We start from the raw sequence: 288,358 nt of genomic DNA, 5'->3' as shown, positions 1-288,358 counted from the left end.
CTTGTCATTTTTCTTGCACCAATAATGTAGGTTGGGGTTGCGAAGGGATGTAAGCTTGTCGGAGAGCGTGTAATTAGATGGATGATTGGAAGTAAGGGCAGGCTTACTTCGTGCCAACAGTCCTGCCCACAACTCAGAAGTGAATTTGCTAATACACTTCAGTAGCTCTGCAGAAACTGTCCTAGAAAACCACACAGTTTATTTAAAATTCAGGCTAAGAACGGTAGAATCAGAATTAAAAGACCACTGGCTTTCAAAATATGTTAAAAGATGATCAAAGTATGAATCCCAATAATAAAAAATCTTTTAATATGTTAATGTAACTAACCCAAACAACACATTTTTTCATATTCTTTTGACCTAATCATATCCTGCAAATGCTTTTGTTGCTCTTTGACAAGAAATATGAATATTTCTCTTAAACATTAAGTGACTTTTACAAACACTTGAGATATCACAGAGTGCAAATTACCCACCCATTTAACAAAATGACAACAGATGTCTAATATGTTGACCTCTGCAATAAACTTCATTTTTCCTCAAACAATAAGACTTTCAGGAAATGGGTGATGTGTCGAGGTCGTCATTTTTAAGAACTGAATCAGTTCAGATTGTAAAACAGGTAACAAAACTCTGTAAGCTTCAGAGATATTTAGTAGGAGCTTTTTGGCTTCATAGAAAAGAAAGTCACTGTTTGGCCTTTTTTTTCCCCTCTGGTGCAATTACTTGGTTATGTTAGGTTTGGAGTTGCTGGACCCAAAAAGGCAGACGAGGACTTGGTTTGATTTAGTGAGTTTTATTGTAGGATGAAACAGATGATGTTGGGCGTTGGATTTTTGGTGTTGGTCTTGGTTCTTTTGGGTTTTTGTTCTTTGGAGGAGGATTCAGAGTTTCTTGCGAAATTTTGATCTGGAGGCTTGGGTTCTTGTGGCTTCGGTTCTGGTGGCTTTGGAGTGGACGTTGGCTTTGGCGTTGGCTTGGGCGTCGGCTTGGCTTGGTGTGGACTGTGGGCGTTAGCTTTGGCTTGACTTGGCTTGGCTTTGGATTTGGCTTGGGTTTCGGCGTAGGTTTTAGCGTAGACTTCGGCTTTGGCCTTGGCGAGGGCTTTGGCGTAGGCTTTAGTTTGGCTTTGGCTTGGATCGGCGAGTCCTTCATTAGGGCAGACGAACCGACAATGGCTGGAGGGCCAGATGGACTAAATAGGGTCCCTGATTGGATGTTGAACAGGTGTGCGAGACTGGATCATCACGCAGGTGTGCGGGGACGACCCCGATGCCTGACAGGTTAGGTTTTAGGAAATGGTGATTGTTTTTGGAATCTGTCTTAAATGGAGCAGTCAGACATAGAACTCTTTTGATAAGGTTTTCATATCGGATCTAGTGGAGGCTTTGCCAGGTGAGAATGTGATCCTCCTGAAAACTATGGCTCTTCAAATTCACAAGATCTGATGTAAAAGATCACAAATTTTGAGTTATCCTCGCATCAAAATCTAGATTGACATCACATTTATATCAATAAAAATTAAATAAAAGAAAAACTACTACAAAAATGGCTTACAACAAAAGAAATTATTTAAAAAAATCAAATACTCTTTTTAACATTAAAGTAACTTTACTCTTAGCGTGACCCACAAAAATGATTTCTAATCTCACAGATTGGTGGATAATTCGGCAAATTAAATCAATTAGACAATGAAAGGATACTCAATATTGAAATTCAATAGTATTTATATTCTTGTCAACAAATTGAAAATGTGTATGTCCACAGTCTTACTGTTGAAAATTATAATCTAGTATTGCTTCCAGAGTAACTTGATGTTAATCAAGTCTTAATCTACACTTGTTATTGCAAATTCATTTGTGAAGCTGTTAAAATAATTTTTGCATTTCAACTCCCACCCCTTACTGCACTCATGTAGCTTTCCTTAAAAATTCAGTGATAGAGAGTGTGGTAGAAAATCCAGCTTGTTAGCCCCGTCAAGGGGCATCAGATGCAACATATTGACTCGTTTGTCTTTTAGGTGTGTTGAATATTTATAATATTATTAATAAAATATAAAGGAAAAACAATAATTAATGAAACCTAACACTGGCATAATCACCTGAAGTCCAGAAATGCATTGTTGGTATGAATCTTAACAATCAGCTTTGAAAGCTGCAAAAAGGAGAAAGAGCTGTGAGAGCTGCAGACAGTTAACCATGAAATTCCCTTTCACCAATTTTCCACAAGGATTGAACTGAATCCTTCCCAAGTTACATGTCAGATTCAGTTTGAGTGTGTGTGTTTGGCAAGATGAGAAGATGTGGACTTTGCTCATGTAATCCCAGTTTACAGGTTTTAATCAAGCATAAGCTCAGTCATAATTCGAGGAGGACACTTCATACAAATCTGACACAAGTTTAAATGAAATGAAAGAGGATGCAATTTCCTGTTTTTAGGGAATTCAAATTGCCTTGTAAAAGATTAGTCCTTACATCTAACTCCAGCAATCCTTAGTCATAACTGCCCTTACGGGTGGATACAGGCAGAAATATGGGCAAAATAAGATGTATATTTCAGTAAGCCTGCATGCTATGAGCAATTGATCATAGCTAAGAGTTAAACAACATGTAAGGTTAATTAAGGGTGAAGTAGGCGAGACGCAGGTGTGCGCTCCTAGTGTGTAGCCTGGCAGTTAGAAATGAGGAAATTAGACAATCAGAGTGTAGTTCTTTTGGGCATCCAATGGGCATCTGACTGGCACTTACATATAACTTGCACACCCCGTGCCTGCAGCATTTGAGGGGTCAGTTTTTTAGGGAGCCAATGCTCGCACCTTACTAGTGGCATTAGGGCACTGTGCGACATGTAGCTTACATTGCCCTTACAAATACTTCTCCAAAAAAAAACTTCTCGATGCATTTACCACACATAAGACAAAGGAATGTACCGTTGTCTTTTGTGGGGTAAGACAATGGTATGTTCCATTTTCATGACGTCCATTAAGGTGATCTCACCAGCCTCAAGGGAACAGCAAGACACACCTCCACTTAGGATGCAGCTCCTCCTCTTTCGGTGACCCCAAATCCCACAGCACCCAAAATGGTCAACCCCCTGTATGGGTAAATGGTGAATGGTGTATATTTATATAACTCTTTGGTAGCTTCTTAGGAGGAAAAAAGTGTGCTCACACACGTTCACACACTGATGGGAGCTCCACTGCCTAACACTGTCACCAACCTATACCCATCAGAAGCAATATTTGGGTTCAGTGTCTTGCCCACTTCAACTCAGGGCAGGAACCGAACCTGCGGTCTTCCGATCAGAGGTCAACCTCTACCTCCACAACTAGCGATGTAAGACTAGTGATGTACTACTAACTTTTATACTTACACATATAAATTGTTCCTTTGAGTAATGTTGCAGAAATATAAGCATAGCAGACTGGGTTATATCATTTGGTACCGGGCCGCACAGAAAGAAAAAATAACTTACATTACTTCCGTTTTATTTATTTCAGAATCTGAAAGATTTTTCATTTTGAAAAAAATGCCAGATTCTCTGTTACATCTATCTATGTCACTCTTGACGCAGGCCAAGGCGCTCTTCTCGGTCATGTGGTAGGTTACCACTAAAATAAAACCCAGGAGCGAGCAAAATGAGCAAAAAACAAACGTCTTTGGAAGGTTTCTTTGCCGAGGGGAAAACTCCCACCTAGGAGTCAGAAGAGGAGCCATCGACTTCCAAAAAAAAGAAAGCCACATTTAATAGACAGTACTTCTTTTTTGCACCATGAGTGTGGGAAGGGGAGAGGATGATGACACCTGTGTTATGTACAATGTCATGCATGTCAAAATAAAAGCACAGAGTACGACTTGCCACGTCCCTGTTCCACCTTAATCGTGGCATCGCTACAATAATCGTCCGCTGCATCTATGAGACTGGTCTGTGAAAACTTTGTATGAGGTCATACCGGTCAATGACGTTAAAAAGGTTGGGGACCGCTGGGTTAGATAATGTCAATATTTGAGTTTATTGCTATTCCTCTTTCAGTTTTAGTTTAGATTTTCAGTTAGAACCACTCCATGCATCATTTTGCCTCCTGCCTCTTTCTTCTGCTAGGATATTTAGCCATTAGCTGGTGTTAAAAATGGGCATGTCGTTCAAGGCTGTGCAAGACTTTTTGCACATGTCGACTGTCTGAACTGAAATGGTTCATGAGCCCAGCCAGCGGTCAGACAAATGCGCAGTGGATCGAGCCAGCAGCAGAGAAAATAAAAAAAAAACAGGAAATGCATCAAGTTTGATGAATTCCCACAAAGTACTGCATAAGAAGTGTATTCAGTCAGTCATGAAGTTGTAGAGAGACAGACAGATTAAAAATAAATAAATAAAATAAAAAGAAAGGGAGCGTTGATGTTAATACTACTGCTCATCCAATTCTGGATTCCCTACAGCATGAATTAACATTTTATATTCAGAGGAGAGTGTGAGCGGCTCTGGCTCTGCTGAGGGCTCAATGATCTCTCATAAACTTGGCAAGCTCTGTAGGCTTCTACACTGGCATTTATAATTAGCCATCCACATTCACATATTGCCTGTGGGAGACAGCCTATGTTTTTTTTTATTATCATCATTTTATTATTATTATTATCATACCAACATGATAAATCACTCTTGCGTTTAACAAGGAGGAGTGTCATTTTTATTTTCCATCAGACAAAGATATGTGCAGGTACGTCGATGATAGAGGAATTGAAATCCCCTCTTACAGCTGCACAGCCTTTTCAAAGGTTGGTCAGAATGAGCTCATGACATCAAACTATATCTAAGTGTCAACAAATGTATAAGTACAATATATTTTATCAGCAGAACAAAATATTTTCTCAAAGATTCAATGCTTAAGCTGATAAAAAAATGTCCTCTTTGAAATTAAAAAAGTATATAACTGATACAAGATGCATAGACACTGCTCTTCCTTTTGAGTGTCTTTTTTGCACTTATCAGGGTATTTGAACATCCATCCAGTACTGCTGATGTACATTTTTCTTTTGGTCTTTGTTGTTGTCTTTTGTTAGTTGAAAGGATAAGGTCACAAAAGGCTTTGCCTCTTTGAGTGGTGTGTAGGGCAGTGAGACAAGGAGATTGTGAAAGCGTGGCCACCTTGTAGCATCCTTAGAGGGAAGGTCTTAATGACATGCTCAATATCCCAAACAATGTCGTTAGAAACAAACAAGTCCTGCATCAGTGATCCTGGAGATAATTGCTGCCTAATTTGCATGAGAAATGTTGTCGAACCAATCGGGGTCCTGAGCAAATAAGCATGTACATAATGCCACTGATGCGTAATTAAAGGTGAAGAGTTAATGATAGTTAACCACTGACCTTATCAAATGTCAATCCTATGTTATCCTCTCATCAGTGAGTAAATGTAACAGCAGAAAAACAAGAAGACTGTACTTTTTAATGAACTCTAATGGTACTGACTAAAATAGGAGATTTCTTTTTCAGCAGGTTTTAGTGATAATGTTAGGCTTAAGGCAAATTTTTATCCATTAAATTGTTAACCCTTGTGTTATCTTAGATGACCCCACCCTTACATTGACATGTTCTTCCTTCCATGACAAAGGTGGATAAAGTTGGAAAGATTTCATGTAATCCATGGAAACCAGTGAAGATCACAAATCCTTGAAGAAAAAATGTTCAGAGCTAGTGGGTATAGATGACCCAACTCCCAATGTTAAAGTGCCTAGGATAGCACAAAGGTTACAGTGTAAAGTTATGTACAGAACGTGCATCTGATGCATGTTCAAGAGCGTGCTGAATGTGGGTTCTCGAAAGTGCTTTCAGAAAACTGCAACAAAACAATTCTCCTTCATAATCACTTCCTTGAATTAAAAAGGACACTACCTGTGTGTCACTACACAATTCCAGCTATTAATTAGTCAAAGTTTGACCTTGTTTAACTTTCAACGTTTCAATGTTCAATGTCCGTGCGTTTTGTACGTAGATCCCGAAAACTGACCAAAAAACCATGCCTCGCGACACATGAACATGAGAGTTTTAAACACGAAAGTCCGGTACATGTGTGTGTAACCGGGATAACTTTTATGTTATTTTATAATAGCACAAAATCAGCTCAAGTGTTACCATACCTGAGAGATTTTTAACAGACTGTTGCATTACACTCTAAGTCAAAGCCCCTCCCTCCTTTTCTTCTTCTTCTCCTTCATTTGAACCCCCTATATATTCCAAGGGCAACACTTTTCCTCCCCTTTTTGTATGACCTCCTGTTAGAGGTGGGTGCCATCATACTGAAATAATCTTGCTATCCTAATCCATCCTATTGTTTTTTTTTGGTGTTAATTTTTATTTGTATAATTATAACAATATTTGTGTCTAACTTGTGATGTGATTATTGTAAGATATTGATGTTTTGGGGGAAATATTTTAGTTGATTTGCTGTTAAAGCTTAAATTTTGTTTTGTTTGTATAGGAACTGGAGTGGGCAAAGATGATACAAGTGTATTGTGTTTCTGTATATTTGTTACCAGGTATGTATGGATAAATTTGAGTTTACAATGTGTTACAAAGCTGGTATAAAGCTTTAGCCTAGCTTACTGTGTGTGCCGTATCACGCGCCCCCTTTTTGTATGACCTCCTGTTAGAGGAACTGGAGTGGGCAAAGATGATACAAGTGTATTGTGTTTCTGTATATTTGTTACCAGGAATAAACGGATGTTAACACTGTGTCACGCCAACTAAATAACCAGCACAACGCAGAAAGAGGCCGGTTACATGTGTACATAGACTTTTCATTGGAAGTGGCCACTTGAACACGTGTTGTTGGGGACAATGCAAACGTAGCTTGACAAATGGAGGAATTGATGCATGAACGCGAGAGTTTAAAACGCAGAAGCCCGAAATGGGCACTCATGCTCATTTACATAGACCTTTTATTGTAAGTGGTCACTTGATCGCCTGTTTCTGAGCCCAGTGAGAACATAGCATCAGAGCAAAGGGTTTGATCTAAATCACTTGTATCCAAAAAAATGTTTCTTTCTCCACCCATCCAAAATTTGGCATTATTCAATTTCAATGAACTCACATTATTTGATTGAGGACTGCCTCTCTCCAGCTGGCGTCAATCCATCACTAGTGCTGCTTGTGTGGAGAGTAATTCAACCGCCAGTTAAGCAGACTGCATACCTGCTTCTGCTTGCTCTCCTCCCCGTGTCATTCCCTATTTGAAAGACAGATTATATTGGCCTCCTCTCAACACACAAAACCCTCAACTATAAGCCGTATCATGTTCTGTAAATTAACTGCAATGCTGCCATTTCATCAATAACCGCTTTTTTCTGGTTCTACATAATAGAAGGTGACGCCTGATTTTTCCAGCGTAAAGACATATATTTATGACACTACAATGACACCAAAAATATTCCACAAAACACACCACTGAGCCCATAGTTCTATAACCTCATACTCCATCAATGATAGCAGATCCCAACGATCATACCAGGTAATACTCTATGACTCTACCCATACCAGATTAAGTGTATTTAATTAAAGAAAACTTCAGAGAACCAGTACATGTTTGTACTTTATGTTTCAGCCATCATACCAGGAATAAGGAAAAAAAACCTATTCGAGTCAGCTTTTGCTTTTAAAATTAGATTTGATTTGTGATCTTAGAATTTTTTGAGACACTGCAAGAAAAATAAGCAGGAAGCCAATAATGTTGATATTTATAGCCACTAAAACAGGATATTGTTATAGTGTATATTTATCTACTAACAGTAAAGAAGTAGAAGACTGATAAAAAAAAAAGGTGGACAAATATATTAAAGTGAGAAATGCTACACCAAATAAATTCTAAAATGTTAGATTGTTAGAACATTTATATGAGAAGCACTCACAGGGAACAAACAAGTTACAATGGTCAAATATTAATAACAATAAAGGACAAAAAAATGTAACTGAGGGTGTGATTGTCAAGAATACAAAAGTCATCTGGGACATGAAAGGCAAGACAACGTTAAGAAATATTAAAATGAAAATTTTAGGACAGTGAAAAAGAAATGGATTTAAAGTAAACTCAAAGTTACAGTGTAGTTGTGAAGTCTTTGGATGAAAGCTAAACAAATGCAGCTGAGAAGAGGTGGTTCTTTAACCTGGCTTTAAATAAATTCAGTTTTTCAGCTGATCTGAAGCCCTGGAAGTCTGTTCCAGATCTGTGGAACATAGAAGCTGAATGTAGCTTTTTCCTGTTTGGTTTGGAATCTATAAAACTGGCAAAGGACCAGACCCAGATGCAGCAGCTCAAATGTATAGTGGAGGATGGGCAGGGAAGTAAGCTAAGTTGAACTAACAAAAAATCAGAAATTAAACCACAAAACAGGCAAACAAATATGTACACACCAAACACAAGCAATCCAATACTAGTATAACAAAAACAGAGAAACACCCAGAACGAAATGCATCCATGTTTGAGGACTTTCAGGAACAAAGAAGAATAAAACTGCTCCCCTTGTTTTGAAGCTTAAACAATCTAAATATTTCAAAAGTGAACATCGTGAAAAACAAAATAAATACTTAAAACACGCATTACTGTAGTTTTTGGATTTATCTTCTTCTGAAGTGGTTTAATGAAGTTTACTGCATGAAACCAGGGGTTATTAAATGTACCTAGATTCCTTGCGTATAAAAAAAAATACCTATCCCCTAATCTGTCAATGACGTTCCTGCTTTCTTACTTATAGATGCTGAATTTATTTTATCTGGCATAAACAGAGCTGTTGGCAGGGAACACTGGAGTGCTGTTGTTGAGTGATTTATTCAAGTCCTAAAATACTGTGAATACTTCTTTCATGTCAGCATGCAGACACTGTATCTGCAGGGTGTTATTAAAGATAACTCTACACTAAGTCCTCAAATTGAATTTGCATTTTTTGGTCACTGAACACTATGTGGTGATGTATTTTCAATAATATCACAAAAGGGTTGTGCTCTGGTTTTGATCAAATTGATATAAACTCCGTGACGATATAGGTTTTTTTCCATTTCATTTTAATGAAAAAACTACATTCACGATTCCTATCAATGTAATCAAGTGTGTCGTGCAGTGGATGACGACACTTGAACTCTAAGCTGTGTCCCAAATCTCTTCCAGTGCTGTCTGACATAAAGATGATCTGTAACTACAAGGCCCAGAAGAAACAGACATCGGAAGGATCACTGCCCACTCTGTGAACCGTTTCTGCTTCATTTGGCCCTGCTGTGGCATTTCTCCCAGCTTTTGCTCCTAACTCACTCCATCATAATGCTAGACATGTCAATCAGAGCTCTGCGACAGAACACTCATCTCCCAAGGAGATTATGTGTCATCAGAGGATGGAAGAACTTGCAAATCCCCCTTTCCTTTCACTGCTCCTGTTGAGGGCTTGAGGAGTAGCCTGTCTCCTCCTCAGTGATTAAAGTGGGAGATTGAGTGTGTTTGCGCAGCACACAGAGAGGCTCATTACAATGCGCTAGCATGTTGTCTGAAATAGCTCCAGCCAGGAGCTGTAATCCAGAATGTGCCTAATGAGGGGCCACCCACCCTCTTCATGGGTCTGAGGAGTCAGTTAGACCTGAAGAGACAGAAAGAAGAGGAGGACAGAAAGGCCTTTCTCCATCAATCTTCATAGTGATTGAAATTTGGTAGAAGGAGAGATCAGTGCTGAGGCTCTAGCCTCTCCATCTGGTGCTGCTTTGATTTTATTAGGATTCATGTCAGATGCCAGTTTGAGGAGAAGAATTAAAAAGCATGAAGAGTTACAAGAACATGCCAGCAATCTATAAACAAAAATAAAGTCAGAGAAACCTGGTGGGATGTTGAGGTGAGAAGGGGAAGGAAAAACTGAAATTTCCGAGCTCTGCAGCTCTGAAGACTGCTTTTCTTTTTAAATAATTAGTACATATTGAGCATTTGCACTTTTAATTTAATACAACCCTTTTTGTTTTGTAAAATATGAAGCTCCCCATTTTCCTTCTAGGTTAACAATTCAGTTTTTCTGATCCCGCAGTTATCAGAGGGAGATGTCAGGAATTGGCAGGACCCAAAATGCAGTAAACTGGGCTTGGTGGGAGAAACCTAAAAATTTAATAAGAAAACTAAACCTGTCAGGACCAAATGAGTAACAAAAAGGTGACAAAACAGTTATTGAAGAACTGAAAACCAGACTCTTAAATACATAGGGGGGCATTAACACAAATCAAGACAGCTGTGGAGGATTTAAAACCTAAACCTGATGAAAACAGAACTTAAAGTTACATTCACATCGGAGATGTGACACAGTCAAGAACGAACTAAACATGGGGTCTTGAATGTACATATAATCCATAGTGTTCACACTAGACAGGCAGGAAGGAGCTTCTTCCTCGTCTTCTACTGTTTACTAGCGCATGTCTGCCATGCAAATCTTGCGGATCTTGCTCCAGGTATTTTTTTTCTATTTTCTATTCTGTTATATGAAAGAGTGTCATAGAAATCCGTCCGGGCACAAACCACAATTGTTAATTTCTCCTCCATGATCAATTTTCAAACGGTTGTCCCTTCCGTGAATTTAAAGGGATGTTATCCATTAGTCACTACCAAATACGAGATCCTGATTGTTCAAACTTCTAGTTTAATTTGCAACTCCTGATCAATGTCTTAAAATGTTGTGAATGCAAGAGTTTTGACGTGAAAGCCCGAAATGCGTGTTTACATAGACTTTTCATTTAAAGTGGCCACTTTAACACGTGTTGCCGAGGGCGATGTAAACGTAACTTGACAAAAAAGGAAGAACCGCTGTAGTAAGACGTTAAAAATAAAGAATTTGTTTGTAAAGTTTTATCAGTTTTATAATCCAACAGCTGAAAACGAAATGTGACCGAAAGATCAGCTTAGACTTATTATTATAGGTAGATGCAGTTGAATGTATCTAGGGAACAAAAAGTTTAAGTGTTTTTTATACAAGGAGAACATCAAAGACAGGATTCAAACCAGCAGCTGTCTAAAAGGCAGCTTTTGCAGCCATAAGAATTTAAGTAGGAGGAATTTTGACGGCTTAGAATCGTCTTTTTTCTAAAAGTTCTTATGCTAATATGTGATTATTATGCTGTTAATACATGTGTAGTGCAGCTGTGGCTGCAGTAATTAGGGTTATTTAAATTGTGTTGATGAAGCTTTTTATGTCACCGCTTTAAGGCATTCATTCTGACTTTATGGCATGATCTGATTTTTTTTTTTTTTTTTTTTTTTTGGTGTTCTATATACTGTTGTCTGTTTCCATGTTGTCACAGTGACAGCAGTACAAGGGTGTCACTGAAGGCCTAGTAGTGAAATGCACAGCCTGCCACAGGGATACGCAAAACAATCTTGTCACAAAACAAGAGTCTAAAGAGGTTCCAGCTACAAGTACATCTCAAGTTACCAATGATACAATAAACTGTCAGTGGAACAACAGGGCTGACACATAAATGGGAGCAAATTAGTTTTGTTGTGTCCCTTGTTTTGTTGATACATTTCCCTAAAGAACGTTTCCCATTTTTCAGTCTATTCCTTTCATTTTTGTATTTCTTTTCTCAATTAATTTAGTTAATTTATTTCCAACCTCTTGCTTCTGTTTTAGTCATATGGAACTGCCTCCTTGTTGCTTAGAGACCTTTTGTGTTTTCTCAAATATTCATTCCCTTTTTTTGCACATTTACAGAGCAATAACACTCAAGGTGTAAGCTCATTTAATTGAACAATAACACTAACTTTGTCCATTTTAGGTCCCTAATGAACCACTTTCCCACTCAAGAAAGGAGAAAGTGTCAAAACTTGATCATGCTGTAATAAGGATTCATTTTGTCACAATAGTTATTCCATGATAGTTATAGAAAAGGATAAAAACATTGAAATCTATAAGATTTTTAGTAGCAAATATGTCAATGATTCACACTTGTGTGAATCATTTTGTGTCCAAACTAGAGCAGAAGTCTCCCATTTGTTGAGGCTGACACCCAGTGATCATCTCTTTGTGTTGCTGGATCCACCACAGGCGCCAGTTTTTCAGCTTTTTGACATATTTACCGGTCCTCCACTCATGTAGCAATTATCCCACTGCAAATGCATAAAAATGCCAAACAGTTTCCTGTGCCAGCAGCTCTTTGCAGCAAGCACTCCTGATGGTTTTGGCACCGTGTCTGTCATATGAAACACTTTTAGTTTTTTTTTTTTTGGTAAACCACGACATATAATTTTACAACAATTACTTGATCATCTGTCAGACTCATTCAGGTTTTGATTATAACTCATTTTAGTTTTGATTCACTTCTCAGTGTTCATATTTAAAATATATTTTCTTAAAGTCTTCCTCCTTTTTCAATAACTGAAACATTTATCTTCTTAACACCTCTGAGAAAATGTATATGAAACTTGAACAAATGTTTACACCAAATCCCATTATTTTTGTGGATTTAATGTCATCAACAACAATTTTCTCTCCAATGTTGTGTCTGCCTATAGAATCAATCTGTGGTTCTCAAACACTGGAAAAATCAAGACACTCCAACTGATTTGTTTTTTCCCCCATTTTACATACAGCTCCCAACGGCAAGATGAGGTCATGTTTAAATATTTGATTTGTTTAGGGAGTTAATTATTAGCCTTGCATTGTGATTAGTCATTTTTACTCTTTCGTTATTTTTGCAAATTTCTTTTTTTCTAAATACTTTGTCAAACTTTACACCTAAAAGTGTAAGCCAGCCTGACCAAATCAGATCCCCCCAGGATAGACGCTATAAGTATTGTTCAATTTCACACTCGGTATTGTTGTATATCAACATTGCTAAAAATGGACATGACTAGAACTTGGCTTTAAAAGAGTTTAACAACTTTAACATCAGCAAAGCAAAAGCAGCAAAGCAAAAGCAGCCAAGCACCGGGACGACGAGCACATCAGCTCCGCCTCTCCACTCTGTTGTTTCCGAGTGTTTGCTTTCTGATTCAACCCAAGCAAGTCCACCTTTCAAATTATCCAAAACAATGTTTTTCTGGGGGAAACAACACACAGTTTCTGAAGTTTGAAACCAAAACAGACCCTGGTGAGAATATTCAATAGAAAGTAATGCTGTAAACTGTTTCCCATGCAGACGGTTCAACCCAATTTAATCTCTGTGATGTTTTGTGAGTTCTCCTTCTTATGTTCAGCTGAATACATTTGAAAATATCAACAAAAAAATCATGTCTGTGCTCCCCAGCCGAACTCTTCTGGAGCCAGATCTTTACCTGAGTTCAGTTTTCATTGAACCTCACTCTGCTTTGCTTTATGTTTCATCAAGAGGAAAATCCGAACTTTCATTTTGGATAATACTTGACACATTGAGACATGCAATCAAATTGTCTTGTAAAGTAGTATTTGAGGGGAAAAAAACGGGAAAAAAAAACAAAGATAAATAACCTTAATGTGCATCAAATTTACAATCTTGTGTATTTTGGAACTTTTTGTTATTCTAAAATTCATGTACTGGGGTGGGGGTGGGGGGTAAATAAAAAGAAATAAACAAACGAAAGTTAAAGCAAACTAAGAACGGATGGTAGAAAATTACAGATTCGTTTGTAATGTTAGTGTATTTAACTACTATTTATCATCCAAAATGAGGTTTTGGATCAAATGGTAGACGGTAGACGGTGGAGCACGTGATGCTGTAGTATCGCGAGAGCCGACGAGAGGAGTGTGGTGAGTTTACTTGGCGGCGCGTAAGTTGTGAGCAAACATTTTTGATTTATTTAATTACACCGCCATATTTAAATAATCCAGAAAGTTTAAAAAATAAAAATCTGAAAAAGTTTGTCAAGCATTTGCCAGCCTGGATGACCTGGAGGACCTGGAGGATCTGGAGAATTACATCGACGAGTGTTTCAATACCTGCCTCATGAAGAAATCCAACACCGCCACTCCGTCCACCAAACGCAACCGTCCCGAAGACTCCCCGGGGGCTGCCTCCTCCCCAGGCAGCAACATGAGTGATATCCTGGATTCGATTGATAAAAGGCTCTCCAGCCTTGATTGCCGTTTAAATCTGCTGGAGATCCTCCATAAGAAATTCCAAGGTCTGCGAGAGTCTCTGGAGTTCAGCCAACAGCAGGTGCAGGAGCTCACAGCGGAGAACCAGGCCCTCAGAGAGACCGTGAAGATCTTGGGCCACGACACCGCCCGTCTCTCTGAGGAAAACCGATCCATCAAGGAAACCCTCCTGGATCTTCAGGCGAGGAGCATGAGGGACAATCTAGTGTTCGCAGGGATTCCAGAAGAGGCAGGGGAAGTCCCGGAGACCATTGTTAAGTCCTTTATAGAGGTCCACCTGAAACTCCCCAAGGAAGAAGTCCAGAAGATCTCCTTCCACAGGGTTCACCGGCTCGGAGGAAAAAGGCCGGACAATCAGCGTCCCCGTCCTATTGTTGCTAAATTTGAACATTATAAACAAAAGATGCAGGTAAAAAGCAGAGGGCGAGAGCTGAAAGACACACATTACAGTGTGAATGATCAGTTTCCAGGCGAGATCCTCCGCCGGCGGAAAATCCTCTTCCCGCTGAGGAGGAAGCACCTGTCTGCTGGAGCCCGTGCGGTGGTTGCCGTTGATAAACTTTTTGTGAATGGCAAGCTGTTCCGGGACCCAGAGGTAACACCCTGGCTGTGCTGAAGGCTTTCAGAGGCGCACTGACATCTGCGCTGCCCAGAAGAAACCCGCAAACTTATTTAACTAGGAAATAATCGGATCATCAATAATCCACACCTCTCAGGAAAAGTGTTTTTTCTTTCTCTCACATTCATGTTTCTGTTGTTGTTTCGTTGTTTTTGTTTTTTGTTCTTTCTCTTTTCCTCTCTCTTTTCTCTTGTCCCCCCCCCTTCCCATGTCCTCATATGTGAATCAGGTAAAGTCAACGCAACCACGGTGAGTATTTATTTATGCACGGAACGGGCGCGCGCGCATACTAGCGCGCATAAGAGCATGCACACGCGATCCCGCACACACACGTTGATAAACTGCAAAAACCTCACTTAGGCTCACACAGGACGCACGTAACATGCAGCTCATAGCCAAGACACGTTCACCCACAACGCACAGCGCTTGTCAGTGTAGCAGGTACGCACAGCGGGCACGCGCACACGGACGGGCACACGCACTATTTAGCCTTGCACTCTCCCGGTTAGAACAGCTATGAACAGTCTTAACATCGTTAGCTGGAATTTGCACGGACTTGGTCCTGGACCAAAGAGATTGAAAGTGTTAAATCACCTGATTGATCTTAAAGCAGATATAGCTCTGCTGCAGGAGACCCATTTATCTTTATCAGCTGGTCATCTCCTGTGCTGTTCCCAGTATCCAGTTATGTATTCTGCCAGTTTCAACTCCAAACAAAGAGGGGTTGCAGTTTTGATTAATAAAAATGTTACATTTACTCATAAGGATACAGTTACTGACCCAGAAGGCAGATTTGTAATCATTAATATATCCATTCAGAACAAGGACTTTTGTATAGCGAGTGTATACGGTCCTAATTTTGACGACTCTTCCTTCTTTCACAGATTCTTCACCTCACTCTCAGTTCACTCTGACTCCACAATCATTATAGGAAGAGACGTCAACCTTGTTTTGGACCCTGAACTTGACAGACTCAGCACAGCAGCAAACCAGCGTACATGGCAGTCTGCAAGTATTCTAAAGCAGTACATGAATGATCTGGGTCTCTGCGACGCTTGGCGCTCATGTCATCCAAGCACTAAGGGGTTCACCTTTTTTTCTCCAGTTCACCATTCACACTCCCGTTTAGACTATTTATTAGTCAGTAACTCCCTTTTGAAAGAAATTAAAAGTTCCAACATTCATCCAATTATTATCAGTGACCATGCACCAGTTTCTGTTACTATTTCAAGGGAAGTACCCAGACCCTCGGGTTCAACCTGGAGGTTTAATACATCTCTGTTAAAAGAGCAGGAATTTATTGAATTCTTTAAAAAAGAGTGGGCAACCTTCTTAGAATTCAACGATACTTCTGAAATATCACCAAGTATTCTTTGGGAAGCAGCAAAAGCAGTCATGAGAGGGAAAATCATCTCTTATTCAACGCATAAAAAACGCAAGGAGAAAGCAGATTTATTAGAATTAGGAAATAAAATAAAAACTCTGGAGACTGCTTATGCTGCTTCTGCACAGGAACACATACTGGGGGACCTGAAAAATTTAAAGCTGCAGTTAAATGACATCATCAATAAACAAACACAATTCCAGATACAAAGGCTTCGACTGGAAAGATATGAAAACTCAAATAAATCTGGCAAATTTCTAGCTAATCAGCTTAAAATTAATAAAGAAAAATCAACAATCACTTCGATTATGGACCAAACAGGGAATGTCACCCATGACCCGGTAAAAATTAATAATGCGTTTAAAGACTTTTATCAAAACTTATACACTCCACAGATCAATCCATCAGAACAAAGCATCAACTCATTTCTCAACAATATAAACCTGCCCAAGTTAAACGAAGATCAAATCACAAATTTAGACTCTCCGCTCTCGTTGTCTGAGCTTCATGAAGCTCTGTTACTTATGCCTAATGGTAAAGCACCAGGGCCTGACGGCTTTCCTGCAGAGTTTTATAAGGAATTCTGGGAACAACTGGCACCAACGTTTTATAAAACGGTAAAATTTATCAATGAAAGCCAATCTCTACCACCTAACATGAACTCTGCCAACATTATCCTTCTTCTAAAACCAGACAAAGACCCCACGAGTCCTTCAAGCTATCGCCCCATTTCTTTAATTAATGCAGATGTAAAAATTATCTGCAAAGCACTAGCACAGAGAATAGAAAAAGTCACTCCTCACATAATTGACTTTGATCAAACTGGATTCATCAAAGGCAGACACTCGGATGACAATGTCCGCAGACTCGTTAACATAATAGACTTTGCTACCATCAAAAACCAGGAAATGACTATACTATCACTGGATGCTGAAAAAGCCTTTGATAGAGTAAATTGGAAGTTCCTCATTGCTGCCCTCCATAAGTTTGGGTTTGGAGAATCATTCATCAATTGGATCAAAATATTATATCACAACCCCAATGCATCAGTTAGAACTAATAAACAGACTTCCAACAGGTTTTTTCTTGGAAGAGGAACTAGACAGGGTTGCCCACTCTCCCCCTCTCTTTTTGCAATATTTATCGAGCCTCTAGCTGCAGCAATAAGACAGAATGAGAGTATTAAAGGAATTAAAACCAAAAACAGCCATCATAAAATTAATCTCTATGCAGATGACATATTACTGTTTTTAAGTAATATACATTCTGTAAATGAAACGGCAACAATCATTAATGAATTCTCTTCTATATCAGACTATTCCATTAATTGGAATAAATCTGTTTTATTACCACTGAACAGTAATGCGGAGCAAGGACTCACAATACCAGTTAAATTAGGCAATATAAAATATCTAGGTATTTATTTTCCCCCCAAAATATCAGAACTGGTGCTGCTAAACTACACCCCATTACTGAAAAACATACAGGACGATCTAACACGCTGGACCAACCTGCCTTTGTCATTATGGGCAAGGTAGCCACGGTTAAAATGAAAATCTTACCCAAAGTTAATTATCTCTTCTCAATGATTCCCACACAACCGCCATTAAAATGGTTCAAAACATTAGACTCATCCATATCAAGCTTTCTATGGAACAATAAACCTGCAAGAATTAGTCTAAAAAAATTAAAATGTGCAAAATGCTGTGGAGGATTAGAATTACCTAACTTCCACAATTACTTTCTTGCAAATAGATTACAATACATCTTAAAATGGTTAAAAAATAATCCAGAAACCAACTCATGGTTAGACTTGGAACAGGCGTTATGTGGAAAGATCAACCTGTCAGATCTTCCATTTATTAGTCAAATAGTTAAAAAACAGGATTGTTTCAAAAGTATTAATATAAATGCCACTTTAACAGCCTAGTGGGAATTTCTCAAAATATCAAAATCATCAATTCAACCGTGCAAAATGACACCCATCTGGAACAACCCAGACATCCTCATAAACAAAAAAATTATCCACTTCCCAGCTTGGCAAGCAGGGGGCATAAAACAACTAGAGCACATAATTATTAATAGAAGATTCATAACTCCCCAGGAACTTCAAGACAAACATGGAATATATAACTTCTTGGAATATCAGCAACTTAAATCAATTATTACTAAAAAGTTTAAATACAGAGACAACGATTTAAAGCTACCAGATGTAGTTACCACTCTGATCAATTTCTCAATGAATAAAACTCTCTCCAAAATATACAAACTTTTATGTAATTTAGATAACAATATTTCACTTCCGACAACAAAATGGGATGCGGATTTGAGCATCAGCACAGATGAAAGTTTTTGGTCAGAACTTTGTCTAAACACCTTTAAAATGACAAAAAATCCAAATCTGCAGCTAATCCATTTCAAAACTCTTCACAGAATTTACTACACTGGACAGAGGATGTTCAAGATGGGTCTCAGTAACTCAGACATTTGTCAGCACTGTGACAGTAATCTACCCGACAATTACATGCATGCACTATGGTTCTGCACGCCTGTCCAGGCTCTTTGGCAGCAGGTATGTGCCGATCTATCAGTCTGGCTTAAGGTTTCAATCACAGCTTCACCGTCACTTTGTGTGCTTGGTGACATGAGTGCCATCGATGTAGAAGGAGGATTAGGCTCTATCATTTTCATAACTCTTTGCATTGCTAAAAAAACTATTTTAATAAATTGGAAAAGCAAAAAATATATAAATATAAGTCAACACAGAAATCTGCTGCTTGATCATATCAGCTTGGAAAAAATGTCAGCCCAAAGTTCAAGTAACTTTGAAAGAATTCGGTCTCTCTGGTCTCCCATAGCTAGCTCCGTGACTTAGGGGGTGGGGGGGGCATGGTCGTCGCTGCTCCTTGCCCTTCTGCCGTGGGCCGGGGTGGGGGTCGGGGCCTCCGGTGCCTGGCCGGGGGTGGTGGGGGCTCCGTTGGTCGGGGGGTCGGGTCCGGCGCCTGGGTGGGGCGGCCTGGGGCGCTGCGTGGTCCTCTGGGCTTGGGTGTGGGGGTGCGTGGTGGGGGGGTGGGGTGGTGGTCTGGCTTGGCTTGGCTTGGGGGGGTGGTCCCTTTGCCTGTGCTGGGGGGGGTTGGCGGGGGGCGCTGCTCGGGGGGGGGCCCAGCGGCGCTGGATGGGCTTCCCGTCTACACCTGGGGCTGGGATCGGCCCTTCCCTGGCTCTGGGGCGGGACGGGACAACCCTCTTGGGGCCCCCGGTCGCACTGGGTGTCATCCGCTTCGGCTGCGGGGTCTGGGGGTGGGGTGGGGTGGGGGTCTTGTCGGCCCTGTCCTGTGGGGGGGCATTCTGGGGGAGGGGGGGGGGGCACTATTGGTACGGGGCAGGGGGGGTTGACGGGTCGGGGTCTCTGCTGAGGCCATCGGCGGTTTCCCCGGCCGGTTGGCTGCCTCGGTCCCGTCGAGGCCTGACCAGAGCTCTTCTAGGGCCGGCGTTTGGGGGTGGGGGCCTGGGCTTGCTCCGGGGGGGGCCGGCGCTTTCTGGCTCCCCTCTCTCTGTGTGGGGGTGGTGGTGCTGGGCCTGGGGTGTCTGCGCCTCCGGGGGTGGGGCCCCGGGGCTGGGTGGGCCTGGCCCCCTTGCTGGGGGGGGGGCGGGGGACGGCTGTTTGACCACCAGGGGACAGTCTATCATCTGTCCCCAACTTACCCCCTTCCTCATATAACCTCATAATAGGGTGAAGGGGTGGGGGGCTTAGCCTGCGATGAGCCTTGGGGGGGGGGGTTTACTAGGCAGTGACCCCCCTCCTGTGGTTGCCGTATGGAGTGGGCCCCCCCTCTTTCGGTTTTATTTGCACCTTAGACATGTAGGGCCCTTGGTAGGGGGGGTGCTTGGACATCACTGCCAGCAAGCAGCGGATGTCCTCCTAGCACCCTACCCGCCAATTTTAACCGCACCTTAGACATTTAGGGCCCCTTGGTGGGGAGGGTGAGGGGACGTCACTGTGAGTAATCAGGAGACGTCCCCTTAGTGCCCTACCCGCCAATTTTAACCGCACCCCCCTTAGTACACACACCCCTCCCCCCTCAATATATACATCCCAACATAAACACACACACATGCACACACACACTCTCTCAAACACACATACACGCACACACATTTTGCAAGGAAGGTGGGACCTAGGACCATCTGTCCCCTGCCTCTTCCCTGGTGGGGGGTACGGGCCCCTTTGCAACGGCGGCTGTGTCCCCGGGGTGCCGGCTTCCTGGGCCCGGCGGTGCTCTCTCCGCGCGGTGGGGGGTTCACATTACATCTGAGCCGGGGGTGTTCGTGTCCCTGGGGGGTGGGTTCTGGTCCTTGCTCCTGAGTGCTGGGCCCCGCCAAATTTCCAACTGTGGCCGAACCTGGTCGGGCCATATTTACAACACCCCTTGTGGGCCCTCTTTTTTCCCCGGGGTTCCCCCCTTCTGGGCGGGGGCGGCGGGCCCCTGCCTCGCTCCTCCCTGGACCAACCGTGGGCCGGGCGGATGGCTGCCTGGAGTGCGGAGTGGGTCTCCCTTGGGGGGTCCTGGCTCGTACCTGGGGTTGGGGCGGGGGGATGCCCGGAACTCCTGGGTGGTGGTGGGGTGCTCGTCTGGGGCTGTGGGCGTCCTTCTCCGGTGGGGCCCTGCGTTGGGTTCTCCCGGCGCGGCGGGGGGGCTGCTCTCCTGGTTGGGCTGGGGCGGCGCCCTCTTTCCCTCCGTGCCTCCCTGCTCTCTGGCTCTGGGGGCCTTGCGGCGGCCCTGCTGGCCCTGGCCTGGGTGGCGGGCTTGGTCGCCCGGGCGGCGGTTGTTCCCTGCCGGTTCCCGTGTGGCGTTGGGGGGATTCCGGCTGCCGCTGCTGGTGCGGTGGGGGTCTTGGGGTGGGGATGGCTGGGCACTCTCCCTCCTTCTTTTCACGTTCCACCATCCACTTTAGAAGAACATAAACACTCACCTGAGCACAGGTGTTAGCTCAACAGACTGAATGACTGAAATATTTCACACTAGTTGGTTTTAAGGCATAATTATGCGTGTGAACACTATCTGTTTTGTGTACATGTCGACAGGTGGACATTTTTGCAACTAACAGGTGTGTTTATAACATTTGAGTGTGTGTGTGGACAGGCTCCGCCCTTTTTTTTGTTTTTTTTTACATTTGAACCTTACCATAATGATTAACAACCAGTAAACTTGTTGCTTTATGCTGCTTCATGGTCTTATCCCCCTTCCCCTCCTATTATCACCCCCTACCCCCCCTCTCTCTAACGTCCCTCTCTCTTCTTCCCCTCTTTCCTTTTCCGTCCGGTCCAACACCAAAGATTTTCAGACATGTTTGAAATTAATAAAGTTTGGCCTCAATTACAAAAGGGGTTTATTCAGACATACCTTTGGTTTGTCTGAAGATTAATAACCCCTCTTGTTAAAGTAAAATATGTCCAACCCAAGAGGCCCTCAGCTCTCATCTGTCTGCCTAGCTGTTGGACAGGACAAGTTAAAAAAAAAAAAAAAAAAAAACTACTGTTTATCATAGTTTTATCATAGTCCCACATGCTGATCTGCATAATTTTTGTCAGAAAAACAAACCTAAATCTTTTCCTCAGGATAAAATAGAAAATCAGAAAGGTCCCCCTTCTGTAAGAAGTCCCTGGCTGCAGTGTTTAGACTGAGGCGGGCCTCAATGTAGGCAGAGTTAAACAAATTGAGGCACGCCCACTGTATGTGATTTCTTTTCGTCACATACTAATGTTGTTTGCGACTGCAAGAGAGTTCCAATGAACATTTGAGTATACTTTTATACAAGTATATAAGTATATAAGTATAAAAATAAATAAATAAATAAACAAGTATACAAGTATACTTGTGCATTGTACACTTTGCATACGTATATACTTTGTAAATAATGCCATCGCTTCCAGGGTTTATTTATAAGATGAACGACATCCGGCTCATTCACTTGCTGCGTCTGTACACTCGCTGACGCTGAGGAGGGTGGTGTGTTCGTCCACTGAGCAGAAGCAGGATTAAAAGAACCGAAATTGCATTCTCTAGTATAGTGCAAAATATATCTATATGAGAGCTGTTTCATTCTCGACCGATGTATCACTGTTTTGTTCATTCAGCCTTTTTTTTTTGTACCTGTTGCTATAAACAAAAAGGGCTTTTAAAAAAAAAAACTTTTAAAGCAAAAAGTGCAAAGTTGGCCTTAATTTCATTATCTCAGGATACACTCCCAAATCCTTTAGGTGGCAATATTGTTCATGAAAACGTAAAAAATGCGAAGAAAAATATAACAATTACGGTGACGAAAAAGAATCATATACAGTGGGCGGAGCGCAATGCATTCAACCCTGCCCACGTTGAACCAAGCCTCAGTATGCACACTGCAGCCATGGGTAGTTACCTTCTGTAAGTAAAGAATAAAGCCTTTTTTTTACTGCTAGCTGTGGTGTTGGAGAATAGATTTCCCAGATGCCACTCTTGTAAAAGCTGTAAATGACATAATTGTATGTATCTCATACATATTTGATGGATCTAATCTTAGTTATGCCTGGGGTGTCACACAACAAGGCATCTCTGATGTGCACCAGTGGATTCACCTGAGCGCTACCCAAAAAGATTCATTATGTTAAAAATGCAACAGCTTTTGCTGCTTCAAACAGCAGTAAACTGGGACTGAAGGTACTTGTTGCTTACAAAAATGCTAATTTAGGTAGTTTCATGTTTCTTGAGCTCAAAATCAAAGAATCAATTTGCAAAATAACTAAAATTTGTTAGGCATTTTTCAGTCAGTTAACCCACCACAATTCCTCTGAATGCTTACACCACCAGCGCCATCTAGAATAATAAAATAAATATGGCTACAACCACATAATGCGGTTATTCCTAATAGACAGTACTTGTAGTCCAGTCATAGATCAGTCAGCCAACTGCATTGACAAGCATATTACTGACTGCCTATGTTGAGTTTAAAAGCTCCAGACGTCTGATTCCAGATCAGGTTCCTGCCCTCATTGGATTACAATGACTCAGATAATGTTTTAGATTAAAAAACATTGATTAAAGTTCATCAATTTTTTTCTACCTTCCTACAAGCCCCCCTTTCTGGACACGGAAAAGACTAATGGATTGTTTATCCGTTCTATTGGGGCATGAAGAAAATCACTGAACTCACACTTGCCATCGGCTTAAATAAAAATTAATGATGTACAAACACTGATAATTAATTGTGCAGCACATGTGCTTTGCCGCACTACCAGCTTACTCTGCAGAGGGCAAATACTGCATACGGTAGTTGTGTGTATATAACGCCTAATTAAATTTACACTGGATTAAAGACAACAAGCTGCTGAATAACCAGAACAGTCACAAGTTTAAAAATCCACCCACAAAAATCTACCAAAAGCAACACAACAGGAATCACACCAACAACAACAAACATTTAAAGAGCTTTGTTGACCCGCTGAGGTGATTATGGTTAACAAAAAAATAAATAAAAAAAACATTGTTTAAAAAAGAAAATAAAAATGTGATGAAACTTGCCTTGTCAGAAATAAATAATAAAAAAAACATTGATAGTTTTCAGAATGTACCATGTATATTAACAGCATTCCTTAATTTCTTTTTTAAATATTATGAGTAAACAGCGAACAGTTTGAACCAGTTGTCTCAGCCAAGATTAATATGCTTTATTATTTTATTTTTGAAGAGGTTGGCCAGTTATATTTTAGTGAGACTAAAGTTTTTCTCTTTTTTTAATCTAAATTTTGTTAATAAACTAATAATAGTAGAGCCTGGCAAAAGCTATAAATTAATTCCAAGCTAATTCCTAGCTAGATTCTAGGAATTAGCATGATAATTATAAGGTCATTTTATATGATTAAAATTTTGATTTAAAAAGCTACATTTTTGCTGAAAGTAATATTAAAATCAAAATTAAAACCGTTTCATTTGTAACATGTCTGTAACATTCTTAGAAATTGCCTTTTTTCCCCTAAAAGGGTTTATCTGTTGTCATTACTTAGGCTAAAGTTTTCGAACAAACATCACTCAGTGCAACTGCCTTTAAATACAAGATTTTAACACGTTCTGCTTGTTTTTTTTTTTTTGGTTTTCACTCTGTGATCTCGTGCAGGGGGGTATTCCAGGAAGCATGTTTAAACTAGCTTGACTTTAAGCCTGAACTCTGGCTGAAATCCGCCTGAACTCGCTTACTCTGGGTATGTCGGTTCCAGAAGATCGGATATGAGTTGGCGTAATTACGCTCGACTTGGTAACCCTGGGTTAATGCTCGTGCACGGAAGGTACATAAAGACATTCTCAATAGAACGCCGATTTCCGGAGTCACCATGGAAACGCGTGGAGAACCAAAGAGAGCCCAATACTTTAGTGAGACGGAGTCTGAGATTTTAATGACGGCGTATGAAGATTATACGTCCATCAAAAAAGTAACACAGCTGCATCGTCAAAAGAAAGAGTTTCTGCTTGTAGTAGAAGAACAGACAAAGTAAACGCACAAGTTTCTGATCTTATTTCCATTTTCCCTTGTGACGCATACATATATATAACTTATCCAATTTTGCCACCTTAAATGAAATACTTCTATTGGAAACAAATAATTGAGTTAAATTTAATCAACCTAATTTCTTACGTCTATAAAACTCAATAATTGTTTATACAACTCAAATTTATGTATTTATCAAACTAAATGTCATATTACTCCAATTCAATTAATATTTTTTCCATCTTAATTAATTATATTTCTTGATCTCTCATATGTCTAAGTATGAGCCGGCAGATATGCTCATTTTTACAACAATAAAAAGGACGAGGAAAAAATGCACATTGCGCTCAAATTCATTAAGGAATTCTCTTTCTTTGTCATTACACTAATTATTGGTAGGGGTGCTATATGCTATGCTAAACTCATCATCCTCTCCTTCACTCTCACTAATGGTGCAGAGACATAAGCACAGTAGGACAAAATAACTCAGCAAAACATGGCAAAACACAGTAAAACAGCTAAACAACTAAACACATTTTGTCAAAAACCCACACTTAAATCAAAATCCGTCCAGACTGGCAAAGGAAATGGTATCCCACAATCCCTTGCGGTGCCGATCTAACAGCAGCACCAAAGTTACACCTACTTAATTGAATTAATTTGAATGAAAGTAAAATAACTGTCTGTTAACTACGTGTTATTTTTAAACTGACTTAACGAAAAAATAATTTATCTTAACTGAAGCAAATAACTAAGTTAGATCAAAGTAAAAAAGTTGAATTTTCCAACATCCATATGTGGTCCTATCACCCTCTCACGGTGGAAAAAGTATTATCTGAGCTTCTTCATCCACTAAATCATCTTCAAATGGACACGCCATGCTGCTTCACCTCTCTGTAAACAAACTAACCTTCAACTAAACCTGCTCCCGACCAGGTTATGTTCAGAGCATGAGTTGCTATGGCAACTTGACATACCCTGAAAAATACCTCCATTTCTGGAACCGAAAACTGAGGTTATCAACTTCCTTAGCCTCAAACTTACCGTGGGAGCTAGCATAACCTGCTTCCTGGAATACCCCCCAGGTCTGCTTGGCTTCTTCCTCTTGCTCCGCCCACTCACCTGTGCTTCCTGCTGGAGTCCACAGCTGGACCTTGTTAGTTCATTGGGTTGTCTGTCTATTTAAGCCACCTTGTTTTGTATCTCTTTGTTGGAGCGTTTTGTGTGCTACACCTTGGTTTTGGTCTACTGTGATTAAACAGTCTTAAAACTTGGCCTTTGTATCAAGTTTTACTCTGCAGCTGGGTTCTTGAGCTGTAAACCGTAACAGATTTATCTATATACTTTGATGGTGAAAAATATTACCACATTTCAATGTTTACATTCCTGTAACCCTTGTGCTATCCTAGGCAATTTAACATTGGGAGTTGGTTCATCTAGACCCACTAGACAGTGCGCTGAACCTTTTTTCTTCAATGATTTGTGATCTTCACTGGTGTCCATGAATTACATGAAATCTTACCACCTTTTATCCACCTTTGTCATGGTAGGGAGAACACGTCAATGTAAGGGTGGGGTCATCTAAGATAGCACAAGGGTTAAAACAGGTAACCCACAGAAAAGTACAAAATAAAATAAATAAAACTCTTTTGCTGTAATATTAAAAATTCTATTTGTTAAGAAAACCTAATGAAACACAATATTTAGCATTTTCTGGCTCTAATGAGACTTTTGGTTGCCATAATCAAATAAGCACGTCACACGGTGTTGTAGTGGTTAGCACTCTATCCTTAAACCAAAATGTTCTGGTGTGAACCCTGATCGTGTCCTCCCTGTGTAAGGTTTGCATGTTAACTATGAGTACAGGTTCTCTTTGGGCTTTCTCCCATCCATCCATCCATCCATCCATCCATCCATCCATCCATCCACCCACCCACCCATCCTCTAAACCTGTTTTTAAGGTAAAGGGTTGCTAGAGGCTATCCCAACCAATGTTGGGCAAAGGCTGAGTACATCTTGCACAGGTCACCTGTTCATCACAGTGCCCTAGCTTCTTCCCACAGTCCAAAAACAGTGTTTCATGGTCAATCGGTGACAAAATTGTGCCTAGATGTGTGTGTGTGGTTGTTTGTCACTGTGTACCCTGCCTTCACCTGAAAAGGTTGGGATTGGCTCCAGCAACCCCATGACTGCAAAGAAGATGCAACAGGTTGTAAAGATAGATAGCTAAAAATTGGTGGGTGGTGGTGGTGGGGTCAATTAAACAGCCAGGGCACCGATCCTCTATTTGCATTATACCAATTTTGAAGGCAAGGCAGGTATTTGTATGGCAGCTTTCACACACAAGGGCTATTCATAGTGTTTTACTTAAAAATCATATTTAAAATGCGTTGCATTAAAATAACCTTTTGATCTCAGCAATGTGTGGTAACTTTAACAGCTTTTGCAGAACACATTCAGCCTGCATGCTACAAAGTGAATAAATGGAGTCTAAATCCCTGTTATAAAGTCAGAATTGACTATGTGCTCATCCTGTTTATTCTGCTATAACACAAATCCTCCCACAGACATGACAATGACACCAAACTTGTTTGAAGTATGTGTAATGACATCCTCATTATTTTTCATGCAAAAAGGGAATAGATCAAAAGTAGAGAACAGAGGGGGGTTGTGAGGACTCGTGAGACGAGTAATAACCTTGCCAATGGCATTCTTTGTATGGAGATTATGTGTGTGCGTGTGTGTAGGCACTGGTTTGCAAAAGATGGACAAGTTGAGACATTTTGGACTAACGCCAACACGAATTTGCTCCCCAAACGAATCACTTTGAGAAATACTCTCTCTAACATAGGCTACATGCACATAATATGGACTCCTGGAGACGCACTGCAACCTGACAGGGTCTTGCCTGTTGCCTTGATGTCTTGTAAATAAGTAAACTGTGGATTTTTGGAAACAAAATTAAAGAGCTGCGGTTTTTACAATAATTAATTGGTTAACATGTCATATTGCTTGAGCATGTGCAGTTTTGATTAAATAAACATCTGAGCCGAGCTAATTCAAAAAAGGATTTCTGAAGATATAGTTGGTAAGCAGAAATATAAAGTAAACTTGAGTAAATAAAAACTTTAAAAAAAAGTAGGAAAAATAAAAACCATGTTTCATCTTTTAGGGGCTGAACAACATGTCTTGACATGGTGGGGCTCGGAAAAAAAAATATGAACCAATAATTAAATTATTTCTCTAACATAATTTTATAGACTTAGAGTAAGTGGAACCAACTGTATGGCTTTTAATATTACATGAGCCAGATCGTTGAGGAAGTAATTGGCTTTTAGATCTGGCTGATACTACCCCACCATCTCTACTAAGATTTATATTGTTGACTTACTGTACAAGACAGAGAGGGCAATCAGGGAGACAGTTTATTTCAAAGCTCCATCTATCTTTTGCCCTCTGTCTCTAAGAAAATGGTGTAATTGTGTAAGGGCAATGCAGGTGTCAATATTAATGGATAAAAAGAACAGAATTGAAGAAATATTAGTCCAAAAATCTACACACAGATGTATGTATGATATGATATTGAAGGAGCAATCCATTTAAATTAGATTCAGAGAGTATCTAAAGCTTTCTTCCAAATGTATTTTGCTATATTTTCTTTTGATCTTCTAATTCCTCTTTGACCCCCCCCCCCCCCTTTCACTTGCTCTACCCAGGTTTTAGTGGGAATTAAATTCATTTGTATTATGAAAGGACATCAAATTTGTAGTAAAAAAAAAGAAAAAAAAGAAAAGTAACATAGAAATAGAGAGACTTTCCTCTGAGGGTGGTTAGGGTATGAGCTACAAGAAAAAAGGAGACGTGCAAAAAAAGACACAATAAAATACAATTATACAGTTTCAAAAAATCCATAATTCCAGCACATACAAAAATACCCAGATAGGCATTTCACATTATTTTGTTCGACAAAGCTATAAAGGCTCATTCAAAGCTGGAGTGAGCTTCACAAAACCACAAAATGTCTAATCTCCAGGTTAAAAAAAAAATGGAATTAAAATGTCACTAACCCTAGTTAGAGCCTCTACTTTCTAGGTATTATTACTAATTACAGTTCTATTATTATGGTAATTCTTGGCAACCCTCAATAAAGAATCCCATATAATTATTCCATTAGTCTTTATTTTTTATGCATAGCAACAGTCTGAGATATTGGAATGCTTCTTATCGTGATAATTGTAGATGTGATATTTAAATATTTAGACAATTTTGGGCTAACAGGGAATCAAGGCACTGAAATATATACTGGTGGACCCCCCCCCCACACACACACACACATACACATTCAGATATGTCACTGATTTTGCATGTTGTCACCACTTAAGTAGATGAGAAAGGACTTTAACTTTGAAAGAAAGAAAGTAAATAAAAAAAACTTTTTTTTTTTAAGAATTTATTTGTTTAACAGTGCAGAAAATATTTTGTCAATAACACAATTTGCCTTAAGGCCCGTACACACCGGGACGAATATTCGCCAGGCGTTATTCGCCAGCGTTTTTCGCCGCGGTTTTTGTGTTCACACCCAGGCGATTTTCGCTGACGATGAGCCAAGTGAACATGCAATTTCATTCCCTGACATTAGATGGCGCTTAATGTAAATCAGAAATACTCCTGTACACAAGGTGGCGCTGCGCAACTTTACGCTTTTTAAAGTCGCTTTTCACTCAGAAGAAGAGAGCCAGTATTTACGCTCTTGTCAGAATCATACAAAGAAAACATGGATATCTCAAGCACCAGTAGCTCCAGCTCCAGTTCCAGCGATGAAGAAATTATTGTTTTGTTGAATGCTGAAAGACCCCGGAAAAGACGCCGATTTTGGGTACATCCCATAATTACGAGAAGAGAAGAACATGGGGAGTTTTATCGACTGATACAAGAGCTGAAAATGTATCATGAGCGTTTTCGGGGATATTTTAGAATGTCCGTCAGTGAGTTCGAAAATTTACTTCAACAACTGGCTCCCTCGCTGACGAAAGAACAGACACACTACCGTAAATCAATCGACCCAGAACAGCGTTTGGCCGTGTGTTTACGGTGAGTTCGTTTACATTGTTATTCACTTCAATGAATGTTGTAAACATATGTGAAGCGTTGTTAAAAACTAGTATTTGTCTATTTCTGTTTCAGTTTTCTAAGCACTGGGGACTCGTACTGCACTATTGCGTCCAGCTTTCGACTTGGTGTGTCAACTGTGGCTTCGATAGTGAGAGAAACCTGTGATGCATTGTGGCACTGCCTCAGAGATGAACATTTGCCTGTGCCTACTGAAGAGATGTGGAGGAGTACAGCCAGGAGATTCCATGAAAGATAGAATTTCCCTAACTGCTTGGGAGCCATGGATTGGAAACACATATTCATCCAGGCCCCTGCAAACTCTAGTTCTCTGTACTTCAATTATAAAGGTACATTCTCCGTTGTCTTGCTGGCCTTAGTTGATGCAGATTACCGCTTACTGGTGGTTGATGTGGGGAGCTATGGCAGCAACAGTGATGGAGGAATCTTTGCCAATTCTGGACTAGGAAAGGCACTCAGAGATGGAACTCTGAATGTTCCCCCACCAAGTGAACTTCAAGGTGCTCCTGAGTTCGGAAAACTTAACCATGTCATTGTGGCAGATGAAGCTTTTCCGCTGAAACCATATCTCCTCCGACCATACCCTGGACGCCGCCTCCCCACAGAAAAGAGAATTTTCAATTATCGTTTGTCTCGGGCACGGCGCATCTCTGAAAATGTATTTGGCATCCTCAGTCAACGCTTCCGGGTTTTCCAAAGAACTTTACAGGTTCAACCAAGTGTTGTTGACAAAGTTGTCAAAGCTGCTTGTGTATTGTGCAATTACTTGCGCCCCAAAGGAGAAGACCAGAATCATGCCACAGAAGATGACCATGATTGTGAGCAACCACTACAAGGCTTTGAACATTGTAGAGGGCAGCGGGCATCTGTGGAGGCCCAAAATGTCCGAGAACTGTACAAAGAGTACTTCAACTCACCAGCAGGAGAAGTTGCTTGGCAGTATGAACATGTGAACCATGCTCTGGGGAACAGATAACAACCTGAAAATTTGAGCCATTTTAATTATATTTTTCAATGTGAAAACCGCTAGTGTATGTGTATATATACAATTTCTTTGAACTTGAATACACTATCAAATCTATCGCATCTGATTCTTCATTAATTAATATGGCAGCACTCACCACAACAAATTAAACATTTTTGATATAATTTTCTAGCAAAGTTAAAGCATGTTTTAATGTTTAAATGTAAAGTAATTTGGTCACTTTAACATATACTTATCTACAACTAAATGTAAGGTGTACTTTTTAAAGTGTGTCTTTTTAATAAACATTTTTACTAGCTTTTTCTTTAAGATGTTCTCATTCCCTGCACAATGCTGTGCACATAATAGTTATGTTCCTGTAGATGTTGCCTCTAAATGCAGTGACTCCATAATTGGGCACATAGCTATTTCAATAAGAGGTCACGAATACTTATGTCCAAAGATATGCAAAATCTCAAAATGCTACATTACTTTCAAGTCACTGATGCACAATTTCTTTAGGAAAAATGAAACGTTTTATTTTGTATGAACTATGATGAGTTGCAAGAACAATCATAGGAGCGTGCAAATAAGTCACAATGACTGCAGTGCAAATGAAAAGTAGTGCAAATAAACATTTATGAAATAGCTTTTTACAAATAAATTTACAGAATATAAAACAAAAAAAAGACAGAATTAAAATGTAAACAGTAAAAATCTTGGGTTGCCATGACGTAGAGCAGCCATAGTTTGGTGGGGTCTGCGGGGGGAGCTGGTTGTAGGACACCGGTGAATGCTGTGGAAAAACAGCAGAAGAGGCCTGGCCAAACTCAGCATCATGCAATAGGTGATGGATTCTGAGTTTGACCAAAGACTGTACAGCCGGGGACAGTCTTCTTAATGTTGGTATTAAACCAATAGCAAACAGATAATTTTCATCGTTTAGTTGTTCTCTTCTTTGCTCTCTGCGTTCCTCTTTTTCTCTTCTCCGTTCCTCTTTCTCGTTTTCCCTCGGTTCCTTTGACAAAAGGTACCGGTCCAACAAGTCTGGTGTCTCAGGCCTTTTTCTTTTGTTACAAGTAGTAGGCCTCACAGTTGGGCTGGAGAAGGTCGATTCTGAGGATGTGCTTGCCGATCCTTCTCTGTCGCTGACATCTTTATGAATTACTTGATCAACCCCTTCATCCGTATTTTCTTGGGAAATATTACTGTGGACACTGTAAAGACAAATTCAGTTTACATCAGAAACAATAACTCACACTGTGGGCCATGCCACACTCATACCCATTTTGACAAAATACCCCAGAGCTTAATGCTTAAATAATTTTGTTTAGATTCATACTAATTTAAATGTACCATATGTCAGGCAACAACATTTCAGCAGAGGTTACCAATACACAGAACATAAACTAATATACTGAACTAGAGGTGTGATTGTATTGTAAACAGGGAACATGCAATGATATCATGTTAATCATGTTAATTAATGTGTAATGATAATATTACCTTCGAAATTCTGTTGATGCTGCGAGGAACTCCATCACCTTCATATATTTCCAGGCCTTCTTTTGTTTAGCCGCCTGTCCACTTCGGCAGTCTTCTTCGCGCTTTTTTCGCGTGTATGTGTCTCGCAGGCTCTTCCATTTTTGTTTTACCTCCTCCACTACAGCACACAAACAATGGCGATTGTCAAACGTTTGTTGGAACGTACATGAAAGGCAATTAAATTAAATGAAACTCACCATCAAGGCCCATTTGCTGTGCAATGCCACTCCATAACTGTTTTCTTTTGTCCAGATTTTTGTAATCGCTTTCGCGTTTGTCGTAAAGTTCTTTGTGCACGGACACCAACGATACCAGCAACTCTACATTCATCGTGCCCTGCATCTTCTTTGTCTTCTTCGCGGCTGTGTAGATGCAACTCGGCGTCTATCTTCTTTGCTGGTATGTGTGTTCAGCAAGAAAGTTTTGTGTTTGAGCGCCCCCAAGTTGTGTTTTACTGTAACTTCAAAAGCTCCAGACACGTGTGCAAAAACGCCATTCTCATTGGTCGTATAGATTTCGACGCGACGCGTCAAAAAAAAAAAAACGAACCCGAGGAGTCTTTTTTTTTTGACGCTTTGACACGTGGCGTTTTTTCGCGTCGGTGTGCACACTTTCATTGGTGCCCTTTGTTTAGTCACGAGGCGTTAAATGTCGGAAAAAATCGCGTGCGAAATTCGTCCCGGTGTGTACGGGACTTTACTTTGTAATGTAACTCTGGTTGATAATGACAGAGGTCATAGGTCTTCTGTAGGTCTTCAGCAGGTTTGAACTGTAGCTGCCATTTTGGTCCATTCTTCCATGCAGATCTTCTCAAGAGCTGTGATGTATGAGGCTGTCGCTGGAAAACATGGCCTTTCAACTCCCTCCACAGATTTTCTGTTGAACTGAGGTGAAAAGAATGGTACCAGAACTTTGAAAGAAGCCACTCCTTTGTTGCCTGGGTGCTGGATTTGGGAACATTGTCATGCTAGAATATCCAGCCATGTTTCATCTTCAGCGCTCTCAGAGATGGAAGATCCTTTTCTCAATACTGATAGTTATCCTGTCCCGATTGAAGAAAAGGCAGCCCCATAAGTTCTATTTTAGTCTCATCTGAGCATATGACACTCTCCCACTCCTCTTCTGAATCCTCCAGATGATCGCTGGCAAACCTCAGACAGGCCTGTATGTTTGAACAGGAGGACCTTCAGAGGTCTGCAAGATTTAAGAATGGTCTTTTGTTTTTACATTCCATTTCTCACAGTTGAAGTGTAACAATGCTGGACATGACAGACCTCTTTCATATTTGAGAGAGACAACTTGAAGAATCAGGTACTGACAAATAGGTATTTGCCTCACTCTCTGTGAGTGTGTATGTGTTTCTTTATATAAACAAGATTCTGTCAAACTTCCATCTTTTCTTTGTTAAAATAGCTTTTGTACACTGACCTCCTGCCAAGGATTGTATTTTGGGTCTTTGGTACCTTGTGTGACCCTGAAGAAAGGATCCCAGCAGTACTTGTGTCACTTATTTTAGAAAAAACTTTGTTTGTTTTGTGTCATTTAAACAGGTTGCTGCACAGAGTGATTTTCAGAATAATTATGCTTAGGTGTAACCCTTGTGCTATCCTAGGCACTTAACCCTTGTGCTACCTTAGATGAACCCACCCTTGCACTGACGTGTTATTCCTACCATGACAAAGGTGGATAAAGGTGGAAAGATTTCATGTAATCCATGGACACAAGTGAGGTTCACAAATCATTGAAGAAAAAAGGTTCAACCACACTGTCTAGTAGGTCTAGATGACCCAACTCCCAATGTTAAAGTGTCTATGATAGCACAAGGGTTAAACATTGGGAGTTGGGTCATCTAGACCCACTAGACAGTGTGCAGAACCTTTTTTCTTCAATGATTTGTGAACATCACTGGTGATTATCCACCTTTGTCATGGTAGGGATAACACGTTAATACAAGGGTGGGGTCATCTAAGATATAGCACAAGGGTTAAACCAGCTGTGGTGAAACGCTAACTTCTCTGTACCAAAGGTATCATGTGGGTAGCTCTTCAGCCTTGCCCTGTATCATTGTCATGCCAGATACCCTTCTTGATGCAAACAGACTGCAACAGAACATGGTCTAGTGCTTGTAATTAGCAAGATTTTGTTCAGAACAGGTTTGGGAGCCTAATGACTTTTTCAGAATTTTCAGTTCTGGCCACCCAATTTGATGATTATTTTTTTTCATGTTTTATCTTAAAAGTTTAGGATATTTTACATTATTTGATTTTTTTCAAGTAAGGAGCTACACTAACTGATTATTTTTTCCTTTCTCTTGTGTGAGGATCGACATCAACCCAAAAGTAATGAATTTTAAAAAAAAGTGCAATTTCAGCTATTGCATGACTTTTGGGTTGATGTCGATCCTCACACGAGAGAAAGGATAAAATAATAAGTACGTTATTGATTACTTACAGACTGTGTTTTCCATAGTTTTGAGTATGTAAAAATGAGAAAAAGACTTTACATTAACCTATTTCTATATTTTGGAAGAAATAAGGAAGAAAACACAGCATAAAAGCATAGACTGGTGTCTAAAAGAATCAGTCCTTCTGGTCCGGACCCAGTCTGCTTAATTTGGTCTAGATCGAGTCCTGAACCTTGCATTTGGTCTGCATTCAGACTTCAGTCAAGCGGACTTTCCTGTTCCGGACTAAAGTTTGTAAACAAAACCATGTGACTAAAGATCTCTTCAGTCATTGGTCAGGAGTCACGATGGAAATTATGGAAGTCATGCGCTTTTAGTTCATTCAAACTTTATATTTTACTTTCAAGTTTTAAATTTTTGTCTCAACATCAGGCTCCCCGCTGGGACTTTTCTGCATAAAATTTGCTTGTTCTCCACAGTATATCGGCTTTGTTCCACATAGCAATAAACTGGCTTCATATGTTAATTGATATCTCTAGCCCTTGTGCTATCCTAGGCACTGTAGCATTTAGAGTGGGGTCATCTAGACCCCACAAGAAGTGCGCTAGGCCTGCACAATATACCGCAAATTTATCGTTATCGCAATATCCAGCTCTGCAATATGCATATCGCAAAAGACGGCGAATATCGCAATAAATCGCAAACCCAAAATGTGTTAAAACAATCTTCTAGCAGCTTGAAGCATTTAACGAATCAAATAAATCCCTTTATGCTTTGACCAATCAGATGGACGCCTTCCCATTGTTGACCAATCAGATGGAGGCCTATTATGTTAACCCTGGTCCTGAAGAGCCTCAACTATGCCTGTTTTCCAGCTCTCCTTAACCAGCTTGCTGTTGATTGGCTGACTCAAGTGATTTCACATCCTGATTGACTGAACACACCTGATTTTGGTTATCATTATCGAGCAGTCTAGGGAGAATTGGAAAACAGACAGGGTTGAGGCTCTTGAGGACCAGGGTTAGCCACCCTGACGTTTGTCCCCCATGTCGATGAGGGTCATTTGGAGTATAATTTTTAAACTGTTGCAATGAAAAGGGAATGATGTTTTTGTTTATTTTTCTATTTGTTTATTTACCGCAAATTTATCGTTATCGCAATATTGATCACTAATATCGCATATCGCAAGTTTTCCTCATATCGTGCAGCCCTACAGTGCGCTGAACCTTTTTTCTTCAATGACTTGTGATCTTCACTGGTGTCCATGGATTACATGAAATCCTATTCACCTTTATCCACCTTTGTCATGGTAGGGAGAACACGTCAATGTAAGGGTGGGGGGTCATAGGATAGCACAAGTGTTAAATTGCTCCTAAGTATGCATGTTTGTGTGTGGCCCTGCAATAGACTGGCAACCTCTTTAGGGTATCCCTTGCCTTTGCCCAACAGTAGCTGTTGTGAAGCCTGTTGAGGCAACTGTGTTGTAATATTGGGATATATCTATTAAACCGAATTGAATTGAACTAAACTGAATAGCTGGGTTGGCTAAGTTACCCAGGGAGTAAGCAGGTTCGACGTTGACACCCCTTTATTCATTTTCTTTAATTTATTTTCTCCTAAATCAGGAGAAGTAGAGATTCTACTCTGAGCTTCTCTCAAATGATTTAGCATAACTAAAATAAGGAAATAAATAAAAAGGATTTAACAATTTATGAGAACTACAAGTATTAAAGACTTCTAAAGAACTTCTCTTATCCTTGACTTATTGAATTAGTATTTACCCCTGAGATGGATTTCAAAGTCAGCTGAAGGGGACACTGACCCAACCGAAGCAGGAAACTGTAGAGGATGGAAGGAAAACTCTTTTGCTAGAAGTGATCTACGATCCATCTGTGCCTATGAACTATTACACAGAAATTAATGCGGCATGACATGAGGCACAAGAGACAATTTTCCTCCCCGTAAGAAAAGAGACTCATGCTTGAAGCACGTCCCAACTGGTTGATCAGCAGCTTTGGTGGCTATTAGTTTATCTATAAATCTTCTATGTGAACTCCACTGATAAATTGCTATAAGTTTAACAAGACAATTTTAGGCAGGTTGCTCAAGCGTCTTTGGAATGTCTCCTTGAATGAGTCTCTGCAAGGTGACAGTAAAGTGGCCTGCCCAAAAAATATTAGTTTGCAGTGTGGAAAAAGGCTCTGGATTATATATAAAGCCCATTTCCTTCTGTACAAATATTGTTTTGTAGAGGATACCATTATAAAGGGTTTTGCTCACATTGTATCATACGATTATTCATTTCAGTTTGTGTTACTATTCAAATGTAGTATTTTTCTGAATGTCAACATAGGTCTAATGATGTTCCTAAAAGGTTGGAGAAATTATCTTGCATTTCAGGATGAGCTTTAGACATCCAGAGACAACAGGAGTTTCAAGGGCAGCACTCTCTCCTCGCAGTGAAAGGGATCCCTAAGTTCTCCGGCAAAAACTATGACCATGATCACATCACACCTAAGCCTTGGGGTGTCTATGTCCTTGTGGTGCTGGTTCTGGTCCTTGCCCTCGGGCGCTAAGTCTCTCCGAAATTACCACAGTGGGAGCCTGTTCAGCCTGTGTTTACCACGCTCGTGGGGGACCCCGACTTCTCTTGGGCGTCTACCTTGGCAGGGCTGGGTTACCCCTGCCTTGCTCTCTCCTGGACCTCCAGTGGGGTGGCGGGTGGTTGCCTGGGGTGTGGGGCTCGTCCTCTGAACTCCTTGGTGGTAGTGGGCTACTTGTCTGGGGCTGGGGGACTATTCAGGGGTGGGGCCCTGTGCTGGGCCCCCTGGCGTGGTGGGAGGGTTATTCTTCTGGCTGTGCTGGAACTTGCACTCTCTGTGCTCCTGTGCCCCCCTGGTCTCTGGCGTTGGGGGCCCCTGTGGCAATACTGCTGGCGCTGGTCTGTGTGTTTGACAAAAGTGCTTCAGAGGGGGTTTCGGTGTGGGGGTGACTGGGCATTCTCCCTCTTTCTATATTCCATCATCCACCACAGTAACCCATAAACACTCACCTGAGCACAGGTTTCAGCTCACCTTTGCACCAATAGTATGTGAGACTGCATGAAATGTTTTACATGCGTTGGTTGTATGCATAGGTGTGTGCGTGTGAACTGTAGCTGTATTGTGTATGTCATGCTAACATGATTGTATGTGAATATTTTTGGAGACAACAAATATATGTGTAACATTGTGTAACAATTCAAAGGTTGATTTGTTTTCCATTAGAAACTTTAATTAATTACGTTTAGTTTAAGGGTAATAGGTTTGCGTGTATTTCTTAAACAGCCTATACCATGCAAAATCAATTTCTGAGCTTTTAAGAGTACTATAATGTTCATTCCTCACAAAAAGAATCCGCAAAGCAGTATTTTGATCCATTCATGCATTTTTGAGTATTTCTCTAAAAACTCGCTCTCTGAGCGCCAGCCCCTCCCAACTCACAAAAGCGAGCGGCTTCTCACAAGCTGTGAGAACAGCCCCTTCCAGAAAGAGTCTAACCCAGCACCGCCCCCAGGCTAACACACACACCCACTTCCTCAGTTATCAGCTATAAAACTCTTTCATTTTAGAAATAGAATATGGACATCCATCTTTGCAAAAGTTCCGATGTTATTTGTTTTCATGGGCGAAACATAGACCCGCTGCCGAGGCCGATTCTAGGTTGACGCCTCTTTGTGGGCGTCATCCACAAGTAATATATTGCTTATGATATATTACTAATATTTTTGGCAAGTAATATAATATCATAAGCAATAAATTATAAGCATGGATATTGTTTATTATAAAAGGCTTACAAAAAGCATAGAATAGGCCCTTTAAATTAGGACAGGCTCACAGTTTAATCGCCAGTTTTGTTAAATGAAAAAATAAATAAAAGAAGATTTCTTAGATGTAGCTAGCTTTTTGATCTAAAATTCAACGGAAGTTTCCAATGTTGTTAAAAAAAAAAGGCTCAGTTTTCATCAGGTTCAGAATGAAATGATTTTGATCCCCATGTCACAAAATGAGCTCAGTGGCTGACGAAGGGATGGAGACACTGTCAGATTGCTAGCTCCTTACATTAAAGGTAGAATTTGTCTGCTGTGCAGGTGTTGGGGGATTCTGGCTGCTGCTATGGCGGGGGTCTTGGTGTGGGGATGGCTGGGCCCTGTCCCTCCTTCTTTTTACATTTCATCACCCATTTTAGAAGAACATAAACACTCAGTTGAGCACAGGTGTTAGCTCACCTTTGCACAAATAGTTTGTGTGATTGAATGAAATGTTTCACACTAATTGGTTTGAGTGCATAGATACGCGTGTGAGAACATTATTTGTATCGTGTACATGTTGACATGTAAACATTTTTGGAGCCAACAGGTATGTTTATAACATTTGAGTGTGTGTGGAGAAGCATTGTAACCATCCAGCAACTTGTTGCTTTATGCTGCTTCATGGTTTTATCCCCCCCTCCCTTCTATAATACCCCCCCCCCCCCCCCAACATCCCTCTCTCTTCTTTCCTCCTTTCCTTTTCCATCCGGTCCAACACACAAGATTTCAAAAAATGATTAAAATGAATACATTTTAGCCTCGATTACAAAAGGGGTTTATTCAGACATACCTCTGGTTTGTCAGAAGATTCATAACCCCTGTTGTTGAAGTAAAATATGTCCAACAGAGGCCTTCAGCTCTCATCTGTCTGCTCAGCTGTTGGACAGGACAAGTTAAAAACAAAAGGCAGAATTTATCCAGTCTTCAACTAATAGGTGGGGGCTAAAGCTTTCTTAGTCTAATTCCAAATTGACATGAAGAGAAATAAAACCAAATAAAGCCTGTAAGCAAGAAGTCGAGTGAAATTTGACTTAAATAACAATGTGTATATATATATATATATATATATATATATATATATATATATATATATATATATATATATCATAATAATACACATGATTATTTAAGTCAAATGCAGAGAAAAATGAAAGCATTCTGGGGTTTTGTTGTGTTTTCTCATGCAGGGGAAAAGCTTCAGGAATATACAGTGTAGCACTATTAGGCTTTACAGATTGTATGCCAATAGACCCCTGTTTTTTTCATGTCATGGAATGAAGAATCAGGGAGATGTCCTCCTTTATTTAAAGTGACAGAGCTGCTGCAGAGGCAGTCGCAAATGCAGCAGCGTGGAGCCAGCATCAAATCAATTGCCTTCTACCCTGCCATAGAGCAATGAGTTATAGAGCAGTCACTACTGGCCTTTATATCGGGTCTACCCGCAATAAACCAACCAGGGTAAACACATTTAAGCTCTGTAGTATTTTTGTAGATAAGTGCCTGCAAGTTGGGTGACCAACACATTTTTAACAGTTATGTGTTTTACCACTAAATTGAGACAGCACTTTTTGGTTGTAAAGACTATCTAAAACTTTAAATCAGACTTTTATTGTTCTTCTTTCAGAGTATTAATCAGATAAGAAAATATGTTTAAAGTTAAATCTTTTGAAAACGTTTTTTTTGCACACAATTAGTTTGTCTGGTGTGTTTTATAACCAAGGTTGACATTCATTAAATGCCACCGTGGTGTGTTTCTGTCATTTTGTCTTTGGCTGTTGCATTACTCCAGTGCACCTCGGCCTGCATTAGCTAATTGTTATACTTGTTGATGCTGTGTTGATTCATATGTTGTTGTCCTATGAAAATATGATCATAAATTAGGGTACAGCAAGAAAACACTTGAAAACATGGAAGTAAATTGGAAGCTTGGAATTTCTTTCTTCCCCTTAAGTATTTGAAAATCTGTCACAGTAAATCCAGTGTAGTCTCCTGACTGAGTAAAGTGAGGTTTAATTGAAGGAACGTTGTAATTTAATTTCCAATGAGCACCTCATTTCTTATTCAGTTACATTCAAAGGGTGGGAAAAACCAAAAACCATTACTTCCTTTGGTTTCTATGATTTAGTTTTCTGGTTCCATCCCCCCAAAATTAAGTAACAAGCTCACTCTATCACAAAAGAAGAAAGAGACAGAGAAGAAAAAGACTTCAAAACTGGAAAAAAAAAGCGTTGTGATTTTACTCAGCTGTTGGGGAAGATAATTATGCAGCGTTCATAATCTTTTCTTTTTCTGCTTGCTTCAAAGGCCACACAAATTGGATGAAATTCTTCTTGATTGAGACTGATTACAAGAACAATTTGGTCAAATAGTTAACTTCAGTATGGAAGCATATTGTGTTAAATAAATGTGTGTTGTTTTAGAGCAATTTTCTGTGCTTTTTTGGTGCTATTTTTTTTAAATCTTTTTTAGCTAATTTTTTTCTCTTGTTTTTGGTGCTACATTTTTTAACCCTTGTGCTATCCTAGGCACTTTAACATTGGGAGTTGGGTCATCTAGACCCACTAGACAGTGCTCTGAACGTTTTTTCTTCAATGATTTGTGTTCTTCACTGGTGTCCATGGATTACTTGAAATCTTTCCACCTTTATCCACCTTTGTCATGGTAGGGAGAACACGTCAATGTAAGGGTGGAGTCATCTAAGATAGCACAAGGGTTAAGAAGTACAAACAAACTGGGTATGAACTTCATCAGCTCTTGAAAACTTTAAGATGAACGGCATATAAAAGTTGGAAAGCCACAACGTCTCATTGTCATATACATGATCCGTGTCCATGTTGTTTTATTGACCAGAATGAACCGTTTTATTTGTTTGTGAGTCAATCCCGACAACAGCATCTGGCACAAAGCATCAAAGTCTGTTAGTGACAAGGACACTCAAGTTGTGACTTATAAACTTGTAGCATTGAATAACAAATATCCAAAATTGTTATTGTTGACTTACTTTTACTTAAAAATGAAGTCTGTGCACCGCTTCTTCTGAAGAAACACAAGGATAAGATGTCTGTAGAAGTGTTCCTTTTCTTTCTTCAGTTGTAAAAGTCTCTCTGTATCAATGGAGATCACTGCCAGTGACGTGTCTGAACAAATTCCTGAGTTTAGACAAGTAATCCTCCATTTAGAAAATGATGCTCAACAGTATGAAAGAACAACTGGACATGGCTTGCTACAACTAATTCTATTATTCTTTAGCCGCGGTGTCATATACTCTGGGATCACCATCGCCCTCTGCCTTACTTCTAATGCACATTTTTAGGGGATAAAAAGATTAAATGGATCTCAAACTGGGACCAATGTAATCAGACAGTTGGAAGTAAATAAGCAAACGAAGTAATTAAAAATAAAGCGTCTTTTGTGTTGGAAAGAGCAAAACAGTAAAGGGCATGTATCAGATGCAACTCATGTAGTCATTGTGTGCAGCTCAGGCTGGGGGCAGGGGAGGCATGGGTGGCCAGTGCCTCGCCTGACGCTCTCTCATGTTTTTGAACAGGAAATTTGTAAATTTGCAACTTTCGTATTTATTAAAGAAACTTTGAATTGCCAGAAATAAGTAATCATAGACTAGACATGTCTGAAAAATTTATATTTGCTTATTTTTTTTATTTTAAAATTTACATTTGTTTTCTTTAATTTATGTATATTTAAGCTATTTTATACAAGTGAGGCACATCCTCGCCTGCATCTCCTGAATGCACAACACAAAAAACAAACAGTTCATACTGGTAAACATAACCAGTACTTCCCCAACGAAAATCACAGAAAAAAAAAGCTGCAGTTATCTTGTGAGGTCTTCATTCTCTTGATTTGTGAGTCAACAAGCCCTGTGAAAATCTGGGGACTAGTCTTGGATATTGTATTTTTCCTAACCAAAATACGTCCCCTTCACTGTACAGCAACCTGAAATAGAACAGGTGCTTTACAAAGTAGCAGATACATGCAACCATTTAAGTCTTTTATTCCCTCTTCTGTCTCGATCTTATTTTCCTTTTTTGTTTTCTTCTGCACGTGTTTCTTTTCATTTTCCTTTTACAAGTTCCCTCCAGATATAGATGGCACTTTTGTGTCTGATAGTCTTCTCAGCAAATAAACCCAACAAATGCTCTGCAAGTTGATATAAAGCCCAGACACAAGAAGATAATCACAGTCATTATGCAAGTTCTGAATAAAAATGCATGGGTGCTGAAAGGAGGCTCATTTTAAGAGTAAAGCACACTCTACAGTTTTCTACCTATAAGCACTTTTTGTAAATAGTCAGCAGTGACCTAAGGACTACATCATCTATTTTATAATTTTTTGGGGGGGAAGTTGCAATTGCTTTGTAAATGCAAATTAATGAAAATGAATGTAAGGTTACACCACAAAATAAAAGCTCTGTTTTCATTGTGCTGCATGTTTCACCTACCCCCACTTCCACTTTCAATCAATTGTCATTAACGAGTCAAGTGCAAAGAGAAGAAGATTCTTAATATCCTCTAAGAAAGGAATCAATCACAGAACATCTATCTGCATAACTAATGGTCAGCCTCTTGTTGCCCTTGGAGTTGGGGCGGGGGTGTCCTGATTGATGGCCACACATTCACATGTTCACATGTGCAGGTCATCACTAAAGAGTGACATTTCCCTTGACAGTGATGGAAGATGAATGAGACGCTCATTTGCAAAGAAGGTACTGGATAACAGGAGCAACCGTAGGAGCGTCCCCCTCCTGAATATGTTATGTGGTCTCAAAGCTCTGCTTGCATAATTTGAGTTTGGCTAGTTTTACAATTATTCCTATAACACTTTGTTTCATGTCTAATAGGAGCACATGTGAAAAATATTTATACTCTTTTTTTTTTTTTTTGCAAGTGCTGTTGAATCCAGAGCTTCAGTTCAAGAATTATGTGGACCAATGAGAATTAAAGCAAAAATGACAACTACAAGTTTTGATAGAAATGCAATAAAAAATATCAATTCAAATCTAAAATTAGCTTTACGAATCATCTTTTGTTACCTCCAGCTCCAACCAAATGAATAATTGTTTTGTGATACAGACGCTGCCATGTTGGAGCTAAACAACATCGATTTGACTTGGTCGGTCTGAGTCAGCATTTATGGAGACCATTCTTGCCAATCAGGAGTGAGCTTGTTGGAGGTCCACACCCCTACCACAGGTCGGAAGAATCTGTCAATAAAACGCTATGAACGTTTGAGGCGGGGGCCATTGGGCACCACACACATTTATTGAGGAATCTGATTGGTCAATTAAAAACTTGAATAACCTGGAATGAAGAAAATATGTATAAAAATTTTGGATTAGCAAAAACTTGTTTTAAAAAAAAACTTGTTTTAAAAAAAAACAGGTAGTAGGGCAAGAATGGTTATTCAGACCCACAGTTTTAAAAAGCTCAGGTTTGTGATACAGCAACTGCCATGGGCGGGCCAAAGTCTCCCTCCTCTACTCCAAAAACAGAAAAAAACAAAACAAAAAAAAAACTGCATAATCATCATTAAAGGACCACTGGGAACAATTGTACAATTGAAAAAGTATAGTTGGAGTAGTATTTAAAGAATTTTTGAAAAATGAAAAAAATATTGTGACCATAAAGCAGGGGTGGCCAACCCTGGTCCTCAAGAGCCTCAACCCTTCCTGATTGACTGAACACACCATGATTTAGGTTATCAGCATCAAGCAGTCCAGGGAGAGCTGGAAAACAGGCAGGGTTGAGGCTCTTGAGGACCAGGGTTGGCCACCCCTGCCATAAAGTCTTGCCATTGAGTTAGATTGCACTGCAAACTTAATTCTTCTTATGCTGATTTAACCCTTGTGCTATCTTAGATGACCCCACCCTAACTTTGATGTGTTCTCCCTACCATGACAAAGGTGGATAAGGGTGGAAAGATTTCATGTAATCCATGGACACCAGTGAAGATCACAAATCATTGAAGAAAAAAGGTTCAGCGCACTGTCTAGTGGGTCTAGATGACCCAACTTCCAATGGGAAAATGCCTAGGATAGCACAAGGGTTACAGGAATTAAGCAGCTGAATTACTACCAGGGATCAAACCACTGCATATTTACTTTAGTCTGCTTTGTCGAGCTAATGACTTAACCCTTGTGCTATCTTAGATGACCCCACCCTTACATTGACGTGTTTTCCCTATCATCAAAGGTGGATAAAAGTGGAAAGATTTCATGTAATTCATCACAAAGCATTGAAGAAAAAAGGTTCAGCGCACTGTCTAGTGGGTCTAGATGACCCAACTCCCAATGGTAAAGAGCCTAGGATAGCACAAGGGTTAAGTGGTACTGCAGATGTATGAAACGTATAAAAGTAAGTCATACTCACATCTCAGTGATCATTTCAGCAGCAAATTTAAGCTACTTTATCTGTGGAAACATTATTTTTATGACCAGTACAAATGCTGTTTGTAGTCATGTTGCATTTCATTAAAAAAAAGAAAAACTTTGAATCTGTCCGTCCATGGTATGAAAAAGAGTCAGACCTTATAATCATTCATAATTTAGAAGCTGCTGTCAGAAAACAATTAGCTAGCAATAATTAGTGAAATGGATGCTCCATTAAGTTTATGTCCATAATTTCATTTGTAGAGCTCTTAACTGAGTCATTTACGAAACTATTGCACAGAGCCGCATTTACAAAAACAAAATTATATTTATTTTTTAAAATGTCAATGCTATTTTTCCGTATACACTTGCAGGTTAAGGTCAACATGGATAGGTTGCAATACCAGGTTGGACAGGGGTGAAGATGTGTTACCCTGTAAAACATCTCCTAAATTAGACACAACCCTTCTGCTGGAACTTGTCTCTCTCTCCTTTCCTCAGAGGAAATATTCAATCAAATGCAAAATCAGACATCGCAGGATTTAAAATGAACACATTGTACATATTCACACAAGAAATCTGGAATATATACCGGTTCCCAGTGGTACGAAGCTGGCCATGCGCCAACTTAATAAAAGAGTCATTTTGTTGGTCTTAAATAACTGTTGCGGTTTGTGCCTTATTGCCTTCAAAATGGCGATGGAGGGGTAAAAAAAAAAAAAAAAAAGGACATTGTCAACACAAAATAGTCTTCAGTTTGTGACCTTCAATTTCTCCTTTTTATAAAAACCAAACAAAAATGCAGCAAAAGTACATCAGCCTCATTTTTGCAGACCAAACTCTGCCTCTTATTTCTGCTGTCCTTTCCTTTTTCTGTTTGCTTTTCTCACACACAATTAGAAAAAAAAGTGGCCATACAAAATAATACAAATATCAATTTTAATATTTTTTTGGAATCCACATTTTACATCTGCAGTGGGCATAGTCCTCAACACTGCAGGCCTGTCGTCAAGCAGATTTCTCCCTCTAGTAATGCCCTCCTGCTTTTCTTTTCTTTTTTTTCTCACTTTAGCACAGTTCCACACTTAAAGTCACCATAGTGATCGTTGTTTAAATAAATAAATAAACAAACACAAATAAATACATGAAAATCCTCCTGTTAAATAAGAACATGTTTTCTCAGCCAGTTTGTTACGCTGAACTCTGGATTCATTGTCTCTGATGACAGAAAAGATAGGATTCTCCCATAAAACTCCCATATATATAACTATCTGGCAGTTTTTCATATTTCATACAAATAAAGTTTTTGTACCATAACATAAGTAACACTTTGAAACTCAAGTGAAAAATTAAATAAAAAAAAAAACAAAAGAAGTGGGGGGAAAAAATGAAGTTTTTAAAAATCTATGAAGGGATTTCCAAAAAGCGATAAAGAGGTGCTATGCTCTGTCTTTGACACAGTGTTGGCTTTGATGATCTCCGAAGAGTGCCAGGGGAAATATAAAGGACAAAGTAGAAGCAAAAGGGAGTTTTAAACTGTCTCTCCTCAAAGGAGACGCTGTGCTAGGACCCTTCCTTCTCTGGGCGCTCTGGAGCATAGTAGCCTGCCAGCTGCCTGAACCGTGGTCCCCAGTCGCTGAGGTAGGAGAAATCCTGCTCCGAGGTGGTGGACAGCGTGTTGATGGAACTGAGTGAAAGTGCGGGTGAACTGCTGCCCTCAAAGGCATATGTCTGAAAAGAGTCATATGGCGGCACCGACAGGTCTGCGTCAGCCTGCTCCACCTTCTTTCTGATGTAGCTTTCAAAAAGAGAGAAGTCCGCTGGTGCTGCTGCTGCGGCTCCATCCGCACCTCCACCCACTCTGTTTGCTTGTAGCCACTGTGGCAGTGAGCGGATGTCAGGGCCAGAGTCACTTTTAGACTCTGGGAAGTCGTAGAGGTTCCTCAGGGCGCTCATGTCATACGCTTGAGTGTCCTGCTCGCCTCCCCCCTCATCGTTGTATTTGATGACGTTGTCCCTCATGTCCTCTTCATCCTCCGTCATTCTCTGGCCTTTACGGTGGCGTTTCAGGGTTAGAATCAGCAACACCAGAACTGATAGAAAGAAGGACACAAAAACATTAGATATACTGAACCACTTTGCTTAGATTACCGTTATTTCCGCACTATGAGGCGCACCTAAAACCCCTATTTTGGGTTGTGAATAGCGATTTCTCTCTCACACTTTTATCTCGCTTAATTTGCCTTATATATGACACAAGTTAAAAAATAGACCATTCATTGACAGTGCACAAAATTATCAGGTGTGCCCCATAGTGTGGAAAAAGATGTAATCATTTCAATTAGTGATAATCGTTCAAAATGTCTATATAGTCTTAAGGTATGCTTTTATTTATTTTGACCAGCAAAATGGCATTTAAACCAAAAAGGCTCTTACTATAATAATTACATATACTAAACACAAACAACAGAGACATAAAGTACACTAGGAATAAAATGTTTGCTATAATTCTCATTTGATTTGAACATATGAAATGACAAAGCCATTTAATATTTAAAAAATGGATTGCAGAAAAAAAAAAAAAAAAAAAAAAAAAAAAAACGTCTGTCAGACATTCACCGCTCATGATAGATTTGCAAACTACTTATCTTTGGGAAAGTTTTACTACTCTGATTGGAACTTTGATTTCACCCCTCAGAAGATCATTTATTATGCATGGGCATTGATTTTTCACAGTCCTGAATGCACTGCACAGGAATATGATTTAAGAGAAATAATGGTGGCCAATCTGTCCATCAATACTCATCAAAGTCTAATGAAAATGAGACTTGGTTGTTATGAAGTTTAAAAAAATCAAGGTGGCCGCTTGTGAAAAGACAGAATTATGTCAGTTTGGGTTGAAAAAGCAAAAACAACCGAGAAATATCATTAAACACTAATGAGACTAGAGGAAAAAGGCTGAATGCACTGAGAAATCAATGAAGATTTAATTTCTGCTTAGTTATTTTAATTACTGCCCTTTATTTCTAATTAGACATAGTACAGTTTCCTAATCTGCTCACTTTAACCATGCACTTTGTCCCTTCCAAAATATCTTTAACATTTATGATTTTTAAAATTAGATGTAATTAAAGTGGGATAATAATGAAGAATCAAACTAATAAATCCATTTTTTATAGTTTGCAATCAAGATCAGGACATCCGTAAAAGCATTTTTCAGAGACATGGTAATGACATCCACGCACGTTTATTAATTACTAAAAATACAACATTTATAGTGTTTTTGCATTAAAATTTTCCTGATAAAGATCCATGCTAACATTTTGGAGTCTTTAAGAGGGAAGACAAACAAAAAAGGTTGATTTTGTTTTTGTTTTTGAAATAACTGGCAGTATGACTTCTCTTCTTCAAAAATGGTAGCTTTTTGACGGTCACACATAGGCCTGCTCCCAAAAACTAGAGTGGAAATATTTGCTATGTCCAGGATGGATTACTCACGATCTTTATAAATTTAGCAGTCTTGTAAAAATGCAATTCGGGAACAAAGTATTTAGTGCTTTGAAATGTCGAATATTGTTGGATTTTAAGTTTTTAAACTAACAAAAGCCAAATGTGCAGCGCTAATGTCACGGGAAGTGGACAAATCTTTTAAATAAAGTGTCGGTGAAGCTTTCAGCTTTCAAAGTCAAAAATAAGACTGAAGTTCTGTTTACTGACATCAGTTCTGAAACAATGAATTTGGCTTTAGCTCCAGTGTTAACTCTCTTTTGACTACCAGTACATCAACCCTTTAATAGTTGATGCAATTAACATAATTCTGAAGCGGAGAAAAGCAGCTTTACACCGGCTTTGCACCCACATCCAATGGTTTAGGATGTAAAGTGTTGCAGGACTTTGGAGAATATTTTCAAGATTTGTTGTTAAAGGATCCAAAACATTAGGGATGTTTATGGGGTTTTTTTTATGATTGATGGTTGATGGGGAAAAAAAACGTGTTTACAGGGATAAGCATAATTTCTTTCTATCTAAATCTTTGGGTTTTTATCAGTTTAGTTGATTCTGATCTCCTGTTTTAAATAAAGGTATAAATGATGGTGATTTAATAAATATAAGTTAATTTTGCAAACATCCATTAAAAAGACATGCATATGGAAACTGTGCAAACATATTGTTTTAAAAATTAAGAATGTTTTTCGATCTGTAAATTGTTGAGATTGATTCCTGATTTGAATCGGATCGCCACCTATACGTAAAAATCCACAGATCTAAAGACCATAACAACAAATTTAGTACAAAAAGAATTAGATAAACCATTAACAAATAGGCAGCATGAATCTTTTGAAATAAAAGGCCTTAAGCCAAAAACAACAAGTCCAAAAGCATGAAAAAAAAGGCCATCAATTATAAAGTGGGCTGAGCTGACCCGTCAGGACATCCATCCATATGCCGTGAAGATGAAATATAACTCCTCTGTTTTCCAGTTAAAGTAGATCAATGTCAGGATTTCATGAACTACACACAGGAAATTCATAAATGCATAAGTACATTCCCCGTATATTTAGTATGCATGGAAATACGCCTGTGGACACTTGCACTTTTTCATAGCCAATGACAGGTCAGGATGTGGAACTAGTCACCGAACATTCGCATTTGATTTCTTTAATAGTATTTCCTTTCACCAAGGAATGCTCCAACATGTCAAAAAAAGGAGGAACAAAGTGAACAGCCATGTTTGAATTCTGCTTGCTTTTTTTTTTTTTTTGTTGGCACTGTTGCCTAAAAGTGAGTAGTGGAGTGAAGCAACCCCTGCACTCCTTAACTAGAAATCATCCATTGTTGATCTTGAATGGGGATTTGATGCAGCCTCTGTGGGTGATGACATTGTTGTCCTCTTTTCTTGTTTGCCGGGCTCCACTGGGGAGATGGTGTCTGTACCCACTGTGTTCATTCTTCGCTTCTGCGAATTTGGAAAATGAATTGCCATGAGGCGGAAAAGAGAAGTCATGGTTTGCGTTAATCTGTGGCATTCACTGCCATGCATACTAAACAAACACTGAGACAATTACTCTAAATTCGCACTAATGAGAAGAGTAATAGGTCGTGGAAAACTTGGCGTCACGAGAACCGTCTTTGGCGCAGATCAGCCAGTTGAGATAAAAAGTGAGTGACATTTTGTTGGTTTTTGATGAAACTATGATCAGACACCTCGATGTTTGGCACAGGCTCACCCACTTACCGCTAGACTGGAAAACACTTGCGTGGAAATCTGGTTAACTAGCAGATTTACATGCTTCAGAAAATGTCAGCGCACTAGCAAGTTCAGAAGTGATTTCTTCAGGAAGCATATGCACCTGTGTATAGCTGACTTCTATACATGCAAAGCTTATACTCATGTGTGCAGATGTTGGGATAAGTGTTCCTGACAAGACGGTTAATTTCCCCTTGGGCTGCGCTGGTTGCCCCCGTGCGGGAGTTCATCACAAGCAGATGGGAGGTAATTGGAATGGATGCATGCAGATGCTTCGACGCAGTGGAATAGATTCCTCACAGCAGGGCCATAAATGAACTGATGGAGAGAGTGTTTGTTTGTTAGGTAATTAGGCAGAAATTTGTTTTCATTTTCCTCATCATCCAGCAATTGATGTAATAGAGGTGGTCCAGCCTCTGAAGAAAGGGAGCGCAGGCCAGCTGGTTTTGGTGGTAACCGTGTGTACGGAGGCCTGCGCGACATTATTCAGGCTGAGGAAATGGATTGCATTATAGTTAAGAAAAGTGCAAGGATTTGACTACGACTACTGACGTGTGCACAAGGAAATCATCGCTGTGACGCATGAAAAGCGGGTCGACATTATGCAGTAAAAATAATAGGATTGCTGTCAGATGCTTCACTCTCAGAGTGTCATTCAAACTGCGTGACAGCTAAAATAAACACAGCTCAGCCTCCGATCACGACCCGTGTAGCAGAGGGGAGATGCTGGAACTTTAGCTTTCACTTTTTTTTTTTTTTTTAATTGTTTTTTTTTAGTTGCTTGTGCCAATGAACTGACAAGGATTGAAGATGTGACATCATTTCAGGATAAAAGAAAGCATGAAAACCTCAAAAAATGTTTCCTTTTTGCCAAGGGCACCATGAAAATTTCCTTTTTTATTTTCCAGCACAGGGTCTCAGAGAAGGCCAAAGCAGACATTTTGAACTCCCGCTTCAGAAGGGATGCTATCCGCCCCACAACACCAAAAACTACACTCCACTACAAACAGAGGTCTATTTTTTGTCTATAGGCCAGCGGGTGTCCTCAGATTTCAACATAACATTTTTGTTGAGGCTTTTAAGGCCCTGCTGAATAAATGATGCTCTCCTTTTAAGGTTTCTCTCAGTAAATGGCTTCGTTAATGGAGACAAACTTTTAACATTTCTCACCAGAAAAAGCTCCTCAAAGAAAATACAGAGCGATGTCAGATGGTTAACGTTAGGGGTCTAGGGACATTGCCCATCATTCTTTGCTGGCACAATCACTGCAGAAAAGTGAGGTTGGGACAAAACTCTCTGACAGCACTGCTGTTCCTTTACTTTCACTGGGGATGCAAAAACTTACAGTTGAGGAAAAGCAAACTCATAAATTTTTCAAATACAGCAATAACATCTGTGGTATCTGAGAGGGTGAGCATGTGCACGTCCTGATGCATTACTGCGTGTTTGCACCTGTATATAAAAATCTATGGTCCTCTGGAAAGCCCCTGTCTATTTTAAGCATCCTGTGCAGATTGATACAAGTGCTGAGGCAGCTTCTTTATCATGTTTGTGTTCCCTGGCCTCCTTGCACTTCACTGTTCTCCATTCCATCTCTGCCTGTGTTTAGTGGATCAAAGTGGCTTGATGTCATTCATAAAAGGAGGCAGCTTGAACAAAAGCTTTCTCCATCAAGAAGCAGCTTGTCCAACAGAATAGAAACATTTTCAATTCGACTCCTTTAAAGGTACTTGCTTGATTTTATTTGATTTTTTTCTGATGTTCATTCAATTTAATCTATTTTTTTTCTTCAATCTCCTGAAAGACACGTTTGACTGACTGACTTTCAGAACAGGAGCTTTGATGTCTTTGGGTGCGCCGCTCAGATCTGCCCTTTTTCTGTAGAACATCCCTCTTTGGATGAATTATTTCTAGTGTACCTGCTGGAGAGTTTGAACTTGGCACTGACCCCAGAAAGCCAACACGGATCCATTGTGCTTATCCATCCATCTAGCCATCCATCACAAACCCATTCATTTATCACTTGTGCATCCATACATATGTATTATACATAAGAGAGCCCTCATCTACTTACCTATGAGGATGAGCATGCAGACCAGTAGTGCTATAAGTGCCCCGGGGCTGAGAGCCGCACTCATTACATACGCTGTTGCATTGCAGGACTGGATGGCCCCATCTGCATTGTTGGGGAAAAAAGAAACATCAATATGTTAAATCAAGTCCAGCAGACGGGGACTAAGCTCTGTCTAACAAAGGTAATACCAGTGTCTTTACTATGCAAATGCTCTACCTGCCTGAAATCTCTGTAGACAGCCATTTGGCTGCAAACTTGTACGCTTGTGTTGTTTTCCTCCCCATGCATATAAGCCGATAAGAACTGTTTGCTAAGCAAAGCAGCGACACTGTGACCTTTTTCTTAATGCTGCTGATGCAAAAGGTGACAGTGATGTTAATCTCAGCGGTGGTGCGGCGCCGACAGTCGCTCTCACCTGTGTCGCAGCCGCAGACGTGGATGGTCAGGGTGCCTGTGGAGCTCAGGGAGGGAGACCCGCTGTCAACCACCAGAATAGGCAGGAAGTAAACATTCTGCTCGTGGCGGTTAAAGCCTGACCTCTGGGTATGGATGCCAGCTGTGTTGTCTGGGTAAACGGTGATGTGAGGTAAAGTGGGGGGATAAAGAGGGGGAGAAAATGTAAAGCAGGGGGTTAAACTCAACTGACTTCATGTTATAAAAAACGAACAACATTTTTTTGTGGCCTAACATATCGGATCCTTTTTTTTTTCCCACAGTGAACAAATCTGGGTTTGAAAAATAGACCAAAGGATGAGGCTTTGACAAATAGTCGGACTGGCCGCTGGTAAAGGATAGCAAGTAATCCATCACTCAGAACATACATCGCTGTTATACCTGACACCTCACAACTCCTCTGGCACATACTGAACAATTTTCATATTACTGCTTATGTACTGCTTATGGGAATGCTACACCCTTCTGGTGTCCTTTTGACTTTTACACAACACAGTCTAAAATAGCTGAACACCAAGCAGACACCTCACATGTATTTTAGTTAAACTTTCTGTCAAATTGTTAAATTATCATTTGCAGGTTCCTAATTCCAAACAGTGCTATTTGTCTGTTTTTACCTATTTAAACCCCAACTACACAAAACATTTCTAAACTGTCTAGATAATGCAAGAAAATTATAAACCTTTGCTTAAAGTCCCACTCCAACTGTGTGTTATTTTTTGCATTGTTAAATCGTTCTCAGTGGTCTTTTAATGGCCAGTTTTTAGCTAAAATATATATGTATATATAGTTTGAACTGTGTTGTTTCTTAAGACATATTTTCTGCACGTCAGCTGTAGCTCATAAGGAATTAGCTTTTAAGTTGTGGGTGGAACTGTTAGCACAAAAGTTAGCCTACCTAATTTCCCAGCATGCCTTTGTCTACATTCTTCCCCGCTTGCGACAAATGCCACACAAGACCAACCTAACATTAGCATAGCAAAAGAAGGACGAGCAATGTCAGAGGTATGTCCGACATTATAAAAAATAGGAGTCCCACTCCAATCATCTTTTTCTAAAGCATTTCCACTGGCCTTTAATTCTCAATATACAGTTTTTACTCAAATTCCAAAGACCTTTGTGGTTTTTTAGGACATAGTTTCTGCAGAGTAGCAGGAGGTCATTAAAAAGTATAAGTAGATAGGACTTCTGGTGCAGAGTACGGAAGTCCGCCCCCATTTCCTGGATTCCATCGGTTTACACTGTCTTCTGCTAGTTTACAGTCCTAGTCTTAATTTTCCTTTATCAGAAAAAATGCCACAAGAGCATGTTAAAAACACCAAAAACATGATTTTCCTCAGAGTGGGTCTTTACCTTCTTTTCAGGATTTTTTCTTTTTCTAAAGGCACAGCCTTATAAAACCCGTCAGCTAAAGAGCTGACTTTTTTTTATTTTTAATGGTAACAAACTTTATTGAGTAAAATTAGGTTTTCCTGTAGGCCACACATTGCCAGCAAAAACTTCAAAGGGCTTTTTGGAGCATCGGGAAAATGCCTTGTCATCATTCTATGTCACCGCTAACCTGACAGAAAGCAACGTGAGGGCACAGAGAGGGACAGAAGACCTGACAGATCCAAAGTGACAGGTTGACAAACGTGTCCATGAAAAGAAACAGAGTAAAAAAAACGGGGAGTATGTGGATTCAAGTGGGGGTTTTGCCTGTTTTTTCCCGCTTTTTCAAAATTTTGTTTAACAAAATGTACACAAACTTTACAGATGAAGAAAAAAAAAAGACATTTTGCATTCTAGGATGTTTTGTGTATACAGACACAAAAATGGAGCTAAAGGGACTTTTAACTTTTCTTATTCATCTATCACATGTTTGTAGAAAGAACAATGTGTGCCTCTGCATTACGCAATGTTTGTGCTACGTGAATTCCCATTCACATGCATATGAGGTGAACTACAGCAGACCTTGCTGCCTGTACACAGTGACATTTCCCTGGCTCGAGCTGCTCCCCTGACATTTTCCAAGTGTCAGATCTATCTTGATTTAGCCAGATGTCACATTTACTTAGATTGTCATCTCTAAACGAAGCATGTGCAAGCATGTTTGCAAAAATACTGACACACTTGGGGAAAAAAAAAGGGACAAAGCAAAGTTATCACTGGGGAAAACATGGGGATTTTAAAATTCCAATACATTCAGCTATGCACATGACTGCTGTCAGCACAAATTTCCACATAAAAAAACTGCTTTTTAATAATTAAAATCCTGGGTTAATACTTTACTTTTTAAATTAAATTAACTGTTTAGACCAATAATTGTATTGTATAACAATTACCCTTATCTGCCAAAAATAGATATTTTTGTACCTTAATATTCCTTTTTGGTAATATTATTAAACTGAAAAGACCAGAGCAGGTGGTGTTTATTCAGACATTTGCCCGATAATGAGGGAAATGCTTAACGGGAAAGAAAAATAGCTGAATTCTGTCTTTGCTTTTAAAAATCGTTTTCATTTTCCGAAGATTAAATAAAGTTTATCCATCTGGTGTCTAACTAAACTGAACGACTGCAAGAAAGACAGGGAAGTCATTAATGAGCAACAGCCTAACAAGCTAACTTAGTACTAGAATAATTTCTGAATTTGCTAATTGCTCTCAAGCTCAGCAAACTTTTACATTTCAAACCCCTTTGATGAAGACTGGTATCATCCTTTAGTGTTTCTTTTAAATAAACTTCATGATTTAAACTTTAACCACTTGAAATAACATTTTGCTTAAAAAAACTGCATTTCAAACTGTATTTTCTGCACTATATGGCGCACTGTAAATAAATAATCTATCATAGAGATCAAAGAACTATAATGCTGCCTTCACACTGAACGTGATTCGCACGTCAGAGGTGTCGAATTTCAAGTTGATTTAAAGATGCGATTCGATTTCCTGGGATACGATTTGAGCGCTCGGTGCAGCGTCTCAGTCTGGCAGCAGCGCGTTTTAAATATCACAGGGCGCTATTTGGGGACCAGAGTTCCAATGAACTTTGGTGATGCGTCCACCAATCAGGGACTCAGCTAAGGTGCATGACATTTTCAGCGACTCCATCAGCCGGTAAAATACAAATCCAATATGGCTGTCCAATGCGAGCATTCTCGTCATGAACTTCCATCCATTTTCTCAAACTGCTGTTTCCCTTTCGAGGTCACAGGGTTGCCGGAACCTGTCACAGCTACTGTGAGGCGAAGGTATGGTACACCCTGGACAGGTCGCCAGTCTGCAGCAATTGCACCTGCCACCTCAGCTTCTGGGAGGCTGGCTGAGCCGGCAGACAGGGTAGGCAACCTGCCCGGGCCTCCTGAACCCTAAACATTTGGCAGTGGCTCCTCCCACATGCATCTGGGGTGTCAAGCTTACAAAGGCATTTTTGGGCAGACAGCGAGCAGTGAATTTGACATGTGTCAAAAGAGAGTCAGCAGGCAAAAGAGTCAGAGATAAGTCCGTCATTCAGTCATACTTCATTAACCGCGTTCACAGTATCTCTAGAACTTATTTTTAACACGCTGCATGTTAGAGGCGTTAGCCACGTTCGCCTATTCAATATTCAATAGCTGTATCTCCAAACCTTGTTTGCAACACATAAAACAACCGACTGATACTGCTTAACAAATGTTACTGGGATTACGCTAACTCCCAATCTTGTAACACTTAAAAAAAAACAGTCTGACACTACGACATATTCACAATAACACAAGACTGACTTTTTGAAAGAGCGCCATATACCTTTCAAAAAAACGCTTTAACATCAGTAAGCACAACCAGAATTAATAAATATATGACACTTTCTGAAAAAATGTAAGGATTTTAATTGCACCATATAGTACAGAGAAAACATGTCTTGTAATAGGGTCAACATTTACCTTAGCTCATAAAGTCAACAGCACTGTATATTTTTTCTACTATTAACAAGAACATAAATATGTGAACTGTTACCTTTGACATCTCTCAGGGTGAAGTGACGGTTGCTGGAGGCTTCAGGTGCCAGGGTGAAATAAAAGCGATGTCCAGATTGTGGTTCATCTCTGTCCACCACGCTGATGGTGTGAATCAACTACAGACACAGAAAAGAGCAAGAAAAAAGAAAGGATGATTTCCACTCAGCCCCACTCAACAAAAACAAGGAAATGAAGATAAAAATCACTTTGCATTTGAAATGTCAGGCTGGTGAGAGAGGGACTGAGGTGAAATGCGATGCAACAGACTGAGAAGGCTTGCCGCAAGCGAATAGTTCAGAGAGTCTAAAGACAAAAAAAAAAGACACCAATTTGTTTCCTTTAGAAAACTTTTATAAAATATATATCTTGTGTCTGAAATGCTTAACCATCACGAGTAGGACAGACACTAGAAGAAAGACAGAAAATGGAAAGTAAAGTTGTTTGCAGCAGTATGGTTTCTCCACCAGGATTGAGAACGTGTGTAGATGCAGGTAGCTGATTCACTGTAAGCTGAATGGACATCAAACACTCTCTGGATGTGCTTTTACCTTAACACAAGGTAAAAGTCACATTTTATTTTCTCTTTTTAGACCACGAGCAGATACTCCAGTTTAAAGTCACATCTCTCTAAAGCTGCGTTCAAATCAGGCTTGGAACCGTACGTTCGAGTGGCAGCTTCCAATGAAAAGTCTATGGCTAGGTACACAACGGCCACATCGTCTTGCATGTAAACGGCCAGTTTAAACAAGAAGTATATGTAGACACGTATCAACCTGACTTACAGGCTTCCGCGTTCAGAATGCTCGCGGTCATGTGTTGCTACGGAAATTTTTAAGTCCAGTAGTGGGCTTTCATTGATCGCACACAGGAAGCTTCAAGAAGTTCATCTGTTTGAGCTTCTTGACCCCAAAATGCTGAACTGTGACTAATTAGGGACCTGGATTTTGGTAGTGACAAGTGGGTAGGGTCTTTTTAAAAATACGGAAGTATCAACCGTTTAAAAGTTGATCAAGTAGAAGAAACTACCGTAATGATTGCGGTTCCTGCACGGCTGGAATTCTATGAAACCAAGATGTACAAAACTTTAAAAAGAAGAAGCCTTGGCAACATTTGCACCATTTTGACTTTAAGGACCAAGCCTTTACCAGTTGCAGGGGGTGAATAAGCGCTGGTGAACAGTAAAATAAAAAAAAAAGGAGAATTCCCCTCCTTGTCCCTCCCGGCTTGTCCACTGTGTGAACACCACGGGCTGAATGCGCATTCATGAAACCCCATATAGCGTGTTCTTGAAAGCGTTATATGCGACCGGTGTGAATGCAACTTAAGTAAACGTACGTAAATGTGCGTTTCAGACCTCTGCGTAGAAAGGTCTTGCAGTCACACGTTTTTCTAAGGGAACGTTTTTTCAAGTCCATTTTCGGGCTCTACGCACAAGATGAGCGACTATTGAATGTGAGATGAAAGTTAAACTAGTTAAACTTTGATCAGTCAGGAACTCAGATTTGGTTTTACATATGGGTAGCCACCTTTTCAAAACACGGAAGTGCCAAACGTTAGAAAATGTATCATGAAGGAGAAATTAACAATTGCAGTTTGTGCCTGCCTGGAAGTCTTTCATATTTAGAAATTGAAATAGAGCTGTGAAAGAAAACGCCTGGAGCAAGATTCGTGAGATCTGCACCGCTTCGACATTTGGCACCAAACCTCTTCCAACTGTGAAGTGCATGTGCTAATATCAAGAGTGTGTGCCCTTATGGTGTGTGAACGCCATTTAAAAACCCACGTTCAGCCCATTCTTCAATGCGCCACACATGCTGTAGAAGTCCACATCTCGACAAATTGTTTCTCTTGTTCTTGCTTAAATGTGCTAAAATTATAGAAGGTAAAAAGTGCAACATTATCTAGGTTATATTGTTGTCAATATTCTTCCTTAAAATATTTAATCCCATAATCCACAAAGTGTCACATCAAAGGTTTAAAGTAAGCTCGGTTGCCTCTGAGAAGCAGAATTATTGCACTTTCACTCAATAAGACTGTAAAACAGATAAATAATTAATTGTACCCAAGAATATTTGATCAAAAGTGTAAAACTTTGGCTACTATTTTTTTTCCTCAGTGGAAATAATGAATCCATTCTTCTCTATTTTAGTTCTACAGAAATGTGACTTCTTCCACAGTTTCTTGATTTGTGCTGCATATAAAAGGAGACAGGTTTAATGAGAGAAAGAATATCAGATGATTCCTCAGCTCCACGCCTAATGTATGGACTAAATCAGTTGCACAAAGCTTTTTTTTTTTTTAAGAAACAAAAAAAGCTACTGAATCCTATTGAAACCCCAAATCAATATATGTACTTTTACAAAGATAAAGCTCTTGCTGTAAAGACGTTTTTATTACCTCAATTTTCGTCATAAGCTGAAATGTGGCTTATTCTTGAAGTTAGCTGTACATTACATTTTTGTTTCCCTGAAAAAACAACAACAACAAAAACTTTTACCATGTTTTTTGTATAATTAGATAGATACACATTTCAAATGAAGAGGTTGTGAATCTTACATAAAGAGCAACCTGAACTGTTCCAAACTGTTGTTTTATGTGAATCTAGTTTTACAAGATTTGTTGGATAGAACAAGAACTTGTCTTGAGTTTTGGTAGCCTGGCATCTTCTCATATTGAGTTAGGAGCCGAGCACATGACCTTAGATTTCTCTTAAAAGGCTTGTAAAACTCATCAATATCCATTGCTGAAAATAATCAACTTTAAAAGTGCTTGAAGGTGAATTTTTGACAAAGCTATCTTCCTATTAGTCTTCCGACTCTCCTCAAAGGTTGCCAAAATGGAATCATCCGCCTTTATCTAACCTACTTCTCTGCATCTGCCTCATTGACACCAACTACCTACCATGAATCTCCTCTTTGGTCTTCGTCCAGACCTTCTTGCTGGTGGCTTTTACCAAAACATTTACTGCCCAAACCATCACAATCTAACTTTTGTTACTTTATCTCAGAAACATCTAAGATGAGCAATTCCTCTGATGTATTGATTTCTGATCCTATATCCATCTTCATCACCCCTAAAGAGAACCTTAACATGTTCATCTCTGGTAACATCAGTTCTGCCTCTTGTCTTTTTCTCAGAGCCCCAGTCTCTAAAGGAACAACATGGTTGGCTGCACCACCATCTTCAACACACTTCCTGTCACTCCTACTGATAATCTTTGGTCACACATTACACCTGGTACCTTCTTGCACACATTCGAACTTGCTTGCACACGCCTCTTCACCTCTTTCTCTTGCTCTGTTGATCTGGATCCAACATCCTCCACCTTCTTCACCTCTGCTCCCTGTAAACTGACCGTTCCACACAGGAAGTGTTGCTGGGGTTAGCTTTATTTCCTCTCCTTTGCAAAGCAAATATCCACCTATCTTGGTGTTCCTCCGCCTGCTCCCTGCTCTCACTACAGACCACAATATCATCAGCAAACATCATGATCCACAGTGATTGCCTCACTAACCTCATCTCTCAGTCTGTCCATCACCACAGCAAACAAGAAGGGGCTCAAAGATGATCCTTGATGCAGTCCCAGATCCACCTTGAACTCCTCAGTCACACTTACACCCCTCATCAATGTTTTACAGCCCTCACATGTTGAACAACTCCAACATACATCTCTGCCACTCAAGAGTTCTTCAAACAAAATTGAAGCTCATCTCATGATTTTTTTTCTCACTTCATAGTGTTTTTCTGTACTGAAAGCAGTACTACGTCACGTATTTGTAACACAGAAAACAGTTCTCCAATTGTTTTTTGTTTTAACAGCAAAGAATTCTCCTACTGGATGTTTAATAGTGTTATGTGACTAAGAAGAAGCCACTTATGAGGGAGGATGAATAGATGCAATAAAAACATTTCCACCTCAGAAAATGTACTTAATAAAGCATGTCTGAATAAAGAAAGAGAGGCAGATTCTTTCATGAATCCACAAAAGGTTTTTCATATTTTTCTAAAAGTCTGCAAGAAGGCTGTCAAATTAGCTTCTGCTGTGGAGGTAAATCTGTTTTGATAAAAAATTAAAATAAAACATGTCCATGCAAAGGATACTGTTGTTGATTTTAGCAAATAACAAATTTATCTTGTGCTATATTTCTCCTCAATTCATGCATATAAATAAAGTTGACCTGATACATATTTTTGTTTAGAGTGTGATATGAAATAAATAAGACAAACTATATAAAACTACACTGAGGAATACCCTTTTTTAATTTTTTTTTATTATTTATTTATTTTTTTAACTTGTTCTGTCCAACAGCTGAGCAAACAGATTAGAGCTGGAGGCCTTTTGTGTTGGACAGGTTTTATTATTACAGAAAGAGGTTATATACCTTTGAAAAACCAGAGTGTAAATTTGTATAAACCCCTTTTTGTTATTTTATTATTTCTTATTTATTTGTTACATTTAGTGTGTGTGCGGAGGGAGAGGGGAAGAATGTGTGGGTGTGTGTGTGGGGGGGGGGGTGGGGGGGTGGAAGAGAGTAAAAGGAAAAGAGGTGAGAAAGTTGGGGATACAAGTACTGATTTGAAGTTACTTTTTAAAGCTGTAAAAATTATACCAGATCTGCTGGAAAGACAAATATTACATCAAAGATCATATTCTGACACGATGATGAGCGGAAGGTGTCCGTCCATCAATACACTGTGGGTTAGGAGGAAGGATGAAGCAGACAGACAGGGAGCAGTGTGGCAGTGTGCACATGGGGGTGGAGATACATGCATGCTGCCAAAGTGAACCGAGTGTTCATAAGGGGAAACAGGTCCTCCCCAGCCCAACCAGCCAGACCAGGAGAGGGGGGGAGAGACCCCCAGGCCGGGAGCGCCCCATGCGATGAGACCCAAGCAGCCTGGGAGGGGGTGGAAGAGGGGACCGCCCACCCACCCAGCCAGGCGCAGAGGGGCCCCCCCTACAGGGGCCCACCCGGCGCCGAGAGGCATAGGAAAACCCGGCGTCTGGGCCCCCAGGTCATAGGACAGGCGTGCTTAGCCGTACCAGGCGGCAGCCATGGGGAGCGCCGCACACCAGAGATCACCGCGCAACCACAGCTCCACCCCCCCCCCCCACTACTCTACCCTCTACAACCCTCCTCACCCGCCATATTATCCGACTGCTCCTCCCATACCCCCCTAATGCCCTCCCCACTGCGATGGGGAAGGAGAGCCCCAGAGGAACCCGGTGAGTCAGCCCCAAGGTCTGCCCCACCCATAGGAATACACTTTTAAGGTTTGTAAAAAATTAAGGGTTTAGCTAAAGGTGTATATTGCTAAAGAAATTAAAGCCAACAAGCATATCCTCTTAAAGACTCACTGCAATGAAAAATGTGTTTTTAAAATGTTCTTTTGGGATTTTTCTTATGGAGGACATTATATAAACAAAATTGAGCTTAAAATTGCATTTGTGAGTATTTCTTTATTCAAATCATAGTGAATCAGGAGGAGATGAAAAATTGTGATTGGAAAAAGATTGTAGCTGTAATGTAGGTGTTATGGATCTAGTGGGGAGCTTGTGGTCTGTTGATTATGTTTGTCTTCATTTTCCTCGTTTGAGCTGGCATCTGGTTCAAAACTGTACAGCTAACTTCAAATATAGCTCCACTATTGCTAACCATATTTTTGTTTTTGTTTTGCACCAGTAACGTTTATGATAAACTCCTGCCATTCTGCAGAAACTATGTCCTAGAAAACCACACGTTTTTTAATTTTAATAATTAAAAAAAAACAAAAAAAAAACTACTGGAGATCAAAGGATGCTCTGAGTGGGTTTTAAAGGACTTTTGACAAGAACTCATTGTAATTTATTGACACTTTTTGCAACTTCTTTTAATTTTTCCCCCCTTTATATGTCTTTTATGTACTTGCACATCTCTGAGATTTCTCAAGAGTATAGGTGTTTATGTAGTTTACATTTTTTTAGACTCAAAGAAAAGTGAAAAATGCACGTAAAGCCAGCTTACTAAAAACACTTTTACAGTGTTTTTTTAATTATTTATTTTCCACGGATTCAGGATTCTCTGTAATTATCTCATCCCAAGCAAAACAGCCAATTTTCATCCTCGCCTTTCCACAAGAAATGTGCCCTTTATTCATCCTCCATCTGCAAACTGACTAATCACACAACAATATTGCTTCTTAACACCCCAGCTTTCTCTCTCTTACTGTATGCTGCCTTTAGCCCACATTGGCTTTCTCTGAAAAATACTCTTATTTGTACTTTTGCACACGACTCCGAATCATAAGCCTGAGCAGTGTGTGCATTATTAGAGATGATGATCACACTTCTGAGCCACAGTTGTGGCTTTTCAATAAACAGCTTCTCTGCATTGCCATTGCATCACAAGCACACAACAAGCTTAGTCATACCCATGGCTAAAGGAGGATGTTTGGGATAATGTGGCTTACTTTGTAATTACAAAATGCTGCTGCTTGATTTCAGGGTAAATGACACGCTTGTTCCTTAGAGTGCTTCAAAATATGCACTTGAGAAATACCAGAACACCGCAACTTTATTGCCACTGTTCTTTAAAATCGCACCCATAACTCATGCCTCAAATCTGCTGTATTCTCAGAATATTACACAGAAGCTTAAATTTAAATAGTAGAATCTCTAAATTAGCACAAGAAGAAATGTTTATTGGCATTTTCTTTCTACTAGAGTGCATTAATAATCAATACATTTGATTATCTAGACTAGGGGTCTGTAACCTGAGGCAGCGAAGCCACGAAGCTACTTTTGCCCAAAAAAGTGCTCTACAATTAAACTTTGATTTCATTTTATTTGATTTTACCCCTCCAGTGGGGCTTTCAGGTTAAAGAAAGATAATAACATTTTAATTTAAGAGAGTAACAGAATTCTTGGACTGCAAGACACATCAAGCAAAACTAAACAGCCAGATTAGTCTAACTTCTTTATTCCACTCATTTACAAACAGTTGAAGCACATATCACTCTGCAGGGCTCCGTACAACCCATAATGCTCCAACTATCCATTAAGCGGTGTAGCTTTGTATTTTACTGAAGACGTACTAAAGCATTGTGACCGACTTTTGAGCACCATTTACCACAGAAACTCAATGGGAGTTCAGTCAAAACCACCAAAATTCATACTTAGTGTGTATAGACAGTACAGTCCAAAAGTTTCTCACTCAGATGTGTCCAAACTTTTAGTGTGTGCTGTGTGTATATATACACACACACATACACACTTGTTTGAACAACTGCTGACATTATACTATTACATGTGCTTCACTAAGCTAATCCTGAATGGTACAGAATGTCTTCTTTAAATATAATAAACTACTTTATATAATATATAAAACAAAAAAAGAAAAGAAAAAGAAGCTTATAAAATACAGTATATATACTGTATTTTATAAGCTTTTTTTTCTTTTCTTTTTTTGTTTTATTTATGCAAAAAAGCAAAAGTACATTTGCATTTATCCAAATACCAAAAACAAAAAAATCAGTGTTTTATTTTTCTGAAGGGTGTGGTGAGACTTTTGGCTTGTGGTCAGTAATAAATGACCCAAATGATTGCACACCCCTGACCTAGACCAAATCATAATAACTTAATGTTGTTGATTTTTCAGTAATATGTTGTCGTATCCGTGTGGCTATTTTTACACCACAATGGTTACTGCTGCATATTTGGTCATAATAATAATAATAATCTACAAAGGAAAAAGTATCCTAATGTAACACCTCAAGATTAGACAACTTGTTGAATAATGTTGAACAAACATTTTTTAAACAAGATAATTTCAAGGCAGCAGTCAATTTATTATATAGTCTTTTACACTTTACCAACTAATATTAATCAAGTGGGGAATCTTTTCTTTTTAACATTTACAAGATGCCATAGAGAATCTATTTTTCAAATAGACCACATCAACCAAAACCAAACAAAGCAGCTGCAAACATATTACTTTAGCGGTTTAAGCAGGGAAAATAAAAGATAAACAATTTACAAATAGGGGAAACACCCTGCCTCCTTCTTTAAAAAGATGAATCCTTTACCTGTGTCAGGTGCACTGAACTGCATCTATAGCACATCTTTGTGTGTGTGCTCCTGCATAAAAGAAGGAACTACAGATCCAGTCACCCAGGGTGATCTGTTTAAAAAAAAAAACTGTGGAGTGGGCTGCACAATCTGCCAAAACATTACTGATCTTTTCTCCTTATCTCTCTTGGATGCCTTGTCGTTGACAGGCTTATGTGATTTTGAAGGTAAAAGAATAACGGGAAAACAAGAGAAACTACAGCCAATGATTTTAATATCAACTAGATAGGGAGGAGGGGGTAAATCCTCTTTACTCTGAGAAGAAAATGAGCAGCAGTAAGACTCTTGTAAAAAGCCATGGTCTAGTCTTTGTGACTGTGCCCTCAGCGGGGGACTCTCAGTCAGTCTTTAGGTAAGTGAAAACTGAACACAGAGACAGAGAGAAATGAGCAAGGAGGAATGTGAGTGTGTGGGAGTTTATCGAGCAGCAAGTGAAGATCCTTCTAGCACAATCACCTAATTAGATTTCTATCTAGCAGTACCCTTCCCTGACCCCCTTAAATCTCTTGCATCTCTGGAAAGCTGGATTGGGAGACTTTCCCAAAAGTAGAACCCATTTGTGCCGGAGTTGTCTGAAAGGTGAAGGTTGTGAGATGGAGGGGCTTTTCTCATTCACAGCCAATATCAGCCATCCAGAGACATAATGAATGCGGAAGATAAATAAATTAAGCCATAACAATGTGAAATATGTCATTACAGCTTCATCTGGAAAACTCAGAGTGCACCATTAATGTGGAGGAGGTGCTTTTGAAAAAGAGCTGCCATTAGTCCAAGTGGTAAAAATCTCTTCTTTATTAAAAGCATCAAACTGTCTTGGTGCATTACTAAACTTTGGTGATGGCAGCATGACTTTTTCTTAACTTTAAGTGTTAAAATTTGAAAAGAAAGAAATTGTAGCACCTATGCTATTAGGCAGAGGTAGTCAGGCTACTGGACCAAATATAGGTTCGCACGGAGTGGTGTGTATTGAATAAAAGAGCCAAGAGTCAATAAAAAGGTAGAACATCCTCCCCTCCTTTTCTCATGCACGTCCTCGTACATGTTTCACACAGTTTCCATCTTTAACATCTTGGGAGCATTTAAAGAGTCAGTGAATGCTACTGCTAAGCTTTGAAATAGAGACTGGACTACAGTGACGAGTGGGTTACCTAGTTCAGGATAGGTCAGTCTCTGAGCAGGTTCCCTATGTCTGTTTGAACGTCTTAGGGGATCAGTGATGGTGTCATTAGTGTCAGTGGCTTCTGGGCACTGGTCTGTGTCAGTGACAATCTCTATGGGCATGTCAGAAATGTCTTTGGTTTGGCTGTCTGTTTCAGGGGACTTTTCAGGATCTACTTGAGGTAGGTTTTCTTCTTCAGGGTAAGTATCGACTTGGATATCTCCGTCAGTTTCGATTGGATTCTCTTCAGGTAAGTTTCTTTCTACAGGTTCGGTTAAGGACTCTTCTGGTGGGTTTGTCTCACTTGGTAAGTATGTCTCATCTGATAGTTGTTGACTCTCTTTAGCTTCAGCAGCTTTGGTTGTTTCCACTGGCGTTTGCCCTACAGCGGTTTCAGGGTTCTCTGTGTCAGGTGGGATGTAGGGACTTTTGGTTTCCACTACTAGATCATGATAATCGTAGTAATAGCCAGGATCAGAATCTTCACAATCGGACCCTTGTTCAACACTTTCTGTTTGTTGGCGTGTTTTGGGTCGCCTTGGTTTGTCTTTCACAATTTGTTCTGCTTCCTCTGGGCTAGCAGGAAGGAAACCGCATGGCAATAACAGGTCACGATGAAGGGTTCTTTGAGGACCGTCTCTTGTCTCTGGTTTAACAACATAGACAGGGAGGTTGTTTGATTGTTTCACAATGATGTAAACTTCAGGTTCCCAGCGGTCGGCTAACTTATGCTTGCCTCGCATACGAAGGTTTCTCACGAGCACTCTGTCGCCTTCCTTCAAGGTGGACTCAACAATGCATTTATCAAATCTTGCTTTGTTGCGACTGGCCGATTTCTTTGCCATTTCAGTTGCTATTTTGTAGCTGGATTCGAGGCTTGACTTGAGGTTGCGAACGTACTCTGAGTGGGAACTTGGCTGATGGTCAACTGGCAGACCGAACGCGAGGTCGACGGGTAGCCCGGGCTGTCGGCCAAACATTAGTTCATATGGGGTAAACCCCGTCACCTCATTCTTTGTACAATTATAAGCATGTACTAAGGGTCGGACGTGTTCGCGCCAGTGTGTTTTCTTGTGATTCTCCAGTGTGCCAAGCATGCCGAGGAGGGTCCTGTTGAACCGTTCAACAGGGTTCCCTCTCGGATGGTAAGGAGTAGTTCGTACTTTTCGAATACCAGCCAGCTGACAGAGCTCCTTTATCGTGCGAGACTCGAAGTCCGGACCCTGGTCACTATGAAGTCTCTCGGGAAAACCATAGTGAGAGATGAAGTTTTCCCAGAGGAATCGAGCAACTGTGCGCGCCTTTTGGTTTGGAGTTGGCAAGGCGAGCGCATACTTCGTGAAGTGGTCTGTAATCACTAACACATCCTTCGTGTTGCTCGAATCTGGCTCTAGACTTAGAAAGTCGATGCACACCAACTCTAGTGGACGGGTGACGACAATGTTCACGAGAGTTGCGGCTTTTTCTGGTCGGGCTTTGCGACGTGTGCAACGTTCGCAAGTCTTGACCTTGAGCTCAATGTCTGTGGCCATTTTGGGCCAATAGAATCGCTTTCTCACCAGGTCCCATGTCCTCTCGACACCTAAGTGTCCCATGTCGTCGTGTAAACTTTTCAGGACAAGGGGTCTCAACTCTTGTGGTAGCACGAGTTGATACTGCGTTTGTGCACTTTCTTGTCTGGTACGATAGAGGACTCCGTCTTTAAGGACTAACTTGTTCCACTCTCTTAGCAACAAGCCAAGTTCAGGAAGCTCATTTTTTGCAGTTGGTGGGGGTTTTTCTCCCAACGTTATCTGGTTGACTATTTCTCTGATGCTTGTATCAGCATGTTGTTTTTCTTTCAAGTCTGATGTCGTAAAGTGAGGAATGACTGGCAAACCACCAAGCTGGTCCTCCTCTTCATAGCTTTGGGGGACAGCTTGGGGAGTGAGAGCAAAAGACAGAACCAAAGGATTGTCAGTGATGGACTCTGCTAGTTCGTCTGTGGACTGGTGGACAAAGTGCTTTTCACAGATGGCTTTTATTATGCTCTGGTCAACAAGGTTTGAATGGTGTGTGTCAGGTAGGTGCCTTTGTGTGAACTGTTGGATTCTTTCCAGTTCTTTCTTGGACAGCATGTCGTCTGGTTGTGCGCTATGTGGGCGTCGGGATAGTCCGTCCGCGTCCTGATTTTGTTTTCCTGCCCTGTATTGCAGTTGGAAGTCAAAGGTGGACAGCGCAGCTAACCATCTGTAACTTGTAGCGTCAAGTTTTGCGGTGGTCAAGACGTACGTTAAGGGGTTGCTGTCAGTGATCACAAGGAAAGGGCGTCCGTAAAGGTAATCTTGGAATTTTTCGGTAACTGCCCATTTTAGAGCGAGAAACTCTAACTTGTGTGCAGGGTACTTAGCTTCACACTTTGACAACCCGCGGCTTGCGAAGGCGATCACACGTTTCTGACCTTCTTGTGTTTGGTAGAGGGCTGCCCCCAACCCTGAAGTGCTTGCGTCTGTGTGCAAGGTAAAGGGAAGAGTAGGGTCGGCAAACCCGAGCACTGGGGCACTTGTCAATTTTTCGATGATTTCGTCAAATGCTGTTTGACAGTCCACATTCCATCTTGCTCCAAAAGGATCTTTGGGGTTATGATATTGGGCTGTGCCGGCTTTGGCACTTGTCTTTTTATGCAGAGGTGGATATCCGCTTGTGAGTTGGTTGAGAGGTCGCATGATCTTTGAATAATCCTTTATGAATCTGCGATAGTATCCACAGAATCCTAAGAATGTCCGCAATTCCTTCAAAGTGTTTGGTTTTGGCCAGGTTTTGAGTGACGAGATTTTCTCAGGATCAGTCTCGATTCCTTTTTCTGAGATGATGTGGCCAAGGTACTTTACGGAGCTCTGGAAAAACCTGCACTTTTGTGGCGACAGTTTTAAACCATACTCTTTCAAACGACCCAGGACTTGCAAGAGGCGTTCTTCGTGTTCCTCCAAGGTTGAAGAGAACACTATTAGGTCGTCAAGGAACACAAGGGCTTGTTTCAGGTTGAGCTCTCCCACGCAACGCTCCATGAACGTGCTGGGGGCATTTGTGATTCCTTGAGGCATTCTATTAAACTCAAAGAAACCGAGGGGGCAGACGAAGGCAGTTTTCTGTTTATCGGCCTCCTCCATTTCTATCTGATAGAAGCCTGATTTTAGGTCTAAGACCGAAAACCAGTGTGATCCACTTAAAGCCGAGAAAGACTCCTCGAGATTGGGTAAGGCGTACGAGTCTTTTACAGTCTGCAGATTTAACTTTCTGTAGTCAATGCATAATCTGACATCTCCATTTTTCTTGCGAACGACTACAATCGGGGACGAAAAGGGAGATTCAGACTCGCGAATGACTCCGGCATCGAGGAGCTGTTGCAAGTGGTTGCGTACTGCCTCCAAGTCTTGCGGATGTATCGGCCTGGCCCTGTGTTTGAAAGGTGTAGGGTCGCTGAGAGTGATGTGGTGCTTGATTTTTCCAGTACGACCAAAGTCAAGCTCGTGTTGGGCAAATACCTCTGGCATTGAGTTTAACTTGTCTGTTATTCTTTGTTTCCACTCACTAGAGATGGGGGAATCACCAAAATCAAACTGGAGATTTGACTTGTTCTCAGATTTTGGATTCACTGTTTTATTGTTTGCAGGCTGGACACTTTGGATAGCATGAATCTCTGCAATGATTGTCTTTGGGGTGAGTGTGATGGCATGATCAGATTCGTTCTTGAGGATGACTGGTATGCAGCGAGGGAACTTGGATGGGAGGGTTGCTAACCCATCTTCGACAAAAAGGCCACCAGGTAAAGAGGTGGTTGTTGGCGCCTCAACAGTCACCCATTTTCCAGTTTCTGGTACTCTGCGAGTTATCGATCCTTCCAAAACTTTTGTTTGTCCAGCTCCAATAGTTTCACAATCAGTACTGTGGAGTCTGACTTCACCCAAGCCTGAATTAACGGAGTGTTTTTTTCTGGCTGCAAGTGTTTTGAGAACGACTTTGTACCCATATGGAACTGAATGTTTTTCTTTGGAATCTACAACCAATCCGTACTGCTCATACAAGATGTCCAAGGTGTTAGTACCTATCAGCAGCGAAGGTGAGTTGGAGCTTAAGTTGGGAACGATCAGGGCTAGTGTTGGCACTTCAATGTCCGCACCCAATGAACTCTTGGGGAACGTGATGGCAGTTTCGATAAAGCCAAGGTAGGGGACATTCTGGCCGTTCGCTCCTTCTACCTCCAGCAGGTCGTTTAAGCTGTGGACAGGTAAGTGAGACAGTTTTTCTTCGTAGAAGGATTGGGAGATCGTCGTTACTTGCGAGCCCGTGTCTAATAGACAGCTGCACACATGATCGTCAATGGCTACTTGGGCAGTGCACTTCGCTCCAACAAGACCTTTTGGAAGAGAAAGTGACATTTCAGCTTGTGTGTGGAAGTTCAAGACGCGTTTCTTTTCCTTGGGACTCTTTGTCTTTGGCTCAGCTCCAATTTGTCCCACAACTGGAGCCCTCTTTAGTTTAAAAAAGTAGGTTCTTGTCCATTCACTTTGTCCCATGCCATCTGCTTGTCTCTTAAGAGTTTCCTTTTTTCAGCAACTAGGGGAGAGTTTGGCTCATTTTCACACTGGGGCTTGATGTGCTCGTCCTCCCCACATCTGAAGCAGTACCAGGGCTTTGGACGATTTCTTGGATGAGGTTCTGATTTTTGTTCTGAAGGCTGTGGCTTTGGAGTTTTGAAACTTTCAGGGGGGACTTTTGTCTTGGTCGAGTTTGTGGATTTTGACTTGACTTTACTGTTTGAGTCTTTTTTGTTCTTTAGAGATGCAAGATGGGACTGCAGATTGGCGATCTGCTTCTTGAGGTCTTGTATTTCAGAAAGGGGGTCAACAGTTTTTGATGTATCTCGCTCTGGACTTTGGGACTGAGCGCCTTGGTAGTTGGAAAACACTTTTGGTTTTGTTGTATTCAAGTGCTGTTTCATGCGCGACATTTTCGCTGTGCGCCTTTTCTCAGCAGTCCGGAGCATGAGAAGGAGTTCGGAAAAGTTAGGTGGAATTTGCCTTTTCTGTTCGAGTTGGAGCTCTGCTATTAGCTCATTGTCCCAACAGCCTCTTATGAACTGCTTTAACAGCTGCTTGTCTAGTTCACCAGCAGGAACACCACCTCTTATGAACGTGGTGTTCAGCATGACTTGAAGACGCTGGAGGTAAGACGATGGTGCCTCACCATTATTCTGCACAGTGTTCAAGTATTTGGCAAAGAGGTCGTCTCCATCTTCAACCGTACCGAAGGCAGAGTCGAGTATTTTCAAGTAGGTGGAAGGAGGTGACTCTGTAGGTATGTGCTTTACCAGATCGACAGCAGGTGAAGAGAGACTTTCCAAGAGCCTCCTGGATTTGCATGAATCAGGCTGTCTGGGGTCTCTTAAAAGGAGTTCCACACTCGAGCGCCAGCTCTCATAGTCGACTTCGTTGTTTGGGTGGGGACAGCGCCCTGAAAAGGGTCTCAATCTGAAAGGAGTGTTCATCTGAGCATTGAAGTCTTCAGTTTTGAGGGTGGGTGTCTTAACACTGTCTTGCACTCGTGGGGGATTCTCAACTGGAGCTTGGATCAGTGGGTGGACTGGTTCAAGAGTTGGTGGGTTCTCTTGCAGAGGACTGAGAGGAGCATTCGTGTCAGGGACTTGGGGTGAGTCCTGGCGGTCACCTGAGTCATTTTCGTCAGGGTTAACTACTTGGCTTATAGAGGAAAGTTCGTCTCTCAGTAAGTCTGCAAAGTCTTTACCTGTCAGTCTTGCAATGTCTCTCAGTTCAGTCAGGTAAGTCTGAGTAGCTGTCTTGCTAACTACGGGGCTGTAAACTGAGCTTAATGCTTCGACAAGGTAAAGTATGTCAGGTTTGTTCTTGGGTGAGAATCTGTATGGCAGTAAGCTAGATAATGCCTGGACTGGTGCACTGGACGCGTACTCAAGAAAGGACTGCTTGCCCTTTTCTGGACACGGGGGATCTACAGGTACCATTGTCTGAATGGACCCATATTGTTTGAGGAAGTCAAAAAGCTCTTCATCAGATTCAGTGTCAGTTAAACCAGTAATAAGAAGTGAGTTCGGTATCTTAACATTACTTCGTTGCACGGCTTCCATTTTTTGTTCAGTTCTTAGTCAAATTTGAGCTCTGAAAATTATTTACGAACCACTCCTGGCTGGCTCGCCAAGAATTTGTAGCACCTATGCTATTAGGCAGAGGTAGTCAGGCTACTGGACCAAATATAGGTTCGCACGGAGTGGTGTGTATTGAATAAAAGAGCCAAGAGTCAATAAAAAGGTAGAATGGAAAAAGCCGGCAGTTTACTGAACAATTGACAAACAACAATAAACATACAAATTTGGTTCTTAAGTAATGTTAAGACACCTTTTCAACACCCTTTATGTTGTTTTTTTTCCTTTACTTTTTCTGGTAAAGTTCAAATAAAAGGTTTTGTTCAAGTTAATTTCAGTTTCAATCTATTTTTCTTAAAGATGACCGGTCATTTGGTTTAAAGGGATTTTAGTTAAAGAACTGAATTTATTTAACTTAAATTTAGTTTAAGCTCTCTTTTGAGTTTACTATATTTACCCTTTTCACTTTTTTTTTGTAAATCAGTTTTGTCACTTTAAATTTACACCAAAAGTATCCTTTAAAGTTACAAAATATCAGATATCAAACAAAAGACAATTCAATATGCAAAGCAAACAAAGAACTGTTTTTCTAAATGTCCAATTGCTTAGCAAAATCCTTTAAAGTTTGTTAGCAGACGTATCCAGTTTTGGTAGTGCTCCTTTAAAGTATATTGGATCCACAGTTAGTGTTCAATCTCCTACCGCGACCTTGGCAGAGATTTTGTAGTAGTGAGGAAAAGTAAAGGACCACGTGATGCTCTACAGGCAGTCCGGATTATCGTGCTCCTTGGGTAGGCTCGCCATCCATGGATCAGGAGAAGTCCAGAACGATCCGGTCCGGAACCGTCTCCCAATTACTCTCGGGGGGACTCAAAAACCTGGCCAAAACTCGTCTGGTAATGGCATAAAATCTTATTTGGCTCACACCCCTCTTCCGGTCTGGCTAGACAACAGGTTTGCACCGTTATTTTAGTTTTTCACCGTAGTTTTTCAGCTAATGGCTACTCTGCTGCGCGTGCTTGCTGTCTCTGCCCTAAACAGGCCTATCTCTCCGCTACGCAACGCACAGGTTGGGGAGGGCTCTTGAAAAACTTTAAACTTTATCGACAACAAAAACAATTTCTCTTTTTAAACAAAAATAGTAATAAAACCTATAAATTATTAATGTTAATACTATTTATATTTTTATCCTCACAACTTTTAGCTGTTTTTATCATGTTGTTTATTAATATTTATTGACCTTTTTATATCATTGTAAAATGCTCTATTATTACTGAGTGTATTTGTAACGGGGGTTACAAAATACAAAATGCAGGTCAAATTTAGCCTTTTCTAAACTAAGATCAATATAGTTGATAGGATTTTTCTGTTTAAACATGCATTGTTATTGTTTTATGCAAGAACCGCTTCATGTTTGACATACATAACATGTATAAGTGAAGGAATTGCCTTAAAATTACAAAACACAAACTAATTACAATCCAAAATTAGAAAGCAGTGAAAAAAAGTAAACAAAAAGCAAGAAGTTTCACACAAGAAAGAAAAAATATGTTGCCAGTCGAGTACTACAGCTGTCACTAAGTTTGCGTAACAAAAACACATCAATAAAAAAATAAATAGAAAAAACGTGCATGTTTTGAAAAAAAAAGGTTTTTGAGCTTGGAGGACGTGGTTTTTGAGTCGCATCGAAATTGACAAAATTCGCAAAACTGCAATGGAAACAATCAAATGAGCCATGTGACCAACAACTGGATGGAAATGCTTTCTGGTAGGAACTGGATGCCTTGGGCACTGCACAGCAGGCACCACAAGAGGTCCCACAGCATGAATCTCTCCGCTGGCCGATCAAGCAGGGAGGGGAGGGACAAGGTGTGAGCAGCAGGAAAGGTGTGTGCGCTGTTTACACAGACACAGTGGTGTCAGATTGGGCAGTTTTCTGCTCAAATTGGGTGGGTTTTTGCTCAAAATGCGCTGTTTTTTGCCCAATCTGGCAACGCTGGAGACAGGAAGGTGCTGTGGTCCCATGAACTTTTTAAGTAAATCCAAGCTCTTTACTGCTAGTATTAAAGAAAACTGCAACGAAAGTATTGAAAGTATCGATCTCATCACTCTAGTATCAATATTTCCGCTTGGTATTGATACTATAGGCAGGAGCTCAGATTGATCCGCCCACCCCTAGTTAACAGTACAAACAGTGCAAATCACAACCAAAACATAATCAGGTTGCACACCCAGAAAAATAAATTTCTTAATATCCTTAATGAAAATGTATAAGTCATCCACTAAGAGAACTTGTGCAACTGGTAACAGCAGACATCAAGAGAGGCTTTAGTTGTGAGATAGTTTTGCCAAAGAAAGTTTAGAAACAGAACCAAAAAATACAATGGACATTTAACTCGATTTAACTCTTAGTGAAAGAGGAAATTGTAAATGCTGCATGTATTTGGTATAGAGTTCACAGGCTATATAGCTGGTTAAACAAGAATAACACATCTCAATAATCTTAGCACATTCACTATAAGGCACACTTAAAAGCTTTGTATTTTTAAAACCCAGCAGTGCGCCTTATTATCCAGATCGCTTTAAATATGGTATTAGTTCTAAGTTAAACCATTCAGTGACAGTCCACATTATAATCCACCTTAGTATTTTCCACCCTATAGAGCGGAAAATATGGTAGTCATTTTTCTTAAATTATTTACTCGAGTTGGTAAGATCATAGAGGTGTTTACAAATTCTCCTCCTCCTAATGACTGCAACGACTGCAGCCTTTTGACTGTAATATATTGTGCTTAATGTTGTCACAAAGCAACTGCAATGCTCTTTGATTTATGATAAATCACTTTAGTGGAAAAACCTTGATCTATCTGCAACTTATCCTTGCCATTTTTTGCTTTTTAAAGCCCACATTGCCTGTTCAAAGGCAAAAATGCAAATATGCGTTTATTTACCAATTTAACAGACATATTCATTAAGTAGTCAATCAGGTGCTAAATGCTTTTGTGTGTCCTATAAATTTCTAGATTTTCCCTCAAGAAAACATTGAGTAAATTCGGCCCCTAGTTTCCTGCACATTACCCGTTTTTCTAGTTCTTCATATTTTTTTTACCTTATTTTTTTGCTTGGCCTTTGGGTAAACTTACATTTTTAATTTGTGAGCTATTTTTATTTTATTTTTATTCTTTCTTTGATTCCGTACTTGTGGTTGAATCTCTTGCATTCATAATCACGTGGACTGTGTGTGTGTGTGTGTGTGTCAGACAGACTTTGCATTTAGCTGTTTCTCCCAAGGGGTTTGGAGGTTGGCGGTGCAGTGGCTAAACGGAGGTGATCTGTCGGAATGACCCACTCAACCAGCTGTGAGATGGCACTGCGAAACTGACAAGCCTCTGTTACTCCAGGCAATACTTAGTATTTGCCTGTCCACCCTGCCTTTTTTGTTCTCCTCGTGCACATGGCACATGGCATATATGCATGCGTCTGTTTTCAGTCAGATAGGGACAGCAAAAATGGGTTAGCAAGCAGAAGATTCTCAAACCGTTCTAACATTAATAAAGTTCTGACAAGTTCATATGGTAGTTTTATTGGAAATGATTGTACCAAGAGAAAAAGAGAAAAAAAAAAAAAAATAAAGGAAAAGATTGTACCAGGATAAAATATAAATCGTTTACACCATATTTGATTATTTGATGAAAACAAACTTAAAAGACAAAGTCTTCTGTGGATAAATGGATTTAAAATAGGTGGTAAAACCTTTTTAAAACACTTTGATGTGTTTTTGCATGCATGTACAGCGGCAATCTCTTCTTGACAGCATAACATAAATAGTAATGGTTTTATCAACATTATATTTGACTCAAAAATCTGATCCACAGTGTTTAAAATAATTTTAAAAAGATTACATATCAAATAGAAAGAAAAAAAACTTCCAAATTTTGTACTGATATGTACCTTTTTAGAATTTTATTTTGAAAAGGTCAGTTACCAATTCCTTTAATCATTAAAAGTCCACCTTAACATAGGCAGTACAATCTCGGAAAGCTAGAAATAAATGTCTTTAACTGGTTTATGTTTGAAAGAAGTCCCTTCAGGTATGTTCACTTCTAAATATGAGTCTGGAAAAGGAAAATCAATGAATTTCTTTTCAAAGGGCTAAAGTACTTCAAGTTTTATGTTTGTGGAACTTTAAAAGCCTTTTTCAAATTTTTTAATGAGAAATGAAAAAGTCATGTACATGTTAAGTTATTAGTTATTAGTTATTGAAATTATCAGCACTTTTCCAAATCTTTATTAATTCAGGGAATATTTGTTTGTGACGTGTACAGTCAGTTAGTGAGCTATTAAGGAAACTGATTGGTCGGGTAAAACATGGTGATCAGACCAAATATTGAGTGTGTAATATCTGATACCAGTTTATTCATATTGGGATAAATCTTTCAGAAACATCAACTGTCATCGGTTACTGCACTGCTGGCTTTAATAAATGTATCAACTTTTCCATTTATTTCTCTTCCTCATTCTTTTTATCCAGAGGCAGGTCATGCGGGGAGCAACCTGAACAAAGACCCCCAGACCTCCCTCTCCAAAGAAAGGTCCTCCATTTCTGCCAAGAGGACCCCCAGGCACTACCAGGCCAGCCGAGAGACGCAGTCCCTCTGGCATGTCCTGGATCTTCCCCAGGGTCCTTTACCAAGCAATCTCAACTGGCCTCTGTCAATGTGGAGGAGCACCGACTCTAGTCCAAACTCATCCCAGGTGACAAAACGTTACACCCCAACTCTAATGAAGTGCCCAGCCACCATATAGAAAACTCACTATAGCCATTTGTATCTGGGATCTTCTCCTTTCAGTCATGATCCATAGGTACCCTCACCGATGTCCAAATGTGAAGGTCGAAACACAGATTGACCAATAAAGTAAGACCTTTTCCTTTCAGCTTAACAACTTCTTCACTACAACAGACCAGTACAGCCACTCTATTGCTGTATCGTCAATCCCACACTTTTTTCCCCTCACTCATTAACAATCAAAGGTACTAGAACTCCTCTACTTGAGGCAGGAGCTCTCCACCTATCCAGAAAGTACACCTTTTTTCCGGTCAGGAGCCAGGGCTTCTTCTGATTTAGAAAAGCTCATTTTCATTTAAGCTGCTTCAAACTCAACTGCAAACCGTCCCAGTGCTCATTGAAGCTCGATGATTGGTTTGATGAAGCCAACAGAAAAACATCAACAGCAAAAACCAGACATGGATTATTGACCCCAGATTACTTCCAGACCTTGGCTGTTCCAAGAAATTCTGTTCATAATAATGATGAACATACAGTAAGTTATGACAAAGAGTATCCCCTCCAGAGTCAAACATCTACTGGGAACCATCAGGAGTTACTGCTCGTAGTCTAAACCAAATTCCTGCTCTGGTTGCCCATAGTACCTCCCATAGAATACTACCGGAACATGGAACTAGATTGAACAGAACAGAAACCACAAAGCACATGTGGATTGGATGGGTAAACTCCAATAAACCATCAACCACTCTGTGAAAGGTGTGGGTGTAACTGTCAAGCCTGTGACAAAAACAGTACAGTTTCTCCTGCATCAGTGGTTTGACCATCAACTAAATTCTCCTCTACAGTACTCTGGAGTAAACTTTCCCAGGGAGGAGTGTGATTACCCTGTTGTTAGAGCAGATCCTGGAGCCCACATCATTGAAAAGAAGGACCACCACCCCAGTCTCCCAGTACTGAGGCAGTGTCTCCAGTTGCCACACAGACACAAACATACAGTATGTCAGAGACATTAAATGCTTAGGGCCATTGCCACCAAGGAACTTTTTGACTACATTTGTGCCTGTGAAAGGTATCCACCTGGGTGAACCTCACCTGAATAACTATCTTCCTGCTTAGCCTTCTGCACAAGTTCCAACTCGGTAAGGTGACATTCCATGAACCAATGGTTGGATTCCATCTCTGGATTGATTGCACAGCATCAGGTCCTTGTGATCCTTCATTTAAGTGGTGAGCCAAATGGAAAACAATTTCATTTAGGCCTTTCCAAGGTGAGAGGGACCCTGGGCACCAGGCACATACCCACAAGACCAGGCTTGGCTCAAAAATAGGACCCTGGTGAAGTCAATGCGGGCGATGTAGCAAAGCATCTATAAGGTGTGTGTCAAGGTGTGGGGGCTCGAGAGCAGGTAAGGACCCAAATGCAGAGGCGGAGGCACGTGGTTCAAGGGCAAAGGGTTTAATTATAACAAAAAGCGCTGCAGAGCAGGATTACAAAACAAACAAAAATTACGTTGGCGTGGCTTGAAACATGGAACAAGGCGTGAAGACAGGATGACAAAGACACCATGACAAAGCTAATGGACCAGCACAGGAGGAAGGCAGAGACAAGACTTAAATACAGACAGGGCAGACAAGACACAGGTGAACACGATCAGGGCAGATGGGGACCAAAGGAAGTAAAGCTCAAGAAACAAGACAAGACAGGAAACCTTTCAAAATAAAACAGGAAACAGAACCAAACAAGACAGAACAAGAACTAAAATGAAAAACAAGACACAACAAACTCAAACCATGACAGTGTGTTTAATACAAAGAATAATTTAATAATCTTGACTTTATCTTGACCCATCTGCAAGTTGATCTCTCCTTCTCTGGTAACTATTATTAGTAAAGATAAATTCCTTATAACTTAAAATAAAAAGCTAACATATAAATGATTTTAACATTTAGCTTTATAATGAGACAATTAAGAAAAGATAATAAACTTTAAATCACTGAAACCAGAGTATTTAAACCACTTTCTCAGCTTTGTGCACTAAAACAAAGTAAAAAGTACAAAATTGCTACTCAGTCAAGCTCAAAAGGTGATCTATTTTGCTTCTCATGTGTCCCGAAATGCTTCAGAGTTCGACTACTTTGGTCACTACTTTGGTTGGCAGTTTAGTTTCTGATTATACATCTTGTTCAATGAGTGCTGAAGACATAAAAATGGAGCAAAATCTGTGGAAATTATGAATTTGGGTATCAATACCAAGCGGAAATATTGATACTAGATGATGAAATCGATACTTTCAATGCTTTCGTTGCAGTTTTCTTTAATACTAGCCCCCCACCCCCCACCAAAAAAAAAAGAGTTGTTAGCACAAATTCAGGCCGAATAAAAGCTTACAAATATATTACTGATATTTAGACAAATGCTCCTAGGAACAAAAGAGAGGACCAACTCAATTAACCTTCAGCTGACTGGTCATAGTTTACTTAAAGGGTATTACTTAGAAAGCCTCTGAGCCGCTGTTTACACTGAACTGTAGTGATCTAGCATTGAACTGCTGCATTACTGGATGATATTTAAAACAAATTGTGGTTTAATGTGTTATTTATTATTCTTTTGTACATTAATTACTTACAAATATGAATCAATGATAAGTAGGCCTGTTCAGACTTTTAATGTTTTTCTTAAGCATATTGCAGCAGGTTTTTTTTTTAACTTAAAAATAAGACAAAACCATTTGGATGAATCTCTCTGTTTCTCCCCTTAATAACAAGTACAAGAAAAAATAACTAATGCTGGCTAATGTTTAAAAATGTACTTTGCGTGTATGTGTACTTAAAAAGTGAAAGGTTCCTCTTCAACCCATGACTTTGGTATGAACTGTGTCACTAAGAAAATTAGCCAATATTACACAGTTATTACGTGTTTTTCACTAAACACTATACTCTATATCCAAATGAATACATCTTCTAAATAAAAAAAAAAATATGCACTGTCACTCTCTGCTCTAGTTAAAAATCTTTGGCAAACTGATTTTACTAACCCAGAGCAGAACTGTAGGGCTGACATTCCATGATCAAGACTTGGTGGTACCACAAACAAGACCCATTAGGGAGCCTCTCGTTAGCTCTGTAAAGCATGCTTGCATCTGAAAAATCAAGAGTGAAGGTTTTTTAAGAAGGAAATGTGTGGGTGTGTGAATGCATGCTTTTATTTCACAGCAAATAATGTGTCCGCGCATTTTTGGGTAAACACAACAAATGCATTTATTTGAAAGGGATGCATAAAATCACTTTGTTGTTCCTCCCACAGCCTCACTGAATAGTCTGGTTATAAAATTACTGTTTACTTAGGTCAGTCTCTACTCTGTTTTATCTGGCATGTAAGACAAGTGGATTATTTTCAGTAAAATCGTCAAACAAAACGTTGTTACTTTTGTCTAAAATTAAGGAAAAATGGGTAGAAAATTGCATCAAGCACCAATTTTTTTCCTCCAGTCAAACAAACGTAATTAATATGGATATAGTTTAGCCTCATATACAAAAGGGGTTTATACAAATATGAACCTTGTGTGTCAGAAGATTCTTAACCCCCTTTTGTAACAGTGAAATATGTCCTTCAGCTTTTATCTGTTCACTCAGCTGTTGGACAGGACAAGTTAAAAAAGAAATAAAAATCTTTTAAGAAAGAACTATCAAAATTCACTTTCTTTTTCAATCAGTTAAAGTACCATTCCAGTCATACATTAATTTATTTTCAAAGTAGTAATTTAATGATAATTATATATAATTTTTTGGCCAAATCACTGTCATTTTCTAAGAGCACTAGTTTACATCTCCTCACAATCCCAGGGTAAAATTAGCAGTCATTAGCAATGTCAGAGTTATCCTGCTGTACAGTTTATACAGTTTTGGCACTAAATTTTGCACCTGGTTCACCACAATTTGGACAAAGACATACTCAGAAACACAGTTTTAAGCTTAATCTTCTACATGAAAGTCCTCCATCATTGGAAAAATGCTGCAAGAAGATGTTAAAAACACCAAAAACATGATATTCATTGGAGTGGGTCTTTAAACATTTAAACATAAGCAAAGCTTAAAGGTAGAAATAAAAATGAACAGATTTAAATCTATTAATGAGTATGTTTAGCATTTCCAGTATTCTGAATTGATAAAACAACATTCTAGGGAAGTGCAAGAAAAAAAAATGCTCTTTTTATGAAAAACATCTGTCAACTGATGCAGAAACCTCTGGGTTCTCTGTTTGGCAGCTTATTTTACTAAATAACTAAGTGTATCTTTAGTACAGGCAGACATCAAAGCGCTTGAGTGTGTTAGGATTCAGCTTTTTAAATCAACAGATCCCCTGCAGTTTTGGATGCTGTGTGTATTAATATTACAGGTTAAAGCACCGTAGAATTTCTCACCAATGGGGAGGTTTGTTCCAATGATATATTTATACATGATAGCAGGTACAACTGTTAGGAAAAGATGATCTTTGGTTTGTGCATTTATTATAGGAAATGACATAAATAAAAAAAGCACCCTTGAAAAAATCTTGACTGTATATACCTCCAACACTGTGGATTAAAAAGGTTGTAGACCAGCATACAATTTTGGAAATATAGAAAAATTGATAAATAATAAAATCACCCTTTAGAGCAGTTCAGTCGAGCTTCTCCTGTTATTTCTCCCTAATGTTGTGATCACACAGAATTCTATTGGTTGGGCTTCTCTATCTTGTTGGTTTATAGGTAATCCACCCCATACATGGTGCAATCCTTTTATGTTTATATGTTTTTCACTTTTGGATTTTTGCTGACTAAAGAACTGTTTCTAAAGACAGTGGGTCTTTAGAAACAGTTCTTTAGTCAGCAAAAATCCAAAAGTGAAAAACATATAAACATAAAAGGATTGCACCATGTATGGGGTGGATTACCAATGGAAATGGTGTTTTTGGTGTTTTTAACATTTTCTGGTGGCATTTTCTCACGATAGAGGACAAATATGAAGCAAATTAAGCTTAAAATGGCATTTTTGAGTATTTCTTTCAAATTGTTGTGAATCAGGAGTAGATGCAAAAATGTAGTTTATAAAAGATTGTAGGTGTGACGTAGAGCCTACAACACCAAACCAAAAGCTCGCTTGCACTGCTAATGTTAGGTTGGGACTCTGAGAGGCTGCAAGCTAGCAGGAGAGAGTAAAGTAGATGGATGACAGGAAGTAGGGGCAGGCTTACTTCACACTAACAGTCCTGTCAACAACTGAAAGGTGAATTTTTAATGAACTAGTGCTGCTCTGCAGAAACTATATCCTCGAAAGTGACAGGTTCTTTGATTTTGGCTAAACACAGCATAAACATATTATAATTAAAAAGACAACTGGTAACACTTTGAAAGTAGATCAAAAGATGATTGGAGTGGAACTTTACTCACGATACGAAGAATTCAAAGCGAGGCAGTTTTAATGTTGCATGTAGTAGTTCCTTTTACAAATTTGCCTTAATATAAGAACTATTAATGCTATGGGAAATATTTTTGCAAGATCATTTGGTTACTGGGAACAAAGAACTGTAATTTAAAACACTCTGAACCATCTTTTTTGCAAAAAGACTAATCATCTCTGCATAATTATGAGCTCAAGGTTAAAGCAGGGTCTCACAGATGGGAAACGGCTTTGTGAGAGTGAGAGACTATAGAGAAGTATCTACAGGGGCAAAGACTGGCAGAGTAGCAGAGTCAAGGGTGTAGTGGGGGGGGGGGGGGGGGGTGACAGCAGAAGTTATGAATCTATAGAACAAGGAGGGGAGAGGCCAGAGACTCATTACAAGTGTAAATGCAACTTCCAGCATGGGAGCCCCACTTTAAAGTTTCCTGTTTTAATTATTCATTTTCTCCTCCCATGATAATGGGGTCTAAGTCAGCTCAAGGCCTGCTGGCTGGCTGTGTAAGATGAATGAAACACTCTAATGACTTTGTCCATTTTTATGGTGATCAGTGGAGAGAGCTGTCTATGCATTTGATTGGAAGGAAAACAAAAGTGCCCTTTGTCTTGATTTTTCCTCACAGAATCCCGCAGCTTAATTGGTGCATGGTAATCAGGTCCATAAAAATCTCTTTTTAACCTAATTTTGTTGTTGCTTGAAAACCCCTGCAATATAGAAATTCACAATCAAGTGTATTATTTCAAAAAAAAAAAAAAGAAATTCATAGATTAACTTTAAGATATTTTTTTTACTTTATCATTGTAATAGGCTATGCACCACAAACACACACAGAGATGATTCGACAGAATAAACGATCTAAGTCAGTTGCCAATGTTTCTAAGTAGGCATGTGGCCTCTGTGGAGGGCTGTGGAGAACCTGGTCAAAAGCTGCAGCTATTTTGCAATTTCAGAAGCCCCCGGATTTTGTAAAACCTGTCTGAAAGATCACATCACCAGAGCACATCAGGAAACCCCCTCGGTGCGCTACCTTTCCGCAGAAAATTGCTCAGCCATCAGCAACAAGAGCAGGAGCTGCAGCCTCTGTGATTCAATATATTAAACAGAGTAAGCTTCGCCAGTAGCTCACTTGCTCCTGGCAAAAAACATGCACATCATCAAGTAAAGCTGTTATTTAATCCAATTTCTTTCAAAGATGTGGCAGTTTATTAATTTTTCACTCTACTACAGCTAAAAAAAAAAAAATTAAAACAATAGCGAAACGTGTTTTTTGATAGTAAATAGACTCATGCTTGTGGCTGGGGCAGATTGTTATTTAAAGAATTTATTGCTTTTAACACTAGATTTCCTTTTCTTTCCCCTGCCTGTCTTCTGCAGTTTCTTTCTTTCTTTCCTTCTTTTTTTTTTTTTTGCTAAAGGTTAGCCTTAAATTATATATAACTTCTGACATTCTAAATTGGGGAGAGAGATTCAGTTGTATTATGGCATCTGTTCTGCAAGTAAAGATTTTCAGCACAAAAGATTTTCTGCACTCAAATATTTAAGATTGTCAATTAAGGAACTGACTCCACTGATTAATAATTGCAAGGAACAGAGGTTACACCTTTTACTGTGGTCCTAAAGAAGAAGCAACATTTTTAAAAGATATGAACTTGATGTTAAAGATGACTAAAACATGCATATTTGTTCAGTTACAGTTCTGTTTTTGCACAGTTAACAACTCTTTATTTTCTATAACTACTTTTTATTGTAGCCAATAGAGTTTGCAATACGTGGCTGAGGAGTCATTGATGTATTGAACTGACTCTAGGTCCTCGGTACCGGTTATGCCTTGGGCCCTAGAGTCCCTTTGAAATGCCCATGCTCTCACAAAAGCCTATCTTCTAACGGACTAGTTAAACAAGGCTTCAAATTCAAACATACTTCAAAGACCTAAAATAGTATTCCAAAAAGCAAATCCAAAGAAGAAAAAGAAGCACCTAAAAAATAGATGCATGGTCATAATGTGGATATTCAGTAATTTATGCAGAAGAGCAGACTTCCTGAAACGCGTCCTTTTTTCATGGTAGATTTAGCATTTGCATAAACATTAGAGGAGAAAGCACCAAAAATAGTCCCAATAACACTTTCTGACATCCATTTTAGAAAACATTCCAGCATTGTTTTTTGTGTAAAAATTAATAATGATCAACCACTGCTTGTCCAACAGTCATTTGAGCCTTTTGTGAACTTTTGATTTCACCCTTAGATATAAAGTCTGAAGATGAGCACAAAGTGCTGAATAGGAAATTTACCTGACAGTGTGAATTTAGACTTGCTGGGTTCAACAGCGGTTCCTTTGAAAGTCCACAACTTTAGTCTGCACTTTCATGGGATTATCTGTTTGACACCTAACAAATCTGAAGGTGAAAAGGCTCATTATCCCAGCTGGGGTGTTATGGCTTGAGCCTGGAAATGTAAAGGCCCAAGACTTGACCCTTTTGATAAGTAGGCAATGTGACAGCCTGGGTAAAGCAGAAATCTATTTCTCTTGAAGCCCACAGACACGTAGCAATGCTAATTAGTGAATCAAGAATGATGGGAAGATGTTCTTTTTTGTTTGCCCTGCAGGATTTGATTATTTGCTTCAATGGCTTTGATTTTTAGACACTAGCATATGAAGAGAACTATTTTAATGTAAATATATACGTTCTGAGTTTAATTTAGACAACTTATCAATCCAACTCTTGTGTGCAGCTTCATTTTCACCACTAAGACATTATTATGATTGGATGCACTTTCAAATCCAATTTTACTTTTTGAAGTTAGTGTAAACCAAGTCAAGTACTTCCTCTTTATTTGTTGGCATCACCCTTTGTGGAGCGGACACTTAAGTTGGCTTCATCCTGGGAGCTTCACAAAGCTGTGAAGATCATTAATTAGCATGCCATAATAGCAGGTATAAAACAAAAGCCATGTCTGTTCTGCTACGTGCACATTCTTACAATAGTATTTTTGTAAAGCTAAAAAAAAAAAAAAAAAAATGTACACATCCCATGTTTTTATCATGTGAATTACTACATTTTGCAATTTTTATATCGTTGACCGAAATTGTGTGTTGGACTGTTACACAGGAAACCAGAGTTTGATTGCCAAAGGCGACGATGAGCTGATTCGCGGAGACGATCCCTGATGGGATGTGCCGAAAGATAGTGGGGTTTTTTTATTTTATTTTTTTTATTATCCATGCTAGTGTGTTATTTATTACCAGCATTAGGAATCATTTTTCTGGTTCTTGGGCAAGACCCTTTACGGCAGGGGTCGGGAACCTATGGCTCGCGAGCCATATATGGCTCTTTTGATGGTCACATGTGGCTCGCAGACAAATCTTTAATTATACTTTTTTTTTTTCATTAGACCAGTCCTTCTCGGGCGCGATGCGATGCCAGAGGCGCGCAGTAGTAGCAGTGCTTAGAGAGAGAAATCTGCGCCAGCGCTATCAGTTACTATTATCCATTATTTCACAGAGTTTGTACCAGCTGGAAACCTGTGAATTGACGTGCCTAAAACTGCGCGCTCCCGTCTCTGAGAAAGAGCGCGCAGTAGCGGGGACGGGATGTGTGAGGAAGACAGCGAGGGTGGGGCTGAGGTGTTTTGGGGACAGTCAGCAGGTGAATCGCGCAGGGATTGTAAAAACGTAAAACCCGCTGCCCGTCACTCACTGCAGCGTGTGAGTGTGTGTTTGGCTCCCCGTCTGCATGTGAGCAGTCTTTGTCACATCTACAGAACATTCAGACCTACGATCACGTTTAAGTCTCAACGCCTGCATGAAGCAGAAACTCACAACGTATCAACCAGACTAGACCATCAGCAAAACCACCACGAGAAATACTCATCATTTATTAGCAACAGAATAACAATGTTATTAAAAAGAATCCACAGACTTATTGTACTTTAAAAATGTTGAAATTAAATCAAATGCACACATTCATTTGTATATTTAGTTTTAAACAAATTGTCGCGGACTGAGTTGGATGGCTGTTGGGCCGCCTTAAAAGTTCTGGAGTTCATTGAACGCGTCAAGCAGAGATCTGATTGGCCCTCAGTTCTGTCGCTCAGCCTGTTGTTAGGTAGTTTGGACCAATGGGGTTCAGCTATGGGCCGAATCAGGGAAATGGGAGGGCTGCAGCGGGAGCAGGGGAATATAAAGTTGGGAGAAGCGCTCTCGTCTCGGCGGGAGAGATTCAGGAGTTGCTGAATTAATTGAACGGCGTTTGTTGCGGTCTGCAGTAATCGGAATAAAGAAATTTAAAAGAGGTTAAGTCTCCGTGCCTCAGTGTGGGGAAGGGACACTACATTATTGTATGGCTCTTTCGAAATTACATTTCAAAATATGTGGCATTTATGGCTCTCTTGGCCAAAAAGGTTCCCGACCCCTGCTTTACGGTAATGCCTAACTATGTAGCCACAAGAAATCCAACGTCTGGGTCTCACTGTGCCGGTCCCCAGCCCGGATACAATACAGGGTTGTGTCAAGAAGGGCATCTGGTGTAAAATAAATAAACATAAATGTAACCTAAAATGGTTACAGTAGAACAGGAGTGGGATTATATAAGTTTGCTTCCTTCCACTCCCTTTCAAGCAATACTTAATTTTATGTCTAATTATACTAAGTTTGATTAGTTATTGTATGAATGTATAACTGATGATTGTATTGTTTTTGTGTATTATTCCAATTTGATTGCTTGAAATAAACCATTTCAAATCAAAAAATCTCTGCCAAACTACTGGTCAAAGCTGATTCACTGTGGCAACCCCTGAAGGGATATGGCAACTGGTGAACAACAACATTTTGAATGCAAAATGAAGCATCATATTTTATTTTACCTGTTTGGTTTGATATAAAAATGGGGTTGGGTCTTACCTGGCCTGGTTTGGCATCTTCACATATTGAGGCTTCAAATGGTGTAGCAAGTTCAGGAGGGTTGTCGTTTACATCCAGAATCCGGATGCTCACGGGGGAGAAGGATGCCATTGTGTGGTTATCTACAATGCAACAATACAGTACACATTAAGAGTGCCAGCAGATCGAATCGGAATTCTGAAAATGCTTTGTAATCAACCTTAACTGTGGAGTAAAAACTGTCACGTAACATCATTGTCTGGAAACGGAAATGCTGAGACTCCTTAGCGCGCATCAATAAGTCAGATTCTAGGCACTCCACCTCATCAGTAAAATATTAGCAGGAAAATTGCTCATTCCCTTTATGAAACAAAACTGCAAACATCTATTTTAGATCTGCAATTTACTCATGTAGCTGCAACCCAAACATTTTCAATTTGGAGCATATCATTTTCAGATTAAGGCCCAACAAACAGTAATACTTCAGCTATCTGCCGCTATTTGACAGTTGAAAGAGAAGTGCAGCCACCGCTATAATTCTGCTGACGAGTCTGCTTTTCAGTATGAGGCTGGTAGAGGCCAGGTGTGAGAATACGTGGACGGCAAAAAATGAGCATCCACTTGGCTCAGGCAATTACGAAAAGAAAAAAAAAGCTCAAATAGCATTTATGACAAAATATTATATTCGGTAAGGATGTTTCATGCATTTATAAATATGACAATAGAGTCATAATAGAGACAATAGAGTTGAAGGGGAATAAAAAGCAAATAAAATAGGATTTTTCCTTAATTTTTAACATATTCCTTAAGCCTTTGATAATGTCAGCTAGAAGTTATTTTTGCTCAAAAAACATTATGTACAGTACACACAGAAGCATCTGGCTCCAAGTACACGTTCGTGCCGATGTAAGAAAGTGTGTATCAAAGAGGAACAGAGAAAAAAAGACAGAGAACATTATGTGGGAGTGATCTGGGTGCTTGCAGTGTTGGTCTTGATATCCTGGCTAATTAGAGTACACAGACAAGCATAAATTGGTGTACACAGCAGTCATCACCCAGTTAACACATCGGAGTGGCACCCCACAGAAAACGTAACAACATGCAGCGACACACAATTACACACAGGAGGAGAAATCCACACAGACGCAAGCTGTTAGAAGAATTGCGTCGGATGTATTTGATTAGTTCAGAAATAAAGGCAGATATTTGAATTCTGCATAGAAATACTGTCAGTATACAGTACATACACAAGCATTTGCATCTAAAAGGGAATATGTATTTATTAAATTTGGAGAATTGTTTCAAATGCATTTCTGTCAGTATGTTTAACAATGTCATACATGACCATAAAATTAACAAAGTGAAGTTTAAGCGCAATTACAATGAGGAGGATCCACCTTACTTACACTGGGTTGTTGCGTCACTCTACACACTATTATCAATTAGGCATTGAATTTAGGGCTGTAAAAGTTCATCTTAACAACAATTCAATTCTATTCTAATTTGTGGTTGCTGATTTGATTTGTCATCAATTTTGGTTCATTTTTAACGATCCGATTCACTGACCTAAAATCAATCCAGGCCATATTTAGCCAAAAATCCTACCAATGTGACTCAGAGATAAATACCTGGGTACTGAACAGTGCAGGTGAAGTTTTCCACATTCCTCCCATTTCTTGCAAGATGATTAAGTGTAAATAAGTATGTGTGCAAACAAACGAGAAGAATGAATGTCAAATCTAATCCCATTTAAATTTCATAAAGTTCAGTCTATTGTAAATTCTCCACATCAAAATAATCCAAAGAGAATATTATTAGAACATTCCACCACACTTTATGGTCACGTCTTTGAATAATTCAAAGTGTTTCCACACATTAGACTGGAATGATGACTTGATCACATGCATTTGATCATTATTTTGTTAGTAGAAAAACCTACCATGCCTCAATTCAAATAGTATTTTCTAGTGTCGATTGTAATCAATGGATTTATTTTAAATTGATTTTTATAATGGTATAGGTTTATTATATTCATAACTTTGCTTTAGAAAGATAAATCTGGTTAGACTGTAGGAATAGATATTGATTCATTGTATAAGTTTATAAATCATTACACTCCTACCATTGTTTTTTAGTTCATGGATTATTGTTTCTTTGCATTTCTGTGTTCCTCCTGCTTTGTTATGGTCTGGTCTCTAACCACCATCAACGTTGACGCTCTGGGGTTTATAAATCTACAATTCAAGCTCATCACAAGCACATAAGACGTCATCAGCCCAAAGCCTAACAGTCAAGGATTATGAATTTATTAAATGCACATTTTTCTGCAAAGGCTGAGTCACACAACCACTATGTACATGTTGCAAATATTGCATGCATGAAAAATGGTCATATAGGATTATATGTGGAGAAAGTGAGAAAAGTTGTAGTATGTACGTAAACGTTTAACACATGTATCATGAATGAACAACGTTAAAACCACGGAAGTACAAATAAACCACACAAAGAACTCCTAAATCTATGTAGAACATGAGCTGTCTGTGATTACTGCGCTGTAAATACACAATTCATTAGTGATTTGTTCATTAATTATGTAATTTGAATGTAATATGTGCACCGTATACATGATATAAAAGTTTTACATTGGTGGTGCATGCCTGAAAAATCAATTGGACATACATGGAACAGCCATGGAATGCCACAATTTTGTGCATGCATCTTGCAAAAATCACTCACAATTGTATAAGTTTTACTTAATAATTGTGCATAAACAACATAAAATGCGCATGACCCGCATAATTCTCACCTGATTTAAAATTTTGAAAGGCTCAAAACAGAATTCATGTAAAGACCTGTAGCCCGAAACCCTTGACGGACATCTGCGGGCATCGACGGATGCCGAATGTTAGAAACTTTTATGAGTTACGTATATCACGCATGTATTATGAAAGACGGAAATTTCACATGTGGAAAATGTTCAAAATGTATGTAGTGGCTGTGTGACATGACCTTAACACAAACAAATCCTCAGTCGCAATCCTCATATCGCTCTTGAAATTAGTTTAAAGATAACCCTGATGAATCATTTTCCCACCTGGACCCCACTTGAAAAAAGGAAGACATTCAAACTCAGTCAGTTTAACCCTTGTTCTATCCTAGGCACTTTAACATTGGGAGTTGGGTCATCTAGACCCATCTAGTCTTTCAAACTAAACTAATTTAACAGTCGACTATGACTTTTTAAAGGATCAACTAAAAACGTACAACCACGCTGTTAAACAGGCAAGGACACTTTATTTTTCTAACCTCATCACAGACAATAAAAACAATCCCCGGTTTCTTTTTAAGACTATTGATTTTTTATTAAACAAAGATTTTAATAAATCCATCATGCCTCACTCACAAACTGCATGTGAGGACTTTGCTGACCACTTCAGGAGTAAAGTCAATGCTATTAGATCCAACCTTCAACAGGTACATAACATTAATCCTAGCAGGTCAGTGGCACTGTCTTTACCTGAGGAAACACTGGAGAGTTTTGTCCTGGTTGATGCAGAGATGCTTGGTGGAGTTTTTTCCCAAGCAAACACTACAACCTGCCTCTTAGACCCTATTCCTACTTCTCTTTTTAAAACATTTTATAAATTTTTTGAGTCCGAGATTTTAAACATAGCTAACTGCTCTCTTCAGACGGGGGTCTTCCCCTCTGCCTGTAAGACGGCGGTGGTGAGGCCCCTTCTGAAGAAGAGTAACTTGGACCCAAAGATCATGGACAATTACAGACCTGTATCCAACTTACCATTTTTAGGAAAAATTATTGAAAAACTTGTTTTTATTCAATTACATGATTTTTTAAATGAACACGATGTTCTTGAAAAGTGTTCTTATAAGTGTAGTCTGGTTTTAGGACAAATCACAGTACTGAGACGGCCCTTTTAAAAATTTTAAATGATCTTAGAAATACTTATGACTCGCAGAAACTTTCTGTTCTGGTGCTGCTAGATCTTAGTGCCGCCTTTGATACAGTGGATCACCAGATTTTACTTGACAGACTTATTAGTCGGGTCTGCCTCTCAGGAACTGCTCTTAACTGGTTTCACTCCTATCTCACAGATCGCCATTTTTTTGTAAGTATGGATACTCGGTCCTCAGGAGTCCATGAAATTAGTTGCGGCGTTCCCCAGGGTTCAATCTTGGGTCCAATACTTTTTAACTTGTATATGTTGCCTCTTGGGGATGTCATCAGGAGACATGGCGTTGACTTTCACAGCTATGCTGATGATACACAGCTTTACATCGCCGTGTCTCCTGATAACCTTGAACCTGTCAGCACTCTTTTAAACTGCATTTTAGATATAAAGCTGTGGATGGCAGAAAACTTCTTACAGCTCAACCAGGACAAAACTGAAGTTTTAATCATTGGTCCTGAAGACAAGAGAGAGATGATTTTACCCAAACTTAGGAATTTTAAATCTTCTCAATGTGTGAGAAACCTGGGCGTACTTTTTGACTCTGAGCTGAATTTTATTCCTCACATCAGAAACGTTGTGAAAACAGGATTTTACCATCTTAAGAACATTGCCAGAGTCCGCCCGTTCCTCTCTCTTGCCAGCACAGAGGTCCTAATGCATGCTTTTATTTTTAGTCGTTTAGATTATTGTAATGCCCTGCTCTCTGGTTTACCGAAAAAGTCAATCTCAAATCTGCAACTATTACAGAACTCTGCTGCACGAGTTCTGACGAGGACCAGAGGGCGGGAACACATTACACCTATTTTAAAGTCGCTGCATTGGCTCCCTGTGCGTTTCAGGATTGATTTTAAAGTTCTTTTAATGGTTTACAAATGTTTTAATGGTCTTGGACCTTCTTATTTAAATGATGTTATTTTAAAATACGAACCCTCGCGGACCCTGAGGTCCTCTGGCACTGGCCTCTTAGTTGTCCCTAAGGTGAGGACCAGGACACATGGTGAGGCTTCGTTCTGCCATTACGGCCCTCGCCTGTGGAACGGCCTGCCAGAGAGCCTCAGGGCTGCAGAGACTGTAGAGGTTTTTAAGAAGAGGCTCAAGACCCACCTTTTTAGTCTGGCTTTTACATGACTTTGATCATTTCCTATGTCTTTTTTATTTTTTATCTATCTATTTATTGATTTATTTATTTACTTACGTATTTATTCATTTATTTATTTGTAAGGACTATTATTATCTCTGTTTTTAATATACTATTCTTTTTATTGTTATTTTACCAATCATACGTAGGTTATGTTTTTTTTTTTTTATACACTGTATTTTATCCCACGAAGGGAAATTCTTTCTCCGCATTTGACCCATCCCCTTGGGGAGCGGTGAGCTGCAGCCGAAACCGCGCTCGGGAGGCAGTAGCGTTAAGGGTCTTGCCTAAGGACCCTCACTGGGTGATGTTAACTGCTCGCCATTGATATGGTAATTGCCCCCAGTACCATTGCTCATTCCCCTCTGGGAATCGAAGCCTGGTTTCCTGCGTGGTAGCTTCCCACCTTACCAACCGAGCTACCCAGCCGCATGTTTTAATCAGTTTTACGTATTTTATTTTTTAAATACTAAAATATTTAAATCTTATTTTATTTTTTATCTTTTTTCTATTTTTAGTGTTGTTATTTTATGATAATTTTTATTCTGATGTTTTTAACTCCAGTGTTTCCTCTTGGGGATCCATTTTTCTGGGGCACCACCGGCTTGACCTGTAGGGGGTGCTATTGCTGCGGTGCCCATTCTGGTTGGGCGGGCTGGGGTCCCGCTCTGTGGTCTAATAGCCATGGAGTGGGCCCTGGGCTGCTCTGTGCTGGGCGGGCGCTGTGGTAGTGACCCCTGTGGTCGGGCTGGGCCTTGGAATAAATGGATCCCCATCATATCGTTTCCTCGCAGCAGTACCAAGCCAGACCTTCTTTTAGCTGCAGTTCTTTGTTTCTGTTCAGGGTTCTACTGGGGGAGCTGGGTGGGGTGTGGGTGTGGGTGGCGTGGTGGTTGAGGGAGGGGTCCCATCTTTGTGTGATTGTCCTTTGTTTGCTGTTTTTAACAATTTTCTGTTTTTTTTGACTGTTTTATCTGCTTTTATGTTAAGCGTTTTGTGTTTTTAACTGAAATGAAAGGCGCTATATAAATAAATAAAGTTTGAGTTTTAGTTTCTGCCAAGGTTTTATTTATTTATTTGATGCTCCAGACCTCATACTCCACTAGTGCAGTCTTAAAGAAAATGCTTACTCTCATGGTTTACAGATTTTAAACATAAGACTTTTTCAAGTGTTCCTACCTTGATTTGTAGGTCAAAACACTTGAAATGGATAGCAATGAAAGGATAGAGAGGGTTTTAAAAAATAAATAAGAACTACCTGTCTAAGAGCTTTTTCTACCAGCAAATGATAAAGACTAAACAGAAGGAACATTTGGACTGAAACAGAAGAGAGGTAAGATTGCAGAAGAGACAAGAACAGACAGTGAAGAAGTGACAGAAAAATGTGAAAAAAGGAATGAGATGAGAATATTGGAAAGAGACAAAAGATGGGAGTGATGAAGAGACAGATGAAGACAGACAGTCTTCTTGAGCTTCAGACAGGCCTTATCATCTGTTTGTACTGTCCATCCAAATTGGTTCTAGCACAGTGAAAAATCATTTCACTTGGTTATTTCTCATTTAAATTAAGGTTTTCCTCGAAATAAATACCCTTCCAAAGTCTTTTTACCCCTTATTACCCTTTTTCTACACTTTCCAGTGGTTCATTTTAAAAGAATCCAAGTAAAAATTTTACATCAGACACATTATGTAAGTGATGGACAAATGGATTGGCGAGATTAAACATTACTTCATTAGTGAGTCTCACATATCACCAAAATGTAACACATAATGGAGAGGGCTGTTTTAAAGTAAAACTCAAATAAGTAAAAGGCAGAAAAAAAATTGTAGGAAAGCAACTATGATGGATAGAAACCCAAAAGATGAAACAAACAAGTCATATATCAAAATCTGTGGTGAGTGTTGAAAAGAAAAACAGGCCTGTTGGGACTTGCTGAGCAGGCTGAACTTCCACCAAAACAAAACAAAAAGAAAACACGTTCAAGTTTATTGTTTCCATCATGCAATGAACCCGACTGAAGAGGAAGGAGACGCCTGAAAAACTGCCAGATTATCTTGAGAAAAAACAGGTTGATTTACCAGAGTCCATTAGTGTTGGAGTGACATTAATTACGAGAGAAAGACTTGTTGACATAACGCTTACATGTCAGCTGGACTGCTTGACGAAGGCCAGACAGGCACATCAGGATGAAGTCTTGTCAAAAATATCAAACTGTATAACATAGTAACAGGGATTTGTGTACGTGTATGTGTGTGGTTTAAACTGAACACTAAACACTGCTCAGTTCAAGATAACCAAGTGGCCATAATGCAAGTAGACTTTAGAAACATACAAAGTTCAATAAATAATCCACACTTTCCTTATCTTCTATTTTATTCTATATTATTGTAATTTTTTTTTATTAGTGCATTTTTGATGATAAAGACCACATTATTTTTTAGAATGTCTAAACTACAACATGAATTAATAATACTCAAAGAATATCTATGGGTGAGTCCAAATTCTTTCACCAGATCCCAACCCCTTAAAAGACTTTTTAGTGCAGGACTATCTAGTGCGCTAGATTTTAGTATTGTAACGATTAAGGGGCCAAATCAGTAAATTGATTTATATTCCTACAATCCAACTAGATCAATCTGTTTGAGGTGAGTTTTTACTCAAAATATAAAATAAATTGATTATATTTGCCATTATAAAATACCATTTGGATTGAGACATGGTAGGTTTTTTTCAATATGACGTAAAAACGATCAAGTTCCATCACAGCAGACGTCACACACTTGATGGCAGCAAAAACTGACCAAACCATCATGCAAGTCCAATGTGTGGAATTTCTCTGAATAAGATATTGTGACCATCCAGTGTGGTAGAACCTTCTAATGATGTCCCGTTTGATGTGGAAAAAAAACAGTAGTCTGAACTTTATTAAACTAAAATGTGAATGGGTTTGACATTCATTCTTGTTTACTTGTTTGTTAGTGCACATATTTAATTTACACTTGATGATCTTGCTAGAAATAGAAGGAATCGGGAAACATCACTAGTTCACTTCCCAGGTATTTATCACTGAGTCACACTGGTTTAAGTTTTGGCTAAAGATGTCCTGGATCCATTTTAGGTCAGTGAATCGGATTGTTCCAAATGAACCAATATCAGTTATGAATTGTATCGGCAACCACAAATTGTTATATGAGTGGAAATGAATCCTTAGAGCTCAAATTTTATTGCCATCCAGACACATTTTAACAACTTTTTAACTTTTAAAAACACCAAATACATTGTCACCCGTTTGCTAAAGTAAAAACCTAATAAATAGGAACATTTTGTGAAGACAATTTATGAACCCAGTCAGTCCTGATGAAGAAAATATGGATGATTTATAAAAAACCCAATTTAAATAATTTTATTCAAATGACAAATTGTTCAAACGCAATGCATTGTGGTCTCTATTTGCCAATCTAGTTTGAAAAAAAGACTTCTGGGAAATTTCTAGGGCAATTAATTTTCGAATTTTAGATTCAAAAATCTCTATAACATGGCATGTGCACTATATAGTGCACTAAATAGTGAGGGAATTTGGACACAACCTCTGTTTTTACTTCAGTGTGCAAACAAATCCACTATGACATGCAGATTCACCAAAAGAAAAAAAAATGACATCGCTGCAGAATATTTCTTAAATTAGGAGCTAAAGCCTCACCAAAGTTTAATTTAAATGGGGGGAAGCAGCCAATAAGAATCCCGGCTTCAGATAACGGCATAATCCTCACATCAATGCAGATTTTAATTGACTTCTTTTTGCCAACACAACAAGAAACTACAAAGCATGAAGAGTCACCAGTGCACGATATTTCTTCCTCTTTTCCTCCTGTAATTCTACGACCATCCCTATTGTGACATAATGAAAACCAGCAAAGATTGGGATGTTACACATTTTAACTTTCAGTCCCCCAAATTGGAAACAGATTAAACAGTCTAAGAAAGCTCCACCCTTTCTCATTCTAAACTCTCCATCCGTTCTTTATTCATTAAGACAGGTTCAGTCATGTGGACCAAAAGGCTGTGTTCTAAATCTGTCTTCAGATAAGAAAGAATAAAAGGATTTTAACAGATTATTGGCACGCTTCGCATCTGTGCGCCACACACCAGCTGTCAAAAATCTTACTGCAGCGTTGTATCTCAGGCACTGAAATAAGTTGGCATTTCTGTGGGGAATGTAGACAGATGATGTGAGTGGATGAGCATGTCTTTACATGCATGTGGATGCCTGGATGAGCGTCTCCAGAGTCTCTTAGTGGTTCCAATCCCACACTGTAGCTGATAGTAAATATAAACTCATGAATCACAGGGAAATATACATTGCAAAAAAAAAAATAGTTGCAAAGATTCTCAAAATGTTACGCGACAGGCTGGCGACCTGTCCAGGGTGCAGCCAACAGTAGCCAGGTTAACACTTTGGCTGCCCTGTGACCCCAATAGGGATAAAGTGGGTTAAGAAAATGGATGGACTGATGGTTCCAGACGGAGCAGCGGCTTTCTCCTGCCACAGTGCGGGACAGCTGCTGCTCCTCACTGGGAGAGTCCCTGACTGATTTCTAAAGGATTTCATAGAGACGTGCATCAACACTTTTGTACAGTTCTTCAAAATAAATGAACCATCCACGTCCTCCATGATGAGGTCGACAGAGTTGCAGGTTAACACACTTTTGGACAAATATCAAGCAGCAACTTTGACGCATAACAAAGACAATGCACATGATTTTGAAACACAAATTGCGTTTGGTGTGAAGGGACAATTGATTTAAATTTAGTGAAAACCATAGCCTAAATGCACCTTCATAAACCTGTGTTAAGCGCATTCTTTAACACACGTCATATGCCCAGCATGTCCATAGCTTAAAGGGTTCCAACTAGCGCCTATAAGTGCTATGGAAGCTAGATAGCCAGTTTTTGTGACTTGGGTATGGGACCAGGATAAATTTATTGCAGGAAATCTGTTTTCTTTGAGAAAACATTGTACAACAGAGGCTACTGACACTCAGCACAAACCTTTAATAGTGGGTAGGCAGCTGAATGAAAGGAGGGATGGTACGCATTGAAGATAGCGGAGGTGTGAAAAGAACTTTTTGGCTGAAGGAGACTTTCTGCAATAACTGCCTGGTTTTAGTCCTCTTTGGACTAATGACCTTTCCTAAGTGCACCACTATGATGGTGGCATATGATGTAGTATTGTTAAAATTGAAAAATGAAGTAAAATAAAGTAATTTTGATTTTTTTTCTCTTTAATAGCTGAAACCTACGGAGCCCGTGTCCTGACATTAAGATATAAAAATATATCTTGTTCCCACAGATTAATATCTTGTTCCCACAGGTTATTATGTCGTTCGCACGAAATACTATTCCGTTCCCACAAGATACTATTCCGTTCCCACAAGATACTATTGCGTTCCCTCAAAATACTATTCCGTTCCCTCGAAATGATTAACTCGTGCGAACGCAATAATTATGTCGTTCGAACGCAATAATTAATCCGTTCGAACGCAATAATTATTCACGTCATAAGTCATTCACGCGGATATGCTCTTTGTACGCCGGCAAAAGCCGCTTTCAGCTGTAACTTCCGTGTCTCTGTGACCCATATTCGTTCAAAAAAGGAACATGAAAAACAAAATTGATCACTTTATTACCGTCTCAATGAATATAAGAAAAATATCACAAGATTTATGATAACTAGGCTGCTTTGTCAAACGATAGCTCCTGCTAGGCTAGCTCCGCCGCAGAGCTCTCTGTTTGATCATGTATGCCGGCATTTGGGCAACTGGCTGGTCTGTTGTCAGACAGCTGATATTGTAGTTTAGGGTCGAATAGGAATAATAATATTCAGGACTTGTCTTTTATTAACTTTAGCAGTCAGTATCTTTACATTCGAAGGCTATTAGGCTACATGCTAACTGACTAGCCGATCATTTCCTGTTATTAATTTACGTCATAGATTTACAGCAGATACCTTCACATTTCTGTCTGTGTGTGTCTCATTACATTGCATTGAAGACACGGAGGATGTTTAGAGAACAGATTTATTTATTTTAAAAAGCACAGAAGCATCCATCGTATTCACGTTCACATCATCATCTGGTACGCCCTCAGTCATCTTGCTGCAAAAGCCGCTTCCTGCCGCTACTTCCGTGTCTCTGTGAGCATTCAATAGGGGTAAAAATAAAAGCAAGAATGGTCGATCTGTTATTTTCTCGATGACAATCTGAAAAATATCATATTAAGCTGGCTGCTTCGCCGAAAGCACTTACCTTTAGCTTGTAGCATAACAACAATGGCAGTACGTCACGTTTCCCAGAATGCTTTCCTGCCAATCATTGGCCAATCACCGTGTCCCTGTGACCAAGGTCTAACAACAAGACCAATGGTTGGCCGCAAAGCATTCTGGGAAACGTGACGTACTGCCATTGTTGTTATGCTACAAGCTAAAGGTAAGTGCTTTCGGCGAAGCAGCCAGCTTAATATGATATTTTTCAGATTGTCATCGAGAAAATAACAGATCGACCATTCTTGCTTTTATTTTTACCCCTATTGAATGCTCACAGAGACACGGAAGTAGCGGCAGGAAGCGGCTTTTGCAGCAAGATGACTGAGGGCGTACCAGAGATCATCATCATGTGAATGAACGTGAATACGATGAATGCTTTGTGCTTTTTGAAATAAATAAATCTGTTCTCTAAACATCCTCCGTGTCTTCAATGCAATGTAATGAGACACACACAGAGAGAAATGTGAAGGTATCTGCTGTAAATCTATGACGTAAATTAATAACAGGATCAATGATCGGCTAGTCAGTTAGCATGATGTATCCTTATAGCCTTCGAATGTAAAGCGACTGACTGCTAAAGTTAATAAAAGACAAGTCCTGAATATTATTATTCCTGTTCGACCCTAAACTACAATATCAGCTGTCTGACAACAGACTAGCCAGTTGCCCAAATGCCGGCATACATCAAAGAGCTCTGCGGCGGCGCTAGTAGTAGCCTAGCAGGAGCTATCTTATGACAAAGCAGCCTAGTTATCATAAATCTTTTGATATTTTTCTTATATTCATTGAGACAGTAATAAAGTGATCATTTTTGTTTTTCATGTTCCTTTTTTGAACGAATATGGGTCACAGAGACACGGAAGTTACAGCTGAAAGCGGCTTTTGCCGGCGCACAGAGAGCATATCCGCGTGTATGACTTATGACGTGAATAATTACTGCGTTCGAACGGATTAATTATTGCGTTCGAACGACATAATTATTGCGTTCGCACGAGTTAATCATTTCGAGGGAACGGAATAGTATTTTGAGGGAATGGAATAGTATCTTGTGGGAACGGAATAGTATTTCGTGCGAACGACATAATAACCTGTGGGAACAAGATATTAATCTGTGGGAACAAGATATATTTTTATATCTTAATGTCAGGACACGGGCTCAGTAGAAACCAGAAGTACCTTGACATACAAAGATATTTAGCTACTATAGTGTCTTTTTTTTCTGTTGCCTTATGTATGAAACTCTTCTTTGGAGCCTACTTTTTCATCCGGAAAGAAAAGAAAAAATCAAAGTAGTAGCATTGTTTGTATCAGCTTTTGAAAATTATATGTCACTCCAACTTTACCTGATATGTTTCCAAAGAGGAGACTGTCAGGAAGTCTGAGTGGAATGGCTGGTGACAGAGAATTAAATGCTTTTCCTGTTCTAAGAAGAAAGTATGCTTTCTGAAGGGGAAAATAGTGCACAGATAAGAGGTTGTTTTGTCAGTTTTAGCAAGTGTCTGCTGAAGGGGCAACATTTAATTTGGGTCCATTTTAAGCCATGTTGTGGGTTCATCGTGTTTAGGTGGAAGAAAACTTTTTTTTTGGCAGACTAATTACTGTTTTTTTGCTGTTTTTTGTCATGTCCCAATATTAAGAAAAGATGAGGTTTAGAAATGTCAGGAAGATGTTGGTTGTTTGCACTGATACACTTACAATGCAACAGTTCAAAAGCTACAAATGGACTGGGGCAATTAAATATTATGGAGCGTAAAAATGTCCCCAGAGAAGCTGAACTTGTGGCCCTTGCTCATAAATTAAATAAATAAAAAGAATTCAAAGTGTTCCAGCTTCACAATCGTAATCTTGCCGTCCTCCATCTTGTTTGCGGACATTTTCCTTTCCGTCTCATCTTTTTCCTTCTGTCTCTTGTCTTTGAATGGAAACCTCTCAGGGCTATGTGGGCTAACGGCCGATAAGGAAATACTCCTGGTGGTTATTCTAACGGCGATGACCGCTCACTTTGTCTGTGAAGATGTCTCCGTGGATTGCAACATAGGAAAGCCTTATCTTTCAAGTGCAGGGATGTGTTTACGTCTGATACGGAAAGGTACAGGGCCACTTTAAATGTTCAATTGACATTAAAATGTGCCGACCACATAATGCCAAACACAAAGAGATGAAGGACAAAAGACCCTCAATTACTTTGGGAGGGTTCAGGCAGTCTAATTTTCTTAATGTTTGTGCTGGGTTAGACTGCAGTCTATTCAGCTTAAGCTGGTATTGATTATTGGAGTAATCACAGTCAGGGGAAATATGAAGAAGGGACAAAGATGAAAACAATTCTAAATCAGTCTTGTTTATCACATTGTTTACCTTCTCCCTTTGTGTTTGATAGTAGATCCCGGTTAAATTAACAATCCATCACATCTGCTTTACTAAAATTGCTTTCAATGTGTCAGAACAGAAAAGTGAGGAAAACCAAACCTCTTAGTTTTCAATGTTCACTCTTGGCAATACATTCTATTTTCCATTTTGTAAAAAAAAATAACGCATTGAGAAAAGAATATCTACACTCTTAAATAATTTCTGGTATTGCAGTTGTCATCCTAACAATTTTGATGGCTATTTATTTTTTACTTGAAGCATAAAAAAAACTTGTGATATAGATTTCTATCAAAACAGCTCTGATGTAATTGGAAATGAATACTATTGGTTTTGTAGCTATCCCAACGATGGCTATAAAACACGACCATTATATGGGGGGGATGGAAAATGCTGTTAAGAATAAATAAAATAAAATGCTCATTAAGAATAAAGTAAGCACATACGATTCAAAACCGAAAAGACACAATGGAGATATTGGCGGCAGTATGGAAAAACAGATAACAACATTACTAGAATGGTGGAATAAAGAAACGGAGCAACTCTAGACACTAGAGTCAGCCAGAAGGTAGAAAGTTCACTAAATAGCGAGAACAAGATCCCTTCTACTAAACAGTGTCAGCAAAATAAGGGTATACAAGGGAACAGATTCAAACTGAATAATAGCTGGAAGGCAAATGGAAGCAAGAACCATCTTCGGATATGAGGCTAGTTGATCTAAAGCCTGATTGGACATAATGAATTTAAAAATGGTAAAGATACAAATTAGAGTAACTTGTATGAGGACTTATGCTACGTTCACACTGGGCATGTGACGTATATTCAAGAATGATTGGCATATAGTGGAATGTCGCTACCCAATTTTAGCACATATACCGACAGTTGAAAGAGGCTGGGCGTGAAATGTTGAAGAGCTGAAAATTTCACAAATTTTGCTCCAAGCTTTTTCTTTCACAGCTCTTTTTTTCAATATATGAAAAACTTGGTGTCATATAATTCCACACACAAACACAAACTGCCCATTTATTTCTCAATGATCAACTTTAAAAAGGTTGTCACTTCCGCGAATTAAAAAAGACGCTATCTATACTTCACTACCAAATCCGAGTCCCTGGTTGGTCAAAGTTGAACTGGTTTAACTTTCAACACACGTTCAATGGACACAGGTTTTGTATGTAAATATGTGCATAGCGACGGATGAACACAGAAGCCCTTAATGTGCACATATGCACTTTTACATGGACTTTTCATTAAAAGCAGACGGTTAAATGTGCAATGCCAAGGCTGGTGTGAACATGGCATAATAGTTCAAATTCGGACTAATCCAGATTCTGTTACTTCAGAAATACCTGAATGCTTAGTCTCACAAATAAACAATGCATTGATGTATCACAGTGATCCCAAGACTCTTTAGTAGTAGTGTAGTGAATCGAATTACAGGTGAGTTCTGTATACAAAAAAGGGTTAATTAAGCATAACATGGCTATGAGACAACCTCAGGCCTGCCGAAATTTGTAGACTTTATCAATAACTCAATGGGTCTGTGGAAAACATCTCAAGTTAAGTTCGAAATCATTTGCATAGTTTTGCTTCAAGTGGGGTATATACTCATCAGGTGCATTGTTCAGGCTGCTGGAACACCCATTGCCAGATCATCATAGAGTGGGAACAGATAATGGTTCTGAAGTGAAGCAATCATCAACCATCCCCTCTATACGGATTAAACAGTATGCCAGAAATGAGAGTGATCACTCACAGGTCCACCTCATCAAGGTGAGGCAGAAAACGTCAGACAGTTAAAAGTACTTTGGAGTCTCACAGGCAAATGACACTCAAAGATTAGCATGACTTCGAAAGTCATTGCCTTTCTATGTTAAAGGGTGGGGAATCCTGATTATACAGTACCATACAGCTGATTCAGCTTCAACTAGACCTAAATTGTATGTTACACCACTGAACCATATCATGAGGAAAGATCATCTTTGCATCCCTACTGCATACGTTTGCACATGTTTAAGATAAAAGTGTCAAACACACATGTCTTGCTAAATTTAAAAAGGATTTATTATTTATTATTTTTATACATTACACCAGGCTTAGTATGGGCCAACTGAAAGGTTTTTGTTTCATTGCTTATAAGCAAATTAAAGGGCCTATATCATGCTATTCTTAAGCCTTTCAGAGTAAACTATATCTATCTATGTGATAATGTATTACATTTGGCACACTAAAGCACACATTTTTCAAAAAAAAATGAGTCATTTTTGCAGCTCATTTTTCTACCAGGAAGTAAGACGGCTCGATCTCTGAGGCACCGCCTTGTACTCCTTGTGGGTGTCGCCTATTTAGTGACATCAACCTAAAGTTTCTCGCCCACCAAAACGGACAACATCCGTTTTGGAGGAATGCTCGGAGATGCATGAAGGGAGCAAAATACCACTTTGGGGTTGTACACTTAAAAGTTAAAAAAAAAAAAAAAAGCTGATTTTGCATGATATAGGCCCTTTATAAAAAAGATATCTCTGATGTTTTTGTTGTTGTTTTGTAATAAAAAAATTTCAAACCAAAACAAAATTGTGATCCTAAAATCTAGGTTTGAGCCAAATCATATTGACAGTGAATTGTTGAATCCCTAGCTTCAACCATAATGTCTTCCAAGGATGGTAACAAGAACAAACATAAAAAAAAATGCAATAAAGTGGTCCTAAATAAAAGCCTGACTTTGGAAGCTCAGGACAATGTGTTGCTGAAACAAACAGAGCAGATCACCAGCTCTATAAATGGCTCAGTAATAGAATATAATCAACAATGGACCAATCCAAGATTGGCATGCTGTTTTGAACTTTTTATTATTTTTTGAATTATTCTTCAACTGTTCCATTTGCCATAGATGAAGTGGTAAAAAATAAATGCCCGGGTGGCATGGGTCCCGTCTTTGGGGGTGCTCCTGGTCCGGGGGTCTCCCCCTCTCTCCTAGTCTGGCTGGTGGGGCTGGGTAGTATCTGGTTCCCCTTATGATCACATGGTTCACTTCGGCAGTGTGCACGTATCTCCACCCCCACCTGCACGTGCAGAATGCCACACTGCTCCCTGTCTGCTTTATCCCTCCTCCTAACCCACAGTGTATTGATGGACAGATATCTTCCGCTTATCTTATTGTCAGAATTTCCCTTTTGGATGTAACATTTGTCTTTCCAGCAGATCTAGCATAAATGTTTCACATCTTAAAATCATAACGTATTCAAATTAGCAACAAAGCACTTGTATCCCCTCACTTTCTCCCTTTCTCTTTTTTTGTTACATTTTTCTTCTACCCCCCCCCCCCCCACACACACACACACACCCTTTTACCCTCTCCCTCCCCTTTCATAAAATTATATATATATATATATATATATATATATATATATATATATATATATATATATATATATATATATACTTAAAACCCAACATGTAGCAAATTAATAAAAAGAATAAAAAAAACAAAAAGGGGTTTATACAAATTTGCCCCCTGATTACCCAAAAATACACAACCTCTTTTTGTAAAAGTAAAACCTGTCCAACACAACAGGCCTTCAGCCCTCATCTGTTCACTCAGTTGTTGGAAAGAACAAGTAAAAAGAAATAAAATAAAAAAAAAATAACTTCCGTTAGTTAACCTCTGTTAATAAAATGACAGTCTTAAAAATGAAAAAAAAGTAAAGAAGCAATAAAGTATTTACATGGCTAACCCTTAAACTAGTAAACCCTCAATATCACTTCATTTTTGTGACTACAAACTGATTAAAAGATGATTTGTCAAATGGTATTCTAGAGCATTATCTTGTGTACTCCATAGAGACTGCCCAAGACAAGGGGTACACGTTGGAACCTAGTCCAATAAGACATGGCTTGATACAGGATAAGTTAAGAGAATTCTGCAACAGAACATGAAAGTTATCTCAGCAGATAGTAATCCAGAACGTGCCCTCCAAGGTTACAAAAGCAGTCATGGAGGCAGCACAGCACTGCTGTTTGGCAGCAAATACCTCTATTGATTTGAGACTATGCTTTCAAGAACCACTGTATTCCTGTTCCAATACACTGCTACCCTCGCTCAAAGCTCGAGCCCAAAAAAACAAACAAACAAACAAAAAGAGGCATCGCTTTCACAGAAAACGGCTCTTTTCCACCTCAACCATTTCGACACTCAAATCCACTGTTACTTGTTCAAACAACCTGCTGTCTGCAGCCTGACCCCTCAACCCAGCATCCAGGCTTCTTTACATGCAAAACCTCCGCTGTTTTTTTTTTTCTTTCCCTCATATTTCACTCAGGGATATCTGTGAGACAAACGTATCAACACTTCCAGCAAACAGAATTCCAAATGTGATGCTGATATTAAATATTCATGGTGGATGTGTTTATTTTATCTAACAGAAATCCTCTTGACAGTTGCTGTTTAATTATTAGATGTAATTAGCTTGTGATGAAAGTCCGGGCCAACAACAACAGACAGTTTCCAAAGTGCGGGTAATGCATTCTATTGTGTTTTTATTTTAAGAACAGTTAGAATATTAATCACAAAGTCAAATGACATGACATAACACTTTTCTTCAGAATTGAATAATTGGCCTAATATTGTTTTAAAACAGACAACGTACCTGCTTCTTCTGCCTTCACAGTAATATTGTGCCAGCCTGCAATCTCTCTGTCCAGGATTTTTCCTAATGTGATGGCCCCCGACTCCGGATCAATGTAGAAGATCATTTCCTGGTCTGTGGTTCGATCAATGGAGAACCTGTTGCAGAAAAAAAAAAAATATATTCCTTAATAACGAAGAGGGATCTTGTAAAGCATTTCTAATTTTAGTAATGCATCACATGTTTAAACACCTAATTAAACCAAAAAAAGTGAAAGTAATATTATTTCATTTACAAATTCTGCAAAAAAACAGGAGTTCTGTTCTTTTCCAATTAAAAGTAACTGCTTAGGAATTTTAAAGTTCCAACCAGATGATGTAAATCCTAATTTGTATGATTTGCTTGCCTTTTGTGACCTAGTGGAGCAACAAATTTAAATCCAGTATTATAAAAAAAACTCCAGTGGCTCAGTGTTCATTAACAAGCACACTTAGTGCCTGAAACCATAATCAGTGACTGTACTGCAAAAGACCAGGGGCCTGCAATTATTTTTGCTTTGATTGACCCTGATAGTTCTTTAGCTGTTGTTTTGGTCAGAACTTTCTTGAAAAAAAACAACAAAAAAAAACTCAATTTTGTTTTTTTCTTTTTGTGACAAAATAAAATGATTGTGATCACATTAGATGTTGTTTCTTTACCTTTACTATTTGTATTAGCTGTAGTAATTATTACCTTATTTTCTGCACTATGAGGCACACCAAGAAGCCCTAATTATTAAAAAAAAATCTGTTTAATCTGGACCGCCTTATATATGGATACATTCTGGCTATTTACTGATGTTTTGAGAGGTACTCTGTGCTCTGTCAAAATGTCAGACCGTTTATTCGATGAGTTTCAAGCAAGTTTGGGTGTTATTGTAAATTTGCTAATGTAGCTGTTTTAGTGGTATCAGTCTATTTTTTTAAATGTTGCAAACAAGGTCAGGAGTTACAGGTATTATAAAAAAATGCCAATGTTCACATTAACATATGTTTTAGTGGAATCCGTCTGTTTTTTAACGTGTTGCAAACAAGGTTGGGAGTTGCAGGTATTGTGAATATGCTAATGTGGCTGACATGTCACAAACAAGTTTTAGGCTATGTCCGAATTCCTTCACTACTCACTATAGTGCCTTCGCCATTTTTTAGTGCTGTCTGAATAAACAGTCAGGACCATAAATATTTGGATAGAGACAAATTATTTCTAAATTAGTTTTTGTACATTACCACAGTGAATTTGAAATAAAACAACTCAGATGCCATTGAAGTGCAGACTTTCAGCTTTTACTCCATGGGTTGAACAAAAAGATTGCATACAAATCTGAAATGTGGTTATGTACAGAAACTAAATTAGAAAGAATGTGTCTCTGTCCAAATATTGACAGTCCTGTCTGTACAATTCCAAAATCGAGTGTCCTAAAAATTTTCCAGAAGTCTCTGAGAAAAACCAGTGCACACCGAAGCTAGATGGGTGAATTTCTTTTAAAATCCATGGCACTTCATAGTCCCACACTATTTAGTTTTTTAATAGTTAGGGAGTAAGGTGGGAGGGGCCGGTTTAGCTCGTGCTGGTTTGCGGCGCCTTCCGTCCGTGAAACCAGGGTTCGAATCCGGGCTGCTCCCTATTCCCTTCTCTGCTGCTCTGCCGGTCCTAAACCCGGTTGGATTGAGAGGGTTGCGTCGGGAAGGGCATCCGGAATAAAAACATTGCCAGAGTTACTGTGAACACAGGTAATAAAGTCTGACTAATTGACTAATTTCTGATTCTTAATGTGCCTTAGAGTTTGTTGTGCCTTCTTCATGACAAAAGTTAAAAATAGACTATTTATCCTTTTAATCTGGTGCGCCCAATAGTCCAAAAAATATGGTAGCCTAAAGTAAACTACTAAGTATAAAACTAGAATATTAACTGTACAAAATATTAGACAAAGAAAAGTGGCTCAAATTGTTCATAAATAATAAGTACATTTCACAAACCTAATTAGCTTTGGAATGATTTGACCCTATAAACATGTGTGACAAGGGAAATAGAATAATAACATCAATGAATGTGCCCTTAACCGTTAAAAAATAAAAATACACTACATAGTGGATTCCAGAAGGACACAGAAGTGTAATTGAATTTTTTTTTTTTTAGGTATGTGGGGAATAAAAATGTTGGTGAGTCGACAAAACAGTTTCCTTATTTCTAGTTTCTCTTTCCCAAAACCTAAACACAAATACGTGCTCACAGCTGGCACTTTTACGGCCACATAAACAATAACAAGAAACCACGGGCCCCATCAGCTTTTATGGCTTTTGAGAGACATTCCTACCAGCAGTCTTTTGGTTCCTGAAGAACATTGTTTGGATGTAGATATAAAGTAAGATGACACATTTAACTGATTTAGATAAAGAAATCAACGAGTTGATCACTGTTCCATTTTTAGACTAGGAAAAGCAGAACTTCGGAAAAATGTAGATCCGTCAAAGGACTGTCGATTCCTGTTCCGACATTCTGGTAGTAGGGCCAGAATCTGACTTAAAACACATAAACATGAATCCATCCTTTTTTGTGTCAGTGCTTCCAGCTACTGCTGGTGATTTAATGGTGGGGGGGATATTTCTTGGCAGATTTGAGGGTTCATTAGGCTTTGTCTAAAGCACCAGCCAACCCCGGTATTCAGGCAAACCATAAATTCTTGTTGAGATAGTTTTTACTGATGGTAGGTATCAATATTTTAAATTAATATACTGCCACTGCACAGATCCAGTTTTTTCTTTAACTTAGTTGAGTATTGTCTGAACCATCCAAAATTCCCCCCCAAAATGTGTTCTGATGTTGTCAAATTGAAAATGTGATTGCAGCTTTAAATATTTTATATTTTAACGTGTGATCTTAGCCCGTCGGTTTTCTAACTTTTAAGTCACTGTGGTGGGAGTGTTGTCACAAATATGGCAGGAAACCAAGTGAAAACAAATAAGGCAGTAAAGCAGAACAATTTGAAGCGACATCTTCATCAAAGTCAAGCTTGAAAGCTCATACTGTAACCAGACAGTGTTTTCTATACGTACACTACTCCTTCTGCTTCCAAAACACAGGACAAAAAATACATTTTACATGTGTTGATTTTAATGGAGCTTAAATTTATTTTTTGGCCCTGAAATGTCATGTTTTTTGTATCTTTCCTTGAGTATTTTGTTAAATAATCAAAGAAGAATGTCAAAAATCACAAGATTCTTGCTTCATCATTCATATTCTTCTGCAGCTAAATTATTTGTATCAACTAAAAATGTAATTTTGACTGTCCGAGGTCACACTGTACCAAGGGTCTTTGGGTTACATGCAATTATAGTAGATGATTCTACTACTGCCTCTGTATATTTAGTATAAATAGTTGCGGCAACCCAATTGTTTTGAAAATCGTTTGCGTGGTCACGCATGTAGACTGCGGCAGTAAGGCGGCAGTCAGTCAGGCGATGACACTGTTATGAAATTGGGCGACAGCTGGTTGGCCACAGGGCGGTAGTAACCGGATTGCCGGCTGGCCGACTGGCCGGCAGCAGCCCTGATCGTAGGATGTGTAAATGTCTCTGGACGGGGTCCATATCAAGCGCCACCTGCTGCCAGCCACCTTGTAGCCTGGGTGTTTTTATAAAGTGGGCTATTCTGCACCATTGGTCACTACCAACCCAGACTTTGAGCACACATTATGATGTCAATTTACTCGCAGTGGTGCTATCATTTTTGTGCAGTATCAATGCCACACGTTTCTCATGGAGGCCAGGATTGCCAGATAGTTGTCTGTGACCATTGTCTAAGATAGCTGTTCATTGAGACTTACAGAGAACTATGGTTTTGGGACATAAACCTACAATTGATAATTGTTGTTTTGTCCAATAACCAAACCTTATGCCACAGTTGAAAAACTTCAGGGCTATTGTCAAAACCGTGGGTGATAAGAAGACCCAGAAATAGCTATAGGATTCTGGCAAAACTGTTACATCTCAAAATAAAGATCTTTTTTGCAATCCTTGTTGGGATCCTGAGAAGTTTTCTCAAGTTTAACCTAAATATCCATAAACTGTAAAGTTTCCTTTACCATATCTTCACTTCACCAACAGCAGAGGAGTTTGGGGTTCTGTGACTTGAGTCACACCAACACTCCCTTCAAATACCCAGAGGAAAGGTCAGGAAAGTGCTTAGCAGTATTAACTGTGGAAATGCTGCTAAAAAGACTCCAAGGAGTATTAAAGTACTCTGCAGAGCACCCAGCTCTTTAATCTCTTTCTGTTCAACTGCACTGTCCCTAAATGCTTTAGGTTGGTCACATAGTAGCTGTTCCTAATAAAATACCTGCCAGCAGCCTTAATGATTACAGTGCTGTCATTCTCACTGCCACAGTGATGAAGTACTCTTAAAGGGCTTGCTCTAAAGCACATCAAATCCTTCACCCCTCCAAGCTTAGGTGGTATCAGTTTGTACACAGAGCCAACAGTTTGCCTTGAAAGGCCAACACGGTAAACTGGTAGAACATTGAGAACAAACAAGTTCATGCTAAAGGAGGCTATTTAAAGTCACACTCTGATCACCTTTTGATCTATTGTAAAGCGTTCCCAGTGGTCTTTTATTCATGATTATGCTGTTTTTTTAGCCAAAATCAAAAAACTGTCCTTTTTTGTTTGGAAAGTTCCTGCAGTGCGGCAGTAGTTCATTAAAAATTCACCTCTGAGTTGTGGGTGGAATCGTTACCATCGAGTAAGCGGGCCCCCAATTTCTATCGTCTATCCGTTTACACTCTCTCCTGCTCGTTTACAGCCCCTCATACACCCAACCTAACATTAGCAGGGCAACAAAATGGTGAGGAATATTGGAACTATCCAGCTGTTCTGTTTTGAGCCAGATTCCGAAATCTATTTGGATCTAATTGTCTGCGAGTGGAAGCATCAGAATAGAGCGGAGCAGGGAGCTTGTGGCCTGTCAGTTGTAGCTTCGAAGTCACACCTACAAGCTTTTTCCAACAACTTTTTTGTCTGCTGCTGATTCAAGAAATAGTCTAATTTTCTTCACAAATGTCCCCCATCATCAGAAAAATTCAACAAGAACAAGTTAAAAACACCTGAATCACCATTTTCATCTTAGTTGGTCTTTCAGATTGTCAAAAGTTGCTAAGCTTTGATTATATCACTCCTAGATCCTGATCTTCAGCAGATGTCTTCTGCTTTGCACCTCTTACACCAACAAATATGCAGTTAATTGCACAAAAGCAACCCTGAATATTTAATATTAAAACCTCCCAGATTGCAAATGATAACCAACTGCAACAATTCAACATCTGCAAATGAATTCCTCCAAAACTAAATAAATGTTGCCAGATTTTGGGGAAGACATAGAAATCTTGCCCTCTTCAGATTGCAGAAGACATGGCCAAGGAGGGCAGTTACTTCCTGTTCCTGTGAATACGCATCTCTGAATGATTATACAGCTTCTCTTCAACTACAGAGAGGGAATAGAGCTCTGAATGTGCTCAAAGGTTCAGCGTAGCTGCTCTGAATTGCGCTTTCAGATGGTCCAGTGGATTCAAGAAGGACAAATACACAATTGTGTAAGTCACTGAGCTTTTTCACTGCCTTGGTTTCTGCTCCTGCGCAGCACTTTCTTCAGATGCAACATGACAAACTCACCGATGTACCCCTTTCTCCACGGCATATAATAGCATTTATACAGAGGCACAAAATTAATTGTCTGAAAGGGGTGAGAAGTGGAGCAACCTTTCAGGGTGCTGTGACACTCTACACACGATGAGCGTGACACTTTCTTTCAGATTAGTTTCACATGAACATTAGAATTGTGTCTTGTGTAAACAAGAAACCACTACTTCTGTGATTGTTGTTGTTCTGTTCAATGTCAGTTTACCTGCTATGAATATTTCAGAGCAAAATATTAATTGTAGAAAGACTGGAAACATAATCCTTTACCTCTATTCATAGCTTAACCCTTTAACATCAGTTACATCTAAATAACACAAACTCTTCAACCATCCCCGAATTGCTTCCCTACACCTACGGCTTTTGCCTATCCCTAAATTTATCCCCCTAAGTGAGGGGATATGGAAAAACAGAATCTTCAAATTTGGACGTTAATAACGCTGGATGATGTCATCAATAGATGTCGGTCATTTCCATTAGTGCGTAGCTGTCAACGCTTGAAAAATACATAACAATATTTGCCTGACTTTAAAAAGTTTCGCAGAATCAAAAACATAATACTTACATTGAAATGTAAACTTCTGTGCTTCAGAGCACACCCATGTGAAGAAATGTGTTTCTCCTCTACGTCACAAGTGCGATGCGGATCACCCTACTGGCGGAGGCATACTCAGCCCTAAGTTGCTATGGATCCTCTAAGGAGCCAGAAGGGTAAGGGAGCTATTCGGTTTCCATAAACATATCCTAAATCTTTGACTGTTCATGTGGAAAATGTGGATTAGCTGATTCTGACACAGAGAAAGCAGCTTTTCATATCAGTTTAGCACCGATATACAAGACATTACATAACGTAAATTGTTGCACAATGGCGCAGGGCCGCTTTTTTCTGTGATAGAATCAGTTGATTTACATTAATTGTAAAAGCACTTCATTGGTGTACGCACTGTGTTGCATGTCAGCACAAGGCTATTTGTCTCCACTTCAGAATCTGCCGGAATTACTTTAATGGCATAAACGGAACAGTTAAGGTAGTCCAAACACTGGAACTTAAGCTCTAATGTCAAAAGGGTTAAATAAAACATCAGTCTTCATAGAAGACCACAGCAATCCTTATTTCCCTGCCAACGTTCCCTTCTTTCTTCTTCTTTTTTGCAAATTTAGCCACACACGCCAAGACAAACACACATTTCCATGTGTGTTTAAGCCTGTTTTCCCCAGACAGCTTTGGCTACCGACTGCCAAGGGAGGAGGGAACGACAACACTGACATTTGTGTTGTGCTTTATTACACCTGCAACTCTAGTCTCCTGCATTTTGCCTCATGCATTTTTAATCAAAGTAGTTTATCCAGGCCCAGCATGTGCTTGTGTTTACTTTGTCTGTAGCACCATCAGGAAAATTACATATTCTGATGTCAGACAGGGGTAATGGAATCTGTAGCTATATTAAAAGTAAATGAGTGGTTTTATATCCAAATATTTAAATGTTAAAGTATTTACAATGACAAAACTGTTTGACCCTGAAAAATGTGTATAGCTTTTAGAAAAATAAAATTTCTTTCACATGTTGCTAATGTGCTTCTGTCACAAAAGGAACTTAAAATAGATAAAACATAAAAAAAATGCTTCAAGAGGACCGCATTACAAGTTTTTGCATTGTAGTATCAGTTTTAAGCCCTATCTGAAACTTTATCTGATTAGTATTTGAACAAAAAAGTGAAAAAAGATGAATAGATTTCACAGGTAATAGTTTTTTGATGAATAAAACAGCTTGGGTGGCAAATGAGGACATAAATGCTGATAACTGATAAAGTATCTGAAGTATTAGACGCATTATTTTAAGTAAAACTGCATGAATTAAAAGTTTTATGAACACAAAGTAACACTCTTTTGGTAAAGTCAATTTGGGTAAGTGTTTCCGTCATTTATGTTTTTGATAGATAACTGTTTGAAATAAAGAATCTTTGCTTTTAACAAATCAAAAGCAACTGTTAAACATTTGCCCAAACCTGAAAATTATAACAAAATGTTGAATGCTAAATATGTAAAGCGATTGTCATGATGTAGATGACAGATCCAAAGAAATTGCAACTGTATCTGATAAAATCAAAAAAGCCTTATTTAAGTTTTACATTGTTAAACAGAAAACTAAATTGTTTTATTCCCTTTAATCGAATGAGGTCATGCATACCTAATGGGTTTATTCTTCACATCTGGATCCCTGGCAGTGACGACGCCAACCAGCGCTCCGACTTTGGCATCCTCCTGGACTTCCATGGTTGTGCCATCTGCTGGTTGAAAGATAGGCGGCTCGTCTACGTCTGACACGCTCACACGCACGATAGTTTGGTCCCGAAAAGAGCCAAGGTCAACAAAGCGAGGATCGACGTGCTTGTTCACGGCCTCTACCACAACATTGTGTGTCCTTTTGCTCTCAAAGTCCAGTTGCTGGGGAAAAAAAAAAACAAGACAAAAAATACACAGTAATGAAAGACCGTTTTGTAGGAGTAACATTTTATAAAATTACTCGATGAATTGATTCCTGCAATCCAACAGCACTAACCTGTCTGGGGAAAGCTGTTAATCGAATTGACATATAGCATTATAAGTTTGTTCAAAATGAAATGAATAGATTATTTCAATATTGGAAGATACCATTTGTATTGAGCGAAGGTAGGTAGAACATGAAACGTGCCTGATTATTGCTTTACGTGAGGATTTTCACAGATGTATCACAAATTAACCACATTAAAACCACAAAAGAAGTATGAAAAACCACGCAAATAACACGTAAATCAGCTTAGAACATGAACCGTGTGTGATTATTTCGCTGTTTATATGCAATTCATTAGTGATTCGTTCGTCAATTATGTAATTTTAACATGATATGTGCGCCGTAGATGAAAGTTAAACATCAGTTGTTCATGCATTAAAAGTCCAGTAGACAAATTGTGGAGTGGTCATGGAAAGCTACAAATTTGCGTATGCATCTCGCAAAAATCCTGCACAATTGTGTACGAGTTACGTAAAGATTTGCGTATAAATTACGTTAACTACTTGTAAACTGCGTAATTCTCAACCGACCAAAAATGTAAAGCACCTCAAGTAACAACCCGAATGACTAACGCACGAAACACTTCAGAATTCCAAACATCATGCATGTATCACAACAGAACAAATCTTCATAAATAGAAAATACGCAAAACGGATGTGGTCGCTGTGTGACATGGGCTTTATCTCTGAGTCATACTGGTAGAATTTTTGGCTAAAGGTGTCCTGGATCGATTTTAGTTAAGTAAATCGGATTGTTTAAAATGAACCAATGTCAACCATGAACCGTATCATCAACCACAAATTACTATATGAATCGAATAGTTGTTAAAAGAAATCGTTCCAGTCCTAATTTTAACACATCAGTAGCAAGAGAATGTTTCATTCTTAATTATTAAGAGTACAATTCAATCCACTAATGTTTTTCACAGGGTGACTGCAAGTGAAACCAGCAACTTCACCGCAATCAAACTAACTTTGCTCCTTGACCACAGCAGCCACCCCAACACACACAGTCTGCAGAAAACCTGTCAGAAAAGTGATCTCCCTCTTTACCTTGAAAACCTTTAATATCCATGCTGCTCATTGCTGACAACTTGCTGCCTAAATACTTAGACAATTCCAACACAACAGTGGCAGCAAGGTGAAATTTAATTACCACTGACAAGTAAGAGTGATCATTAGTGCCACATTGTTGACAGCATCCAGACTGAACTCATGTCACTTTCAAAAATCTCCTCTTTTTGTGAATTAAGTGATATGTTGCTGCACCAGCACTTAAAACTTCAGTTCAAATATTGATAGGCAAAAAAATAAAATAATAAATTTGCTCCCTAAAGTTAATAATTCATTGAACAGCAGTCATCTCTCTCTAAATCTGTCGTCTTGAAAGGGAGCATGATCATTCAGTTACCGATTTCTGCTCAACTGGATTCCAATTACTTTTACTTGCTCAAGGTGCCAGAGACTCAAGCCTGTGACAAGGCAGTGTGAAATTGTTCTTACAAAATATGTACAAGATTCAATAAATACTTTACCGAGACGTGCACAACATCCCTTCAGAAAGAGGGACACTCAGAGGTTTTTTCATCCTATTTTTCTCTTTCACTCTCAGTAATGGAGAAGAAAAGATTTTTTTTCTTGAAAATCCTGAAAATCTGAACGTCATTAACTTTTTAATGGAAAACAACCATATTGTAGCACAACTTTACTTTTCCTTTTCTCTGTCAGTGTAGTAAGACAAAGCCTTGTGAAACATGTTGTTTAATTCTGAAAAGGTTCTCGTCTCTTTCTTGTTGTAGGTCTCATTTTGATTTTTTTGGAGTTAAAGTTTTTTTGCATAGTTTGGCCAGGGGTGTGAATAACGGTGTATTCAGACTGGACATAATTGGTTGTCTTAAAGTGAACCAGAGTTCATTTCCATCGATGATTTGGAACAAATTTTCAGTTTGACTACACCCACTGGTCTGGGACCAGGGACCGCTCTTTGACCCATCTTTCGAGGTGGTCATGGTTTTGTTTCCAATCGGACTGAGCTCGGAGCGGAACAACTCAATCAAAACGGCCACTGTAGCTAGGCATTGTGCAATGTAAACAGAGGAACGGAGAGCATGTCCTTTATTCTATGGTTATCTGAATAAATGTACATTCCTCCTATGTTTCATGAAGCTAAATAAGCATCTTAATGTTACGCTGGTGAAGCGTCAAGTGAGTCTAATATTGTCATCTATTCCGTTATTATGATTTGCCTTTCAAGATAAAACGTCCATTCTTGTTATCATATTTTGTTTAATAACTTTCTCCCAAAAGTGTGACTTATATGTGATTTTTTTTTTCCTTATGATGCATTTTTTGGCTGTGGCGGCGTATACTCAGGAGCAACTTATAGTCCGAAAAATATGTCAATCAGAAAACAGTAACACCAACGTCTTAAATGTTTTTGTACCTTCTTGATGGCGACAACTGCCTCCTGCGTCTCCACGTCTGTAGTAACCTTGAAGAGTTCCCCTCCTTCTCTTATCAGATAACTCATGTCTGTGTTCTCTCCCATATCTGCATCTGTTGCAATGACGCGTCCAACCGGTGTCCCTACAGCAGCTCCCTCTGACACTGAAAACTGGTACATCTCTGGCAAAGACAGAAAGCCGCCAGAGGGAGAAAAGCATAGATATTTCAACCAAGGTGCATAAATGAAGTTGTAGAAAGCGTCAGCATGAAGGATGGGAGATAAAAGTCTCACAGGAGGGGGGGGTGAAAGATGTGAAGAGTGCGGTGTGCAGAAAAAAGATGATGGTATGGAAGAAATGCAGAAACTACAAGCAAAGAATATAATCAAAAAGGAGTGAAAGGCAAAAAAGTTGGGACTGAGATTGACAAATATATGTTATGCTTTCCTTAATTACATCCACTTTCACAAAAGGCACATTTTATATTTATACTTGAACAAAGTTTACACAGCTCTATGTACAGGTATATTATATTGCATCTCCCCTAATGGAAACTGTTAAAGGCTGTGCCACGTACATTTTGCACAATTCCACTTGTGATATTTTGGTCTTTCATGATAAAGAACATGCGTGATATTCATGAGTGTTTCTTGCATTCATCATTCGGCCATGTGCAGATGTCCTTCAAGGGTTTCAGCCAATGTGTCTTTACGAGAATTCAGATTTGAGCTGTTCAAACTTTTTGGTCGGTTGAGAATTACCCAGTTTACGCGTATTTTACGAAGTTCAAAAGCAATTTTTACATAAATCTTACGCAATTGTGCATGATTTTTGCGACATGCATACGCAAATGTGCGGCATTCCATGACCGTTCCATGTTTTTCTAGCAGACTTTTCACGCATGTACCACTAATGCATAACTTTTATATCACCCATACGGGACACATATAGCGTTAAAATCAGGCAATTGACATACACATCACAAATGAATTGCATCTAAACAGCGCAATAATCACACGCGGTTCATATTCTACGCTGATATACGTGTTCTTTTTTTGTACTTCTTTTTTAAAATCTCACATAAAAGCCACAACGTTTCTCACTTTTTCAACGTATATTCATGTAGGACACGTGCAATCTGTGCAATCTGCGCAAAATAGTAGTGGCGTAGTAAAAGTGAAGTGGCTGTGTGACACAGCCTTATGGACGCTTAAAACATATGATCAAAATGTAAACCATCTAAACAAATCTCTTTCTATAAACTTTCTATAAAAAAATTATGCAACACATTCATAAAATCTGCCACATTTTATTATGGATTAGAGTTAAATTTAATAAACATAATCACTTCTGAAGGAATAATTTTATTCAATCACTGAAATTGTCAATCTCCTGTAAAAGAGATTTATGAAACTTTTTTATAGTTGATCATTTTAACTAGGTAAAAGTGATTTATTGAGAGGAAAAGCAAGATTCAAGTCTCTTATTTAACTGTGAAATAAAGGCTCATTGAAGAGCAGATATTCGATAAACATGTTTGGTTGTTCTTGGAAGCTTTTGGCTGCATGTTTATTAGCACACGAATATGATTCCAGAAAGACAAAAAAAGTCACTATTCTAAAAGTATTAAGCCAATCTCCAGTCTTGTTTTAATGAGTTTTGTAATTTTAGGGGCTTGATCTAAAAATGTCTGTAAAGCATACGCACACTGAAAGCACCGCAAGAGCCATTAAGCCAAACACCAACGGCCTGTGATAAACGTAAAGTACAATCAGTTGTATTGATTCAGTTTTTTATGAGCCTTGCCTAAAAAATAATGATCAAATACGCTGCGTAAAGCATCAATTCTCCTTATTTGATAGTCTACTTTGTTATGGACTGCTGGACTGAATGGCTCATAAATTTAAGCAATTTTCTTAGACTAAATGCAGATCATTCACGGCCCTGCCTGCCTGTTGCTGTCAGCGGCCTGCAGGTTTGCAAGATATACTGTGCATATTTTATCAAGCACTTTTTTTAATTTTATGTCTAGAAAAAAGTCTCGTGGACTTTTCCAACTCCGTTCTCTTTCTCCACCTACATCACAATCTTCTTTTGATTCTGAGGGAAGAAAATGTGCAGGACACACTCACTCTGTGGGAAGCGTGGTGGGTTGTCATTAACGTCTGTGATCACTATGGTCACCGTAGTGGAGCCGGAGAGACCACCCATTTGTCCTGCCATGTCTGTTGCCTTGACGACCAACTCATAACGATCCTGTGTCTCACGGTCCAAATCTGCCACTGCTGTCATGATGATTCCTAATGATTTAGAGATGAAGAAGAGTTTGCAGGAGTGGGACGGAAAAAAGGATGAAAAATAGTTTCAAAATGAGGCCACTAGAAACGGTTACAACCTCTTACTGCTTATGCAATAACAGCTTGTGTTATACCTTTCAGTAGGAATATTAGCCTCAACAAATCACTGTAATATGGAGGCATAAGTGCAAAATGCCGTCTTTCTACTCTTCACACACGCTGGGAGGAAAGGACTGTGTCATAGTTAGCCCTCTGCACACACACACCATTTATGACTCAGTTGTATTAAAATGAATAAAATATGGGGGCAGAATGAAAGCATGCCACAGCTGCCCTGAACAGCATTATAACTCTTCCATGGTGGCAGGACTGCACTCCTGCCTAAGAGGCTGATAACTAGAACGCATGCAAGGGACGTAAAGTACATTATAGAATATTGAAAGATTTGGTAAATACCCACACAATCACACTCTGTGTGTGTGTAGTTCCAACATTCTTCCACATTGAATGTTTCCTCGAATCACAGGCTGACTGATTTAGGATTTTTCTATCATTTAAATAAGCTAGTCTAAACATTTAAATTAGTCACTTTCAGCTAAGTAATGTGAGTTATTTTTAGGAACGAACCAACGACAAGCCATTTTTGCCACTTTCACTCTGTGAGCTTTCTCTTTCAACAATTTTAAAAAGAAAGTAGAAAATATTATACATTATATGTATATATAATTTTTTTTTGCAGAGGGAAGAGTGAGGGAAAAAGTGTGAAGAATAAAAAAGGGGGAGGTAAAAGAAAAAAAAAGAGAGAGGGAGAAAGGAGGGGGATACGGGTGCCAAGCTGCTAATTTAAGTAGGTTATGATTTTAAGCTTCACAAAGTTTATTCTAGATCTGCTAAAAAGAAAAAATGTTACATCCAAGAGGGAAATTCTGACACTAAGATAAGCAGAAGATATCTGATGGGTCCATAGGAGCGAGTCATAAAACAGACAAAATCACTAAAAAAAAACCATACAATTTGTAATCCGTCACCAAACACAGTCGTGTAAAAAAACAAAAATAGTAAAAAAATAAAAAATAAAGTGATGTCCTTTGTTTTTTTCATGTGACTGTCCGGAAGTTTATGTGTGCTGGGTACTTAAAGACCCACTCCGATGGAATTTATGTTTTTGGTGTTTATAATTTGGTCCTGTGGCATTTTTCTCATGGTGGAAAAAAATAAGCTTAAATTGCATTTGAGTACTGCTATTTCTTTATTCAAATTGCTGTGAATCTGGTTTGTAAAAAAACTACTACAGTAAGCCACAAGCCCCCTTCTCTGCTCCACTCTGGTGGATCCATTTGCAGACAGATCCATGTACAACTTTATTTTCCTCGTCCGAGCTAGCTTTAAAATGTAAAGCTGGATAGCTCCAACATTGCTTGCAACTTTTGTTGCACTATTTTTAGGTTGGGGTTCTGACGGGATGTAAGCTAGCTGGACAGAATGTAAACAGATGAATGATGGAAAAGGGAGCTGACTTACTCCGCGTCAACAGTCCACAATTCAGATGTAAATTTCTAGGTAGATGAACTACAGCTGCTCTGCAGAACTATACGATGAGAAATGACAGTTTTTTTATTTTTTATTTTGGCTAAACATGGCTAAATCAATATTAAAAAATCATTGGGAACAATTTTGTGATAGATCAAAAGATGATCAGAGTGGGACTTTAAAACAATTTTTCCACCTGCCATAATAAATAAAAACAAAGAACAGTCAGTTTCTTGACTCTGAGGTGTCAGCTCATCTACTATCTTTCTGCTGTCTGAGTAGAAACCAATCATCCTCTCACAGTGCACTGCAGTCCTCAAATATTCAAAACTTCATGCAAAATTAAACAGAACACATTCTGTAATGTTTTAATGCCCTTGATCTTCTAAGCTCAGAAATTAAAATGTTTCCTTTATTGCCTGTGTGTTTAGGAAAGTGCTGTAAAAACTGGCTCGATGTTAAGAGACCAACATACTAGTCATCAATGTAAAACAATGTGGTGCTCATGTAACCAGAGACTGCTGTTTTTTTTTTTAAAGAAAGATGTCCCTGCTACTGTGATATGATTGCAAAGGGGTGATGTTATATTTGAGAGAAGACATGGGACTGCGTGAAAGGCATAGGGAGGCTTAACCAGGCATGACCAGTTCCACTTTAGACTGCACAACATGCTGTCCCTCCTTTGCCACATACTAATCTACAATCAGAGTTTGCACTGTGTGAGCAAACTTTAAGGTAATACAATCTGCAAGAAAACTGTAAGATTGTTCATTGTTTACTATTATAAGACACAATGCATCTATAAAATGCAGCAATTTTAGTACAATAGAAAAACATTGTAATGTTCTCTATCAAGCCTTATTGACTCCTTTGACTAAAATGACATTTTTACAGCACTAAGTAGTTTTTGTTGTTTAAAATGAGTTTAATAATTTTGACATCTTCTGCAATTTTATCTGGACTCACTTGTCCAGTTGTTGCTTAAGCCTTTCAGAGTAAACTATATCCATATAGATGATAGTATATCACCTTTGGCACACTAAAGAATGATTTTTTTTTCATGAAATATTAGTTCTTTTCGCAGCAGATCTTCCTACCCAGAAGTAAGACGACTGGGTCTGTTCGGCACCGCCTTTCTCTCCGTGTGGGTACCACCCCATGTCATGACGTCAACTTAGAGTCAGCCTCAGCAGCGTGTCTGCATTTCGGCCATGAAAACAAACAACATCCAAACTTTTGCAAAGATTGAGGTGCATCTGATCCAATAATCAAAGGGTCAGCGGTTCGATCCCCCTTCCCCCCAGTCAACTGTTGTTGTGTCCTTGAGCAAGACACTTCACCCTCCCTGCCTTCAGTGTGGCTCCACTAGTGTGTGAATGTGCATGAATGTCCCAGTGATGGTCAGAGGGACTGTAGGTGCGTACTGGCAGCCACGCCTCTGTCATTGCCAAGTATGAATGAGGGGTGAATGAATAATGGACATATTGTAAGCGCTTTGTGCGTCTGGACAAAGCCCAGATCAATCAAATCCATTATTATTATTATTAAATTGTGCATTTTTGACGATCATCGCTAGCTCCATTGTGAAAGTGTGTGTGTGTGATGGCCTGTGCGCGGTGCTGGCAGCACACATTCCTCCTGGGAAAGGGCTGCTCTTCACTTTGTCACGTCACAAGGTGAGAATCCACTCGTTTTTGTGGATTGGGAGGGGCTGGTGCACAGAGAGAAGGTTTTTAGAGGAATGCTTATAAATGCGTGAATGGATCAAAATTCTGCTTTACGATTGTTTATAGCGAGGAACTAACAATATATTGTTACACTAAAAACCTCAAAAAAAGTTGATTTTGCATGATATAGGCCCTTTATATGAGTTAGCTTTATTATTTTATGTAAACAAAAGGAAAGTATCTGAAGAAAGATCCTTGCAAAGACTAATTAAATGAGTTACTGACTAAGTACTACCCACAGGTCAGTCTTTTCCCACAATCTTTAAACCATGAAAATGTAGTCACTTAGTCACTTTAGTAAGTTTAGGAGAGGTACATTTCTGTGCTGAACTTTCATACAGTCTGACTGTCTGGACTCCCACCCATTATCCTGGTAGGTCTGCCTTAAAGATCGGAGAGAGGAGCCAGGTGGAAGGAGAGTCATGAGGCAGAACAAGAAATGGACCTTTAGGTCTCTTGGACTGTCCTACTACGGCAGAGCGATTTATCATTCTGGCACCCAAGCTGACCAAACCAAAGTGGTGGAGACCAAAAAGGAATCATTAAAACTTTTGAGCTTTTCTCTGGGGTGTGAAGGAAACACTATATGCTATCCCTAAAACACTATTAGATGGTGCTTTTTATACCATATTTTCTGTACTATAAGGTGCCCTTAAAAGTTTTATTTATTTAGAAAAAAACAATATTGTGGCTTCAAATCCAGATCACCTTATAAATGGATTAATTCTGGTTGTGTTGAATGATGTCAAAGCATTTTTTTAAAGGTACACAGCACACTGTAAAAATGTCAGTTGGGTGGTATTGTAAATACATTAATGTGTCTAACGTGTAGAGGTGTTGGACATTTTTTTAACATGATACTTACAAGGCTTGGATAGAGTATAGTCACAGTAGCATTTCTTTTAGCGGTATCATTCTCTTTTTTTACACCGGGCATATGACACGCGTTCAAGAACACGATAAATGCTCATTTTTGAACACGCTTTCAACATATTGGGTTTATAATAGACAAGCAAGAAGTGGTGTCTTCATGTTTTTCTTTTGTAACTGTTTAGAAGCACATGTCCGCCACCTATAATTGGAAGAATCTTGGTCTGACATGTTGATGTGGAGCAAATCTCGCGTTTTTTGCTCCATGCTTTCTTATTCACACATTCGGATTTATGAAAGACTTGGTTGACTTCCTTGAATCAAAAAAAGACGCAACCTATATGTCACCACCAAATCCAACACCCTGATTGGTCAAAGCTTACTTGGTTTAATTTGCAATGCGCACGCAACTACCAAGTGTTTTGTACATTGAGCCCAAAAATGAATTGAAAACGTGCATAGCCTGGCCTGAATGTGAAAGTTTAAATGCAGAAGACCCAAACATGCGCCTTATATATGACAGAAGTTCAAAAACAGGCCATTCATTAACGGTGCGCCCTATAGTGCAGGAAGTAAGGGAAGGTTGTATTTGTAGGAAATGTGTCCATCTATTTTTTAATCATTTTTTTAATTGGCTTAATGAAAATAAAGTGGTTGGATTTTTTTCCCCCCTAAATGAGCATGAAAAAGACCCATTTTAAAGTGTTTGTATTTGTTGCAGTTATAGTTAAGAAAAAAAAGCTATTTAATGTGGAAAACCATGTTGCTTGATGGTTTGTAGCTTTTTTTGTTTATCTGTGAAAAGCATCCCAACTGTGCAGCTAAAAACAAAAGTATTCTGTTTATACTTCCTGTTATGGCCAAATAAGGTTCTTAGTTAAAATACCTGCACAAACTATTATACACAGGTTCAGAATGGGCTGGAACTGCTGGTTACAATTGTAATTTCTTTTAAGAAATGAGAAAGTAATTGAACATGTACAGCATCATTTTGTTTTGTTTTTACCTGTATGCCTGTCCACTGTGAAAAACCTTTCCCCATCCAGCACGCTGTACACCACTCTGGCACTGCTCCCATAGGTGGGGTCGTCAGCATCTGAAGCCGTAACCTTCATTACAGACGTACCTGTTGAAAGGGGACAGCATAATATCAGGTAAGAAAAGGGAAATGAAAAATTTGAGCCATGAGGCTGCTTGGAGCAAGCGCTGGAGGCTTTTAATGTAAATGTGTCTATTGTCAGATTAAAGCATAGATGTGAAGATATTTTAGTGCAAAGCAAACCCTTTTTAGCCCTTCCACTTTCAAAAAAGCAGCTACATCCAGGACATACGTATGTTTAAATAAAGTTTGGTTAGTATTAGTTCTGGGACAAGTGAGTCAAGAGAAAATTGCAGAATAGGTCACAATTATTAAACTCATGCTGTCAGAAGTCAGAGCTGTGTCTCCCCCTCTGGTCACCGGCGGGAACCAACTCTAGAAGTCTGAAAGCACTACATCTCCCAGCAACCCCAGCGTACACTTCCTGGAATACCACACACCTGACTCTCATTTGCAATCAATCACAGTAGGCTTAAACTCTGCACTGCGCCTCTCTCAGTGTAAAGTATTGTTTGTGCCACTCTGTTTGCATTACCGAACGCTATATCCTGACCTTCTGATTTGCCTCTGTTTGCCTGCTGCCTACCCCAACTCTCGCCTGGATCCTGACTATTCTCGTTTTTTCTGTGATGCTCGTTATTGACCTCTGCCTGCCTGACCTTGCTTTAGCTTTGTGGACTTTCAGCTGAGCTAATAAACCTGCCGCATTCCGAACCAGCTGTCTGCTTGTTGTCACACGTGCACACCCCTGTTATGCATTTATGAACACTTGCACTGTAAAGTGAAAAAATTGTGGCATCAGTAAACTCTTTCAGATCTTTGAACATCATTTCCCAAACTCTCATTTTAAATTTTCCAATGACTTTTTTTTTTTCTTAGTACATCCATGCTACTTTGCCTTTTGATTGGCACAGACGTTCTCACAGATAAAAGGAGAAATTGAGATGTTCAGACAAGATTTTATCTTCAAAGACTGTAAGTCGCTACAAAAATCTGCAGCAAACAATAACGGGCTTTCTGTCACTTAGGCAAAGAATAACAAGGGCAAAAAAAAACAATGTTCAGATGAAGTCCTACAACAACAGTTTTAGGAGTGAGATTGTTCAAGCAATTTTTTTACACTCAGTGATAAATTTGGCAACAGCCGCGCACAAACAAGCCTCTGGAAGCAAATGGAAAGAAGCGCCTCACCATTTAGCGACACGCTAAGTTACCGATCAGCTGAAAGCCCTTAAAACATGAAGATTCATAGGTTAAAAAACAACTGTATGCTTGTCTTCCATTTGACCTCAATTCATTCACATAAATATATTCACAATGGGGAAAAAGGATGATAAAAGCTTAAATATTCCAAGGTGCCACCAGTCCTCAAGGACAAGGAATCACTCTTTTTTTCTCCTTGGGTAATTACTGACAGCTGGTGTTGTCCACTAAAGGTCACCAAGGTAGCCTTTCTCAGAGCCCTGTCATGCTTCTGCCTGGCTACATAAGGACTGTATGCTAATGTTGCTAATTAGCAGGAGATGTCAGAGCAGCGTTTATTTTCTGTCACTGAATGGAATTCCTAAGGGGGAAAAGAGAGGAGGAGAAGCCAGCAAACTATCATTGAAACCAGTCAACCATTAAATCAGATTGCCCAACATACTATTCTGCTGCCATCACCTATAGCGTGCTTTTGTTCTTTCTTTAAACGGCTGTTTTGTAAGCTAGCACCTAGCATGTATCTGGACCGCATGCATACCTTAGTTTGTGAATTAATTCGAGGAATCCCTGGTTTTACTGGGGCTTGGGCTAGGTGGCTGTTTGGGTTCCGCTCATGTCTGGAGCTCAGTGAACGCACCATGCAGAGATGTTTTTTGGCCCTGGGTTCTGTCATTCAACCTGTTGTGGGGGGATTTATGGGAATATAGTGAGGGGGACTGGTGCACAAGATGGCATTAAGGCATCTGAGGAGCGAGGTTCTACTCATAAATCAAAAAATAACAACAAAAACATTTTCTGTGGAGTGTTTTTGTTGCTGCTGTTGAGAGTTGTTGGTGAAAGCTGTACAGTGTTGGTTACAGCCTACAGTACCCACAAAATAAAGGGGCTCAAAACAGAAATGTTTTGGCAATTCAGTGTGCAAAGGAGAGATGGACACTACAGTATTTTCTTTGTTATTTCGTTGTTATTAGAAAACAATCCCCAAAAAAAGTAGGGTAGGCTTCTGTTTAGGCATGTTCGAAAAACTCCAAACTAAGTCTGAGAATGTATTCTGACGGGAAACATTTGGTTCGCTTAAAGTGAACCAGAGTTTGTTTCCCCAAAAAACCCGGAACAAATTTTTTGTCTGAACACACCCAAGTGGATCCTGGTCCGGGACCATAAACCGCTTTCAGACCCATCTTTCAATTTGGTCTCTGTTGTTTGTATTCAGACTGGAAAAAACATTTTGGTCGGACCCAGTCCACTTAATTTGGTCCGAAAACAGGCTCATTAAAACAATTTTTAACGTGATCCACGTTGCTTCTCACCCTGTTTTCCAGACAATGTATAAGTCATATGCACTTATCAATGTACCTTAGCTGGCGCCTGCTCAGTAACCATCTTGCAGCATGCCTCAGCCATACCACAGTAGCGATTAAAAGGGTTGTACCTGACGTTAATACTGATGTTAAAAATTGGTCAGCGAACTGTAAAATTTAAATAGGAGAACTATCCCAACAAGGATTGCAAGGCATGGGACATTCTTTAAACATTTCTTATTGTTTTGCCCCGCCCTCATAATTCCTGCCCAATGACTGAAGAGATCATCAATCACATGCTTTTGTTTATAAGCTTTGGTTTGAAACAGAAATATCCGGTTGAAAGGCACTCTGAATACAAATCAAACTTAAGGTTCAGGACTTGCTACCGACCAACAGAATTTTCAAGTCTGAACACTTCCTCAGATTTAAATAGGATCAAAAAAGTATTCTGCATTCTGATTGAAAGATGGAGGGACATTATTCTTTTTGACAATGTTGTAGCAACATCTTCATTACAGACGACAGGCATAGTGCTTAAGTAATTGTGTTTACCTGTTTGGCAATACTGCTGTGGGTCCAACAATGCCATTTCCACCACGGCACCACATCCTTATCCTAATTTTTTTTTCCCAGCTAAGAATCAGTTTGACACTTAGTTTTTTGTGAATACAGCCGACTGCAACGTCAGACAGTTTTTAGAAGAACTATATAAATGCAAATGTTTTCTATATTGTGTTTATATCAAGTGGAGAAGTGGAGCAGTGAGTATGACACTTGAGTTGTTATTCAGGTTTTGGCTTGCAACAGTATCTTCAGACAGAGAAGCCATTACTTACAGTATCTGTTGGCATTGCTTCAGCAGGATTTGACTGTTGATGAACTTAGAAGCATTAATTTAAAGATTGGCTTCCTAGAATTGATATTCAATGCACACACTGTGGTAACGAGAGGAATGTCTGTTCGAGAGAGCGGGTCCATATATTCATAATCTGAAGCGATGTTCATCTCTCACCAATAAAACCTCCATCTCAAACTCCTCGTAGATGAAACAGCACAAGCTATGAATTTAAAGACTTGCACGTAAATAAGTGATCTAGTTACATTTAAGTATAAATACATGTGTATATTGCATTTTTCACACATTATCATAGTGGACTCTATTGAGGAACCTGAACTGCTATTTTGTTTCACCAAGTATTTGTATATATTGAAAAATGCACAACTATTCTGCAATTTTAGAGTGACAGAGGGTTTTTATTTAAAGCCTAATATTTTTCACGTGTAAAAATGATTTTGAAGGAAACTAGCATTTCAGTGAACAAGACAAACTCGACTATTTAAAAATAGATGAGTTTTACAAAAACCTCAAAAACTAAAGTAGGATCTGTTTTATTTTTTAAAGTTTTTACTGGATCCCCATCACACGGTGGCATTTGTCTTTGTCATTGTAAGCAATAAAGCAGCATTTTTCAATTAAAGATATTTTTTATCCCTGAAGGGTAATCAGAGGTTGTAGTTAAGGGGTTACAAGTTTGAAAGAGGATCAGTGGTTTACCTAAAACAGAAAATACCAACAAAGTCAGTATTAAACAGGATTGAGAGGATAAAATGATAAATTAGACCATAATGTGAACATTAAAAGAAAAAATAAATGGCGAAATGTTGAACACAAGGGAGCAGGATTCAACAGGGGGTGGGTGACAATGGCTATGTAGTCTGATTTATGCACAGGTTTGGCTTAATGGTATCAACACAGGCTGCTGGAATGGCTTCCCTCGCCATTTCCGCTCTCTAGGGGAGATGCTTCAATTACTGTGACGGGAGTTGGTGGAGTGTGCCACATGTGAGACACCAGACTGACAGCTATTTAAGAGGCAGCCTCGTAAAAGAGATTTGTGCCCATCTTAGCTGATGCTGTGCTACGACGGGCTTCAGTGGTGGGGTCTGACGGCTGCAGCACCGAGCCCCTCTCCTGCTCAACTTGCTTTAATCTGTGCGACTTAGTGCTCCCTGCTTGCATTATGGATCATTTAGTAAAGCCATAAAAACAGAGATGTTTTCACATGAGAAGATATTTCTGCACTGCTTTGAATGTAATTCCTTTTTTCCTCTTCCACGTAAATGCTTCTTGAAAGAGGAGGGGGTACGAGCCACTCAAAAAGAATAGGAGAGAATGAATGAAGTGTAAAGGAAAAGAAACTCTGCCATATCATAAAAACCAATGGTCTGCTTACATTGATCCTCTTCCAGATCCCAACATGGATTTTAGGATATTTTTTATCTCCCATGAAAGAGATTGTAAATCTGTTCTTTGTTAACTCTGTGAAATGTGTCTATTAATAAACCCGGTCAGTTAAGCAACACTGTAAGCCACTGAAGCGCTCAAGCTTTAAATCTTGACATGATTGTTGAATTTCTATTATCTGAAAATTATAACAATATTATTTATTAATTATATTTGCAAAATATCAAAAAGGAAAATTACAAATATTCTTATGCTTTTCAAAAATAAAAAATAAAGACATGTGTCGGCAGTTACAAAAAAGTCAAAAAGAATCCTTGCATTCCCAATCTACTGATTATGGATCTATTATTTTGTTGTCATTCAATCACACATGTTTCATGTTTCACACAGATTTATGCACAAGACCCCATACACTTAGATCAGCCAGAATCAATTATGTCAAACAGTGGTTGGGAGCACAACGGTGTGTGTTCTTAGTCATATATTTAAGGGTAGTTGGCAGGAAATATTGATTGTAAGTTGCTCCTGCCGTGTTGCATTCCCCTCTTCTGCGATCCGTTTGCTCCCAAATGCCTCATCTACTGCTAGCATGACAGGTGTTCCAAATGGTGACTGCAGTCATTTGCAAACTCTAGAGGCCAGAGCAACCTGAAAGGTGATTATTTGTTTAATCCCCCTGTGGAGTTCTGGCATTACGTACAGGAGTGCAGAATCTTGCAGATAGACATTGTGGATGTGAAAAAGAAATAAGGTTCAATGAATTAAAGGAAGAAAAAAAAACATTAAAATGTAAAAAGAAAATGCATGAAACGCCCTTTTTGGTTGGTTGATTCTTAACTACATAGTCTAATACTTTGGTGGTTTACACAGCTGTGGAACTGTAGTTTTTTTGCCAATTTATGAAACACTCAAAAATTCAGATCAAGGAAATGTTGCTTACACAAAAAACACATTAAAAACATTTACAAATATTTATTTTATCTATAAGTGGTGGAAAAAAAAACTCTTAAAGTCCAACTCCGATTCTCTGATTTATTTTCAAAGCATTCCCAGTGCTCTTTTCAGTATGATTATGCCGTTGTTAGCCAGTCACAAAACCTGTGTCGTTTTCCACGACATAGTTTCTGCAGAGCTGCAATCGTTCATTAGAAATTCCTCTCTGAATTTTACCATCTAAAAAGAAATAGCCAAAATCAAAAACCAAACCAACCATCAAAGCCAGACTTGGAGATAGTTATTCATGAATTTGTCTCCAGTAGGTTAGATTACTGTAACGACTTGCTCACTGGCTTCCCCAAATGAGCTGTAAAAAAGCTTCAGTACATCCAGAACGCCCGTTGCTCGAGTCCTGACTAGAACCAGGAAGTACCATCACATCAGTCCTGTGCTCATGGCTCTGCACTGGCTTCCTGTTGCTCATAGAATAGACTTTAAAGCAACTCTGCTTTTTAACAAGTCACGCCATATGAACCATATCGGACTCTGAGGACCTCAGGGACCGGCCTCCTGCGGGTGCCCAGAGTCAGGACTAAACAAGGGGAATCAGCGTTTCAATCTTATGCAGCTAAAAGCTGGAACAGTCTCCCTGAGGTTGGGAGACCGGCCTCTATTGTGTTAAGGTTCAAAGCTGGACTCAAAACATTACTGTTTAGCCGTGTATATAACTGAAGGGTCCTTATTGACACCTTTTCATTTTCTTTTCTCTTTCCTTCCTTTTAAAGTAAATTTTTATGATGATTATGTATGTTTATATTGTGACTTTAATGCATTTTCCTGTTTTGTGGAGCACTTCGAATTACTTTGTGTTCAAATTGTGTTATATAAATAAACTTGCCTTACCATGGTGACCCCTCCCCTCTCCTCTCCATGTTACTGAGAGCTCTCTGTTTACACTCTATCCCAGTACTTTACAGCTTCTCACATTCCTGACCTAATATTATTGGTGCAACAAAATTGGCGAGCAGTATTGGAGCTATCTAGCCGTACAGTTCTGATACATATTCCAGCTCAGACGAGGAAAACAACGTACGTGGATTTATTTGTCTACAAGTGGATGTTATGGAATAAAGCTGAGCAGGGAGCTTGTGGCCCGCTCATTGTATTTTCTATGTCACAAGTAATTAATTTTTTTAAACACCATTTTTGTGTCTGCTCCTAATTTAAAACAATTAAAAAAAAAAAAAAAACTCAGAAAAGCAAATTTGAGCTTAATTTTCATAATGTACGTCTTCCATCATTATCAGAAAAACGGCACAAAAACATGAAGAAAACACAAAAAATTAGTTTCATCAGAATGGTCATGACCTTTGAAAGAATCTTAATGTTTTAGAGTCAGAACTGAGTGTGAAAAAGTGAAAAAGTCATTTATTCCTGTTTATGTTGCAGAAGGGGACATGGCTTCTGCAACCTGAACATGGCTTTTTTTCAAATAAGGTACAGGTTTGGATAAGTTTCAAAAATGAAAAAAAAAATCACGATTTAAACAGACATTCTTAATATATTAATAGTACCGTAATTGCCACATTGTGGAGCGCATCGGATTAAAAGGCGCACCATTAATGAATGGTCTGTTTTCAGATTTCTGTTATAAGACGGACTGAACTACAAGGCGCGTTAGGAGAGACAAAAGAGTCAGAGGTAGCTCCGTCAATCAGTCAGACTTCATTATGTGTTCACAGTAACTCTAGAACGTGTTTGTAACAGGCTATAGATTAACCATATTAGCCTGTTCACGCAGTCAGACACCACTACATATTAGCTACGTTAGCGTTTTCTTAACGACATCCTACCTTGTTTGCAGCAAAAAAAAAAAAAAGGCTGAAATTTTGACCAAATTGCTTTGACATATAATGCTTTTCAGATTATAAAGCGCACTGTTGTTTTTTGGAGGAAAAAAAAGAAGGCTCCTAAGAGCACCTTGTAGTGTGGAAAATACGGTACATGTCTTGTCTTGTCTTGCCTTTTGATAAGACAAGACAAGACATGACAATCCTTTATTTGTCCTGCAATGGGGAAAGTTCAATATATTTCAATAAACACCAAATCTCACTGGTGTTAAATTTGTATTGACACAAAAAAGTTGCAACGTCTTACTGAAAGAAGTAGAAAATAAGATAAATAACTTTTATGTACACTGTGGCCAACATCTTGTTCCAGGTTATTTTATGCACTGTTGCAACTTTGAGCGGCCCGTTTACTGCCAGAAACAAAGAAGGAAGGCAGTTAACAACAGTTTTTATCCCTGTCAACAACTGTCACATTATTTATGATATATGCTTTATGATCAGCTGCCAAAACCCTGTAGAGCCAGATTTTTAACAATCCTTACAGACTGAAGTTTATTTGGCCTAACTGACGAAATACATTATCTCTTTTTTTCAAACTTCCAAATGCTAAACTTGTTTGTATTCTGTACCACGAAAAATATTAATTCTATACCTGAATAAAAGCCTTTTGTTCTGCAACAAAGTTTCAGGAAAATAACTTCTCCGGAGGTGGTTGATGAAAGAAAATGTGTGGGGTCCTTTAAGGTCAAAGAGTGGAATGCACTCTGTGAGTCAGGTAGTAGTCTTTCTGACATCATTTATTTCCTCCATGCTCAATGCTGTGCCTCACGGGGGCATTGAAGTGTTTCCCCAGTAATACGCCCTTGATAACCAGTAACCGATGGAGCTACTAGAGAAGTACAAACAAGCCTTCGGAGAGGGAGACAAGAAATGAATGATGACTGTTTGCTGAGGAGTAGGGTACAGCAGAACAACCTCGGTCACGGATCACAAAGAGTCTGGTCATATCCAAAAGCAGAAAAAAAAGACCACCTGTTCGCCTCCAGCAGTCAGGTGAACCCACATCTGGAGAAATTGAACCCTATCAGGGTTGCGTGTCTGGATGGCGTAAAGACAAGAGGTGTGGAAGCCGATGCAGGCTGCTTACAGGAGGCTTAACAAATGAGTGTAAATTTAGCTTAAATTAAGTAAAGGGTGGTGTGGAAGACCTCATACCTCTGATAGCCTGGTCTCTTTTCTTTTTCTTCCTTCACAATAAATCCTTGATCTATAACCTTTACAGGTGTTAGTTTTGGGCTGAAGGTATAGAAAAGTATTCAAAATAATAACTGTTTGTTTCAGAGTATTGTTTAAGTTTTTTTGCACAGTTAGGCTGTGGGTACATATTATACATGGGTGTGACTCTTGGCAATTTAAAATTAAATGTAAAAAAATTAATTATGTGTGCTCATATCTGTACGTGACGTGCTGCTCAAGTCCGATAGGTGGATGGAGTCCAAAACCAAATGGAAGGGAATTTGATTGATCTAATGCTAAACTTTGTAATATTTTTCTTTTTTTTTCCCATCAAGACAACGATAAAAAGACCCTTTAATCTGATTCTTATTTTTATTTTTTCCTTCCTCTGACTATTGGCGAACAGTGTGTTGTCGAATTGAGTCACAGAGATGTGGAAGTACCACCGAAATCGGCCGTCATTCAGACGCAGCTCCTGCAGTAGATGGTAAACCTCACCGTACTGAGAGTCTCTTAATGATATCATGAACCCAAACATGGAGACGTGATTACCAATGCTGAGCTCTCTAAATCAAACAAACCTGATCTCTTAACATCATCTGTGTCTTCCAAGCATTGTAAATGAGATGGAAAGTCAATTCTTCCATGTGGCGATGAGGCTAAAATCCTTTGACAATAGCTCCTCCCACACGCGTCTGGAGCATCTAGTTTATGAACACGTTTTAGGAAAAGCCAGTGCTGAAAAAGAGGCAGTGGACACAAATTTGGTGCGTGAATCGCCTTCAGTGTGAACGCAGCATTATGCTGGGTATGGCCGAGTTGTTCAGAAGTGTTACACTTCTCACCCAAAACTGTGACTTTTACTGCAGTGCAACTTATATATATGATTTTCTCTTCTTTATTTCTTTTTTTTGGCTTCTGCAACTTACTCCAGAGTGGCATGTAGTCCAAAAAATTATGGTAAAAAAAAAGTAATAAAACAGCAATGGAAAGTTTACAGAAAATCTTTACTGTCACATCTAATCATTTTTAATCATTTTATCAAACCATATCTGCTGCACTTTTGTTCTTAGATTTAGGGTTTAAAATTATGTATTTTTACAAATGTTATTATAAGCTTAATAACTTGCATTGATGCAAAATAATTCATTAACATTGTCCTCTAATGTATAAATGGCATTCGTAATTATGGCGAGACATCACTCTCAATTTCTCTAACTGCCTTGCCTCTTATAAAATATTCCAGAAATAAATATGAAAAAAGTAAGCCTATTATGTAAGAGTTTTGTTTTTTCTGTTTCATTTTTTCTGGTGTTGTTTAGGATCTGAAATATGACTCTGTAAGCATTATTTGATTATCTGATTATGAAAACTTCTCACTTTGGTCCAAAATTAAACATGTTTACCCTTATTGCTCCTTATTGCACTTAGTTATATCAGAGCAGCAGGAATTAAACACTTTTTCCAAATTCTGTGTCCACAAACATTGTCTTCTTTTTTGCATAGATAAATGGAGACAGTACAACTAAGTAAGGGTTAATGGCCAACGAAGCATGCATTCTCACTTTTAACGCACGGCGTGGAAGCCTGAACCAGCTGGTTGCTTCCGTGAAGGCCATTAACCCGCTTATACCATGGTACTTACAAGATAAATAAATGTTAACCAGTTTTTAGTCCTTAATTCTTGTTTTTTTTTCTGATTTGGATCACTTTTTTCACAAAAAGCAGACTATTTGTTACATGGTGCGGCGCCTTGTCATGGTAACATGACAAGGCGCCGCACCGTGACAGTAAATAAAATAGTCTTAAAGTGTTAAAATACAGATCCTGTGCTGTATTTTAACACTGTGAAATAAAAAAAAACTTCTATTTTATAACTTTGAAATTAGTTAGTTGAGCAGAGCATCAGCATTTTTAAAAGGGTACTGCTATTAAAATGACTTTTAAAGTTAGTTTTGTCAGTTGCTTATTGCCACTGAAGCAATGTCAAATACTGTAAGCTCTGGGTTACTTCATCCTCTGGGTTTAAACTTTTACCGTCTCACTTAAAGCTACATAAATACTTAAAATTATAGAGTAATGAAGACGGGGAATCCAAAGGAGAAACATATGTGCATAATTAATTATTAAAGCCAGATTTTTGTGGAAAACCAAATATAGAGTAACATGTTAGCAAACTTACATATTAGCTCATGAAAAACTAATCAAGAAATGTTTGTTTTAAGTTAAAACTGTAGCTCAGCGCTAAAGTAAACACACCGCCAGAGGCGAGTCTCAGTAAGAGTATGTTTCATTGAAAGGGTATTTTTAATGTAAATTTTATGGAGGATCAACTTATTCTATGTTTATGCGTGAAAAAAAGTATGTAATATTTCAAATGTTCAACATCAAACTACACATTTCATGGCCTAAAAAGGAACTGAAAATGAAATGTTCCTGTGGACATGTATGTATGTCCTTTTTCTTTTGGAGAGAAACACTTTTAAATTGAATTCTGTAATGTTTTCCTATGTAAATCTGGCATACCGAGCCTCTAGTACGATTTCTGAAATGAGATAAGATGAATATGATAAGATCTTTATTGACCCCTGAAGGGAAATTGAGTCGTTACAGCTGCATATCCATCTGCTAATTATGCTTTGCCTTTGCTACAAATCTATTTCATTACTAGACCTAAAGCAAAAACGTCCATGTCAACCACACGCTGATCTATGAAATCTTTTTTTTTAGTTAGAGCATCTCTAGTAGTCATACCTAAGTTAGACTACCGTCTAACATTCCAAAATGCCATGAATACGACCTGAATACTCGTTTTACAGCAAAACCGGCAGATGAACGCGCTGTGGCATTTGTCATTGGGAGGCGGCAATCGTTTTAAAGAAAAAGTTAAAACTAAACAGCGACGGACAATTTTCTGACAGCAGTCAGTGGCCACCCAGGCACATTTGGAGATCACGCGGTGGCAGTCCGGTGACAGGCTGGTGGCAGGAAGGCAGCAGCACGATAACTGACTGATGGGAGGGGTCTCCGAGTTCCCCCCAAAATTGTGTGATGGTCGGCCAATTTCAGACATCCACCCTTCAACCCCCTACCCCGGTGCTGTCCAATTTTTCAAATTCGTACGGTAGCAGCACGGGCATGCAACGAGGGCTGTTGACATGTGCCTGGGAGACCAGGAAATGACTGGACAACAATCTGGCAATCTCAGCCACCGTTGGTCCTGCATAGAAATGGGGAGATGGCATTGATACTGCACAAAACTCATCATGGCGTTGATAGTACCACAGCAACTCCAAACCTGCATCTTGACAAATTGCGGCAAAGAAGGGAAGAATAAAAAGAAGACAAAACATTGTGCTTTCTTGGAGGCATGTTGTCTAAAAATCTGTAAATTTATAAATTTATAACATTGCATTGTGTGCTCAAAATCTGAGTTTCAAACGACCAATGGTGCAAGATGACCTGCTTTTTATGTACACTGCCGGCCGGTGGCACTTCATAAGGACAGCCATCTGGACACATTTACACATCGTCCAATCAGAGCTGCTGATCCGACTGCCACCGCCCTGTGGCTGCCCGATGTCGTAATGGTGTCAACCCTGCCTGACTGCCGCCATCTACATTCATGAACACGGCAACAATTTTCAAAGAAATCGGGGGGGCGGCAGCTAATCTTGAAGATTCAGCCGATGCCTCCCATCGTGCGGTGGCAGTTTTATTTCTGACCGTATTTTAACAAAAGACATTTTCACAATTTAAGTAACTCCTACACAGTACAATCTATTGAAACTAAATGCTTAGAAACTACAGCTACCTCGGTCAATTAAGAGCAATTTAACTTTTTTGATAACTTTTTGCAAAGTTTGCATTAAAAAACTTACAGCACCTACAATTAAGCAGCTGTGAATGACGTCATGTTATAGTAATAAATGTTCTAATTTGACATTGATGTGTCTGACTATGCACAGTTGTAATAGTACACATTTAAATGTAAACTTTTTTTACTTCACTGAAAAATCATTTAAAATGTTCCCAATATATCCCAATCCATTGTTTTGTATAAATAGTTGTAAAAATGTAAACAAGAGATAGACAGATAACGTTATTCTTTGCCAATGATTAACTAGATAAATGTATAGTTTGTGTTTTCCATGGGCAGTCCAGTAACATGTAAAATGTGTGAATAGTTTAAGTGTATGAGGAGTGAAATCACACAATTCTACACAATAAATGTCATTAAACGTTTTTGAAATAGATTACAGGCATTCAAAGATTTCAGTAAAATCCTGAGAAATGTTGAGAAATTCAAACCTTTTTTGACAGCCATCACAAAAAAAACCATGTCATTGATTCTTTCTATACTGCTGGGTAAAACAAAATGATCCCATACGTTGAAAATCCATTTCAGTGACAGGATGCTAGCGGTGAGCCATTGTTTGACCTTAGTTTGAAAAGGTAAGTGTTCATTCCTCCTGATCTTTGTGCATCTGTCCATTTGAGGCAGGGGAGAAAGAGAAGCAATTTTGCCATTGCTCATCTTTGGTTTCGCCATAAAAAAGGAGATGACAGAACACAGTAGATGAAAGGCTCAGAGGGGGAGCTGAGGCTGAAGAATCATTTGCTGTTGGCATCTCTGATGAAGAGACATCTGTCTGTGAATTTCTGTTTACAGTAAGGAGAAGCTGGAGTGTAAGGTGCCCGCCAATGTCAGGACAAGTAGAGTCTATGTCTTAGACACAGTAAAATAAACTTTTAAAAAGTGTCAAAAATGTACATGTCTTCTAGAAAAATCTTCACCAGCATTTAAATCATGACTCTTAACACCTTTAATAATAGCACTATGAATGCATGGTTGTCAGGAAACAGCATTAGCAGTTATGTAAGGGTTAATGGCCGACGAAGTGTGCGGTTACTACTTTTTAACGCACGCCGTGGAAGCCTGAACCGTCCGACGCGAAGCGGTTGCTTCCGCGAAGTGCGTTAAAAAGTAGTAACCGCACACTTCGAAGGCCATTAACCCGCTTATACCATGGTCACTTACAAAAGCAATACATATTAACCAGGTTTTAGTCCTTAATTCTTGTTTTTTTTCCGATTTGGATCACTTTTCTCATAAACAGCGTACTATATGTTACGTGACACGTAACATATAGTCCGCGTCGCGCAGCACCACCGCTGCAGTCAAGATTCGGCGATATATATATATGCTGATCGTCCCGATGGGTTGAATAAAGCATCAATTCAGAGGGAAAGTTAATCGCTTACCGCTTGTTTTTGCCCAGATGATGAAGCAAAAGGTTGTTTTACAGAAGCCGGCGCAGTGATACAAATCATTTAAGCTAGCCGACCGGAACTTATTTTTTCACCGTGCGGTTATCAGGTTTTAACGCATACCCAGCAGCCAATCAAAATCGAGTATTCAACCGGACCATGGTATAAACCTATGTATACTACCAGAAGGCATGTAAAAGAAGTCTCTAACTGACCAAATTAAAAACAGATCCCATAAAGAATTTACTTTTGCAGGTTGCATATCAAGCAAACCAGCTACTTTACAAATATATAAAGAAAGAAAAAACAAGCTTGTTTACAGTTTCATAGATCTGGATAGGAATAGACCAAAGAGTTGATTTTATGGAATTAGGTCTTTAACCCTTAAAAGGCTTTGTCTGATTGGTCACAAATGTGCTACCATGGACACACTGGATCTCAACTGATATTAAGAGGTACGCAGTTTTGGTTGGACCTGATTGGTTGCTGTAAGTTTCAGCAACCTCAAAAGGGAACTCTCCGTGTGCCAGTCCCAAGTTTAAGAAAGAGCAGAAGTTAAGGCCACAAAAAGAAAAATCTATTTTTAAATTAATAAGTAAATTTCAAGTTAAGGTTGAATCAAAGTCCCTATAGTTGTCACACACCAAGGTGTGTAAAATTTGTTCTCTACAACTGACCCATCCCCTGGGGGAGCGGTGAAGCCCTAATCCAAGCCGTTAACGCTGAGTATCAAGTAGGGAGGCTTTGCGTCCCATTGTTAGTCATTGATATGACCCGACCATGGATTTGAACTCACAACTTTCCAGTCTCAGGGCGGATACTCAAGGCCACTGAGCAGTTTGGTTTTTCCTTTCACCCAAGCGGCCAAAAGGAAAAACAAACTGGACTGCATTTAGCTGAGATATGAAACAGGTGCTGGGGAGTCCCGAGGTTGACAATGAAGTAACAGAGCTTTGTTTTGTTTCCAGGGATTATGGACATTTCCCTTTAAGTTAATGTGACACAGCCACTATGTACATGTTTGTGCATTTTCCTTGTATTAAATTTCGATCTTTCTTGATACATGCGTGATATATGTGTCATAATTGTTTCTTGCGGACATCGTTCATCGATTTCTGTCAAGGGTTTCAACCAACGGGTCTTCACTTGAATGCGGTGCTGTTTAAAATTTTTGGTTGGTCGAGAATTATGCAGTTTGCGTGTAGTTTATGCACAATTATTATGTCAATCTTACGCAATTGAGCATGACTTTTGCAAGATGCATACGCAAATTTGTGGCTTTTCATGACCATTCATGGATATCTAACAAACTTTTCACACATGTACCACTAATGTATAACTTTTATATCCCATATGTGGCGCATTTATCACATAAAATTACGAAAATGACATGCAAATCCCTAATGATTTGCATATAAACAGCACAATAAACACACACGTTTCATGTTTTATGCTGATCTGTGTGTTCTTTGTGTGGTTTATTCATACTTCCTCCGGAATTTTAACACGGTTCATTTGTGATCATTCTGTGAGGATTTCACGTAAACATGACAATTTTTTAACTTATATTCACGAGTTTTACCCATGGCCACAAAATGTGCGCAGTTGCTGTTGAACACGGCCTTCAATTATCTTCCAGCTTCACTGTCTGTCACTATTTCCTTGAATACTAGAAAGTACTAAAATTACCCTTACACAGTATGGACGTTGGACAGACAGCAGACCTTTTACCAAGGTAGAAACTGACATGACGGACATTGAAGTCATGGCTGCCTAAAAGATTAAGGAGAGCAGGCTTTCAGACACAAGTTCATTCTGTATTGTGAGCAAAGTTAACTGAAGGTCCTCTACGTAGTATTGATGCTGTCATGAACATCGTAAATTTTTATGCATTTAACCTTCAGCTCGCATTACAGCTTTTTCCAAATCTTTGCTGGTGTGCTTGCAGAACACACGTTGCATAAAATCTGGTTCAGCAAAGCTGTTCAAGACGAATTCTGTCATCGCTGCGTTATGTAGTCTTTTCTGTAAACTCAACCAGAAAGTATCTTTTCTTTTTTTTTTCATGACATAAATGTTCTTTCTGTGACATTGTTGGACGTCTGATCATTTAAAACACGTTTGTGGCATTCTTGGTTGTGAGGGATCCTGCTTTTGGATTTGAAAATGCTATATTTTTCAAGCAAATATAAACCTAAAGAAGACGAACGACAGGAATATACAGACTATCTATACAATTATGAAATTTAAGATAATTAGTCATGAAATGGCTGGTAATTATATATACATACTCATAATTATTCTAAATCATACATACACCTCTTAGCTCTTACTAATACAGAACATGAGACTTTTATATTAAGTTAAATTTCAGATCATATTACTTGAAAGGGAGTGGAAGGAAGTGGATTCATATAATCTGTTTTGCACGGATTTGTTTTCCCTGACTTTATTCATTTCTATTGTTTTTTACATAATTATCATTATCCAATTCTTATCTTCTGATTAATTATTTGTAGTTTATGAACACAGGTACTTGAAAAAATAATAAATCCATAAGTATTACTAAAAATCAAATGACAAAGAGGAAGTTCGTGTTACATAAAGAGACAAAACAATATTTCAGTGCTCATTATTATATCACAGTTTAGGTATCAAAAATGAAAATATGAAACCTTCCACACACTTGGAGAGATTTAATGAACAATCATTTTGAGGTTCTTATGTCAAACTTTTATGCTTCATTTTCTCGCAATTGCTTAAACTGGCTTCCTTCACTTTTAATGTCCTTCAACGTGGCTGTAAAAGTTATACTTAGTTATAAAATGTATGATGAAAACTTACGATTCATTTATTTAAAGTAATATATTTAATTTAAAGTAATATGATGTTACAGGTTTTGTTTGTTAGATTTTAACTTTCAGGTCAGGAAACCTTCTAACCAAAGAACCATTTCTGAGATTTCTCACCAGGTCAGACGTGGAACTATCAGCAAGATTATGCCGTTGACTCGGTTAGCTTGAGTAAAAAGGCCTCTTCTCTGTAAGGTTGGTGCTTCTTTTTTGGTTAGATCTTAATAAGCCATGTTCTGCCAACCCATCCTCAGTTTTATCCTCAGACTTTTTAAAGGGCCGTGTCACTCAGCCACATACATTTAACACAGATTGCACAGAGGAAAATTGCTCTTACGTGAATACATGTGTAAAAAGTAAGGAAAGTTGTGGTTTACGTGAAATTTTCACCGATGTATCACAAATGAAGGAAAGAAGTAGAAATAAACCACGCAAAGAACATGTAAATCTGCGTTGACGATGACCCGTGCATAAGTATTGCACTGTTAATATGCAATTCATTAGTGATTTGTCCGTCAATTATTTAATTTGAATGTGCGATGTAAAAGTTGTATATCAGTACATGTGGGAAAAGTCTGTTGGACATACGTGGAACAGTCGTGGAAAGCCACAAATTTGTGTATCTATCTCGCAAAACAATTGTGTTAGATTTACATAAATAAACCATGTAAAATACATGTAAACTGCATAATTCTCAATTGACAGAAACTTTTGAACTCAAAACCGAATTCACGTAAAGACACCCTCAATGGACATCTGCACACATCAACAAACGCAAGAAAGACATTTGAATTACCTATATAATGCATGTTTCACAAAAGACCCAAATTTTCTATGTGGAAATGCGAAAAATGTACGTAGTGGCTTTGTAACATGGCCTGTAAGTGCATGTTTTTATTCAGTCTATTACTATCAGGTCCTTTTTTTAATATCCTTGTTTTGCCTTGTTTGATTATTTTGTCATACATTTACCTTTAGCAGCTTTGGTTATGGTCTAAGGAGATTTATTTTTAAAGTTCTTGCCTCGAGCCTGGTCTCTTGCATTTGGGTCCTCCACCTTTTTCTGACCCTCTATATTAAAGATTTACATATCCTAAGGCTCTACATTTGTTTTTTGTAAAATTAGTAAACAATGAAAGCAGAAAGTAACTGCCTTTAGTAAGTTTTCTTTTCTTTTTTTTCTTCTGTGTGTTCGGTTATTTTTGCGTCAAGGTTATAATTTACTCAAAGATGAATGAACAGTTCAGTAAAAAAAACTGTCTAGCTTTCTTAGAACAGTGACATGCTCGGCTTTTTGTCTCTAAATGAAAGCGGCATGGATGATTTTCAAAGCAGTGAAAACCACATTTAAAAACAAAAATTTTCACTGTCTAAATATCTTTCACACACCACCCCGACGTCAGACTTACAAACGCAATTATCGAATTTGTTTTTCCCATTACTTTTACCATCTTTCCAACCTTGAAAAACAAAGAAACAAGCGCAAAAGTGTTGTTTTGGGTAAAAAAGCGCTGAGCAGGCACATGAAGAGGAAGACAGGCTGACAGAGTGACAGGAGTGGAGGCTGTGTAACCATGACAAAGATGGGCACAGGAGGACATGACAGGAGTGATAAGTAAAGACGAATATGCTGAAAGTGCTGACTGATCATTATTTTCCTACAGTTGTGGTATTGTGTGTTCCAAAGTGATTTGCTTGTAGTTACCTGTGAAACTGCACAGTTAGCAAATCAGTGGTGTGAGTAATACTTGCAAACGGCTTCAAATCTCAGCACAAAATGCATCACTAGGCCTGCACTCAAATTACAATACAAATTAGCAATTGTAATCAGGCATTGTGCTTTTGGACTTTCTTTGAGTCATACTGACGTTGAAATATCTGTAGAGACATTGTGACTGAATTGAGGCTATTCAGGAAAGATCTATAAGGTCAGAGAAATGTTTTTTTTTTTTATGAGTGACACAAGTTACATAAGTGCATTTACTAAGTAATCAAAAAGAAAAGAAATACTCAAAAACTGGTGAGGTTAAATGTTGTCATTTATCCTATTTTCCACATTATAAGTATAACTCGCAGCAAAGCATTTATATATATATAAGTCACACTTTTGGGAGAAAAGGTCAGTGTACACACTTGGCATGTAATGTGCGTTTCAAAGCTGGATTTTTGAACACACTTAGCATACACTGTTCACACTGGACTGTCGCTACCTGATCCCAGCACGTTCTCACACCTGGAAAAGGGATCCAGCCGGGCAAAAACTGTGATCGTTAATTTCTCTTTCATGATGACGCCACAAAATCCGAATCCCTGATTGGTTCAAACAGTTTAACTTTCAGTGCGTGTTCAATTGTCGTGTGTTTTGTACGTAGAGCCCGGAAACTAACTTAAAAACTTGCATAGAGACGGGTGAATGCGAGAGTTTTAAATGCGGAAACCCGAAATTTGAATAAACATGTGTTTACATAAACTTTTCATTGGAAGTGGTGGCTTGTAGGCACATTTCCAAGCCTGGTGTGAACATATCATAAAACTTCTTAGCGTTTCTTTTTGAGTGTGGCTTTCAGTACCAAACACTGATGTTTTGAGTCATCTAGACCCACCAGACAGTGCTCTGAACCTTTTTTCTTCAATGATTTGTGATCTTCACTGGTGTCCATGAAATCTTTCCACCTTTATCCACCTTTGTCATGGTAGGAATAACACGTCAATTTAAGGGTGGGGTCATCTAAGATAGCACAAGGGATAAGTGGCACTTGAGTATAAGTCGCACCTCCAGCCAAACAACTCCAAAAAAAAAACACGGTAGTGGGAAGTTAAAAAAAGTTATTTTGTTTTAAATGCAATTGTCCATATTTGTAGTGATGTGGCTTATTAGCCTGTAATAGTTTGTTAGCACAGAAGAGCAATAATATGGCTGAAACATTTATTTGATATGTTAACACTAACAAAACTATTTGGTATGGTCCAATACTGAAGGTGTAAAAATGCCCATTTGTGCTCAACTTTAAAGACAGCAATGTTGCAAACACCTACAAGCTGGGGGCAGTGATAAGTGCAAGCAAAGCTGCTCTTATCCGCCACCTCTTTCTTTCCTCCCGTCACTCATGGCCATTGTGCTTGTGACCTTATCACTGACATGACAGATAGAAAAATACTGTTGGCTTTAGTTGCTGTTTAACGGGAGCACAGCAGAATAAAAGAGCGTGGACACGTCAGGAGAATGCTTGACTAAGCAGCTGGCGGTACCTCATTAGGGGTAGTGCGACAAAGTAATGTTTAAAACATGAACTGAACCCCCATTTAGTGTGTAATTTGACTGAAGCACGACAGGGTCAAACACGGAGAAGCAGCTGAGGTGAATGGGTCAGGATCATTAAGATTGCATTAACAGGCATTAACTAAGGATGACCTTGACGGCTCCATCTCTCTTTCTGAGCAGATAATCATTCTCTTTTTTTAATGCAACTGCATTGTAGGGCTGAGCCGCAGTATACGGTTCTTGAGTTGATTTTTCATTGTGAAAAACTGCTGTTTTGCTGTCATCCAAAAAACAAAGCAACAGCGCGTCACACATTTACATTCCATGATGCAAACAGGCTAGGAAAGTGAGAGAAACGCAACAGCTGTGTATGACAAAGTGTAACTATTGTAGGAGCTCTGTCAAAAATGAAGAAAGGGTTAGGTTCCTCAGGTTAGGCCTCAAAAATGTGTAACCCATTTGGATGTCAGCTTGTTTTTGCACCACACTAGCAAGGGGTCATCCTTCTTTTTTATTTATTTATTTCTATGTACCTTTCTGTCACACACCTAGGTGTGCGAAATTTGATCTCCGCATTTGACCCATGCCCTGGGGGAGCGGTGAGCTGCAGACTAGTCGCGTTCGGGAGGCGGTAGCGTTAAGGGTCTTGCCTAAGGACCCTCACTGAGTGTTGTTAATTGCTCGCCATTCATATGGTAATTGCCCCCAGTACCACTGCTCATTCCCCTCCGGGAATTGAACCCTGGGTTCCTGGATGGTAGCCTCTCACCTTACCAACCGACACAGATGAAAATTGTGTTTTTTCGGCAGCCCATATTTAGTTCTGGGTACAGGTATCATATTAAAAGGGTAAGGGTTAACTGGGTGTACTGAGAGTTCGGAGTGTCATATTCTTCTGAGGCCATAAAATGCTTGGAAAACTATGCTGTGATAGAATCAGTTCAAATATGTATATGTATATATATATATATATGTATATATATATATATATATATATATATATATATATATATATATATATATATATATATATATATACACACGTTTGGTGGGCATTCCCCCTCTTTACCCATGCCTATGTTCGGTCTTGGTTTTTGGTGTTTTTGATATCTGCCTGTGGCTGTTTTCTCCTAATTGGAGGACAAGTATGAAGAAAATTGAGCTCAAAATGTAATTTCTGAGCATTTCCTTTATTCAAATCATTGTGAATCAGGAGCAGACAAGAAAATGCAGTTGTAAAAAGCTTGTAGCTGTGGTGTTGAAGATACAATTGGCGGGCCACAAGCTCCCTGCTCTGCTCCATGCTGATGTATCCACTTGCAGACAAATAGATTCATGTACATCTTCATTTTCATAGTCTGAGCTTGCATCTGGCTCAAAACTGTACAGCTGGAAAGCTCCAATATTGCTCACCATTTTCTGTTGCACCGGTAATGTTAAGTTGGAGGTGTGAGGGGCTGTAGGCTAGCAGGAGAGAGTGTAAACAGATGGGTGATGGGAAGTGGGGATGGGCTAATTGCACCAACAGTCCTGCCCACAACCCAGGTGAATTTCTAATGAGCTCCTGCCGCTCTGCAGAAACTGTGTCCTAGAGAACGACTCAAGTTTTATGATTCAGGCTACAAACGGCTAAACGATAATTAAAAAACCAGTGAGAACGCTATGAAAATAGATCAAAAGATGATCATAGTGAGACATAGTGAGAGAATACAAGTAATAGAATCTAGAGGATGCTCAATAGGTGTGCAACCACAGAAGGCTTAAAAGCTATGAAAGCTGTTGTTATAGACTTTTATGAATTTATGAAAGAAAGTTTAGGAACTTTAGCTTCAACAATAATTACAACTTTTTTTTTCCCCCCCAAATGATTCTGTATTTTTATATCCACAGACAACACAGATATACTTCACCCAAACCAGTATACCTTTTCAAATCTCCTTCATTTCATTTTAAGAAAAGTTTTTTTTTAAAGTAATTCACAATGTCATTTCATCTTTTTTTTTTTGCATGTTTTTTGTTTTTTTGCTGCAGTTCACTTGGACAGCCACTCACTGCCCCACAATTCCACACAGCCAATTTAGTTTTTGAATGCTGTTAGCAAAAAGAGACCTGTGGTTTGGATCATGCTGAGAAGGCAGGAATTAATTTCTATCAGGCTGTCAAAGTATTAGTCCTTCCTTTTTGCACCATTCTATATTCACTCAGTCAAAAAGAGACCCCACGCACACACACATTTATTACGCACACCATTTCTGGGCGCACATGGTACTCTGATACGGCTTGGCAGGCAAACAGAATTTTGTTTATTAAACATCAGCTGTCTTTGACATTAATACCATGCTAATGAAGCTCCTGACACCCTCTTTCACCTGTCTCTTCTATCCCACAGAGAATATTAAGCAGCCACAGGGTGCCGCTAATATGGCTGCCTATAATACAAACATGTTTTTTTGTTTTTTCTTTTACCACCAAGATTAAAAGCATTGCAGCTTTACTTACAAAAGCCCTGCAGGAGATGTGGTTTACCTCCTGCCAACTACCCCGCCCCACCTCTGTGTGCCCGAAAACAGTAAAACTGCAGAGCTCATCAGGGAATACAGCTCTTCATTTGGCCCTGTTTTATTTCCATGTCCACATTGTCTTCTTCGTTTTTTCTTTTATTATTCCTATCAGCAGCTCACAGCTCAATGTCAGGACCCTGTCCTCCATACAGCTAACTGTGAATTCACTCTTTGTAAATACCCTTTCATCTAATATAACCACCTTTCACAGATCCATTGCTGCTGTGAGGAGCATTTTAGCTTACTGACATTACTGGCACTTTTTTTTCCCCTGCTTCCTTTGATCACAGGGCATAAGAACATGTTCCACATTCCTCATGGTGATGAAGGCGCTAATAGAACTGTCCACACAAACCCACACAAACCGTGGGTCATTGTCAGTTCAAAGCGTTAAATAGCTTAAGGCAGACTACATGCTCCCGAGCTTACCTATAGGTGAGAGTTCAGCCACGCTGCCAATGTAGGGGCCTTCCAAGAACTGCGGCTCGCTGTCATTGATGTCCTGGACCTTGATGACAAACTCTGACTCTGGTTCCAGCGGGTCGTCGGTCAGCCGATCCCTAGCCTGAGCCCGAAGCGTGTAAAAAGCCTTCTCTTCTCGGTCCAGCCTCTCCGTGGCGTGTATGTCTCCCGTGAGCTCATCGATGAGGAAAATGGATCCTGCCCCCTCTCCAGATATGGTGTACTTTATGTTGCCCTCACCTTCGTCCGAATCTGTGTGAATCTGTCAATTAAGGAGGAACAAGTTCATTTGTTTCTGTAAAATGATTCAAATCTAAATCCGTCTCCTAGGAAATTATTGTTAGTTTTTTGGAAACATTGTTTTTTTTCTCTAAAGGCCTGCATTGAGCTCATTGTGCAACATAATTAGGGGAAAAATGTGTCCCGCTATAGAATGTCAGAGACTATTGTTCACTGTCTTAATGCAGATAATTTATTTCCCTGTATACACACTTTTATGGCAGCACAAGTTTCTTAATGTGTTTGTTTTGTTTTATTAAACCGGTTCATGCAAAAAAACAACAACTTTGGAAATGTTTACAGTAACACAGAAGATGGAACAAGTGTGGAATAAATCTTTTCATATTTTTTTTAGCTTTATTGTTAAGCTCTGTTTCCTAAAGAACTACAGTAAGTATTATCTCTACAATTTGGTTTGTATTTTAGGTCATAAAATCCTATTTTTATCTGTTTACATACTATGTTACTACCTAAATGAGCTTGAATTCAACGATATTTAGTAAAAATAATGTTTTACTTTAATATGGATGTACTGTAAGTTTTTATTTTTTCCTTTTTTGTTTGTTATATACTGCTCTGGCTTTTATTTGTATTTACATCTACTTAGCAACAGCTATAAATGTTAGTACCATACAAAAGCAAACTCCAGAGTTTGGTTGTGTCAGCTGTTCTAGGTAGTAAGAGGCAATCAGGGGAGTGCTGGAGTGTCTCTGATTAGGCCAAAGAGGACACATTTTTTTCTAAATTGTACAAAAATGTATCACTGCTGTTGAAAAAAATATATATCTTGTGAAAAATGCATCCTAAAAGCCTTAAGCATGGGTCATATAGAGAGTAAACCATATACCAAAACACTGAACGATAAAGACCCAAGAGTATATGGCAGAAGATCAGAGCTGGAACATATTATATGGGGGGAGGGGGCAGGATACTTTGGCAGGGTGGCAAATGACAACATATTTTTCTTTATTACTGTTATAGATAACAATATTAAAAAAAAAGTACAGTTGAGATTATATTACTAATGTAAAGCTTTAGCAAAAAAATGTGTGGAATTTCTTGAAAGATTATGAAATCTTAAAAATTAATTAAAAACTATTGCTTTAGTTGTTGTTTTCAATACTTACAGAAGCTTTTATTGGTGATTTCTTAATCTTTGTTGATATTGATACTACTATTGACAAAAAATGAGCTTTTTGTTGGGTGGTAGCCCCCCTTTAACCCCCTGTAGTACATCAAACCCGGTTTTATGTTGAATAAAATAATGTTCTCATCAAATATGATACTAATAATTAATTGTCAAAAAATACCTGTGAATGTTTGTCACAATCTAAAGAATACAGTTTTGGCCCCTGATCAATTTTTTAGAGTTTTACAAACTGAGGAAAAGTGAACGGAATGACTCCTACGTATGTGTTTACTGTACAATTATACAAAACAATTATAATAGAAAAAAAATCTGTATCTCAAATATTAGATCTTTTAATGTCCCACTCTGATCATCTTTTGATTTATTTTGAGAGTTGTCTTTTATTTATGATTGTGGCATTTTTACCTATATCAAAAAATCTGTTGTTTTCTAGGACATAGTTTCTGCAGAGCGGCAGGATTCATCAGAAATTCGCCTGTAAATTGCGGGCGGGACCGTTATCTTGGATCAGTCCACCTTCACCTATCTGTTACTGGGAGATCGGAGCAGGGATTTTGTGGCTCGCCCAGCCAGCGTATTTTCACAAATAGTCTTTTTCAAACTACATTTTTTCATCTGCGCCTGATTCACAGCAAATTGAATAAAGAAATACTCAGAAATGCAGGTTTGAGCTTAGATTTCCTAAGCTATCTCCTCTGTCATCAGAAAAATTCCACAAGAAGAAAACAACAAAAACTCAATTTTTATCAGAGTGGGCCTCCATGGGCCTGTTCTCCGATCAGTCGTCAATAAAAGTAGATGCACCTTTTCTGTATTCTTTTTACAAGACATCATGAACAAATGAGAGGATCATGTTTATTTAAAAAACATTAGTGGTATAAGACAGAAAGATGCTGGAATTGAAAAGTGAACTTATAAGAATCTTTTTAACTGAGAGTCACATTTTCACCCTAATGTGATTAAAAGACTTTCCAGAGGTGGTGATAAAAGCTATATCAGTCCCAGTCCCAGCCTCCCCTTTGGCTCTTTAACAAGCACTATAGACTTGTTCTTCTCTTCTATCTCACCTTCCTTCTGAAATTATAATTCAAAGCTGCCTTTGCAGTGCAACCATGGTTCAATCCACTGTAAAGTCTAGGGGAGAGGGGAGATCGCCTGGGCTCCCTGCTTAATATTTTATAAAGGCTTAATTAAATACAGGTTTCTATCACCCTTACGGGGATTTTCATTAAGTATTTGTCGTAAAACCACAGAATAATGCAAGCCTCTGCCCTGATATTGCTTCCCTCATCCATTCTCTCATTTGTCTGCCTGTCTTTTTTTTGTTTTTTTTTTTCCGTCTTTTCCTACTGTTGTGAATAAACCTGAAGACAAATTCAAGAGCAGCCAGACGGAATATACTGCCGGGGACTTGGAAGTATCAATATTTCAGTTACAATAAAAAGACTTTCCCTGATCGAGGGAGTGAAAGTTATCCAATATAAGTGAGCTCGCTCTTTGACCACCGGACATGTTTGCCAGTACACTTCTTCTTCTGCAGATTTGTGTGAAATATTCTCATTAGATGTTGATTATGTTTTTTGTGTGCAAATGCATACAAATGCTGGCGCCCTGCATTAGCTCTCTACAGTTACTGCAAGTATGAACACGCCTACATCTTGCATTCGTCCACCACCAGACGTTCTAGCGCCTCCATGCCAGCAAAGTTATTTCAACATGCACATGAAGACCGTGTCACACAGTCACTACTCACATTTTGCGCATTTTTGATGCGTGAAATTTTTTTCTTTCGTGAAACTTACATACATACATATGTGACTTGCGTTCGGCACTCGTCGATGTGTGCAGATGACCGTCAAAGGTTTTGACCGACAGGTATTTAGGGGAATATTGGTTTGTAGTTTACACATATTTTACGTAATTTATATGCAATTATTACGTAAATCTGACGCAACTGCTTGATTTTTCTAAGATGCAAATGCATATCTGTGGCTTTTCACGGCCGTTTCATGGATGTCAGACGGTCTTTTATATATCGTTTATAGATATCCCACTCCAATTACGCAATTTACGTAAAGACCTTTTTACTTTTTCCAGGTATATTCACATATGACCAATTTTTATCCGTGCAATATGCTCAAAATGTATGTCGTGGCTGTGTGACATGGCCTTGAATAAGCAGGAAGGTTTGTCTTTTTAGCTGGGATAATCTTACTCCCCTTCTACCCCACCACCACCACCATCCAACCTCCCACCCCACCCTGAGGCTGGCTAAAGCCTTCCTTCTGTCAGGCCATCCTCTCTGATGTGATCCAAGCTGGCAGCTTCAAAAGCACACGCATCATTTTGGGTTTTTTAGACTTTTTTTTTTTTTTTTCAAGTTGGTCTCGGCAGACTGAAGGTCACAGCTTGAGCATCTAGTTAGTACAAAACACCACTTAGTGTAGAGATAAAGACAGTTTCATGACACCAAATGAAAATGTAATTCATGTAAAGTAAATTTGGTAAAAGTTAAAAAATTGTATTTGTTAAGCAATCCTTAAAGGGTAACTAAAATAAAATAAGTTTTGTATTTCAACTCCTAAATGCCACACTCAAAGGCTCAAATCCAGCAAACAAGAGATTTCAAATCCAAATCCAAGGCAAGTTTTAAGTAGTGGCTGTTTTCCTTAGCATGGAAAGAGCATCACAATGCCCACAGGGATTCACAAACCAATCCAGTAGCTTAAGTCACTTCCATTGAGGAGGTCTCAGCTAACATAGTGTCAGTGACATTGAGCTTTGCTGGGAGTTGGAGAAATGGATTATTCTGCAAGAAAGTTGTAGCTTGCAGTTTGCAATCCCCCTTGCGCTGGTTAAAAATACACCAAGGTGAAACCAAGATGATCACAGCCCCTGATTCTGTCTTTTAGATAACTAAAATATTTTATTACAACCTGTCAAGGCTGCAGAACTGTGGCAGCTCTTCAATTTAGGTAGAGACATCACAGGCAGAAAAAACTGACACGCATGGATTCAGGCTGATTTTCCTTCTTTCCCTGCTGCTTGTAGCTCCTAAAAACCAGCAGGAAGTTGTGCAAACAGCAGTTCTCTCACTGAAAGGTTGACCGTGTTTGGGTCAAATCTGATTAATTCACAACTTTAAACCCGTAAATATATATGTATTCTTTTACTTCTGATTGCCTCAAGACCTTATACTATCCTCTACACTAAAAAAAAAGTGATGATCATCTTTTTCCATGAATTTGGTGCTGTTAAACCCAAACTTAGGGTTGAAGGATTTTGGGCATCACACTTTTACAGCTTTGTGTCAAGATAGACAACCAATGCTTTTTCTTCTAGCATGTCCTCCTTATTAAAACACCTATAACATGCAAAAAGAACTTTTTAGACTTTCAAGGGTATTTTGTTGATTCCTCATAAAAAACAACCTTAAAACGATATTTTGCCCCATTCTTGTTTTTCTGAGTATTCCTCTAAAAACCTGCTCTTCGAGCATCAGCCCCTAACAACCTATGAAAACGAGTGGGTTCTTACATTGATTAATAATTGGGGGGAAAAAAGAAAAATGTCCTTGTTTTATCAAAAAAAAATAGAGAGAGACAGAGAAAGAGATAAAGAGATAGTGAGTGAGACAGCGAGAGAGATGTTTCAGTAGTATTTAAATAATTACAAAAAAAAACAGAAATTTTGGGAATGGAGGAACTAACTGGAAAACTATTGTTACACAGTGAACTTTTTGATGCTTACAATAATAGAATAGAATAGAACAGAATAGTTTTGCAGATTTGCAAAACAGATGCACTGAATCCTTAGTTTACCGACGGTTCAAAAGTGGTAGCAAATTGGCTGTCTTATATAAAAGTCTGTGTAATCAGAAGCAGGCCTGCCAGATTTCACCGCGGCTTGTCAAGCTCTCTGATCTTAACAGCTTTAAAGTGTTAACAAGGTGACTGTATCAGAGACAGCAGAGGAGGAGATAGCAATAAAGGAAAGGTTCAGACCGCAGGAGACAGAAACAGGGCCCGAGATGAGAGAGGAGAGTTAATGGCAGCTAGAGTAGAAAGAACGGCTAAGAAAATAAAAATCAGAAGGAAATTAATTGAAGACACTTGAATAGAAAATGGAGGATCCGAGATCAGAGGTAAAAGAGTTTCAAGACTTTGTAACATCCAGTCCATCCTTCAACCTGTTTATGCTTGCAAAGGTATGGCGGTGATGAAGCTAATCTAAGATTTTACACGAGGCACCATAAAGAGGTTCAATCATTGCAACAATATCATTTACTTTCAGCCTACTAGTTACTAGGGATGCAACAATTCTAGGTTTAAAACCAAACTGTATGTTGCAACATTAAACCAAATCGAGCAGAAAGTGAATCGTTGCGTCCCTACTGTTTACGTCGAAAGTGTCAAACATGTGTTGTGCTAAATTTAAGAAGGATTTATAATACCATGGTGAATACTTGAGTCTGATTGGCTGTAGGGTATCGATTAAAAAGTGATATACCACACATAAAAAAGAAGTTCGGGTCCATAGCCCAAATGCTCTGTATCACTGCGCTGGTGTAAATGCCAGTTAGTATTCTAATTATTTAAATTTGTTTAAAAAAAATAAAAAATAAAAGAAACATAGGCTGTCATACCCTTTCCCGTAGTTTATTGCAAGCAAGAGAGTAAAAAAGAGGAGTGATTTTATAGTTTCCTTAAACCTGTTTGGTTAATTTGAAGAGTGGGATGCAGATGAAAAGAAGGAAAGAAAAGAATTCAAGATAAAATACGAGGAGGAATTGAACTTTTTAGATTTCAAGCTTGGTTTCTCAAATTAAATCGTCCTCTTTTGTGAAAAAAGTGACATAAACCTAAAAAATAACAAGATGAAAGAACAGAAAATCAACTGAAAAGACATTTTTTTTGTAAGTGACCTAGTATAAGCCAGATTATGCCCTTCGTGTTGTTCATTATCAGAAATTAACGGACTTCACAGAAGCAGTTTTGGAAGTTCGAGCTTTCTGTCGTCTGTTCATTTCTGATAATGCAAACCTCTTCGACCATTATCCCTTACATATTTTATTACATAACCCAGGCTTAATTTAAGCCAATAGACAGGTTTCTTTTACCAATTTAAATACAGGGATTCTTTTGTCATTGCTGTTTTTTTCTAATCCACCAATCATATATCGAACCAAAACAAAAACCCAGGACACAAAAATGTGTAGAGTGTTCGTGTTGTCGAGCTGGACAGTCATTTTTCTGGTGATTCCAACATCACATGAACGCAGCATTTGTCTAAGTTTGTTTAAGTTCTCTTTTTTTTTTTTTGATTTTTTTTTTTTTTTTTTGAGGGACATCAACCCAATAATGCAATTGTCACTAAAATAACAATAAAAAGCCACAGTTTTGAAATAAAAATTACAAAATGATTTGTTTTATATTATAAATTTTCAATCAAAATCAAAGCATGTTTTCATCCAGATTCCATGTTATTTCTTTCTTTTATGAGGGAGATAACCAAAACACTTCATCTGGCTCCTATTTTTAAATGTAGAACCTTTTGTGGCCCACGAGTCAAAAAGTGTTTCCACCTCTGCTCTAAACTGTACAGCTGGATAGCTTCAATATTGTTCACCATTTTTGGTGCACCCAGGGCCGTCGAGCAGCTCTGCCTGTCAAACGCCAGAAAAAAAATCAATTTATAATTGATTAATTTTATTGTGTTCAACATTTTCTCTGACAACCTGCTTTGTTTTGCTGCGGATTGTAATAGAAAATGGCAAAAATCAGACTGAGTTGGAGTGTTTGGGTTTGCTAATGTCTGAAGCTCAGTGAATGCACCACACAGAGATGCTCGTCGGCCCTGAAATCTGTCATTCAACTTGTTGTCGGGGGTTTTAGGGAAAAAGGGGAGGGGGTTGTTGCATGAGACGGAATTAAGACGTCTTCGGAGCGTAGGTCCACTAATTAAAAAAAAAAAAATGACTAAAAAAACGAATTTTAGGAAATGTTTTCTTGTGCTTTCCTTGTTGTTAACCACAGCATAAAGAAACGTAAAACAGGTAAAGTCTCAGTATCTCAGTAGGGGAAAGGGAGAGATCAAAGTTACAGTATATTCTTCATTAGCTCGTTATCACAAGAAAACGGTAAAGAAAAAAAAAGGCAGTTTTCAGCCTCTGTACTATTCTGATCGTTTGCTATTAATTATGATATCGCTTAACATCAGCTCCATTAAAGTCAGTAAATGACCATGTGATTATTAAATTTAATTTCAGAGGCTCAGCTGTGGAAGGCACAGGGTGGGGCAGTGGGGAACCACAAGTGTGCTGACTGCTAATAGCAATATCTAAAAGAAAATACGCTTGCTGCAAACGTCCAGCAGCAGAGAGGCGCACTGTGAGATGGAAAGACATGCATACAGACAATCTTCTCCACAGGAACACCATTATTGGCTGTGTTATGCCTGGCCACTGCCCCAGTCACATGAAATTTGATAATAATTATATTAATAACATCATCTCTCTTATCCTGCTGTGACACTCTCTTAAACTCCCTAAAGCTATTTTCCATCAGTTCACCGCCTTCCTTGGTTGATAATGAATCACAAGGCAGCCTTATCTTTTCTAATCTGCCTTCAGAGTCCCCCCTCCTCCTACATTTCCTTTAAGATGCAACGCTCGGTGCTGTCAGGGCTGCCTGTGGCCGTGTTGCTGGTCTCGCTGCAGGAATGCATCACAGTCACAACTGCAGGCAAGTCGTGGTCAGGGATAATTATTTTACAACGGCATGCTCTGCATGCTGCGAGGAGCTCCCCTGCTCGTCCTGTAGGAATAGAAAGATCAATATATGCAGATGCAGTATTAGCTGGTCAGATGCCATGTCTAAACGATTAGGAGCAAGGGGACCACATGAGCATGATGGATGTCCACGTGAGTGATTGCAAAGGCTCAGTTCTCTGTGCGTTATTGTTCTGTCTCCTCGTATAATGTCTTATGTAAAGCGAACGTTCGCACGTCGCCTCTGATCAACTTGCTAAGAATTATTAGAGAAGCAGCCGATGAACTGGACACATTGGAATGAGATGTGTGAATGAAGATGAGGAATGGGGGGGGGGCATAGAGATGATTAAAACATAGAAAGTTTATTTAATATATTCAAAAAGGGTGTAGTTTAGTGCATGTCTTTGGTGGGAAAGAGAAAGATGGCGTTGACAGGGCCGGATATAGACATGGGCAAGGGAGGGGGTAATGCCCTCCTAAATTCTGAGACTATCCCCCCAACCCCCCCCCCCCCTCAAAAAAAAAAAAAAAAAATTTGGGCTGACCCAGAAAAATCCACAATTAACTAAGTAAACAAAAACTAAAAGACAAAAAATGACAAACATCTTATTAAAACCCTAATCAGGGATGGGCCTTTTTTTTTCCGGAAAAAACCAATAACCAATATTTCCCCTGCAACTGTGGCCTATAGGTGATATTTGCTGATACCAATACTTAAATGTCTACAGTAACACAAAGTTTAGATTTCCTTTTTTTTTTCTTTAGTAGAAATGCACAACTTTTCTTCTACTGGAGAATCACATTGTACTTGACCTTTTTAACATACAGCAACGGCTCTCATAGGAACAAGTATCACTCGTTTGTATGAGATCCCATGAGATTATATGAATATATCTCTAAGCATTTAGAGCATTTATTGAATATTGGACATCACTGTTAACCATAAACTCCCCATTGCCAAGGATCTATTAGGAACAACATGTATCCCTATGAAAACATTTACCTGAAAAAAAAAACCAGAACAAAAAAAAACATAAGCTTCCTAATCTATTAAGAACAAGTATACATTATAAAAATTAAGTGTTTCTGAAAACTGTCAGAAGAACAGCGGTAGATTTTTTGTTATCGGGCCGATAATGCAAAATTCCAATTAGGCAAATATCCGCCAATACTGATACTGGCACCTTCATGTACCCCAACAATTTATGATAACGAACACCTTGTTGGGCTTTATCCCTCACATAATAGATAATATCTGTTGGGTTGTGGCTTTGTTTTGGGTTAGGGTTAGTAAATTGTTGTTTCTCTTTCGGCTTTTCCCATCAGGGGTCGCCACAGCGAATGAGTCGCATGGTAAACTTGGCAATGTTTTACGCCGGATGCCCTTCCTGACGCAACCTTTTCAAAGCATCCGGGCTTGGGACCGGCACAGAAGTAAAGAAGGGAATAAGTGTCAGAGTCGAACCCTGGTTTCACGGACGGAAGGCGCCGCAAACCAGCACGAGTTTCACCGGCTCCCTCTGGTTAGGGTTAGTAAATGAATAATGATAATAAAATAATAATAATAATAAAAAAGAAAACATTTGTTGTAGTTCATATTAGAAGATGATTTGTAGAGATGATCATATAACCCATAAATAATTACTAGTGTATCTGCCTTGTTAGGTAAATTCAAATAGTACTATAGATTCATCTAACTGAAGTTACAGGAATATAATCCATGTAAAATAAAAAAATCTGGCACTAAAACAAAAACCTTATTGGGTAACATAATAATAATACCCAGAAGATAGGTTCGCTTCTATTAAAGCTCAAACGCTACGTGTAAGGTTTTACGTCTCTTTTAAAAAAATGGGTAAAACAATCATAAAAAAAAGTATAGCCAACTAAAGCAACTTTTTTGTTGACCTAACAGAAACTTTGTTACGAGGCTCAATAGTCTGTGAAAACTGTAAAATAACTAAATAAATCAAACTTGCACAACAAAATGATCGAGAGGTTCAGCCTTGAAAAGCTCGCTATGCAGAGTGTGGACTGAAAAGCAGGCAGTTTTCAGCACAAGTGGGTCAGAGAGCTTCAAGCACCATCGAAGAGGCGACTTTTTGTTCTTTTTTTATTTTTTATTATTTTAAAGCAGAGTCCCACGTGCTAAAGCAACATCAACGTGACAACGTTGTGTTGGATTTTTGAAACAGATTTAAAAAGCAGCCAGAACAACTGTTTTACCTTTTATAGCAAAAAAAGAAACCGTCATTTGTTTAATTTTTGAAGAAAGCTTGGTTTTGAGTCATTTTTTTTTATTAATTTCATTTTACTTAGGATGATAAAGATGTTATTACAGCAGTTTTTTTTTTGTAAGCCCAAATAATATTAGTGACTTTTTTTTTGTACATTTTCCTTTTTGAAATAATACAATTGGGTTTAGTCTTTAGTCTCTAATATTAGATGAGCATAAAAAGCACATTTTTTTTTCAGTTTAGAAACTGTTGAAATGCATTGTATTAAATGAAAATGAATCATCAATTTGATACATAAGAGGCCAAATCAGTAAGCTGCACGTGTTAGTGCCTATGTTCATAGATATTGATAATCCTGTAGTCCTGAGGCCAACAACTGACTGGGTTATCTGAGTTTTAATAGAGCTAAAGGATTTGCAATTTTTTGCAGACACAACGGCATAGAGTGGTGCTAAAACTTGAATTTACTATGAAATAAGCCATAATGCATGCATTTATACTACTTCTGCAAATTTATAAGTAAATCAATTTTTATAAAAAAAATCATTTCTTTTTAAGAACTGATGCTCTACAGATAAAAAAAAAAAAGTTAACAAATTAACAGATATGAAACGCCAGGATCAAATTAGATTTTCCATCTATCAAAAATGGGTTTTGAGTAAAAACAACAGAAAAATACCTTAAAATTATGACTGACATTTCAAAACTGTTGCAAATATGCTGGTTTTCATGCTGTAGTTAAATGAGTGATTATGCGAGATATGTTCACGCATTTAGAAAAAAAAAATGAATGTTTGTTATCAGTAGCACACATGGAGACCATCTTAATCCAGATAAATTAAGTAGTAATTAAGTAAATTAAGTAAATAAAGGAGCAAAAATGTATGTACAAATCATGCTTAAGGCATGTTTAAACACTCCTATAACCTTTGAAGCTTTTCAGCAAACTAAAACTTGAACGAACGGATCAAAACACTAAAGTATCAACAGATTAATACTGTACATTACCCAACCTAAAATACATTTAATTCAATGCATTAGTCCAATTTTAACAGAAAGTCTGTGCTCAACAGCCCCTTTGTGCAGATGTGTTGTGATATATGAGTGGTACGTGTGTTTTCTCGTCTCTTCAAGGACACTAACAGAAATGCTTTGGGGGAAATGATGTGAACAGCTCATTATAGAGATTTTGTGTCGCTAAAAGGAATATAACGAGGAAAGCCAGTCAGCACGAGTATTAAGACATGTTACTATTTTTTTTCTTTAACTTGTCCTGTCAAACAACTGAGCCAACGGATGAGCGCTGAAGGCCTCATGTTACTAATTTTAATGCAAATCGGAAGTTTGTTATGCAAATTATCCTGCTCTTTTTGCCTTGATTATTATTTTTACCATTGAGGAATTTAATTTCTGTATAAGTTACTGTTTTTTGCACAGCTTGACCAGGGGTGCAACCTATACTCAATATTGTTTTATATTTGATCCGTAAAAAATAAATACTGGCTCATTTATCCGTTATATTCCCATGATTTGTTCAGAATTGTTGCACTTCTCTCCCAGAAGTGCGACTTATATTTAGAATTGACTCATCTATTGACCTTTTTTTAGGTCTTCTTTGTGCATTTTGTGGCTCCTGCAACCTTTACTTTGTAGCAACTTATGCTCTGAAGCGAGTTATACTACTAAAATTCCAGTAAATCCTTTAACACATGTCTTATTTTTATATTTTTTATCTAAATTCAGTTACTTTGTAAAAAATTGTACATGATGAGAAACAATACACCTTACCTTTCCAACGTATAGCGGCTCAGTTCCTGTGTACTCTTCCACCACAAAAAACTGGTTCCACACCCATCCTCTCTTTACACGTTCAAGTGATGAGGCTCCTTCCTCCTGCTTGACCTGTCCTGAGATTGTGCCACTAGTCCTTGAAGCCCCGGACTTGTTAAAGTTACAGCAACACAAAAGACCAAGTGTGGCCAAAAGCGTCCAAGCTCGGACTCTCCCAAAAAATACCATCTTGACTTTAAAAAAAGAACTTTATGTAGCACACGTGTGGACACAAATGGTCTATTTCGGCGGTGGTTATATTCCAGAAACACCTGAAAAAACTTTAAAAGCTTTCCAGGAAAAAAAGGAAAAAAAGAAAAAAAAACTTGAAAGTTAATCCATGGGATCACAAATCAATCTGAGGTTGTCTGCAGAATACTCAGCAGGCCACAGAGCATCATGGATTTGAATCACCTGCTGAGAGCGTGTTTGTTTGTTGTAGCATGATCAGTCATTGGGATTCTTCATATTATCTGCTTTCGGCTTGTAAAGTTTTTTTGATTTTCTCTTCAAAGTATGACCTGCAAACTGACTGTGAAATGTTTTTCAAGGTTTTCTAAGACAAAAAATAAAAGAAGTGATTTAACTTGATTGACTCAGTGGTCAGTTGAGAGGAAACAAGGACAAACAGCCATTAAGAAACATGTTTTTGGAGAAGGATATTGATGATGTACTAGCACTTGTGGACCCGTAGTATTTACTGCCTGTGGCTCCGCTAAGGTCACTCTGAGCCATGTCAGCACCAGCTTTATGAGAGAGCTGGTTTTATGCTTTAAGCCTAAAAATTATTTTATGTTTTAATTTTATTTTTTCATTAAAGATAAATAAATGAAATTTTGGCCAACTCTAGTTCTTGAAGAGCTCTAAGTTTTAGAAGCAGAAATTCAAAAATAAAAAAGGCAAACTGAATTTACTGCTGGTGATTGCATCTGATCGTAGAACCTTTTCCCCTTCAAAAGAATTCATGGTTTGATGTGATCTTTTCCCAAAATCTTGATAGGAATTTTGTTTCTCAACACGGAGACTCCGTTTTTTTCTCTCTCAAAAGCTTGAAAATTACCTGAAAGACAGAAAAGACAAGAGATTAAATTAAAACTTCATCTCTTTCTAAATCCACATCCTTAAATATAATTTAAATGGTTTACACATATTTTCCTCTAACTCCATTTACATAAACACAACTATTAGGGCCACTATTAATATATATACAGTGAAAAACAAAAGTATGCTAAAAAAGTCATACTGTACATTTAAGAGAAAAGAAATTGTAATTTTACGAGAATAAACTTTTACATTTATAAGAAAAAAGTCATAATTTTACAACAATAAAGTCATACATTTATGAGAAATAAATATATGAGATGAAGTCGTAATTTTACGATAATAACGTCAGAATCAGCTTTATTGGCCGAGTACAGTGCATATACAAGGAATTTAGCTTAAGTGTCTTGTGCTTTCTTATGCTCTTGTGCAAACCAAGTCATAAATTTATGAGAAAAAAGTTGTAATTTAACAAGAAAATGGTACACTTTTTAGAAAACATTGTTGGTTATTTAAGCCTCAATCCACTTTACATGCCGACTAAAGGCATCAATGCAACCATCTATTTATTTTTTATTTATTTTATTATAATAGGAATTTATATGTTTTTATGCCTTTGGACCTCTTGTATTGTCCTTCCAATGATGTGAACAGCACGTCCAGTGGAAATCCACTCATTGTGGTGTGAATCTTCTCCTGAAGAGGGCCCATCTCCTGCAAATTCTTTTCAATATCCTTATAATTATAATAAACAGTCCTGATTCACTAAAAGGCTATTACACTTTCACTTATTTGTAAAACTAATGCTGAATGACGGACAATGAGCTCTACGTCTCTTATACTAAAACATGATATTGGTTGGCTGTTTTAGAAATTTAAGACTTTATCCTTATAAATTTTCAACTTATAACATATGAAATCATAATTTTACTCTCTTAAAATATTCACTCTTTTAACTTTATGAGAACAAAGTTGTAAAATGAGAATAAACTAGTAGCGTTATGACTTTTTACTCATAATTTTACGACTTTATTCTCGTAATTTAAATTTCATTTTTATGGTGGCCCTAATGCTCCGTCATACATAAACACAAACATCATTGGTAATATTTACCATGTAGCAATATGTTTTAACTTATTGAAAGGCAAAAGGAATAATGGTGCCTATCTTGTTGCAATCTGATGTTGCATTTTAGAAATGTGTATCCTTGCATTCTTTAAATACCACAAACATTCATGCAGACCCATCAGCCTTCCAAGCATCAAGTGACACCTCTCCAAAGAAATGCAGCAGAGCCCACACAAAACGATTTAGCTAAAGGAACACCACAAAGAGTCTGAGGTTTTAAGATGGGCTCAAATCTAGCAAAACCAAACATGAAAAAATCCTGATGACATCTGGGAAAAACAAGCTGGGTAAATATAAGAATTTCAAATATAAAACATAAAAAAACACTCCACCGCCCACAGAGCAAGAAAATTCATTGCTAATGTCTCAGTGCCAGACAGTCCATTACACCCTCAGATATTCTTTGCCCACAGCCTGGTTGGTCAAAAGTTTTTCTTTGGTATTAAAGGTAAGGCTGATTCATCTATATGAAAGAAAAATGTGAAAATCTGTCACTGAAAGAAGTTGAAAAAGAAATTGTTATTTAAGTGTAACAAAACTCCAGACAATCTGGCATTGAGAAATAGAAAACATGTACATACTGTAGGTATTTCTTTGTCAGGCTCTTAAAATGAAAATCAATATTGGTTTTGCAATCAAAAGACTCCACAAATCTATTGTTGGGAGTGATTCAGCCCTGCAAACAACCAACCCAATATCCTGAACTTTTTCTTAACACAAATTGCCTACTTTCATTTAGTCAACATTTGGTTTTAAAATATCTATTTGAAAGGAAATGATCTATAAAACCTTCAAAGATCTCAGGTTTCTGAATTGTCTGTCTTTGGTCTTAAAACAAAACAGCAGAAAATAATAATACTATTGGAATTTTCTCAGTTTATCCAGACGCCCATGGCACTTATAATGGGTGTCCGTTATTCATTAACTCTTCATTCATACCTGGTGATGGTAAGCTACTGGTGTAGCCACAGCGGCCCCAGGCAGACTGACAGAGGCGGCCCATCTGACTATCACCTGAACATTCATACGCATTCACACACCAGTGGTACCACACTGGCGGCAGGGTGGGTGAAGTAACGACGGTTGGTTGGGGGGAGCGGGGATCGAGCCGCCTACCCTTCGATCACTGGCCAACCTGCTCAACCACCTGAGCTACTGCCACCCAATAATCTGCATTTTTTAATGAACAGCAGATAAGCTTGATAATTTATCCATTCATTTATCTTCCAAACCAATGCTGGGTCATGTGGATGCTAGAGCCTACCCGGCTATCGTTGGCCAAAGGTAGGGTAGACTCTGGATCATTCACTGGTCCACCGCAGGGCATATGCATAATTCGGTCACATTCATACATTGCATGGCTCTTAAATGATTTCTGTAAAACACAAATGTTAAATAAAGCAAAGCTCTACCCATCCCTTTCATGTGCTGCTGAGTCACAAAACCCATTAAGTGTTAGTTGATGTAGGATTATCCAAAGGGAACTTTTTACCCAACAGTTACTCTTGTGTTTGGAAATAATTTCAAAAATGTGCACTGAGCTGAACTGGACCAGGAATGTTGTGTTAAAAAAACAGGTAGAAGGAAAAAGAAGAGCAAAATAGAGTGGTTCATCTCACATCCGACCCAGGGCATCTGTTTGCCTTTTGTCTGACTGATGAAGCGGCCATTACATCGACCAACTGATTAATTGCATGAGGGAACACTAATTGGATAAAAGTACTAATCAATTATTTCCACCCAACACCCACTCAATACTTGGGAGAAACATGAGGGAGTAGAACGATGTTGCAGACACAGTCGGTGGGTGTTGTTAAACACAAGCAGAGTTTGGCCGAAAAAAGCCAGAGCTGACCAAGGAGAAACAGGAAATGCTCTAAAGGAGAAAGACCAAGTCAAAATAAGAAGTGAAAAATGAAATGGTCCAAGACGGAATGAAACAAACTCTGCTGTGTTGTGTGTGCAGCTGTGATTAATGGTCTCATTGAAACGTTCAGAAAAAAAAGCGAGAAGCAAAAAGAGTAGAAACAACAACATTTAGTGTGTCTCTGGTCATAGAACTTCAAGAAAGAAGAATTGCAAAGCCAGCCAAAGAAAAGCTCCTCAGGCCTGTAGATGGTTTATCCCACAGTATTTCTCCAGGTTGGGAGAGGTCTTCTAATCTCGCTCTGCTTTTTCCCAATAGTGAGCTTGGAGATTTGGGGGGAGACTCGTTCTCAGACTGCTGGTCAGGGCAGTGTCCGTGGTATTGGAAACAACTGCTCATGGGGTGTCCAATCTCCAGAGCAAACAGTTCATGGGAAACTTAAACAACTCTGACCTTCTCAATCAGAGTTGCACTGTTGGTGTGCTTAATGGAAGAACTTGGAGATTGTCACACACCGTATAATTGACCCTGCTACTACATTTACAAGAAACCCAGTCATGCATTTCAGGGATTCAAGCTTAAATGAATGTGGCTCACACATACTGTATATGTAAACTTGTCAGGTAACCAATTATGTTGCTGGACTTGGGTCTCTTTTTCTGTGAAATCCCCAATAACTTATGTTTTTTTAAGTTCAGTAATGCCTTAGTCACAACTGCCCTAATGGTTTCATGATCATGCACATCTTTCCCCAATGTGCCTGCTGTGGGTAACAGGTCACAGCAAATACTTAAACAACACATAGGGGTAAGTAAGGGTGAAGTAGGCATGTTGTACGGATTTTTCATTTTTTCAACTCCATGGAACCCTGCACATTTCGGAAGGTGCCGGTTAGCTCTGTTCAAGTGATAAGTGTATGCTTCTTGCTCGTCTGTTGCCCCTCATGCATGCAGTAAATGGTAAAAAAAATATATAAAAAAAACAACATAATTATAATCGAAAGACAACTGGGAACAATTTATAATAGATCTCAAAGATGATCGGAGTTGGACTTTAAACAAATGGTCTTTGGAAAAGGTTTTTGACAGAACAATTCATTTACAAATTGCTAGTATTTCAGAGCCTAGATCTGTGCAATGAACAAGTTAATGTGTTGAGTTGTTCTTAATGGTACCTGCCACTCACTCAGGCTGAACACATTAGCTTCTCCAAGTTTATGAGGTCTTTAGTTTTAGCCCAACTCGCAGACTATAATCCATCACTGTGTTAGACTGATAAACGTAACTTTCAATGGGCTCATGGTCCTTACAAAAGAAAAGAATCCAATTTCTGTTCTGATGAGGATTTTTTTTCATCAACGTAATACTCACATTTACCAGCTGACACTACTTATTATGTAATAGAAGAGATGATTGGAATTCTGGGAATTAAAGATTACTTTGGGAAAGAAAGCTGTAGATTATGATAAGGACAGATGATGGAAAAGAGATGGTTCCTCTTTTGCGTTCGGGACATGAAACAAAACTTCAGTTGATCACAAACTATCATTGTCTCACATCCGCTGAGATTTAACTGAAATTTCTATTAAATGGAATCCTGCCATGTATAGAACTGTGTGCTCTGGAGGCTTAGTTTAATATCAGTTGCCATAACTTTATTGCCCAAAGCACATTTTTTTGTTTGACTTTGTCCATTATGTACGTCCTTAGGTCCAGTTCGAGATGGATCCACTATAGGCTAAAATTAAGCTTGGTCTGCTTCTACTGCACTTCAGCAGCTTTTCAGCATCTTTAGTCGGGATTTAAGACATTTCACCAACCTGTTGGCTGCCCAGAATACCAAATATATTTACAGAGTAAACTTTTGGAATGCCCTGGTCCTGCTTTTTGGAGAGATGCAACAATTTTACTTTTCTGTAAACTAGGAAAATACCATTGTTTGTACTCTGAGAAATACACAAACTTCAGTTTTCCATGACAACAAGGTGGAAAATGATCAAACACTAAAAGTACACCATCTGAGTTGCTTTTATGAAGATTATTTTGAAGTAGAGTGCTTTGAATTTGGTTTATAGTTGAGTATTTTTAGCAACATAACAGAGTACTCAACAACAAGGAACCCTTGTTGACACAGACACATTGGGTGACGTGTAAGCTTTTCGCAAGATGGATCTTTTTTGAAACATCAGTGAGTTTTTATCTGAACTTCTCTAAGTGTACCCTCTACTGCGTCTTCTAATGTATCCCTGGCCCCTGCATAGAACTGTAACATTCTTTCCTAAGGAATGTACATCTTGTATTTTCCCACTTATGCAAGGGAGCATTCTGTAAAAGGTCAAGGGGTTATCTTTTCTGCAGCTGACAGGATGTTCTCAGTTCTTTTGTTGCATGTCACCTGATGTGATAATCTGTGGACCTTTAAGCATCATTTATGTAAAACTCCTAATCTGATAAAACATTAGGAAGATATTCATCCATCCATGCATCTTTTCTTTCACTAATCCAGGAGCGGGTCATTCAAAACAAACATGTCCAGAGACTCCTTTCCTGATCAATTCCTCCAGCTCCTCCCGCGAAATCCAGACATGATTCCATGCCAGCTGAGAGATCTAGGCTTGAGTCTTCCCCAGAATCTCTGCCTGATGCGACATGCCCGACCTCCCCAGAGAGGCATTCAGACCAGATGCTCGAGCCACTTGGATCCCCTCTGGGTGACCAAGCTCCTAACCCTGTCTTTGATAGAGCGCCCAACCACCCTACAGAGGGTATCAAGAGGGTATTGTTCTCTGAGTCATGACTGAAAGTACTGGAAACAAAGATTGACCTATATATTGAAAGCTTCACCTTCTGACTCAGCTCTTTCTTCACCATTGGGACCAACACAACGACCTCATAACAGCAAACCGTACCAATGAGCCTTTCGATCTCACACTAAGATCTTCCCTCACTTGTGAAGAAGACCCTAAGATACTTAAACTACCTTCCCTTTGGGCAGGAGCTCTACTCCCAGTCAAAGAGATCAAACTCTCATCCGGCTTCACACTTGGCTGTGAACCCCCCCCCCCAACACACACTGAAGGTCTTGACTCAGGGAAGCCAATAGGACATCATCAACAGCAAAAAGCAGAGCGGAAATCCTCTCTGTCCCTCGGATGCGCCCAGAAATTCTGTCCATAAAGAAGTCCATGAAGTCCACCAGGAACAGGTCCAACTTAGTCGGTATTTATCTTTAAAAATGGACTCCTTTCATCTGTAGGAGAGCTGAAGCTCAGCTGAGTGTGTGCTTTTCTTGGCTTATGGTTGGAGGGCAGGAAGTCCTGATAGTTTACTTTTGTCACGCTAAAAAATTAAAGCCTTAACTTCAAAACAAATGTCTAAATTACAAGTTTCAACCATTTTTGAAAAATATCTGTTTTAATTGTAGTCCGATTTGATCCTGGACAATAAATTGCAATTTTCTAGATTGTTCCCTACAGGGATTTCTCCAATTTACTCATTTTTGTTACTGTAACTAATAAAACAATTAAATCTTTGCAGATATTTTAAAGTCTTCCCCTCCTTAGATAAAAGGAGACATACTTTCGACCAATAAATATATTTGAAAATAAGCTATCATCCATTAATAACATTTCTCTTAGGTGTGTTTTTTGTAGTTATAAGGAGAAGAGACCATTTTCGATGTAGTTCGACTTTTTGTGCACTGTCCTAAAAGCTGCCTAGCTAACGTTGTTGGTCCTCATTTCAATGTTTTTATTTTTTATTTTGCTGAGGCCTCTGGTGACACAAAAACAGCAGAGTAATCTCTGGAGAATTTTTGCATGGTTCCATTTTAGCCTTAACTCTAAAAATAAACAGGCAGATGGCCAATAGCCTGTCAAATGTTGCCTACATTTGCAAAAACATCCACCGGACACTGCGGATTAGTAGGATTTCTTTAAATACATTTCAAATATCCATTTCCAGCCATTCTTTATCACCTACAGAACAACTTAAAACAAATAAATTATGAATACTTTAGTAAACGCACTGTACACAGGTTCAAATTAAGGTTTAAGACGGTTTAAAAACTAGATTATTCATAGACAGTTTATGAAGATAAAAAGGATTTTTTTTGCCCTGTGGCGCTTTGAAATGAAGTAGATAAAAGGAAAAAAAACCCTGCTTGATTTAAACTAATCAGAAGTACTTCTTTCAAAGTTTGCAATTAAAAATGTTCGAGCTGTGGAGTCATAGCTTCAAAGAAGTATAATATTTACTCCACCATGCCTCAAAGGCATACAACACTGGGATGTAAACCTTTGCCGTTCCCGTACAGTCACATTCTGTGCAGACGCTTCATTTTTTAATTAAAATACATTTGTTTCAAATGTGTTGCTGTGTTCCAACGCCTCAGATTTTTTTTTCTGTTTAAATATTTTTATCAAGTGTTTGGTGTCTGAAAGGGAAAAAAAAATCTAGTCGTCTACATAAATCTCTTTCTGTTGTGTTTTTTTTTCCACAGAGGGAATTCCATTACGCGTGTACACATTTACTTATCATTAGGTCTAAAAGTGGGTAACTCTAATGAGTAAAGAGGAAAAAAACTGTGAAGTGGAACAAGAGCCCTTCATAGTAAAAGGCTAATTAGTGCAATCTCAGTTACTGCTCTTTTATTTCCTAACAGTGACAATATTCTCTGTTAATGAGAAAACAATAGATCTGTTTTTCCTCCAGGTCTTGAATCCAATTGTAAAGAAGAATCACTTCTGTTTTTCTTTTATTTTTTTTTAAACAGATATATTGCCGACCTTTAAATCTTTGGCGATAGTTGTATCTGTTTCGTCCCTCTATCTCTTTTCCCTTCTGTACTCATTCCTCAGTCCAAGGCTATTGGCAAACCCTGTGCAGTCATGTGTGACCTATTAGAGTGCTGGATGGATTTTAGAGCACGGCTGCAGCCTCTCATCAGCGGGCATGCCCAGAGCAAGCCCTCTGACAGCTGGCAGCGGACAGACGACAGCCAGGCAAGACTGATCACTGCAAACTGATTGGCACAAAGCCAATGACCAACAAACAGACCTCTCGGTCTCTGTGATCCACACACACGCGCAAATTCTCACACATACAGATCCACGGGCATGGAGATATGCAGTGTGATCACGTACTTGTATTTAATCAGAGACAAACTAATGTGCAGTCAAGTTGTTAGGAGACCCCTGTAGTGGCAGGAGGTTTCCACTTAAGGTTGCAAAGAAAAAGATCAAACTCATAACAGGGAATTAAGGAGTTAAAAATTAAAACGATGGAAAAGGTTTGGGATAAAAGTGTCACAAAAAGTGAGCAACTGACTAACATATAAGACTCGTTTTTTTCGGAGATGCTACAGCTAAGGACATGGAAGTAGAGTTGTGTGACCTAATACATCCCAAAATGCAAAGTTAAGATTTTAAAATTCTGCCCGTCTCATTATAGAAAATCAGTGGAAAAAAAGCTGAATCATTGGAAAATACTCTGTCCACTGTAAAAAATAAAATAAAGATGCTTTCTGAAATATGAATGACCCTAGCTTTAAATATGCATGACAGCTCGTAAAGGGCGCCGTCTGGACCTGCAATTTAGACACCCCGCTTTGGAGCTGTTGGCTCACAGTACCTCTCTTTGCGGCAACAGAAATGAGCATAAACATGGCACGTACGCTTTGTTTTTTGTAAATGATGTGTGCATTGGGGAATGTTTTGGAGCAAAATAAATCTTTTACTCAAACAGATATCCAAAGGTGCAAAAGATGAGGAGTTTAGATAAAACTGTTTACGTGGTCAGGTGTTGACGCAGATGCGTTTCATCCAAGGCCACCAATAAATGTTTTTTATAAGCAAGTGTAGCTTAGGGCAGCCTGGAAGTAATGGCACATCGATAAAGATTTGTAATTAAAATGCCAAACAAATAAGTTCAGGTAAACTGTGTCTTTATTTAAATTTACAAAATTGTTGATTTGCTGTGCACTTAATTTGAAAGTTTATTATTTTCTAGAAACAAAGTAGTTCAAATTTCAGACAAGTGTACCACACCATGTGTTTGCATGTAGTGAACTGTTAGATTGGATTTTTTTAATTGGATGTTGGATTGGATTTTGTCTGATAAACCTCTAACAGGAAATAAAAATGAGCATCTTGGTGAGTTTCAGACAACCATGAGAATGGTACTATAACTATGAAGCAAAGAGGTGGAAGTATTATGGTTCTGGACTCCTGCAGCAGGACCTGGGGCCTCATTTATAAACGTTGCGTACGCACAAAAGAAGGCGTACGCCACTCTCTACGCAATAGTTGAGATTTATAAAAAGCAAACCTGACGGGAAAATGTGCGGTCCTTCACGCAAGCTCTGACCCAGGCGTACGCACAAAAACGGATGAAATGAGAAACGGCGATGCCGTCGGCAGATGGAAGAAACACGTGAAAGTGAAAATGACAATACTGCCTCTCATAAATAACATGAAGACTTCACAAAGCAAGTCTTTCAATTAACAGCCTACACGAACACCCGTTTGATCGATCAGCAGTGAAACAAACAAAAAAAAATCAAACGAAAATTACAACAGAAATTCAAATGAACACATATTTGCAAAAAGAAAAGTGAAATTTGTTCTGCAATATTGGCATGTTGTGCAATTCATCCTCATAAATAATATAGTTAACAGAACGAAATAATGTACAAAACTGATATTTCCGCCAATGTGTCCGTCTGGCGGAGCAGATATAGGTGCTGACGTGCGGACGGACGGACAGATGTACTAATTGTCCACTGGGGAAAGTTGTTTTCATATTAAAACATTTCTTCATAAGCTATGGAATTATGGTATTCATACATATGCCTTTAGTTTGTTTTATTTTTGATAAAACAATGTATGGCGTATGTCTCAACCATTCAGAAAGCAACAAGAAATTACATTTGCGCTGAGCATTTCCACGTCGATTATTACCGACATCTGTAGCTTGTCAGATGCAATTAAATGGATGATAATAAAATGCCCCATCACAATGCGTAATGACGCACAATGGCTGATCTTGCGCTCCTAGAAGATGTGGCAAATGGAAGAATTCGGAGTGAACGCATCTTTAGACAGCAAGAAGACTTGCTTATGAATGGCTTATGAGCCGGTTCCGACTTCCTCGAGCCGTCCTTTTGGACCTCTGCGGGCTTTGGGCCCGGCGTTACAGAGGAGCACTCGGAGAAACCACGCGTGTCACCCGGTGCATCTGGCGCTCCGGCCCCCCCCCCACCCCAGCCCCGGTCCGAGGTTGTGAGGCTACAGCATTTACAGCGTCTGCCACGTGCCTTTTTGGCATTAGTAATGCCCACACTGTGCCCTCCAAACAACACTTTTCTCCTCTTTTCCACCTTGCCAACGATAAATTCTACTTCACATTGAGTGAAGTTACGTTTTTTTGATTTCCTCTCGGTGTGTGCCATGGTTGCGCAATCAATGAATATTCATTTGTGGGCATTTCACGGACTATTTATGGGCAATTATGGGCGTGTCATGAAGCCGCAAAAGCTGCACAGCATTTAGAATTGGTTGTGATTTATTAAGGGAAAGATGCGTAGGATGTGCGTGCGCACGGTTTTATAAATCTGAATATTTCTGTGCGTACGCACGTCCTATGTTTCATCCGTACGCCACTTCTGACGCAAATCCTACGCAAAGTTTTATAAATGAGGCCCCTGATCCTATAATTCCACTGAGACGATGTGGAATAACCTGGAAGGGGTTGAACTGCCCAAAAACCTTTTAAAACGTTTCAGATTAATTATTTCTACGTCAAACAGTAAGTAAGACTTTTACCCAGACTGTTTATAAAATTGGTAAATAGATACAAGAAGCATCTCACTGCAGTAATTTTAGCCAATAGGGTGTGGTGTCCTAAACATGCAAATTTGGAGAATACCAAATAAAACGAGATCTTAAACATCCTTTTATTTATTTATGTATTTATTGCTTTTATTATTTAGCTAAATTACTTTGATCTCTCAGGATATTAACCATGAGATGAAATGTAAATATTAAAAAATGTCACTAACTACAGGCTTTCACAGGATTTCACAGGATCAGACAACTGTATTAGAATTTGGGAATTTCTATGTAGAAGAAAAAAAAAGTTTCATTCTTTAGAAACACTTTCTCACTCAAGTTGATGGGGGTGAATCCGCCTCTAACACGATTTGTGGTGTTCATCAGCTATTCATCATTTATGAATAAACCAGATCAAACAGACTCATTTCCAAGGAAGTGTTGACTTGTTCAAACACTCTCCCCATAGCTGTGACAAAAGCTGTCAGTTCAGGTTTTCGGGTCACAACTGAGGAGATCTTTTCCTGCAGTGGAATAGCAGGATGAGTAAAAGGGTTTAGCCAGTGATTTTTTTTTTGTTTCTTTTTCATTTTCTGTAAAAGATGTAGGAAGTGCTTTGCCCTTTTTGTTTTTTTTTTACAAATAAAAACATGATAAATAAAACATATATAATGCAACAAATGCATTTTCTAAAAGCAAAAACTGTCCATTTTCAATTTGAGAGTAATTAATGCTGCTTTGAAAAACATTGTTGACATATTTTTGAAATCATTGCCCAGCACTGCATGTCCAGTTGTGTTAGAAAAGGCGTTTTTGTGTTAAAAAAAACTCAATGTTTTTTCTTTTCTTTTTTAGAAGCTCAGTGTTAAATGTGCCTTAAAAACTTAGAAAAGCATCCACTGGTGTTGCAACATACTGCATGTTGAGATGGATCTTTGCATCTTCAATACATTGTAGTTTTTAGTAAATAAGGCTAGTAGAAGGAGGACAAAAGGAATAGTCAGTAAAGGGGCAGTCTCTGTAAATTTTGTTTTCCAAGCATAAACATACGTGACCCTGAACGGCCATTATTTAGTGTTTATTAATTAGTATTTTTATTTTTGTTGACTGACTTCTACATATTTATGCGTTTCCATTCCACATTCGCACAAAACTTTATTGAAATTCTAGAAACATAAAAAATATATAAAAATCGCAGTTTCACAATTACACTGTTTTCATTAAATCATAATTATGTGAGTAAACACAAACCAACTCACGCGATAAGTTCTTCAAAAACATGTTGACGGATGTGAACAATGATTTACAGCAGATATTGACAATGATTTACAGCCAGTTCCTTCCAAGTAAAAACATTGCCATCATGTTGTTGGTCACGTGACTCATTTCCTTCGAAAAATGTGTTTCCATTGCACTTTTCCAAAATATGTCAATTTCCATACTCCTCCAAAACCACCACCTCGAACCGTAGACTGTTTTTTGCCCGATAGATTTGATTTTTTCGAAATTGTTGGGTTTCCATGAAGCGTATTTATTTACCTCAGACCAAATTTGCGCGGGTCCATAGACAATAGAAATACAGCTAAAGTTTGTTTAAATGTGTTTAAGCGTTTCACAATGTCAGACATAGTGACATTTACCGTATTTTCCGGACTATAAGTCGCACCGGAGTATAAGTCGCACCAGCCCAAAAATGCATTATAAAGTAGAAAAAAACACAGATAAGTCGCACTGGACTATAAGTCGCATTTTAACTTTCACAACCTTATATGACACAATCATAGCAGACTGTTTATCTAATAATTTCACAGTAATTTTTTCTCAAACTTATTTATTTATTCCTTTCATGAAGCATCATTGGCTAACTAATACTCTGTTTTCATCCTGTATTTGTAGAAACAGTTTTCACTTTTATTGCATTTCTGAATCTATGAAATCATTGGAAAATAGAATATTATGTTGTTAACCTTCAAGATCTTAGTGTAAAAAAAAGTTTGCTGATTCTCTGAGTCACTTAACATCCTCTTGACACTTAACATATCTCATACATCAAATTGACCCAGAAACATCATCTCTGTTCCTCACGAATGAACATAACAGGAGGGTTAACAATGTATTTATTTCAATTTATTTCTAATATAAGTCGCTGCGGAGTATAAGTCGCACCCCTTGCCAAACTATGAAAAAAAGTGCGACTTATAGTCCGGAAAATACGGTATTTACACATAAAAACAGCTTACATTGACATGCTGTCGTAATTGTAACCCATACAATGTTTGCTTGTTTCAAATACAAAACAATGCTATGGTGTATTCACCTTTGTTCAGTTTTGTTTCTGTTCCCTTTGCATTTACACCGAAGCATCAAAGAATCTCTACATTTTATTAACTAGAAACACATAACGGTTCAACGGCCGGCCAGTGGCTGGTTAATAATCATTTTGGCAATGTTTATTTTTTTCTTACTGCTGTGTTCTGTTTTCACAGTTAAAAACCGTTAAACGTTTAATTAACATTGTCTTTTTCTTGAAAGGTTCCCGTTCCTGTGCTAATGCATCAAACCAAACTAATTTCTGCAGTTTTTGGCGTTTTTTCACCACTTTATTTTCTCGATTCAATAGGGTTTGCTGCGCAGCTTGTTCTACTGCGCGCACATACGGCTGACTACCTCAGTACAGTTCATCTTCCTCTTCTATCACAAGAAATACATGAATGGAAATCGTAAAGAGCGCCTTTCCAGTTCGCACTTGTCTGCCTTCCTCTGCTCTGGGAGGATTAACTCGGAAAGATTTGCGCTCAATACATCAGTGACCAACTTCACACTGCAGGAGGCACACAGTTTCTCTGGAAATAACTGACTGTTTCCCTGTTACAGACCCTTGATGCTATGAAGGCTTTGAACTCTGCTCACATTGTGTGCTCTCTTCTTAAAGCTTCCTTTCTTACCAAGCCCTCCCATTAGGTTATTTTGTTTGAGCCATGTACCTTTACATTGCAGACTTCCGAAAAGTTTAACCACTCAGGAAGAGGTTAAAACCCTGCTTAATGAACTACAATCAACAGCAGTTTATCCAATGAAAACATGTAACACTTCTAAGTACTAGAACTACAAAAAAGGAGCAAATGGCCATTTCGTATCCTTCGTGTCTTATTATAGTGATATTTTTGCTTTTAATACATTGTTTACTAATTTTAAATAAAATATTCTCCTCGCTATTTTTCATTTTTTGTTTTTTTTTGTCCTCAACATCTCTCCACCCACACCTCTAAAAATCAATCTTTTTAGGGTTTTGCATTTTGTTCTTTCAGCTTTTTCAGTTTGATTTTCAACATTGTATTCCAATATATGAAAGACTTTGTTTTATAATTCCAGCGGTGCACAAACTGCACTTATTAAATTCCCCTCAAATTTTCAAACAATTGTCACTTCGTGAATTAAAAGGGACGTCATCCATATTTTAATACCAAATATAAGTCTGTGATTGGTCAAAGTTTTACTAGGTTTAACAGCAAGGGATGTTCAATGGCCGCATATTCTTTTTTAAATTCGTTTTTTAACATAGAGCCTGAAAACAGTCGTGGAAACTTGCATAGCAACGCATGAACACAAGAATATCGAATACAAATTTACATACATTTGACATAGATTTTTCAAGCACGTTATAATACCAAAACATCATATATGGATGCATGGGAAGGAACCCCCCCCTCCGCTTCACATGTTAACACTTGTTAACACAGTCCAACTAGTTGTTTTTTTCGAAGTGCTGAAAAAAAGGGATCCCGGAAAGCTGGTGATTGGTTTAGGTTTTTAACCTTAAAAATAAGTTTACTTTGATTTCTATTTTATATACCAATCTATGTGTGCCTCACGTTGATACGTTGTACTGATTTTATGTTTACATAAAGCTCCCCCTCTGCACAGACACAGCCACGAGCAGCTTAACACATCCAGGCGCTGTAGATACCATGACACACTCGGTTCCGTCTTCCGATGCCAGAATCTCCCGATCAGATGGATGAAAGCCGCTATCAAAGCCAAACCCGGGAGGAGTTCAGACAGTCTGCTTATTGGAGTGAACCCGACACCAGCGTCCGATCCTCTATGCTATGCTTATTAAATGGCCTATTTTGTCATTTTCAATCCCAATTTGTCACAGTCACTTGGCCCCAGCAGGTCCCAGTCATGTCACAGGGAGGAAGAAAAAAAAAAAGGAATGCATATCAGTTTATTGAAAACTGTGGTAAAGTTCTAATAGGCTGTTTTCTGTGAGAATAATACAAAACAAACAGCCCCTTCAGAGAAAAGTTAGGTTGCCATGCAAACCAGCAAAAGAACAGTGAATACTCCAAAATGAGCAGACCATTAGATGTTGCAGCTTAAACAAACATTCAATATTAGAGATGAAGGAATTGTGTTGAACCTTTTACATGCAGTCAGTTCATATCTTTATATGATGTGTTGTCCTGCTTTTCTTTAACAGTAATGTCAATTTGTTTATTAAATCATGTTTACAACATTACCCCCTTTGGCAGGGGAAGCACACATTTAATTAATTCAGTACAACTTTTAAAACAACTTCCCCAAGTCCAACCCTATCATGCCCAATACCAAGATGATGAGAATGAACTCAGCTTTAAGGCTTTTCTTAGCATCCCCACCCATTGAAGGATATTGAAACTCTACACAACACTTCACAAAACACACATGCTTCAGCGCGTCATTAATTCAAGCTAGTAAACAGCTAACATATGAAAGAGAATTGTCCACAGATGTCACAAATGGTTGTGTCATTTTTGTGAGACAAAAACACAAACATGTCTTCGAAAAACAGCAGCTGGAAGAATATGAGTTTAGGGACTGTGTGTGTGTGTGTGTGTGTGTGTGTATTTATGCATGACTTGTAAACAAACCTTTTTAAGCCCGAGCATGTCAATAAACATCTTAAAGTTTCATAAGGAGATCCCGGAAAACAGAATGGTAAAACCACTGCTATCAAAGCAATAGATTATCGAATCAAAAAACAAAAAAAACAAAAAAAATCCGACAAAACTTTCTAAAGTTTGTTCTTTAACCCTTAAGCCTAAATAAGTCACGTTCTTTTACATACCATGAATCTTTGACCGCCTACATTTTCTGTTTAATTGCGTAAAGGGATGAAGAGTTAAGGTAGTCAAAAGAATGTAAACACGGGAGCTAAAGCTCTGGTGTTTAAGAGTTGACTTAACAAGAGTAAACAAGTACAATGTCATGATTTCCCTGGTATTTCTGCTATTAAGCTACAGCTGGACTAGCTATATGGCAAGTAATTAGTTAAAATAAAACGAAAAATGTTAGACACAATCTTTTGTTTCAAATTTTTTCTGCCAAAAATTTGAATTTTATTTATTTAAAACAAAAGGTCCAATGGAGCCCTCTTTAGAGGTTTTCACATTAATTGTAGCTAACATGCTAAACAAACAAACCAAAAGCTTACTCTGGCGTGCGATACGCTGCAGTCTTGTTTAGCTCAAAACAAACAAATGTTTGATTCACCTAGCAGCATTTCTTCTGCATGCCATTTCAGTTTGGGCGGGTCGCTCCTGACCTCTTATAGGTTGACCCACTGTTTTTTTTCTTTTTAATAGTCATGTATTTGCCAGGAAAACAGCTAGCATGACCTTTAAATTTAAAAGAGAGTAAACAGGGTACTGAATTTACTCAAAGATTTGTTGAATTAGCAGTATTCTGATGTTACTTTAAACATGGTTTAAAATATCAGTGAAAAGTAATCTATTTTTCCTCAATAAATGACCTGCAAAAGTCAGTGGATGCATTTGAACAAACTCTTACATAGAACAATTTTAGCATGAAAGTTAGCTAATTAATTTACTCACTTGAGCAACATAAATTAAGGACTTTTTTCCTGTTCCTGCTTTTTTTCCACTTCCTGTAAAAGTTTGTTTTTGCACTTTTGCAACAATGTTACATGTCTTATCTTACTTTTTGACCAACATTGTGAGTGAAAATCCCTATACTTGTTAAGACGTGCTCAATTTACCCTTTAACCAATCTACATTATTTTACTACTGTAACTCGTCAATCGTTTACGCAATAAACATTATTATTAGAGCGGACGAAAGCATCCTGAAGTTTAAGAAACTAAGCTGTGAATGGATTTGCCAATAAATCTTGTTTACTTGTTTGTTTGTACACATATTTAATTTACACTTGATTATCTTGCAAGAAAAAGAAGTTATTTGGAAAACTTCAGCTGCACTGTTCATCTATTTATCTCTGAGTCACACTGGTTGAATTTTTTCTTTTGATTCTTTAAAATGAACCAATATCGATTATTAATTATATCATCAACCACAAATTCTTAAATTAATCAAAGGGTTGTTAAAAGGAATTGTTACATCTTTGTTTTTTTATGATGATTTAGTTTCAGTTTTTTAATCATTTAAATAAATAAATAAAAAACAAACATGTATCATTTTCTTATCATTTCTTTTTTGATTGATTCTAGTTCTCAACATACATCTAACACATTTCACCCACACAAAGAAATAAAACTGATCTAAAAATCATTAAGACTGCATTCCCCTTGACTGCCAAACAGCCTACACTCTAGGATTATGCAACTCTGGTGCCCACTTTCTCTCCAACTGGACTTTATATTTGAAATCCAAAAGCCTATGTTATATTGGCAAGTCTGTGATATGCAGCCGAGTGTGACTTTGGAGGACAAAATCTGCATTGACACAGAGAACTGTCTGGAGAATGGGTGCTGCCTTAAATTAGGCTGCAGTGTTTGCTTATGGTTTTAATGAGAGGTGACATATTGTCAGTCCCTCGCTAAAGCGGGCCTCCTAATTACACTAATTGATGCTTTTCCACCCCTGTCCCTTGCTCCCTCGCCTTTTCTTCAGAACTCCTTTACTTCTTGCCTTGTTCCTTTTCTCCTATCCCAATGCTTCAACACTGAAAAGCTACAGCTCTCATAGCGAGACAAGCCTGCAGCCTCTCCTCTCTCTGAGTTTTTATTCATATATTTTCCTTAAATTCTATTTTAATGAGGTTCAAATTTTTTTTCCTCCCCTGTCTATCAGAATTGTCTGCCACTGTTGTTTTGGTCTCCATCCCTTTCTTTCTCTTTATCCTTACTTGTCTCTCTGCCTCTACAGCATGTGACATTGTGGATACTAGAGGAGCGCAGGCTGCCATGAATGGGTTGCCAGCTTAACAATCACTAAATCACTCATCTCACGGGTGGCTGGAGCTCTACATCCATAGCTTTGGCTTCAAGTCGATGGAATGGGAGGGGATGTGAGATATATGACTAGATGAATGAAACTAAAAAAAAGTGTGAATAAAAATAGAATACAAGCATTTGCTAAAATACTCCTGGGACTTCTATGCATGCTACGCCTGCTGTGTAACAGGAGACGGCAGATGACCGCGATAACTGACAGCTGTCAGCGGTCATGGCTGGGGCAACACTGGTGTCTGTCAAATCGCTGCTCTGATTCTGCTCTCCGTTTTGAGCTGACTAATTACTGCAGCCTCTGAGGACAGCTGAGGAGCGGTTCAAAGCTACTTCAGGATCGCGCCGACTACGGTAAAATCAACCACTCGAGTCGCCAAAGAGGAACCTCAGCGTTCCTTTATATTTATTTAATTTGAATACAAAGACGGTTCCTGATAGCATTTTTAAGACATTAATGAAAATATGAATATGATAAAATGTATGTCCTTTAGACCAAAAATGTATATAAGCATATTAGGTTTTTAATAATTGCATCCAGTGCAAGAGTGACAACGTGTAAGAGATGGGTCTGCAGGATTCAATACTTGTCAATACAGGGGATGTCAAGTCTTTCGTCACTGAATAGAACAATAGGATACTGATTTGAATTTATGTTGTTGTTATTATGATATATGTAGATGAATTATTGTTTTTTGGGGGGGAATTAATAAAGATAAATACAAAGAGAACATAGCCTTTTTTTTAAATCTAAAATATGTCAAAACTTTTGACAGGGCTTTGCATGACTTCCTTTCAAAATAAAAGACACTCTGTGCCACATTGGTTTTTCTAAATACAACAAGTAATAAAAACAGCAAACAAATAAAGAAAAACTGTTTATTTTACAGTTTGTAAAGCATTTCAGCCAGAAATCTGTAAATCTAACTGAGTAAAATGAAATCAGAGCAAACTAAGTGACTCTTACCATAATTTTCAAACAAGACACTTCAAAAATAAGAAATCTGCCTTAAAATCCAGTGCCTTATGAAATCCAGTTGTGCTTGCTGACCTAAAAAAAGTTTTTCTGTGATAAAATCTGTCAACATTTTTTTTATACAACTTTGATAAACTATAAAGTCGTGTTGTACTGTAGTCAGGAGCCTCACAGAGTGATACGTACTGTTTCTATTGTTTGTGAATGAGTTTAATAAAGTTTGTTCTACTTTTCTTTACTTCTTTTTTTTTGCTTTACAGTTACTTTTTAAACTAAACCTTTTTTCTTCTAACCTGAGAGCCACGGTGTTTGTATAATTGTGTTTCTTGCTCTTCCACTTCTTTCATGTCTGTTGACGTGATCTGCCTTCAGCTGTACATAACCTCAGAAACATTCAAGTCTGACATTTTGGAGGAATCCAGAGGCAATCACATGTGAATTTGCCTTTAATCAGTGGCAAAGTGAAAGTCCCAATAATACAGTGACCCTAAAGTCCAAATCATACCAACAAATATCTAACTGCAAAAGCATATTAAAGATCAGAACCACAATTAAAAAACCATGACAAACGATTCAGAATAATAAAAAAACAAAACACAATTTAAAAAATTAAAGACACTAAAAAGGAAGCTAAAGTAATGTCAAGAAATCCAGAACGAATTTTTTTTTTAACTAAACACAAAAAGAATCGGAAAAGGAATGATGGAGATTGCTAATTGCTAATTGGATGATTTTTGACATTTGAGTTTTTTCAAATGCATCTTCAACTTATAAAAGCTTTATGACCAGGACGGTGTACATCCAATATCACAAAAAACTTGTGATTGAAATGACGGACAAAATCAGCAATGTCTGATTTCCCGTGTCTTTTGTGTTTCTAACATTTCATTCTAAATTCTGTAAATTCCTTTATTTTCCCAAACGTTTCATTTTCATTTCGTTTGATTTTTCTGAACTTTTGTTTTGGTTCCTAAACTGTAATGCTGTTTTTCATCATTTGTTTTGCTTTTTATGTGATCGTTAATATGTTTTTGCTTCCAGTTATTTGCTGACGTGATTTGCATTTCAGAGCCACCGTACAATATCAAACCCAGAGCATAAAAATAAAGAAATATACAGAAAATTCAGCAGTTTCAGAGTATGTTTAAAAAAAAAAAAAGAAATTATCCAAACATATCAAAAGAACACATTTAATGTAGGTGGATGAACTGCTCTCACCGGGTGGCTCTACTATTCCCATTAGATGAAACGGTGGTCAGACAGGATCAGGCTTTTCTGTGCTTTTCTTTCCACACCACACACCTAGGATAGCTGAGTTCTTATGTTTGTCTGAGTGTTTGTTTAATTGTGTGTGAAGAACGCACAGGGCTCTCTTCTTTAAAGCTCCAGGTGTTCAAGATTGGATGCTTCATAAAGAAACATGCTGATTATACTTATTCTTGCCTCTGTTAACACATCTTGTCTTAAAAAAAAAAAAAAAAAAAAATCACCGTACAGTGAGCGGTGAAAGTAAATACAAGTTGATGCAAGATGACATCTGTGTGGCTGTGTTTGGAGGCACAATAGAAGATGACATCATGCTTTCACATTAGGAGAGATGAACATGTTATTTGCAGAAAGGTCAAGCTTTCAAGCCCGGGGACAGGTTGTGTAACTGCGGTAATTATTTTGTAGCTTCTTAGGAATTAGAGGGAAGTTCATGTCAAATGCCAAGAGCCCATAAATAGGCTGTTTGAACGCTCATCTATTGGTTTTGAAAGGTCAGTGGTAAGCATGTTACTTGCTAAAAGTAATTCATTTAATAAGATTATTTCCTGGTTTGTTCCTTTTTTAAAGTCACACAATTGAAAAAGAAAGGTTCTAAAAGCTTCCACAAGCAGTATGTCAGTCTATCCATGCATAAGATTAAAAACAAGAATCAAGAAACAAGGTTTTTTGGTAAACCCATTCAAATTTTAGTTTCAAAGTTGTTTTTCCACATTAAAATAATACAAACAGAGCATTATTACATCATTCTACTACACTTTGCTCATTTCAAAGTGTTTCCACACATTGGACTGTGATGATGGCTTGATCATTTTCTTGCTGCCATGTTTTCCGTTTTGATACCACTTGGTCATTTTTACATCATAGTAAATTAAATCTACAATCAAATAAACCCATATGGTATCTTCCAATATTTATATTATTGGTTTTTTTTATTTGAAATGATTTTTTACTGGTATAGGTTAATTTTTTTCAATTCGATTACCAACTTTTCTCAAACAGATCCATCTGGTTGGATTGTAGGTACATAAATCGATCCATTGACTAGTCATTTAATTGTTACATCCACAGTTGTAACAACTACTTAATGAACATGTAAAAGTGAAGTAGGTGGGACGAAGGCGTGTGGTATGGATCTTTCTTTTATCAACCACCTAATTCTTGTGCATTGTGCAAGTGGAAAAGTGCACGCTTCTTGCACACCCCTTGTGTGCTCCTTGCGTGCAGTCTGACTGCTAGAAATGAGGCAAGGGTGTGCATAGGATGCGCAATAAGGTTTTGCGCATCCTATTGGTGTCCTATGGGCACTCGCAATTCACGTGCACACCCGTGCATGCAGCATTTATGGATTACTATGACTAGAGTGCGGCGTTGGGGTATGACAGCATCACTCGTACATTATTAGTGCGTATAACTGACTTTATCCTTACAAATACTTTACGGTACATATATCACACACACAACGTGTGCCAACAAGGGGCCAAATGCAGGAAGGTTATTTTCCACAAATGGTTTTAATTCCAAAGGCTTACATGACACAAAAAAACGAACAGAACACTCCAACACCAGTGACCTGGTGAGGGCTCCTTAAATACCTGTGAGATAATTGACCAGAGGAAAACAGCTGCATTTAATCAGAAGTGGAGCAGCCTGAAAAAACTAACACAGAAGCACCCAAATTTGTGAAATATCAATGGTACGTTCCATTCTCATGACATCTCCTAAGGTGGCCTTACGAAGCTCCAGGGAACCACAGGTACACCTGCGCTCCCTTTGAGATGCGTCCATATTAAGGATGTAGGAAAAGAATCGTTTTGGCGATATATCAGAATATTTCATTTGGTGATGCTTGTATCCATTTAAAATGTTTGAGACTATACTCATTTTAATTATTTATGAGCGTCCTTCAGCGTATGACGCTTGTTTTCCACTTGAACTCCCGACCACTAGTTGGCAGCAGAGCATACGGAGCCTCTTTGAACAGCTCTAGACCACACCAAAACAACAAACCTCACTAGAATCAGCTTGTGCTAAATGCTAAAGGTTCAGTCAGTCTCACAGTTTTTGTTGTTATGAGACATGTACTACTTAGGTTTTGCTTGGGATGGGTACTGAACCAAAACTATGTGCCACATTGCTGCCAATACCTTATAAAAACACGGGTTGTGGTGCTTTTTAGTGGGCTCCAGATGATAACGAGTGACTCTTCTGATGTATCGTTAGACGTGTATTGTGATACGTATCGTAATGCCAGACTCTGGCCAATACACACCCCTAGTCCATTCCTCTCTACAACTCTCTATGGGCCCGGACAACCCAAAAACCTGCAGCACCCGTAGAGGTATGGATGCATGTGACAAAAGCATAAACAGTGTACAAAACTTACATTTCAACCAACGTTCTCTTGCTCATCTGGAAGGAGCTTTCAATTTGTTACAAGAGACATGACATGAACATTTAAGGATGTTGGCAGTTTAAACCTCACATCAATATCCAAGGCAAAAAAGGGTTTTCTCATAAAATGATTACCATTAATCCAGTTTTTCAGTAACTTCAACCCTCAAGAACACGGATTCATTAACAAATTCTTATAGACTATTAGTAAGCTGTAAGCTGTGGAATTTTGAATTCACGTCACCAAACTTTGAGTGGATCTAAGGTCTCTGCTTTTTTTAGCAGCTTGGAAGTAATGAATAAGAAGTGCAGATAAATCAAACAATGGAAACTGATTTCACATAATAGCCCATTCACAGGACACACCTCCTCATTGGCCCAGTGGAAAGCTTTTCCAAAATCAATAGTTGGCCGAACATTCACTTTTTTAGAAATGCAGAAACAGAGTATCTCAGTCTGTCTCACTTCAGCGTGCATGGACACACACCGCAGCTTCTAAGAAACAAATTTGTCCAGAATCTCGTAATAGCTTCTTCCAATTCCAGTTCTTTCTTCCAAGGATTTGATTCATTGGAAAACATTTAAGGAAGACACTAGTTATCATGGCGGCGGATAAACAGCCCTTCTAGAATAAAAACACAGATCAAACCAAACTCAGATCAAACTCAGCTAACTTATTCATTAATCTGGTCTATTTCAAGTGCTGGTTCTAATTCCAGAGAGGTCTTTTCTGTGTGGAGATTGCATTTTCTCCCCATGCATGCATGGATTTGCTTCAGGAACTCTCACAGTCCAAAAAACGGGCTCCAAAATTTGATTAGTGACTCCCAATTGTCCCTTTAAAATAAATGGAATTGTGTCTAACCATGTGTGACCCTTTGACGAACTGATGACCTGTCCAGGGTATACCCTGGCTTCACCCTAGAATAGCTAGGAAATGCTCCAGCGACCCTGCACAGGACTATGCTACAAGACGATGGATGGATGGATGGATGGATGGATGGATGGATGGATGGATGGATGGATGGATGGATGGATGGATGGATGGATGGATGGATGGATGGATGGATGGATGGATGGATGAGCTGATCAGTGTGAGAAAATGTGGAACAGACACATTTGTGAGAACACTGAAGCATTTGGTTGTTTTATAAGAATCTAGCAACAGTGTAAAGTTTGGACCCTTTTACAACTCGTAAGCATATTTAAGACTGGATTTGCAGAACATAATTTTCTTAATAAAGTATTCTGATAGTCATCTGGTATTTACTGACTGATTTTATTACACTTATAAATGAAGATGTCTCAATCTATAATATTAAGGATGCATTTTCAACTACAGATAAAACCTAAATAAACATATTTATATATATATATATATATATATATATATATATATATATATATATATATATATATATATCCATATTTGGTAACACTTTATAATAAGATACATTTATAAATCCTTAACTAACTGTTAACAGTTATTTAGCAAGTCATTTATTGCTCAATAACTAAGATTTTATTAATGATTTGTTAACTAGCTATAACGGATAGTTATTATAAAGTGTTACCATATATATATATATATATATATATATATATATATATATATATATATATATATATATATATATATATATATATATATATATATATTCAGCTATTTTTACATTATATTTCTTTTCTTCTGTATTTTGCTTTATTTTTTATCATTTAGATTTTTTTCATTTGCAATGTAACATGAGCTGGCCCAGAATTACAAATTTCATTTCACCCTGAGGTGAAATGATAATACAAATCCTTGAAATATGTATAAGTCTTAGCATGTGCGCACACAAACATCTTTGTTTTCATGAATTTGTAATTGGCTATTTTTTGTTTTTTGCGAATCTGTGCATCTCACAAAAATAAATAAGCAAACAAACAAACAAACATCTGGGTTTTGGTAGAGTTTAAAATTTGCCCCAAAATGCTGGAATTGACCATTTGTACATATATATTTTTTTCAATTGGTAAGGAAATACTTTTTATTTATTATTATTTCTTTTTTATTTTCTCTTATTTTAAAATGACATTTCCTGCGACAGTTTTCTGGAGTCTTACTGGATCAAAGCTCTTCAAAAAGCGATGAACAGTGGATAACTTCAGAAGGCCCCTGGATGCTTCAAATCACTGCTTGTCAGGACCACTCTGACTGATTAGAAAGGTTTCAATATAAAACATTTGTTTTTCATCTCATTTCCTTTCATGTCTTCTTAAACAAAGCCTTTGCTTTTACAGTGTTTTTTTTGGATGAGCTGGTATTGCAGCTGCGTCCGTCATGGTCTCTTCTTCTGTCAGCAATCCTCTGCTGTCTGCCATTCCCCAGACATGATTTTACTATCAAAAAAATGCCTCTCAGTGCCTTTAAAATCCATTTTACCACAATCTGGTTTGCAGTGCAAAACAGTTTATCTCTCCTTTCGAAAGAACATGAAACCCACTTATGGCTTTTGATGTATTATTTAGTAGCAAGTGGAATTTATTTATTCTTCACGTCCAAATGCTGTAAGTTCTGCCAAAAGGAAGTGAGCCTCAGTCTTCATGATGCTGCGCTAGTGCGTGTGCAAGTGCAGCTGGTATGCGTCTGTGCAGATGCTATTCATGGTGAGCTCCACCCCATTGGCTGCACACCTGCGCTCAATCAGCAGTCCACTGGAGGGTTCAGAAGCCTGAGTCTGGCGCCCACACTTTGCCAGATTGTCTCTTTGTCTTGAGATTGCAACACACTGACTTTCAGACATCATAAATGTTGTCTGATGTGACCTTACCACAAACATTCATTAATTTCAAAACTTTATATAACTTCTGTTTTGTGATAAAAGATTAATTTTTTGTAGGATAACATTGTTCGTGCAAAAAATGCTTCTGACGTTTCAGTGTATCCATTAATAACTTTATTTTTTCACGCTAAGTTTTTTCAATACTAAAAGTGTAAACTCTTTGTTGCACTACAATATTATTTTAGTTTTACAATCACTTTCAGGCGCTGCAGTGGTTATCTCTCTCACCTCAAAAAAAGAAGGCCCTGGTTCAAATCCCGACTGAGTCTAAGTCTGGATCTGGATTGCAATGTTCTCCCTGTGCATGCGTGGGTTTTCTCCTGGCACTCCGGCTGCCTCCCACAGTCCGGAAACAAGCTTCATTGGTAGAGTGGTGAGTCTAAACTGTCTTTTAGGCGAGACTGTGGAAGGTATGTCTTTGTGAGCCCCTGTGATCGACTGGCAAAATGTCTAGTGTGTACCCCACATTTGTCCATCAGTAGCTGGCAGCACTTTGAACAAGGCTGGATATAGGCATAAGCTAGGACGCCATAACACATGATGGCCTGAAAAAATCCAAAATTCACTAAACAAATAAAATTACTTCCTGGTAATGCCTCCTGGACGCCTCCCTGGAGAGGTGTTCCGGGCATGTCCCACTGGGCGGAGGCCCCGGGGAAGACCCAGGACACGCTGGAGAGACTACGTCTCTCGGCTGGCCTGGGAACGCCTCGGGGTTCCCCCAGAGGAGCTGGAGGAAGTGGCTGGGGCGAGGGAAGTCTGGGCATCTCTCCTTGGACTGCTGCCCCCACGACCCGGTCCTGGTTAAGCGGAGGAAGATGGATGGATGGATGGAAATAAAATTACAAAAAAACAAAAACATAAAAACAAACAATACATAAATAAATAAAAGAAAAGAAAAAAATGTAAGGATGGATGGATGGATGGACAAGTAGACAGACAAAAAAAGATAAATGTTCCCTCAACAGGGCACAAAACAGTGTCCTGCTTGCGCCTGTCCCAAGCCCGGTAAATGCAAAGGGCAGTGTCAGGAAGAGTTTTCAATATAAAACTTAAAGGCCTTAAATAGATCAAAGAAGAAAACAGATTTACGAATAGATGAACTGATATGATGATAGCATGGTCTTCTAAGGGGCTTGGACATGGATATGATACCCCAAACTCTCAGCATACCAAGGCCTAGTCAACTTTCCCCCTATTTTGGGGCTGGCTAAATCCAGGCCTGACTGTGAACCTGAGAAAGAATGGAATATGCATAAATTATATATACTGTATGTTTCAGAAGATTTTCGCGGATGTACTAGGTGAATGAAGAACTGAAGAAAACAGAAAATAAAAGACATTGGCTTTTTGTGTTCTCTGATGTGACATCCACGCTGTTACGATGTTACTCATCTCTTGAGTTTGACATCAGTTATATGGAGGAATTTTAGTGTCCCACATTCAGACTGAAAACATTATGACTAAGTGTGGTCTCTTCTCTTGCAGCCTTTGCTCATGTGTTATGTCCCACTATGATAGGCCTTGATATTTCTCTCACAAGGCCAACTTTAAATCATAAAGATACCTCCTCAAGTCAGTCTATTCAAGCTGACCTCTTAAGTGCAGCTGTTCTGACCTTCCATGCATGTCTGTGGTTTTGTCATTGCAACTGTTGCACTGGGAGCCCAAAACATCACCCTAAAAGCTGTGTCACTTAGCCACTACAAAAAATCTGTGCATTTTCCACAAATGAAATTCATTCATCCATAAGTATTTCCTGTGTTCCTCATTCGTCGGTGTGCGCAGATGTCTGTCGAGGGTTTCGACCAAGCTGTTCAAAATTGGTGGTTGGTTGAGAATTACACAGTTTGTGCGTATTTTACGTAGCATGTACGCATTTATGAGTAAATATTTGTAATTGTGCTGGATTTTTGCAAAATCTATGTACAAATTTGTGGTTTCCACGACCGTCCATACACAAGTCTGACGGAGTTTTCACGCATGTATCACCAATGAATAACTTTTATACATGGCGCACATATCATTTTGAAATTTCTTCATGGATGCACAAATCACTTATGATACACATATAAACAGTGCGACAATCACAGACAGTTCGTATTTTACGTTAATTTGCGTGGTTTGTTTCCACTTCTGTGGTTTTAATGTGGTTCATTCTTGATACATCTGTGAAATTTTCACGTAAAGACCACAACTTTTCTCACTTTTTCCATATATATTAATGTACAACCAATTTTCATTCGTGCAGTATGCTCAAAATGTACATAGTGGCTTTGTGACACAACCCAAAGTTACAGCAAGTCAACTAAAAATATGAATGAACTCATTTTGTCTAATAGAACGCAAGCCAATGATTTAAACTCCCACCCTTGAAGAAGCCTAAACCAGTTGTCTTTATCCATATTGTCATCATAGAAGACTCCAGTAAAATTGACTTTCTCCAACTTGAATCCTGTTAAAGTTCTGCCATTAGTCCTTAGCTCTAAAGCAGCTACCGGCCACTAAACCATGTGAAAAGAACTGACCTTAAGATCCTGTTATCAGGTTCTTAAGCTAATCTAAAGACAACATCACAATCTAATAGCCGAGAAAGATTTCTTTTGTGCAGCACACCTGGGATTGACCGAAAATTTCTCCCATCTAAATGTTATTTCTTATTTTTTTCTTTCTGTCTAAATCCGTAGCTTGAAAATACAATTTTAGCTGCCATAACATGTTTTTTGTATGTGTGTGTTGTTAACAACACATTGTCTTTAATGAGGAGGAGGCATTCCCAGACTTTTGTGAGGGCCATATAGTAAAACTAAATCAAGAGCTTTCTCGAAAGTCTGTTTTTTTTCTCTCTCTCTTGGATGGCCGAACAATCAAGTTCGCATTTGTATTCAGTCAGAAATGTGTTCAGTTTAATGATAGCTAGGATCGGCCTCAGTGACCCCAGTGACCCTATTCGGGATGAAGCAGGTATAAATAATGGATGGATTAAAGTCATCAGATTAGAGGCAGGGTATCCCATGGTCGAGTTAGCAGTTCATCACAATGTCACACAGACAAAAAAAAATCATACAAAAAGTACAAAAATGTTATCTTTTCCTTCAGAGTCAATCATTTTAATTTGACTCAACCTGAAAATCTCCTCTTTGCAAAGTATTTCTGCTGCATCTGCTTATTTTTTTTTTTACCTCCCAGGTTCCATGACTGGCAGGCTCATTACCCTATCCCTATTACAATATTGCCTAATCAATCTCCCCCAAATATTCTCACTGTGGCGGAAAAGGTCAGGTTTTGCATGAAAATGATCAGGGAAGAGAAAGGAGCACCTCAAGGAGAACAAAAGGCTGAAAAAGACGAGTGTGTTTGTGTTAGATTTCAATTTACTATTGCACAAAATGGTCGCAAGAACTGATCAATATTAATCAAGATGTGATTAAGATGAGCTGTGTGAAGTTTTCCTTTCTTGTGAAATCCAGACCGGCATCAAAAAAGGGCTCTAGTGGTAACAATGGATGGAAAAAACAAACATGAGGTGGATGATAAGCCAATTAAGCAACGACAAAAAGACAAAAGTATATATATTTTAATACGCTCCCTATTCCTTTAGATACGCTTCCAGCCAGTATAAAGCACTAACACTGACGAATGCAATCAAACAAGAGAAACTCTCCAAGAAAATGACAAGCGTCCTTGTGGGCAGTAATGCCTCGCACTCCACTGTGAGGAAAATCACACCTTTGGAGGCAGCTCACTCACTCCCCGCCGAGGTTGCTTCACGGCCATCTACTTGGGAGAGTGAGCTCTCAACATTATGATCAGTGTCATTAGGACACCATTGGAGTTATTACCATCATTAAAATAATAATAATGTCTATCGAAAGTAAATCAGATTCGCAGCATGAGTCGAGAAGGACCTGCAGGAAGAGGGGAGAACTTTTAGGTTACAATCAGCACCTCTTGGAGTTTCTCTATACATAAAACACTGATTTTCTTCCCACCTCCTTTTTTGGGCATATTGCTCTTAAAAATGAACTATTCACCTTTGAACATTTAAATTATTTATAGACAGGCAGCAGAACGTGGGAAACATTTCGAACTTGTAAAGATTGTCTTATTTAATAGGAGGTGGGTTTTTCCTTCAAAATGTAGAACACCTCCATTGTAATTTGCACGCTAAATGCTCTAAAATGAGCTTAGTGTGACTAAATTAGATTGTGAAAATATTGCTAATCAATGCATTAACTAAAGGTCACATTGTACACTTTATAAAGAATCAAACGCTCATTGAAAAAATGATTACGATGAAAAGCAGCTTCCTGCAGGACATATACTTTATGTCTTTCTGTTTTTATTTTTAAACAGCACACTGTTCTGCATCCTGATTGGCTGTTGTACAGATACGAGCAGTTTCTACATTTACATAGATGTTTAATCATGATCAGATCTTTGTTGTTTTGACTCTATGATACTGGATTCATTTTTCATTAAAGGTTTGAACTTCAAGGGTTTAAACAAGAGAGAAAAGTCTGAAAATGTTCATATAATCGGTCCGAGAAAAGTGTAGAAAGTGTGTAGCTTTAAAAGTCAGATAGTTGAAACTATACTTCCCACTTCGCAGATTTAAATGGATCTTATCCCCGCAATAAATGGGCGGCAGTTTAGCTCAGGCAGTAGAGCAGGTCAACAACCGAAGGGTTGGTGGAGCGATCCCCACTCTCCCCCAGCCCCCCCTGCAGCTCAGCGGAGAATCCCCATTGTGGGATAAATAAGAAGTAAATTAATTAAGAATGAGGGAACAGTGTATATAAATGTATACATATTTCTCTTTTATGACCGATTTACGACACAAAAATGTTCAACATGTACAAGGTTTTTCTATTCAAATCTCTTTTTTTCTGAGGTAATTGGAATTACCACAGGAATATATACACACAAATCCAGCTTTGTTGGTTTTTGATACCAAATGTTTTAAAAAATGTTTCACATTTTTAAGGCCAGCTACAGAAAATCCTTTCTGAATGAATACACAGAAGACAAACTTACTCTTCCTGCATTGCGTTCCATGTGACCTACAGCATTCCTTTACCTATTTAAACTGAAAATACAGTTACATTTATAATACGTTTCTCAATCATAAAGAAAAGAATACATGTTTAAAGCACGACTTAAGGCTGTGCTAACAACATTCACCCAAAGCATTTTCAACCAAAATCATTCCAATCCAGCACCCAAGGCTGCTTTTTAAATCAGCTTTTACAAACACTATTTAAGTCTTAACGGTGAACTTTACAATACAGCAAAAAGGCCATAGTAACTTAGAACTATCACAGAAACTATAAAGAAAATGAAATTAAAAAAGTACGTCATAAAGTTTGCCTTGGATTTTAGATTTTTTTGTAAACTGACTTGGTAGATTATATTAAGATTTATTAAAGTCCCACTCTGATCATCTGTTGATCTATTTTAAAATCATTCCCAGTGGTCTTTTAATTATGGTTATCCTGTTTTTAGCTAAATAAAAATAAATAAATAAAAACGTGTTGTTTTCTAGGACATAGTTTGTGCAGAGAGGCAGGATTCATAAAAAAAATGATGGGCGGGACTGTTGGTGTGGAGTAATCTGCCCCCACATCCCGTCATCCATCTGTGTATACACTCTCCCCTGCTAGCATACAGCCGCTCACAATCCCAACCTAACATTACCGGTACACCAAAAGCCGTAAAGTTCAGCTTGACGAGTAAAACAAAGATGTGCGGGAATCTAGTCATTTACAAACACATACATCATAGGAGCTTGCAGCCTATAGTAGTAGCTTCTACGTCACACCTATAAGCTGTTTTCAATGGCATTTTGTTGTCTGCTCCTGATTTTAAACCATTTGAAGTAATACTCATAAATGCAATTTTAAGCTTAATTGTCCTCTTGTATGACCTCCATTATCCAATACAAGAGCATGATAAAAACACCAAAAACACCATTTTCATTAGAGTGGGTCTTTAAATTTTTATTTAGAACACCATTTTATGAAATATTGCATTTGAATTTCACTGACTATGAAAGCATTCAGTAGAAACCGAGAAACAAAAATGTTGCTTTTCACCTTCTTATCTTGGAATGCAACAAGAATGGACCTGTGAGACAGAAAAAATGTAGGTCTAAAAAGTATTTTTTGTGCGCTTCCACATCAACGAGAGAGCAACCACAGAGCAAGTACATGTCTGCTTTCAACCTCCACTTCCTTTCATTTTTCTTAATTACCAGGCAAATATTCTCTCCTCTTCTGCTTCATTAGCGACTTTGTTGAGCGTGGAGTGATGTCAGGAGATGATGGAGGGACAGAGCAGTGAAGCAAGAGGAGGCGGGGTGGTGGTGAGGGAAATGATATCAGCAACAGCCATTGTCTTCATTCCCAGATTAGGTCCCCGGAGAAGTCCCTCTGAGTGCTCCCAGCCTCTATAATTCAACCAACAACTTTGACAACAATGCAACGACAGACTGCGCTTTTGATGGGTGACCCGCTCTTGTCTGGCGAGGCTAAAGGAATATTTCGGCATAATGAATTTTTCGTGGATTATCTCAGCCCACCAGGCGCCTCTTCCATTGTGGTACAGAAATGTCTTGATTTGTTATTTGCCCTTTGTTTTTGGATGAGTAATGTAAACATCCCAATCGCGGCAAGTCAAATGAACGCAGCGGACCACTTCCCTTTCAAATGGGTATTAATATTCCAAATTGCCTATTGTGTCTCATTAAGCAAACAAAAGAGATATGGTCAGTAGTCAGCCAGAGTCCTATTAAGACCCAAGCATTAGGAGGGAAGAGAACTCTTTCATTTCATCAGTGCTGCTCGTCTGAAAATCCAAAGCTTCATTTTTTCTATATAACCCACAGGGATTCTGACTATTTTTTCCAATTTAGAAAATTCTTGTCAACCGCCCCAGGAATTATTTGACTCTTGCCTGCATCTTTTCCTCCACCTCTTCTTCTTTTTCTTCTTCTCTGGTGTATTTGAGTCTTTCTTCTCTTCCTTTCCTGCCTCTGACTCTGTCTATATCCGCGTTGCCTTCCCAAGCCATGCTTCTAAATTGTTATTCCCAAGTCATTATCTTATTTGTGCGTCTCCGCTCAGCTGTAAATCCTCCAGGTATTCCTTTCTATTCTCTATTAACTTTGCTGCAGTCAAGCTTCAGCTGCCAATCATCGAACACTGCTGTGAGAGAAAAAAGAGGAGCAGATTCAAAGACAGGCGAGAAAAGACAGACACAAGGACCCAGAAATATGGTCAAAAAGTAACCCAAGGACAATGAGATAAAGGGGCTTAATCATTGAAGTTACAGGAAAGAAAAAGACTGCAGGGGGAAAAAATATACGATGAAGAGATGAGAGAGCCTTTTAGGGCTAATAGAGGCTGTAAGGCCAAAAGAGACACCAAATGAGGGGTCAGGGGCTGCTGTTTGTCGACTGCTTGGGGAGCTATACCGGAGAACGGGATAACTTCCTTCCTTATTCTGTGTATTTGTGCTACAGATAAGACCCAGAGTGCTAGAAATGTAAAGAATATGCTATACTAATTGGGGCCTGGATAAACACAGGGTTTGCAAGAGATTTACAAAGGAATAAAAACACCAAGACTATGCGGATATGAGCCAAAAATACCACACGGCTGATAATGGTTGGTATGAAAATTAACATTTGAGGTTGTTCATTTGAGATTTTTGTTATATTTGTACATGTCAGATGTAGGACACTATAGAATAATTGCTTGCAGTGTTATTTTATAGTCATTCCCATGAGAAACAGCTTTCAAATCCAAGAATATTTGTACAATTGCTAATGCATGCGTGGACATGCAGACGTTTCAAGATAAATGTGTAGCACAATGGCCATTATGGTATCAAATGGTATCAGAAACGAGTCTGTAAAGAGACATCCACATAATATTCTATTAAACTGAATCAGCAGACTTCCTCTAACCTAAAACATCAACCAAAAGGACTTGATATTTGTTTGCATGTTTTTTGACATGCTTTAATTGCAGTGAAGCTACACATCTACATTATCCTTTAGTCACAACTGTCCTTCAGGGTGGATACGGGCTGTCTGCAAGCAAAAAATGGGCAAATCTGTGCGGAAATTTCAACATTGCATAGCAAAAATGGTCTACCAGCATGATGTGGACAATAAGTTATATAGAACACTTAAAAAACACGCAGGGGTAATTAAGTCAGGATGAAGCGGGGAGACTTCGGCACGCTCCCTGAACCCTGTGCACTGTGCTGTTAGTGCTGTTATCATGTGATAAGTGCGCACTCCTTGCAGCCTAACTGTTAGAAACGAGGAAATTAGACAATCAGAGTAGTTTGAGTGGGAACCTTACATGCGCTGTTCAGGCACTTATGTATCACCTGCACATGTAGCTGAGTGTGGTCAGTAAGGAGCCAATGCACACACCTTACTGATGACTAGAGTGGGGCGTAAGGGCACCACATGACAGCATCACCTACACATCAGATGTGCAACTTACTTAGCCCTATGAATACTTCCTGATACACTTACCACACGCACGTCAATGGTATGTTCCATTTATACGATGTCCCTTAAGGTGACTGCACAAGCCACAAAAGAGCTACAAGAGACACGTGCACTCCAGTAAAGTTCCAGTCTGATCAACTTTTGATCCATTTTTAAAGCATTCCCAGAAGTCTTTTCATTATAATTATGCCGTTTTTATCCTGAATCAAAAACCTGTCGTTTTCTAGGACATAGTTTCTGCGGAACAGCATGAGTATATTAGCAATTTGCCTCTGAGTTGTGGGTGGGGACCGTTGGTTCAGAGTCAATCTGCGTTCATTTCCCCTCATCCCTTTCTTTACACTTTCTCTCACTAGCTTGGAGGCCCTCACAACCCAAACCTAACATTACCTCTTCAACAAAAATGGCAAGCAATATTGGAGCTGCCCAGCCGTACAGTTCTGAGCCAAATAGCAGCTCAGACCAGGAAAACAAAGACATACATGGATCTTATCCTCTACAAGTGGATGCATCAGAATGGAGCAGAGCAGGAAGGTTTTAACACCTATACGTCACAGCTAGCTTTTTCCAACAGCATTTTTGCATTTGCTCACAACAATTTGAAAGAAAAAATACTTAGGTAATTTTAAGCATAAAGTTCCTTTATATATGTCTTCCATCATCAGAAAAATCCCACAAGAACATAGTAAAACCCCCAAAAACACAATAATTTAATTTGAATGGGTCTTAAAAATGCAGCCACTCTTTCCTACGACCCTCTACGTAACACAACAACCTGCAGCAGCTTGTATTGGTGCCTATGACCACAACACTAAACACAGTCTCATGAAAACAAGGTAAAACTCAACATTTTAAACTTTTTAGACTACATTTGGTAAATGGGAACCAGTAAAAATACATTTTTCTTGGCTCTTATGAAGTCATGCAGAAGCCAGAGTTGGAGAATCTTCAACCTCACAGCCAACAGAGTCCCTAAATTTAGGTAACTGATTAGTGCTGTTGGCAGCAGAGAATTCAGAGAACTAATGACCTACATAGAAGCAGACTACATGGTTCCCTTTTGGAAAATCGTATTGCAAAATTCAGTTTCAAACTTTCTGAGTTGCAGATACTGATATATTTTTGTGATGTGTAGTAGGGTTTTATCATGGAAACTTGATTGTTCCATCTCCGTTGTATTATATGTGGCTCTAATTCACCTCATTGTTTTAATTCTAGTTAGAGACTGCACATGGAATAATAGATGCTTTTTTTGTCTGTAAAAAATTAGCATCTTTTAGCTGGATAAACAAACTGCTAAACACCTGAGTGCAAATGAAATATTCATCTTAGCAGGTGAAATTAACAACTGCAGTGTTGCGTTTGACAAAGGTGATTGAGAAAGTTGCACACGATAGATAGAAGCACCAGTCACAAAGGAGACAAAGACAATTATGACACAGGAGACAGATTCAGGGATAAAAACTGTCAAAGACAGGTGGGTCTGACCAAAAAAGGGACATTTCTTTGTTTTTTTTTTTGCATCTGTAAAATGTGTTTCCATGAAATGGGAAGGATGGTAAAGACTTTGTGAACTTTAAAAAACCTCTTGTTAAAAGCATGAAAACAACAAAGCTCATCTGATGGCTTCTAAAAAAATGCAATAACTGCAGAGGATGAGACATATCAGGAATCATCCTTCTGCTTGTCAACCCTGGAAGTTGACAGGATGAGTTTATAAAGAGAAAACAGAGGATATAAAAGGGATTCTATACTTCCTGTTTATGAGTCACAGTGTTGCAGCACATATGTTTAACAGGAAAAAGAAAAATGGAAAAACTTCTGAGGTTTTTAGGTTAAAGTGGATTTATGTCTCTGAAAGCATTAGTCATTTACATTCATTAAAATTAATTAATTACCAGCACAGTGTGCTTCTTCATACTTGTTGATTGTCTCTTTAGCTAAACCAACGCATTCTGCACTTTTCAAGCATTCAACACACTTTTGTCCTTTCTTGTTTTTTTATTATTTTTATTAAAATAATTTACACAGCTTTAATAAAATCTAAGTCTTTTAACTTAATGGATCCAATCTACAGAAAAAATAATTTTTAAATGAAAATTGTTAAAATAAATGACATCTATATTTAAGAACAAGTTCAAAATCTGTCTGATTTGTTTCAACCAAAAATTCAGGTTTTCTAAAGAGTATTCTCATTAAAAGAGTAACAAATGTGCTTTAACATCATGTTTGAAAAAGCCTCCTGACTTTGGATCGCTGTGTGAGCGCCTGACTAAGCAGCATAAAGAACCTCCCTCTCATCTGTGGATGTGGCCACAATAAGAATACCTATTTAGCAGACAGTGAGTATAACTCCTTTTTTAATATAAAGTGAAATATAAATTATATACATGTTTTGCTTAGTTTGAACAAAAAAGAGAAAAAAATCAAGGAAGCATTAACAAGAAATGAGAAAAAAAGGCAACTCGACATAGAAAATATGAGGCAAATGTGATAAGATATCTTGCTTAGATCCACATTAAAATCAAAATCTACTTTTCCTTTTCCTTTTCCATTAGAACAATTACGTTTATTTATATTTCAAGGTGTACCAAAGAAAAAAGCATGTTCAATGTCTTGCCTTGGCATAAAGGCCTCCAGAGGAGCTTTTAGACAGCTATATGGTGTCCCCTTAGTCTGGCACGTGCTTTTATTTTCTAAAGCCCAAAATAAATCTGTAACTAAGGCATAGTAATGCCTCATTTCCATTGAGCAATATGGTACGGTCTGGTGTGGTATTTTGAGCGTTTCCATAAAATGGACCGAATCGTACCATTTTTTAGCCCCCGTTGGTTGCAAGTCCATAATAAAACGGACTGGTTTGGGTGGAGTTACTGTTGAAATTCATTCATTGGGTGAAGGTCATTACGACAAACGAAAGCTTTAAGAAATCCGCTGTCTTCCTCTTCTCTCAAACAACATTTAATGCTTTATTTATACGAAGAACCAGAAGCCAAACGGCAAAAAATGAGCTGCTGGATGACCTCCATTCACCTGGACCATTCTAAACCGGCCCGCTCAGTGGAAACAATGCTTTAGGAAACTTTCTTTGCAAAGAGATTGCCCAAATATAAATTTGCAATGTTGGTGTTTAGATTCTACAAAGCGCTGGAGTTGTTTTTCAGGACATTAGCAATATCTATATAGCATAATAATGAGGGTTAGAAAGATGAGAGTGTGTTGGGTAAAAGGAAATGATCCATGTCACCATTAGAATTTAATGTAATTACATATGTTTCTCATAATTAACATCATGATAGTTTATTTAAAGTGTCTGTAAACAAGCACAAGTTTCTGACCATGCATGTGCCGTCTATGGCAAACTAATCCCATGCAGTTGTCTGCGAGCCTCCAAGTTCTGCAGATGCCAGCTGAGGCGTGCCAGATAACAAATGAGACGCGCAGTGGACCAGAAGACACAGTAAGCTTTTATAGCTTTAGTAACCAGTGCTATCAACGATAAGATCAGCAGATAGTCTGGCAAAGATAAAATGTCTGCAGTCTTCTGCGATGTCTTGTTTTTCACTTTGTGTGTCAGCCTGCCACTGTAAGACTGATTAAGACACATTTACTGCATAATCTGTTCTGTAGTTGTACATTTGGTTCCTTTTAATGCATTAGTTCACACACATTGACCAGTAGGGCCCAATACATTGATTGTGAAGAAAGTCTGGGTGGATCAAAGGCTATTAAAAAGAAATGAACTAAAAAATATACATCAGACAATCACTATCCTCACAGTGAAGTATGTCCAGAACAGCCAATCTAACAAGCTCTGATGCATACACCACCGACCTCCTACCATTGTTGAACATGTGTGTGACGTGAGGTAATGTAAGCACTTTAAAAGATGGTTGGTGGGAAGAGGGGCATCTTACTTCGTGCTTAAAGTGCCGCCCACAACCCAGAGGTGAATTTCTAATGAACTCCTGCCACTCTGCAGAAACTAGGTCCGGGAAAACCACACAGAGTTTTTTCTTCTTATTATTATTTTGGCAGAAAATGGCATTATCATAGTTAAATGATCACTTTTAAGTTCCACTCCAACTATATTTTTCTCAATTGTAGAACCAGATTAATTCAGATTGTATGACTGATGGTTACTTAGTAGCTTGTAAGAAAAATATTCATTTGAGCCTTTTAATTAGTCATGAAGTCAAGCTAATTCCACTATGATTGTTCAGGATCCAATCCGTTCAGGGCCACCGTTAAAGGTGTTAGGACGCACTGACTAGTCAGGCGCACCCAATGAAGGCCTTTACATTCGTGACACACGCACAGATAGTGTCACAGATTTCCTCTCCCACTGTCTGATGTGACACAGTGAGTGGAGTCTGAACTGCTCTCCCAGAGTGAGGAGCTGGTACTTGTTTGTTCTCTCCGTCTATCTAAGATTGGTAAACACAACGCCAGCCTGTGCTCTGCATGGAAATCAGCCGGGGAAGCTGCTCAGCCCTGTCTGCTTGGATTAATCTTTAACAGGTCAAGGTCAGACGCATTACAACAATGCCAGGCCCGGTAATAAGCGTGTCTGAAGATTTTGCAAGCTCTAATTTAATTCTGAAAGTTTAATGTGGAACAGTTAAGGGACAAAAAATGAACGAGAGAACTGATGCACGGGGGAAAGGAAGTGAAAGAGAAGAAGTGCAACAACTCGGGCGGTGAATTGACGGTTGCCTGAAGCAGGACCTTGTCACAGCACCACTAATAGGTTTCCACTCAAACCCTCCTCCACACATCTGAATGTTGCAGTGGTTTTCTTTGAAGAATTATCCAAAGCTTTCCAGTGAAGGACACAATCGGTTAGTATTCTCCGAGTTTGCAGGCTCGCTTTGTCAAATTAATACTCGCCTAATCTGGCTTCAGAAAGAAAAAGGGAGAAAAAAAACAAACACTTCACATAAAAGCAAAAAGGTGGTAACTTAACGCCAGAAAAACAAACTGTTTCCTAAACAATGTAGGAATTTGATTTAACACAGGGAGACAAGACTTGAATTTGCTGTTAGTCTTATGGGACTTCAGCTCCGCCTTGTCTTTTCTTGTTCCCATGAATGATAATGGCCTCATATATCCTGGAAGGCCAGGGTTGTTAGTAGTAATTGCTCCTGGAAATTGAAAATCCTTTGTCACGTTTCTGACTTTTTGTGGGACTGAGAAAAGACACTTCACCAGCACTGATGGGCTAAAGGAGATGGGAAATGCTTCCAAAATAGCTTAAAAATTGAATATGTATCTAGTTTGTGAGTTGCATTTATCCCACGCCTTATGAATTTCATGACATAATTAAACTGTCACATCTATACACGTGGTTACAAAATGAAATGGATTTAAAAATATAAACCAAAGTTGGGCTGTTTACGCAAATTTATTAAACAGCTGGCCAATGGGAAAGTCCGTTAAAAGTGTTTGTTGGCTTCAGCTACTTCTAAGATCTTTTTCCTGATAATCTGCTTTGTTTGTTGAAGCGGCTGGATGGTTCAGTTGGCTGAGGGGTGGTTTCCTGCGATGAGCTCCATCCAGCGTGGGTCCTCAGGAAAGGCAATTCAGATTACTGCCTAACTGACTGTGTCAATGTCTGGATCCCCCTGTCCCGGCCCGGATAAACACACATTCAATCAATCAATCAATTTATTATTTGTATAGCACTTATAAAAGCCAAGGCAACCAAAGTGCTTAACATAAAATCCAATAAAATCACAAACAATATGATGCAATAAAGAGACAATCACAATAAAACAATAAAATCAATTTAACAATAAAAGCAATAAAACAATAAAAACAATAAAAGAATAAAATTAATAAAATGAACAAGTCCCACTAGATACGCTCACTGGAGTTAAAAGCCTGAGTAAAAAGATGTGTTTTTAAAAGAGTCTTAAAATTACTGACAGTTCTGGCAGACCTCACAGAATAGGGGAGAGCATTCCAGAGTTTAGGACCTGCAACTGAAAAGGCTCTGTCTCCCCGAGTCACAAGCCGAGTCCTGGGAACCACTAAAAGCATTTGATCTTCAGACCTTAGGACTCGACATGGACGATAAACATGCAAAAGCTCAGAAAGATACTGAGGTGCCAGACTATTCAGACATTTAAAAACCAAAAGTAGAATCTTAAAAGAAATTCTAAAAGACACAGGCAGCCAGTGAAGTGAGCGTAATATCGGGGTTATATGCTCACACCGTCTGGTCCCCGTTAACAGGCGGGCCGCTGAATTTTGAACCAGCTGGAGACGGCGGAGCAGAGACTGATCCATACCACTGTACAGAGAGTTACAGTAGTCCAGTCTAGAGAAGATCAAGGCGTGAATCACTTGTTGCAAAGCGTGAGGAGGTAGATATGGCTTGACTTTGCTAATTAGCCTTAAGTGATAAAAACTAGACTGGACTACAAGACTGACCTGTTTCTCAAATTTAAAATGCCTGTCAAGGTTTACCCCGAGATTTCTAATGAACGGAGCATCTGAAGGGTCCAGGGGGCCAACAGCCCTACAGCAGCCTGTCAGCAAGTCAGACTTTCCAAAAACAAACACCTCTGTCTTGTTTTTTTTCAGACAGAGGAAGTTCAGCTCCATCCAAGACTTGATGTCTGCTAAGCAGTTCTGTAATCTGTCGAGACCCTCTGCTCCTTCAGATTTTAGGGGAAGATAGATCTGGATGTCATCTGCGTGGCAGTGGAATGACACGTTATGTTTCCTAAAAATGGACCCCAGTGGCAGCAGATAAAGTGAGAATAAAAGCGGGCCTAAAACTGAGCCTTGGGGTACACCATATTTGAGCGGAGCCTCTGAAGAAGAGCACTGTCCTAGTTGGACAGAAAAACTCCTGCCACCACATAAATATGAACTGAACCAACTGAGTGCTGTGCCCTTCACACCGACAGACTGCTCCAGTCCAAGGTTGTGTCAGGAAGGGCATCTGGTGTAAAAAATCTCTGCCATATAACCTGTGATTCGCTTTGGTGACCCCTGAAGGAATAAACAGAAAATTAACATTTGTAGCTGTGACATTGTAGCAGACAATATAGGGAAAGTAGGGAAAATGCAGACTGGACACATTTGGTTCGCGTAACGTGAAACCAGAGTTCGTTTCCCCCGATAATCCGGAACAAATTCTCAGTCTGAATAGACCCAAGTGGACTCTGGTCTGGGACCAGGAACCGCCCTTGGATCCATCTTTTGATGTGGTCTCAGTTCGATTAGCAGACTAGCGCTAGTAAACAGTAAAAAAAAAACAAAAACACAGGAATAAGAATCCTCTTCTCTGCTGCTACCTGTGTGTCCGGTGTGAACAGCATCAGCTGAATGTGCGTTCATGAAACTGAAGTCACGCGGCCAATGTGAATGCAGCAAAACACTTCAACACACGCATGAAAGTAAACTGTAAAAAATTAGTCAAATCTTTCACCTGAATTTTCTGTCTGATTTATACTTCTATTTTTTCTGTCATACGATTGCAAACTACTTGGCTGAATTTTTTTTTTATTTTTTTTTGTTTAACCTTTTGCTTTGGTTTTCTAGACAGCTGGGAATCATTCTATCAGGAATTGCATCTCTCTGCTTATAGCCAAACTTTCCTCTCTTCACTTCTTTTGTAAGCATGCTCTTGTCGCAGTAGCTAACTTGTTTTTTGTCCCTGTCACGTCCTTCATCTACTGTCCCCTCTGATCCCAAACACTAAAGCAGATGTTCCTGGTTCTGCCTCTGATGGAGGATTTGTTTTTCCATAGCTCAGCAGCCAAACTTTTACACAGGGGGAAACTTTTGACAACTTTTGTTTTCATTATTATAAGTATAGAGTATGGCTCAACTAAGCCAACATAGACAGATCCAACGTTTTCATCTCTGGATGTGAGGGATTTGCTTTAAATTTCATCACACGGGATCCTTACCTTTTTTATTATTGCCTCACACATCCACATTCCCTCCAAAGAAGTGTAATAAAATTTGAAGCTGTAGCTAGTATATTTTAAGTTAAATGTATACACTTAATGCATTTAGTCATTTATCATTGAGCTCTTATTTTATGTGTAAGGCTACTTTTATTTTGAAAAAAAAAAAAATATATATATATATATATATGACTAATAAACAACTTTGTTTTCTTTAGATATGTTTATTTCTCAAGGACGAAAATAATTGTCACAAGGTTAGTGGTTTTATTTTTTTTAAACTTGCATGTTATGTTTCATCCTGTTGCACTCATTTATTTTTCATTTTTGTTTCTGTTTTTTTTTTTTTAATAAATGGGGTAATAAAGAGAATTTTATAATGAGCTCATTCATATAAGCAACTGACACTTTATCTAGTATTTGCATGAAAAACCTATGTTTAAATACTACACAAGGTCCAAGCTGAACTGTGGTTATAATTCCAAACATGAGAGGTTTAAACAACTTAAAATCCACCACTTAACACCACTTTCTCTGTCAACAGGCAAAGCTTTATTTTTAACTTTTAAAAATTGGTCTTTTTTTAATTTGTGGAAACTCTTTGCATTAAGCTATTCTGAGGGAGTGCAGCATTTTCACCTCCTGAAAAGTGTGCAATAGCGTGGCACATCATTCTTGTGACAGAGAACGGGCGATTTAAAAGCCACTTGATAGGTATGGTAATTGCTGCCAGCCCAAAGACATGAAGCCTGCAGCCTTGATTCTTTAGAAGGTGCACAGATAAATAATCCTATTTTAATGAGAATCTCATTCATGCTGAGCTTACACACTCATCTACTGTAGGGATTACACTGTGCAGTTGTTCATTTAAATGCATCCTTTCTTTCTCAGATGTATGAGCAGTGTGACTGATAGAAATGATTGCTGCTTACTGCTTATATCCCAGTCAGAACGATGCTTCAATCATCACCACTTTTGTCAAGTTAAGTACCGACCTGGAAGTCTTAGTTTAAAATAGGAAAAAAAAATAGAAAGAACTGAACATCTTGGAGAGAAAAAAAAGTCCCAAGCTGACGGGAATTATGGGCGACTGAAATATGCTTTTAAGTTGAAGCGTTTAGGTTTGCAATTTGGTTTAGGGCAGGGGTCTGCAACCTGATGCTCCAACACCACATGAGGCTCATATCCCTCCATTGTGGCTGATTAGCTTTAAAGAAAAAGGTTAAAGGTTTTAAATAAATAATAATTAATTAACATGTCAGATGACTGGGCAAAATGATGGTAAAATGTTAAATCTATTGTCAGAGTGCTTTATTATTAGAATAAGCCTAAAGCACTTACGTTTCTGCTGCACAACAATGTCTACTATTTAATTGCATTTACATGTAACCTATAGACTTTTTAAAGCAATTGGATTCCACACCAATGATGTCATGTTTATATTTGATGGTCAACCACATTTTTAATTCAAGTAAATCTGCTGCAGTAGGAGGATATTATTTGACTTAGAGTGTATTTTATTTTGAAAGGAATTAGTTTGTGCTGCTGTCAAAATAATATGATGAAAGCATACTATATTATATAGTATAGTATATTATATATATGATATTATAAATCAATTATCGTAATGTTCAAAAGCTATACTTTATAAATGAATGGTTTAATGGCCACAGAAAAAACATGAATTTTTCTAAAAGCGTCTCTCAATGGGTTTTGGTCAGTAAGAAACTGGACCAAATGGTTCTTTTACCAGTAAAAGCTGCAGACCCTTGGTTTAGGGCAACCAGAATTTTGAGGATAGCACTGAATGTGCTCCTTTTTTTCTGCCCTGTGCCCATCTGTACAATTATTTGTGTGAAGTTTTGTTTGCGTGCAAACATGAATTTGATTAGTTTAACACAAATGGTTGGGGTGTAACGATTCATTTAATCAATTATTCATTTCATATCATAATTTGTGGCTGCTGATCACATTCACTGACCTAAAATTGATCCAGAACATCTTCAGCCAAAACTTCAACCAGTGTGACTCAGAGATAAATACCTGGTACTGAACAACTGAGGTTTTCCAGATTCCTTGTATTTCTTGCAACATAATCAAGTGCAAATTAAATATGTTTACAAACAAACAAGTAAATAAGAATGAATGTCAAATCCATTCACATTTTCGCTTCATCAGGTTCAGCACACTGTTGTTTTTCCACATCAAAATAATCCAAAGGGAACATTATTAGAACATTCTACCACACTGTATGGTCACATGACTTTGTTAAATACACTGTTTCCACACATTGGACTGGAATGATGGACTGATCTTTTTTTGCTGCCGTCACATGTTTGATTTCTGCTGTGATACACTTGCCGGTGTATTTTACGTTAAAATAAAATAAGCCTACCATGCCTACCATGGATCAATCCAAATGGTTTTGTCCAACATCAATACAATACATTTTTTTCATTTTTTAAGGATTTTATAACGGTAAAGGTTGATTTGATTAACAACTTGCCTCTGATTGATTTATCTAGTTGGATTTTAGGAATAAAAATCGATTCATCAATTCAGTTGATTAGTCTTTACAGCCTTAAATTATTTTTATAACCGATTCAAAATGTGCAGCATATCGCTTGTAAACATTGGTGTACCAAAACTGATAAGGAAAAGGCCAGAGTGTTGTAAAACTTGAACATTTTCTTTGATTTTTCTGAAGCAATGAACTTGTTTGGGGGTCTTTTTTCTTCTGCATGGCCATCACACAGAGCTGTCCCTGACGGAAAACATAAAAACATCACAGATAAAATATGGAACGCTCAAGTCACGGCTGATGTTTCACACTGCTTTGTAATGCCTTCAGGTGGGTTTGATAACACTAAGCTTCTACGTTCCCATGAGTCCAGAAGTACTTTGACACTTTTAAATAGTTTTCTTTAAAGTTTTATCGGGTATTTTCTGGTTTCTAAGAGTAACTTTTGGTGCTTTGCTGTGAAAAATTCAATAAAACACACATGAAATCCTTTCAGAATCCAAAAATTGCTAATATAAAATCGATTCTTGTCATCAGTGACGGGGGAACTCAGACATTCAAAGCAATTATTCAGCTCTGTGATTGACAGCTCTCAAAGCTGTACACTTGTTTAAACACACACAAGTTCACGTCATCATTCATTAACACAGTGGGTTACACGACCACGTCATGTTGACTCATTCTCCAGATTTTCCATTCCTAGGAAAAACACAAGAGATGACAACACAACACTCACAGGGGGTAAGAGAGTAAATACAGCCACTTTGTCTTCATTTGGAAACACATGAATAATGGGCTAGCATTACAAGTGGCACTTAATAAAAATAATTAAATAAATGGAGACGCAGCAGCAACAGCAGAGTCTGGAGGGAGCGTGGAATATCCAAAGGCGTCAGCTGAGCGATTGTTTTCGTCCCATCCTTTACCCCCAGTGGCACGGGACTCAATCAAACTCTCCTCGCACTCGCCTGTGCATGAGCACGCCAAGCGCAAACCTTCCTTCCCTCCCTCAATTAAACACCCACACGTCCATAATTAACGACTGTTTTTTCTTTTTCTTTCCAGAGATCAATAAAGCGCCTGTTCATTAAAAGACCCCTTTGCTTGCTCAAAGAACCTTTTGCTCAGTTCACTAAACGACATCTGAGGCGCCTAACCAAATTCTCATGTTTGTGGATCTTTCTTTTACGCAAAGCCCGTGCACGGTATAGGAGTCAAAGACAGGCAGAAGAGGAAACGCTCTTCAAAGAGACTCAATGTAAAGAAATTTAATTTTATGAAACATCAAAGTGGTCTTTGCTTGGAAACTTTATCTCAGAGGACAGCCTAAGGACAGTAGATTAATCGAAGAAATCAGTATAAAGTGTAAAACAAGCTAAGAAAGAAGATTTGGTTGTTACTCTGACAATGTGGTGCAGCGCTGTCTAAAAAAATGGATCTATCATGCCGTTGCCTCATCGTGTATTTTCTTTCCCAGATAAAAGTGGTGTTTTTAACTTCATCTTGTGGCATTTTTCTGATGATTTAGGACACATATAAATAAAAATAAGATTAAAGTTGCATTTCTAAGTATTTCTTTATTCAAGTTGTTGTAAATCGGGTGCAGATAAAAAAAAATGCTGATTGAAAAAAAGTGCATTTATGATGTAAAAAGTACACTGGACAAGCCATAAGCTTCCCGCTCCACTGCATTTTGATGCGTTCACATGTAGACCACTAGATCCATGAATGTCGTTGTTTTCCGCGTCCATCTGGCTCTAAACTGTACGGCGGGATAGCTCCAATATTGCTAACCCTTTTTGTTGCACCAATAATGTAAGGTTGGTGGTGCTGCTCTGTGCCAACAGGACAAATTTTCAAATCAAGTGCAACAAAATACTGTTTTCAATTCCTTATAACCATATACAATCCTCCATCCCTTTGCGAACCGACCCCGAGCATCACTGTTTACAGGGGCAGAAACAAAAGGCTCGCCTGTCACTTCTTAAAAGATAAAAGTTGAATAAACAACAGGAGCTGGATTTATCACAGAGTGTGATTGACTGCTCGCCACCTGCTGCAATAAACGTCCAACGCAAAGACCAACCATCGCTTCAGTCGGGAGAATATACACATACACAGCCAAATGCAGTTTGCCCACTGTAATGATTACTGTATGTTGTGCCGTTGCTTCTCACCTCTTCCATCTGCCACACAATCACAGCATCCCTGGAGATGGATAACAGGGTTTAGGCACCAAACAGATAGTATTTTTTTTATTGTTATTTTTTTTTTTATATAGGATTTGCCATCTGAAGCTGCAAGTTAGAGTCAATGTATTAAATGATTAGGTTAAAAAAACTCAAAAAGTTTTTATTACATGGGTAACATTGTTATCTATGTTTGATTTTCTTTTCTTACAAGTAAAGTTGACATTATTTTAAGAGCTACAATAAAGATCATGTCACTTGATATTTTTCAGAAAACAACTCAAAACAATGTTTTAAACATCATTTAAACGCATACAGTACTCAATGCAATTTCAAACTGACTTTGATGCTACGTTCACACCGGGCTCAGAAATGTGCGCTCCAGAAACCACAGTCAATATGTGAGTTTTTGGGCTTCCGCAATCAAAACTCTCACATTTACGTGTCGTTACCCAAGTTCTTAAGTCTGTTTTGGGGCTTTTGGTTTAAATCGTGTGGCCATTCAATGCGTACTGGAAGTTAAACCAGCTGAACTTTGACCATAAGGGAATCGGATTTGGTAGTGGTCCTTTTGTGATCATGAAGGAGAAATGAATAATTGCGGTTTGTGCCTGGCTGGAATTATGTGACACCAAGTTTTTCATACATCTGCTTTGACATGTCACACCAAGTGAGTACATGCACAGACCTGTGTGAACACTAGATGCTCAAAGGGCGTTAAAAGTCAGCGTGCCCTTGAATGCACCACACATGCCCGATGTGTATGTAGCTGGAAGGCCGTGTCACACTTTGCCCATATTGCACAGATGGAAATTGTTCATATGTTAAATTACGTGGAAAAAGTGAAATTTACATATATGTATCACAAATGAACCACGGTAAAATCACAGAAGTACAATTAAACCACGCAGAGAAGACGTAAATTAATGTGAAAACATAAAACCTGGGTAATTATTGCGCTGTTTAGTAGTGATTCATTAGTGATTTGTGCATCAATTATGACATTTTAATGTGAAATGTATGCCGTACATGCGATATACATCTGTAGTTATACATATACATACAGAAATTATACATCTGTAGTACATGTGTGAAAAGTATGTTAAACAATACGTGGACCGACAGTTCCACGTATGCAAATGCGCCTAGCCGGCATAATTGCCTTAAATTAACGTTAAAATTGCATGTAAGCTGTGTAAAATACGCATAAACTCCGTGATTCTAGACCGACCAAAAATATATAATAGCTCAAAACTGAATTCACGTAAAGACCCGACAGCTGAAACCTTCGATTGACATCTGCGCACATCGACGAAAACAAGAAACACTTAGGAAATGATTAAATCACGCATTAATAACGAACAATCAAAATTTCATATGTGGAAAATGTTTGTAGTGGCAGTGTGACAGGGCGTCAAGACAAAATTGTGAGACAAAATTACTGTATGATAATTCCCAAGGAGCTGAAGAACAAAAAGATTCAGTGGCTTCATGACTTTGTCATCAACTTAATAGGCTGAAGAAAGATGATAAGGCTGATAAATAAGTGCTGATTATAATTTCCCAGCATCAATCTTTTTGTCCTCTAATTTTTACATCTGCGTGTATGTCAGAATCCAATTTTTCAGAGCCAATTTAAAATCCCTTCACTCTTGGTCACTCGTGCTGCAGATGGATTCCCCCGTGTAACATCTGCTGGTCTCATAACGGTGCACATCCCACCATTCAATCCCTTGCTCATAAGCTGGTGAAAAATTGCCCCTAAGAATCGTCTTCACAGTGGAATCTTCATTGATGAGGGCAGCTGTTGGCTGAATAAAGCCAAAATAGTGCTTTATTTTGTGTGATGTGCTAAAGACTGACTTCTCACTGTCTTTCCTTGCTCTGATGAATGTGGTCAAACGGCCCTGAATTCCCCGGCTCCCCGTGCTCCGATGTGTGCCAGTCTCTTGGATTATGAGCCATATGGAGGCATGTGAGCTCACAAGCATGAGCAAATGAACTCAGTAAGTCTAACACACTTACACAGGCACGGCTCGCAGGCACTGACTGGGGGAAATCAGCAAAGGAATGTGCGTGTTTGCACTGATAAATACTGACATGTTTTGAAAGGTTGCATATTTTATTCTGAAATGTCACTCAGCTAAAAATGGGAGATTTGCAGAAATCTTTGGAGGAGAATAAAATTCTAAACATGCACATCCATGTCTGAATTTTTTAAAATTCTTAGTTGTTCATCCAAATCTTGACAATCTTATTTGTCCTGTTTCTTGTCCTGTTTCTTTAAATGATAACTCTAAAATACACGGTAATCAATATCAATCGAAAATGAATTGCATAAATTATGAGAAGCAAAAATAGTAGGTAAGAGTGTCAAAATGTTATCTGCAGAAGAAAAGAAACAGAGGGGCATTAAAGCTCCGTACAGCTACACAGATGGTAGAACGACAGCCAACTGTCATGTGGACTGTAAAGTGCAGCACAAAGGTCACTGTAAGTGTAACAAGTTATTGTCATCAAAGCACGAGGTTTGTGTGTGTATTGGTGTGTGTTAGTGCATGCACAAAGAACCAGTTTCTCAGTGCACGCGCTGAGTCTGGGTTTGATCAGCGCCGAAGGATTTAAAGCTACTAATACCTTCTCCTGGCTTGGTACCAGTGACATACTTTTTTGCTACTTCATCTTTTCTAAACTGCATATCCCTTATGGGGCGGGAAAACAAAACGCAGGGAAAAAAAAAAATTCTATTCAACAAATTTGAGTGCAAGCTCGTACCCACAGTATAGCATTTCATCTGTAAAACAGAACTGAGGAAGGTTTGTGGATTCTTTTTTTTTCTTCTTTCAGCTCTTTTTTTTTTAAATCAATATCTTTTTTTGAGCTAAATTCATCATTTAAAAATGATGTTACACTGTCTGGGATTCTATTTCTACCTCATTTTGATGTCAAAATAAGTTATTATTATTGTAAATAGTTGTAGTAAATAAATGCCGATTATTATTATTATTACATTATCGAAAGAAAGAAAACTAAAGGTTATTTTCATATTTTGTTCCAAAGTTGTGCAAAAAGTATTAATTTGTGCAGAATTGTGTTTTAATTCGACAGTTATTTACATTTAACATATGAATGTGGAGCTTTAACTTATGGATTTCTGCAGTGGTGAAAAGATTTTAAAAAAAAGACTCATCCCAGGAATGATCTATGAAATATGGCAGCATATAATAGTGCCGTTCATTTGGAGGTGCTTTATTACTAAGGAAGAATAAGAGAGCTTTCTGATAACAGTAGAAATACTGTTTGCCTAAAAGGCCACAAGGCACATGGTAAATATTTTTAAACCTCTTTTTTGTCCTTAGCCTTTATAGTGCGAGGGAAGCGTTTGGATGCTACCAAAAAAGCTCAAGATATTCCATGCAAATTATAAGAAGAAAAAAAAACATTTTTTCCTGGCCTAGAGCCATCGGGGAGCAGTTCCAGCTTCCCCACAGATAGCCCTAGGTCTGCACTATGATACACCCAGCACACTGAACTAAGTAGCATTTTATAAAGTAGGGCCAAAAGGCTCTCTTACTGAAAAAGCACAAACATTTCAGACTTTAAAATGATAAAAATGTGGAAAGATATTTATAACTGACAACAGTTTTGTAGTACTAAAGGTGAACAATTTAGGGCTATGCTGAGAACACATGCATGTTGGTTTTCCGCATTTGGGAGTGCTGACTTAAAAAAATATACTATATAAAATATACTATATATATATATATATATATATATATATATATATATATATATATATATATATATATATATATATATATATATATATATATATATATATATATATATATATACACCGTATATATATATACCGTATATATACGTATATAATATATATATATATTTCCAGTTTGTTGATGTGTCAGCTTTGCAGAGAAAAAGACAGAGTACCAGGAAGCAGGTCCATGTTTTAAAATTAAAACTTCTATTTTCCAAATAAACACTTTATTTTAGATTTGAGGAGGAGTGCCCATGCGAAAACTTTGGCCGCCATTTTTTTTCTTCCATATATAACATAAGTTAAATTTTGAAAGTACAAAAACTTTAACATCATTTCTAACACCAAACATACATTTTATAAGGTTTTTATTTAAAAACATTAAAAAAAATGTTCAATGTTTATGATGAAAGAACAACACAAAAGATGATACAAAAGGCTCCAGTCAATTGAAATCCTGAAAACAGGTTAAATACAAACCAAAGCAGAAAGCTTTATTAATTTTATTAATATAATATAAAATATTATTAATATAAAAAAAATATCACCGCTGTTCTCTGGCAATCACTGTCATTTAGCTCACAATCTGGTGCTCTAATCGCCATCAACACCGCCTCCCATTCAAACAGTTCTGTTCCCGCTGAAGCGCGGATCACCTCTCGCTGTCAACAGCTGCAGCCGATCACTGCTGCTCATTCCAATACTGACTGTCGACTGTACAACAAGCTCACAGCTACGAACCTCCTCAGTTTTTGCAAGACTCCACCCTGTGGAGAGGCTGTGAGGAGCAGCAACAGCGAAAGAGGTTAGCAAAGACAATTCTGCATTTCTGTGACAGCAGTCAGCTGTATCAGAACAAGTTGTCGGCCCATATTTTCAACATCTAGCTGAACCCATTGGACGTCATGATGCACACCAGATGAAGACAGGATACAAGAGGCTGCAGCGTACAGCAAATCATGGTCTTCTGCAATGATTCTCCACACTAAGTTGATGGTCACGGATGGAGAAAATCAGCTGGATTGATGATTTCATGAGTTTCAAAGCACTATTCTTAATTTATTCACAGATTAAGAATCAGAGCAAATTATGTGTTGATAATTCAATAAAATATCTTATATTTATTGCGCTTGTCATTTGTGTGTGTCACTCATCTGACTATAAATAAATACAATAAATTGAAAGAAATTATGGTGCACTGAGACTACTAAAGGCTGAAGTGAATTTCTGCAGAACATGTACAAAAATCAACATCCTTGGAGTATTTCCTGTTTTTGTTTGTTTGTGTTTTAATGCATTACATTCCCAAATGTATTCACTTGCCCATCCAAATAATCACAATGAGGTGTCCTCATCACTTGGCCCGCCCAGAGGTGTATAAAAATCAATCACTCATGCAGACAAACATTTGTGAAAGAATGGGAAGCTCTCAGAAGCTCAGTGAATTCCAGTGTGGAACTGTCTTAGGATGCTACCTGTGCAACAAATCCAGTTGTGAAATTTCCTCGTTCCTAAATATCCCACAATCAACTGTCAGCTCTATCATAACCAAAATGGAAGACTTTGGGAACAACAGCAACTCAGCCACCAAGTGGCAGACCACCAAAGAGATCGCAGACCTTCTGCACATTCAATTGCTGCAGAGCTTCAAATTTCATGTGACCTTCAGATTAGCCCAAGTACAGTACGCAGAGAGCTGAATGGAATGGGTTTCCATGGCCGAGCAGCTGCATCCAAGCCACATGTCACCAAGTGTCAGATGCAGTGGTGTAAACCACACCGCCACTGGACTCTAGAGCAGTGGAGACGCTCAGGAGTGATGGATCACACTATTATATCTGACAATCTGATGGACGGGTCCGGGTTTGGAGGTTGCCAGGAGAACGGTACATTTGGGACAGCATTGGTCCAAGTGTAAAATTTGGTGCAGGAGGAATTATGGTGTGGGGTTCTTTTCAGGACTTGATCTTGGCCCCTTAGTTCCAGTGAAAGGAACTCTGAATGCTTCAGGATACCAAAACATTTTGGACAATTCCATGCTCCCAACCTTGTAGGAACAGTTTGAAACAGGGTCCTTCCAACATGATTGTGCACCAGTGCACAAAGCAAGGTCCATAAAGACATGAACGACATAGTCTGGTGTGGATTAACTCGACTGGCCTGAACAGAGTCCTGACCTGAACCCCATATAACACCTTTGGGATAAATTAGTTCGGAGACTGAAAGCCAGGCCTTCTCCAACAATATCAGTGTGTGACCTCACTAATCCAATTTTAGAAGAATGGCCCAAAAGTCCTATGAACAAACTCCTTATGGACAGCCTTCCCAGAAGAGTTGAAGCTGTAGTAGCTGCAAAAGGTGGACTGACATCATACTGAACTCTATGGGTTAGGAATAGGATGCCACTTCTGTTCATATGTGAGGCAAGGCAGGTGAGCCAATACTTTTGGTGATATAGTGTATGATATAAAATGTCTAAAAACACCAAAAACACATTGCAGTGTGTCTTTGTGTGTATTGTGACAAACACTATATGGTTCTTCTTGATCACTTCATGCAAACACACATTAGAGCAGAACTTTATGTCTGTGTATATTTACTTTTTAGTCTATTCTGTACACAAGATTATGCATGGTTTACCCAAGTACAACTATGTCTGGTATTAGCACACTTACTTTGAGGCTGGCAGATGATTGGTCTTCCTACAGTGGCTTGGCTGTTCCATTGCACCCCACATTTGTCTCTTTTTACAGCCTGATAATGAACACACACAAAAAAGGACAGTGTTATTATTAGATGTTATTACATTCTTTTCCTATAGTTAAATTTTTAAAATGACAATCTCATGCTTACTTTCACACATGCTCCCCAACACACAGACACACTCCTGGATCCTCCGCCACACACACGCATTCTTTGACCTTTTCACTTAAGCTCACAACTATTTTATTATTCCAATCAACTTTGATTTATCCCAAATGTAACACCCTTATCTTTTGCATTTGAATAAGTCAAATCCCAGGGTTTAATAGCGATGGATCACATTAACACATTTATTCAACCAGACTCTTTTGCTCTCATCAATATTTTTCCCTTTTTTGAGTCAGACTCAACCTTCTAATTTTTCGTTTTTCCAATGTTGTATGCATGCAAAATAAGGAAGTTGGAAAATGTTTCTAAAGCCCTGATCATGTTAAGTTTTATTTGTAGCTCTATCAATAGGGTGTGGATGCAGCAGAATCCTACATAGCAATGCATGCATGAAAGTGGATAACAGCTTAAGAAATAATCCCCTATGTTTGTCAACTCACTGCTTATTCTCCTCTTTTTTTTTCCTTTTTTTTTAGTGATTGGAAGCTGGGTTGCTTAAACCATCAACTCTACATGCAAATAACATGCTTGTTGTCCACAAACCAGCTGGAATAGCTTTTGTGAATAATTGCTCTAAAGTCCTTCAGGTTGTCTCCTCAGTGTCATCCAGAAATTCTCTTTCCTCTGTTTGTTGCCACTTTTTTTTATCTCATCAAAGTATAACATGCCCTCAAGTGAATTTCTTTGTTATGGCATTCCCCAGTCAGACTTTTAATAGATGAGTTTAGGGACAAATGGAGGAAGGAGACAATTTACTAATGGAACATTAAAAACAAAAAAATGAAAGTTGTGGACAAGATTTTAAAAAAAAAAGGATGAAAAGCAGAAGTAAAAAACCAACAACAAATTTTAACCTTTTGGACTTTTTAAGCAGATACCAGTATAAAAATATAAATTAAAAAAGGTCGTAGACTGCTATGATGATACTTGGTACAAAGCTGAGAGTGATGGAGGATGCTTTCGAAAGAATAATGCAGTGGGAGAGGCGCAGTCTCCAATCCTCACTTAATTACCTGACGCAACCCAATCAGCAGGGTCCAAAACACAAACACAGAAATGTCAGGGTTCCCCTGAGGTTCCAGAGCTGCTTTGACTGCTAATTACCACCTAACTTCTGTCTAATCACATAAAACTTTATCCTTATCTCTTGTATAACAAAGGGTTTCCTTGTCCGCATTATAAGTCAACTCTTCTGAGTGCAACAACAACCTCCAGAATTTAGAAAACTATTTAAAGCTTCATCTAGTGTGTGTGCTGTCCAGGTCATGTATGGACAAATATTTTTATTTTTATAGATGTAAATATGGCTAAAGTTTATAAATAAAATTCAAAAAGTACCACACAAAAAACAAGGAAAATAGCCAATAACACTAATGATTGGAAATAATAAATGATATCTGCCTTAAGGTGCTGAGTTATGAGTTTTCCGCACTATAAGGTGCGCTTAAAATCCTTAATTGTTTTCAGAAAACAGCGCGCCTTATAATCCAGAGCGTCGTCTGTGGTGCATCTCCATTGCGTTGTGTGGCGAGTCTGTCTCACGCCCATGACTTAGTTTACATTGACTCTGTTGCGTCTCCACTGTGTCTCCCCCTCAACTCGACTCCCGGAAGCACCCGTGTTGAGTGGATTGTCCAATTCTCCTGGTTCATCTACAGCATTTGGCAAGCAGGCCATATCCCTTCTCCTTCCTCACTGAGTCCTTGTAAAAGGCCTGTTTTGTGTACTAAATGTTCTGTTTTTGTACTTCCAAAAGTAAACTGATAGACGCTGGTGTTATCTAAGGCGTTAACCTGCATTATCGCGTGGGCATATCACCTTTAATAAAATACTGTTCTGGAGTCACAATACATCAATCCTGCTATCTAGCTTCAGATCCACAGACGACACTGTGGCCGCAGCACTCAGTGCACTTTACCACCTGGAGAAGCAGAGGAGCTACATCACATCCATGTGCTCTTTGGTTTTTGACACCATTTTTTCTCACCAGACAAGTGGACAAGCTCAATGACTCGGGGCTTCCATAGTCAACCTGCATGTGAATTAGCAGCTTTGTGTCCGGTTGTAGTCAGAGGGTCAGAGGTAGCCGACATACCTCCACAGCACTCAGCATCAGAACCACTTCACTCACTACTACACCCCTGCCCAAGACACAGGTTTTTAAAATTTTGGCTAAAAATGGCCTAATCTGAATGCTTTAAAAGTAGTGCAGTGCATAGGAAAGTACATAGGAAATTGTCTTACCATTTGAACTTCTTCATTTACAAAATATTTTAAGCTTGACAACTTAAAAATAGCAAACCGCACTTGTATTTTGCACACAAAAAAAAATCCTATACCATGGTGAAGTATGTGATGTTTACGCTGTCATTACAGTGTATCTTAGCCAATATGGCATGCATGATTTACCATGTCATTCTGAAAGGCTGTTATTGAAGATTACAAGCCTAGCAAGTGTAGAAGAGGCATTCAACCTGACATAAATTTTATTTAAACAAAAGTAAACTGCACTCAGTCGCACTCAAGTGTGATGTCTCGACTCTCGGTATTGCTTATGTCGGTCTGCATATCACTGGGCAGCATATTAGTCACAGCAGCCTCCCATCAGAAGCATGGAGAGGTCAGTAAGGCGATCCAAGGACATTCTGATGTGTACAAACTCGTTTGATTAAACCATTTGGAGTTTGTGCATCAAGACAAAACCTCTCCTTAGAAAAATGTCTTCAGTCTAGGACCTGAGATGAATATACAAATAAAAAACTCATCACTTTGTCTTAGCATGTGTTTGTGACTTTACTCAATGACATTGCAGATTGTCTCAACTGGGCCTTGGCCAAAACACCTCAGCCTTGAGATAATATTGATCAAAAAATGTGATCTACTTCCCAGGTCTCTATTAATTTTATTTTTAATCCGTGTAGTCAGTATTTTCGTTGTTTACATCATTTTTGCACAGACAAGGTGAAAGGTTAAGGTCATGTCACACAGCCACTATGAACATTTTGCACATATTGCACGTATGGATGGGTCAAACCTGCATAGATGTGGAAAAAGTGATAGAATTTGTGGTCTTTTCATAAAATGTGGTAAGTTGGTAAGGTAAAGGGTAAAGGGTAAAGGGCTGCCACGCAGGAATCCAGTGTTCAATTCCCGGAGGAATCAATTAACATCACCCAGTGGGGGTCCTTGGGCAAGACCCTCAATGCTACTGCCTCCCGAGTGCGGTTCAGCTGCAGCTCACCGCTCCCCCAGGGAATAGGTTAAATGCGGAGAAGAATTTCCCATTGTGGGATGAATAAAGTAAAAAAAAAAACATGTTAAAACCACGGAAGAAATGCAAATAAACCACACAAAAGACATGTAAATCAGCGTAGAACATGTGCAGTGTGGGATTGTTGCACTATTTCTGTGCATTTCATTAGTGTTATGTGCATCGTATATGTGATCTAAAAGGTATACATCTGTGTAACATGTATGAAAAGTTCGCTAGACATATGTGGAAAGCCACAAATTAAATGCATCTCGCAAAAATCACGCGAAACTGAGTAAAATTTAAGTAATACTTCCATAAATACTGTCCCGTCTACAACTCAGGTCACTCTGCAAAAACTGTCCAAGAAAAATGACAGAATTTCTGATTTTGGCCAGAAACAGCATAATCCTCATAAATAAGCCACTGGGAGAAATAATACAATTGATAAAAACATAGTTGGAGTGGGACTGTAATGGGTTAAAATGACAATGGGTGAGACTATGGGTATTGTCAAAAATCATCACATCAGCATTAAAGCAGTGGTTAACATTTAAAAGAGGCCACCTAGATATATAAATGTCTAGTTTCTCACATCATTACGTCATTACCTCCCATTACAGTCGTAGAGTTAATCATAAGGACCCCCTGAGAGCAAATGACACGGTCCTCTGAGAAGCACCATCCTAAATCCTATGCAGATTTTCCGCCTCCCAGTGTGTATATTTTTGCTGCATTCTGAGCATCTGGGGGCGTTTTACACAGATTCCCAGGAGGGGCAAGGCTATTTATACAGCATCTTCACAAAAAGAGGATAGTGTGCAGATACTCCTCCCACCTCTAAGCCCCACCCTTGAGGTGACAATATTGACACACGATGGCCCAATCTAATCTTTTAATCACTTTGGTAACTTCACATCTCCAGGTAAAACAGGAAAAGCCAAGACTGGGGAAGGAAAATCGTCTGCTAAAATATGATATGATCCTTGAACACATGGAAAAACACACACTTAGACTGTGCAGCTCCACCTTCTGAGTAGCGTGGTGGAGCCTTCAGTATCGGTTGGTATTAACAGATCAGCGCAGAGCAGCAGCCACCCTGCTTTTAAGTCTTTTCTTGAGGTAGTGCTTCAGAAGCCTTCTGCAGAAGAGGATAAACACACAGGAATCCCCGAGGCCCAGCACCTCCTCTCACGACTGTCTTTTCTGGTCCCTCCTCTTCTCTTCTCTTCTCTTTTATTTTACCCTTTTCTTATTCCCACTTTCCTTCCACCTTTTATTTTTTGAACAAGTGACACTTTGAGTTGCAAAACTCACAAGCTTTAGGGGTTTGAAGTTTGCTATTAGTGTGTTTTTTTTTTTACAATGCAGAAGTTTATATTTGCTAATTTTTTGCACTGACTTTCAAACTGTACAGGTGAATGTCCATCTAGGTTTGCTGCGTGCAAGTAATTCCTTCTCTACAAATCATTTATTTGACTCCAAACAAATGACTTAGCTTTGTTCCCTGCCTCTAAGAGAGACCCAGACGGATCTGATTTCCATAGCCTGAGTCTGCATAGACATACAGTAACTCGTGACTGTGGGTGAGGGTAGGCACATAGATTGCTTGATATTTTGGAATCTTTGTCTTCTGACTCAGCTCAAGTTTTCACTACAATGAAAGAATCCGGTCAATCTTATACTCAATCATTTCCTAACTTGTGAACTTGTGAACAATCCTTAAACTCCTCCACCCAGGGAAGTGACTCCTTTCTAACCCATAGCGGACTTTCACTCTGTTTTCAACTAACATTTGTCTCAGTTGGAGGTACTGATTCATATCCAAGTTTAATCACATTCAGCCACAAATCACTCCAATGAGAGCTGGAAGTCATGGATTGAGGAAGCCAACAAGTCAGGCGTGTTCAAACAACAGAGAAAGACAAGAAAAGCAAAGAGAAAAGCCAAATTCATTCCTACATTTGGCTGTACCGAGAAACTGTTCATCATACGTTTCCAACAAAGCAAAACGTTTCCTCAGATGTAGTCCATCTCTTGATGCTATGTCACTCTCAACCATTGACTATATAAGTGAACTGGACGGAGTGAGTGTGACATCCTTCCTTCCGGTTCCAACCAAATGAAGTCAATTCAGTCGCCATTTTTCTGCGATACGGCCATCACCATGTTGGAACCAGACTTCCTCAGTTAGCCGTAATTGGTCTGTGTCTGTCTGGATCTTCATTTCTATGGTAATCAGAAGTGAGCATGTTAAACACCTCTTCCACTGTACGCGGGCTCGGAAGAATTTGTCAAACGCTTTGGACAATCAACGCTAGGCCACCTACTTTTGTTAAGGCATCCAACTAGCACTACAGCAAAAATTTTCATTAAAAATGATAATAGCTGTTTATTTCTCATTTGAAACCTACACGATTTTGACTTTCTGGGTCCGGAGGGTACTTCCTATTTGGAACACTAGGGGGGGAGGAGGCTATTCAGTCCAGTTCTCATAAACAGTCAATGATCCCAACTAATCAAACTACTAATAATTGACAGTTGGTGGGTAATTAACCTTTCTGGAAGTCTGCATGTCAATTCAAACTGAACTTTACAGAGTTAATAAAGTAAAAATAAAGTTTGAAGACAGTAGATTATGTAACAGCAGTGTTAGGAAAGTTACTTTCTCACTACTGAATCTTGAAAGTAACTGATTCAATAACTTAATGATTCCATAACAAAAGTAACTAAATAACAGGAACAGTAACTATTTGCATTATTATAAAGTTGCTATCACATAAAAATTTGTACTTTTCTAATCAATTTTACCAAAGTCAACTGAAAAAAGTAAAATAAACATGTAGATTACCTTTAATATTTATTAGATAGTATAAGCTTGTTTTTTTTACAAAGTAAATATTTAATTATATTTAAAAATGAAATTAAATGCAATTTAAAAACCATAAAGTGTGTTTAACCTTTCAAATAAACAAATCTAATTTACGATATCAGACATTTGGTTAGGTAAACATTCATACTTTTTTTTCTGGAGGTCGACAAATTCTCCCCCCTGGACATAATGTCCACTTTATGTCTCTGTTCTTGCCTTTGACCTCAAGGATTTTTAAGTAGTGCTTAATATCTCCAACTTTCCATCGGGTCACTCTAGACTTGTGGTTTTTACAACTTCCTCAACCAGTTTGTGTGTAGGATGACTGTAAAACAACCTTGGCTCTGATTGGCTACCATGAAACGTCACAGCCTTAGCAAATCATAATCTCTTATGCTGTGGTTCCCCTTCTGACAGAAAGACACTGGATTTGACATACAGTATTGGTGTGTTTGGTTTGCATGGTTTATTAAATCAACTCAAAGTGATGTACTACACAGTCACCAATTAAACAATCCACAAAATGAAGACAGTAACATGTCCAGTTTTACAATTAAACAACTTTGCATTAAATTAGCTAAATAAAAAAAGGGGCAACAACACATATTTCTTTCACCCTCAGAAATAAACGAAAAATAACAGAATGTGTTTATGTACACAAATATTTACACATATTAAGCAATTTCAAAGCATTTTTGTGGTGCAGATTCATTGTAACCAATAAATGTAGGAAAACATTCTGACAATGTTTGACAGAGCCTTGATGAAACACCCTGAGCATAGCAAGTTTACAGTCCAGCCTGCTGCAGTTTGATGCTGCGTGTTCATCACTGCTGGACTCGCTTCATATCACTAAGCTTTCACTGCTGTCTCCTGCAATCACAGAGATACAGTTGTACAAGACAGCTCTGCACACCTTATCTCTGATTTCATGTCAGTGCACAGTTTCAGGCCATACAGACCCAGAGGATTGTTTCATATAATTCACTTTCTCTGACATCTACACAACAGCAGAACTAGCATTACTCCACTAAATAAGTTGTGAAATGAGCTTTGGTCATTCTGAAATTGAAAGTGATGCAGAAGTAGGGCCTAATCCACACTGGATAATAGAAACTCAACCACCACGGGAGAAAAACAGTCTGATAGTCTCATTAATCGTAATACTGAAAAAAAGCTATGGTTAAAAACGCTGAAAGCCACCCTCCTTAAAGACCCACTCCAATGAAAATTGGGTTTTTGGTTGTTTTTAACATGTTCTTGTAGAATTTTTCTCATGATGGAGGACATTTACTAAGAAATTAAGCTTAAAACTGTTACTTTATACAAATCGTTGTGAATCCGGAGCAGACAGAAATAAATACCAGTTTGCCCATTTTGGCAAAACAACTCTGGTTTGAAATAAATAAACATCTTCAAAGCCTCTGTTGATGGCTGTGGAACAGATGACATGTCAGAAATTGACGTCCAGTTTTATTGTCTGTGGGCTTCCTCTTTTTTCCCCCTTCTCCTTCGATTTTTGTCTCAGTGTCTGCACAGCTGTCCATCTTCCTCAGTCTTCTGAAAATTGAACGCAGCAGAAAGAATGGCCCGCAAACAGCTTTCCAAAAATGGTTGAATGACAATGAGGCTTTTAAAAGCACTTGGCCATCCTAATGCTCACCCTATTGACAATATTGATTTCCCCTTCCTGCTAGGAACCCTTAAAGCTCTGTGCAAAGGAGACTATCAGCTGTGCCCCATGATGGCAGTCAGCACAAGTCAGTCTGTGTGGTCCAAGACAAACACTAATGCAGACAAACACCGGCTAAGAACAACACAGCATTACCTTTAAATGCCAAAAATTCTTCTTCATTCTGTCTGACATTGAGCCCTGCCAGTCACAGAGCTTTGTTGAAAACGTCTTCCTACACAGACTATTTCATAACTTACATGCCACGACGTACATGTTGCGCATATTGCACGGAGGAAAAATTGGTCATACGTGAATATTCATGGAAAACGTTAGAAAAGTTGTGATCTTTACTTGAAATATTGATGTATCACAAATAAACCATATAAACCACACAAAGAACATTAAATTAACTTAGAACATGAACCGTGTGTGATTATTGTGCTGTTTATATGCAATTTATTGATGATTTGTACGTACATTTCATACTTTGAATGTAACAACACGTGTGAAAAGTCTGTTAGACATACCTGGGACGGCCATGGAAAGCCACAAATTTGTGTATGCATGTCACAAAAATCACTCACAATTGTGTGAGATTTACGTAATAACTGCATATGAGCTATGTAAAATACACATCGACAAATGACGAACCCAAGAAACACTTATGAATCAGGTATAACGCACGTTTCACATATTTCATACGTGACCAAAAAATTTGCAAACTATACGCAGTGGCTGTGTGACATGGCACTTAAAGTGCGAGTACTGGCTCCTTACTGGCTCCTTATAGAATTAATGCTTCATACACGGAGTGTGAATGTGAAAGTAATTGCACGGAGGAAGACAATAGGATGCCCCCACAAAATGTGCTCTGATTGTCTAATTTCGTCATTGCATGCAAAGAGCGGGCACTTTTTACTTGAACAGCACTTTCCTGCGTGCCTCGCACAGATTTGCCCATTTTTCACCAGCAGACAGTCCAGATCCACCTGTAAGTGCAGTCGTGACTTAGGATGAGTTTTTGGAAAAGAGTCAAAGGAAATCAAGAGCCTTAAGATGTAACAATGTATCCACGTATAGATATAATGACCTGTTCAAAACAATGATGCATACATTTCGGAAGTCAAACTGAGTGAGCACGAGGTTCTTACAGGATGAAGTATCTAATTTGTTATGTTCACTTCATCCTGAGATAACCCTTTAACTGCCAGCTCAACCAAATGCTGGAGCACATTTGGAGAAACATATTTTTAAAAACATTAAGTATCTCCTGGTTGGGTAGTTAAAATGGTAAATAGGCAACATCAAACTGTATTTTTTTTGGCTAAATTGAAGGACAAACGTTTTAAAATGTACCAAGTACAGAAAATGAGACAATGGATTCACATGAACTCTGAAAATACACCTGTGAACAAAAAAAAAAAAAAAAAAAAAAAAAAAATGTGCCTCTGAGAATGAGACTGTTGTAGCAAGGTTACACAAAGAAATGACACATTTTCCAATAAAAGGCTGCTATGCGTGACAGTTCCACTTGTTTGAATAGGGATCTGTTCCACACTGACCTTGACTTTTTTAATGCTGTGAATTTTGACCAAAGAATAAAAAAAAGAAGCTTTTTTCACATTAGACCTTGCTAATGAGAAGCTCAATCCGAATAAATCCACAGCCAAAGAGACAACAGAACTGATCAAATGCGTTTCCATGACACATATGTGCCAAACTTTATCGAACTTATAGACATGTAAAATCTTACAATTTCGCAATCCCACTGTTTCCATAAAACAATACTTATGCGAATAAACAAACCAACTCACGAGATAAGTCATTCAAAAATATGGTGACGGATGTGAACAATGATTTACAGCAAAGTGTTTCCATTACAGTTTTGTGAAATATGTCAATTTCGATAGGCCATGCAAACCACCTCATCCAAGCGCAAAAACCTTTTTTTTATTTTTTTTGTGCAATAAATGAGAGGGGTTTTTCCCCCCGAAATTGTCGTGTTTCCATTAGACTAATTTATTATCACAAATCCAATTTGTGCAATTTCATAGTCAATGGAAAGACTGCTATTGTCTTGCAATCTAAACACTCTCATACTCAATCTGTTTTTTGTTTTGTTTTTTTCTGCTGAGGGTGCTTGCTTTACAATTGCACTCTTAATAAAAAGCAATGACAGTTTCAAACATGTCCTTCTGAGGAATAAGCATATATATCGATGCATGCATTTCCAGGACAAGTACAGTGCATGCACAGTTAGATGACTTATGTAGGTCAAGGCAAAATTACTGAGCCTGATTGAGGCAAAATGATGTACTTTCAACCAGAGAAAAGCCCTCCAGGATTGCAGTGCAATTTTTCTAGCTTGCAAGTTATAGCTTTTTATCCCTCGGTTCTAGACCAGTTATTTGCATATCTCCATTCATCCGTTTTACACACTTTTTTTTTTTTTCCAGCTCAGGATTGCAAACATAATAAGTCTTTCTAGCAAAATATCTTTGCATCCAAAATTCTTGAACCTAATATTACAGTTTTGTCAGAGATTGTACACTGAAAAACAACACAAAAGATTGCATTAATGTGCAGCATGCTGAGAAAATACCTGGAGAATTACACCCTGCAAACATCAAAATGTTACTCTGCCTGTCCTCTCAGTCAGACATCACCTTACTTGAAACCAAGCTGAAGAAAGCAGACACATACAGAGCTACAGTAGTGTCAAAGTGTCGGCTCTCCAGGAAACTCCGGTGACTGATGTTAAAGCGCATCTCATCTGAGTCACGAGGCTTTTATCTTCCCAATGTGATGAGTTCAGACATGGGAAGTCTCTTTCTTTTTCTTGAACCTCACATTCTCCAGCCCTTCACGGGGAAAAAGGCAGTGGCGTGATGACCACTCATCGACCCGTCTAAATGGAACCATTGTTCAGAGGGAGAAACCAGAAGCAATCATGGCTCCTGTGGCCGCCATAATATGAAGAGGATGATAGATGTATTGTAACAGATCTTTCAGACTTTTCAGCCACGGCGAACGCGTTCCAGCTGAACACTATCCATTAGTGGACACAAACCGGGCCAGGAAAATCTATAAAACAAGGGTGGCAAATAGGTTCGATATTGGGTTTTGTTTGGAGAAACTTCAAAGTTTAAGTAATGTATTCAGGGGACTGTTTGATGCACAAACACACCAAATGTGGTTCAACACTGAAAGTCTTGTTTTGGTCTCTTTTTTTTTCTTACAAGAGAAAACAGAAGCCTTTCTAACAATAAGATGAAAAAGAAAAGTACTTTAGGTAAAGGTGTCCAAACCTTTTGCAAAGAAGGTCAGATGAGGTGAGATGAAAATGTGTGAGGGCCAACCAATCGGACTGCCAATTTTTATACTCCCATAATAGATAGGGGCAGGAATCTTGAGGAAACTCATAATTTTATTTGATTACGATTCAGCAGTCAACGAATGGATTATGAAACGATCATAAAGGCATCCTGAATCTGCAATTTCTAGAAATGTTTTCTCTTTACCGTAAGACACTAGACCAATGTTACTTGCTTTTCTCCACAAAGTGCATTTTTAAGTAAAAACAAGATTAATGTCCTCGTTTGACTTTTATTAGGACTGTAACAATCTGACATGACAAGTATTTCAATTGGTAATCAAACATTTTTCGCAGCATCAAAAGGGAAAAAGTTTCCCTGAACTCAACAACCTTAAATAATTCTCTACCACAGATTATGGACTCAAATTCTCAAGCTCCAATTGTCTTCGTTATTCACTTCACCTTTACCGAAGATGATGGAAGTTTCCTTAAGAGAACCAATTTTTGACAGTTGGAAGTGCTCGTAGCAGAACTTATTAAAGCCACAATCACAATGTGATTTTGCAAATTTGTTGTGTCCTCTACATATTTGGTTTTGTTGCGACAGAACTTTAATCCGAAGCCAAGTTAACTTTATATCATATTTTATTCTATAACAGATTATAGATTACAGATTATTTACAGATTACTGAGAATTTTGTGTTTGAAAACCAGAAATAAAATGACAAAAAAACAAAAACATGAACAATGATCTAATCTGGGTTTATTTTTCCTCGCCACTCTTTCACCTTTTCTATTAATTATTTATAGTCAACCATTTAGAAATGAGCTAGATAGTGTCACTGAAATGGTCCAGTGATCATGTTGCTACAGGCTTATAATGATAGAATTCAGCCAACCAAAATCAAGAAATCATACACACAGTTTTTAGAAAGGGCTGGGGGAAATTTCAAAGTAGACCACATTTAACCCATGGGCCAGGCTTTGGACATGCTTGATTTAAGTCTTTAGAACACTTATTTATTCTGAAAGATTGTAATTAATTATATAACAGAAGGGTTCTATAATTGTTACTTGTGTTTGAGGAGTTTAGAACAACAATGACTACATATTGCAGAAAACCAAGCATGTTTAATATGATGTTAAATTATCACTCCGATCATCTTTCAATCTGTTTTAAAAGTGTTCCCAGTGGTCTTTTAATTATGAATATGGTGTTTTTAGTCACAATAAAACACGGTCATTTTCTCGGACGTAGTTTCTGCAGAGCGGCATATAACCTCTTAATTGTGGGCGTAACCATTGGCACGGAGCAACCCCGCCCTCGTTTCCGGTTGTGTAGCTCCCATCATCAAATTTTCTTTGTCTCAAATATACTCTTTTTCCAACAGCATTTTTTCATCTGCTCCTGAATCACGATTTGAATGAAGAAATGCTCAGAAATGCAATTTTATCTTAATATGCGTCCTCTATTATCAGGAAAATGCCACAAGAACACCCAAAATCTAATTTTCATCAAAGTTGTCTCTAAGCCAAAACACTTTCAACGGTACTGCAAAGGTGCTAGAAGAGAGGTGTGAGCGTGTCATTGCTTTCTCCCAACTAAAAAGAAAAGATTTCGATTCTTTTATAACAATCAGTTGAAAGCTTCTTTTTTAAAGAGAAACAGAGTTTTTGTTCCTTTCAGGCATTTCTTTCCTGTTAGACCTGGATAGATTTGTTTTAGGAAACAGAGTCTGCAGAAGATGCAAAGCAAAAGCAACCAGTCTGAGCTTTTTAACTAAAAGCTGCTAAAATACTACGTGTGGATAACAGGACAAAGGAAGATCGGCTTCTGATAAAGTGCCACGTCCCACGAGAGGTGACCTGCTTATGCAACGCGCCTCCCCTTTAACCTAGCTGTGAGCCATTCTCACCTGTCAGATCGTTACCTCGATCCTTGCTCACGAGCAAGTGCATTTTGTGTGAGTGTTTGTCCCAGATTGTATATTCCTTTGTGCTCGAATGAATCTTTACATGTGTCACAGGCTTCGTATGCTCGTGTGGTTTTTTTAAATTATTTTCATGCAAGAAGAAAAGCTACTTTTTTAAACCCTTGTCAACAGCCGGAAGCCATTTAAATAAAACTCTTGGTACTTTTATCCTTGGAGACTTCATTTTCTCTTTCAAACTTGTTCAGAGACAGTTCAGTTCAGACAGCCTTTCCTCTGAGTGCCAAATAGGACATGGACACTTCTAGTGTCTTTTCTAATTGTACAACAAGTGAGGTGTCAATAGAGATGTTAGAACCAATTTTAGGTGTAGCCATCAAAGCATTCTCATTTGGTTCAATATATAAGTGCATACCTGATTTGCACAGATTCGTCACCAATCTTTTCCTCTTGATGCTTAGAAACAGCCTAAATTAAATATTTAAACCCATAAAATTCTCTTAATTTGCAAGTTTCACAACTGCATTTGAAATTTACAGTATACATTGTCATAGTTAATGAAAATGCAGCTAACGTGCTAGGATGTTCTAATAATGTTCCCTTTGGATTATTCTGATGTAGAAAACCTGTGACAGTGGGCTGAAATTTATTAAACTAAAATGTGAATGGATTTGCCATTAGTTCTTGTTTACTTGTTCGTACACATACTTAATTTACACTTGATTATCTTTCAAGAAATACAAGGAATATGAAGAGCTTCAGCTGCACTATTCAGTAACGGGTATTTATCTCTGAGTCACACTGGTTGAATTATTGGCTAAACATGATGTCCTGGATCCATTGTAGGTCAGTAATTGGGATCGTTTAAAATGAACCAATATCGACTATGAATGGTTTCAGCAACCACATATTTTGTTGTGAATCGAATTATTGGTCATATTAATTGTTGCACTCTTAATATATCACTATCCAGCAATGAGAAATAAAGTGGCATTGCACCTCTCCAACATGACCAAGATAGGAGGGAAACAACTTTTGCAGAGAGAGCATCAACCACAACCTTCTGGATCTTGAAATGTGAGGCTTGGCTTTGGTCAAACAACAAAAGTAGACCCAAAGCATCCTTAAAAATATATTTTTGTGTTGATGTGTTCATTAGTTCATTTTAAAAACAAGCAGCATGAGCTGGTCCCCAGACGCTAATTTGGAAAATGGGATTGCCGTGAACAAAAACTTCTCGAACCACAAGAGTCTGTGCTTTATATATCTGGACTCTGAGATTTCCAGGAAATACTCAAACAGAAAACTCAATATTAGACGAGGGAGGTAATATATCTGTGGTCAATCCATGATCACACATTTGTTCTTGGAAAACTATGACATGTCTTTAGAGGGATTCAATTAGCTGTGACAGAAAATAAAGATAAGTTGCGATATAACCACAATATATAAGTAATAATATTAGTTTGGCTACAAAAGGAAACATATATATATATATATATATATATATATATATATATATATATATATATATATATATATATATATATATATATATATATATATATATATATATATATATATATATATATATATATATATATATATATATATATATATATATTTATAACCTGACAAAAAAAACCTAAGAAAAAGAGTCAAAATGAACAATAGAACACAAAACAAGCTAAATCCAAATCAAACACACAAGAAGATGCACACAGATGAAATGGGAACATTTCCAACAAAGAACCAAAATATCCTACAATAATAGTCTATAAGTGGTCTACACAAGAGCACAAAAGGTATCCCCGTATCTTTGTTGTGGAGTCTTTTATTCATAGATATGAGCAGGATGAGTGGATGGCTCTCACTAATCTATTGTACCTCCTGGGAAAAACACACTGTACCCCTCTTTTGATTCTGAAGATCTCCATGTGAAAACATTCAAATCATTTCTGAAAGGTTTTGAAATTGGTCAAACATGGTCTCCCTGCCTAATGCAAGATATGTTGCATTTGACAAACGCATCAGATAGTGCAGTGCAGCCACTGTGGGAAAGACTTTTACTGTTGTCTTGTTTTAGACAGTTTTGTCTTTAAATTTTATAGTTTATATTTATTTAGAAGAATATTTTCTGCCTTTTTTAAATTATACATTTTTTTTAGTCTTTACAATTTAAGAAAAAACAATAATTTGTTTTTATCAATTTGTCAGAAAATACAGTGTAAAAAATTACCAAATTAAAAGCACTCAAATATGTGATTATAAGCATATTCTGTTTTATTTTTTTTACATTTAAGCATATGGTAAATGGTAAATGGCGTATACTTATATGAGACCTGCACTAAAACAGCAGCTGAGTTTCCATTATACATATGCGCAAAAATGTATCAAAATTCTAGAACTTTCCATTAAATCAAAATTATGCGACTTAACACAAACTATCTCACGCGATACGTCATTCAAAAACATGGCGACGGATGTGAACAATGTTTTGATTTACAGCAGACACATTTAAATTTCTGCCACGGCAGTAGTGTTCATCATCATCAATCAAAGGAGATGTTGGCGTCTTTTTTTCAGTTTTTGCGAAATATATTAATTTTGTGAACCCTCACAAACCACCTGCTACAAACACAAAACGTTTGGGGTTTTTTGGGGGGATGAATACAAGTTTTTTTCGAAATTGTCGTTTTTGTTTTGATCAAATGTATTATCCCAAATTCAATTTGCGCAGTTCCATAGTCAATGGAAGCGTAACTAATGCCAAGACATTGGTAGAGTTTTCAGTGTAGCTATCAATTTTTTTTATCATTCTGGGAAGGGCAGTGATAACATTATATATCTGGACTCCAGTATTCTCACAGTCAATTCTCTCATCTAGGATGGTATTCTCAAGGTCACACCTTCCAATACTCATAAAAATGACTAAAAATAAAGATGGTTCTTCTTGCACTCCTCAAATCTCAATTATGCTGAGTTTAAAAGTTCTTTTTTTTTTTTTTTTTTTTTTTTTTTTTTTTTTTTTTAACTTGTCCTGTCCAACAGCTAGGCAGACAGATGAGAGCTGAGGGCCTCTTGGGTTGGACATATTTTACTTTAACAAGAGGGGTTATTGAGTTTTTAATTTAAATCTTTTTATTAAAAGTTCTTGACCAAATTGCCAGAAAGGATTTTTGTAAGTGTAGAGGTCCTGGGCGCATTTTCTGTCATAAAAGAGTACCTGAGATTAAAAAAAATCATAAAACGGAAAAACTCCAAAGGGCCACCAGAGGCAGACATCAATGTAAAGAACAAATGAGATTTGATACTAGTCAAACGCAGCATATCAATGCATCAACGCTATGATTGCTCATTGGTGCTCATGTCCACAGAACCTCAACACCTTGTAACCCCTCTGCTGAACAGGAACTTTCACGTAAAACAAGAGTTTTCGGTGTAAAATATAGGGCTATCTTGCTGACAGCTCTGCTGAAACAGCGAGACAACAACACACAACACATCAACAAATCTTCAACACAGTATGAAAGAAAAAACAAAACAATCAAAGAGCTGCCCAGGCCCAGTCAATGCCTCCCCTCCGAAGTAACACAGAGCTGTCCATAAACAAAGACCTAAAGATGTTAGTATGCTAGAGCAAAACAAATATTTTTGTAAAATACAAAGATTAATGTTTTTGCACAATGGTGTCTACTGTCTACCAAATAAAGGATATTCAGTTTTTCTGCTTTAATCCTTCGAGTTTTCCAAAATCAAGAGGAGCGTCAATGCAGGGTGTTGCTCTCACTTTCTGTTAATCTGATTTAAAGACAACAGATAAATTAAGGTTATTTTTATCTTTAATCTTTATTTAAAGAATTGATCTTTGACTGCTGGATGATAGTTGAACATTATAGGGGAATCATTTTCAAATGTGCTTGTACTTTTGAGACACTTAAACTTCATTAAAACTAAAATAATCAAAACACTACATAAAAGAAGTATTTATTTTACTTTTTGACCATTTAGAATTAAGAGCAGCCAATTTCCCACTACATAACATGAAATGAAAAGCCTTGAATTTTTTTCTAAATGACGATGCACCTTATAATCCAGAATGTTTTATATTAATTGGATCAATTCTGGTTCTGTTCACTGATGTCGAAGCAATTTTTGAGACTTACCCAGCGCTCTGGGTGCTATAGTCCCACGCCTTATACGACACAACTTCAATAATAGATCATTCACTGACAGTGCGCCTTATAATCTGGTGCACCATAAGGTGCAGAAAATATGGTTTAAGAAAATGTGTCTTTCTCCTTACTGCTTGTTTACACCATTACTACACAGATTTCTGGACAGAGTACAGCACTCAGGCTTTGAAAACCCTGCATATTAATCATTAAATGTAATTCTTGAAAAGCACAAACTCAAATTCCTGTTTCGAAATGATAGAGAACAGCAAATGGGCGACAACATTTTGTTTGGCTTAGTTCTTATTTTCCAAATCTAATTAGTTTGATCTATTTACACATTTCTTTTAAATGTGTTATGTGTTTGTGGGTCCTTTTTTTATCTTGGTGATCATTATTCCTGTTCAAAGACTGGAACCAAATCTGTGTTCTGAATGCTTTGCATTTTCAATGTCTGCCACTTAAAAAACCAAACAAAATAAAAACCTTTTTGGACAATTATCTGAAGGTTGTAGAGTTTTCACAAATACCACCTCTTCAGATACCAGTAAATACAGCTCCTGTTCTTTAGTCAACAGGCAGCAACTATTGGATTCGTCAAAAATGTGTTGGTTTAATACTAAGCAAAGAAATGGAAGAGCTTTGTCTTGACAGGAACAAGAAGTTCACCATGTCATTTAGTGAATCAGGTTTTCTGAAGTAGTGCCTTTAAAAACCCTGGCATTGAAGAAAGTCTCCAGCAAAAGGAGAGTGGCCTAGGCTTTATGAAGAGTTCATCCAGGGACCACAACCCTCCATTCCTGCCTCCCTGCCTCGCTTTATCTTGCCAGTTGTTTCCCAAATCTCCCCACCTCTTCCTTTTTCAGGCTTGGCCAAGAGAGTGTTTAGAAACAGTGTGTAGAAGTGTTCTGTTATCCCCCCACAGCGCCTTCCGGGTCTGAAGATGAGTAATTTTCTCACAACAAGGTTTCCCATGATAGCTCTCTGCTTAGAGTAGCTATTAATGCCCTTTCTTGCTCAGTGGTTTGTCAAATGCATTAATCTGAGGCTTGGCTATGGATGGAAGACAAGGATATAAGAAAGGCAAGTCTAAAAATCCAAGAGAGGAACTAGGACTATTTTTTCCTCCGTTATTTTTGTTTTACTGCAATCTTATCAAGTTTGACTGATACAGTAATTGCATTTCAATACATTTTACAATCCATAGTTTCATATTTGCGTCCGCATATAGCACAGAAAGCCTGGAGAGTAAAAAAAAAAAATTATAATCAAGGATTAGTGCTGCAATAATGCATGAAGTCTTTGCTGCATTGTGAATACTGGGAATAAACGAGCTGTTTATGAAGAACCCAAGCATTTGCTTCTGCAGGACTTTTTTTTTTTTGTGTGCATTTGACTCACACCTCGCTGTGTTGACTGATTGTAATGATAGTTTGTGTAAACAACTGTAAAATTGTCTAATTATTGAATTCAGAACTGCTTATAGGATCAAAGGCAATCACAAGTTTTCTAGTCAGAACAGGAAAATGTCAGCCCCAGGGATGTGTCGAGCGGAGATAAACGCGCAACACGAGAAGTCAAAGTATCTGTGGATAATTACACAGGACTTCAGGGGCTCTTTGTCTGCGGGAAATGAGTTGTGCTGGGTGTACATACGCAGCAAAACAGTCTCTGAATTCATTAGATTCTCTATCTAAACAGAGAATAAATAATATATATTTATGTTTTCCACTGATTTTCTTCAATTACTCGAAAAAAAAGGAGACCAACACAAACAAAGCAGTAATGGTCTGGTAGAAGACAGAGTGGGGGAAGTTTTGTTTTTCCCATCAATTATCTCAGAAGTTAACTGTTAGGCATTGTAAGAATGATATTTGGAAATTTTGTTTTTTTAATTAATGTATTTTCTGCACTACAGGGAGCCAGATTTACAATCAATGGTCTTTTTCAAAGTTTTGTCATATCTAAGGCTGTTACGGCCTTCCGGTTCTTTCTGTTTCCTTCCGTTCTGTTGGTTTTTCTGTTTGTTTACTCTTTCCCCAACTGAGGGGTGGACCAGCAGATTTGGATCAGCTGAAGGGCTGTCACCCAGACATTAAAAAGCTGGGAGATGCTGGCGTGGATACAAGAGGAAGACGATACGCTGCGTAGCGAGAGGGCTGGAGTTGACTAGTAAAAGAATAAATGTGTAAACCTTAACCACTGGTCCTTCAATGGGTTGGGGCATCCCATTCATCCCAATGTCATCCTCTGTATCCTTCTGTGTGGTTATTTTATTGCGATCCATGGGTTTGGTTTAGTCAGAGGTAAGTCTGACAGTCAAACTGTAATAACTTCATAACACCAGAACATGTTTGTAACATGCTACACATGTTAGAGGAGCTAGGCGCATAGGTGAACAACCAATACCTGCATCTTCCAACCTTGTTTGCAATGTGTAAAAAAAAAATGACTGATACCTGTTACTGTTACCTGTTACTTGTTAGTAACATGTAAAAAAAAACGATCCAATACTGCTACATGTTAGCCGCATTGGCATATTCATGATACCACCCATCAAACATTTTGATATTGTCCGCACTGTAGGTCCCACCAGCACGAACATTTTATGACGACTATTTATGAATTTACTGTGTTTTGAAGAGGAAAACATTGATGGTTTCTTAAAAGAATGTATGTAAAAACATTTATTATGTTTTAAAAAAAAATCAATTGTTCAAACACAATTAAGCAATTAACCTGGGGAATATAACAAAAAGACTGTGGAATATAGTGGTCTATATTCCCCAGTCTAGTTAGCATCAATGCACACTGGTTTTCCGCAGAGAATTCTGGGAAATTTCTAGGGCACTTGATTCAGACTGCACTACAAAATGGCAAACACACCATATAGTGCACTATGTATTGAATAGCGAAGGAATTCGGACACAGCCACACCCCTACACCACTATACCTTAGCGTATTCACAATACTGTAACTCCCAACCTTGTTTGTAATATGTAAAAAACAAACTGATCCAGCTAAAACAAACATTACCGTGACCATGCTAACTCCCAACCTTGTTAGTAACACAAAAAAAACACAGTACAACACAGTACGCTAATGCGGCTACATGGTATTCACACAAGCAAACATTTTAACAGAGCATCATGTACCTCTCAAAATCACTTCAACGTTAGTAAGCACAACCAGAATTAATCCATATGTTAGCCACAGTATTGTTTTTTGAAAAAAAAAATAAGACTTTGGATTGGTCTTCATAGGTGTATAATACATTAGGTATTTTTTAACCCTTTTTATCTTACGTCAATACAGTTTATGTGTGTTTGTCATCATTCATGGTTTAGTTTCATTAGACTAATGCTCATAGCGGTGCAGTAATTGATCAAATGTTATCTACAGCCTGATAATTAGAAGATATTTTCACCAGCTTGCTAAGAGTTTTGCTTCCTTTCAGAGTCATAGGTAGGTTAGAAACAGAACGCAGCCTTAGTATACTCAACACTTTCACGCTTAAAACCACGGATTGGACTGCTCCACTGGAACAGACTTTCTTTTCATCATTCTAAAGGGTTTGAGTGTCGCTCTTAAGGCTCCTGATGCTTCAGTATTGTTTTGGCAAACCTTAACCCATCATCACTTAAGCAATCTGCTTTCACTTCCTTGTCATTTACTTGTTGTGTGCCTGGCCAAATATAAAAAGTTGCAAATGGCAACTTTTTATATTTGAAGGAGTTTTATAACGCTAAGAATCTCAGAATGCATTGCTATGGCGACACACATGATGCTGAAATACATTCCAGACATTGACCTTCATTCTGTGGTATATTTAAATGCCCAACCACAGTGTTTTTTTTTTTCAATACTGATTACTTCCCTGAAGATTAGCTTTAGAAAGAACTGTTGTTCTTTAACCTTATCTCAGTAGCTGAAATTTATTACTGTGGCTGAGCTCTTTTAGACCAAACTCATAGGAAGCATTTAAATTGTCAAAAGTTCATGGTGTGTGTGTGTCTGGAGGAATTTAAATACACTTTTTTTTTTTTTTAGATTGGCCTAAAGAAAAATCAAAAAACATGGAGACAGAATTTTTCATGGCAAAACTGTAACATTCAATCTGCTAAAATTCAGAGAAAACATTCATTTCTTAAAAATTGATAAAATCTTAAGAATATATATATCTTTTCTATGTTCTAACAGTAAGGACATGTCTTGCATTTAATAAAAAATTGGGTGCTCTTTGTTCTAATTTTTTTGGGTTTGAAAACAAAAAAAAGACACTATGTGACTGTGCCATAGACATGATGTGTGTCCATTTAGTCTATGTGCGATGAACTTTTTATTATTGTTTGTGGTGATGCAGAACATCACTATTTCGTTAAAAAAGGATCTGCCTGCTCTGAGCTTTAAGGTTTCCCTCGACATTTTAGCTTCAGAGTCTTTAAACCGTCTTCGTGATGCTGTCTTATTAAAAGCGATAAGGAGTGGAGAAAACAAGTTTGGTTCTTCAGAGCTCTAGGATTGGGACTTGGAAAACTCCAAACACTTTAGAATTTGGTTATTAATGTTACTGGATGATGTCATACTGATGGAGAGCGAAGTGAAGAAGAAACAGAGCGCAAATGGTTATGTGCCCAGAACAGAGTTGTGAGGCAGATATAGCAGTTATTCAACTGGCTAAATGAAAATGTAAATTGCAAACTGTAGTCATTGAGAAGCAGAGCTAAAGCAATGATGCAGTCGCATTTCAAAGACCCACTATGAAGATTTGTGGTACCGGAACCATGATTTCCAACATTACATCCAAACGAGAAGCAATGTTTTCTTCTTTTTTCACCAAATCAGCTATGAAAAACCCGATCAGACAATCCGAAGCAGACTGCTGATCACTGAGATGAATGGCAAAGCAGAAGATTAGGGGGTGAAACAGAGCGATGACATGAGTAAATAAATAGATTTTTTTTTCTCTTTAATGACGCCACTAATAATATACACTGTAGTTGTTGTTTATCCATTTTGTTTTTTCTTCAAAGGAAAAATCATAAAAACACCTTCTATATGCTTTTCAAGCCAATGTACATAAGTTAAATAGACTTTTTTTACCTCCTTCAAAAAATGGCTTTTGATTCCGTTCTGCCTCCTAAAATTACTTTGAGTTCTTCAAATACAAACTACAAAAATGAAAAGTAACAGTCATTTCCAAAAAGGTTTTAATACTTCGAAACCAATTGTGCAGTGCAAAGGCACCTGAAAGGGGTCATTTGGCACTTCAGGCCTGATGGACCTCTTTGGAAGGAAGGAAAGCCCCCTGGTGAGCTTTTGGTTGAAATTTGAAGGCATAGGTAAAAATGTTCTCGTTTTCTGTAATGTTTTAAAATTCTCTTCTTATCTTTCCCATCTTGTTTTTTTATTTTTATTTTCTTTGTTCCACTCAGCACACTTTGCTTTTCTTCTTACTCTCCATCTTTCAAATTTTCCTTTGCCTTTTTTCTTATCTCATCATTTTTATTCCCTCTTCGTGTGCTCCATCTGCAATTTCTATAAAATTTGAACTAGAGCAATAAATAACACATAGATTCTCAAGTCCTTGTGTTTGATATATTCTTTAAAATTTGATTTACACAGGCAGAGCACCTCCTTTGCAAACACAGCAAATAGACATCCGACCACCACCACCACTTTCCACTCATCCTGTCACCCCCACCTTTACCTGGGCCTCACATTTCCCAGGAGGCATTAAACTCAGTGGCCCTGTTTGATTTAGGCAGGTCAGTGTCAGTGTTCACTACAAGCCCACAGTGAACCATGAATAATGGATCTGCCACAGGTCTGGGTCTTCCTGGGACTCCCAGCTGCCCCCTTCCTTCACTACCACTGCCGTGACTGGAATAGGCAATGTCCTATTAACAACCAATGATTCAGAAAAGGCCCCTCTGGTAAGGCATAAGAAACAGGAAACGAGCAAGAAACACTGTTAGGGACAAATAGGCTTACAAATTCGAGTCTAACCATCATGTGAGAGGTTATAATTGAACGCATAGCACATTTTTAAGGATGTAAAAAAAAAAAACAATAAAAATGTTATCCTACCTTGTGAAAAAATAAAAGAACCAGCAGTCAACATATCAACTCAAGCCAAACGTTTGGAAGTTTTTCAATCTGAAATTCTATGTTCCAAATGATATGAGTAACATTAAAAAAAATAAAAATCAGGAGAATTTACATTTCTAGGTTCATTCTTTTCCAGCAGGGAATATAGAAAAACCTGCCATGAGCTCCTAATGTCCCTTCATGCAGCCATGTGCCATACTCCACATTTATGAAAATTACTGGAAAATTGGATGGAAACTAGATAAAAAACGTAAGCCTTGATCTTTTGGTTTAATCACCTACATCTGTCTGTGCTGAATAAAAAAAGCAGTTTTTTTCTGTTACCACTCTTTGGTATTCCATAAAATGCATTATTACAATCATAACTGACACTATATAATATTTTAACCCTTGGTGCGCACATCTCTGCCCTCTAAAATAAACTGAAAATTTGTATCATTTACTGCGTCACTGCGCAATTGTGGAGAAGCAATCTAAAGTTTTTCTCCGCTACACTTAGAGAGGTAAATGGCAAAGGCTGAGGATAAATCCAGAAGCCCACAAGTGAAGTGAAAGCCCACTACTTTCACTTCACTACCTTTCAGCAAAAAATGATGAAATAAAAAAAATCTGAACCCCTAATCTTGCATTTCTGAACGCATTCATTATTTAGATTAGGCTTTAATATTTCTTCTGTACAGCAATTTCAGAATGCTGTTTTAGCATTGTCACAAAACCACTACTTACATTTTGCTATTATTGCACAAATGAAAATTGGTCATATATGAATATATGTCGAAAAAGTGAGAAAGGTTGTGGTCTTTACATAAAAATGTTCACAGATGTATTCGAAATGAACACATTAAACCACTGATGAAGTTCGAACAAAACATGCAAAGAACACGTAAATCAACGTAAAAGCCAAATCTGACCCAAAAATTGCGTAAGATTTACATAATAATTGCATAAGAAATATGCAAAATATGTGTAAACTGCGTAAATCTCAACTGACCAAAACGTTTTAAACAGCTCAAAACCAAATTCATGTAAAGACCTGTCGGTTGAAACCCTCGACGGACATCTGCACACATCGATGAATGATGTATACAACAAAACACTTATGAATGATGCATATAATGCTTGTAAAATATGAATGATTATTGCACAATAAAAATGTAAATTGCAGCCAGAGCAAGTCACAGTGTATTGGCAGGGGTTACTGGGTTAGGTCAAGTCTGTGGGGGGGGGGGGGGGGGGGGGGGTCACAAGTCTCAATCTCCTGTGTGGTTTTCACCACCCGGGCAAGTCTTTCCTGTCTTGAGAGGTGCAGCTGCCGCACCACACCGTAGCACTCAGACAGAGGATGCTTTCTATGGTGGCTCTGTAGAAGTTTCCTAGTAGTTCCGTTGAGAGTCCAGTCCTCTTGAGCTTCCTGAGGAAGAAGAGTCTCTGTTGAGCCTTCTTCACCAGGTGGGATGTATGCTGCGACCAGGTGAGGTCAGAAGTGATGTGGATCCCCAGGAATTTGATGTGGTCCACCCGTTCCACCTCCTCCCCATGAATGAGGAGAAGGGTGTGTACCACCTTCTTTGACCTTTTGAAGTCCACAAAAACCTCTTTGGTCTTGGTGGTGTTCAGGAGACAAGGTTGTTGCCGGCACACCATCCTGTTAGGTGCTAGATCTCCTCTCTGTAGTGAGTCTCATCATTGTTCCATATGAGACCTACTACAGAGGTGTCATCAGCAAACTTCACAACCAAGTTTGTGGGATGGCTAGCAGAGCAGTCATGGCTGAACAGAGTGAAAAGGACCAGGCTGAGGACACACCCCTGTGGGACCAATGTGGATGATGTGGAGTCCCCGATTCTCACCAATTTGCAAAATGCTCGTAGTGGCTGTGTGACATGGCCTTCGCATGAAAAAAAAATTAAGAATTTGCAAAAACAAAGGCATTAATAGCAAAATTATAATGTACTTTAGTGTATTATTATATTTTAAAACATTTGTTCTTACTGAAAGTGGAATTTGACCAAAAAAAAGATGTTTTGAAACCTTGTTCTACCAACTAGCAGCTGCTGTAGCAGCCGGCCACACATAGTGACATTTACTGCGTTCTCTCCTTTATCATTTCTCCACATAGTCAGCTACTCGCCTTTACATCAGCCCTCTTTTCTGGCACCCCTTTGAAACATGGCAAGGCAGAAACCAGGGGATTTTTCTTTTTCCCAATCACAGTGCTGATAACTTTCTTTTCCCCAAAGCTGCAAAAACTGCAAGAACAAAACATTTATTGTATTTCGTGATCGTTGAAATGAGTTTAATTACCTGTCACAATGAACAATGTGCCGTTAGAGACTGTGTCAGTAGATAGCATGTGACTTGTTTCTTTCTTTCAAATGTGCCTGGCTATACAGCTCAAGCTGTTAGGATGCAGGTTCAGACAGATATGGCAGAATAGCTGTCAAAATATGTTTACCAGGATCATACATCTATTCTTATGTTCACACTTACAGGCCACAAAGGAACAGGTCATGGGGTCTACTTGAAACTTGTGGGTGTGATGTTACAGTACCACCAAACGACAATGAACTCACAGAAAACTTAGTAGCAAAAACATCCGAACAACTTTAAGAAGTGCATATGCTGTCATAAAAACTGACAAACACTATAATGGCAGAAAAAAAAAGAATGCAAGCTAAAATCACAAGCTTTTTAAGAGCCCTTTGCTTTAAAATAGTGTTTAATGGTGTTTTAAAATGTTCTTGTGGCATTGCTGTCAAGATGGAGGATATGTTTTAAGAAAATTAACTTTAAAACTGCATTCCTGAGGGGGTTTTTTGACGTTGAGAATTGTTTTGAGATAGAAGCTACTACGACAAGCTGCTTCGCTCCATTCTAGTGCATTCACTTCCAGACGACTACATCCATGGACGTCTTCATTTTCCTCGTCTGAGCTGGTATCTGGTTCAAAACTTCACAGCGGGATAGCTCCAATATTGTTTACCATTTTTGTTGAACCAGTAACGTTAGTTTGAGGTTGTGAGTGGCTAAGCCACTGGAAGAAAGTGTAAACACAGGGATGATGGGAAATTAACCGTTCTACCCAGAAACTATGTCCGAGGAAACGACACAGGTTTTTGATTCAGAATAAAAACGCCATAATTGTAGTTAAAAGACTTCTGGGAACGCTTTTAACATGGATCAAAAGATGAACTAGAACTTTAGGGGAGTGCAGGTGTGTCTTGAAGTTCCTTTGTGGATTGTTCAGCCACCTTAAGGGACATCATAAATATGGAACGTACTATTACGCCACACTCTAGTCATCACAAAGGTGGGTGTAAGCTAGTGGGAGATGGATGGCGGGGAGTGGGGATAGACTTACTCCATCCCAATGGTCCAGAACTCAGAGGCGAATTTCCAATGAACTACAGCTGTTCTGCAGAAACTATGTTCTAGAAAATAAGACAGGTTTTTCACAGATTGATTTTACCACCTAAAAACGGCATAAGCAGAATTAAAAGACCACTGGGAATGCTTTTAAGATGGGTGAATAGATGATCGGAGTGGGGCTTTGAGTTTTTACTTCAAGTATAAAATAGTGTTTTGCCTAATATGCATCTGAAAAAAATAATATTAAAGGACTGTAAAAATAAAAATAAAAAGGGCATCCAGGTATGTATTAAACAATTCTGTTCGGACAAATGCCTGAAGGACATAATTGTATATCTATTTTCAGCTGGCATTACCATATGAAAGCTTATAAAGTGCACAACACTGGAAAAAAAATATAAAGCACCAGCAAAAGATATTGCAAAAACATATTTTTACATGCAGGCACATTAGACAGAGTACTGGGAGCCTAATTATTCCCACTGTTATCTCAAATAGTGCCCTTACAGCAAGGAAACGGCAGAGTTTGGCATGTTTTTGCTTTTGCTACTTATGATCAGAGGAGGAATCTACGACGAGTCTCAACCAGGACATGTTAGCAGAAACACCACTTTAAAGAAACGAGGCAAATTATTCCAACACCCGTTCCCTGCGTTTTCAAAAATAAATACTTTTCATGTGTTCATTACAGTTTTAATGCCAAAGATGTCTGTAAACATGGAAAAAATAAAAATACTAGCTTCCAGTTCTGTAATTTCAACCCTTGATGACTGTTTTGCATTAAGCTCACAGTGCTTCTGAAATACGATGGTGGAAAAGGCTTTTTTTATCCTGAGACTCTCAAGCAAATGCAAACTTTTATGACTCTTCTGGCTTTTTTCATTCAATTTTAACTGGAGAGGATGTAATAATGCTGATCACTCAGTCATTGACCTACAACGGATGTAAAGGTCAGCTTTATATGGGAAGACAGGACTTGGGCTTGGTGACTCAATTAGGGAAAAAAATATTTAAAAAAGACAATAAATTAGATTTGAACAAGATAGAAAGCTGGTAAATTAGATAAATGCTGAGTGGGCAGATAAGGGGCAAACCTCACTTTTACGTTACTGAATTTTAGAACCAGTTGCATATGAAAAATAGCCAAAGAAATACACCATAAACACCACAAACACCATAAACTAGAGTCTATCCCGTAAAATGAAGGCTAGATGCTTTATGTTTAAGTGGCAAATGTCCTTATCAATACAATCAAAAGCAGCTTCCAGCATAATTGTTCTTTTTATCAGTTCTATTACAGCCTTTCTAGAAGCATCAAGTTATGGCAATAAATAAGTCCAGGTACTGGAGAGCTACAGTGCAATTGCCCATCTCACATGATGGATCTCTAATAAACAGTGCATCCCTCACAAAAAAGAATTATGCTATCTATTTCAATGTCTTCCACGGTGCCACATCTCCCACACCAAAGCAATTACCAGGAGAGCTGATGCGCACCACTGCCAAAGTCATTATTTATAACTTGTTGTTTAAAGTGAATCTTTTTAGATTCTTCATTCTATTTATTGAGTTATTTTTGTTCCTGGTATGTATAAGAAAGAAATGTTAGTTAGCTATCAAAGAAAATAAAAAATTCTTAATACAAAATATGACATGTTGTATTTTATGTAGTATAAGGCATACTTAAAAACCTTCATTATTTTCAATAAATGACAGCGGGCCTTATAATTTGGAGCCACTTATTTTTCGATTCATTCCGGTTGTGTTTATTGATTCATTCATTTATTCATCTTCTAAACCGTCTTAATCGGGGTCACGGGGCTGCCGGAGCCTATCCCAGCCACTCGTCGGCGAAGGCAGGGGACATCCTGGACAGGTCACCAGTCTGTCGCAGGGACACAATCACACACCCATGCACACGCACGCCTCCGGACAATTTAGAGTAACCAATTAACCTATGAAGCATGATTTTGGACGATTGGAGGAAGCCATAGAAAACCCATGCATGCACGGGGAGAACATGCAAACTCCACACAGAATGGTCCCTCATTGATGTTCTGTTTCAGGCCCCTAGCCGGGCCTTCTTGCTGTGAGGCAAGAGCGCTAACCACCACAAGGCTGGGTGTTAGTAGCTGTGTTTTCATTGACTATGAAATTGCGCAGTTAGCCCAATGTAAAGATGACAATTTCGAAAAAAAACTATTGAAAAGAAGTTTTTGCGCTTAGAGGAGGTGGTTGTTGTGGCGTGTCGAAATTCATATGTTTCGCAAAACTGCAATGGAAACATTTTTTTGAATTCAATGAGTCACTTTACCAACAATCGAAAGGCAATGTGCTCCTTGGTAGTAACTGGCTGCCTTGGGCACTGTAAAGTGGGCGCCAGAAGAAGTACATAATGAATCTGGAATAATTACAACAGCCGACCATTCTTTTTAGATATAATTTTTATAATTATTATAATTTTTTGATATAATTAAGTAATTGTTCAACTATTATCATAAACTTTTTCTTTGTCTTATGAACATCAGGTCAAGTTGTTTTTGTTCAATTTACCTTAAAATGTCTATTTTGCAAAAATATATCTTAGCTAAAAATATATATATTATCTATAAATATATATTAGATAAAGATCATTTCTTCTAAGGTGTAAACAAAAAACATATCATGAAGGCACCCTGATAGGGAAGAAAATAATAAAGTAAGTAAAATATGAACTTTATGACCTCGTGAAATAAAAGCAAAGTAAAGATTTTGACAAGCTGAAGGCTCTTGTCAAAAAAACTCACATCTTTCACTATCTAGCTCAAAACAATTAGCTTCAAGCTTTTGGAACAAAGAATGTAAAGGATTTTTTTTCCCCCATGGAAATAAGAGTCCTAGAGATAGGTTGCAGAGTTAGAAAATGGTTGATTTATTTATTTATTTTTTATTTCTAATTATTAAAAAAAAATGGTTGATTTAATTATTAATTTATTATAGACTAATTGCTGATTTGGGGCAGTAAGCGCAGTTGATCAGCAGCACTAGCTTGTTGATAGGCACATAGAGGAATGTAGCTGGCTAAAAATGTGTTGTTTACTGCTTTTATGTTATTTTAAAGCAGTTTGCACGGTGCCCTGCTGAGCAGCTCAGCTGGTAAAAGTATATAAATCTGACACTTTTGTTTGATTTCTTTTTTTCTTTTTCTTTTTTTAGCAACAATTTGCAAAGTTGGCCTTGAAGCTGGCAATCAAAAATGTTTGGCATAAAAATACATGCTGGACTTAATTGACAGATAGAAAATAAAAACATAGCGACGGATAGTGCATTATTAGCAACGCAATTATTGCCAACATGAAAGCTTGCAGCTCATAGGATGATGTTGTCTTATATCCTTCTGTATTGAACTAAACCTTTATACTGTATCAAATTTTATTTGTTTTCCTATTTGTTAAAAAAAGAGATGAAAAAGCTATACCACCCATCCTAACAAGTTAATTGGATGCTGTACTAATCTGACTCCTGCCAAGGTTTTTCTTTTATACTAAAATAAAGAAAGCATCACAGAGGAGGAACCTGTTAGACAGTGTCAGAGCTGGAATGAATTAGCTTTGTGTGCAAAGAAAAAAGCGTGTTACTAGTGATTAAAAAGTGAGACCACGATGAGGCAAGAGAACCAGTGATTAGCATCGTTTGTGCATACATCCAGGTTTCCCCAGTTTTCCAATCATAGATGATGCTAGAAGCCAAAGAGATGCTGTGAACTGGGATGGCTTCCCAATCCCTCAGCTCAGAAGTATTGTTGTCTCTTGGGTATTATCTTACAAAGCCCATTATGCCTCAGAAAGAAAAATAATAGACAGCCCCAGAACTATAGTACGTCTAGTTTTCACATTGACATGTATGAAGAATACACAACACATGCACATGTTTAATCTTTGCAGAGATGTGTATTATCAGAGCAAATCTCTGCGTGCTCGAGGATTACTGATATAGCTTCATGCAGCTGTGCAACATTAAAAACAGATGTGACATCTTCACATCATAAATTGTCGGTGACAGATAATGTGAGTACAGCAAATTCAGCAATATGTAAACAATACATAAAAAAGCCAAACACTTCCACCGCATAACCCACTGAGGCTTATCATTTCTTGTGTGTGTGTGTGCAGGGAATTGAGCTAAACAGTCTACTTGGTGCCAGAAGCTTAGCTCTACAGTACAGCAGATGCAATTTCCCACAATCTTAAGGCCGTGTCACACAGTCACTACTTACATTTTGTGCATATTGTATGGATGAAAATTTGTCATACGTGAATATCCGTAGAAACAGTAAGAAAAGTTGCATTTTTTTGTCAAATTTTCACAGATCTATCAATGAACCACGTTAAAACCACAGAAGACGTACGAATAAACCGAGTAAATAACACAAAAATCATTACATAACATGAACTGTGTGTGATTATTGCATTGATTATTTAAAATTCATTTTGGATTTGTGCGTCAATTACATAATTTTAACCCAAGATGTGCTCCGTTTACGTGATATAAAAGTTATACGTTGGTGGTACATGCGTGAAAAGAACGTTAGACACACGTGGAACGGTTGTGGAAAGCCAGAATTTGGGGGTGTATTTTGCAAAAACATTGCAAAATTGCGCAAGTTTTACGTAATAAAAGCGTATTACTACATTAAATACACATAAACTGAGTCATTCTCAACCAACCAAAAATTTTGAACAGCTCAAAACCGAATTCACAACAAACAAAACCTTTGATGGACATCTGCGCACATTGACCAATGACGAACGCACGAAACACTTAAGAATTACAGGAGTTCCGGTTCTGGGTTACACGGCAGGACGCGTGGCGTGCCTCTCTGCGAATACAACTATCTTCAAATTACTTAAAAGGTTGATTTTCAAAAAAGAGAGCTGACCATGCCCCCGAAGAAACCCCGGGAATACGAAGACCTCAAAAAGACTCTTGACATTATTCAAGAAACGCTGAAAAGTTTTATGGATCAAGTGTCGGCTAAGCTAACGCCACTTTGGGATATGATGGAAGAGTTCCGAAGATTTCGGGCTCAAAACGAGCAGCGAGAAAACCAGGTCGAGATTCTGGAGAAAAGACTGGACGATGTGGAACAGCAAGTAAGGATGAATAATGTCATTCTCACTGGAGTGAGAGCCTCGAGCTAGCACTGCTAATGCTAGCGCTAGTGTAGCTAGCAGTGCCAATACGGAGATCGGTGCAGTGTCTTTGGAGCAGCAAATACATTCATTTCTCACATCTAAAGGGATTTCCCTGGATCTCAATACCATCGAGACCTGCCACCTGCTCCCCAGGAGAAAGGAGACGGATAAACCAGCGATCCTCATCAGGTTTGTGAATCACAAACACAAGCTAGCTCTGATGACCCAAAGGAAACAACTGAAAGGTTCGGCTGCTTATCTGAACGACCATCTGACCAGAAGGAATGCTGAAATCTCAAAACATGCTTCTCAGGAAGCAGAAGCAGATTGAGAACACTTGGGTTAAAGGCTGCAGGATTTATGTCAAACCGCTCGGTCCAGAGGACCGGTCAAAGGTTGTGGTTGTGAACACCATGAAAGACTTTGAAAAGTGTTTGATCACGGTCGTCTGAAACAACATGGAGTAATAAACCAAAGAGCCAAATAATTTCAAGAAATATGATTCATCACTTTACGTAACCTGAATAACAGCAGAGTTCTGACCTGCAGACAACTTGACCTCAACTTTCACCGCAGCTGATATCAGCTGAAGAAGGATATGGACCTGAATCTAATGTCTGCAGACATAACATCGAAGAGAACTATTAACTCTGTTTTGAACCCAGGAGATCAGCTGTTATCAGTAAAAGAAGAAATACCAACCTTGGACAATCGACAGTTATGGACCCTTTTTACTCTTCCCTTACAGCATTACTTTATTATATAAAAAAATACAAAAAAGAATATTAAAAAAAGTAAAACAAATGATTAATCACTTATTGAAAATTGTTAAATTGATTAACTTTTAATGATAATACTTCACTTTCTCCAAAACTTGATAAATTGATTCAAAAATCTTTCCTAATGTAGCATAATTTTGCACATGTTTTTAACTTTTGATACTTGATGAAATTTTTGCTATGAAAATTCCTGAAACAGTGTTGTGTCTATTTTACTGATATAGTATTATGTTTTATTCATATGAATGGCTTTTATAAGTAACATAATCTGCATATAGTTCAGATGACTGATCTGCATTTGCCATGTTGATTTCTAAAATAGTTATTTTTGACGTAATACTTAAGTAATTCATCTTTGTCATGTGCTTTATCGATATCTTATGATTTTTAATTCTGTCTGATAAAAACTGGGAACCGGATATTGATAAATCATGTAATAAAATGGTTACAGTATAATCGGGGTGGGATTATATAAGTTCGCTTCCTCCCACTCCCTTTCAAGCAATATTTATTAATATGTCTAATTATCCTAAGTTTGATTAGTTACTGTATGAATGTATAACTGATGTTTATATTGCTGTTGTGTATTATTTCTACTTAATTGCTTGAAATAAACCATTTCAAATCAAATTCAAATCAAATCAAATGTCACCCATATATCACAAAAGACCGAAATGTCATAAGTGCAAATTGTATGTAGCGGCTGTGTGTCATGAACTCAAACTGTCTACTTGGGGACAGAAGTTAAGCTCTGCACTATTACATTTTCCCACAATCTTAAGGCCATGTCACACATCAACGACGTACATTTTCCACATGCTGCAAAGATGAAAATTGGTCAAACGTGTATATATGTGAAAAAAGTAAGAAAAGTTGTGGTCTTTACATAAGGTTTTTTACAAATTTATCACAAATTAACCATGTTAAAACCATGGAAGAAGTAATACATAAGTAATACATAAAGTTATAAATCAGTGGTACATGCGTAAAAAGTCTGTTAGACAGATTTGTAACGATCATGGAAAGCTGAAAATGTATGTATGCATCTTGCAAAAACTGTGCACAATTGGTTTATGTAATAATTGTGCATAAACTATATGTATTTACCATGTTAAATACATATAAACTGTGTAATTTTTCTTTCGACCAAAAGGTTTGAACACCTTAAAACTGAATTCACATATTGACCTGTTTGCTGAAACCCGTGATGGACAACTGCGCACATCGATGAATGAAGTACATTTATGAATTACCTATATCATGCATGTATCATGAAAGACCGAAATGTAATATGTCGAAAATGCACAACATGTACGTATGTATGTAGTATGTGGTATGTACTATATGACATGGCCTTCAGCACTAAAACACAAGTCTATACTTTTTTGTTTTGTTTTAATGGAACTTCCAAATAAAAAAATGTTTTTTTTTTTTTGTTTTACATTTTTTACCAACCACTCACAAATAAAGCAAAACAAAAAAAAACAACTTTTTGAACATGTCTTTTCAGGTTTTTACATCATGCTGAAAAAATGCTGAGGCTCAATCCTTCAAGTGACAGTCCCCCCAGGGATTGTAGCAGAAAATTAAAACAGTTTTTTTTCAAGAAATATTGACTGAACCCGCGCTGTTACTCATATATATTTCTTAATACATTAAAACAGCACTCAAATTTAAATATATCGGGGGCTGAACTTTAATAATAAAAGTGCAAGTCTAGGAAACTGCTTTCTAAACTGTATTTTATCTTTGCACTCAATTTAAGGTTTAAGGCCGTTGGTTTGAAGAATATTTTCTGCAAGGCAGCTCATGAAACAGGTCTAAGTGGGAAATAAAGCTTTGCATCCTTAATTATCTGTGAAGGTTCTTTGGTAAACAAAATGTTTTGTTGATTTCTTTTTTTCAAGTGCCTTCTTTCTGTTCAGCTTCCTAAATGCAGAGGTAATTCTAAGGAATCAAAAAAATTCAATTAACAAAATGTATTTATTGTTGAATGTGGAAACTCTGTTTTTTTTAAAGTCAAATGCAAAATCTGTAGTTATTAGGAAACTACATACCAGCTTTACTTGGTAGCATGTTCATCTGTTTTCAGGCATTGAAAACATTTGTCCTCAACTCAGTTTAGTGAAAAAATGCATCTACCCAGTCAAGGCTTTTAGACATAGTTAGGATTGATTGATATTATAGTCTTTTATGGAGGCACCTTACAAAAAAGCAGAAGTCAACTTTTTGCCAACTGAGATGTGTCACAATCCTCTCAGGTTAGTGAAGAAGAAAGCTAACAAATTTACTGTCTGTGCTTAAAAAAGTTTTTTTTTTCTGTTGTAAGACATGAGAAGAATGAATTTGTGCTGGGAAACAATAGATACTGTACATCATATGCATGTGTGAGCACAAGTGCAACTTGAGAAGACTAAAACTATCCTTTTTGAATTCATATTAACTGTTGCTGGTAAAAAAAATTGGGGTGGGTTTCTATGTAACATCTTAAAGTCACACTCTGATCATCTTTTGATATATTGTAAAAGTGTTTCCGGTGGTCTTTTAATTGGGATTTTACTGTTTTTAGCCATTAAAACTAAAAACACTAATTTTCATGAACAGACTTTCTGCAGAGTGGCAGTAGTTCATTAGAAATTCACCTCTGAGTGGTAGGCCCCACTATTGACACAGAGCAAGCCCACCCCCGCCTCCCATCTTCCATCCGTTAACACTCTCTTCTGCTAGTTTACAGCTCAAAAGTTCACATTAGCAGTGAAACAAAAATGGCGAGTAATATCAGAGGTATTCAGATGTACGGTTGTGAGCCAGATGCCAGCTCAGACGAGGATAAAAAGACCTACATGGATGTAGCTGTCTGCAAATAGATGCATCAGGGAGTTTGTGGCCCACCGATTGTGGTTTCTGTCACGCTTTTTCCAAATGCATTTTTTCGTCTGCTCCTGATTCACAATGATTTGAATAAAATAAATGTAATTTTAAGTTTAATTTTCCAGGTATATGTGCATTCCATCATCATTAATTTCACAACAAAATGTATCCCAAAACATCATTTTCATCAGAATGGGTCTTTAAGATTAAAAATTGTATAATTTAACATCTGTCCAGAAGGTACCTGTTTTTTTTCTAATTTTACAACATGAGACGGAAGGTAAGAGGAACAACCAGATCAAACCACGCCTGACTTAAACAGCATTTTAAATTGTTCATAACCATCAATGAGGTAGACCCTGTAAAAATTTGACGTGTTTTTAAGATTAGCACGACAAAAATGAAATTAAAGCAAAAATATCTTCTTTCCTGATACTTTTTTAAGGAGGTTAATCTTTTTCTGCTGATCCTTAAAGGCAAAATGGTTTGTCATGGTTTGTCAAGAAAAATTACACATGTGCTTTCTACCAGATATCTTTGTTATAAGAAGATAAATTCACCTAAAGCCCACACACCTTTGTGGATAAAAAAAGGAGCATGACTGCATGGTTTCAGAAAAAAATCCCTCTATTGTAACAGTGCAGCAAGAAAATGTCAATCAATCTGATTAATTAAATCAGACAGAACGATTAAATGTCTTACAGTTTATCCCCATGAATGGGATAAAGACAAAGAGACCACATGAAATATTGTTTTGCAAAAATATCCAGCTGTGCTTTCCACACAAGTCCTTTTACTGAATTATATCATTACCATTAAGGCCTCCTTGTGTGCAAAATGTATGAAAGTCAGATAAATATTCCTCCCTGGGCCTGCTGTTTCTGTCTCTGCCACCAGGTTGCTGCTGTAATGACTGGAAAACAGAAACTTGTAAGCTACAATCATGAATTAGTACAAAATAAATAAACGATGCGGAAACCCATGCACACGATGAACAACTTTTATACTAAAGTTGAATCAATTCTTGCCTCACAAGCCTTTTTTTTTTTACCCCTCCCCTTTACTCAGTCTCATTTATTCCCTATTCTCCAGCATCCCCCTCTCCTCTCTCAAGGGTTGAGATCATGCCTCATCCCTTGAAAAGAAAGTTATTTTTCCGCATTATTGGCAATTTTCTACCCTAAACTAAATGATTTGCGTCCAGTGCTGACAGCTGAATAGATAAATTCTTAATCGTTTTCTATTATGCAGCATGATTGCTCTGGCTGGCTGACCCCCCCATGAGCACAGAGAATAAGTCACTGGTGCTCACTGCCATAAAGTAGTTTGCTAATTCTAAGGGCCATTAGTTGCGTGTGATTGAAGCAACATAAAGGCAGAATCCAAACCATGTCGAGCTCACGCTTTGTGGTGTTAACCACAAGAGAGGAAACTTTTTTACATCTTTAGGAGCATGGATTGCTGCATGGAGAGCCTGTTACATGCGCATGCATACATGGTTGGGCCCTAATGAGTCCATAAACATGTTTAGACCCCAAATGATACTAACACAGGCAGAGATGCATGTATCCCCAAGAGGGCACTCCCAATACATAATTTAGCAAACACATAAAAACTTAAGGATGTGTTGTTTGGGTGTACGTACGAGTGAAAGTCTTCATTTCTTTGTAAAAGTGAGCCATACACTTATATTTAAACTGTTTAAGTTTTCATCACTTCATAATATCAAATTCTTCCGCAGAATCAAAGTTTTTAATTTGTTTATGACACAATTTTTCATGGCAGGCTTAATGTCTCTAATCTCTCCATTACTTCATCAGGAGATTGGAATTTCTGCTTCCTCACTTCAAGGTGTAAGCATTGTGTCACATTGGAAAATAGCTAAGCTCCACTCCCTCCAAGAGTTATTGCTTTAAATGGAAGAGCTTACTGCCCGTACCTTTCATAAAGCTGCCATTTACAACACAGGAGCTGTGATCCATCAGTCTGGATGCAATGTAAATGATACAGGCCATAACAGTGAAAGATTTAGTATAATTTTCCTGAATTCTTTGCTTGACTCATGAGCCTCATGTGGATCGTTTGAACTTTATTTCAGCGGCCATGTTTCAGCAACTATTTTTATCTCAATGCCACCACTGATATTCACAGCATCAGCAGTACACGTTATGAATTCATGACACACCTTAGTGGACTGTGCTGGGCGGATCTTTAGACTATCACAACCCCTGAGCTACAGCTAATTAAGAACTTTTATTTTATTTTAATCTCACAAAGAGAGGCACTGAACTGGTTAAAAGTAAAAATGTTTACAAATTAAAGCTACGGTCACTTAAAGACAAAGAAAATTCAGCTAATATAGTAGAAGCTTCAGATTAAGCTCATTCACACTGCCATGTCCTTTTGCTTACCATAATTTCCACACTTACAAGACTTAAGTATTTATTCATTATTTTGGACAGTGCAACTCATGATCCAGAGTGCCTTATAAATTAATTTAACTGGTTGGGCTAACTGATCTTAAAGCTATTTTGAGAGCTCCGCAGGACTCAGTCAAAATGTCAGTCTGTGTTTTTTAAGAGTTCCAAACAAGTTTGGGTGTTATTGTGAATACGCTAACATGGCTAACTTGTAGCGGTAAATGGTAAATGGCATAAATTTAAATTGCATTTTGTACCTTCTTTCGAAGGCCCAAAGCATTTTACAGTCACAGTCCCATTCACCCATGCACACACACATTCACACACACATTCACACACTGATGTCGGCTCCGCTGCCGAACACTGGCGCCAACCTCCCACCAGAGGCAAGGTGGGGTTCAGTGTCTTGCCCAAGGACACTTCGACACATGGGCGTGCAACGCAGGAATCAAACCTGCAATCTTATAATCATGGGTCGACCGCCCTACCGCTGCACCACGGCCGCCCCGGTGTCGGACTCTACATTTTTTTACGTGTTGGGAGTTGTCTTGTGTTGCGATGTCACACAGCTACTAAGTACATTTTGCACAAATTGCACAGATGAACATAGGTCATATGTGAATATTTGTGAAAAAAGTGAGTACATTTGTTTCTTTAAGTGAAATATTCACCAATGTATTACGAATAAACCATGTTAAAACCACGGAAGACGTACAAATAAACCACGCAAAAAGCATGCAAATCAACGTAGAACATGAAAGATGGGTGATTATTGAGATGTTTATTTGCAGTTCATTAGTGATTTGTGCGTCAATTAAATAATTTTAACGTGATATGTGCGCCGTATACGAGATATAAAAGTTATAATGTACATCGGGGATAAATGAGTGAAAAGTCTGTCGTGGAAAGTCACAAATTTACGTATAAATCTCGCAAAAATCACTTACAATTATGTACGAATTAAGTAATAATTATGTATAAACTATATAAAATACACATAAACTGCGTGATTCTAAAGTGATCGAAAATTTTGAACAGCTCAAAACCAAATTTACGTAAAGAGCCATTGCCCGACAACTTTGACGGACATCTGTGCACATTGATGAATGACGCACACAAGAAACACTTGTGAACTACGTATGTAGCATGTGTCACCAAAGAACGAAATTTTATACACAAAAAAATTACAGTGTAATTGCGTGACATGGCCTTTACAAGTATTGTGAATTCGCTAGCGCTGATAACAATGTAGCATTGTCAAAAAGGTTTTTTTTTCTTTTACGTGTTATTAAGAAGGTTTTAAGAGTGCCAAACAAGTTTGGGTGTTATTGTTAATTCACTAACATGGCTAACATACAGTGGTTTTGGAATTTGTATTTTTATTTTTTTTTGTGTTACTAACAAGATTGGGACATAGCATACTTCGCATTTTGTTTTAGTGATATCACTGTGTTCAATGTGTTGCAAAACAAGGTAGTGATGACAGGTATTGTGAATATGCTTACATGGCCAACGCTTCCAACATGGCTAACGTGTAGCGTGTTATAAACACGTTTTAGAATTACCGTGAACACCGTTAATAAATTCTGGCTGACTGAAAAAGTTTTCTCCAAGTCTTTGTCTCACTTAATGCGCTGTATAGCTCGGTGCGAGACAGAAGTGACGTTGCTTTTGACAAGCAGCCCCATATCTGGAGCTCTCGCAGCCGAACTTTGTGAGTCCTCTGACAGCCATTGTGTCACTGGTCAAGCAAGTGAGTGCATGGTAAAGACAAGAAAAGGGACACATCTGACAGACATCTACTTTTCCACAGCATTAGCTTACAATAGCAACAAACTTTCTTCCTCTTCTTGAGCAAACCCCGGAACTTTCTGCCATGCTGTCACTGTGTCGTGGCAAGGCTTGTGGACTACAGAGGAGAGATCCTATGAGGACCTGATAGGCCTTTTGTTCTTGGGTTTCTTATGAAGAATGAAATGTTCTGCCAGAAAGAACGCTGCTTCTGCTCTTGCAGCATCATACATGAGAAGAAGTGTCTCTCTTTGTGGGGTATAAACCAGACTTCAAGTGTGTAACTGCATGTTTTATCCATGACATGGCAGAAGCAACAACATTTACTGCAATGTACCAGACGTATCTTTACAGCATAGTACAAAAGAAAGCTTAAAGTTTTCAAATCAAAGATAATCATCTCAACTTGATCAAACTATAAATCTAAAAACAGGACTAAAGATCAAAGACACATGAGAGCTTAGGATAGCTGCAGCCATGACCTAACAAATCTTGTAGCTTTAGAAAGCTCTAAGCAGACTTTTTAATTCACAGTTTGTATAGAACAGTTCTTCCTTTTACAGAAAAAGAAAACAAGAATCTTACATAAAAATTGAATTATGCATTATCCCCAAACTGATCCAAAAAAGTTAGTTTTATTTATTATTACCATTTTTTTAAAAGCATTTCTATAATTGCATGGTCAAAAACAATGCAGTTTTTTGGCATAATGTGCAAAGACTATTAAATGTTAGGGACATTTTTTTTTTTCAAATTCCACCTTTAGCTTGAAAGAAAGAGTACAACTAAAGACTTATCTATGGCTAATGGCACTTTCCTTAGAAAATAAGGCTCTTTTTAAATAACTTATATTAGTCTGGAATCAATATTAAAACCCTACAGAACCATTTGCTTCATATTTGATAAACACATTTCTGAGACCCACATCTCATTAGCATGATTCAAATTGTCCTTAAAAACCCATTGTATAAAACTTTGTCCATGTCTGCCCTGTAGTTTATCATCATTCCACTAGGCATTAGAAGGTATTTTCCTGCTCATTGCAAAATGACTGATTCCACGAAATTTCAAATTTTGTCAAAAATAAATTTTTCATTCAGTCACACTATGTTACAAATATGTGGATCAAATTTGAGACACTGGGTAAATAAGGTGTTTATGTAATTAATGTGTTGTTAAAAAACCTCTAATCTTTTCCCGCCTCAATTTTTTAAAATGTTAATGTTTTTATTTTAAGGGGATGTTTCTTGTTTTAAATGAGAAGAAGTTAATTTACACTATTTAAAAAACTGATGGAAACTACATGTGTCTAAAATATATATGTGTATATCTGTCTTTTTTCTTTTTTTGTGCTTTTTTAGAGTTTCAAAATGAAATATTTCCTACGCTTCACAAAAAACAGAAAACATAAAATGCAGTTTATTGCTTCATGCTTTTTCCATTTACTTCTGTTTGCAGGGAGAGGAAAAAGTTGTTTTCCTCTGCTGTTTTTAACAACAGATTGTTGTCCATTTGACAGCACATGGGCATGGACAGTAACAGTGGTGGAACAGAGAGAAAAGTGCTGCACTTCTCTCTCTGACTGGCATTTTCCACCATTTTCTTTGACAGATATTGTGGCGTATCGTCATAAAATTGTCCAGAAATTCATCAGTCATCACAGATTTGAACCTGATAATATTGCATTGCAGCCATTGCCACATGTATTGTAACGTAGCCTGCCCCCACTTTACATGTGACTTTCCCAAATTACAGAATCCGTACTCATTCAATTTTTCACTGTCACTTAGAGGGAATATGTTTTTGCAATTACTTCAGCGTGACACACCAAACACAATTATGCAAGAACAATTCATCAGCCGCAAGATTGTAATTCTGTCACACAGAGATTAATAGGAGAAAGAATCATGAGCAAAAGCAGGAGACGTAGACAGAACTTCACTATATATTGACTGGAGTCAACCAATTGTTGCTAAGATGCATTATAATTTATTTAAAAAGCATGTATTCAATGGTTAATTCTGATAAATCCATTCTTGAAAGCTACATACACATTTTAGCTCATGGGGTTCACTTTGGACAACAAGGGAGGGGCTTTCTCTTCTTTATCTACCGTTTACTAGCATGTGTTTGCCACCTATACCTGGAAGAGGCTTGGTGCAAAATGTCAGAGTGGTGCAAATCTCAAGAATCTTGCTCCAGGCTTTTTAATTCACAGCTCCAATCCGATATTTGAAAGACTTGGTGTCAGATAACTTCAGTTGGGCACAAATCTTGTCCTTGATCAATTTTCTAACAGTTGGCACATTCCACACCATATCAAATGGGATGCCATCCATATGTCACTACCAAATTCAAGTCCCTGATTGGTCAAAGTTCAACTGGTTTTACTTTTAACGCATGTTCAGTGGCCACATGTTTTGAATGTAAAGGCCCGTACACACCGGGACGAATATTCGCCAGGCCTTATTCGCCACGTCTTTTGTGTTCACACCCAGGCGATTTTCGCTGACGATGAGCCGAGCGAACATGCAATTTCATTCCCTGACATTAGATGGCGCTTAATGTAAAACAGAAATACTCCTGTACACAAGGTGGCGCTGCGCAACTTTACGCTTCTTAAAGTCGCTTTTCGCTCAGAAGAAGAGAGCAAGTATTTACGCGCTTGTCAGAATCATACAAAGAAAACATGAATATTTCAAGCACCAGTAGCTCCAACAAAGTGAGAACCAGCCCCTTCCAGGAAAAGTCTGCACTGCCAGCACCGCCCCCAGGCTAATACAAACACACTTTCTCCACAGACCTAGTGGTGATCTGCAAACTTGCTTCCTTTTATATACACAATATACACATCCATCTTTGCAAAAGTTTGGATGATGTTTGTTTTCGTGGGGGGGAATGTAGACACACTGCCGACATGGACTCGGTTGAAGTCATGAAATGGGTGGCACCCACAAGGAGCGAAAGCGCTGCTTCAGAGAACAAGTTGTCTACCTCGCGGTAGAAAATTAGGTGCATAAATAACTCATGTTACATTAAAACTGGGTTCTATAGTGGGCCAAAGGTAACGTATTATCATCTATTCAATATGGACATAGTTTACTCTGAAAATCTTTGGAAAAGCACAATATAGACTTTAAACTGTGACAGTTGTATGCAGGAGAGTGCATCTGTCTTTGCTGACAGCATTTATGCTGTGGTAATTTAAATAAAAAAAATGTAAATGAATTTATGTAGCAAAACATTTGCTTTCTAACTGCAAAAATAAATAATCTGCCACTTTTGTCTTCCAGTTTTATCAGTTCAAACTATTTACCTTGTCAGTTACTGAACCAAATAAACTCATTAAAGGAAGATTGATAATGAACTTTATAGTTTACTTTGCAGGACATCTAACTACAGAGAGACGTCCTTTCAATTATGCCAGTTCTAGACTGCTGCGGAGAGTCAGTGCATCTGACAGCTCATCGTAAATTCTCAATTAGAGGCTTGCTTTGACTATGAGATTCTTCAGACTTCAAACATTTCACCTTTTGGTGTCCTGTTGATTTCCCAAACACAGGAGAAGAGCTGAAAAACACAAAATTACCCTGTCTACATTATTAAATGAGTATTTCCCACCTTTAAGCTAAGTTCACACCACCCTCGACGGTGCACGTTCAAGCAGCCTCTTACAATGAAAAGTCTATGTAAATGCACATAGAATAGAATAAAATTGAATACAATTGAATAGAATAGAAAAGAAGCTTTGTTGTCATTTGTCCATCATACAAATGTGTTACAGGCTACGTGAAGTAGTGTTTCCTGGGACAGGGAGAATGAAAATTAAGAGCAATAAGACAAAAGACTAAAATATTAAATAAAAAAAATAAAAATAAAAATACTAATAAAACACCAATAAATCAGAGATCTCTGTTGATCCCCAACTAACTCAACCTGTCAACAAGTCCATACATGAATGTCCAGTTAAAAGTGAAACAATCACATCCTTATTGTTGTTCAGGTTTCGCTAATCTCGCATTTTCGGACTTCCGAGTTCAAAACTTGTTACCCTAGTTTCTACAACCATTTTCGAGCTCTATGTAGACAACGTGCGGCCGTTGAACGTTTCGTTGAAAGTTAAACCAGGTTGAACTCTGACCAATCATGGACTGGGACTTTGCATGACGTATTGATGGCATGCATTTCAGTTCATGGACGTGCCAACCATTTGAAAGTTGATCATGAAGAACAAATAATTAATAATGATTTTGGTTTGTACCCGACCAAAGCTATATGACACCAAGAGACCAAAGAAAAAATGTCTGGAGATTTGCGCTGCTTTACCATTTTGCACCAAGCCTCATCCAACTATAGATAGATGTGTTAGAATCGGGTAACGACAGTCCAGTGTGAACACCAAGAATGCGCGTCACATGTCTGGTGTGAACTTGGCATTACACTTACTGCACATATAAACTGAAACAAATGTAAAGAACTAAGCATTAACTGTTTACACATGAAAAGCATCCCACAGTATCCTTGCTTGGGTGCATAAACCTACAAATAACAAACAAAATATAATAACTCGCTTTTCTTGGCATCAACTCTAATCCTTTGTTTATTTTAATCTACTCTAAATAAAATAAGCCCTTATATTTGTATGCATCTCTGTGTGTATGAGTGTTCGTGAGTCACTGACTCAAATGCACATCAAACGTATCAGCCTGAAAACGTGGACGAATTTGCCTTTCTTGGCAGCCTTTATCCCTTTAAATCTGACACCGATGCAGAAATACACCAGCGCTCAAGTTTCTGCCAGTGAGGTTGTGCCAGACAGAGAGGAAGAATTTCTGTGAACCGTGACATCCAGGTGAAGAACTGCCTGTTTCCAAAGCAGTTGTTCTTCCCACTCCAGTGCAGGAGCCACAAACAAATACCGGCAGACCAGCGATGAGTGCAGATTGCACATCAAGTGCAAGATGTATCCATGGATTCTTCATGACTTGTCACTAAGTTTCAACATTTTTTTTTTCCAGATTTAGCTCTCACAAGACTGCAGGCTTGTTTTATGGAATCTTCACCAAAATTTTTTTGCAAATCTTCGTTTGTAGTCAAATCTTTAAGTGTGATTCAAAAATAAATCCCTTTTTATCTCAGAACCCTAAGGAATCAAAATTATTCTGAATGCATACAGATATGCCTATGATACATGCGTACGCATAAAAACTTGAAAGCGTGTATTCGGTTTCATCTGAAATCTGCATTTGGTCATGCACCATTGGCTTTAAATGGCATTAGAGGCTGCTCCCATACAAGCAGATTTTACTGCATCAAAAGGACAGATGGACTCACCAGCTGTCTGAGTCTTGTTGAGTTTGTGTTCTCCTCTTGTTGCTAAGTTCTTTGTTGGACAGAATTACAGCACAAGAAAACACAACACTGTCTTTGAGCCCCTCAGACAGATATAAAACCATCAATAAATCTATCTGGCCCTCCAGATTAACATAATCCAGCATTAAATGCTGTGTGTGTGCTTTCAAAAAGTCTCTGTGAGACATTTACATCACTACTTACGTCATATTTTAAATATTTTTTTTTATCAGAGATTGTGTCTTTTATTCATTCTCTACTATCTCTTTATACTGTTTAAAGTCAAATGGAAGCTGTCCCAGCTGTCACTGGATGAGAGGGATAGTACCAAATTAGGATTAAGATTTTAATTTCTGAGGTTTAAAAGTGATTACTCAATATCAGATTTTATTCTAAAACCATTAAAACAGCTTGAAGGAAATTGTCTATTTTTTTGGTGTGTTAGTTTTTAATTATGTGTCCAAATGACACCAACAAATTATTCAATTGAAAAACAATTTGAAGATTACAACAAAAATCAGAAAAGTAAAACAAATAATAAAAATGACACAATATTTTAGAAATCTTAACACCCCCCGCCCCCACACCCCAATTTGAAATGGAAAATAAAAAGTTCCAGAAAAATAAATTAACAGAAATTAAAATGAATCAATGAAACGCAATAAGAAATGAGAAAGGCTGATTATATATCCATTGTAATTGTGACCAAGCACACATACTAATGGAAATTCATTTTGGTCACATTTAATACGTGCTGCTAAAATGCCCATATGTATTTTACATGTCTTTAAGGCTAACCCCGTATTTACACTAGTCTGTCTGCGGTGCGTCTCCATTGCGTTGTCCGTCTCACAACTGCCAGTTAGTTTACGTTGACTCAGTTTAGTCTCGGTCCGTCGCCTCTTCCCCCTGGCTCTCGAAAGGTAGGTTTGTCCTGCCACCCCCATGTCTAGTTTGCCCCGCTCTTTTTGCTCATTCAATACTTTCAACCAGAAAAAGTAAGTACTTTGGGATATCATGATTGGATGATGACGTTTGATTTTTGACGTGTTTTTTCAAATGCATTTTCAATGTTCGCATACTAATACAAGCTTAATGATTAGAGCAGAGCATATCCAGTATCGCTTTGTGTTAAATAGCTTTCAGTTGAAATGAGGGACAAACGTCATCATCCAATCAGTGATGTCATATAATACCAACCTTTTCCAGAGTCTTATTTTCTTTGGTTTTCCTTTTGATTTCTGGAAATTGCTTTTTTCTTTTATTTCAGAAAGCTTTTATTTTTATTTTTGTTTCTTTTTATTGAAATTTTGTTTTGATTTCTAAAATGTAATATTGTTTTTTAACTATTTATTTTGCTTTTTTAACTGTTATTTCCATATTTAAAGTGCGTTGAGTGATATGATGTGTCTTCTTCCAACGTCAGGGCAACCGTAAAAACAGGTTGTTGACTGGTTTTACCAAATATGCAATTGCCATAAAAACATTTTTGTCAAAAACTCCGTTGCCCACTCTGTGATCTAACTACTTTGCTGAGTTAGCTCACCAAGTGAGAGTCCTGAAAAACTGCTGGATCAAAGCGTTTTCCGTATCCCTCTCCTTGTAATCGAGGGCAAACAGGCCTGGAAAGTCAGCTGCGGATATCTGAGAGCTCTGTCTCCTCTTACCTGGTGCTTCTAACACTTAGCTCAGTCACTGATGTAGTTGATGCAATCTCTGGCCTGTGGGGGGAAATGAAGTGACTAAGGTCTGACTGTTCCTGACCGCCTGCAGGACAGCAGGTGTGAGGAGTGTAGCAGCAAAAGCCTGCATGGATGTGAAAAGGACAACGAGAGAAAATGAAGGAGAATGGCGGGGACGGGTGGATGACAAGCTTGAGAATAAAGCGTGTACCACAACGACGAGTCCAGATCAATTAGTTGGCGTAATCGGTCCCCTCTCTGTTAGCCATAAAAATCCTCAGGTTTCCCTCCATACATTTCATCGTTACTGCTACATCGCTGCCATCTATCACCCTCTTTCTCATTCCAGCATGCTGCCATTTTTTCTTTCTTTGCTCCTACGTCTATCCGAGCCATCTCTCCTTTAGCACTACACTTATGCGCCAGCTTGGTAAACGGTAATCAATGTCTAAGAGCTTTAAACTGCTTCATCTAAACGATTTTTCATAGTCACTGGGGGGGGGGGGTTAGTGTATATAAGAAAGAGAGATGGGGGGGTCATACTGAGACGTGGGAAATGTATGCCCAGAGTTTTGCTCCATTCTGACACATTTGTAATGAAGCTTTTAATTTTGTGTATCTGCGATGTGTAAGCTTTCGGATCATTTGTAAAGCTGGCTGCTTGAACTTGGGACTGACTCCAGACATGAACGCGTTCACTTTTGGTACATAAATCACCATCAGCCGTGCTGCCATCTGGATCACTGCAACACGGCCCGTGTAATGTACACGCTGCTTAGACTATTGCTAAAATAAAAGGAGAATCAGAAACACAAAGCAGACAACTATCTCAATAAGATTAAACCAACTGCTTCTATTTAGTTAGTGTTGAGAGAAAATGTTTTCTACGTCTTTTAAACATCACTCCTAAAATTAAATTTGCACAAAGTTCTTTTCTTCACAGAGAGAAAAACTACAGTTAAACCTTGAGTTTAGGCTCTCATATGAATGTTATTTTTACATGGATACGTGCATTTTATGCTATGTTCAAGAACACATATTTGGTGTTCACTAGGGCTGGGTTGCTAAAATTGATTAATCGTTCCAAGCTTAATAGATCAATAATTGATCAACAAAAATAGTGATCGATCGTTAAAGCCTTTCCTTTTCTGGTGACTTAACACATAACAGCAGTTAATCAAAGAAGCTTGATGCTCACGTATAATGGAATTTCCCATGGGTCGGCTAATGCTAACGCTCAGTCGACTTAAATATACATTGCTGGCTAAATTCAATTCAATTCAATTTTATTTGTATAGCCCAAATTCACAACAACAGTCGTCTCGATGGGCTTCGCAAATGACCAGGTTTATATACAAACAGGCATACATTTACCAAACTCTTTTAAAGTAACCATTTTTCTTCAAAAGCACAGTTTTTTGCTCAATCTTCTGGAATAAAGTATAATGCTACAGCACAAGCTCCACCTAGTGGCCAAACTGAAACGCCTTCCAGGGGAGGCGGAACATAAAGATCTGCACATTTTTGTTGGAGCTTCTCCGTTTTAAAAATCATGTAACACTGTATGGAAGTAAAAATCTTACTGGTTTATTATTTCACTAATAAATGTTATTGTATGTGAACTGTATCAGATTAAAATGAGTATCTGTGTAAATTCGACCATGTAAATTCAAAACAGAATCAAATTAATAAAATCTAAATAATTGTGAATTGAATCAATCCAGGCTTTGGTGAATTGAATCGATTCTGGGGATTATTGGTGATACCCACCCCTTGTGTTCACAATGTACAAGCAGGGAGGGGCTTCTTCTTTTTTGTTTACCAACACATCTACAGTTGGAAAAGGCTCGGTGTAAAATGTCAAAGTAGTGCAAATCTTACGAATCTTGCCTTTTCTTTAACAGCTCTGTTACAATATATGAGAGACTTGGTGTCATAGAATTATGTATGTGCACAAACCGCAATTATTAATTTCTCCTCCATGATCAATTTTCAAACAGTTGACACTTCAGTGAGTAAAAGGGAATGTTATTTATATGTCACTACCAAATCAGAGTCCCCGATTGGTCAAAATTTGACCAAGCTTCAACAGCCGTGTGTTTTGTATGTAAAACGGTCAATGAAACGTCCGTAGCGATGCGTGAACACAAGTGTTGAAACTGTTGTGCTTATTTACACAGACTTTACATCGGAAGGGGTCACTTGAATGCACCCTGGCGAGGGTGGTGTGAACGTTACTTTAGGATTCTACAGAAAAGTGGAGTCTCCCTCTAATTTCCAGTCCTAAAGCAACAATTACAAAAGACAACCATCAGATACTTTTACTGCACACTGAAGGGGTGACACCATTTACTGTGAATGTGAAAAGTTCCACTTTTATAGGTGATACAACTGTCAGGAACCAGAGGTGTAGGACCCAATATGAAGGAGATCAGACAGAAACTTAAACATTTAAGAAACCCATAAAGAAAAAAAAAGGTGGTGAAGCAGATGATCTGAAATTAAAGAACTCAAAACCAGTCACTTCTATAGGCAGTTCAGAAAAATAAAGAGAGCTGTGGATGATTATGAACATGAACCTGGTGTAGCCTAAAACACCACACTAAAGTGCACATTCCTCACAAAAAGGGGCTGAACAGCATTTGTGTGAAAACAAAACTATCCGTGGTGCAAAGTGTCCCTTTAAAGCGCTGTGCATATCGCAAGACTACGCAATGATAGAAAAATACCAAGCATCTCATGATAACACTGTGCCACTAAGCTACAGATGTTCACACTAAACTGTCTGCAGAAATCTGGAGACTCCCCAGACTAATGACACTGATGAAGCGGTTTTTATTTTACTCCTTAATTTTGTGTATCGCCTTTATATCTCTCCTTTTAAAACACATGAGTTTTGTAAAGTGTGCCCTTTGCTTCATCAGATCTGCATCTAATTGGAAAATGAATGTTACTAATTGGCTGTTGAGGAAATAAATCGCTTATTTTCCGAAATACGTGTGCCACCCACACACACACACACACACACAAGTAAACTCACCAACAGTTTGTTTTTGGGTTTTTTTCAAAGGCAACAATGTTTTCAGGGACATTTTTGACTTCATACTGAATTATTCGTGGAGTAAACCTATTACATCATGCACACAGCATAAAGGGTTACCCTAGATTTTAATCTAAAAGCATTATGAATAAGCAGAATGTAAATAAGCGAAGTACAAGGATTCAAGCATGTTGAAATTTCAGAATAAGAAGGTTAAAGAACTTCCTTCGGTTTCCTCAAACTCTGTTTAGAAACAACATGCTCCTGCATCCAACAAAAAAAAAATCTCTAATAAAATAACCAACTATGTTGAAAGAGTAAAAAAAAATGGAAAGGAAAAGACCTTGTTTTTTCCTCCTTGCAGAAACGCCCTAATCCAGCACTGTAACTGTAAAGGATTATTTTGGAGATTATAACGCGAGTCCGTCATATTGTCCCCACCAACAGGCTTTTCAGTCAGCTTCCCATTGCAAAGTGGCACACATCCAACTTCCCCCAAACGCATCCTGTTGGCGCATCAAGTGGCTGCAGTCATCGGAAAGCAATCAAACGGAGCAGAAGCGCGAGCTTTCATCACTCCCTTCCTTCCATGCGTCTGCATGCGGAGATTTCAGATGCACATGACTTCATCTGCGGCATCACAGGTTTATTTAACATACATGTATGTTGGAAAATGCCCCTCCTGAAATGTGCGCACTCCTGCACAACCTTACAATAAAAATACAGAGTTTCAAATGCATGCGCATATTAGGGAATGTCTCAATCGCGGAACTCGTTACAGACTAAACTAACCAGACGTGAAATATGTTCCAAGTGGTGGCAACAAGTGATGCTGTTCAGCCTTGAAGTAAGGATGGTAAACGTTCGGGTTAAACGCAAAGGAACTAGTCACTCCAGTGAGGTTTACAAGCGCGTCAAGGAGCAGTTACAATAATAATAAATAATAATAATATTCCTTTAGTTCATGCAAAAAAGTGTCTGCACAACAACAAAAAATCAGTCAGGAAAAGTAAGCACGCACCAAGTGAACTTTCTTATTGGATGTAACCATCCCTGAAGTCCTACCTTCTCTAAATCTAATCTGGTGGAAACAGACGCCTTTCGCCCAGGCAAGTTGCAAACGGCTGAACAGACCGCTGGAGAACTTGCAGCTCCTCCTAGAACCACGGCGATGCGACTCCCTGCCAAATGAAAGTCGGAGGGACAGACGTCCTGTGCGCCTCGTCTTTTTCCAGCGCGCGGCGCGTGGGCATCCTCCGTTCAAATGAGCGCAGAGACACACAAGGCAGAAAAAAAGAAGAAAAAAAAAACCCCACAGAAGCAGCTGTCAGAGCGACGCGGTGTGGAAAGCCCCTGGTGGTGATGGAGGGAACCTACAGCTCAACATCAGGGGGAATTGCTGGGAAGCAATGAAAAAAAATTCTTTTTAAAAAAAAACTGGTGGATGGGGGATTTTTTTCCCTCTCAAGACAAAAAATAAATAACCATTCATGCAATAAAATAAGAAGTTCAAAAACGTATGGTTTTGGCATTATCACAAGAGTATTGTGCATCACTTCAATCGTTACAAGTCATCAGACAAGAAGAGAATTGTGCAGCTGAGGGAACCAACAGGAACACACACTGAGTCAAAATGACTTAGAGAGCAAAAGGCATCCACAGCACAGATAAAGACATTTTGCATCTCTGTGTGCTTCTCTTATCTTCTTGGGTTTTTTTGAAGCCAACATTTTCTAAACATACAGCAGTTAGTTGGCTTTTCTGAAAAAAGACAGTCCCTAAAACGGTGTATTTTTATAAAATCATTGTTCTGTCTTTGAGCGAACACATAGGAGCATCATGGTTTTTAGCAGCCATGGCAGGATGCAGTGCCATTTACGGTGCCAGCATGAGTTTAGGAAATCAGCAACAAAAAGGAAATGAATCATTTGAGCAAAGTGGACCGCCATGCATTTGTCTGGAAGTGGTATTCAGATAAATCTTCTTTGGGTTTTTGAGACGGTGGAAATGTCAAGTATGCCTGCTTTGGCTGAAGTGCTTCACCTGTTAATCAGTGTGAGCGCGTGCGTGGACGCTTGTGTGTTCATGTGCCGGCGTGCCTCTGGAATATGCAGTGAGAGGCAAGGGGACAAGAATGTGACAAAGACAGAGGGAGGGGGTCCAGCAGCAGATTACCCACTGTCACAGGGATTCTCTCTGAGGCCCAGTCAGCAAGGTTACGAAGGTTAGGAAGCTGATGTACCAACACAGATTTAAAAGCTTCTGGGCATGAGCTGCGTGCAGAGAGAGAGAAGGAGGGGGGGGGGTGCAAACAGAGGGGAGAGAATCAGAAAAAGAATGGGGAGGCAGTTTCAGAGTCAAGAGGGATGGAAAAATAAGAAATAAAAAGGAAAAGAGGAATGTGTTCCTTTGGAATTTTCAGATTCCACAGGAGGAAATGTGACTGTTTAACCTAAAGTTTCTGTATTTCTTGGCCAAAAAATGCATAATAAAGAAGGAAAAAAAATCTATATATGTCAAACTGTGGTATAAGTCGCACTTTTGGGCAAAATTTATATAACAAAATATGGAAACAAAAACAGACATTTCATCTTAAAAGGTTAATATGGAATAGACAACAATAATAGACTTTGGAACAATTCCGCTGAGGAGAGTGCTTCTTTTTCTGCATTTCTGTCAGCAACAATACTGATACAGTGCCCTCTAGTAGTTTCTAGTGACATAATAACCAACACAGGATTTTTTTGTTTTCAAAAGATCACATATAAGTCACACCTGAGTACAAGTTTTAGGGGCCAAAAAATGCATGGTAAAGAAAAAGAAATCATAAGTCACGCTGTACTAAAAGTCACACTTTTGGGAAAAATATATTTAACAAAACATGGAAACAAAAACAGAACATGCAATTAAACTCTTCATATTACTACAAATCACTAAATCTGCTAAATACTACTTCACCCTCTCCGCCGCGGAGAGTTCTTCTTTTTCTGCATTGCTGTCAGTAAAAATACTGATACACACCTACAGTGCCCTCTAGTGACTACTAGTGAAATAATAACCAACACATGAGCTTTTTTAATTTATTTTTTTTAAGATAACATATAAGTCGCACCTGAGTATAAGTCACACCCTCAGCCAAATTATGCAAAAAACTGAGACTTATACCTCAAACAATATGGTACACAAAAACGACTCAGTTGGTTGAGCACAGGACTGGCACATGGAAAATCAGGGTTTGATTCCTGAATCCTGTTTGGGTCCTTAACCCTTGTGCTATCTTAGATGACCCCACCCTTACATTGACGTGTTCTCCCTACCATGACAAAGGTGGATAAAGATGGAAAGATTTCATGTAATCCATGGACACCATTGAGGTTCACAAATAATTGAAGAAAAAAGGTTCAGGGCACTGGGGGCGCACTATTGGGTCTAGATGACCCAACTCCCAATGTTAAAGTGCCTAGGATAGCACAAGGGTTACGCAAGACCCTTCATGCTACTGTATCTGCCAAACAGAATGTATGGATCAGTGACAGCTGATACGTTGTGGAGACCCATAGGGGGATGTGCCAAAAGGTGAACACCATTTTTATTAGGGGTGTTTTCTTGAAACGTTTTCCCCCAATTACTTTGATTTTGCAATATCTTTTTTTTTTTTTTTTTTTTTTTTAATCTGTTCAGAACCTACAGCACAACCTGCAATAAATACACCTCTTGCTAGTCATTCAGTCATAAAAGGCTCTTTGCATTGCGACAAAGGTCAAACAAAATTAGTAAATGTCTTGAAATTTGCCGTAAATTTCAGATTTCCAAGATATAGCACTGGATTTTTGATTTGATGAATGAGTCATATTTGCAAACTGAATTTCCCCTCCAGCCACAGCTTGAAGATTGCATCTTTCCAAGCCTAAACACTGGATTTCGTTCAAAAACTGTCGCACAAAAAGCCCGAAAGAAAATATTGGGTTAAAAATACATTTTGCCTTGCAAGCATCTTTTTTCCATGTACCTAAGCATTTACAATATGTCTCTGTATACTTGCTGTCCCTGGTAATTTACATAGCCAGCTCTTGGGTCGGAAGTGCTGAGTAAGGGCAGGTCTCTTGAATATTACATTTTTTCCTCAGCAGCAAGGTGTTGAAACACTGCCCATGCCTATTGCTTAAGTCTGTAATGGGAGCCGGAGGCCTAAAGCTAAACATAAATATTTGCAGATATACTACTTTGAGATACAGTTGCCAGGCGATCAATACCAGCCGCGGAAAAATAATGTGAAAAAAGGAAAGAAAAATATAGGTGGGGGCATCAGCGGTTCATAATCTAGATCCTAAAATATACTGTCTGTAAATCACATATCTAAGGTACGTTAGCACCATAAAACATATTTATCTCCTCAGTTATTCCATTCGTCTTGTCAAAATATGGCAATTCTTACTGGATTTCTCAGCTGTCCTAAAACTAACGTGCAATTTTGAATGAAAGAAAGCAACCACCATCTTCTAACAGCTGCTATCGCAGCAAAGTCATCTGATTGGAAAGATTTAACACTAATGGCTATATTTTAGGTTGTTAGGATGGCATTAGATACAAAGATTTGCTACTTGCACAATGACAATCGGAGAAAACAAAGCTTTAAAATACACGATTTTTTTGTAAGAAATAACTAAAAATATTTGTAGCACAAAAGAAACGGTGTACAGTAATCTCCACAACACAGAAGTCTAACAACAAAGTGAGAGAAATGGTCCATTTTTCTACTATTTTATCTCTTGGTATACTGTTTGTTTTTTTGGACAAAACGTGCAAAACTAAACCCTTGTATTAATGACTTTAAAATCTATTTAGTTATTCTCTAAAATGTTTAGCAGCAGCTACTGAAGGTTAACAAACAGAAATGAATTACACAAAGTAGAGTTGAGAGGCCGGCTTACACTTCCTCGTGATATTGCCTTTACAAATTTTATTTCTCATTTCTTTTCTTTTTTTAGTGCAATCTCTCCCTTTTTGCTCTGATTGTAATTTTTTTTCTCCCTTTTTTTCCTCATATTTATGTTGGAAACCAACATCACCCCAAAAACCTTGAATGGTAGATAAGCCTTTATTGTACATTTTTAACGTGAGTAGTCTTTACTTTTCATTTTGATCTTTTTACGTTTATTTATCACTATGACACAAAGTCTTTCATGCTTCATAATAGAGCTGTGAAAGAAAAGGTCCAGAGAAAGATTTGCACCACTTTGACATTTCACACCAAGCCGCTTCCACCTGTAGGTGGTTGACAGGTGCTGGTAGACAGTAGAAAAAGTAGAAGAAGCCCGTCCCTGTTTGTCCAGTCTGAATATCATGGGCTAAACATGTGTTTCCGAATGCACCCTTAGCTTGTTCTTGAACGTGTATCACATACCCAGTATGTCCGTAGTTTCAGTGTCACAGTCCTATTCAACCACACATTTACACACTGACGGTGGCTCCACTGCTGAATACTGGCGCCAACCTATAAACACCAGGAGCAATGTGGGATTCAGTGTCTTGCCCAAGGACACTTCAATATATGGGTGGGCAGGGTGGGAACCAAACCTGCGACCTTTCAATCAGAGGTTCAACCGCTCTACGTCTGCACCACAGCCACCCTCTGTGAGAGCTTGTAGCTGATTGATCAGCCGCTCGTGGATGGACCTTACACGAAAAAACCCCAATTGTAGAGAACATGACCACCTGATGACTCGAGTGACCTGTCTACACCTTAACATCCACAACATTTGGACATTTTGTTGAAATGAAAATGTTTGATGTGAAGCACTTTGAGCTACTTTAGTTGGCAAAGTGCTTTACAAATAAAGTTTGATTTGATTCTGTTAGATTCTGTTCATCAGTCGGGTGGGCACCTCCTTTTGCAAAGGTTCACCTTAATATGTTCCTCTGCAGCCCACAGGGGGGTCAGGATGGTATTTCAAAAGTTCAGATTTCTACTGAAATTGTTGTCCTTTATTTATCTATTTGATTTATTCTTGTCATATTTACTTTGTTCATTTCCTCTTTGCCTTTTTTTAAAATACATAACACAATCAATATTTAATCTGCTACAGTATTAGTTCTATTACAGTATTCTGAGTGCAGTTAAAGTCGGACTGACTGACATACGCATCTCTCACTTTTTGTCTCGCTTAATGCGCCTTATAGTTCAGTATGACAGTTCGGTGCGCCTATAGCGTTGATAATAAAGTACATAAATGATTCACATCATCTTGAGGAAATGGCTTTATCCCTGAAATGTCTCACTTTTTATTATATTACAGCAGGATTTATGTAAATATTAAGTATTTTCTTGGTTTAAATCTCATTTGTAGTCCAAGCAACTGACTTCTAAAACCTGAATGATTCCCAGAAAAGTTCACTTAAAAAAAAGCTGTATTACTGTATTACCAATACTGTATTATTAATATGCTATAATGTTTGTGATTTGGTGAATTGGCTTTCTCTCTGCGTTTCAGTATTTAATGCAAAAATTAACCCCCATTTGCAGAGTTCTAACTTGTGTATGGGCTAGTTTCGGTGTAGATCCAGAAACTGGCCATTGCCCACACAGGCTTAGTCACTCAGCATGGCTGATGGATTTCCAGGTTGTGGCAGACCAAGTCGCAGCAGTGAGCTCATGTTTGCATCCCATTTACATTTTCTCAGGTGAGTCACAATCCAACATGTCAAATCAGGCTTGTGTGGTTAAAGAATGTGCTCATTTTTATTCAGTCACAACCATGTCCTGAACCAAATCAGCACCTGGAGCAACCCTCAAAATCTCAGTGAAAGACTGGGCTTCAAAGCGGATCTCAGTTCAGAATCGTGGCCAAGTTCTTATTCCTGAGCTGGAGACTGGATCAGCAATGATCTTGAATCAGTAACTTGGACAGTAACTCATTTCCATACAGTAGACTGCAGAAAGAAACAGCTTCAAAGCAGATTCCGTATCAGCCCCTTGGACAATTTCTCATTTCCAAACAGATGAATGTAGAATCATAATGCTTTGAAGCTGATCCCATATCAGCACCTTGGGCGTGTTCTTCTTTTTTTTTTCAAAAGGAGAAAAGCTGCTTTAAAGCTGATCCCCTATCAGCTTCATGGACTACTTAAGTTATTCATGCAACTTCACCCCAACAAACGCCTTTTTTTATTTTTAGAGGCGTAGAACTGTAACAGGAAATTGTGACACTTTCATCGTTCCTTATGTGCCCCCTGGGTGGCCACAGCACATGGCAAAGATGTCTGTAAGCTATGATGAAAAATTGACATGGTCTATTTGAATTCCTTTTATTTGAACACACAAAAATTGTGTGCATCAAAAACAATTTCGTAGACAAGGAAAGGACACAAAGAGCAAAAACTCAAAATAAACTTGTAGAAATCAATAGTCTGCAAGTAAATCTCAATAATTTGTATCGTAATCACACAAAGATGAAAAATGAAGTTTGATAACAACATAATATGAATAAAAAATATACAAATAATAATAGTGATAAATCAGTTTGTGCTCTGTACCTGAAATCCCTAAAGTGATAAAGCTGAAACTTGAGGATGAGTAAAGTTGCTTCCTTGCAGCACATCTCTGCACCTCAAGTACATCACTGTTTTTCTTCTTTAATTCAATAAAGACTTTCTGTGCTGTGTGTCAAATTATAACAGCTCTGACTCATTTAAGGTTCACTCCAGCCATTGCTTGGCCATTTCAATCCAATTTGATTCAATCCAATAAACTCTATTTATCCCTAAAGGCATGGTTTTTATGGTGAATAAAAATATATTAAAACAAGCATTGAGCAAAATGCTCTGCAGTATCAGAGCTTGATACATTTGCTCAAAAAAGAGACAAAATGTATTGTTTTGTTTTTTTTTAATTATGATTTAAAACTATACAAGCATTATTTCCATGAAACTATACTTTTCTCACTTTCTAAAAAGACATTTTTGTAATAACCTAGCAACAGATGGAATTAATTTCACTCTGGACATCAAAGACAAACAAGATGTCTCTTACAAAGCACTTATAGAATACCTCACATATGGTGAGTGATTAGAAAACTCACATCAGAAGCATCACTGCTGCCCCTCTAACTGGACTTTAACCGATTATTTCACATCCAGCTAAATCTGCATTGGAATATTTTCTTGGCCATGTTGAAGTGAGCCTCGGGAACCTAGCCTAAAATTGGCACCCAAACTCCTCAGATTTGAGGAATCAGAGTGAAGCAACTGGACGCCATAATCAATAGTTTATCACGCGTCTTTTACTTTTGATTCTGAGCGAGAGCCTTTGACTTGAATTTACTCTCTCCAGCATGTTTGAGCTTGAAAAGCTCAGAGCTTGAGATCTCTCAGTTAAAGCTTGTCTTTTTTTAAATGAGGAAAAGACGCAACTTCCATTATATCAATTCTGAGTGGATACAAAATTTGCATTCACCCTTCTGCAATTCTCATCAATCCATCTGGGTTAACCAGCAGTGTATCACAAAGACTCTAACTTCAGATATGATAGGAACATATACAAGTGTGTGCAGAAACAGTGCTGTCATACCATTTTTTAATGTGATTAGTTTATCATGACCTGTAATTATTAAATCTATTTTAATCAAACCTAATAATTGCTGTAAAAAGCCTAATTTTGAGATATTTTCTTTTAAATTCCTGACATTGGGTAAACAGTAAAAGATCAAAATACAAGTAAAGAACTGGCTTTTTCTTAATTTATTCCAGTTTATCGCCATTTGCGATCAGCACTCAATGTACCCCATTAATTTATGATAACGAACACTTCGTCGAGCTTTATCCCTTACATAATAGATAATAGCTGTGCTGTTTTTTGTTTTTTTTTCTGTTAAGAACTCCAAAGTTGCACATTGGCGACGTCACAGCAGCGAAGCAGCGCATGCCAGATACAGGGAAACAAGACCTGCACTGAGAACAATGTAAATTAAAAAAGTAAAAAAAAAAGGTTCATGCAAGTAAACGGTTGTATCCTCGTTTTATATTTAAGAACATGACAATAGTTATAGATTGAAGATTAAATTAAAGTGGTAAAAACAGAAGAACGTTTAAGAAAGTAAATTAATTAATCACGATTAACGTAATCATTTGATTATATATATATATATATATATATATATATATATAATCAAATGATTATATATGATTATATATATATATATATATATATATATATATATATTCAGAATTCACATTCAGAATTCACGTTGTACGATTTTTTAAACAATTTATTTGTATATTACTGTGACAAATAAGTATTTGATCACTTGATTATCAAATAGATTTTCTGACCAGCAAAGACCTGCTGTTCTGCTTTTAAATAGTCCAACTCCACTCTGCTCATGATTCTAAATTAGTGGCACCTGTTTGAGGTCGTTAGCTTTTATAAAGGCACCTGTGCACCCCACAATCAGTCAGAAGTCTAACTACCAACATGGGCAAAACCAAAGAGCTGTCAAAAGACACAAGAGACAAAATTGTAGACCTTCACAAAGCTGGAAGTGGCTACGGGGCCAAGCAGCTTGGTGAGAAAAAAACAACTGTTGGAGCAATTGTCAGAAAATGGAAGAGGCTAATGATGACTGTCAATGTCCCTCGGAGTGGGGCCCCTCGCAAGCTCTCACCTCGTGGGGTATCAATGATGCTAAGGAAGGTGAAGAATCAGCCCAGGACTACACGGGAGGAGCTGGTCAATGAGCTGAAGAGAGCTGGGACCACCGTTTCCAAGGCCACTATAAGTAACACATTAAAACGTCATGGTTTAAACTCATGTATCGCACAGAAGGTTCCCCCGCTGAAGTCAGCCCATGCCAAGGCCCGTCTGAAGTTTGCCAATGACCATCTTGATGATCCAGAGGAGTCATGGGAGAAAGTCTTGTGGTCAGATGAGACCAAAATATAACTTTTTGGTCTGAACTCCATTCGGCGTGTTTGGAGGAGAAAGAAGGAGGAGCATCATCCCAAGAACACCATACCTACAGTGAAGCACGGGGGTGGAAGCATCATGCTCTGGGGGTGTTTTTCTACACAGGGGACAGGACGACTGCACTGTATTAAGGAGAGGATGAACGGGGCTCTGTATTGTGAGATATTGGGCAAAAACCTCCTTACCTCAGTCAGAGCGTTGAAGATGGGTCGTGGCTGGGTCTTTCAGCATTACAATGACCCCAAGCACACAGCCAAGAAAACCAAGGAGTGGCTCCGTAAGAAGCATATCAAGGTAATGAAGTGGCCTAGCCAGTCTCCAGACCTAAATCCAATAGCATATCTTTGGAGGGAGCTGAAACTCCATGTTGCTCAGCGACAGCCCCGAACCATGACAGATCTAGAGAAGATCTGTATGGAGGAGTGGGCCAAAATCCCTGCTGCAGTGTGTAGAAACCTAGTGAAGAACTACAGGAACCGTTTGACCTCTGTCATTGTTAACAAAGGCTTCTGTACCAAATATTAAGGTTGTTTAACTCAAGTGATCAAATACTTATTTGTCACAGTAATATACAAATAAATTGTTTTAAAAAATTGTACAATGTGATTTCTGAATTTTTCTTCAGATTCTGTCTCTCACTGTGGAAATGCACCTATGATGAACATTTTAGATCCTCCATGTTTTCTAATTGGGAGAACTTGCTAAATAATCAAATTAAAATACTTATTGACCTCACTGTATATATATGCCCAGCTCACTGCACGGGGCATGTTTGTTGAGAAAAGTGCTAAGTGGTATAATAAACATGGATTCTGAGACCAAAAGGGTTCTTTATGAGTTTAACCGGGATTATAAGCCTCTGATTGGCTGACAACTGCAGGAAGATCGAATTTTGGCTGATCTTACGATGAAGGAGTTTGTTTTAATAGCTCAAACAACTAAATATAATAATAATAAAAAAAATGTGAGATAATAACTGAAAACAAAATATTATAAGTAACAAACTGAAGTGTCCATTTTAGAGCCTAATAGGCGAGGAAAGATCTGTGAAAGTCTCCTTCCTGCAGTGAGGCTTTTAAAAAATGATTCATCTGTAAACTTGCAAATTAATGCTTTGTTTTTCTGATCAAATTCACTTTAACGCCTTTTTAATTGTGAACCATTTTAGGAATTTGATCATTACTTATTTGTGAGCAAGACACAGGCGCAGATCAATAATTTTATTAATGGTTTTGCAATAAACATAAAAAGCATGTTCTTTTAAATCAGTTCTTTTTAACACACAAGCCTTCATATGGTGAACAAATCAGCTTCAGCACATGGTTAACACCCTTTTTACAACAAACCATTAAAATCCAAATCAACAAATAATTTAAGCAAATCACATGGAGAAATGTCTTTTGTCTCTTTTTGTCTGTGATCCATTTGACCAAATTTTGAGGCCTATCAGCTCTGATCCATCTGTTCATTTTCTTCATCGTCTGAGTAGCAAAGATTCTCATATCACCGAGACTCCTGTAGCCCACAGCTAGATCACAATCCCCCAGAAGCTGTTGCAAAGTACCACAGCTTGATAATCTTTGCTGATTTGATCTTATCTCTTCACAGGCAATGGGATCTTCTTCAAAGAAAACCTGTGAGTTAAAATTATCCTCAGATTTGGTCTCAGAGCTGATCTATACATCCATTCTTCACCTGGAAGAGCTTAAAAGGTAAAATAAATCTTTTCAAGATGCTTCTGAAAAAATTAATCTGAACATAAATCAACAAGTACTGTCCATGATTGCACATGAAACCGGCAGTCCTGCTCCTTGTGGCACACAACCACTATGTACATTTTGCACATATTGCATGGAGGAAAACTGGTCATACGTAAATATATGTGGAAAAAGTGAGAAAAGCTGTGGTCTGTGAAATGTTTACAGATGTATTATGAATGAATCACATAAAAACCACGGAAGACGTACGACAAAACCATGCAAAGAATGTAGAACATGCGTGATTATTTCGCTATCCACATGCAATTCATTAGTGATTTGTGCGTCAACTACATAATTTCAATGTGATATATGCGCCGTTTAAGCGTAATAAAAGTTATATATTAGTAGTACATGTGTGAAAAGACTGTTAATCATACGTGGAACGGTCGTGGAAAGCCACACATTTGCGTATTGCAGAAATCATGCACAATTGCATAAGATTGACATTATAATTATGTATAAAATGCGCGTAATTTTTTATTTTTTTTATTTTTATTTTTTTAATTTTTTTTTTTAAAAAAATAAAAGAAAATACGCGTAATTTTTAACAGACCCAAAATTCTGAACAGCTCAAAACTGAATTCACGTAAGGACCCGTTGGCTGAAACCCCCGATGGACATCTGTGCACTTCGATGATTGACAAATGCAATAAACAATTATGAATTACAAATGTCACGCATGTATCATAAAAAGGCCAAAATTTCAAAATGTATGTAGTGGCTGATGTGGACTAAAGAATTAAAGCTGCTTCACTAGTAGGGCAGCAACCAGTCTGAATCAGTTCTAAGCAGCAGGAGACCTAAAAATAGTTTTTCATATTTGCCACATTAATCTTTCTTTGCGCCCTAAGAGACATTATATTGAGGGTAGAATCTAGTTATTTCCAAAAGAGAGTTTCTTAAGTCAAATAATGTTAGCAAAGCTTTACATTACATGGTGTATGAGTGCACAAACGGGAGGGTTCCTTTGTTATGCAGGAGCAGTTTATAGCATTCCAGTGTCTGTCAGCCAGAGCTTAAAAAAGCAGGAGGATGAAATATTAGTATTTGGTGTTCATAACACAATTTCACAGCGGCAGTCGTAGCTTACAAATGGAAAAAAGAGCAATATTCTACTACAACCTTACATTAGTCGTGTGGATGGGGTTAGCTTTTTCTATATCAGGGACACATATTGGTCATACTGGATCAGCAGAAAATTGCAGCTATTCTTTGGAACTTGTGAACAAGAATTTTAAACTAAAAAATGATGTGGTTATTTTTTGTTCTTTTTATTTTTAAATAACGAGATGAAGTTGACCAACATTTGTATTTTCTAAATGGTTGTTATCATCATCATCTTATTAAAAATGGAACAAAGTGCCGGTCATTAAAGCTAACCATTGTGAAAACGGTTAAAAACAAATTTAATAAAGTGAACAAAAACGTAAAAACTTCCAGGTAAAAAGTCATATAAAACACAATAAAAACTTAAAATGTAAAATAACAGACCAAAATCTCATGTGTGACCAAATACTTGACTATAAAAATTAGTCTTTTGAGTTTATCCCTACACTTCTTTTTAGATTACCTCAAGGAGAAGTTGATCAGCTGATCTGAGAAACCGGGCTGGAGTGTAGAAAGAGATAAGCTCATCAAGGTAACCTAATTAATTAACTTTTTAAATTCAAGTTGCAACATAATAGAATATGCATTAAGAAAGCACGGGAAACATGCTGTCTAAAAATGTCTCTCATCAAAATAAATTAAACATAAGTACAGAATTCATGAGGTTTTCACTCTGGGCCAATTGGTTGTGCAAATGAAACAAATCGACGTGCTTGTAAAGTAACCAATAAACAAAAGCAGACCAAAACTTATTTAAATTCACCATCTGAAAGTTTTCCTGAAATCTCTAGAACTTTGTTGTGTTATTAAGTGAAACCAACTCACCTGAAACGTCACAGTATTGTAGGGTGGCAGTGCTCAGAATAAGCATCAAACAGAAAAGTTGGCTAGTCTCTCTGGCCCTTCAGCTGCCATATTGATAAATGCATTGGGCTCCCCACTACGCCACTTTTACCCGTGAGGCATTTTCCAGATATTTTTCTGTTTTGTGTATCCCAAATCCATGGAGAAGGCCTCTCTTACTCTCTTTAGTTTACTTTCAATCTGGTTTTTGAATAGTCCGCAGGTAATCATGTTGTAAATGTATCACACCAGAGTTATCTGGCAAATTACGGGTGCTGTAGGGTTTTAGGTGGTCCGGGCTCGTGGAGGGTTGTAGAAAAAAGTGACTGCATCTTAAGGGAAGTGCAGATATGTCTTCAGGCTCCTATGAGACTTGTGTGACCACCTTACACAAAATGAAAAAGGTACATCATGAAAATGGAATATGCCATCGTTGTGCGTGCATTAAAGTGTATCGTGTCTAATGCAGAGACGGGTCTGTTGGTTTGATCTGCACCACAGCTCAGCTCTGTCAACAGCCAAACTGGGTACACCAGCTTTGGTGCATACCAAATCGAGCTAAGCAGTCTGGTTCAGACCAAAGATGCCATTGTAAATTGTGTGAGACAAATTTGGGGATTTAACCTGTCCTATGACCTCTCCCTTCCATTGACGTGTTCTTCCTACCATGACAAAGGTGGATAAAGGTGGAAAGACTTCATATAATCCATGGACACCAGTGAAGATCACAAATCATTGAAGAAAAAAGGTTCAGAGCACTGTCTAGTGAGTCTAGATGACCCAACTCCCAATGTTAAAGTGCCTAGGATAGCACAAGGGTTACGGCATACCTAGAGAGGGCTGCCAGAGTTCACAGAAGGCTGGTCATCGGTTGGGTCACATCAAACATCTGAAAGATGTAACCCAGTGCCCCTTGACAATTAGCATATGGTTCAATTACTGATTAAGCCACTTGGATGAGTAGCCAAATGTTTTAAAGGAAGAATATTTCAAGAACAGATGCCAAGACTCAACTTTGAGACAACAGCAGTTATTCTAAGAATTAAATAATCTCAGGTCAGTATTGAGTTGATCACTTAATTAGATTAAAATTAGGCAGACTTTTTTTTTCAGGTGTGAAAACCTTTTTGAGCGCACAGCAACACAGTGGCTGTACCGTAATGACAAATAATACTTTTATAAAAGCTTGTTTTGTTATTTTAGACTTACAATGTCTACGTTCAATGATTGTGTGAAGATTGGAAAGTATTTTTGCTCTGAAACAGATTTTTACACCCACGCTTGCAGAATTTTTTTCGAAGCTGTTGGCAAAAGGAAAAGAAATGAAGACATGCAGCAATTGTTTGTCATTTCACATTTCTAATTGTTCAGATGGGCTTTATGTATAGATTTTAATGAATTCCCAAACGATAAGATTTGTGTGGTTATGGTCAACCCGTGGTAGTTTATGGCCCACCTTTGCCCCCTTAAACTTGTGCCACACATCCACTGTGTACATTACATTTTCCATAAAATAAAATTTCCATAAAATTACGGACTTTCGTGATACATGCGCAATATACGTAATTCATAGGTGTTTCTTGCATCTGTTTTTCGTTGATGTGCACAGATGTCCGTCAAAGGCTTCGGCTGTCGGGTCTTTACATGAATTCAGTTTTGAGCTGTTCATCATTTTTGGTCGGTTGTGATTTACGTAGTTTACACATATCTTATGTAGTTTAAATGCAATTATTGTGCACTTTTTTGCGAAATGCATCAGCAATTTTCTTTCCACGACCGTTTCACACATGTCCACATAGGTCTAATGGACTTTTCACACATGTACAACCAATGTGTAACATTTTTATTGCGTATACAGTGCACAAATCATGGTAAAATTACCACTGAAGTGCGATAATCACACAGGGTTCTATGTTCTGTTCATGTTCTACGTTGATTTCTGTGTTCTTTGTATGATTTATTCATACTTCTTCCGTGTGTCTTGTCCCACCCCACCCCAAGGTGCTCCAGGCCCAGATCCAATGCCTCGACCACACAAGACCTATGCCGGCGCCCAGATGAGAGGCACCCCACCATCCAGGAGTCCTTAGCCCCCACCCACCCCCAGAGGCAAGCCGGGACCACCCATGGCCAGCCTGCACTGTACACCCAGGCAACCTGCCCGCCACCCCCACCGAGGACAAACCGGAGGAAGCGGCAGAAACTGACCGCCTGACTGGGAAGTCTGACACCGGCAACTAGCAGAAGCCCCAGAGGGGATGCAATTAAAATTGGTGGTTGCTTTCACCAATGACATCCACATGTATAAAGCAAATTAAGCCTGATTTGTGGGCGGGGTCGCTTCAACTGTCATTTCTTCAGTGGTTTTAACATGGTTCATTCAGGATACATTTGTGAAAATTTCACATACAGACCATAACTTTTCTCACTTTTTCCTTGTTTATTCATGTATGACCAAATATGATCCATGCAATATGCACAACATGTACATAGTGGGTGTGGGACACAACCTTTACAAAAATCTTTTAGCTTTTAGCTTTTTAAGTTTGCTTTGTATCTTATAAGAAAAACTACTGTATTGTCCTCATGAAAACAATGGAAACACTAATCGAGCAAAAGCAGTAGATCTCTTACCCTGATGACTAATTTTGGTTCATGGTTTCAGGGTATAGTGCCAAGAGTGGGTCAATATGCATTTCCCTGCAAGAACAGAGACTGCTTATAAATTTAGCTGATTAAAAAATCTTTAAATGTTTCTATTTATCATATAATCTCTAAATTGAAAGCAACTTGACAAAATGAACAATTATTGCACCAAAACATCTATAAAAAGCTGCTTTTACACCCCGGCTTCGGCATAACGCGTTTGAGTGGCCACAAAAAGTCTATGTAAACTAATGTAATTTACTTTTGATCTTTTTACATTTACTTATCACTCTGCACAGCGATTAGGATCAACTAGTTTAGAAAATGGTAATTGGCATATACTTGTACAGAGCCTTACTACCTTCTTAGGAAGACCAAGCACTTTAAGCACGTTCACAATGCCATTAGCAATGCCCGTTCAAGTCGCCACTTCCAATGAAAAGTCTATGTAAATAAGCATAAGCAGGCATTTCAGACTTCAGCATTCAAAGCACTTATGTAAGTTTCTACAACCATTTTTGGGCTCTACGTACAAAACGTGGGGCTTTTGTACAAGCGATGAAAGTTAAAACAGGTCGAACTTTGACCAATCAGAGACTCAGATTTGGTAGTGAGGTACAGATGGCGTCCTCTTTAATTTACGGAAGTGCCAACCATTAGGAAACTGATCATGGAGGCAAAATTAATGATTGCGATTTGCACAAAAGAAAAAAAAAAGAAGGAATCCTTCCCTGCTTGTCCAATGTGAACACCTTGGGCTAAATGCGCATTTATGAATGCATGTTTAGCACATTATTGAATGTGTGTCACATGCATGTAACCGTTGCTAAAACCAAGCACTGTCAACAGAAAGCATGGTCTCAAAATACACTGACGGCATTTAATAGAAAAGCTGTTGTAATCTGTCTTTAAAGTCTAATTGTGTTTAAGGGGCACGGAAAAAGAGAAAGAAAAAAAAAACACTAAAAAAAACTTAACCCAAAAACTAAAACATAGCCAAAATGAAAAACCAAAGAAACGGAAAAAAAACACAAAAAAAAAAAAACACAGTGTCACCCTAAAAGAGTCCTGACCTTAACTTCCTGCTGTTGTGTCTCTAAGTGCTATGAAAAGTAGTTTACTCATTGGTGCCAAGTGCCAACAACCTAAAGCCTCCTCTTAAGGTAATTGGTTTATTAATTGTTAAGAGCCACATTTCAATTGTCTTTGTTGCTGTTTCCTCTGCAGAGGGGTTGGAAAAAGAAATTATATTGACAACAAAAGAAAATGTTGCACCGGCTTGCACTGTTAACAAAGTCTTTCTCACTGCTTTATTCAATGTCCCTCTGTTTTAAAAAAATAATGCTAAAATAAAATAAAACTTAATGCATGAGGGCAGAAATTGGAACCAAAGGGAAGATGCAAAAACAAGAACACAAGACATGGTCAGTGTTCCAAGAACAGTTTCAGCAAGAAATATACTGCTACCAAATACAATAGAGTAATTGTAATTATCATTTGTTTGTTTGTTTGTTTGGCTGTCAAGCAGGAACTGATATGAGGTCTCATGGCTTCTTGCCACACGTTTATGCTTTTACACTTTTTTTTTTAATGGCGCTGGTAAAAATGGCTGCCAGTGTACCATGTTCCTTGCTGCTTTGATGCTTTGTAAATGTGTAAAATGTTGTGTTTTATGTATTTATTAAGTACATTATTTAGATAGATTAGTTCTTGGAGTGCCACAAGAAAACCTTTCACTGCTGCATTGTAGTGCAATTCAAGCATATGACAAATAAAATTTGAAGGTTTTTAGCGTCACTCATAAAACACATTTTTGGAAAATTATACTGAAAACAACCCAAAAAAGACCAAAATGTGTAATTAAATAAAAATTACACATTGACACACCGATCATTTATTTATTTATTGTAAAAGCATTTCCAGTGGTCTTTTAATTCATATTATGCTAATTTTAGACAAAATACAAAAACCTGTATTGTTTTCTGGGACATAGTTTCTGCAGAATTGCAGTACTTCAGTAGAAAAGAAGTTGGGGGTGGGGCCAATGAAGCTGAGCAACACTGTCCCCCTTTTCCCTTCCCATTGCAAAGCAGGGAGCTTGTGGCCTGACCAGCATATTTACCAATGTTTTTTTTTATCTGCTCCTGATTCACAAGGATTTGAATAAAGAAATATTTAGAAATGCAATTTTAATTTAATTGTCTTTATATATGTCTTGCATCAAAAGAAAATGCCACAAAAACAAGTTAAAAACAACTAAAACACAGTTTTCATTGAACTGGGTCTTTCACAAACCAGGAAAAATAAGATATTCAAGCATTTTCTCATCCCAAAGACTCACGGTGATTCAGAGCTCTTAAAGGCAAAAAAAAATACTTTTTCCAAAAACTTAAACAGGCTGACTCTGGTTCGAATGATTGGAGCTTGATAACTAATCTTAGAGTTTTGGAGCTGCAACAGTAAATGAATGGTTGCCACACTATCAGTGTCAGGACCTGGAGACGTCCAACAGCATCAGAGCTGATGACCAGAGGGCTCTGCAGGGGCGCTGGAAAGATGAAAGTTCTGACAATTAAAGTGGAGCACTGCCATTAGGAGCTGTAGAAAACAAACACTAACATTTTGAAATCAAGACAGGGGGAGACCTGGGAGTCAGTGGAGAATACGGAGCTAGGGTGATGCAGTTGAATCTGGATGAACTTTTTAAGGATGAACAGCTAAACGTTGCACCAACAGCAGGGGATGGAGTGAGGACTGTGTATAAAACGCATTGCAGAAGTCAGTATGTGAGCTGTTAAAAGCAGAATGAATGGGGGAGGGAAAGGGCTTCCCTTTGATATAAAGATGCAGCCCATAAAAGCTTAATTTGATAAAAGTGTTATTCTGTTGCAAGTAACACGAACCTTTGCAAGATTTGACATTTTTGTCACTAGCTTTGGCTGCCAAGACACATAATAATTTGAAGGAGCAAAAGAAAAAGAAAAAAATTCCTCTTCCTGATGCTGTGGCAAAAGGTCCCTGTAGGTTGAATGCACTACAGTATTGTTGCTCTTTGATTTGACACTAGGTCACTGGGAGCTATGATTGGCATGCATGACTTTAACCTTTTTCCCCAGAAAGATGTGTTTTGATGGCACCCTCTCCTCGGTGCACCTCAGCTGGTGATCAGTCATTCACAGGTGCACCACCACATGACAGCCTGACATGGAAAAGTAAAGTGACGGAGACTTTTTTTTAATGAATGCCACTGACCAAACGGCTTCAGGTATGAATTTTTATGCAGATTAATCAAGTTTCACTGTGATTCATAAGAATTTAAGACAAGAGTCAACAATCCTTGCTTTTTGTTTGTTTTTTTCCTGCTAAAAATGCATATTTGCTGTTGGCCTTAATTAGAATTTCAGCACAGGTGTTTAAAACCCACTGTAATTGAAATTGTTCTGTTTTTTTTTTTTTTTTTTTTTTAAACATGTATGTGGCCTCTTTCTCATGCTGGAATACATCATCCATCCATTTTCTTCCACTCATTCCAGACCAGGTCGAGGGGCAGCAGTCTAAGCAAGGATGCCCAGACATCCCTCGCCTCTCAGACTTCCCTGACCTTGAAGCGTTTCCAGGACAGCCAATAAATTTAGACTTTCCAGCATGATCTGGGTCTTCCCCACAGTATCTGCCCATGCTTGGTACACCTCCCCAAGGACCAGATGCCAGAGTCATGTCCTCTGGCTCCTCTCGATCCACCCTAAGCTCCCTTTGGGTGACTCAGCTTCTCATCATATCTCTAAGGGATCAGAATCCCTTAGAATCCCAAGCAAAACCTTGTTACATCGTCCAGATTGGCATCACTGGGGCCCCATGCTGGGGTTACAGAATGCGGCTTGCAGGCGAGTGCCTGGTGGCCAGGCTCTTCCCATGGACCCATGTTGGGTGTAGCCTCAAGAGGTAACGTGGTTCACTCTCTTGTGGGCCCAAAATCTGCAGAAGAGCTCAAAAGGTGCTGGTGAAATGTGGTTTGGGTGATGGTCGATGGCGGGTGCCTTGGCGACCCAACCATGGAACTTGGCTTTTGGAAGACGGATGGAAGACATAAAGAAAATTAAGCTAAAAATTGCATTTCTGATTTTTTGTTTATTCAAATCATTGTGAATCAGGACCAGACAGAAAAAAATGCAGTTTGAAAGATGTAAAAAAATACGCTGGGCTTCCTGCTCTGCTCCTTTCTGATGCATCCTCTTGTAGACTTCTAGATTAATGTACATCTTTGGTTTTCTTGTCTGAGATGGAATTTGGGTTAAAATTGTTCTGCTGGATAGCTCAACGGCAACGATTGTAAATGGGGGCGGGCTTTGCCAACAACAGTTCCACCCACAACTCAAAGGTGAATTTCTGATTATCTCCTGCCGCTCTGCAGACACTATGCCCTAGAAAACCACTGTTTCTTTGCCTAAAGACTGCATAATCACAATTTAAAAAAATACTGGGAACACTTTTACAATAGTTTAAAAGATTATCAAAGTGCGACTTTAAGATGTAGTATGACAAAATACAAAGGTCAACAAGATGATACAAGGAGACAAAGAGCTAAACCAAAGTTTACATTTAACTGAATGTGACTTGAGAGTGGATGAAGCCCAGATATTTTGTATATGTGTTAGTAAATGTTAGCTTTCTGCTTTAGTTTCCCAAAAAATAATTTTCTGCTAGTGCAACTGAAAATTCATTCATTCATTTTCTACTCCGTTTTATCCCTTCTGGGGTCACGGGGCTGCTGGAGCTTATCCCGGCTACTTACGGTCGAAGGCATAGAGGGTAGAATGTCCACAATCACACATCCATTCACTCTCAATTTAGAGTTGCCAATTAACTTATGAAGCATGTTTTTGGACGGTGGGAGGAAGCCGGAGATCCCGGAGAGAACCCACGCATGCACGGGGAGAACATGCAAGCTCCACACAAAAAGGTCCCCCATTGATGTTCTGTTTCAGGTCCCCCAGCTGGGACTTGAACTGGGGGCCTTCTTGCTGCGAGGCAAGAGCGCTAACCACTGCGCCATCGTGCAGCCGAAACTGAAACCTGCTGCTCTGCAGACACTATGCCCTAGAAAACCACTGTTTTTTTGTTTTTTTTTGCCTAAAAACTGCATAATCACAATTGAAAACTGAAAATAATTAGAATAAAGATAAGCATCTCTTTTTCTGACTTCACAAATTGATATTTTAAATGTCAATTTAAAAATAAATCTGGTTGTACAATTTACTGTATAAAAGATGTATATATTGTTTTTATCACCGTGTATAAGGACAAAGTCAGTCACAACTACAGAGTGTGTCCAGGCCAGGCCAATACAATACACTTTTTTTATGATTTTCTTTTGAGTTGCATCTGTCCTGCTACATACATTGCCAGTGTAAGATCTCCAAAGTAGGTCAAGCAATGCTCAAATCCACTCTGCTAAGAGATGCTTTCTGCGGGACTGCACAGACCTCGTTTAATCCCCACAGCATGTCCACTCTTTATACCAATAAGTAGAACCGCGGCTTCAATCTTGAGTCTAGGAAGTCTACACAGACACAAGCTATGATCTTCATCAATCAAGGAATATTGTTTAGAAGCAAAATTTTCTGAAAAAGAATCCCATAATTTCAAGTTCCCTTGCACTGCCACAAAGTTTGTAAGATTTCTGTCTTTCAGACTAACTTCCTCATCAGTTTCTTCTCGATTCTCCAAATTGACTAAACGAAATGTTGCCAGCAGGTAAGACACTTTTTAGAGCCTCATTTCAAAGGAAACTCATTCTAAAGCATGCATATCATAGAGTGAAAACAATGAATTTCAAATGGTCAAACCTTTAACTACTTTATCATAAACATCGTAAAAGCAAGGATTTCATATTTTGGAATAGTTTCAGCTCCTGCTGTTCAATCCCCTAAAGGCAGTAGCCACCTCGTGTTTCTGAAATGTGGCATAAAAAGTCATTATACAGTCTGAGCCATTACCTCTTTTTCAAGGGTTTCTGACCATTTGCATAAAATTACACATATGAGAGAGAAAATGATGGCAAGGCAGTTTTTACATTTCACTTCCAACAAGTCCTGCTTCAGTATAATGTGGCAATTACAGACATGGTTCACCTCTGTTGGCTTAGTCATAAACTGTAATTCTCTTAGAGCAGTGATTAATTTGATTTTCTGTATCTTTGTGGAGAGCGTGACTCCTTAACTTATAAAAAGGATTATGGGTGGAAAAGAAAGGAAAAAAAAACTTCTGTAGTCATCAGGGATGGATGCCATGGGAAACTTGGGAATTCAACACCACTAGTGGACAGGTCCGGTATTATGCACTGATAGAGATAACTATTTGGTGTAAGACTAGTTTGTAGTTTTATGTGTAATATACTACACATTGTTAATCACAACTGGGGGTGGAGTCAGACTGGGAAAAAGTGGGTAACTCTGCAGAGGTCATGCAGGTGGTCTGCTGGAAATTTCAAAATTGTGGACTGAATATTTCACTCAGCACGTAGGGAAAAAATGTTCAGACACATTTTTTTACAAGCATGCTGGGTGCAACAATTCATGAGGAAAACTGAAACAACATGTAAGTAAATGCTGATTTCCACTGGTCCGTCCTGCGTTGACCTAAAAAAATAGAACGTTCATTGATGAACCAGAAGGCATGGGGGCCTGTTTGCTAAAGGGGGGATGAGGGACGGACCACACATGCAACAGAGACAATGTAAACTAACTAACAGTTGTGAGACAGACTCCCCACGCAACGCTGGGAAGACCCAGCTATAGTGTGGGTCTCCCCAATTCCTGCTCACTTCTCATTTCTTTTTTTTCTTACTTGTTTTTATAGTGTTTTTCTCATGATGGAAGACGTGTACAAAAATTGAGATTAAAATTGCATTTCTGAGTATTTCTATGTTGAAATTGGTGTGAATTAGAAGCTGACAAAGAAATGCCATTTGAAAAGCTTAGTTGCCGCTCTGCAGAAACTACTGTATGTCCTAGAAAACAACAATTTTTTTTTTTTTTTTTTTTAATTTTGGTTAAAAACGGCTGGGAACACTTTGCATCAGATCAGAAGATGATTGGAGTGGTACTTTAAGATGCAGCCCCTCCTGTCTACGACCCTCTATTGGCCCAAACAACCCAAAAACCTGCAGCACAGGTCAACTCTCATAAGGGAACATATGACTAAGGTATAAGATATAGATGAATTAAAAACTGCTTGCTATCTTGTCACAGGATTGTCTTTAAAAGCGTCATGTTACTACATCAAAGTTAATGATGGGGATTCAGAATCTGCTGACTGTGTACCAAGGGATCAATACAGTATGCACATATGCAAATGAGGTCATTAAATAGTTTCTGATAAGGTGTGTGATGGTGGTAGGGAACATAAAATACCCTGTGATGCATGAAATACAAATAATATTAAGGAAACGTTAAGGAACTTTGTTCTGTTTTGATTTGAAAGGCAAGAGGCGTGTCTCTTTTGATCTACAAATTGATTGGATTTAAACATATAAAATCCCCTTTTCCTGTCATTTCCTTCTTGATATTCAAAGTATCAAAGCAAACTCAACTTGCACTCTCAATCCGGTTGGTGGAGAACGGAGAAAATGCACGAGATCATTCAATCTGAAATAATTGTTACGTCCCCAAAGCCTAAACATTTAACCCTTGTGCAAATGCAAGATAAATTGCTCTTCCTTTTTTTTCCGCTTTTCAGAATGTTTGAACGGAAAGAGAGAAGACTCATTCTGAAGTGGAAATGTTGACTGCACTACAGTACCTGACCTCAATTACTTCTCCTGTAGATAAGATAAGCACCATTAGGTTCAACTTCATCAGAAAACACAGGAGGAAATTACGAGTCAAGTACTATTTGACTGAGAAATTACATTTGTTGTTTTAGTTTTCATTTTTATCACTCATACTGCATATATTTTCACATGCAATACATCATCTTAAGTCAGTATTTACTCTGAATATATACCTGCCTATCCATGACAACATAAAATGGAAACTTTGACCGTCTAACAAACAGTAGGATTTCATTTACCTAGTAAGAACTAAATCTATTTTTTAAATACAATTCTACATTGACATTCTAGTTAACATGAAATAGTGGCTCTTTACCGTTGTTTTAGGATGCCCCTGCAGCACAACATAGCTGATTAAAACTGCCTTCTTGTTATCATCTTTCTAAAAGTAGTCTTCTAAAGAGGAGGAAGAAAATGTAATCAGACAGTTACGACCATAGTTTATCAGACATGAGGCACAGGCAACACGTCAGGGTAAGCCATAGTGTGCAGGTGATAGTCTGCATCGGCTTGTGTAAAAAGCATTATCACAGGATGATTATGACTGACAGGAAGATGAGCCATAACCAGAATGTAGTGGCATTCAAACAGCGAAATGCCAGATGTCTGATATCCACTATATTACAGACCCACCTGCAGCTTTATCCCTAAGTTACAGAAAGATGAGCTCTGAAAATCAAACAAACAAAAAGCACTAAAAGCAATCACACATACAAATGAATTCAGGCATGTATGTCATTTT

General features: G+C 38.4%; 2 protein-coding genes and 2 long non-coding RNA genes across 4 annotated transcripts; 2 read left to right on the top strand and 2 right to left on the bottom strand.

The window, feature by feature from the left end:
- Positions 1–45,190: 45,190 nt before the first annotated feature.
- Positions 45,191–265,158, bottom strand: cdh22 (cadherin 22). The gene is made up of 14 exons (XM_004068783.5): positions 264,534–265,158; positions 213,465–213,543; positions 159,237–160,338; positions 146,978–147,272; positions 123,736–123,855; positions 118,438–118,605; positions 116,305–116,486; positions 113,500–113,756; positions 105,606–105,742; positions 87,185–87,306; positions 56,633–56,750; positions 52,620–52,769; positions 52,205–52,306; positions 45,191–46,975 (listed from the first exon to the last, which is right to left on the bottom strand). The coding sequence occupies exons 3-14, from the start codon at positions 159,465–159,467 to the stop codon at positions 46,446–46,448; spliced, it is 2,412 nt and encodes an 803-aa protein (XP_004068831.1). The 5' UTR covers positions 159,468–160,338; positions 213,465–213,543; positions 264,534–265,158; the 3' UTR covers positions 45,191–46,445.
- LOC144992303 (uncharacterized) lies at positions 98,337–98,698 on the bottom strand. Its single transcript, XR_013656172.1, has 2 exons — positions 98,579–98,698; positions 98,337–98,464 (listed from the first exon to the last, which is right to left on the bottom strand). It is a non-coding gene; the product is annotated as an uncharacterized LOC144992303 (long non-coding RNA).
- LOC144992304 (uncharacterized) lies at positions 98,684–99,010 on the top strand. The gene is made up of 2 exons (XR_013656173.1): positions 98,684–98,758; positions 98,873–99,010. It is a non-coding gene; the product is annotated as an uncharacterized LOC144992304 (long non-coding RNA).
- Positions 265,159–272,765: 7,607 nt separating the features above from the next.
- Positions 272,766–274,385, top strand: LOC144992271 (uncharacterized). The gene has a single exon (XM_078947922.1). The coding sequence runs from the start codon at positions 272,938–272,940 to the stop codon at positions 273,403–273,405; it is 468 nt and encodes a 155-aa protein (XP_078804048.1). The 5' UTR covers positions 272,766–272,937; the 3' UTR covers positions 273,406–274,385.
- Positions 274,386–288,358: the final 13,973 nt, after the last annotated feature.

This window comes from Oryzias latipes, chromosome 5 (genome assembly GCF_053564925.1).
Source record: "Oryzias latipes strain Hd-rR chromosome 5, Olatipes_Hd-rR_3.1".
Lineage (NCBI taxonomy): Eukaryota > Metazoa > Chordata > Actinopteri > Beloniformes > Adrianichthyidae > Oryzias > Oryzias latipes.
Note: the sequence above shows the minus strand (reverse complement) of the source record. Positions and strands in the feature narration are given on the sequence as shown.

What these genes read in the sequence shown, in the direction of transcription:
- cdh22 (XM_004068783.5), bottom strand. Translation starts at nt 159,467, where the DNA reads ATGGTATTTTTTGGGAGAGTCCGAGCTTGGACGCTTTTGGCCACACTT. An exon ending in TGTGAAGGCAGAAGAAGCAG is followed by an intron (nt 87,307 to 105,605) that starts GTACGTTGTCTG and finishes GTTGCATTGTAG; the next exon opens with ATAACCACACAATGGCATCC. An exon ending in CGTCTGCGGCTGCGACACAG is followed by an intron (nt 52,307 to 52,619) that starts GTGAGAGCGACT and finishes CCAACAATGCAG; the next exon opens with ATGGGGCCATCCAGTCCTGC.
- LOC144992271 (XM_078947922.1), top strand. Translation starts at nt 272,938, where the DNA reads ATGGGCAAAACCAAAGAGCTGTCAAAAGACACAAGAGACAAAATTGTA.